Source organism: Pseudophryne corroboree, chromosome 3 (assembly GCF_028390025.1).
Source record: "Pseudophryne corroboree isolate aPseCor3 chromosome 3, aPseCor3.hap2, whole genome shotgun sequence".
In the NCBI taxonomy this organism is placed as follows: Eukaryota; Metazoa; Chordata; class Amphibia; order Anura; family Myobatrachidae; genus Pseudophryne; species Pseudophryne corroboree.
The window spans coordinates 73,018,125-73,306,482 of NC_086446.1; the positions used below are offsets into that span (position 1 = coordinate 73,018,125).

Here is a 288,358-nt window from a genome sequence, read left to right on the forward strand (position 1 = left end):
GTTCAACCACCACATCTGCCACCACCAGCCACACAGATGCCTCCTGCCCTTGCTCCACCACAACCCTGGTATGGACAATCACACCAGTACCAATGGTATACAGGGATGTACCAGATGCTTCCACCACCAACACCAACACCGGCCTCAACAGCTACACCAGCACGGCCACCAAGGCCAATGCAATGCACTCAACAGCCACCAAGAACACTGTCGCCACCTCAGGAGGAAGAGGATAAGAACAACTCGCACACACGATAGCGCAGTCGTATTTTTTCATTATTTAAAATGTTATTTTTTGTGCTTCTCCTTTTCTCCCTCCCATTAGTTTGTTTTTTTCTTTGTATTGTCTTAATTTAATATGTATTCCCCCCCCCCCCCCCCCACCAGCAGGTTCTACCAAGAAGCTATGTGTAGGCATACATATGCGGGCATGTATGAATGTGGTAAAGGATGAAAGCTCCTTGTGGTTACATTTATGATGGGCCAAAAAGCAAATCTGATAGCACTTTCTTTTTTTTTTTAATTAATAAGTACACCTTAAGTTAAAAAGTTGTGTAAGTTGGGCATTCATTAGTATTTTTTACATTCTTCATAGGGATGGTCAACAAAGAGGCATGGACAGCATTGTTTGTGGTGAGCTAATAAAGGTGAGCAATGGCATGTTTTATTGTACACACACTTACACAAACCTTGACCAGCCAGCACTTGTGGAACCACACAGTCCAGCAAAACCCATTGCTGGACTGTTTGGTTCCACAAGTGCAGGCGGGCAAAGTGCAGACCACTGACACCACGACTCTTCCACCTTGCCCCGCCTGCACTTGTGGAACCACTCAGTCCAGCAATGGGTTTTGTTGGACTGTGTGATTCCACAAATGTTCTTGGGAAATGCAATATGGAACATGAACATGACATCATTACAGTTCCCTTTACTTAAGTCTGTTTCTCTATTTTTTTTCAGAATTACACCCAAGAACAAGTAGCAGGAAGAAGAAACACCAATTTTCCTTTTTTTTTTTTTTTTAATGTTTATTTTTATAAACAATAAAATTACGGCTGTTTTTATTCAATAACATTTTAAATAGAATTTTGTGTTTTTCTTTTAGAAATCATAAATGTAATCTAAAAGTGGACATTTAAGGGGTGTGGTGGTATTGAAGGTCTTGAGGTAGGCCGTCATGGTGGGGGGGGGGGGGGGGAGCGTCTTAGCGCCACTGTCTACTTTAATGGGGTTCAAGTTCATGGAAGTACATTCCAGGGACAACCTGCGGAAGAGAAAAAGTATTATTTACAAGGTACTTCAAAGAGTGACATCCCTCCTGAAAAAGAACAGCAGGTGCAAACAACAATGCAACAACACACAGGTAACACTGACATCTGGGAGGTTGGGGTCCAGCATCTCACCTGAAGGGTCTCTTTAAAATATTGCAGTGGGGGAGGTCCACATAACAAGTAGGCCATCATGGTAGAGGGGGGACTTTAGCATCACTTTACACCAGAGAGGGTACTTTGGCCTTGGGAAGCAGCTACTCGGTGAAACCTGTGGAAGAGATTTTTTACAGCCATGGTTACTCAGGACACTTATGCCCATTAAATAAGTACTGCTGTTTACAATACACTGGCGCTGTCAGGATTTGGAGTTCTAACTCCCCACTTAATATACCAGTTGGGTATTTACCCTTAGGGAATAATATTGAGCAGATTTCAGTAGCCGATCGGTGGCCTAAGCTTTCATTTGCAGCAGAATCCACTGACTAGTATGCTCCAGGGCAATATTAGTCCCTAAAGAGTACACCAGTCAGTACTGTTAGTTTGGGAAATAGCAGGCTAGAGTATATCATATTTGTATGATTGGCACAATTAAGGGATAGCCTGTATTGTTTATTGTTTTTGGTTTGTGATCCAATATGAATTTGGAACAATATTATCCGTACAGGAATCATACATATGGAAAACGAGTATGATAATGAACAAATGTCTTTCCCCTTTTTTCCTTTTTTTCATTTGAACAATAATAGCAGTAAAAAACATTTTTTTCTGATTAATGGAAAATATATGAATTACTGACTTCATAATACGGTGGATTTAATCCCGCAATTGGGAGTACCAGCCAGATCAGTGCCGTAACTAGGCATTTTAGCGCTGTGTGCAAGAACCGACATTGGCGCCCCCCCCCCCCCGTAAAAGATAGGCGCAGTGCGCAGCCGCAGGCGCGTGAAAAATATATAGGGGCGTGGCTTCACGGGAAGGGGCGTGGCAACAAAATAATAGCAATTCATACTACGGTGCACAGTAGTCTCCATTATTCAAATTATGCTGCCACGGTAGCGCCACTACACCAGGTAGAGCCCCTTTTATACATTACAGCAGACAGCGTCCCCCTTTTTACACATTGCGGCAGCCAGTCCCACTTTTTACACATTACGGCAGCCAGGACCACTTTTTACACATTGCGGCAGACAGGACCACTTTTTATACATTGCGGCAGCCGGGACCCCTTTTTACACATTGCGGCAGCCAGGACCACTTTTTACACATTGCGGCAGACGGGACACCTTTTTACACATTGCGGCAGATGGGACCACTTTTTACGCATTGCGGCAGCCGGGACCCCTTTTTACACATTGCGGCAGCCAGTTCCCCTTTTTACACATTGCGGCAGCCAGGACCCCTTTTTACACATTGCGGCAGACGGGCCCCCTTTTTACACATTGCGGCAGCCAGTCCCCATTTTTACACATTGCGGCAGACAGGACCACTTTTTACACATTGCGGCAGACGGGACCCCTTTTTACACATTGCGGCAGCCGGGCCCCCTTTATACACATTGCGGCAGCCAGGACCCCTTTTTACACATTGCGGCAGACGGGACCCCTTTTTACACATTGCGGCAGCCAGTCCCCCTTTTTACACATTGCGGCAGACAGGACCACTTTTTACACATTGCGGCAGACAGGACCACTTTTTACACATTGCGGCAGACAGGACCACTTTTTACACATTGCGGCAGACGGGACCCCTTTTTACACATTGCGGCAGCCGGGCCCCCTTTATACACATTGCGGCAGCCAGGACCCCTTTTTACACATTGCGGCAGATGGGACCCCTTTTTACACATTGCGGCAGATGGGACCCCTTTTTACACATTGCGGCAGATGGGACCCCTTTTTACACATTGCAGCAGAAGGTGTCCGAGGGAGAGAGAGAGAGAGAGAGAGGGAGGGATATACTTACCTTCTCCCCGCTGACAGGCTCCTCGTGCAGATTCCTCTCGGTGCAGGCAGGTGAGAAGGAGGAGGAGGGAGGGGGAGCAGAGAGCCACAGCAGCGCTATTTGATTGGTAGTAAGCGCTGCTGCAGCATCCCCCTCTCTTTATGTATTGGCTGCCTGGCGCTGCTGTGGATGCTGGGATGCATCCCAGCATCCACAGCAGCGCCAGGCAGCCAATACAGAAGGAGAGGGGGATGCTGCAGCGGCGCTTACTACCAATTAAATAGCGCTGCTGCGGCTCTCTGCTCCCCCTCCCTCCTCCTCCGCTGCCCGGCGCTCCTGTCTTCTCTCTTCACAGTGCGGCGCACGGCGCAGTTCAGAGGCGGCATATAATGAGTCAATTTGACTCATTACATGCCGCTGGCCGTGCGCCCCCAGGGCAACTGCGCTGTGTGCCAAGCCCCCTTGGCACACACGTAATTACGGCCCTGAGCCAGATACCAATGATAACTCAGTAATATTTAGGAATACCATTGTAGAGTTTTTCTTCCTTCGCTCTCGCATTCATTCTCTATTACAGTTTCAATTGGTATTTTCCAAAATCCCTGCAAGTTCCAGGACTCTCCTTGGTGATTCAGCACAAAAATAGATTTAAGGTCACTCCGTTCATTTTCTCTCAGGTTTTTGAAATGAGTGAGATCACATGTATAAAAGAATATATGTTTAATACATAAATCACTTTAGACAATACACAATTATAATCAAGGTACCATGTAAAACTATTTATATCTATGTTTGTGTGTATATATATATATATATATATATATATATATATATATATATATATATATATATATTATAAAATATCTTTTTCAATACTTATTAATCTTTAAAAAGTGTGAAAATATACACCAAAAGGTATTCAATTGCTTATTTGTATGGAGGTGGATTAATGACTGTGGCAGGGAGGCACTTCTGTGACATCACGCCCAGAGGAGGCTCCGGGGCTCAGAGAGTATGCGGCCCAGGGAGGGCTATGAAAGCCTTCCGCTGCACCGCTTTCATACACATCTATGTCGGTGGCCGCAGCAGCTTTTGTTCCATCTGCGCTGCGGCTAGGGAGTGGGGACTGTTGATGCCGGAGGGGGCAGGTGGACTGGCAGCATAGGGGGACATTCCGACCTGATCGCTAGCAGGCTACTCTTAGTACTACTGTAATCAGGTAGTCGCTGCCTACAGGGGAGGAATCGCTGTGCAGGACTGCAAACGCTTGTGCAGAGAGCTGCACAAACAAAAATTTTTGCAGTCTCTGCACAGCTCAGGACTTAATCACCTGCCGCTATCATCCAGGATGGAGTTGACGTCAGGATCCCTCCCTGGAAACAGCTGGGCACGCCTGCGTTTGGACACTCCCTGAAAATGGTCAGTTGACGCCTCTGGCTGGCCTCTTCCTGTCAATCTTCTTGCGTTTGCCGATGCGAACGCTTTCTTCATTGTTCTTGTCACTGCCCGGTGACAGCCATCGCCAGGCAGTGACGCGCCTGCGCATTGCTGCCTGCTTGCTTGCGCAGTTCTGACTCATTCGCATGGCTGCGAAAAAGTGCAGCGTGTGAACGGGTTGGAATGACCCCCATAGGACGCTGCAGTAAAAGGATTTTTTTCCCCCTATCTACAGCACAGAGACTTGCTGCAGATGCAGTGGCATACCCTTCAGCTGCACCTTTTTGGCAGGTACAGTCCCTTTTTTTATGGTCTGTACCAATTTTTGGCTCTCCAAACTTCCATTGGAAGTATAAGAAAGGGGGCATGGTCACGGCACTTTACCCGTTGCCACACCCCCTATGCAAATTTGGACCGATTTAGTCAGTGGCGGATTTAGGCACGTGCCCCCCCCCCCTGTCATTTTTAACTGTCTGCGCTGCTGCATGCACCCGGCACTCCGCACCCGACATGTCCCCCTCCCCTTTCAGTTGCTGCTGCTGCTCTGCTCCACATGTGTGTTCCTCCTCCTGAGGGTCAGCACCCAGGAACAGTGCACAGCAGCGCAAGGGTCCGGGAGAGCAGCCGCCAACACCGCCCACCGAGCAAGAAGATGACGCCTGCCTGACTGGCCTTACTTTCTGCTGGTGAGTGGTCTTTTGTTGGGTGTGAGAGTGGGGGTGACCTGGGGACGGGAAAGAATAGTGCTGCTGCCTGCTGTGAGTGGTCTTTTGCTGGGGGGGAGTGGGGGTGACCTGGGGAGGGAGAGAATGGTGCTGCTGCCTGCTGTGAGCGGTCTTATGCGGGGGGGGGGGGGGGGGGAGTGGGTGTGACCTGGGGAGGGAGAGAATGGTACTGCTGCCTGCTGTGAGCAGTCTTTTGCTGGGGGGGATAGTGGGGGTGACCTGGGGAGGGAGAATGGTGTGGCTGCCTGCTGTGAGCAGTCCTTTGCTGGGGGGGGGGGGGAGTGGGGTGACCTGGGGAGGGAGAATGGTGCTGCTGTGAGCACTTTGAGCACTTTGATCACTTGACCACATCCCCTCACACAATTGGTCACACCCACTAAAACCTGGTCACGCCCACTCCACTTCTGACTCCACCCCTCCTTGATAGAACAACCACTTATGGTGCCCCCCCCCCCCCCCTGTAATTTTTTCTGGATCCGCCCCTGGCCTTAGTAACAACTAGAGATGTGCACTTGAAATTTTTCGGGTTTTGTGTTTTGGTTTTGGGTTCGGTTCCGCGGCCGTGTTTTGGATTTGACCGCGTTTTGGCAAAACCTCACCGAATTTTTTTTGTCGGATTCGGGTGTGTTTTGGATTCGGGTGTTTTTTTCAAAAAACACTAAAAAAACTGCTTAAATCATAGAATGTGGGGGTCATTTTGATCCCAAAGTATTATTAACCTCAAAAACCATAATTTCCACTCATTTTCAGTCTATTCTGAATACCTCACACCTCACAATATTATTTTTAGTCCTAAAATTTGCATCGAGGTCGCTGGATGACTAAGCTAAGCGACCCTAGTGGCCGACACAAACACCTGGCCCATCTAGGAGTGGCACTGCAGTGTCACGCAGGATGGCCCTTCCAAAAAACACTCCCCAAACAGCACATGACGCAAAGAAAAAAAGAGGCGCAATGAGGTAGCTGTGTGAGTAAGCTAAGCGACCCTAGTGGCCGACACAAACACCTGGCCCATCTAGGAGTGGCACTGCAGTGTCACGCAGGATGGCCCTTCCAAAAAACACTCCCCAAACAGCACATGACGCAAAGAAAAAAAGAGGCGCAATGAGGTAGCTGTGTGAGTAAGCTAAGCGACCCTAGTGGCCGACACAAACACCTGGCCCATCTAGGAGTGGCACTGCAGTGTCACGCAGGATGGCCCTTCCAAAAAACACTCCCCAAACAGCACATGATGCAAAGAAAAAAAGAGGCGCAATGAGGTAGCTGTGTGAGTAAGCTAAGCGACCCTAGTGGCCGACACAAACACCTGGCCCATCTAGGAGTGGCACTGCAGTGTCACGCAGGATGGCCCTTCCAAAAAACACTCCCCAAACAGCACATGACGCAAAGAAAAAAAGAGGCGCAATGAAGTAGCTGTGTGAGTAAGCTAAGCGACCCTAGTGGCCGACACAAACACCTGGCCCATCTAGGAGTGGCACTGCAGTGTCACGCAGGATGGCCCTTCCAAAAAACACTCCCCAAACAGCACATGACGCAAAGAAAAAAAGAGGCGCAATGAGGTAGCTGTGTGAGTAAGATAAGCCACCCTAGTGGCCGACACAAACACCTGGCCCATCTAGGAGTGGCACTGCAGTGTCACGCAGGATTGCCCTTCCAAAATACACTCCCCAAACAGCACATGACGCAAAGAAAAATGAAAGAAAAAAGAGGTGCAAGATGGAATTTGTCCTTGGGCCCTCCCACCCACCCTTATGTTGTATAAACAGGACATGCACACTTTAACCAACCCATCATTTCAGTGACAGGGTCTGCCACACGACTGTGACTGAAATGACGGGTTGGTTTGGACCCCCACCAAAAAAGAAGCAATTAATCTCTCCTTGCACAAACTGGCTCTACAGAGGCAAGATGTCCACCTCATCATCATCCTCCGATATATCACCGTGTACATCCCCCTCCTCACAGATTATCAATTCGTCCCCACTGGAATCCACCATCTCAGCTCCCTGTGTACTTTGTGGAGGCAATTGCTGCTGGTCAATGTCTCCACGGAGGAATTGATTATAATTCATTTTAATGAACATCATCTTCTCCACATTTTCTGGAAGTAACCTCATACGCCGATTGCTGACAAGGTGAGCGGCGGCACTAAACACTCTTTCGGAGTACACACTTGTGGGAGGGCAACTTAGGTAGAATAAAGCCAGTTTGTGCAAGGGCCTCCAAATTGCCTTTTTTTCCTGCCAGTATAAGTACGGACTGTCTGACGTGCCTACTTGGATGCGGTCACTCATATAATCCTCCACCATTCTTTCAATGGGGAGAGAATCATATGCAGTGACAGTAGACGACATGTCCGTAATCGTTGTCAGGTCCTTCAGTCCGGACCAGATGTCAGCATCAGCAGTCGCTCCAGACTGCCCTGCATCACCGCCAGCGGGTGGGCTCGGAATTCTGAGCCTTTTCCTCGCACCCCCAGTTGCGGGAGAATGTGAAGGAGGAGATGTTGACAGGTCGCGTTCCGCTTGACTTGACAATTTTCTCACCAGCAGGTCTTTGAACCCCAGCAGACTTGTGTCTGCCGGAAAGAGAGATCCAAGGTAGGTTTTAAATCTAGGATCGAGCACGGTGGCCAAAATGTAGTGATCTGATTTCAACAGATTGACCACCCGTGAATCCTTGTTAAGCGAATTAAGGGCTCCATCCACAAGTCCCACATGCCTAGCGGAATCGCTCCGTGTTAGCTCCTCCTTCAATGTCTCCAGCTTCTTCTGCAAAAGCCTGATGAGGGAAATGACCTGACTCAGGCTGGCAGTGTCTGAACTGACTTCACGTGTGGCAAGTTCAAAGGGCAGCAGAACCTTGCACAACGTTGAAATCATTCTCCACTGCGCTTGAGACAGGTGCATTCCACCTCCTATATCGTGCTGAATTGTATAGGCTTGAATGGCCTTTTGCTGCTCCTCCAACCTCTGAAGCATATATAGGGTTGAATTCCACCTCGTTACCACTTCTTGCTTCAGATGATGGCAGGGCAGGTTCAGGCGTTTTTGGTGTTGCTCCAGTCTTCTGTACATGGTGCCTGTACGCCGAAAGTGTCCCGCAATTCTTCTGGCCACCGACAGCATCTCTTGCACGCCCCTGTCGTTTTTTAAAAAATTCTGCACCACCAAATTCATCCCATGTGCAAAACATGGGACGTGCTGGAATTTGCCCATATTTAATGCACACACAATATTGCTGGCGTTGTCCGATGCCACAAATCCACAGGAGAGTCCAATTGGGGTAAGCCATTCCGCGATGATCTTCCTCAGTTGCCGTAAGAGGTTTTCAGCTGTGTGCGTATTCTGGAAACCGGTGATACAAAGCGTAGCCTGCCTAGGAAAGAGTTGGCGTTTGCGAGATGCTGCTACTGGTGCCGCCGCTGCTGTTCTTGCGGCGGGAGTCCATACATCTAACCAGTGGGCTGTCACAGTCATATAGTCCTGACCCTGCCCTGCTCCACTTGTCCACATGTCCGTGGTTAAGTGGACATTGGGTACAACTGCATTTTTTAGGACACTGGTGAGTCTTTTTCTGACGTCCGTGTACATTCTCGGTATCGCCTGCCTAGAGAAGTGGAACCTAGATGGTATTTGGTAACGGGGACACACTACCTCAAGAAATTGTCTAGTTCCCTGTGAACTAACGGCGGATACCGGACGCACGTCTAACACCAACATAGTTGTCAAGGCCTCAGTTATCCGCTTTGCAACAGGATGACTGCTGTGATATTTTATCTTCCTCGCAAAGGACTGTTGGACAGTCAATTGCTTGGTGGAAGTAGTAAAAGTGGGCTTACGACTTCCCCTCTGGGATGATCATCGACTCCCAGCAGCAACAACAGCAGCGCCAGCAGCAGTAGGCGTTACACGCAAGGATGCATCGGAGGAATCCCAGGCAGGAGAGGACTCGTCAGAATTGCCAGTGACATGGCCTGCAGGACTATTGGCATTCCTGGGGAAGGAGGAAATTGACACTGAGGGAGTTGGTGGGGTGGTTTGCGTGAGCTTGGTTACAAGAGGAAGGGATTTACTGGTCAGTGGACTGCTTCCGCTGTCGCCCAAAGTTTTTGAACGGTCACTGACTTATTATGAATGCGCTGCAGGTGACGTATAAGGGAGGATGTTCCGAGGTGGTTAACGTCCTTACCCCTACTTATTACAGCTTGACAAAGGCAACACACGGCTTGACAAATGTTGTCCGCATTTCTGTTGAAATACTTCCACACCGAAGAGCTGATTTTTTTGGTATTTTCACCAGGCATGTCAACGGCCATATTCCTCCCACGGACAACAGGTGTCTCCCCGGGTGCCTGACTTAAACAAACCACCTCACCATCAGAATCCTCCTTGTCAATTTCCTCCCCAGCGCCAGCAACACCCATATCCTCCTCATCCTGGTGTACTTCAACACTGACATCTTCAATCTGACTATCAGGAACTAGACTGCAGGTGCTCCTTCCAGCACTTGCAGGGGGCGTGCAAATGGTGGAAGGCGCATGCTCTTCACGTCCAGTGTTGGGAAGGTCAGGCATCGCAACCGACACAATTGGACTCTCCTTGTGGATTTGTGATTTCGAAGAACGCACAGTTCTTTGCGGTGCTTTTGCCAGCTTGAGTCTTTTCATTTTTCTAGCGAGAGGCTGAGTGCTTCCATCCTCATGTGAAGCTGAACCACTAGCCATGAACATAGGCCAGGGCCTCAGCCGTTCCTTGCCACTCCGTGTGGTAAATGGCATATTGGCAAGTTTACGCTTCTCCTCCGACAATTTTATTTTAGATTTTTGAGTCCTTTTTTTACTGATATTTGGTGTTTTGGATTTTACATGCTCTGTACTATGACATTGGGCATCGGCCTTGGCAGACGACGTTGCTGGCATTTCATCGTCTCAGCCATGACTAATGGCAGTAGCTTCAGCACGAGGTGGAAGTCGATCTTGATCTTTCCCTAATTTTGGAACCTCAACATTTTTGTTCTCCATATTTTAATAGGCACAACTAAAAGGCACCTCAGGTAAACAATGGAGATGGATGGATACTAGTATACTTATGGATGGACGAGCGACTGCCGACACAGAGGTAGCTACAGCTGTGGACTACCGTACTGTGTCTGCTGCTAATATAGACTGGATGATAATGAGATAAAATTAAAATATATATATATATATATATATCACACTAGTACTGCAGCCGGACAGGTACATATTATGTAATGACGGACCTGCTGGGCACTGTCTGCAGAATGCGTTTATAAAAACACCACACGACGATTGTTTAACTTTTTCAGGCAGACAATCACAATATACTGGTGGTCAGCAGACAATCACAATACTGGTGGTCAGTGGTCACTGGTCAGTCACACTGGCAGTGGCACTCTGGCAGCAAAAGTGTGCACTGTACTTAAAATATGTACTCCTGCTATAACTGCTCCCCAGTCTCCCCCACAATTAAGCTGTGTGAGCACTGCAGTGAGCACTCAGCAGTCAGATAATGATATACAGTATATGATGCAGCACACTGGGCTGAGCACAGATATGGTATGTGTGACTGTGTCACACTGTGTATCGTTTTTTTTCAGGCAGAGAACGGATTCATTAAACTGGTGGCACTGGTCACTGCCACTGGTCACACTATCAGCAGCAAGTAGTACTCCTCCTATATTATGCTCCCCAAAATTTGTGTCTCTCTCTCTCTAGTACTATTAGTCACTCTAAACGGAGAGGACACCAGCCACGTCCTCTCCCTATCAATCTCAATGCACATGTGAAAAATGGCGGCGACGCGCGGCTCCTTATATAGAATCCGAGTCTCGCGATAGAATCCGAGCCTCGCGAGAATCCGACAGCGAGATGATGACGTTCGGGCGCGCTCGGGTTAACCGAGCAAGGCGGGAGGATCCGAGCCTGCTCGGCCCCGTGTAAAAAAAGCTGAAGTTCGGCGGGTTCGGATTCAGAGAAACCGAACCCGCTCATCTCTGGTAACAACTTGTATAAACATCAAAAAAGAAAACCCTGCATAAAACCATCCATTATTAATTCACAATAAGAGTCCCCACTCTAATTTGTTGTGATCAGTAATGATATTAATCAACTGTCATTTAAGCCTGCTACTGCTGTACTCTTAAGCAGTATATCACTAAAGAACAAGAGCCAAGTGAGTTAAACATACAGACACCAGTGTAATGGGGACCTGTGGTATTCACATGAAGGGCGGTATTTGTCAAGCATCGCATTTTGCATGTGATGTATCCCACAACTCATCGCATGCATATCAGCAGGGCACTAGAGAGCCTAGCTGGGCCTATGTACTTTTCAGGGGGAATGGGCTAATCACTAGAGGCCTGGCCATGCACCCTTTGAAAAAAATACAGAAAAAAATACTACTACGAGTACTATACTATGAGTATCATAATTTATTTTTTATGTCACCCCTAGGCCAAAAGTTTCTTATTGAAATTTTTTAAGGAAATATAAAATTAACTAAATTGTGTTTATATGTTATCCATATGCTCTGTTATGTGGTGAGGGACAAGATTTGCCTCTGTTTTGCCACATATTATGATTGACAGCCACCAGCACTGGTTTTGCCTATTACATTGACCATAAATATTTTGAATTGGTCCTGGACCACCAATCAAAGGCACCCCTGCAATTGTCCTGAGGCACCACAGGGTGTCACAGCACACAGTGTGGGAACCACTGTAGTAGGCAATAAATGTATAGCACCATGATATTACCTTCTGAGCAATGTATGACAATGAGGTTCTTTATGTACTTGGGGTATTGGTAGAGCCAGTCCAAACAAGATTTTCCTGCAAATTTCTTAATGTCACTTCTACAATTGAAAATGACTTGTAAGGCAATTCTCCTGCAGAACTAGTTCCTCCATACTGAGTACTCCCTACACCCACAAGATACAAACATGTGACTGGCTTATCATCACAGCCTCGGGTGTCTATCGCCCACTCACTGCAACCGGAGTAACTAGAATTGTAATAATCTCAACTATTTAACTGATGTGAGCGGCTATGCCAATAATGTTTTGTAATCTATAATATACTGTATCACAATACATTATTTATCCTGTGTATTCACACTGCTCCTAACCTGGTACATGTTACAGTGAGAGCAATTACACAGAAATTATAATCTTATTTACTAATCATTACACTTCACCTAACCTGGTGCATGCTGCACTTGCAGCACTCCCTGTAGGGCTATAACCAGCTGGCATGTCCGGTGCCACCACACAGTGCAAAGGAGGCCCTTGGGGTGGAACAGACCACCGCCACATGTTCTACTTTCTGAGTGCCTGCTGCTGTGTATATTAGCAGCATTGCTCCAAACTTCTTTACTGAAGTCCTGCTTCAGCATCCTGACTCACTGACCCTTGCCATAGCGTCCCCCAGCTCCAATCTGTAGGAAGAGAGGTCATGACATCTCTCCACTTCACATGACACTCCCACAGTGATGCTCTTAGAGTGAGGAGCAGAGAAAAGGCAGCAGAGTTGATACTCCAGACACACTAACTGGGTGTGTGCTGCATGGAGAGAGAGGGGTGTAGAACACTACTACTACTTTGTGGCATAATGTGTAAGAGGCACTACTACTTTGTGGTGTAACATGTAAAGATCACTACTACTATGTGGTGTAATGTGAAGTAATGTGTAAGGGGCAGTGACATGCAGTGAGGAGAGAAAGGTGAGACAGAGCCTTTTCTGTCATACTCAAGCATTTTGACTATAAACAATATTTGAAAAATACAAAGAATTTATTATAAATTGTCATGGGCTGGTCTGATTGTGTTCCCGGTAATGACCTGGGTGAGCCAGTGGAGGGCGCAGGGAGGCAGAAGTTAGGTGGCTTGAGATATGGACAAGGCATGTGTTGGAGCACTCCGGAAGTTTACACAGTGAGCACAGAGAATTGGCGAGACCTGAAGCAGAGGCGCAGAGTCTAACTCGCCAGGGGTTTTCGCCAGTGACCCCAACCAGGGGATATGGTCTTCGCTGCGCCTGACGGGCAGGTTGCGGCCCTCCGCTCAGGTTCCTCTGTGGAGGCTGTGAGACACTCGGGTATACAGGGATGCTTAATACCGGATTATACTGAAGTGCTTAACCATTGATGGTGAGTCCGATGGTGACATGAAAAGGTAAGTATATTGGAGATGGTGAACTCTGGAGTGCTTGGGTAGCTGTGGATATCCGGAGCCTGTGAGGGGAATCCTGGGCTGAGCACCGCAGACTGGTAACACACTGAGATGGAGATAGTGGAAGTCTCTGGCAGCAAGTAAATAACCAGGAAAGGCAGGTACAGCAGGACACAGGTAAATGGATCTCTGGAGCAAGCTTGAAGCCTTGAGAGCGATGCTGGAGAACTTGCAGGAGAACTGACAAGTTGTTCAAGGCAATGAGGACTCTGGGATGCCTGCTTATATTCCCCAAGGAGGATGCTGACTGGTTGCTGCTGGCAGCAGCATGCACAGAACCAGGAAGTAATTACCTGGATATCTGGATCATGTGACTCTGGATCATGTGACTCTGCCAGAGTCAGTGGAAATCATGCTAGTAACCACTGAAAGCACCAGTGGCTGATCTGCGGCACAGAATACACCAGCGTACCGGTAAGTGGCGTGTGCGAGCAGTGCGTGAACTGTGGTTCCTGACAGTACCCCACCCTTTTAGGGTGGGCACCGAACACCCACGAGGCTTTGAAGGATTGTCCCTGTGGAAGGCTGAGATCAGACGAGGAGCATGAACATCAGAGGCATTAACCCAGCTTCTCTCTTCTGGGCCATAGCCCTTCCAATCGATAAGATATTGGATATGCCCATATCTCTGGCGAGAATCCACAATTTTATTGACCTCAAACTCAACTCCTCGACGGGTGTAGACTCTCGGGGACTCAGGGGAAGATTTTGTTAAGAATGAGAGGCGTCAGCAAGGAGATGTGGAAAGAATTAGGTATTCTCAGGTAGGCTGGTAGTTTTAACTTGTATGCCACAGGATTGATCATTTGTTCCACGGAGTATGGGCCTATGAATTGAGGGGCAAACTTCATGGAAGGAACCGATAAACGTAGATTCCGTGTGGAGAGCCAAAGTTTGTCTCCAGGTTTCAGCAGAGAAACAGATCACCGTTTGCGATCAGCAAAGATTTTATATCGCTTGGAAGCTATCTTGAGCGAGACATGGACATTTTTTCAAACTAGAGAGAAGTTATTGAGTGTAGAAGATGCAGCTGGCACTTCTAAAGCTGGTAGCGCCTCGAAGTTAGGTGGACGCAGATGTTGACTGTACACAATATAGAATGGTGAATAACCTGTAGCCGTATGGTACCTGAAATTATGGGCAAACTCTGCCCAAGGAAGTAGACTAACCCAGTTATCCTGTGAAGAGGAAATGTACAGCCCGAGGAATACTTCAAGGTCCTGGTTGACCCTCTCCGTTTGCCCATTGGACTGGGGGTGGTACGCTGTGGAAAATTTAACTTCACTACGAATTGTACACCACGGTCAGAGACAATTTCTGTAGGAAGTCCATGAATCTTGAAAATATGCTGTATGAATATTTGGGTGAGCTCGGGAGCCGAAGGTAGACCGGTGAGTGGTATAAAGTGTGCCATCTTTTAGAATCGATCCACCACTACTCAGATGGTATTACACTCTTGGGACTTTGGGAGCTCTGAGATGAAGTCCATGGATAAGTGTGTCTACGGACACGTAGGAATGGGCAATGGGAGGAGAGCACCTGCAGGAGCTTGGCGATATACTTTATGTTGGGCACATGTGGAACAAGAGGCCACAAAATCTTGGACGTCTTTCCTAATTTTGGGTCACCAGTAAGCGCGATGAACAAGTTCAAGTGTCTTGAGAACCCCAGGATGACCAGAAAACGGTGAGGCGCGAGCCCAAGATAGTAACTTCGGCCGAAGTTCAGGCGACACATATATTTTCCCTGGAGGTGGCACAGGAGACACGTGAGTGGTGGCAAAGGCAGTGGGACTGATGATGGGACGCTGGTCATGAGGCTGAACATCTTCCTCCATGGGCCGTGATAATGCATCTGCCTTTACATTCTGGGAGCCTGGACGATGCAAGATCTTGAAATCAAAACACGAGAAGAATAGTGACCAGCGGGCTTGGCGAGGATTCAGGCACTGGGCCGCTTGGAGGTAGAGCAAGTTCTTGTGGTCTGTAAAAATGGTTACGGTAAATTTGGCACCCTCTAACAAGTACCTCCACTCTTCTAATGCCACCTTGATCGCTAACAACTCTTGATCGCCAATGTAGGAAGGAATTTTCGTGAGAAAAAAAACGCATGGATGTTGCCTCCCGTCTTCCGCGGTCTGGGATAGCACTGCGCCAATACCCACATTAGAGGCATCAACCTCAAGGGAAAAGGGCTTATCAGGGTCTGGTTGGTGGAGAATAGGAGCCGAGATGAAGGCTTGTTTTAGCAGATGGAATGAGGACAAGGCATCTTCAGACCAGGCGGCGGGATTTGCTCCTTTTTTGGTCAGGGCTGTAATTGGAGAGATGAGCGTGAAGAATCCCCTGATAAATTTTCTGTAATAATTGGCAAAGCCAATGAAGCGCTGGACAGCCTTTAGTGTAGTAGGTTGGGACCAACCGTTGATGGCCTCAAGTTTTTCGGGGTCCATCTGTAATTTTGAGCTGGAGATAATGTACCCCAAAAAAGGTATAGAGGGTACTTCAAAGGTACACTTGGAGAGTTTACTGTACAATTTATTTGCACGTAAATGGGACAGGACTTATTTCACCTGACTGCAATGGGTTTGGAGATCTTGGGAAAATATCAGGATGTCGTCGAGATATACTACGAGGAACTTGTATAATACATCTCTGAATATATCATTCACAAACTCTTGAAAAACTGCAGGGGCGTTACTTAATCCGAAGGGCATTACAAGGTACTCATAATGCCCATCTCTGGTGTTGAAAGCTGTTTTCCATTCATCGCCCTCACGGATTCTGATTAAATTATATGCTCCTCTGAGGTCCAGTTTGGTGAAGACCTTTGCTCCTTTGACACGATCGAACAGCTCAGTTATGAGAGGAAGAGGATAACTGTTTTTGACTGTTATGTTGTTTAAGCCTCTGTAATCAATGCAGGGACGCAGGCCTCCATCTTTCTTTTTTACAAAGAAGAAACCCGCTCCGGCGGGGGAGGAGGAAGGGCAGAAGAAACCTTTTTGCAGATTTTCCTGAATGTAATCAGACATTGCTTTAGTCTCGGGTACAAAGAGTGGGTATGTGCGCCCCTTAGGAGGGGACTTTCCAAGGAAGAAGGTCAATGGGGCAATCCCATTTACGAAGAGGAGGTAACACATCAGCAGCCTGTTCACTGAATACATCACAAAATTCTTCATATGCTGTGGGTAGGCCGGGCAAGGGCTTAATCTCAGTGGACCGGATAGGAGTTACTTCACTTATGCAATGCTTCTGGCAATAATCACTCCATTCCTCAATCTGAAGTGAGGCCCAATTGATGCGAGGATTGTGGAGTCGTAACCACAGCAACCCTAGCACAATGTCGTAAGAAGATTTGGGAATGATGAGAAACTCAATGCGTTCCTGATGAAGAACCCCCACTTGGATGGTAACAGAAGCTGTCTGATGTGTGATATCACTGCCAACATTTTTATTACCATCGACTGCAGTCAGATAGAGGTGTGGAGACAATGACGAGACTGAAATATTACATTTTTTGACAAGGTCTGAGGTAATGAAGTTGCCTGCTGCCCAAGAGTCCGCCAGGGCAGAGACGTGATAGGAGCCTGCTGGAGTCACAAGGGTATCTGGAAGTACTAAGTAAGGAGAAGGAGGAGACTTTATTAAACGGCCTAACCTGACTCCCCCATTGCAAGTTAGGGTTTGCTGTTTTCCCGGACGCTCAGGACAGAACCCGATAAAGTGACCGGAAGCAGCACAATACAAACACAATTTCTCTTTTTGCCTCCTGGATCGTTCTTCCGGTGATAGCCTAGATCTACCTGCTTGCTTAGGTTCTTCTGTGTTAGCAGTCACTGGACAATGCAGAGGTGGGGAAGAAACTCTGGAGAAAACTTTTCCCTGCAGCTCTAGACCTCTCTCTCTGAGACGTAGGTCTATTTTAACACACAGGGAGATTATATCTTCTAACTGAACTGGAAGATCACGGGTAGCCAACTCGTCCTTAATGCACTCCGAAATTCCTAGCCAGAAAGCAGCAGTTAGTGCTTCATTGTTCCACTTTAATTCGGAAGCCAAGGCCTGGAATTGGACTACAAATTGTCCCATGGGACGGGAGCCTTGTTTAATACGGAGTATCTCTGTAGAGGTGGACGCTGCTCGACCTGGCTCGTCGAATATGCATCGGATTACGGAAACAAATTTGACATAATCAGTGAGTAAAGGGTCAGACCTTTCCCACAGCGGTGATACCAAACTTAAAGCTGAACCAGTTAGCAGGGAGACAATGTAAGCTATCTTGGTCCTAGCAGAAGGGAAATTCTGTGGTTGTAGTTTAAATTGGATGTCACATTGATTGAGAAATCCTCTACAGAGCTTGGGGTTGCCAGCATATTTATTAGGAGCAGGAAGCTGTAAGTGAGAGACAGACACAGAAGAATGAGCAGCTGATGGAGTGGACACTACAGGGGCAGGTGACCTGAGGCACTGCTGGAGGACATCGAAGTGAGTGGATACTTCCTGTAGGTAGGTAGTGACCTGCTGCTGTGTGGCTTCCTGTGTCTCTATTCGTGAGATAACATCCTGAAGAGCCACTGGGCCCACACTGTGGTCATGTGCCGAGTCCATCGGCCTTGAACAATCTCTCATGGGCTGGTCTGATTGTGTTCCCGGTAATGACCTGGGTGAGCCAGTGGAGGGCACAGGGAGGCAGAAGTTAGGTGGCTTGAGATATGGACAAGTCATATGCTGGAGCACTCCGGAAGTTTACACATTGAGCACAGAAAATTGTCGAGACCTGAAGCAGAGGTGCAGAGTCTAACTCGCCAGGGGTTTTCGCCAGTGCCCCCCGCCAGGGGATATGGTCTTCGCTGCACCTGACGGGCAGGTCGCGGCCCTCTGCTAAGGTTCCTCTGTGGAGGCTGTGAGACACTCGGGTATACAGGGATGCTTAATACCGGATTATACTGAAGTGCTTAACCATCGATGGTGAGTCCGATGGTGACATGAAATGGTAAGTATATCGGAGATGGTGAACTCTGGAGTGCTTGGGTAGCTGTGGATATCTGGAGCCTGTGAGGGGAATCCTGGGCTGAGCACCACAGACTGGTAACACACTGAGATGGAGATAGTGGAAGTCTCTGGCAGCAATTAAGTAACCAGGAAAGGCAGGTACAGCAGGATACAGGTAAACGGATCTCTGGAGCAAGCTAGGAGCCTTGAGAGCGACGCTGGAGAACTTGCAGGAGAACTGACAAGTTGTTCAAGGCAATGAGGACTCTGGGAAGCCTGCTTATATTCCCCAAGAAGGATGCTGATTGGTTGCTACCGGCAGCAGCAGCAGCAGCATGCACAGAACCAGGAAGTAATTACCTGGATACCTGGATCATGTGACTCTGGATCATGTGACTCTGCCAGTGTCAGTGGAAATCATGCTAGTAACCACTGAAAGCACCAGTGGCTGATCTACAGCACAGAATACACCAGCGTACAGGTAAGTGGCGTGTGCGAGCAGTGCGTGAACTGGGGTTCCTGACATAAATATCTTCTTTGTATTAACCTAATAATTTTTATAGTCAAAACTCTGGAGTAAAAAGTCTATGACAGGTGAGACAGTGCCTCCTTGCCTACCTTTTCCCCACATCTCTGATCAAAACTCATCAAATTTTCAGTAGTATATATTGCTGCACCTTTGTATAATGCCCATGTGAACCCTTGGGCTCATATATTGTGTGTAAATATGGCTCTGGTACTAGCCAGTGTTTCCTCAGTCATTTACCTCAATACTCAAAGGTAAGGGACACTACTAAGTGGCATTACATGTAAGGGGCACTACTACTGTGTTTCAAAACATGTAAGGGGCATTAGTTCTGTGTGGTATTATGTGTAAGAAGCCCTAAACTGTGTGGCATAACGTGTAAAGAGCACTACTAATGTGTGGTGTAACATGTAAGATGTACTATTACTGTGTGGCATAACATGTAAGGGGCATTCCTACTGTGTGGCATAACATATAAAGAGTACTACTACTGTGTGATGTAACATGTAATAGGCACTACTACTGTGTGGTTTAACATGTATGGGGCACTACTACTTTGTTTCATAACGTGTAAGGTGCACTACTACTGTGTGACATAATGTGTTAGAGGCACTACTACTGTGTGGTATAAGAGACATTGGGCCTAATTCAGACCTGATCGTAGATGTGCTAAATTTAGCACATCTACGATCAGTAACACAGACATGCGGGGGGATGCCCAGCACAGTGCTTGTCCACTCTGCATGTCAGGCTGACTCCCGTACAAAAGCATCGCACAGTGGTGATGCTTTTGTACTTTAAGAGTAGCTCGCTGCCAGCGCATCTCCTACACACTGGCAGGAGCTACGCATTGCTGTAGGAGGTGCAGTGGCTGCGTGTGACTTCACGCTGCTACTGCGACACCCCCCCCCCCCAATGGTCCGGGCACGCCTGCATTACCCAGACCGTGCGCCCTAAATGGTGGCAAAATGCCGCCGGCCCACCCATTCCCGCCCAGCGACCACCTCTGCCTGTCAATAAGGCAGAGGCAATCGCAAGGCCGAGAAAGCTGTCGGCTGTCTGGCATGCGCCGGCACATGCACAGTTCAGACCTGATCAGCTGCTGTGCGGAAGCGCACAGCACCAGGTCTGAATTAGGCCCATTGTACCACACAGTATCCCTAGTTCATATTGTGTCTGATTGTAGTAATCCAAGTCAGCAATATGCCATATTGTGCTGCCTCCAATATACATGGCAAACAGTTGCCCCAGTTCACATTATGCCACACAGTGCTTAGCGGGTAATTCCAGAAAACTGATTGGCAACTTCATGCCCTAGGTGCACTTGAGTCAGGCCCAAGGGGGCAAGTTGTTGCAATGGCATGGAGACTCTGGCAATGGCACTGCAACTTGCCCCATGATCTGGCCTTGTACTCACAAATTTTTGTATATGGCCATAAGGAGATGTGAACAAAAATATGCAAGTTCAGAGGTACTGTAAGTGTGGCATACATTTACATTTACACATGCCCAAGCAAACTTGCAGCTAATTGGACCACACCTTAAATGTATAAGACAATCACTATATCTATACACTGTTCCTAAATAGTCTTGTTTCTTAATTGCTTCCATACACATATTCCTACTGTCACAACATCAATCTGAAAATTGCCCCCAGTGATTTATCGTTACCTAAGTACATGTGGTTAATCAAACATGGGGATAAATTTACTAAGATGGGAGTTCTATTTAAGATGGGATGTTGCCCATATCAACCAATCACACCAATTACATACTCTTACATACAGTAAGATACAATTCTGATATTGCTGTCTGCGTGTAAATGTCACATCCCCATTGAAATCAACCACTTCCTGTATCAACTGATTTCAACAGTTTGATGTCAATGGCCTCCTGTATCAACCTACAATGGGGTGTGAGCTCTTGACATTAGCATCCTCAGCAGTAATCAATTGCACAACTTTACCCTACACATTTCACTTTAATCAAAACTTAATCAGGGGCATATCTTCTAATAATGGGTATCTTAATCTTGTAATATACACCCCTGATGAATAGTCCATGAAGTGGGTTCCATTTACAGTATACATTTTAGATAAGCATATTTAATTTTACATCTTTACTGAAATTGTCTGTTTGGGCATTATCGTTCACGCAATGCTAGCCACGCATCGGTAATGACGTCATTATGTCAACCCCCTTTTCATCCCCTTACGGGAGGGTTATTAAAATTCCAATTATGTAGTTTTCCTATTCCCCACATGAAGAATACCTATGTTATATTTCAGCTTCCTAACATATTGGGAAGTAAGAGAATTAGTCAGTCAGTGAGTGTGTGAGGGCTTTCGTATATATATATATATATATATATATATGTCAATGTGGAAACTGTGCTCACTCACTTATGCTTGATTATAAACAATCAATTAACACATGTATTACCACAATGTGTAATCAGTATTGCACCTGATACTAGAGATGAGCGGGTTCGGTTTCTCTGAATCCGAACCCGCCAGAACTTCATGTTTTTTTTCACGGGTCCGAGCGACTCGGATCTTCCCGCCTTGCTCGGTTAACCCGAGCGCGCCCGAACGTCATCATGACGCTGTCGGATTCTCGCGAGGCTCGGATTCTATCGCGAGACTCGGATTCTATATAAGGAGCCGCGCGTCGCCGCCATTTTCACACGTGCATTGAGATTGATAGGGAGAGGACGTGGCTGGCGTCCTCTCCATTTAGATTATAAGAGACTGAGAGAGATTTACTGGAGCTGACTAGGAGGAGTACTGTTACTGTAGAAGTGTAGAGACTGAGTGGAGAGAGTTTACTAGTGAGGACAGTGCAGTTTACTTTATAATCCGTTCTCTGCCTGAAAAAAGCGATACACAGCACACAGTGACTCAGTCACATACCATATCTGTGTGCACTGCTCAGGCTCAGGCCAGTGTGCTGCATCATCTATTATCTATATATAATATTATATATATCTGTCTGACTGCTCAGCTCACACAGCTTATAATTGTGGGGGAGACTGGGGAGCACTACTGCAGTGCCAGTTATAGGTTATAGCAGGAGCCAGGAGTACATAATATATTATATAGTGAGTGACCACCAGACACACAGTGCAGTTTATTTAATATATCCGTTCTCTGCCTGAAAAAAGCGATACACACAGTGACTCAGTCAGTCACATACCATATCTGTGTGCACTGCTCAGGCTCAGGCCAGTGTGCTGCATCATCTATTATCTATATATAATATTATATATATCTGTCTGACTGCTCAGCTCACACAGCTTATAATTGTGGGGGAGACTGGGGAGCACTACTGCAGTGCCAGTTATAGGTTATAGCAGGAGCCAGGAGTACATAATATATTATATAGTGAGTGACCACCAGACACACAGTGCAGTTTATTTAATATATCCGTTCTCTGCCTGAAAAAAGCGATACACACAGTGACTCAGTCAGTCACATACCATATCTGTGTGCACTGCTCAGGCTCAGGCCAGTGTGCTGCATCATCTATTATCTATATATAATATTATATATATCTGTCTGACTGCTCAGCTCACACAGCTTATAATTGTGGGGGAGACTGGGGAGCACTACTGCAGTGCCAGTTATAGGTTATAGCAGGAGCCAGGAGTACATAATATATTATATAGTGAGTGACCACCAGACACACAGTGCAGTTTATTTAATATATCCGTTCTCTGCCTGAAAAAAGCGATACACACAGTGACTCAGTCAGTCACATACCATATCTGTGTGCACTGCTCAGGCTCAGGCCAGTGTGCTGCATCATCTATATATATTATATATCTGTCTGACTGCTCAGCTCACACAGCTTATAATTGTGGGGGAGACTGGGGAGCACTACTGCAGTGCCAGTTATAGGTTATAGCAGGAGCCAGGAGTACATATTATATTAAAATTAAACAGTGCACACTTTTGCTGCAGGAGTGCCACTGCCAGTGTGACTGACCAGTGACCTGACCACACTGACCACCAGTATAGTTAGTAGTATACTTATATTGTGATTGCCTGAAAAAGTTAAACACTCGTCGTGTGACTTCACTTGTGTGTTTTTTTTTTATTCTATAAAAATAAAACTCATTCTGCTGACAGACAGTGTCCAGCAGGTCCGTCATTATATAATATATAATATATACCTGTCCGGCTGCAGTAGTGATATATATATATTTTTTATATCATTTATCATCCAGTCGCAGCAGACACAGTACGGTAGTTCACGGCTGTGGCTACCTCTGTGTCTCTGCACTCGGCAGGCAGTCCGTCCATAATTGTAATACCACCTAACCGTGGATTTTTTTCATTCTTCTTTATACATACATAGTTACATAGACATCTTCTCTTTATCAACCAGTCTATATTAGCTGCAGACACAGTACAGTACGGTAGTTCACGGCTGTGGCTACCTCTGTGTCTGCACTCGGCAGGCAGTCCGTCCATAATTGTATACCACCTAACCGTGGTTTTTTTTCATTCTTCTTTATACATACATAGTTACATAGACATCTTCTCTTTATCAACCAGTCTATATTAGCTGCAGACACAGTACAGTACGGTAGTTCACGGCTGTGGCTACCTCTGTGTCTGCAGTCGGCAGGCAGTCCATAATTGTATACTAGTATCCATCTCCATTGTTTACCTGAGGTGCCTTTTAGTTGTGCCTATTAAAATATGGAGAACAAAAATGTTGAGGTTCCAAAATTAGGGAAAGATCAAGATCCACTTCCACCTCGTGCTGAAGCTGCTGCCACTAGTCATGGCCGAGACGATGAAATGCCAGCAACGTCGTCTGCCAAGGCCGATGCCCAATGTCATAGTACAGAGCATGTCAAATCCAAAACACCAAATATCAGAAAAAAAAGGACTCCAAAACCTAAAATAAAATTGTCGGAGGAGAAGCGTAAACTTGCCAATATGCCATTTACCACACGGAGTGGCAAGGAACGGCTGAGGCCCTGGCCTATGTTCATGGCTAGTGGTTCAGCTTCACATGAGGATGGAAGCACTCAGCCTCTCGCTAGAAAAATGAAAAGACTCAAGCTGGCAAAAGCAGCACAGCAAAGAACTGTGCATTCTTCGAAATCCCAAATCCACAAGGAGAGTCCAATTGTGTCGGTTGCGATGCCTGACCTTCCCAACACTGGACGTGAAGAGCATGCGCCTTCCACCATTTGCACGCCCCCTGCAAGTGCTGGAAGGAGCACCCGCAGTCCAGTTCCTGATAGTCAGATTGAAGATGTCAGTGTTGAAGTACACCAGGATGAGGAGGATATGGGTGTTGCTGGCGCTGGGGAGGAAATTGACCAGGAGGATTCTGATGGTGAGGTGGTTTGTTTAAGTCAGGCACCCGGGGAGACACCTGTTGTCCGTGGGAGGAATATGGCCGTTGACATGCCAGGTGAAAATACCAAAAAAATCAGCTCTTCGGTGTGGAGGTATTTCACCAGAAATGCGGACAACAGGTGTCAAGCCGTGTGTTCCCTTTGTCAAGCTGTAATAAGTAGGGGTAAGGACGTTAACCACCTCGGAACATCCTCCCTTATACGTCACCTGCAGCGCATTCATAATAAGTCAGTGACAAGTTCAAAAACTTTGGGTGACAGCGGAAGCAGTCCACTGACCAGTAAATCCCTTCCTCTTGTAACCAAGCTCACGCAAACCACCCCACCAACTCCCTCAGTGTCAATTTCCTCCTTCCCCAGGAATGCCAATAGTCCTGCAGGCCATGTCACTGGCAATTCTGACGAGTCCTCTCCTGCCTGGGATTCCTCCGATGCATCCTTGCGTGTAACGCCTACTGCTGCTGGCGCTGCTGTTGTTGCCGCTGGGAGTCGATGGTCATCCCAGAGGGGAAGTCGTAAGCCCACTTGTACTACTTCCAGTAAGCAATTGACTGTTCAACAGTCCTTTGCGAGGAAGATGAAATATCACAGCAGTCATCCTACTGCAAAGCGGATAACTGAGGCCTTGACAACTATGCTGGTGTTAGACGTGCGTCCGGTATCCGCCGTTAGTTCACAGGGAACTAGACAATTTATTGAGGCAGTGTGCCCCCGTTACCAAATACCATCTAGGTTCCACTTCTCTAGGCAGGCGATACCGAGAATGTACACGGACGTCAGAAAAAGACTCACCAGTGTCCTAAAAAATGCAGTTGTACCCAATGTCCACTTAACCACGGACATGTGGACAAGTGGAGCAGGGCAGGGTCAGGACTATATGACTGTGACAGCCCACTGGGTAGATGTATGGACTCCCGCCGCAAGAACAGCAGCGGCGGCACCAGTAGCAGCATCTCGCAAACGCCAACTCTTTCCTAGGCAGGCTACGCTTTGTATCACCGCTTTCCAGAATACGCACACAGCTGAAAACCTCTTACGGCAACTGAGGAAGATCATCGCGGAATGGCTTACCCCAATTGGACTCTCCTGTGGATTTGTGGCATCGGACAACGCCAGCAATATTGTGTGTGCATTAAATCTGGGCAAATTATAGCACGTCCCATGTTTTGCACATACCTTGAATTTGGTGGTGCAGAATTTTTTAAAAAACGACAGGGGCGTGCAAGAGATGCTGTCGGTGGCCAGAAGAATTGCGGGACACTTTCGGCGTACAGGCACCACGTACAGAAGACTGGAGCACCACCAAAAACTACTGAACCTGCCCTGCCATCATCTGAAGCAAGAAGTGGTAACGAGGTGGAATTCAACCCTCTATATGCTTCAGAGGTTGGAGGAGCAGCAAAAGGCCATTCAAGCCTATACAATTGAGCACGATATAGGAGGTGGAATGCACCTGTCTCAAGTGCAGTGGAGAATGATTTCAACGTTGTGCAAGGTTCTGATGCCCTTTGAACTTGCCACACGTGAAGTCAGTTCAGACACTGCCAGCCTGAGTCAGGTCATTCCCCTCATCAGGCTTTTGCAGAAGAAGCTGGAGGCATTGAAGAAGGAGCTAAAAGGGAGCGATTCCGCTAGGCATGTGGGACTTGTGGATGCAGCCCTTAATTCGCTTAACAAGGATTCACGGGTGGTCAATCTGTTGAAATCAGAGCACTACATTTTGGCCACCGTGCTCGATCCTAGATTTAAAGCCTACCTTGGATCTCTCTTTCCGGCAGACACAAGTCTGCTGGGGTTGAAAGACCTGCTGGTGACAAAATTGTCAAGTCAAGCGGAACGCGACCTGTCAACATCTCCTCCTTCACATTCTCCCGCAACTGGGGGTGCGAGGAAAAGGCTCAGAATTCCGAGCCCACCCGCTGGCGGTGATGCAGGGCAGTCTGGAGCGACTGCTGATGCTGACATCTGGTCCGGACTGAAGGACCTGACAACGATTACGGACATGTCGTCTACTGTCACTGCATATGATTCTCTCAACATTGATAGAATGGTGGAGGATTATATGAGTGACCGCATCCAAGTAGGCACGTCACACAGTCCGTACTTATACTGGCAGGAAAAAGAGGCAATTTGGAGGCCCTTGCACAAACTGGCTTTATTCTACCTAAGTTGCCCTCCCACAAGTGTGTACTCCGAAAGAGTGTTTAGTGCCGCCGCTCACCTTGTCAGCAATCGGCGTACGAGGTTACATCCAGAAAATGTGGAGAAGATGATGTTCATTAAAATGAATTATAATCAATTCCTCCGCGGAGACATTGACCAGCAGCAATTGCCTCCACAAAGTACACAGGGAGCTGAGATGGTGGATTCCAGTGGGGACGAATTGATAATCTGTGAGGAGGGGGATGTACACGGTGATATATCGGAGGGTGAAGATGAGGTGGACATCTTGCCTCTGTAGAGCCAGTTTGTGCAAGGAGAGATTAATTGCTTCTTTTTTGGGGGGGGTCCAAACCAACCCGTCATATCAGTCACAGTCGTGTGGCAGACCCTGTCACTGAAATGATGGGTTGGTTAAAGTGTGCATGTCCTGTTTTGTTTATACAACATAAGGGTGGGTGGGAGGGCCCAAGGACAATTCCATCTTGCACCTCTTTTTTCTTTTCTTTTTCTTTGCATCATGTGCTGATTGGGGAGGGTTTTTTGGAAGGGACATCCTGCGTGACACTGCAGTGCCACTTCTAGATGGGCCCGGTGTTTGTGTCGGCCACTAGGGTCGCTAATCTTACTCACACAGTCAGCTACCTCATTGCGCCTCTTTTTTTCTTTGCGTCATGTGCTGTTTGGGGAGGGTTTTTTGGAAGGGACATCCTGCGTGACACTGCAGTGCCACTCCTAGATGGGCCCGGTGTTTGTGTCGGCCACTAGGGTCGCTAATCTTACTCACACAGCTACCTCATTGCGCCTCTTTTTTTCTTTGCGTCATGTGCTGTTTGGGGAGGGTTTTTTGGAAGGGACATCCTGCGTGACACTGCAGTGCCACTCCTAGATGGGCCCGGTGTTTGTGTCGGCCACTAGGGTCGCTAATCTTACTCACACAGCTACCTCATTGCGCCTCTTTTTTTCTTTGCGTCATGTGCTGTTTGGGGAGGGTTTTTTGGAAGGGCCATCCTGCGTGACACTGCAGTGCCACTCCTAGATGGGCCCGGTGTTTGTGTCGGCCACTAGGGTCGCTAATCTTACTCACACAGCTACCTCATTGCGCCTCTTTTTTTCTTTGCGTCATGTGCTGTTTGGGGAGGGTTTTTTGGAAGGGACATCCTGCGTGACACTGCAGTGCCACTCCTAGATGGGCCAGGTGTTTGTGTCGGCCACTAGGGTCGCTTATCTTACTCACACAGCGACCTCGGTGCAAATTTTAGGACTAAAAATAATATTGTGAGGTGTGAGGTATTCAGAATAGACTGAAAATGAGTGTAAATTATGGTTTTTGAGGTTAATAATACTTTGGGATCAAAATGACCCCCAAATTCTATGATTTAAGCTGTTTTTTAGTGTTTTTTGAAAAAAACACCCGAATCCAAAACACACCCGAATCCGACAAAAAAAATTCGGTGAGGTTTTGCCAAAACGCGTTCGAACCCAAAACACGGCCGCGGAACCGAACCCAAAACCAAAACACAAAACCCGAAAAATTTCAGGCGCTCATCTCTACCTGATACACAGAAGATATAGTCACTAAGATCCACTTAATATTCTTGGACCGCTGCTCCCCTCGTTACGTATCCCCGGAACTCCTCGGGTGAATGAATCTATAAAAAAAGCATGAAGAGGGGTCGCCTCATAGTGTAAAATGTTTAATTGTAAAACATAACAGTCGTACATATGAAGCACTCTTTAGTTGTCAATACTCGTACCGCACAACAACCAGTGTGGGCTGGTTACCACATGGTTTGAATAAAATCCTCTGGCAAGTGCACGAACCACGTCTCATCAGACTTCGGACTCCTGCCACCCCTGACTGGCCGCTGACAGTGGTCACTGAGGGTTGGATCACTGGGCTGCTCGACTCGGGGCGGTGAACACCGGTTGCTCCGCCAAGTGACGTCATCATCCACCGGTGTTCACCTTCCCGAGTCGAGCAGCCCAGTTATAATGCACTCAAATTATAATGCATAATATCATTACATAGTTACATGTCGATTGAGTTCAACCTGTAAATAACATTTTACATAATGTAAATACTGTATCCTTGGATATTTCTTTCAATAAGGAATTTATCTAATCCATTTCTAAACTTATTTACTGAGTCCACCATTACTATCTTTTCTGGCAATGAATTCCAAATCCTTACTGCTCTTACTGTGAAGAACCCTTTCCTCCATTGTGTATGACATTTTTTCTCTTCTAACCTCAAATGATGTCCACGTGTCATGTGTTGCATTTTTTTGATAAACAGAGTGTCTGATAAATCCTTGTATTGTCCCTTTATGTAATTATAAATGTTAATAATGTCCCCTCTCAGCCGCCTCTTTTCCAGTGTAAATATATCTAACCTTGGAAGTCTTTCCTCATAATTCAGTGCCTCTAACCCCTTGACCAGTTTGGTGGCTCGCCTCTGAACCAAGATATATTTTTTGTAGTGAGGTGCCCAGAACTCCACAAAATATTCCAGGTGTGGCTGCACCAATGATTTATACAGTGGCAGGATTACACTCACATCCCTTGTGTCCATTAATCGTTTAATGCATGCTAACACCTTATTTGCGTTTGTTGCTGCATTTAACATTGCATACTGCTACTAAGTCTATTATAAATGAGCACTCCCAAATCTTTTTTAACTACCGTTATCCCTACATTTTCCCAATTTAATTTATAGGCTGCCTGATTGTTCTTAGTTCCAAAGTGCATAACTTTACATTTATCTATATTGAACCTCATTTTCCATTTGTCTTCCCAGACCTCCAGTCTAGTTAAGTCATTACATAGAGACTCAACATCCTTGTCTGAATTAATTACTCCACACAGTTTAGTATCGTCTGCAAAAATTGACACTGTGCTTTCCAGACCCACTCCTAGGTCATTAATGAATATGTTAAGGCGCCCATAACTTTATTGTGATTACATAAACCTTTTCTTAAGCTAGCTTATCACTAAAATAACATGACACAACACACTGAAATAAAGACACGGACACGGTAGCTGGAGTTAAAGGTCAGATGATGTTTATTGATCGCTGACCAACTCTTTAAACTATAATTGTGATCGAATTAGAATTAATTTAGATTATAGATTTCAATTTAGCTTGGAGGATGGCAAACAGAAAGTCGCCACCAGACACCAGCAGCAGTCACCTAGATGAAAAACCACCAAACCAAGGAGGGGAGTACCCAGACCCCGCCTCCTTCCTGCATAACCCGCATTGTGCTGGCCTCACCCCTCTTTTCTCTGGCAAACGTTCGGTTCCCGCAGGGGAACGTCTGAATGTCCAACCGCAAGAGAAGGACACACCTGCCGTCCTTCTAAAGAGGGAGCCCCACAATGACCACTTATGCCTGTGTGACAGCTGGTTGGTAGCGACTTCCCGCCACAAAGGTTTACAACCGCCACCGCCATCCGCAACCAGCAACCAAAAACCAACTAAGAACAAACTAAATAGCCCTACCGAAAAGGACACAAGTAAAGGATGCCTGATCGCTACTCCATCTATGGCCCTGACAAAGAGAGACATTGCCGAATTCACCTTCTTGCGAGCCTTCTCCAGCGCCGAGAAACGCACCGCACCACGCCAATGAAAACGCGGCACTATCTCCGACCAAACAATGCGCAATCCTGGCCAGTGACAACGAATCGCCACCAAATCCGCCTTAACGGACAAAATCAAATCTATGCCCTTAACTCGACCTAGATCATTACCACCTAAATGAAGGACAATACAACTAGGGCGACCCCAGCGGCGCTCACGGGAAAAAAGGAGCTGCAACAAGTCACCCCGCAACATACCTCTGACACCTAACCATCGAAATTCCCTAGACCCAAAAACATCAGCTGCCATAAGTGCCCAGGGATGCCTCGCCGCCCAAAAAATATAGGAATGGCCAACCAGCCATACATGCTCCCCAAAATTGACGATAGCTGAAAAAGAAAACATCCTAACATCAGAATTGTGAACATAATACATACAGAATGCATAACGTAACAAAAAACCCAAGTGAAGGAGAAAAATCAAAAAACCTCCCGTGGACCTTGATAGAACAGCCAATTGAAATTAGGCCCCCTCGGAGGAAAAATTTTAAAAATTCACTTCACACCCTCGATTCCTGAACGGTAAGCGTTCAAAAACTGACGAGTAAACACGTTTTTGGGTTAGCGCAACAGGCGCACCTACAACTTATCCAAACGGACATAAGACCTATAGGAGGCAGACTTCCAATGGCCCAGCTCCCGAATAGCCGCAGGGGATGAACCCGTAGCCGCTGCACGGGTAGCCGCCCCAATCCGCAAGGAATGGGTACCGAAGACCGCCCCCCGCAAGCCCAATGCCGCCAAACATTTTTTTAAACACAGCAGCAAATTGAAACCTCGTCAGCGGGCCAACCTGCGTGTGCACCAGCAAACTGGTCGCCCCCCGGAGGCCTCAACTGCATATACTCCTGCGTCAACCGCAGCGGGCAAACGCCCGTTTCCTCCTGGGCCTCCAAGGACACCCAGTGACCCCGACCTGTTTGATCTGTCTTGGACCGCACAATCCTACAGAGCAACAGCTATCCTGCATGCGCACATTTTCGTAAAGCAGACCCGACTCCCGAGATGCCTTGCTGCATGCCACTAACTCGCTCACTCGGAAAGCCCCAAAAAAGGCCAGGGCATACGCACAACTAAACAAAGCCACCTCGAATTCCGAGGTAGCAATTCGAGGCAGCACCCGCAGCAACTCTGTTAGAAGCTGCAACGTCACGGGTCTACGGGAGTCCGCGGGCGCCGGACGCAACCTAGCCCAACCTTTCAGTGCTCTGGAAAGGACAAAAAGACCCAGTGGGGTCCGTCATCCCGTGGAGCCGCAAGTGAAAAGCTATGCCCGCAAGGGCAGATGCCATGGCCGCTTTTGACCTACCGGTTTGGTAATGTTCCCAAACAAAGGTCATCAAAGCGTCAGCCGAGGACTCACCTGCTACCCTGTACCTACTTTGAAAGACCGACCAATCACGCCAGGCTGCATCATACGCCCTGAGAGTGGAGGGAGCCAAAGCACACCTGGCCAGAGCAGCTAACCTGATTCGACAATCTGCCAGACAGAAGGCGGGCACTGTAAACCCTCCGCCGCCGCTCCCGGAACCAACGCCCGGAACTTGTCAAATTGGAACCGAGACAATGCATCTGCAATTCCGTTGTCTATTTCGGGAACGTGACGGGCCCTGAAATTAATATTGCGCCGCAAGCAAACTAACACTAGATGCCGTAGCAGCCTCAGAGCCTGCGGAGAGGAGGAACGCTGATTATTAATCGCATGTACCACCCCCAAGTTGTCGCAACGAAACAAGATGTCCCTATTCGCGAACTGGCAGGCCCATAATTCAAGGGCCACTATGATCGGGAACAATTCCAGCAAAAGGAGGTTCTTGGTAAAATCCCGCGTCACCCAAGAGGCTGGCCAAGCAGCAGCGCACCATGCCCCAGCAAAAAACGCCCCAAAACCTTGACTGCCCGAGGCATCCGTGAACAATTGGAGCCGTTTACTGGAACAACAAGGCGAAGGCCACAAAACCTCGCTGTTAAAGGACCCCAGTAAAGAGACCCAAATCCGCAAATCATCCCTGATCTCGCGGGAAAGGTACACGGTGTGATGCTGCCGCACCGTCCCCGCCGTGGCCCGCTCAAGTTTGCGACAGAAAATCCTCCCCATGGGGATAATCCGGCACGCAAAGTTGAAAGAACCCAGCAAAGACTGCACCTGCTTAAGCCGAACCCTGCGTTTGCCTAAACAGTCAGTAATTAAACCCAAAAGCTTAAGCACTTTATCCTCGGGTAGGCGACAGCAAACCCCCACCGTGTCTATTTCAATTCCTAAATAGCTAAGACAAGTGCAGGGGCCCTCACACTTGTCCGGCGCGACGGGCACTCCTAGACTTTCGAACAAGGATCTAGCCACCAACAGAATATCCCCACAGATCGAACTGCCCCCCGGACCCACAAAGAGAAAGTTGTCCAGGTAGTGAGCCACCCCGCGTTGACCGGAGGCGGACTGGACGCACCAGTGCAAAAATGTGCTAAAACTCTCAAAGTAGGCACAGGAGACCGAACAACCCATGGGGAGACACCGATCCACGTAAAACTCGCCCCCTATTTTGAAACCCAGAAACCGCAGGGAATCCGGATGCAGTGGAAAAAGCCAGAAAGCCGACTCCACGTCCAATTTTGCCAACAAGCCCCCCGGACCACAATCCCGCACCAAGCGCAGAGCGTCATCAAAAGACTGATAACGTACCCTGCACATAGCCTGTGGAATAGCGTCGTTAACCGAATGCCCGGAGGGTGCGACAAGTGCTGTATCAGGCGGAACTTGCCCGTGGCCTTCTTGGGCACCACCCCAACTGGGGAAATGCACAAGGAGGGCAGCGGGGGAAAGGTGTGGGGCCCCGACATGCGTCCCAAGCCGATCTCCCCGTCCACCTTCCGCCTGACCTCTTGCGGGAATTCGCAATCCGATCTCAAATTCTGGCGCGCCACCACGTGCACCGAATCCGAAATGGGCAAACGAAAACCGTGCAGAAAAAACCCCCCAAGAGGAATGACGCTGCCGACCTGTCGGGGTATAAGCTCAGCCAGCGCCGCAACTCGGGAACTCGAATTGGGGAAAAGGCCTTACTTGCCAATTTCCCCGGTCTCGGCAGGAGCGGAGGGCTTACCGCTCGCCGCCGAGGTGCAATCTTTGGCCAGGTGACTGGCCCCGCACAACCTGCACGAGTGGCGAAAACGACAATTCACCCCCTTGACGCATTTTCCCTCGTTGAAGGCAAAACACTTCCCTTTCCCTATCAAGCGGGAACCCGGAGCCCCGGCCGCCCCGGGCTTCTTGACCGTGACGTCCGGGGCGGGCTTAACCTGCTGCGTGACCTCCAACCACACCTCGACATCCTTAAAACCCACGGGCAGGGTGGGGTTGCCATCCTGATTGCGACGGAATTTCTCATCGTAATCCCGTCAAGCGTAACCCTTGGATTTCAAGTACATGTCATGTACTAAAAACAAATATTTCACTAAATTGTGATACTCCGCGGGTCGCGATTCCGTGTAGCAAGCAGTAAAAACCAAAAACCCTCGCAACCACTGGTGAAAATTGCGGAAAGTATTTTCCCCAATGCCGCCCAGTTTATTAGCTGCGTCGAAACCCTGCCGCATCTCATCCGTAAGGGTGAAGATGTCAACGTACTTCCCCTTCCGGATTTTTTATCGCATTCGCTTACGAACCCCCCGCGTCACCGCCGTGTTGGCGCACTGCACCATCTCCGCATAACGGGGGGGTCAATGGGAACTGCCGACGCTGGCGCTGCCCTTTTCTTTGATTCCTTTGCCATGCGCCGCACGATGAGTCTAGCTAATTTACGCGGGCGCCGCGGAGAGCCTGAAGAAACACTGCTAGATGATGAGGAAGAACTACTAGATGAACTGTGTAAAGGAAGGGCATGCTCACCAGTGTTAGAAGAACCCGGAACAGTGTCGTCCGTTGCAACCGACTCAGTTGGTGGTCGAACTTCCCCCGTTGCTGCTGCGGCCGCAGCCCTCTGCGACCTTCGTCCCCCACGCGACGTAACCCCGGAACTGGCCAGCACCTGTGAGGGAGAAACAGAAGGGACAACAGGCGCGGGGGAAACCAGCGCATCAATGGTAATGGGGTGAGCATGCAGGGGAGGAGGCCAAGCCCAGCCGCCCCGCGGCGGAGGGCCGGCGGGGAGCGGCGGGGGAGGACCCCCAACTGAGGGGTATCCGACGGCGTGGGGGAAGGCAGCCCCGACCCCCGCAGCGCCACCCATGGAGTAAGCAGGCCGCCAAGAAGGATGCGGCATGTAACCGCCCGCCCCTGAAAATCCGGACGAAACCGTGGGGAACTGTGGAGGGGCAGGAAGGGGCGGCAAAATTTGCGCCAATTGATTTGCTCCAGCTAGGGGTGGCCCGTGATGCTAGCCCGAAAAGGCAGGGAGGGGAACCGTAACCCGGGGGCCGCCGACCGACCATGTGGGCCGGACGCCGGGGCCCGAGCCGTCAAAGTAAGGGTAAAATTGTGGTGTGGACGCCACCGTTAGGCCCATGGAGGGTGCTCCGGCAGCTGCAGGGCTGCAGGGAAGGCCGGCGCAATAGGCCAAGGAAGGCCACCGGGGAAAAACTGGTCCCCAGCGAAACCTTGAGGCGCGTACATCGAGTGGGCAGGGCCGGGTAGGTGGTAAGCCGCCGCAATGGATGACTGAGTCGCCACCAACTGCAGCGCCCCTGGCGGGCCGGGAGGAGGCGCCTGGAGCCCGACGCCCGGGGACGATGACACGGGCCGCCGCGCAACGGGCGACCGGGGGCCCAGCCAAAAGGCCCCCCGATGCGGGACTCCCATCCAGGAACCCCAGCCATGCAACCGCAGGAGGGGCGGGCGCTGTGGCAGCACCAGCCATGCCCCCCACTCCTGAAACACCCGGTACCGCCCCCGGCACCCCATTCCCTATTCCGTAACTGGGTACTACAGGCCCCTCCGCAGATAGGGGTACCTGTACCACACAAACCATTCTGGGGACAGAGGGCACCTCACCCTGCTGCCCCAGACTCATATTCCCCACTGTTGGCCCAGCCCCCCCCCTCGCCCTCCGCAGCCCCGCCGCGGCCGCCCGGCACCACGTGGGCGCCCGAGCCGCCGCTCAGAGCCGCTGTCGGGGAAGACGGAGGAGACCCGGCGCTGCCCAGCGCGCCGGGCGAAGGAGCTGTAGATGCAGCTGCAGCAGCCGGGGACGCCGGTGACCGCGGACCGGCCGAGCCGCGCGCCCCGGCGACACGTGCAGAGCGTCCGCCTGCCTCGCGCTGACAGGGTAGCGGGTAGTCATGGCCCGACCCTGCCGCGTGCCAGCCGCCGCCGAAAGGAGTCTCCTAGGGGCCGCACTGCGGGAACGGGAGCGGGGGGTGCCCACGGCCTCCACGAGGCAGGTGGGGGGAGCGGAGCGGCGCTGGCGCGGCATACCAGGGGGGAGAGGGGGAACCAATAAATACAATATAATAAAATGTCACAGGAAGAATCACTGAAAAAGAAAAGGGGGGAAGGGGGGGAGGGGTGCAGAACAGAACAGCTAATATACAAAGGAAAAACAGCAATGAAATTACAGTGCCAATGTACTTAACCTTCCTGGGCCATACAATGAATGGCAAGAGGAAGTCTGAGGCAAATGCTCTGCCCTATATACTATCCTAAGACCAACCTATTAAGCTTGATGGACAACCTTCTAATCCAATAGGGAAAACCACAGGAAAAAACTGATCTGCCTAGCAACTGCTTAGTCATTAAACAACCAATCACAAAAAGTTGAGCTCTTATATTGCCTCAGGCTTATGCAGCCTTCAGCTTATTTAAACAGCAGTGGCCCGAGTACAGATCCCTGAGGTATTCCACAAAGCACTAAGGCTCATTCAGAGAACATCCCATTAACCACCACTCGCTGGTCCCTGTTACACAGCCAATTACTCACCCATGTACAAAAAGTGTTTCCTATCCCAAGCTCACTTAATTTGAAAATAAGTCTCTTAAGTGGGACTTTGTCAAAGGCCTAAGCAAAGTCTAAAAAGACTACATCCACTGCTTTACCCTGATCAATATTATTACTCACTTCCTCATAGAGCTAATTAGGTTAGTTTGACATGACCTCTCTCTCACAAAACCATGCTGATTCCTGTTAATAACCTTGGAGGAATCCAAGTACTCCAGAATGATATCCCTTTTTATATCTTCCAGTATTTTCCCCACTAAAGATGTCAAACTTACCAGTCTGTAGTTACCCAGATTAGTTTTAATTTCCTTTTCAAATATTGGGACCACCTCTGCTATACGTCAGTCCTTCGGTATCATCAAGTATAAGGGCCTCGATAGCGCTGAGTTAAGTTCCATAAGAACCCTGGGGTGAAGTCCATCCGGCCGAGGAGACTTATTTATCTTAATTTGACTTAGTCTCTCACTGAATACATCCTTGTTTGACCAAGTACTTAGCAATGGATCGTTATCAGAGCATATGTTGTACACTACTCCCGCCAATATGTCCTCTCTCGTGAATACTGATGAAAAGAATGTATTCAATGAATCTGCTTTTTCCCTATCACCAATAATCAAGACATCCAACTCACCCTTTAATGGTCCTTTATTCTCCTTTTTTAACCTTTTACCATTTATATACTTAAAGAACTTCTTGGGGATTGTTTTACTCTCCTGGGCAATTTGTTTTTCGTTTTATATTTTAGCTGCTCTGATTTCTTTTTTTAATTTTTTTGTTACAATCCTTGTAGTACTGGAATGATTCCGCCTTCCCATCAGACTTAAATGCTTTGAAAGCATGCCTCTTTTATCCATTAGTTCCTTGACCTTCTTGTTAAGCCACATCGGTTTGAATTTACTACTCCTGTTTTTGCTGACCTTGGGAATCAACATATGAGTGTACTTATTGAGCAAAGTTTTTAAAACATCCTACATTTCAGCCGTATTCTTACCATGAAATACAATTTCCCAATTGATGTCCTTCATTGCTTGTTTCAGCATGTTGAAATTAGCTTTTCTAAAATTAAAAGTTTTATTTAAACCCTTATAATGTTGTTTTTGAAAGCTGATATCAAATGTTATCATATTATGATCGCTATTTCCCAAGGTCTCCCCTACTGTAGTATTTGATATCATCTCCCCATTATTAGTTAGTACGAGGTCCAGTATAGTCCTATGTCTAGTTGGTTCCTTGATTACCTGGGACAAGTAATGATCTTTTAGCATGTTTAAAAACCTGTTACCCCTGGCTGTACTTATTGTTTCGGTGCTCCAATTTATGTCCAGGTAATTAAAGTCTCCAATGATAATAACCTCCCCCATTCCTGCAGCTTTTTCAATTTGCTGTAAGAGTTGTAATTCGTCAGGCACACTAATATCTGATGATTTGTAGCATGTCCCTATTAAAAGCTTTTTTTGTATCATTAGCCGCACTCAAAATCTCAACCCATAATGACTCCATATTGTCTCCAGTCCACTCATAAATAACCTCCTTTAAATAAGCTTTTAAGAATGGCTTAACACAAAGACAAACACTCCTCCCTTTTTATTAGTCCTATCTCTCCTGAAGAGAGTGAGAGTGTGAATAGTGCAAGTGTGTTGCCCAGTCATGAGAATCATCCCCCTATGTCTCTGTAATGCCCATGATATCATAATGATCATTAAGTGCAATTGTTTCTAATTCCCCCATTTTACTTGTTAGGCTTCTTGCATTTGCAATCATACATTACAGTTTATTTATTCCCTGATTTGTAAGTTTTGTTGTAGATAACGTTTACTTAGGAACTTGAGTTTTCCTTGATTTACCATCGCTGACTATTATTCCCCTTTCCCCCTCTCCACTCCCATTATACTTTATAGATCCCTTCTTTCTTCTCTCTCTAGTTGTCCAACTAATGCTTTCTAATCCCTCCCCCCGGGCACCTAGTTTAAAATCTCAAAAATAACAATATGATGCGAATTAATTGTTGTGAGCCACTGTATTTATTGTATACTGGCCTATCTAAAGGTGTGCTGTTAATGGGCGATATTGTCTCTTATAAAGTTCATGCAGGTTATAATACAGACTGCGGCGCCCCGCACATCTGCTGTTGAAAAGTCTTTAGGAAAAAACTAATAATAATAATAACAAATGCTTGTGTTGGTAAAAAATCTTTAAAACCTTCAAAATGCCCTGATCTTATGGTGGTGGCATAGTGGGGTAAAAAAGGGGTCTCCGGACTGGTTTCCCCTCTTTGCCCCTGCTGCCTGGGATGCGTGCTTGTTCAGACGCGCCCCGGGTGCAGGTCAGTCAGAGAGGTGGACCTGTCTAGCGGTGGGGAAAGGTTTCAGATGCCGCTCTGCAGAGCGGCTAGCTGCGCCTCTCCCAACGCTTACAGATAACTCACCTGTTGCCTGCTCCATCCTCATGCCGCACTCCGTCACCGGCTTCCTTCACTGTCTGGAATCCTAGCAGCGCTGCTGTCTTCTAGGTTGCATACAAAGAAAAAGGTTGCAGGTGCACAATTCAAACATTACCAAATTATTAATAATAATAATTGCAATAAAATTTTGCATTTTAAGCGAGGTTCTTCGCATAGTTATGGCCATAAGTAACGGCTTGCCCACCGCGTCCAGGTGACCTCATTAGTCGGGCAAGTCCCTAACATTTTGGGGGGTACAAATCTAGGGTGCGGGACCCCCCAAAAATGAAGCAGCTGAGTTACCCCAGGGCAACACAAAAGTGAAAAAATATATAGTGAAAAAGTGAAAATAGGTTAGTGAGAGAGGCTGCTGAAAACAGCAGGGGTAAATTAGTGAGAAGTAATGAAGGGGGAGATAAAGTAGTGAGAGGTAAAGTAGTGAAAAGTGAAGGTAGGAAATGAATTACATTGAAACAAAACACACGATAGGGATGAAAGTAAATATGAAAATAAGTGTTAATATGTGTTGCTCCTGAGGCAAAACAGCCACAACAGTCCAGGGGGACCCACACCCCGGAAATGCACCCCCATCTGATAATCCAATATACATTTGTGCAGGACTCACCTTGCTCTGCATGCAGTCTAAGAAATGTCAGGAACCTAATTAAAACCAATATATAGGACAGGTGGGCGTGGGTGCTACCACCAGGCAGAAGGGGTCTCTGGCCTTCTATTGTGTATGTGAATACACAGCATTAGGTATACAGGGGAGGGGTCCTGGGGTGCACACCGGTAATGAGAGGTGCGACCCTGCGGAGACCTTTCAGTAGAACTGCATACAAAGAAAAAGGTTGCAGGTGCACAATTCAAACATTACCAAATTATTAATAATAATAATTGCAATAAAATTTTGCATTTTAAGCGAGGTTCTTCGCATAGTTATGGCCATAAGTAACGGCTTGCCCATTTTTTCACTTTTTCTCTAACCTATTTTCACTCTTTCACTTTTTCACTATATATTTTTTCACTTTTGTGTTGCCCTGGGGTAACTCAGCTGCTTCATTTTTGGGGGGTCCCGCATCCTAGATTTGTACCCCCCAAAATGTTAGGGACTTGCCCGACTAATGAGGTCACCGGGACGCGGTGGGCAAGCCGTTACTTATGGCCATAACTATGCGAAGAACCTCGCTTAAAATGCAAAATTTTATTGCAATTATTATTATTAATAATTTGGTAATGTTTGAATTGTGCACCTGCAACCTTTTTCTTTGTATGCAGTTCTACTGAAAGGTCTCCGCAGGGTCGCACCTCTCATTACCGGTGTGCACCCCAGGACCCCTCCCCTGTCTTCTAGGTTGGTCTGGTCACATGACCGGGTCTTTTTGATGTGGGAAAGAGTCTTCCTGATTAAGTTTTTGAATCTGTAGTGGTTCTTTCTTTGTAGTTCCCCTAACGCATTTCAACCTTTCGGTCTTCCTCTGGGAGTGCTTGAAGTGTCTAGATTGACATGATTTATATGTTTCTGAGGGTCCATACCAGTTCTGATTGGATGAAAGATTGTATCACTGATTGGGCCTCTGACCTGTCTATCAAAGTCAGTGTGTTATTTCTCTAAAGTGGTAGGGTCCTATTTCCAAAATTGAAGTATGATGTGACATAGCTGATCTAGTATAATGTTTAGGAGAGATATACAAATAATACAAATATCTTATTTATGTATTTGTTAAATCAATGTTTGGAATGCCTCTGCATCATTATATATTAGAAATAGGTACCCTATATTAATATTTGTAGTTCTCCTGCTGATGGTGTCTAAAATGATGAAAAGAGGGGTGTACAGTATTCGGATGATGTTGTGCTACTGTTGTAGTATCGGACCTTATTGTCTTTAAGATTATTTGCAGATGACCGACCTGATCTCATTGTCAATATTGAGACCCCCTAGGGGCTAGGGTCCCCATATTGAACATCATGCTCAATTCTTCCTTGTTGATTTTGTGAATGAAGTCCCCTCCTCTCCAGTTTCTTTTCACCTCTTTTAGCCCCGTGAATTTGAGTAATGTGGGATCTGAATGATGGTAGTCCCTAAAGTGTAAAGATAATGGGTGTTCTTCCGTCCCCTTCCTGATGTTCCGTACATGCTCGGCTATTCTTGCTTTTAATGGTCTTATCATCCTTCCTATATAGTGTTTTACGCACGGGCACTGTAATATGTATATGATGCCCTGGGTGTGGCATGTTAGCCTGTCCCTAATCCTAAATTCATAGTCATTGCTCACAGATCTCATGCTGCATATGGGTGCCGTGCTTTTTGCGCCCATGGTTTTACATCCTATACAAGTCCCACAGTGGAAAAAACCTCCTTTCTTGTACGTCCCATCTATTGTGGTTTGTGTTTTCATGGTGGTATGCAGCTGTGTACTAATTTTTTTTTATATCGGGGCTTTTCTGTATACCACCTTTGGTGGAAATATTTCGGCTAAGGTGTCGTCTTGTAGTAATATGGGCCAGTGTTTCTCAAGAATCTTTTTCACCTTGTTTTCTTATTGTGAGAACTATGTAATGAATAGAGGTATTTCAGTGCTTGTTGCCTGTTCTGGTTTCTTGTTGTATTCTAGAGGTGGTGCTCTATCGTTTTCTCTCACTGTGGTGAAAGCCTTTTGAATTAACTCTGGGTGGTGGGGGTAATTCTAAGTTGATCGTAGCAGGAAATTTTTTAGCAATTGGGCAAAACCATGTGCACTGCAGGGGGGTCAGATATAACATTTGCAGAGAGAGTTAGATTTGGGTGGGGTGTGTTCAATCTGCAATCTAATTTGCAATGTAAAAATAAAGCAGCCAGTATTTACCCTGCACAGAAACAAAATAACCCACCCAAATCTAATTCTCTCTGCACATGTTACATCTGCCACACCTGCAGTGCACATGGTTTTGCCCAATTGCTAACTTTCTTGTTGCTGCGATCAACTCAGAATTAGGCCCCGTATTTCTTTTCTCTGAATCTATTGCTAAGGGTGGTGTGTGTCATAGTCACTGATTCTGGTGCAGTTCCTCCTTAATCTCTTGAACTGGCCCATTGGTATACCTTTGAGCCAGGTGGGATGGTGCCCACTGGATGCCAAGATAAAGCTGTTGACATCCACATTTTTATTGAATGTGTTGGTGTGTATGGCACCTTCATGTATAAATATATTGAGGTCTAAGAATTCTACTGTCTTGTTGCTAAAGTTGGTGGTGAATTTCAAATGCCGATCATTCTGGTTGAGGTTGGAAATTAAGTTCCTGAGTGATTCCTCACTTCCTTGCCAAATGAAGAATATATCATCTATGTACCTGGTCAATAGGACGAGACTTGCGCCAAGCTCCGGGTCTGACCAGATGGTATCGTCTTCCCATTTGCTCATAAAGAGATTTGCGTAACTTGGTGCAAATCTCATCCCCATTGCGGTCCTCCGTGGTTTGGAGATAGAATTGTTTGTCAAACCATGCATAGTTGTGTGTCAATATGTATTTGATGCCCTCCAAGAGGAAATCTCTTTGTTCTATAGTCATATCTGGATCGGTTTCTAAAAAATGTTTTGTACTGCAGATTCCTTGTGAATGATCTATTATGGAATATAGAGAGGTGATATCGCTGGTGAATAGCCAACAGTCGTCACTCCATGTAATGGATTGTATTTTCTGTAGAATGTCTGTAGTGTCTTTGAGATGCGATTTCTGTGATTTAACATATGGCTGTAAGAAAATGTCATTGTACTGGGATAAGTTTAAACTTATGGAACCTATGACTGATATAATGGGCCTTCCTGGGGGCTTCGTCGGATGTTTGTGTATTTTGGGTAAGTAGTAGAATACGGGTATTATGGGGTGTAGTGTATTGAGATATGAGTGTTCTTGGATTGATAGGATACCTGTGTCCAGACCTGTTTTCAGAAGGGTCTGTAGCTGTTGTTGAAAGGACTTGGTGGGGTCTCCTTTCATTTTCTGATATGCTGTAGTATCATTCAGGATTCTGTTGGCCTCTGCCATGTAGTCGTGCTTGTTGAGTAACACTATCCCCCCTCCCTTATCAGCTGGCTTGATGATCAGGTCAGTGTTCTTGCATAGCACATTAAGTGCTTTTCTTTCATTGTTAGTGAGATTGGGTGATTTGGATTTGGTGATGGTATTGTCCAATTTCATAATGTCTTTTTCTACCATATTGGTAAAGGTGGATATGTTATTACCCATCATATAACTGGGGTAAAACTGTGATCGAGGTTTCAAGTCGTGTGTAAAAATGGATCCTTGTTACTGGGTTTGTGTTGTGGTATTAGTGTTTTATGGAAGTATTTCTTGAGGGTTAGTTTTCTGGTGAATTTTTGAATGTCCATATATGTCTTGAATTTATTTATAGGTGCGGTTGGGGCGAATTTCAATCCTTTGTCTAGGGCACTGATCTGGTGGGTATCTAGTGTAAGGTTGCTCAGGTTAAATATGCCCTGTCCTTTCTTGTCCATATTGTTCATGGTCCATGTTTTACTTTTTAGTCATCCCCTGAATCCTCGTCTGGTTCGGATAGTTTCCTCTTTGTAGATTGGTGAGGTGTTTTGACAGACTCTTCCTGAGGGTGGTGGCCTGTCACTAGCCCTAAAAAATGTTGTTCTCCACATAGTGAATGTTTATCTGTTGTGGTTGGTTCTCTAGTGGATGCAGTTGTGGCAATGTTTGCACTAAGGTCTGTAGTTGGTGAAGTTGCTGTATTCAATGCTCTTAATTCTGTATCCAGCTACCCTTGTTCTAAGGATTGTCTTGCTACCTCTAGTGACGGAACTTATTCTATATCATAGATGGAGAAGGAAGTGTTGTAATCTGTACTGGTTGTAGAGTCGAGTGATGTGTTTTTAATGTCCAGCTCTGAAACAGTAGGAGCTATTTTTGGGGGTTGTGTGTGAAGTTTTTTCATATATTGTTGATAGGTTAGTTTTAACCTCTTGTAGATGGGTGTCCTTGGGTGTCTCTTGTTTTTAGTGGTCAGGGAGGTCTGTTCTATCTTTAGTCTGGTTGACAAACTGATGTTGTTTTTGTGTTATCGTGTGAGTTTTTTGTCCTGCCCTATGGTGCACCCCGAATTTCTCTCTCAGTATTTTGTTCCTTTTGACTAGTATGATCTTGTCTTCTCCTTGCTTAACTCTTTTGAGTGTAAGTTCGGTAAGGGCATGAAATTCCTGATCGTGTTCAAAGGGTTCAAGATCTGTGTTTATCTGTTCGATGTTTTGCTCTAATTTGGCTAGTTCTCCTGTATGTGTCTTTATTAGGAGCTGTGTCAGTTGGTGTGAGCATTCATCATAATGAGATTCCATTTCTCAGTAAACGTGGTGTCTGAATTGTATGATGCTGGTGTTTTCTTGACTTTTAGTCCCTTGGGTATGACTTTGTTTGCTTGGTACCAATTAAGTCACCCATATGTTTTATTATTACGCCACAACTTAATTAATTCAACCAATAAATAAAGACATGGACAACTGTACAGATTGGAAAATGAGGTCACAGCCAAATTTATTTAAATTCGAATCTGGAATTAGAAATCTTAATCACTGGTGGTGAAAAAAGCAGTGCCAACTCGGCCAAGGCTTAAAAACTTTTAATCATTAAACAAATGGGGCAGAGTTTCTGCCCCTTGTGCAATCCGTCTTGGGTAGAACCATCTCCCCTTAACTAGCACAGTGCTGGTCCCTCCTTAAGATGGTGACCTGGTCCTCCCCTGAGGTAGTGACCGACTCACCTTTTCTCAAAGGGGAAATGCTAGCCAAGCTCTGCTGCACTAAATTGAGCTGCCGATGAGCACTGCTTTCCGCCAAATTCGAAGGCTTCAAGACTTCGATACCGCCACCACAAAAACCTCACACTTCCTTCAAACCATCCACCAAAGCTGTGACAAATAGCTCCATACCAATCTTAGACAAATGCACCCCGTCCAATCTATAAGATTCCACTTTCTCGTAACGTAACTCTGGGTGCTTTACCACCTAACCTCCTAAACTAAGGACATACTTGGAAATCACAGCATTAACCTTTCTCCTCACTCTATCCAAAGCTGCTCCACCTTGAGTGCCCCTCCAAAATCTACGTGGTATAATTTCTGACCATAACAACTTAACCAGCGGCCAACGCTCCGTAACCAAATTAAAATATCTTTTTATTTCATTAATTAATTAATTAAATACCTTTACAGGTACCCAAGTTAATACCACCTAAATGCACAACTGAACAATCTGGGGCACCCCATTTCCCTTCACAATCCGAAAGTAAACTCAATAAACCACTCCATCTCATACCCCTTATACCTATCTACCTAATATCGAAAGGGAATGACTTAGCCACCTGATGCCTACCGGCCCAATAGACATAAAAATTACCTACAATCCACACCCGGCTTGATAATGTAAAAAAACCTGTAATAAAAGGTAAAACGAAATGATTTATTTAATAATATAAATTGCATTCAAATTTCGCAGGGAATGGAAAAACTTAGCTATATGCGTGACCCAGATGGAGGTGAACAACACCAAACCTCAATCATTTTGTGAGGAAAAAAGGTGAAAAGAACTCCAAACCCCCTATAACGGCGGGTAGCTTAAGGCCTTGAGATTCCCAAATAACAAACTCGCAGGAAACTTCTCTTTACCGCAACTTATCACCGCGAATGTAAACCTTATAAGCATCTGACTTCCAACGCCCTAAATGCTTTATTTCCTCGCCCGAAGAACCTGCCGCTGCTGCACAAGTCGCTGCACCTATTCTAAATAAATGCGTCCCATACTGCTCTAATGGAAGGTCCAATGCTATCATTTTTAAAAAATGCTGGTAAACTGAAATCTAGATAAAGGAATAAGATCCCTATGAACCAACCATTGCATCCCCCCACTTGGACGATTTTGGCAATAAATCTCTGCCAATCTTACTGGGCAAATACTCGGCTCCGAATGCGCAGGAACAGAGATCCATTTACCTTTTCCTAGCTGATCCATTTTAGAACGCTGAATTTTAACAAGTAGCATATCACTCTTAATAACAACATTCCCTGCCATAATCAGATGCGTACAAGAAAGGGAGACCATTCCTATTTGGTCTCCCTTTCTTGTACGTATCTGTTTCTGTCTTGGGCCCAACAGGGCAGCCCTGTAACCACCCCCAGGCTAGCTACAGTCTATACCGCGCAGTATTCTACCTCAACCCCCTTTTGAAAATTCCCTGCCATAATACCCGTTTCCGCTGACCTTTACTCTTTGCCACTAATTCCCCTATCCTTAAAGCACCAAAAAATGCTAATGCGAATGCTAAACTCAATAGATTGATTTCATAATCTCCTAAAGCAATACCTGAAACCGCAGTTATCAAATCTTTCAACAGACCTATATCGATTGGTCTACGATCATCGCTAAATCTTAACTGCTCCTTAGCCCATCCTCTCAACTAGAGATGAGCGGGTTCGGTTCCTCGGAATCCGAACCCGCCCGAACTTCATGTTTTTTTTCACGGGTCCGAGCGACTCGGATCTTCCCGCCTTGCTCGGTTAACCCGAGCGCGCCCGAACGTCATCATGACGCTGTCGGATTCTCGCGAGGCTCGGATTCTATCGCGAGACTCGGATTCTATATAAGGAGCCGCGCGTCGCCGCCATTTTCACTCGTGCATTGAGATTGATAGGGAGAGGACGTGTCTGGCGTCCTCTCCATTAGAATAGAGATAGATTAGATAGAGAGAGAGAGATTGTGCAGAGTCGCAGACAGAGTTAGTTTACCACAGTCAGTGACCAGTGCAGTTGCTAGTTAACTTTTATTTAATATAATATATCCGTTCACTTCTCTCTGCTATATCCGTTCTCTGCCTGAAAAAAAAAACGATACACAGCACAGTCAGTCACACAGTGTGACTCAGTCTGTGTGCACTCAGCTCAGCCCAGTGTGCTGCACAGTCATCAATGTATAAATTAAAAGCTTATAATTAATTGTGGGGGAGACTGGGGAGCACTGCAGGTTGTTAGCAGGAGCCAGGAGTACAATTATATTAATTAACAGTGCACACTTTTGCTGCAGGAGTGGTGACCAGTGCCTGACCACCAGTATAGTATTGTTGTATACTACTAATATCTCTTTAAATATCAACCAGTCTATATTAGCAGCAGACACAGTACAGTGCGGTAGTTCACGGCTGTGGCTACCTCTGTGTCGGCACACGGCAGGCAGTCCGTCCGACCAGAATTGTATTATTTATTATTATATACCTACCACCTAACCGTGGTTTTTTTTTTCATTCTTTATACCGTCATAGTGTCATCCTAATTGTTACGAGTATACTACTATCTCTTTATCAACCAGTGTACAGTGCGGTAGTTCACGGCTGTGGCTACCTCTGTGTCGGCACACGGCAGGCAGTCCGTCCGACCAGAATTGTATTATTTATTATTATATACCTACCACCTAACCGTGGTTTTTTTTTTCATTCTTTATACCGTCATAGTGTCATCCTAATTGTTACGAGTATACTACTATCTCTTTATCAACCAGTGTACAGTGCGGTAGTTCACGGCTGTGGCTACCTCTGTGTCGGCACACGGCAGGCAGTCCGTCCGACCAGAATTGTATTATTTATTATTATATACCTACCACCTAACCGTGGTTTTTTTTTCATTCTTTATACCGTCATAGTGTCATCCTAATTGTTACGAGTATACTACTATCTCTTTATCAACCAGTGTACAGTGCGGTAGTTCACGGCTGTGGCTACCTCTGTGTCGGCACACGGCAGGCAGTCCGTCCGACCAGAATTGTATTATTTATTATTATATACCTACCACCTAACCGTGGTTTTTTTTTCATTCTTTATACCGTCATAGTGTCATCCTAATTGTTACGAGTATACTACTATCTCTTTATCAACCAGTGTACAGTGCGGTAGTTCACGGCTGTGGCTACCTCTGTGTCGGCACACGGCAGGCAGTCCGTCCGACCAGAATTGTATTATTTATTATTATATACCTACCACCTAACCGTGGTTTTTTTTTCATTCTTTATACCGTCATAGTGTCATCCTAATTGTTACGAGTATACTACTATCTCTTTATCAACCAGTGTACAGTGCGGTAGTTCACGGCTGTGGCTACCTCTGTGTCGGCACACGGCAGGCAGTCCGTCCGACCAGAATTGTATTATTTATTATTATATACCTACCACCTAACCGTGGTTTTTTTTTTCATTCTTTATACCGTCATAGTGTCATCCTAATTGTTACGAGTATACTACTATCTCTTTATCAACCAGTGTACAGTGCGGTAGTTCACGGCTGTGGCTACCTCTGTGTCGGCACACGGCAGGCAGTCCGTCCGACCAGAATTGTATTATTTATTATTATATACCTACCACCTAACCGTGGTTTTTTTTTCATTCTTTATACCGTCATAGTGTCATCCTAATTGTTACGAGTATACTACTATCTCTTTATCAACCAGTGTACAGTGCGGTAGTTCACGGCTGTGGCTACCTCTGTGTCGGCAGTCGGCAGGCAGTCCGTCCATCCATAATTGTATTATTATTATAATATATACCACCTAACCGTGGTTTTTTTATACCACCTAACCGTGGCAGTCCGTCCATAATTGTATACTAGTATCCAATCCATCCATCTCCATTGTTTACCTGAGGTGCCTTTTAGTTCTGCCTATAAAATATGGAGAACAAAAAAGTTGAGGTTCCAAAATTAGGGAAAGATCAAGATCCACTTCCACCTCGTGCTGAAGCTGCTGCCACTAGTCATGGCCGAGACGATGAAATGCCAGCAACGTCGTCTGCCAAGGCCGATGCCCAATGTCATAGTACAGAGCATGTCAAATCCAAAACACCAAATATCAGAAAAAAAAGGACTCCAAAACCTAAAATAAAATTGTCGGAGGAGAAGCGTAAACTTGCCAATATGCCATTTACCACACGGAGTGGCAAGGAACGGCTGAGGCCCTGGCCTATGTTCATGGCTAGTGGTTCAGCTTCACATGAGGATGGAAGCACTCAGCCTCTCGCTAGAAAACTGAAAAGACTCAAGCTGGCAAAAGCACCGCAAAGAACTGTGCGTTCTTTGAAATCCCAAATCCACAAGGAGAGTCCAATTGTGTCGTTTGCGATGCCTGACCTTCCCAACACTGGACGTGAAGAGCATGCGCCTTCCACTATTTGCATGCCCCCTGCAAGTGCTGGAAGGAGCACCCGCAGTCCAGTTCCTGATAGTCAGATTGAAGATGTCAGTGTTGAAGTACACCAGGATGAGGAGGATATGGGTGTTGCTGGCGCTGGGGAGGAAATTGACCAGGAGGATTCTGATGGTGAGGTGGTTTGTTTAAGTCAGGCACCCGGGGAGACACCTGTTGTCCGTGGGAGGAATATGGCCGTTGACATGCCAGGTGAAAATACCAAAAAAATCAGCTCTTCGGTGTGGAGGTATTTCACCAGAAATGCGGACAACAGGTGTCAAGCCGTGTGTTCCCTTTGTCAAGCTGTAATAAGTAGGGGTAAGGACGTTAACCACCTCGGAACATCCTCCCTTATACGTCACCTGCAGCGCATTCATAATAAGTCAGTGACAAGTTCAAAAACTTTGGGTGACAGCGGAAGCAGTCCACTGACCAGTAAATCCCTTCCTCTTGTAACCAAGCTCACGCAAACCACCCCACCAACTCCCTCAGTGTCAATTTCCTCCTTCCCCAGGAATGCCAATAGTCCTGCAGGCCATGTCACTGGCAAGTCTGACGAGTCCTCTCCTGCCTGGGATTCCTCCGATGCATCCTTGCGTGTAACGCCTACTGCTGCTGGCGCTGCTGTTGTTGCCGCTGGGAGTCGATGGTCATCCCAGAGGGGAAGTCGTAAGCCCACTTGTACTACTTCCAGTAAGCAATTGACTGTTCAACAGTCCTTTGCGAGGAAGATGAAATATCACAGCAGTCATCCTACTGCAAAGCGGATAACTGAGGCCTTGGCATCCTGGGTGGTGAGAAACGTGGTTCCGGTATCCATCATTACTGCAGAGCCAACTAGAGACTTGTTGGAGGTACTGTGTCCCCGGTACCAAATACCATCTAGGTTCCATTTCTCTAGGCAGGCGATACCGAAAATGTACACAGACCTCAGAAAAAGAGTCACCAGTGTCCTAAAAAATGCAGCTGTACCCAATGTCCACTTAACCACGGACATGTGGACAAGTGGAGCAGGGCAGGGTCAGGACTATATGACTGTGACAGCCCACTGGGTAGATGTATGGACTCCCGCCGCAAGAACAGCAGCGGCGGCACCAGTAGCAGCATCTCGCAAACGCCAACTCTTTCCTAGGCAGGCTACGCTTTGTATCACCGCTTTCCAGAATACGCACACAGCTGAAAACCTCTTACGGCAACTGAGGAAGATCATCGCGGAATGGCTTACCCCAATTGGACTCTCCTGTGGATTTGTGGCATCGGACAACGCCAGCAATATTGTGTGTGCATTAAATCTGGGCCAATTCCAGCACGTCCCATGTTTTGCACATACCTTGAATTTGGTGGTGCAGAATTTTTTAAAAAACGACAGGGCCGTGCAAGAGATGCTGTCGGTGGCCAGAAGAATTGCGGGACACTTTCGGCGTACAGGCACCACGTACAGAAAACTGGAGCACCACCAAAAACTACTGAACCTGCCCTGCCATCATCTGAAGCAAGAAGTGGTAACGAGGTGGAATTCAACCCTCTATATGCTTCAGAGGTTGGAGGAGCAGCAAAAGGCCATTCAAGCCTATACAATTGAGCACGATATAGTAGGTGGAATGCACCTGTCTCAAGTGCAGTGGAGAATGATTTCAACGTTGTGCAAGGTTCTGATGCCCTTTGAACTTGCCACACGTGAAGTCAGTTCAGACACTGCCAGCCTGAGTCAGGTCATTCCCCTCATCAGGCTTTTGCAGAAGAAGCTGGAGGCATTGAAGGAGGAGCTAACACGGAGCGATTCCGCTAGGCATGTGGGACTTGTGGATGCAGCCCTTAATTCGCTTAACAAGGATTCACGGGTGGTCAATCTGTTGAAATCAGAGCACTACATTTTGGCCACCGTGCTCGATCCTAGATTTAAAGCCTACCTTGGATCTCTCTTTCCGGCAGACACAGGTCTGCTGGGGTTGAAAGACCTGCTGGTGACAAAATTGTCAAGTCAAGCGGAACGCGACCTGTCAACATCTCCTCCTTCACATTCTCCCGCAACTGGGGGTGCGAGGAAAAGGCTCAGAATTCCGAGCCCACCCGCTGGCGGTGATGCAGGGCAGTCTGGAGCGACTGCTGATGCTGACATCTGGTCCGGACTGAAGGACCTGACAACGATTACGGACATGTCGTCTACTGTCACTGCATATGATTCTCTCAACATTGATAGAATGGTGGAGGATTATATGAGTGACCGCATCCAAGTAGGCACGTCACACAGTCCGTACTTATACTGGCAGGAAAAAGAGGCAATTTGGAGGCCCTTGCACAAACTGGCTTTATTCTACCTAAGTTGCCCTCCCACAAGTGTGTACTCCGAAAGAGTGTTTAGTGCCGCCGCTCACCTTGTCAGCAATCGGCGTACGAGGTTACATCCAGAAAATGTGGAGAAGATGATGTTCATTAAAATGAATTATAATCAATTCCTCCGCGGAGACATTGACCAGCAGCAATTGCCTCCACAAAGTACACAGGGAGCTGAGATGGTGGATTCCAGTGGGGACGAATTGATAATCTGTGAGGAGGGGGATGTACACGGTGATATATCGGAGGGTGAAGATGAGGTGGACATCTTGCCTCTGTAGAGCCAGTTTGTGCAAGGAGAGATTAATTGCTTCTTTTTTGGGGGGGGTCCAAACCAACCCGTCATATCAGTCACAGTCGTGTGGCAGACCCTGTCACTGAAATGATGGGTTGGTTAAAGTGTGCATGTCCTGTTTTGTTTATACAACATAAGGGTGGGTGGGAGGGCCCAAGGATAATTCCATCTTGCACCTCTTTTTTCTTTTCTTTTTCTTTGCATCATGTGCTGATTGGGGTGGGTTTTTTGGAAGGGACACCCTGCGTGACACTGCAGTGCCACTCCTAGATGGGCCCGGTGTTTGTGTCGGCCACTAGGGTCGCTAATCTTACTCACACAGCTACCTCATTGCGCCTCTTTTTTTCTTTGCGTCATGTGCTGTTTGGGGAGGGTTTTTTGGAAGGGACATCCTGCGTGACACTGCAGTGCCACTCCTAGATGTGCCCGGTGTTTGTGTCGGCCACTAGGGTCGCTAATCTTACTCACACAGTCAGCTACCTCATTGCGCCTCTTTTTTTCTTTGCGTCATGTGCTGTTTGGGGAGGGTTTTTTGGAAGGGCCATCCTGCGTGACACTGCAGTGCCACTCCTAGATGGGCCCGGTGTTTGTGTCGGCCACTAGGGTCGCTAATCTTACTCACACAGCTACCTCATTGCGCCTCTTTTTTTCTTTGCGTCATGTGCTGTTTGGGGAGGGTTTTTTGGAAGGGACATCCTGCGTGACACTGCAGTGCCACTCCTAGATGGGCCCGGTGTTTGTGTCGGCCACTAGGGTCGCTTATCTTACTCACACAGCGACCTCGGTGCAAATTTTAGGACTAAAAATAATATTGTGAGGTGTGAGGTATTCAGAATAGACTGAAAATGAGTGTAAATTATGGTTTTTGAGGTTAATAATACTTTGGGATCAAAATGACCCCCAAATTCTATGATTTAAGCTGTTTTTTAGTGTTTTTTGAAAAAAACACCCGAATCCAAAACACACCCGAATCCGACAAAAAAAATTCGGTGAGGTTTTGCCAAAACGCGTTCGAACCCAAAACACGGCCGCGGAACCGAACCCAAAACCAAAACACAAAACCCGAAAAATTTCAGGCGCTCATCTCTACTCTCAACGCCCTTGCAAAAATAAAGGATTTAGTGGGATTTAGTGGGATCTATTAAACCTTCTAAGCGCGAAAAATAAGATATTCCTGCTAAAGCGATTGACATCGCCGCCTTGGAACTCTAACATCGCATCCTGCCAATTCTTACCCCTACCACTGGAGGCCATGTACTCCTGCCAATCACCCCAAGCTGCAGAATAAGCTCTCAACGTTCCAGGGGCCAGTGCATTCAACGCCAATGCCTTCATGCCGGTTTAATGATCTGCCATACAAAATCAGGACATGACAAACCATTCGCCTTAGCTGATGGAGCTAATCTCCTAAATCTATCCCATTGAAAACGAGACAAAGCATCCGCTATCTCATTCACAACCCCGGGCATATGCTTAGCATTCAATTCAATGTTTCTCTGCAGACACCTTAAAGTTAAATGCCTCAGCAACCTCTGCGCATGCGAGCATGAAGTCTTCTGGTTATTTATCGCCTTAACTACCCCTAAGTTGTGGCACCAAAAAACAATTCTTTGATTACTAAGCTTAATTCCCCATATCTCAATCACTACAATTATCGGAAAAAGATCAAGCAAAAGCATACTGCTAGTAAGACCTTTTACACGCCACTCCTCTGGCCAACTCTCAGCACACCACTCACCCTCAAAGTATGCACCAAAACCTAACGAACCTGAAGCATCAGTGAAGAGTTGAAGCTCACTATTAATGAGTTCTTCATGCAACCAAATGCGAACCCCGTTAAAATCTTGCAAGAAAAGAAGCCAAATCCTACAATCCTCTTTCAAATCTGCTGAGATACGGATCATATGATGCGACCTCTTAACACCTGCGGTAGCTCTTTCTAACCTACGACTAAAAACCCTTCCCATCGGCATGACCCTACAAGAAAAATTTAACAAACCTAAAAGCGACTGCACTTGCTTCAAAGACATCTTTTTTGACGAAATAAAATTCTCTAACAAATTCCTTAAACGATTCACTTTTTCCGGAGGCAATCTACAAAGCCCTGCTTCAGTATCAATTTCTATACCTAGGTAGGATAAAAGCGTCACTGGTCCTTCAGTTTTATCCTTCGCTATAGGTACCCCTATGACTGTAAATAATGATTAAACTGAAAAGAGCAATTCCTGACAGTCTGAGCTATCTGCAGGACCAACCAATAAAAAATCGTCCAAATAATGGGCGACTCCCGACTGCCCAGTTCCTGCTATTATGCACCACTGCAAAAATGAACGAAAACATTCAAAGTAAGAACATCAGACTGAACAGCCCATAGGCAAACACCTATCCACAAAAAATTGACCATCCAGTTTAAAACCCATATACTTAAATGAATCAGGATGCAGCGGTAACAATCTGAAAGCAGATTCTATGTCTACTTTCGCCAATAGAGCTCCAAAACCATAACTTTTTACCAAAGCAATAGCATCCTCAAACGATTGATATTTAACGCTACAAAACAAAGGATCTAATGCTTCGTTTATTGAGCCCCCTTCCGGGTAAGAAAGGTGCTGAATAATCCAAAATTTTCCAGGCTCCTTTTTCGGAACTATGCCCAATGGAGAAAGGCAAAAATCATCCAAAGATGGACTCTTGAAAGGGCCACACATACGACCTAAACCAACCTCAGCCGCAATCTTAGCCCTTACCACCTCAGGCATCTCTCTAGCTGACTTAAGATTCCTCCTGGCTGAAACTAAAGATGGCCTAATTACTGGCAAATTGAAACCAAACTTAAAACCTTTTGACAAGAAAACCACCTCCTCCCTGAGAGGATAGCGGCCCAACCAACGCTCTAAGACTTCTAACTTTACTGGTGACTCTGTCTTACCTAGGAACTGCTCTATGTTCCCCTCTACCTGCTGACTGACCTGTGGGCCTATTGTAATCTTTCGCTGCGTGTACCCCTCCGCACAGCAAACATGCGTGTCTGTAACGACACGTTGTTCCTCTACTACATTGTGCGTTATTAAACGCATAACATTTGCCTCTTCCCGCTGTGCTAACACCGGATCTGGCCTGAAAGGGCTGCTTGCGTACCGCCAGATCCATGGCTGTCCTACTGCCTTAGGTCACCTCCAACCAGACTTCAACGTCTTTGAAACCTAAACTTTAATTTTTTTGACCATCCTGCTTTTTTCTAAATAATTTGTCGTACTGACGCCAGACGTTATGCCTAGCCGTCAAGTACATATTGTGCACTAGATGAAAGTATTTTAAAACGTTCAAAAATTCAGATGGCCGAGACTCTATATAACAAGCCGCAAATACATGCATTCCTGAAAGCCAATTAGAATAACTCCTCATTGCTTCCTCGGCTGCTGGCCCACCAGCCTTTGCCGTATTCAATGCTTTCTTGGCGTCATGCGTGATTGCAAACATGTCTTCAAAACGGCCCTTCTTAATTCTCTCCTTCACCTTAGACCTAACTCCCCTCAATATCGCCGTATTAGCGCAATGGACACTATCTCCTGACACATCGGGATCCGAGCTGGATGCTACACTACGCGCTCCCTTAGAACCTTTACGCTTCCCTCTGAGATGCTGAACAAATGTTCGCATGAATTTCCGTGGATTCTCTAGCGAACTAGATGAATCCGATGAATCTTCCGAATGGGATAAATTCGCGCTAAGCTGCACTTCTACACTTTTCTCACCGGCTCCTGACGTGGAAGGACCTGCATCCAGATCTCCTGTACTCACTTGTCCCTCGTTGCGTGGCGCGCCCACCGCATCTTGACTCGTTGCTTGTGGATCCACTGTTGCCGACGCCTCCACTGACACTGCCTGAGGAGGTACAACCTGCGGGCTTAATAAAACTGCATTAATCCCTGCCTGAACAGATGAATCTGAAACCATAGGTGCATCCAATGGCGTCTGCATCTCAGGAAGCAAGAGAGGCAGGATCACAGGTGACTGCATCGGGGACGGAGGCCTAACCGGGGGAGGGGCCTGAGGCAAAGGTGGTAACCCCGAATGCTGCGAGTTTGCAAATTGGCCCGGTATTGTTTGAACTAATTGCCCGAATTGATTATATAACTGCGGAGCCTATGCAAACTGGGCAAAATTTGGAATGATATGCGGCTGATATAATTGGCCTACGCTCTGATGCAATTGACGGTTAAAAAACTGCTGTTGCCCTGTGAAAGGCAAATGCATTAACTGCTGATCACCTTGATTAAAATACAGTGACCAAGCTACCTGCGGGTGCTGCACACCGCCTACGGCTTGATAATGTACAGGGGCCGGCATTCTATATAATGCCCCTGTGGTGTCTATGCCTGTCCTCATCCCCCTACGCTGGTTAGCAATGCTAGGAGCATTCACTGAATGCCTCCCAACATTACCAACACCCCCAGTTGTGGGGGAGCCTAATAAATTCGCTCCCCCTCGCACAAATGCTGGTGATTGAACTGTGTTACTGGAGTCGGGGGCGGGGCTTATCACCGCTGCCGCCGAGACCCCCGATTCACTAACCGCTACTGAGAATGGACGGCGGGGGTGCCTGCGGGGCTGGCGGCTGCACTTGCCAGCCATGCCCGCCGCGCCGAAGGAGAGGGAGACACTGATGCGCCAGCCGCAGCCGCGGCTGACGGAGCTCCGGCGGCGGTGACCATGCGACGAGTCCCGCGCACAGTGAAGCGCCGGGCTCCCCTCACCGCCGGAGAAGCAGCGGCGGCGGCAAGCGGTCTGGCTGCCTCAGCCAAACGTCGAGGGGTGGAGCACTACGACGGGGACGGGGCATCCTGAGGTAACGGATATAACACACTGACACTATCTGACAGGAAACTAAAATATAAACTTTTTATAAAGCTGCAATATTATTCAGTTTAGCAAATTATAAATTAATTTAATCCTATTTAAGAATGTCACTGGAAAATTTAATATCTAGCTAAATATCTGACACATTGAAAAACCTATTTGAATGATACCAATACAATACCACATCCAGGGATCCCAAAATGGCAAGAGGAATTTGAATTCCTCAGCCCTGTCCTATATAATCTCAAACAACCCGCCTACCAAAACAAATTCCATTGGCTAAATGATTGTTTGACAGCCTTGACCTCCTATGCACCCCTAACAACCTAAAAAAACAGTTCCAGCCAGTTTAGCTTCATAACAAACAGGGTGCTTATATTCTCTCTATCCTATGCAGTCTCTCGTTCATTTTATTAAAAAAATACCAGTATCTAAGTATATGGGACAAGTTGAAAGTTAGGTCCTGCGATTCACAGACACACTAATATAAATTAAAAAGTCTATGTGCACTTGCACTTCATGATGAAATGAGCGCTATGTTGGGTACCTTAGTGAAAAGTCTCTTGTTTTCGTTGGTGGGTCTGGAGGTAGGTGTTTTGCAAGCAGAACTTTGAGCCCATGGCTGGCCTCTGATGCTGTTCATTCCCAATGTGGACTAATCCACATGGCTGACTTCTGTTAGTGTGTTAGTGCTCTGGTTTCCATTTTATCCTTATTTGCAGCACCTTCTCCTTGTTGTCGGGCCGGCATTCTGAGCTTGGGCTCAGCAGTAACTTCTGGGTTTCGACTTTGGAGTTCACTGATGGGCTGCAGGGTGCAATGAGCTATGCTGTGTGTCAGGCACCACTGGCACAGTGCTAGTTACGGCCCTGCATCAGAATCACGTTAAAGTTTCCAGATTGTAGACTGTTATTTGATCAAATTAAAAATGTATTAGGAGATAATTTGCGAAGAGCGGGATTTTAACTGCTTAGGGGCCTCCACAGAGTTTAATCTGGCTCTGGTCCCTGCGATTCCTGTCCTTGAACTTCTCATGGTATTTTTAACAACAAAAACCATAAGAGTGTAGCCACACATGCGCAGCCACTCGCTACAACCCCTCCAACCAAGACCCCCTGCAACCTTCTCCATCATGAAGCCTACACTTGCCTGTAGCCAGAAAAGGTGATTAGTGAGCTCTGGTCACTTGATATCCTCTACTGCTGCTATGACCCCTGTGATCAGTAAAGTGAGAAGAGATGCAGACACTTTGCAGCGTCTTAGTTCACTTTACTGCTCTGGTGATGAAGTCACAGCAACAGCAAAGGATAGGTGACAATAGCTCACCGATCACTGTTTCCTTGGTGCAGGTACAGTATGTATTACTTTTTTTTCTAACTTTTTTTAACACAGTGATCCATACCCTCCAACTGTACCTTTTTGGCAGGTACAGTACCTTTTTTATGGTCTGTACCTGCCAAAAATAACTTTGTACCAATTTTTAACTCTCCAAATTTACATTGAAAGTATAGGAAAGGGGATGTGACCACGCCCCATTTACCCGTGACCATGCCCATTTTCCTAATTTGTGCCTGTTTTTAATGTGTAAAATATTGGAGGGTATGAGTGATCAGCCTATATGTCCATCAGAGACACATGGCTGATCACAGGGGCCAGGGAAGGCTATGCATGAGTTGGGGAACCAGGGGGAAGCCCAGATAATGCTACCTCAAGATAGCATTATTATCACAGAACTCCCTCAATTATTTTTATTTATTTTTTTCATTTTATTTTTAGAGCAGATCACATTTCCCATTACAAATATGGGAAATGCAATTTGATAACTAAAAAAATGCAATATTAAGAGCTTGCAGGACAATTTTTCTAATTCTCCTCAAAGTGCCCCTTGGTACATTTAGGTGATACTAAAATAATTGTGAAAATGGTGTGAAAAAATCCTTTTCTGTATATATTTTAATAAAAGTAATATTTATATATATGCTCATATTTTACAACAAGAAAATCATGGAAAAATCAGATATGTGACTATCCCCATGCAGAACTGTGGGGATGGCTGCTGATAGTGCTTTTAAAAATGTGTAAAATATTGCAGCTATCTCTGGCATTTCTTAAATAGCAGCAATACTTAATTTTGCCTTAAGACCATAACGGCCATTTCCACATGTTTGTTGGACATAAATCAGTTGATAAATAGGCCCCTATGTAATATTATACATGTAAATACATAACACAGTTTCATTTCTGCTGCCTGGGGCAAGTTTTGGGGGTTGGGCTTGGCAGCAGTTACTGATGAGAGTGCCTTTATATAGCATGAGCCCCACAGCTTATTATCTACTGTGTAACGCTATCCACACTGTGCACAATACAGCAGAATGAGACGGTATCAAGGTATGTATAAATACATATTATACACAGAGTGATATTCCTGTACTCTGTTTTTATCTATATATCTATATACACACTGACCAGCATCCAGATATGTATATCCATATTACACACAGTGATAGTCGTGTATCCTGTGTATAGCTGTCTACTGTATATACTGTATCTACTGTATAGAAAGTGAAACACTTACCAGCAGCCAGGTATGTATATACATATTACACACAGTGATAGTCCTGTACTCTGTGTCTATCTATCTATCTATCTATCTATCTATCTATCTATCTATCTACACACTGACCAGCAGCCAGGTATGTATATATATATATATTACACACAGTGATAGTCCTGTACTCTGTGTATATCTATCTTTATATATCTATATATCTATATATATATATATATATATATATATATATATATATACACACACTTTCCAGCAGCCAGGTATGTATATACATATTACATACAGTGATAGTCCTGTACTTTGTGAATATCTATTTATATATCTCCAGACTCGGACTGGCCCAGAGGGGTACAGGGGAAACCACCGGTGGGCCCCACCCTTTCAATTATGCATTATGAATATGTTACATTATACTGCACAGTACTATGGTGTGTTTTCTACAGGGTATTGCTGTTATTATTCTGGTACATTATCATGCATGCACTAGCAGTATTTACTATTTATATTATTTATCAAGAGGCCCAGACCATGCACTAATGGTTAGCCAAGCCTCTAAGAATGGGCCCCTACCACTGCATTTCCCCAGCGGGCCCTTCATGCACCAGTCTGACACTGTATATCTCTATATACACACTGACCTGCAGCCAGGTATATATATATATATATATATATATATATATCATACTTGCCTACCTGACCCTCTCCATGAGGGAGACAATGCTCTGTTCCTGGACTTTCCTGGTAATGTATGATTGCCATCACCTGTGGTGAAACGCCTTTCTTATCAATTAACTAGCTCACCACAGGTGATGGCAATCATACATTACCAGGAAAGTCCAGGAACAGAGCATTTTCTCCCTCATGGAGAGGGTCAGGTAGGCAAGTATGATATATATATATATATATATATATATATATATACATATTATACACAATGATAGTCCTGTACTCTGTATATCTATCTATATACACATTGACCAGAAGCCAAGTATGTGTGTACATATTACACACAGTAATTGTCCTGGCCCAGACGGACTTGATCCGAGGGTTCTTATGGAGCTTAGGTCACAACTAGCAAGACCCCTATACTTGATTTTCAATAGTTCAATTAGATCTGGCATGGTTCCCGAAGGATTGGTGTATAGCAGAGGTAGTGCCATTATTTAAAAGGACCATGGGGTATACATGGGCTCCGCAGGAGACATGGGCACTTTAAGACTTTAAATGGGTGTGAACTGTCTCCTCCCTCTGTGCCCCTCCTCCAGACCTCAGTTATAGGAACTGTGCCCAGAGGAGACGGACATTTCGAGGAAAAGGATTTTGTTAAACTAAGGGTGAGATACATATCAGCTCACACCACGCACACCATACAACATGGCCCGTTACTACAACCAGTCAACAGCGTGAATCAAACCTATCAGCAACAGGCTGACCTTAACCAAAACACAACCTTTGTGTAACATAAGCAATAACCGTTAACAAGTACTGCAGAAAGAGACCGCACTGGGACGGGCACCCAGCATCCTCTACGGACTTAGAGAAAAGGATTTACCGGTAGGTATTAAAATCCTATTTTCTCCTACGTCCTAGAGGATGCTGGGGACTCCGAAAGGACCCTGGGGTTATACCAAAGCTCCAGGCCGGGCAGGAGAGTGCGGATGACTCTGCAGCACCGATTGAGCAAACATGAGGTCCTCCTCAGCCAGGGTTTCAAACTTGTAGAATTTTGCAAATGTGTTTGACCCCGTCCAAGTAGCTGCTCGACAAAACTGTAATGTCGAGACACCCCGGGCAGCCGCCCAAGATGAGCCCACCTTCCTAGTGGAATGGGCCTTCACCAAATTCGTTAACGGCAATCCAGCCATAGAATGTGCATGCCGAATTGTATTACAGATACAACGTGCAATAGTCTGCTTAGAAGCAGGAGCCCCAACCTTGTTGGAAGCATATATAACAAACAGCGCCTCTGTTTTCCTAACACAAGCCATTCTGGCCACATACATTTTCAAAGCTCTGACCACATTGAGAGACTCAGAATCCGCCAAGGCTTCCCTAGCCACATGTACCACAATAGGTTGGTTCATGTGAAACGCAGAAACCACCTTTGGCAGAAATTGTTGACGAGTTCTCAATTCAGCTCTATCAACATGGAAGACCAAGTAAGGGCTTTTGTGAGACAAAGCCGCCAACTCTGACGCCCTCCTTGCGGACGCCAAGGCCAATAGCATGACCACCTTCCAAGTGAGAAACTTCAACCGTCTGTAATGGTTCAAACCAATGTGACGCTAGGAACTGTAACACCACATTAAGGTCCCATGGTGCCATCGGGGGCACAAATGGAGGCTTTAAGTGCAGCACCCCTTCACGAAAGTCTGTACTTTTGGAAGCGAGGCCAATTCCCTTTAAAAGAAAATAGATAAAGCCGAAATCTGCACTTTAATGGAGCCCAACTTTAGGCCCACAACCACGCCTGATTGCAAAAAATGGAGAAAACGACCCAGCTGAAATTCTTCCGTAGGCGCCTTCTTGGATTTGCACCAAGACACATATTTTCTCCAAATACGGTGGTAATCAGTGTCGGAACTCCGGGAGCCAGTGGTAAGGCAGCAGGGGGGCGCAGATGTACAACAGGGCACCAGAAATACACAGTAATGCTCCCAATAGTGCAAGCAAGCTGCAAGCTGTCAGTGATGTGTGTAAAATGTAAATGTAATGCGTGATGCATCCTGCCCTCCAACTCTAGGGCATCTGTCCTGTTGTTATTTTGGGGCAGATGTATTAAGCTCAGTGAAGTGATAAAGTGGAAGGTGATAAAGGACCAGCCAGTCAGCTCCTAACTGTCATGTTACAGGCTGGGTTTGAAAAATGACAGTTAGGAGCTGACTGGCTGGTGCGTTATCACCTTCCACTTTATCACTTCACCGAGCTTAATACATCTGCCCCTTTGTATTGAAAGTTTTGTACTTTAGCTTTTTTCTTTTTTTTTTTTAATATACAGTAGACTTGATCTGCCATAAAATATAGGATAAGTGTCTGGACTAATATCTTCCTCTATCAGACAGGCTGCACATGCTGATTCTGCAGAACCCAGACTTTAGAGTTGTCTAGAGACAGATAGGGGCTTCTCTTTCCTCCTAAAGAACTGTGCATAATCAGAGCATAATTCTTCCTCTTCAACATTTTGTCAAAACTAGTTAATAAATTACATATTAAGAAAAATGGTACACGCAGTATTACTTGGAGGCTGGTATCACTGATGAGGAAAGCTCCACAAATTAACATGTAGGGTTCCGGCCATTATCACAACTGTTTTGTCCATGTTGTGGGATTTATGTTATTTGGAACTTCAAAATGTGCTCTCTCAGCACGCAGACTAGAATGTGAAAACGTATACTGGCCCTCATTACGAGTTGTTCGCGCTGAAGGGAATTTAACCCTTTTTGTGCCTCCTCGATGTAACCATCTCTGGTACCAGTGAAAGCAGTTCTTAACCCCATACAGACAGCACACGAGTCAGTGGTTAAGAATTACTCTGCTTTATTATAAGGTTAACAAAGGTATATAAAGACAACGTACATGGGTGTAACTGACATGTTGTTACACTCTTATTGGCTCGTTAGTAGTTACCAGGCAGAAAAGAAAAAGATTGTGCATCAGGCGGATGTCCATATATGGGTTTTCTGCAAAACGTCTTAAAACCTCTAAGAAAAGTTGTTAATCACACAGAAGTAGAGATAACAGATTTAGTCTGGAATGTAGCTGTCCCTGACAAGGAGACACATTGTATGAACAGATAAAGGTACCCGGCACAGAATGGTACGTATTTATTCAAGCCCATAACAGTTCATATAACATTTTTAACCCTTCAATCCCCTCTTAGAATCATATATTTATATAACATGATTCTTTTCATAGAGCTTTTTATTTCTATATTCGGTTAGGTATTGCTTATAGGCTGCAGGGGAGTTAGGAGAGATTGTAAGGACGGCTTCATACATAAGCGAGTTTTCAATACCTTTTGTGGCGAGTTTTCTGCAGCAGGGTATAATGCAAAAGAAAACAACACAAAAGATTGCTATCACAATCAATATGTAGATTCCTAGTTGAACAAGACCCTGTTTCCAATTTTCAAACCAACCAAAGTATTGGCTCCATGGATTATCAATACCTGAATTCCTTTTTAGCTCTATGGATAAATCATCTAGTTTTTTTATGGCTAAGGTAACTTTACCATTAGGGCCTGTATTGTCAGGTATATAGGTACAACACCCTTCTACCTTACTAATGTAAACACAAGTACCACCTTTTTTGCTAGTATCATATCAAGGGCCATTTGGTTTTGGAATGTCATCTGGGAAGTGGCTTCTAGTTGCTCAGAAAGACCCTTAAGAGCATCTTTTGTGTCATTTACAAATCTCTGCTGATTATAGTAGATACAATTAATCCATGCAACATTTTTATTAGCAGTTATTATAGGGATTAAGGATTCAAATCTTGCAGCTACTTCATCTCTAGCTTTGAATTTGTCTGGCACCCCTCTTGGGACCCCTATTGCATCAATATATACATGTGGATCAAAAACTACCTCCTGGGAGTTCCCTCTTCCTTTTATTGGGGGAAACAACAGGAGGGGATATTTGTTCATCATCTGGAAGAATGTGGAGGGGCATAATTATTTTGGCAAGGACGCATTCCCCTTTCCATGCAGTGTCTAATTTAGTTCTTAGCTTCATATCTCCACAGATGTAATAAATGTCACCTAAAGACTTAGTTTGATTAACTAAGACGGTAGTTCTTTTTTCTGTACAGTACCCTGGAGGAAAGATTTTTAAATCCTTCCCTGAGGTAGTGTTTGATATATAGCAGGTGTAATTACCTGGGTATATGGTTATTGTGCTACCTGGGTTGGGGTTCTTTGATAGTATGGGGTATTCCTTTTTCCATGTTTCACAATCACTGTCATTGGTTTTTGTATCATTGTAGAGACTAAAAAGAAAACAGCTTTCTTGAGATAGTGGGATATTTAAAGGGACCGTGCCTAAATGAGGTCTAGATTTACCACATACATAACAATTGCTCACATTATGCTTCTTTATATTATATCTCATCCATTCCAACCCAAAAATTAATATCAGAAAATCCAGTCTCAATGGCCATAGTGTCTTTAAATGTGGGGTTATCTATGGCTATTATATCCTTGAATGTAGTTATGTGAGGCATGATGGGGTTGGGCCGTGGTTTGTTAGATTTTGAGCAGGGCGTACATGTCTTTTAGGTGAAATGTTTGTATTCCCTGTTATTATCTTTTGACTATAATGTCCACTTCCCCATCATTAAGGACTTGTTATTTTTATCCTTCTTGCTTAAAGCCTCGCTGGGTTTGTGACCCCAATCAATACCAGTGTTCCATCCCACGGCTCCCCAATGATCACAGTTCTTTCCCCAATTCTTGCTGGTAACACAAACATAAACAATTTCTGTTCCTATACCTTATCTATTTGCTCTAATTTTCCACATATAGTTTGAAAGAAAATCTTTATATTCTACAGTATATGTGGCCACATGAGTGCTGGATGAATTATACCATAGGGAGGTTTGTCCATTCGTTTGTGTAATATCTACTTCAGTTCTGGATATGGGTGTCTGATAGGCAAGTATAAGTAGGGTAATCAGAGTCCATATTTGAGTAGAATTCTGGGTTTGTTTTGTCAGCAAAAGGGTCCTCTTCTCCATGTTGGAGGTCAGGGCTGTCTGCCCCCGTTAGTACCTCTCTGGAATCTCCCTCACGGTCTGGTCTGGGTACCTTCTTTACTCGGGATGCATGAATCCAGGTGGGCCCCTCTTCGGTAAGGACAGCCGTCCTGGTCACTGCCACGACTTCCGTCTCTGGACCATAGGTGAAATCTCCTGGACCTTTATTCCTCGGGAGCACTTTCACAACGACTTTGTCTCCGACTTGAAAAGGATGTGTTGATTCCTATGGGTTAGAAGGATTTTTACAAACAACCTTGTGTTCAATTTCATCTAATTTCGTTATAAGGGACCTAACATATTCTTCCTTTATAAGTTCTAAATCACCTTCCTGTACTATTAATGGTTTCTTAGCCCAAGGTGTAGGGAAGGGCCTACCCATAAGTATTTCAAAGGGTGAATAACCTAGGGTCTTTTGTGGGGTCATTCTGATTTCTGCTAAGATAATGGGAAGGACCTGTTTCCATTTGTGGAAGGTACCTCCTGTGGCCTTCCTTAGTTTGTCCTACCCCATGGTAGTGAGCAATGAACAAAGGGGCACTTGTTTGGGGTATACAAGGTTTCCCCTCTTTGCAGATTAATCCTAATTTGGGATTTTTCTGCAATACAGGATATATCCAGTCATCCAAATCCTTGTTGGAGGCTGTGGCCTGTAGTTCCGTGATAAGATATTGATCATTAATGGCAGGGGGGGTCATGACAGTCATATGGGACTGGGCAATGGGTTGTAGAGCTGCTTCTTTGGCAGTTCTGTCAGCAAGGGCATTTCCTTCTGATATGTCGTCCCTGCCACCAGTATGGGCCCTACAGTGCGAAATTGCAATGTCAGAGGGCAGTGTGGTGGCATGGAGGAGGTTTGTTTTGGTACATTTGGCAGGCTTCGGTAAGGGCTATGAGCTCTGCAGCCTGTGCCGATTGGTAAGGTATGGGCTTTGCTTCAAGAATGTCATTGGGCAGGCGCACAACGGCATAACCTGCTTGGTATGTGGAGTCATTTGGTCTGCTACAGGAGCCATCAACAAAGACATTGTCTGAACCGGGTATTGGCACAGGGGACATGTCTAATCTCGGGGAGGTCTCTGATTCTATTGATGCTGAGCAGTCATGGTCGTCAGGTATGTCATCTTGGGGACCCTTTAGCGCTAGGAGTGCATTAAGAATGGGTGCTGGGCCTGATGACGTGTTTGCATATTTGATGATGACGGATGGGTTGCTTTGCAATAGGACTGCATACCCACTAAGGCGTTGGGCTGACATATGCTGTGTATGCAAGCCGTTAAGTATTGCTACTGCATCATGTGTTGTGTGTAGAATTGTTGTGTGACCTAAGGTGAGTGTAGTTGCCATCTCAGCCACCATTGCACAAGCTGCCAGTGCTCTGAGGCAGGCAGGCATACCTTGGACCGACACAGGAATACCACAGGGCGCAGTTTGCCTCCATGTGAGTTAGTACCCCCGCCATGGTTTTACAGTTGTCCCTTGCATATAAATGAAACGGCAGTACAGTTTGGGAGGCTCAGTGCCGAACTTTTTACCAACATACATTTTAGACTTTCATATGCAGTTAACATTTCTTGTGACCATTGAATCTGTTTAGGTTTGTTATTGAGAGTAGCTTGTCTCAAGATATTGTCATATTAGGAACAATCAGATATCCACTGTCTGCAATAATTAATCATGCCCAGAAAGGATAACATTTCCTTCTGAGTAGTTGGGGTGACCAGGCCCAATACAGACTGAATGCGTTGTGGACTGATTTTCCTTTCTCCCTCTGTGAGTACAAAACCCAGATAATCAACATGCTTTTTACACCATTGCATTTTTGCTTTTGACACTTTGTGTCCACATTCACAGAGCCAGTTTAACAGTTTGACTACAGAGAAGCAGATCATCTGCATACTGTAGCAGGACAGGACCATAGGGGGGGTGCCAGGGAGCCAATGTGGCTTGGAGTACAATGCTATACACAACAGGTGAATAAACATACCTGTGGTAATCTGCACCATGTTAACTGCTTGCCCTCAAAAGAAAAAGCAAAAAGTAACTGTGTCTGAGGGGTCCACTGGTATGCTGAAAAATGCATTTTTTTTTTAAAATTAATCACTGAAAAAAAATGCAGCATCTACAGGGATGGCTGAGAGGGGTGAGTTTACATCAGGTACAATTGGTGCAATGGGAACAATTAGCTGATTAATTGCTCTAAGATCTTGCACAAACCTTATAGTCCCATCTACTTTTGCTACAGGGTTAACTGGTGTGCAGTGGGGATACTACATGTCTAAGAATGCCTTGCTCTAAAAATTGCTGTACCATAGGTCTAAGACCTTCTATTTTTTCTTTTAGACAATGAATATTGTTTCTGGTAAAGGGGTGTACATCAGGTTTCAGTGTGGCCTTGTAGGGGGTACAAGATATTAGGCCAGTGTCATAGGGCCCCTCTGACCATACCTGGGGGTTTACAGTCTCTAACTCAGGTGGTGTGTCAATAGGGATAGGTACAGTGGAATAAGCTTTTGTGGGTATCCCATTGATTCCTATTGAAGGAGCGGACTTTTTTAAGGATTCATGGTACTGGTCCCTACACAGGACACTGGTGGTGGCTTCACTGTCCTTGCAGTGACCAGTGAGCTGCATGAAAGTCGGGACACTCTCCTCCGGGCCCCGTCAGCGGGGCTGTCCCTGTCAGTCAATTTGGAACCTTGGGGCGTCTCTGGGAGTATTGTTAGTGTGGGCAGGTTCAGGCAGCAGTGGTTGTTTAAGTATGCTAAGGGTTAAGGACAGTCCCTAGCCCAATGTCCATCCTTGCCGCAATTAAAGCAGGATGTATGTCATCTGCTCGGAAGTGCAGGGGGCCCCCTATTCTGTGGGGTGTCCCGCTGGCGGTGAGGGTTCCTGTACTGACAGATTTCCTCATTTCAAAACAACCTGCTGCTTTCTTTCTCATATAAATGTTTTTCAAAATCTTTAAAATTATCAGAAATCCAACTGGAAACACTCTGTTTTACAGTTAATGACACTGTTGGCAACAAGTTGTTTATAAATGTAGAAATGAGTAAGTTATGGTATTAACTAGGGTGAGACCTGCCTCCTCTGACCAACACTTTTAAATCACTTCCAGAATTCTGTTACTGATTCACTAGGTTTCTGTTTGCAAGCTACTGCTGCTGCTGGGACAGAGCAGCACATTCTTTGCAGGTCTCCCCCGGGAGGGGAGGGGAGGGGGGTATTCAGTCTCTTTACTCTGATCTAATCTCATATTATCAACAAGTAACTAACGTGTCTAAACTGAATTAATAACAATCTTTATCATAAAAAAAAAAAAAAACATAGATTGTTCCAAACACAGTGTCATATAATGCGTGTACACCATACTTGCCCACCCACGCAATATATTTCTAAAAGAATTCACAAATAACAGGGAAGGGGAACAAGTCTATGTATGCATTCGGCTGATCTGATCATAAATCATTGGTAACATGTGGGATTACACATTCCTACATAAACTACCAGAGACAGAACAGAGAAGATTATTATTATTATTATTTATATGGCGCCACAAGGGTTCTGCAGCGCCCAATTACAGAGTACATAAGCAAATAATCAAACAAGAAAACAGCAACTTACAGTTGGCTACAATATAGGACAAGTACAGGGTAAATAAACATAGCTACATCAGCAGATGACACTGGAATAAGTATCAGGTGGCAGAAAGCTGCTGGATTTGGTGCAGCTGAAGATTATTAAAGTAAGAAAAGGGTAAGCACATGAGGGAGGAGGGTGAGTACAAAAGATAAGGAATAACAGCACAACTTGTGATACCAAATGTACGTACACTTACAACCCGTACAATTAATATCTCTGCAATCGTGGACAATGTTATTTGTTATAAATCAACTTTCAAATGTACTTAAAATCACTGTAAACAACAATGCCCTCTGAGACTCAGCGCCCGTGCACTTACCACCCGTTCACTGAGTGTCCTTAATAGAAAAAATTACAATATAAGTACTTATAAGACAAACATACAAACATTTAGGTGATCAAATCGAGGAGGCGTTGTTATTTGGACTTCTCGTCCATCTTATGGTATCCCAGATACCTGTGCCTTTTAAAGATTTTGTGGACCCCTGGTCCTGGTATCCCTGATACCTGTGCCTTTTAAAGATTTCGTGGACCCCTGGTCCTGGTATCCCTGATACCTGTATGTGGCGCCCGGCGCCTTTAAGAAAACAAGTTTCTTTTCTGCCAAGTCCCAGACTTGGATTGTATTTTTGGTCACGTGTTCCCGGAACACGGAATGAGTTCATATCTAGTAGTAATCGCAATCCCTGAACGGAAAAGACAGACAATAAAATTCTCTATCTTACCGGGCAGGGGACGATCACCTAGATTCCGGACCTAGCCCCCAGCTGAAGGGAATTTAACCCTTTTTGTGCCTCCTCGATGTAACCATCTCTGGTACCAGTGAAAGCAGTTCTTAACCCCATACAGACAGCACACGAGTCAGTGGTTAAGAATTACTCTGCTTTATTATAAGGTTAACAAAGGTATATAAAGACAACGTACATGGGTGTAACTGACATGTTGTTACACTCTTATTGGCTCGTTAGTAGTTACCAGGCAGAAAAGAAAAAGATTGTGCATCAGGCGGATGTCCATATATGGGTTTTCTGCAAAACGTCTTAAAACCTCTAAGAAAAGTTGTTAATCACACAGAAGTAGAGATAACAGATTTAGTCTGGAATGTAGCTGTCCCTGACAAGGAGACACATTGTATGAACAGATAAAGGTACCCGGCACAGAATGGTACGTATTTATTCAAGCCCATAACAGTTCATATAACATTTTTAACCCTTCACGCTCACTAGCAGATTTTAGCAGCATTGCACACGCTAGGCTAGGCCGCCGCCCTCATGGAGTGCATCTTCGCTTAGCAGAATTGCGGACTAAAGATTAGCAGAATTGCGAATAAATAATTCTTAGCAATTTCAGAGTAGCTCCAGACCTACTCATTCCTTGCGATCGGCTCAGCCCGTTTCGTTCCTGGTTTGACGTCACAAACACGCCCTGCGTTCGGCCAGCCACTCCCCCGTTTCTCCAGACACTCCTGCGTTTTATCCTGGCACACCTGCGTTTTTCCGCACACTCCCAGAAAACGGTCAGTTTCCGCCCAGAAACACCCACTTCCTGTCAATCACACTCCGATCACTTCAATGATGGAAATTCTTTGTTTGGACGTGAATAAATCTACTAGGTTTTGTGCTAAAATACTTAGCGCATGCGCGCTGCGTACCATGCACATTTTTGCCTTAATCGCTCCGTTGCGAAAATCGTCAACGAGCGAACAACTCGGAATGACCCCCACTGTATCACATCATAGAAGACCTTTTAGTAGGCCACAGGTCTGGCGATGAAAGCGCTGCAACTCCATGGAGGCTGGGGCTAGGTGAACCTTAGTAACTGTTGTTACTGAGGTTGCATTCTCTATCTTGTACTGTAGGTTTTATTACACTTTAAACAGTGATCAGTATGAAATCAATTATCCAATTATTTGAAATGAAGAATCAACCAAACAGTTCTAACCCTTTGAATGCTCCAAAGTTCTGTTTTGATACATGTTGGTTTTAGTTCTGTGAGTATTCTAATGAGAGACTACTGGTTGCTAATGCTTGGATTAAAAATGTTCACTAGCCCCCTTCACTTAAAAGTTGCTTACACCAAGACAAAGAGAGTGATTACAATATGTACTCACATTCTAGTAATATCTGCCAATAATAGCTGGAAGAATAATCAGGCCCTGTCTACTTCATTAGTCATTTTTAAACTGTTCCAAGATGCAGTACAGACTTATGAGCCAAATGTATCTGATATACAGTGGGATATGTATCAAATCTTGGCGAGATATAAAGTGGAGAGAGATAAAGGAAAATATTTACTAAGCCTTGGAAAGAGATAAAGTGGACAAGGATAAATTACCAGCCAATCAGCTCCTAACTGCCATGTTACAGGATGTGTTTGAAAAATAACATTTACGAGCTAGTTGGCTTGTACTTTATCTCTGACCACTTTATGGGCCTAATTCAGACCTGATCGTACCCGCAACTTTGTTAGCAGTTGGGCAAAACCATGTGCACTGCAGGGGGGCAGATATAACACTTGCAGAGAGAGTTAGATTTGGGTGGGTAATTTTGTTTCTGTGCAGGGTAAATACTGGCTGCTTTATTTTTACACTGCAATTTAGATTTCAGTTTGAACACAAATCTAACTCTCTCTGCACATGTTATATCTGCCCCACCTGCAGTGCACATGGTTTTGACCAACTGCTAACAAATTTGCTGCTGAATTACCCCCTATATCTCTCCACAGCTTAGTACATAGACCCCAGTGGGGGAGGGGGGGGGGGTCAGTGTTTGTCTATTATAAATGATTGTGGCAGCTAATATTTGCTAGGGGAAGGAGGGGGATGGGTGCCTATGTATGTATATGGAGCATACTGGCCTACTCTCCCGGAATGGCCGGGAGGCTCCCGAAAATCAGGTGACCCTTCCGGCCCCACGGAAGAGCAGACAAGTCTCCCGGTTTTTAACTTACCCCCTGCCTGGCCGCCCACTTTGAGATTAAAGTGGGCGGTCCGGACAGTAGATGACGCGATTCTTGTTGAATCGCGTCATCATAGTCACGCCCCCTGCTATAAAATGCCGGTTATAGCGGCATTACCGAGCGGGAGGCGTGGCTCAATTATGTAACCCCACCCTCATTCCGCCTTTGTCCCTCCTCCGCCACGCCCCATTACGCCTCCTCCGCCCCCTCCACTCTTCATTTTCCTGCCCAGCCCCTCCATTGAGCCGTCCTGGCAGCTCTCTCCCGGAGAGAGCTGCCAAAAAGTAGGTAAGTATGGTATGGAGGGGTGAGGTTTACAGTTGATGACTGCAACAGCCAATGTTTGCTGGGAAGGCTATGATTGCAGCAGCCTATATATATATATATATATAAACATACACTATATATATATATATATATATATATATATATACTGTATACATATGCACACACACACACACATAAAAATCACGCATTTACCCCTGCGAGGCAGTGTTGTTATTAGAAGAAGCGGAACCGCACTCGCCTCAGATTCCACTCCATACTGTATTTGCTCTCTGTCTCTGGTAATTGGGGAGAGGAGGAGTAGAAGGGGCACAAGGAGATGAGGGAACAAGGTGTCATTACAGATTCTAATAATTACATTGTGATATACCGTGATATATATATATATATATATATATATATATATATATATACATATATATATAGATACCGTTCTAATGGAGAGGGGTATGCATCCGTCCACTCCTCCTATGAATAGAACAGGCGGCACTCCAAGGTCTTAGTAATCAGGTTAAAGTGTATTCAAAAAAATTAATAACGTGAATGGCACATTACGCCCATGTGCCATTCACGTAATGTGCCATTCACTTTATTGATTTTTTTGAATACACTTTAACCTGATTACTAAGACCTTGGAGTGCCGCCTGTTCTATTCATAGGAGGAGTGGACGGATGCATACCCCTCTCCATTAGAACGGTATCTATATATATATATATATATATATATATATATCACGGTATATCCATTAGAACGGTATCTATATCCATTGGACTTTAGGATGGCACCAAGGCAGTTGCCGACATAAGTGAGTGCCGACCTTACCAGTTTTGTATATATAATATATATATATATATATATATATTTATTACACATTAGTCACCAACAAACCCCATCCTGCCTCATCCCTTGCTCCATCTGCCCCCCCCTCCCCCCTTGCTAAGTCCTGCTGCCCAATTGGATCCCTCCCAGCAACACCCAGCGGCGTGCGTCAGCCCGCACATGCCCAGGTAGGATTCCGGGTCATTAACCTAGAAGTCCGATCACCGCAAAGAACAGCTCTTACCGCAAGAACTGTCTTTTGGAATTTTCTTCAAGCATACACCGTTATGCTTTCGAAGAATGGCGGGATATAAATATAGTTGGCAGGATAACTATTGGTGCTCCCCACCCCTATAATGCATTGTATGCATTTAAAAAATACCGAATTATCTAACATCCTGGGTGCCGCCTATAACCTTTTCTCTCTCTCTCTCTCTGTTATATATATTTGTCTAAACAAAGAGGTGGGGGGACACCAATATTTATCTTGCCTCCGGGCGTCTGGGATAAACTTACGCCACTGGTGGTAATGCTTTGCCGTTACCTCCTTTCTAGCCTTCAGTAAAGTCGGAATGACTTCTCCAGGAATACCCTTTCGAGCTAGAATTTGGCGTTCAACCGCCATGCCGTCATAAGCAGCCGCGGTAAGTCTCTGAACACGCACGGCCCTTGCCGCAACAGATCCTCTCTCAGAGGAAGAGGCCAAGGATCTTCCACGGGCAATTCCTGAAGATCCGGATACCAGGCCCTCCTCGGCCAGTCTGGAACAACGAGTATCATCCGAACTCCTGTTCTTATGATTTTTAACACCTTTGGAATGAAGGGAAGCGGAGGGAACACATAGACCGACTGAAACACCCACGGCATCACTAGCGCGTCTACTGCAAGTGCCTGAGAGGCCTTCGACCTGGAACAATATGACTGAAGCTTCTTGTTGAGGCGAGACGCCATCATGTCTACTTGAGGAAGTCCGCAACGACTTGTCACTTCTGCAAAGACCTCTTGATGAAGACCCCACTCTCCTGGATGGAGATCATGTCTGCTGAGGAAGTCTGCCTCCCAGTTGTCCACGCCTGGTATGAAGACCGCTGACAGATCGTTTACATGTCGTTCTGCCCAGCGAAGAATCTTTGTGGCCTCCGCCATCACTGCTCTGCTCCTTGTTCCGCCCTGGCGGTTTACGTGCGCCACCCCTGTTACATTGTCCGACTGAATCAGGACGGGTAGGACGCGAAGGAGATGTTCTGCTTGCAGAAGGACGTTGTAAATGGCTCTTAGTTCTAGGATGTTTATGTGCAGACAAGCTTCCTGGCTTGACCATTTTCCCTGGAAATTCTCCCCTTTAGTGACTGTTCCCCAACCCTGGAGACTCGCATCCGTGGTTACCAGGACCCAATCCTAGATCCCGAACCGGCGACCCTCCAGTAGGTGAGAACTTTGGAGCCACCACAGTAGAGAAATCCTGGCCTTGGGGAACAGGCATATTCTCCGGTGCATGTGTAGATGGGACCCGGCCCATTTGTCCAACAGGTCCCACTGAAATGTTCTGGCATGAAATCTGCCAAACAGATGGGCCTCGTAGGCCGCTACCATCTTCCCCAGCACTCGCGTGCACTGATGAATCGACACTCTTGCTAGTTTCAACAGGTCCTTGACCATGGACTGGATTTCCAGAGCTTTTTCCCCCGGGAGAAAAACTCTCTGTAGAACCGTGTCCAGAACCATGCCCAAGAACGAGAGCTGTGTTGTCGGAATCAGCTGCGACTTTGGCAAAGTTAGGAGCCATCCATTGGTAAAAATCCTCGGGGTCGTGGAAAGACCAAACGGCAACTTTTGAAATTGGTAGTGACAATCCTGAACAGCGAACCTCAGGTACTTCTGATGAGGAGGATATATGGGGACATGTAGGTAAGCATCCTCTATGTCAACTGAAACCATAAAATCCCCTCCCTCGAGACGAGATCACTGCACGCAGAGATTCCATCTTGAATTTGAAACTTTTCAAATACAGCTTGAGGGACTTTAAATTCAGAATCGGTCTGACCGAGCCATCCGGCTTCGGGACCACAAACAGGCTTGAATAAAACCCTTCCCTGTGTTGTGACGGGGGCACCTTGACAATGACCTGCTGCTGACACAGCTTCTGTATTGCCGCACTTACTACCTTCCTTTCCGGAAGGGAAGCTGATAAAGCCGATGTGAAAAATCGGCTTGGAGGTACATCTTGAAACTCCAGTTTGTACCCTTGGGTCACAATTTCTAGCACCTAAGGGTCCAGGCTCGAGTGAACCCAGACCTGACTGAAAAGCTGAAGACGCGACTCCACCAGTGCGGACTCCCGCAGGGGAGCCCCAGCGGCATGCGGTGGACTTGGCAGAAGCCGGGGAGGACTTCTGCTCCTGAGACCCTGCAATGGCCGGTGATCTCTTTCCCTTTCCCTTACCTTTGGCAAGGAAGGATGACCCACATCCTTTCCGGACTTTCTGCGACCGAAAGGACTGCATTTGGTATTGAGGCGTCTTTTGCTGCGGAGGAACAAAAGGCATAAACGAGGACTTACCCGCGGTAGCTGTAGAAACCAGGTCTGCGAGGCCTTCACCAAATAAAACCTCCCCTTATAGGGCAGAGCCTCAATAGCCTTTTAGAATAAGCATCACCATTCCATTGATGAGTCCACAATGCCCTCCCAGCCGAGACTGCCATGGCATTGGCCCTCGATCCTAAGAGGCCAATATCCCTTGCAGTATCCTTGAGATAGATCGCAGCGTCCTTGATATGACCCAGTGTCAACAGTACGCTATCCCTATTCAGAGTGTCTATTTCAGATAACAAGGTGTCAGCTCACTTTTCAATAGCATTACTAGCTGGCCTGAGCAGCGTACCTGTCGTGACATAAATCGACTTCAAGGTAGTTTCCTGCCTACGATCAGCCGGATCCTTAAGGGCCGTCATCTCAGGTGACGGCAACGCCACCTTCTTGGACAAACGCGCAAGAGCTTTGTACACTGTGGGGGTCGATTCCCACCTAAACCTATCCTGGGAAGGAAACAGGTATGCCATAGCAATTCTCCTGGCAATCTGCCACCGTTTATCCGGGGTTTCCCAGGCCTTTTCAAAAAGAGCATTCATTTCATGCGAGGAAGGAAACGTTACCTCCGACTTCTTCACCTTAAACATGCAGACCCTTGTGTCAGGGACAGCGGGGTCCTCTGTGATATGTAACACGTCTTTTATTGCCACAATCATGTATTGAATACTCTTAGCCACCTTAGGGTGTAGCTTCGCATTATCATAGTCGACACTGGAGTCAGAGTCCGTGTCGGTATCTGTGTCAACTATCTGGGTAAATTAACGTTTTTAGGACCCCGAGGGTGCCCGAGTGAGTGGGACTACCTCTCCCATGGACTGTCTCCATGCCTGGATCTGAGCCTCGGATTTATCTAACCTCTTATGTAACAAAGCCACACTCTTATTCAAAACGCTCCACATCTCCACCCAATCAGCAAGCAGTTGGCGGTGCCGCCGGTGTCACTCCTTCATTCTGTTCAGACCCCACACGCGCCTCCTCCTGGGAAGAGCATTCAGCCTCAGACATGCCGACACCCACGTACCGACACCACTCAACACACTGGGCTACAGGGGACGGACACACAGCAAGGCCTTTCAGAGGGACAGAGAAAGAGTTTGCCAGCTCACACCCAGCGCCCCACCGGTCAGAAACCTGTAAGCGCTGTTATATATTATAACAATATTAACCAACACCAAATTTGTGCCCCCCCCCCTCGTTTTTCAAGCACCCAGTTACTTGTGTGCAGCGAAGGGCCAGGAGCAGTGTCTCTGCAGCAAGCTGTGGAGAGAAAATGGGGCTGATTAGAGCTGGAGGACGAAGCCCCGCCCCCTACATGGTGCGCTTCCATCCCACTCTTTTATGCTGGCGGGGGTCCCTGGAATGGTGCCACCGCACCTTACATACATGCCAGCCCTTTATATGAGGTAATATTTGCTATCCAGGGCGCCCCCCCCCATGCGCCCTGCACCCTTGCAGTGCCTTGTGCGTGTGGGAGCAATGGCGCGCAGCGGGCCAGCTGCGCGTTTCCTCCGGAAGACTGAAGTCTTCTGCCGCCTTCACGACGTCTTCGTTGCTTCTAATACTCACCCGTCTTCCGACTTCTGGCTCTGTAAGGGAGGCGGCGGCACGGCTCCGGGAGTGAGCTGCAAGGCGACCCAAGTGATCAGACCCTCTGGAGCTAATGGAGTCCAGTAGCATAAGAAGCAGAGCCTTGTAACTCACAGAAGTAGGTCTGCTTCTCTCCCCTCACTCCCACGATGCAGGGAGCCTGTTGCCAGCAGTGCTCCCTGAACATAAAAAAAACTAACAAAAGTCTATTTCCAGAGAAACTAAGGAGAGCCCCCTGTGTGTGACCAGTCTCCTCTGGGGACATAATCTAACTGAGGTCTGGAGGAGGGGCATAGAGGGAGGAGCCAGTTCACACCCATTTAAAGTCTTAAAGTGCCCATGTCTCCTGCGGAGTCCATCTATACCCCATGGTCCTTTCGGAGTCCCCAGCATCCTCTAGGACGTAGGACAAACTGTTTGTACATGGATAAGTAACTGGCTAGACAGGGTACAGCGAGTAGTGGTCAATGGGAAGTCCTCAAGCTGGACACCAGTAGTCAGAGGAATACCACAGGCAGACCTGGCCCTAGCCAATTTGATGCCCTAGGCAAAATTTTGTCTGGTGCCCCCTAGCACTGCCTCTAGTTCTGCATCTGACCCAGCGACACTTAGGCAGTGGGGCCCACCGGGGGCTTACCCTCTGGTCCAGTTCAACCCTGCATAATGGCATACAGTAATGCCCATAATACACATAATTCCACACAGTAATGCACCTTACACATATGCCCCACATTAGTAATGCCCACAATACAAATAATTCCACACAGTGATGCACCTTACACATATGCCCCACATTAGTAATGCTAGTAGCTTTTTTTTATAAAACTTACCTTTGCTTGCTGGCGTGCTTGCAGTCAGTGTGTGCGCCCATGCAGCTCCCTGGATCCGTGACTGCGTTTTGTGAGATGGGGTGGCAGGATGGGTGCTTGCTTGCGCTGGCACCCGTACAAGGGATGTGACCTCACAGGGTATGCCATCCTGGTAGGGGAATTTTACGGTATGGACTGACTAGGAAATAAAGTTTGAGGAGAACACTGCCCATGTTATGTCCCTGCAGACACCGGGGGGTTTGCACAGGGATAAGGGATACACACAGGATAGCAGGGTCCCCATCCCCCATGTGCACAAAGCAGTATAGGTGATTTCAGATTTATGTGAAGCAGTCTTCCAAATACACATGTGGTATCATAAGGAGCCATCCAGTAATAACCTTATATAATCAGTGAAAATGTCACAGGTCCAGGAATTGCAGTTACTTGGCTTCTGCTGTCTGTCTGAGGTCTCACAAGTCAGGGGCACTCAAGCATGACGGAGGGAGTTTAAAGAACTTTAAGGGAGAGTGTGCATTTTATTTGACAAATGTAAACAGCAGTGTATACAAGTACTGATTGAATACATTTGGAAAGTAACAGTTAGTTTGCAGACTGTCCCTCCCAGCATGAGATACTGCGGGGACATGCTTGGATGCCCCTAGACATGCTTGGATGCCCTAGGCAAATGCCTAGCCTGCCTATAGCTAAGGCCGGCTCTGACCACTGGAGTCCTTACTCGGGCCTCTACTGTTCAACATATTTATCAATGACCTAGAAATAGGCCGGGAAAGCACAGTGTCAATCTTTGCAGATGATACTAAACTGTGTAGGGTAAGTAATTCAGAAATAGATGTGGAGTCTCTGCAGAATGACTTATCTAAACTTGAAATCTTGGCATCTAAATGAAGAATGAGGTTCAACATAGAAAAATGCAAGGTTCTGAATTTCAGGACTAAAAACAAACTTGCATCCTACATATTAAACGGGGAAAGTCTAGGGGTAACAGTTTTGGAAAAATATTTGGGGGTACTCACTGATAATAAGCTTAATAACCGTATACAATGTCAAAGCGCATTAAAGAAGGCAAGTAAGGTGCTAGCGTGCATAAAACGGGGAATTGAGACAAGGGACGAGGATGTAATCTGCCGCTGTTTAGGCATTGGTACGTCCGCACCTGGAATATTGTGTTCAGTTTTGGGCACCATTGCGTAAAAAAGATATCGGTGAACTCGAAAGGTTTCTAAGGCGAACTACTAAATTGATTAAAGGGCTAGAGGGACTGGACTACGAGGAAAGGCTTACTAGGTTGAATATGTATACACTGGAAAAGAGGCGTCTAAGAGGAGACATTATTAATTTCTTCAAATATGTAAAGGGGCATTACAGAGCATTATCAGAGGAATTATTTATTAAAAGTACTCTGTTTGGGACACGTGGGCACTCGCTGAGGCTGGAGGATGGAAAATTCCATACGCAATGGAGGAAAGGGTTTTTCACTGTTAGGGCAATAAGGATTTGGAATTCCTTGCCAGGGAAGGTGGCAATAGTGGACTCTGTAAATGCATTAAATAGGGGATTGGATGAATTTCTGATTGAAAATGATATCCAAGATTACAGCATTTAAAATATTGACATTGTTAATCCGGGTGTAAAATGATTTGTAGTTGTTAACTAGTCATAAAACATTCTTCAGCAGGTACAGTAAAAATCAACTCAACTTAATACAATATACAGGTTGAACGCCATGGGCATTTTGCCTCTTTTCAACCTCAATTACTATGCTACTATGTCCTGTACTCTGTGTATATTTGTCTATATACCTTTATCAATCACGTTCGGTGAGGTCAGTGGCTGGGAAGGCACTGACAGCTAACCAGCCGACCACCCCCCCCCCCCTTCCCCTAAATAGAGCAAAAAAAAAAAGTGCAGTCCCCCATGAATCACTAAAACCAGCACCAGGCTGAACCAGTAAGGGGGGGGGGGGGGGGGGGGTTAATACCATAGCAGGAGAGACACTTCATGTGGGCTCCCCCTATCATAACATTAAACAGCCCCCCTAGCCAGTCAGCCCAGGGCTGGAATTCCTCGGAAAGTGGGTACCTCAAAAAATAAAATGGGTCTCCCCTCCCGAGCAACAACCAGTACTGGGATGATAGCCCAGTGTTATGCCCCGCACCCCTGGTGGCGGTGGGTGCGGGGTTCATTGTATGCTAATATTGTTCTTTACAGGTGGCCTACAGGTCCTGGCAGGCCTGCCCCAGCATGCCGGTACTTGGAGAACCACACATGCCAGCATGCCTGGACATAAAGGGCCCGCTGGCACCTGTAGTCCACCTGTAAAGAAAATATTAAAAGAAAAACACCACTTTTTAAAAAAAGCTTTATTGTTCAGGGTCTTTACCTGGAGGGGGCGGCCTTTAAGCTCTTTTTTCATGGCTGCCGCCTGCCCAGGGCTTCCGGCATCTTCAACTGCTGGGCGGCCTGCCATGAAAAAGAGCTTAAAGGCCGCCAGCTCCAGGTGAAGACCCTGAACAATAAAGCTTCCACGTCATCTTCCGTCTTCAGGAGCTCTTCACTGCTCCTCCTTCACCATCAGACTGACGCTGCTGCCTCGCGCTAATTTATATAAGTCAACCAGAGGGGGCGTGGTGATGATGCGGCGAGCCATGATTGCCGCTATAGCTATTACCTCGGCCGCTATCCCACTCCATCTGATGCCCACACCGCCGCCACGTCCAGCCACCACTGACAACCGCATCTTTGCCGCGTCCCGCCGCGCCCACACAGTGATGACAGCGAATCCAGTGACGGATCTGTTGGCCAATCACTCTGGCCTCACTGACAGGGGGTGTGCTTTTATGGTTTGAAAGCACGTCCCACTTCTAATGGTGCCGCTTTTCACTTTATTTTCAATGGGCTTTTACAGCACGTGGCATGGCCCCGCCCACGTCCCCCGCTCCTGCCCCTGTCCCATTGACAATGGGAGGCACCACAATTGGTGTCTCCCAAGCACACTTACACTGTAATAATGATTACAGTAATATAATGGAGATACTTATGACACAGAATATGTGTAATAAATATCTTCATTGTATTATTTTAATCATTAATGACAGGGGAGGCACTGCCTCCCCTGCCTCCCCTGACTGCACGTCCCTGAACTATATATACACACTGACCAGCAGCCAGGTATGTATATACACATTACACGCAGTGATAGTCCTGTCCTCTGTATATATCTATCTACAGTATATATCTATATAGGCACTGACCAGCAGCCAGGTGTGTATATACACAGTACACACAGTGATAGTTCTGTACTATGGCCCTCATTCCGAGTTGTTCGCTCGCTAGCTGCTTTTAGCAGCATTGCACACGCTAAGCCGCCGCCTACTGGGAGTGAATCTTAGCTTATCAAAATTGCGAGCGAAAGATTAGCAAAATTGCGAATAGACACTTCTTAGCAGTTTCTGAGTAGCTCCAGACTTACTCGGCATCTGCGATCAGTTCACTCAGTGTCGTTCCTGGTTTGACGTCACAAACACACCCAGCGTTCGCCCAGACACTCCTCCGTTTCTCCAGCCACTCCCGCGTTTTTCCCAGAAACGGTAGTGTTTTTTCACACACACCCATAAAACGGCCAGTTTCCGCCCAGAAACACCCACTTCCTGTCAATCACATTACGATCACCAGAACGTAGAAAAAACCACGTAATGCCGTGAGTAAAATACCTAACTGCATAGCAAATTTACTTGGCGCAGTCGCACTGTGGACATTGCGCATGCGCATTAGCGACTAATCGCTCCGTTGCGAGAAAAAAATAACGAGCGAACAACTCGGAATGACCACCTATGTGTGTATGTATCCATATACAGTATTTATACATACATTGACCTGCAACTACTGATTTGCTCTGGTAATTAAGGGCCTCATTCAAACCTGATCGCTAGGGTGTGTTTTTTGCATCCCTGCAATCAGGTAGTCGCCGCCTACAGGGGGAAGGGACAAACAAAAGTTTGTGCAGTCTCTGCACAGCCCAAGACATACTCATCCACTGCAATGATCGGGGCCGGAGCTGAAGTCAGAAACCCTCCTTCCAAACGCCTGGTCCCTCTTGCGTTTTTCTGGACACTACTCTAAAACGGTCAGTTGCCACCCACAAATGGCCTCTTTCTGTCAGTCACCTTGCAACTGCCTGTGCGATCGCTTTCTTCGCACCATCCCATCGCTGCCTGGTTCTCCCCATCACTGCAGACCGACGCGCCTCTACTTTGCGGTACATACTCATGCGCAGTTCAGAACCAAACGCCCTCTGTGCGAAAAAGCACAGCAGCGATCATGTCTAACTTAGACCCTAAGTACCACCACTGCAACTAACAGTATAGTGTGTTTGATTTCTCATTACAGGGGACAGTAGGCCCCCGGTAATTCTTAGGCCCCATACATACAAACATACACATATTATAAGATTCAAGAGCCCATTGGGTGAATGACAATGTAGCCATTATTCTGCTTCTAGCCCTTCACAGAACAGAGGTTATTCACAAGCTTACTTTACCAGCATCTTTACACCTGTAATGCCAGTCTGGTAATATGCTGTAAGTAGCGCGTCAACCTTGTCAGCAAGCCGGCACCTGCATTATGGGATCAACATCATCACTGACTGTTGTTCCCCCCATACCAAACTCACAATCCCATGTCAAATGCAAATTATGAGAAATGTTGGGCTAAAGGGGTAATGTATCAAACCATTCAGAGAGATAAAGTAGAGAAGATGACCATAGCATCAAAACATCGGTCTTTTTTCAGACTGTCCTAGATAAGTGATAGCTAGAAGCTGATTAGTTGCTCTGGGTAACTTCTCCATTTTCTCTTGCTCTACGGCTTGATGCACCTCCGCCTACAACTCCACATCTATCCTACTCAGTTGCCACATCTCTATTACGCAATGTGATTTTCTGCCCAACATGACAAGATCACCTGATATGGGGCCTTATTCAGCACAGATGGCTAAGGCTATTCAATATAATTTTCCTGACTTTTGGGTCAGTATGCACGAACAGGGTCTGTTCTGCGTGTGCACAGCCAAGGAAATGTGAATGACAGGCAGAGGCATTCACGGGGCGGTCGGTGGTGGCGATGTGGTTTTGCATGGGCATGGCGATTAAAATGTGGACAGGTCTGGCTCATTTCCAGCTTTACAGCCAGGCTCTGCATGCAGGGTCAAGTCTAGTTGGTGTAATCACAATCTAATTGCGATCACAGTGCTGGGCAGCCCCCAGCATGCGATCATATGCATTTTTCTAAAATAGCAAAACTGCAACTGCAGCTGAATAAGGTCCATTGTCATAACAGTCCTATAGAATTTCAAGTATTCAGTATAACTGGCGTTATGTCAGTATGTATGTCCCACTCATGAATGCCATCTGATGGAATGGGTAGGTATGGATAATCATGTAAGATGTGACAGGTGTGTTTCCTTCTTGTGTGGCAGAGATGAGAAAGTCTCCCAACCCCAAGCCAAATAATCACCATTATTAAATACCCTCTAATTACTTAGTGCAATACTTAAAAACATGTTACCTTGATCACATATGGCTCAGCTCCACTAGTTTTACAATTAATAACTCTAAGCAGATGAGAGTAACCTGATCATTAAATTAGCAATACAGATTTGACAATAATAAGTCGATCACTAAAGAAATACATGTTCACCATTATTAGATGGGAAGACTTCCTCCCATCCAGGTATGAGAGTTCTCCTACACAGACATTAGTACTGCAACAGTGACTACTATATAATAATATTTATCAGTGTTGTTTCATGAATAGAAATTACTGAAAGAAATATCCAAGGATACAGCATTTAAATTATATTAAATGTCATAATACATGTTGAACTCGATGGACATTTGTCTTTTTTCAACCTCATCAAGTATGTAACACGGCAACAATTACAATATTTCCTACAATCAGCTTTTGCAAAAGTTATGTAATGCTAACTACAGATATACCGTACTAATCTCTATGGTTCTTTTGTGTAACCAGATATGGAAGTGACCTTGAATGCAATGAGAATGAAGAAACCAGAAGCAGTGGAAATGGCCATAGAAATGCAGTCACTGGGACGTCCGTTCTCCCTTGGGATGCTCTATGATTGTCGTACTGATAATTGTGTTCCAGGTAAATGTGTGTATGTGTGTGTGTGTGTGTGTGTGTGTGTGTCTATATATATATATATATATATATATATATATAATTTATCTATCCATGTGAAACGGCACTCGGAGATCATAAAAAGTGAACAGATTTTATTTCATGTCATTAACGTTTCGGGGCAGCAAGCCCCGTCCTCAGAATGAACACAACAGAATATTTTTTTTCTTCTGTTGTGTTCATTCTGAGGACGGGGCTTGCTGCCCCGAAACGTTAATAACATGAAATAAAATCTCTTCACTTTTCATGATCTCCGAGTGCCTGTTATGCACACCAGTGCCAGCAGGAATGTACTGGTGTCTGAACGGAGAGGGATGCAAAACAAATGAACTCACAGACAGACTGGGGAATATGACATTACATACACAGAAGGTGATAGGGTAACAAAATAAACACAAAGTGTACAGAGAAGCCCAAAGGCTAAGAAACTGGGTGTCTCCCTAGTATTAGGAATGCTCAGATGGAAAGAAGCGAGATGTTGTGATTTAATACGTAGAGAACCCGAAATGCTGTTGCTAAGGGCAACAGCAAAACCCTAAAGGGTTACCAACGGGTGTGGCAGTAAACTCCTTGGTCAGAGATGGAATAATAGACACAAGGAGAGTCTCCACAATCCTAGTCCTCACTTGCAGTGCACTGGTTCAGCTTACTGCCACTAAACTGACACCTGAACACCTTGCACAGTGAGAAAATTTTGGCAGGCAAGTCTGAGAATACAGCCGCAAACTTGCTAGGTTCACAGAGTAGCAAAAGAACCCCAGCAGGTTAAACGACTGACTCCAGTCTTACTGCTAGGTCTGGATTGGCAGAGTGTAGTACCAAATCCCAAGGCCTATTTGCAGTAAGCAACAAACAAATACAAAGTTACACAGTACTAGCTAATTTTCAGGAACTGACTAACCAACAAAGATTCAGCAGCATCTGCCTAACCTGAGAATAGGGTTTATATAGCAGGTGCTGTCCACGCCCCACTCAGACCTCACAGACTGTGAGCACAAAAACCAGCACCGGATCCCCTGCCGTGCACAGAGCCTGTAACCACTGCACAGCAAAAGACCCGAACCGGAGTATCAGCTACGCTCAGGTTACTCCGCTAGCACTTGTCTCCCGGTTGCCATGATGACGTGGCAGCACAGGGCAGGAGATCCTAACAGTACCCCCCACTCTGACGAGGGGTCAAAGAACCCCTACCACCGGGTTTATCGGGGAACTGCGAGAAGAAAGAGCGTATCAGTCTGGGGGCATGAAGATCACAACTGCGCACCCACGACCGCTCCTCTAGGCCATACCCCTTCCAGTGCACCAAAAATGACAGCCGACCCCGAACCATCTTGGAGTCAAGAATACTTTCAACAAAAAACTCCTTCTGGCCACGTATCAGAAGAGGGGAAGGTCTTCCACTGGAAGAAGGATTACCAATCACCCGTTTTAAAAGGGAACAATGAAATGTTTTATTGATACCCAAAGAACGGGGTAGATCTAACTGAAATGCCACCGGATTGATAACCCTAGTGATCTTATAAGGACAGATGAACCGGGGGCCTAACTTATGAGATGGCTGTCTCAACTTCAAATTCTTGGTAGACAACCAGACGAAGTCTCCTAATTTGAAGCTGCAGGGTCTTTTCCGCTTATCAAAAACCCCTTTGGTCACCAATGACACAGACACAAGGGCTTTCTTCACTTTCCTCCAAATACCTCTAAGGACCGAAACCACAGAGGAACCACCAGGCGTGGAGTCCAGGGGGTCAAAAGAATTGGCCTTAGGATGATGCCCATACACACACAAAGGAAGGTAGAGATCCCTGTAACAGAGTGAGCCGCGTTGTTATAGGCAAACTCCGCCATGGACAGATATGCAACCCAGTCAGTCTGACACTTGGAGACATAACACCTGAGAAACTGCTCCAAGGACTGGTTCACCCTTTCAGTCTGCCCATTAGACTGCGGATGGTAGCCTGACGACAAGCTGACAGAAATCTGGAGATCGGAACAAAATGCCCTCCAGAATTTGGCCACAAACTGGGATCCGCGGTCAGAGACCACATCAAGTGGCAACCCGTGGAGGCGCACAACATGCAGCATAAATAATTCAGACAGGCGTCTGGCCGATGGCAGCCCAACCAGTGGAACGAAGTGCGCCATCTTCGAAAACCTGTCAACGACAACCCAGATGGCTGTCATCCCCGAGGATTTGGGCAAGTCCACCACAAAATCCATTGAAATGTGGGTCCATGGCTTAGATGGAATAGAGAGTGGATGTAATGGGCCAACAGGAACCCCTCTAGGAGTCTTATTTCGGGCACAGATGTCACATGCCCGACCCACTGATCCACATCCCTAGCCACCGAGGGCCACCACACCGCCCTAGATAGCAACTCCCGAGTTCTGGCAATACCAGGGTGACCTGCCGACTTCTTGGCATGGAATTTCAGGAACACTCGCTGTCTTAACCTAGGAGGCACAAACAAAAGACCTACCGGAAGGTCTGGAGGAGCCTGCTCCTGTGCTCTAAGGACTAATGACAAGAGGTCCTGGGTAATGCCCACTTTAATACATGATGGGGACACAATGGGCAATGGCTCCTCGGTGGTCTCCTGGATTGGAGCAAAACTCAGCGAGAGCGCATCAGCCTTGATGTTTTTTGACCCAGGACGATATGTTATTAAAAAATTAAAGCGAGCAAAAAACAAAGCCCATCGTGCCTGTCTGGCATTGAGGCGCTTCGCTGACTCTAAATATGCCAAATTCTTATGGTCGGTGAGAATTGAGACCACAAACTTAGCCCCCTCAAGCCAGTGTCTCCACTCCTCGAGTGCATCCTTAATAGCCAACAATTCCCGGTTACCCACGTCATAATTCATCTCGGCAGGTGAAAATTTACGGGAAAAGTAAGCACAGGGATGAAGGCGATTATCAGACACCCCCATCTGAGAGAGCACTGCCCCAATACCCATCTCAGAGGCATCCACCTCCACCACAAAAGGACGCTCTGGATCTGAGTGTCACAGCACCTTGGCCGAGACAAATGCCCTTTTGAGACGGGCAAAAGCCGCTTTGGCCTCACAAGACCAGTGAGCAACATCCGCCCCTTTCTTAGTGAGTGCCACCAAGGGCGCCACTATAGACGAAAATCCAGCGATAAATCGTCTATAAAAATTTGCAAAGCCCAGAAAACGCTGAAGCGCCTTCAAACTAGTGGGCTGCACCCAATCCAGGACTGCCTGTACCTTGGAACCCTCCATTTGGAAACCTTCTGGGGAGATAATATATCCTAGAAATGTGATTTGCTGAACTTCAAATTCGCACTTCTCCAGCTTCGCCCCAAGCCGGTGGTCTCTGAGTTTCTGGAGGATTAAACGTACATGCTTCCGATGTTCCTCCAGGGAATGGGAGAAGATTAGGATGTCATCTAAGTATACAACTAAGAATCTATCCAAATATTCCCTGAGCACATCGTTCATGAAGTCCTGGAAGACTGCCGGGGCATTACAGAGCCCAAAAGGCATCACCAAATATTCATAATGCCCTGAGTGGGTATTAAAGGCAGTCTTCCATTCATCCCCCTCTCTTATTCGGATTAGATTGTACGCACCGCGTAGGTCAATCTTAGAAAAAACGGTGGCAGTACGAAGCTGGTCAAACAAGACCGAAATGAGAGGCAGTGGGTATGAGTTATTAATCGTGATACGGTTCAATTCCCTGAAGTCGATGCAGGGTCGCAACGAACCGTCCTTTTTACCCACGAAGAAGAACCCCGACCCAACTGGAGACTGTGAAGGTCTGATAAATCCCTTAGCCAAGTTCTCCTGAATGTACTCTGCAATAGCCTGAGTATCAGGACGTGACAGGGAGTACAGCCTGCTCTTGGGAAGCTTAGCATTCAGCAACAAATCAATGGCACAGTCACAGGGGCGATGGGGAGGTAGTACCTCTGCAACTTTTTTGGAGAACACGTCCGCAAAATCTGCATAACATCCTGGCAATCCTGGCAAACTTAGCTGCAAAAGCCTGACTGGAAGGCTCAAGCAACTCCTGAAACAATCAGTACCCCAACTAAGAATCTCCCCAGAGACCCAGTCAAATTGAGGATTGTGGACCCTTATCCAGGGTAACCCCAACACCAATGGGGCAAAAGTACAGACAGTCACATAAAAGGACAATTTTTCAGAGTGTGTGGCTCCATTAAACAAAGAAATCTGGCTAGTGCAAGAGGTAATTTTACCCTGGGATAATGGTTCCCCGTTTAACCCACAAATCTCAATTTCCGATGCCAAGGGTACTAAGGGAACAGAGTGTTTCAGGGCGAATTGGTGGTCCATAAAAACCCCATCGGCCCCACTGTCCACAAAGGCCTCATTCTTGACAGTTTGACCGAGGATCTTCAAGGTCACCGGAATGATAAAAGTCTTCTTGGGAAATTCTGACTTCTGGCCTGACAGGATATTTCCCATCACCCTCAGGCCCTGAAGTTTTCCGGCTTTTCTGGGCATGATACTACCACATGACCTTTATTCCCACAGTACAAACACAACCCCTGCTGTCTCCTCCGCGTCTTCTCACGCGAGGAGAGGCGGGTAGCACCAATCTGCATAGGCTCCTCGGAAAATTCCTCAGAGTCTGAGGTTCCCTTGGGAAAGAAGGAAACCTCGGTCTCCTTTTCAAGCCTACGCTCTCTCAGCCGTCTATCCACCTGGATGGATAACTGCATGAGCTGATCCAAGCTATCAGGCAAGGGATATTGTACCAGTTGGTCTTTTATCTGGTTAGAAAGACCTCTTCGGTACTGGTGTCTCAGGGCTGGGTCATTCCACTGGGTATCATGGGCCAACCTCCGAAACTCCAGCGCGGGAGCCCGACCCAGTCACTGGCGCGGACACATGACGTCAGCTCACACATGCACGCCGCACGTCTCACACAGGTAGTCATGGCAACATCTAAACAAAACAGAAAATACAACAGTAATACACAGCATAAAAGTGCACTGTATTTACTCAGGGGAAACCTCAGTCAAAACATTAGCAAAGGATCACCAGAGCACATGCAGGACGCATATTTATAAAAATATTACTTTAAACATATATACTGTAAACACATCAGTACCATGCAATAATACACATACAGAAAAATACCTAATACATAAATAATGATTAATGGATACTTAACACCATAATGCACACCAGCAACCACACAGATAGAACAGAATGCATCAGCATAGAGTTTATACCCATTTTTAAACAAAGCTAGAGAATGGTATCATGTCATTTAGCCCTTTAGGGGCAATAACGTTTAATCTATGTATACACTCAGCATCTCTCCTCAGCAATAATGAATTACGATTACTACCTCTCCGTAATTTAGGAATGTGGTCGATCATTCTATATCTCAAAGTATGAAGGGGATGTTTGGCCACCAAAAAGTGGCGAGCAACCGGCTGATCACTCGTCCCGTTAGCCAGAGCCAATCGAATAGACGAGCGATGTGCGCTCATTCTTTCTTTAAATTTTCTCTTGGTTTTCCCAACATACGACAACCCACATTGGCAAATAAGCTGGTAAATTACACGTGTGCTATCACATGTCAAATTATGTAAGATTTTATATTTAATGCCTGAATGTGGGTGGTAAAACGTATCACCTGTCAGAAGAAAGTTGCATGTGGTGCAAGAGCATCTAAAACAACCATTTCTCTTTTTCGCCAAAAAATTCTTACGCACATCAACCTGGTAATCAGAAATATTAGTCTTGACCAATACATCTCTCAGATTATTGGGCATGAGTAACATGACATAAGGGATGTTTGAGAAAGCCCCAAGTCTTTATCTGAAGAGATGATTGGCCATAGCTTTTTAGAGAGCCGATTAATATCAGGTGATCTGACATTAAATTGATTAACTCAATATAATCTCTCTCTCTCTTTGGTCTAGACTCTTTATTGTTCATCAAGTCCTGTCGACTCAAAGATATCGCTTTTTTTTTTGCGCTCAACAAATTATTCAAATGATAACCTCGATGTAAAAATTTGTTAATGAGCCAGTCGATTTGTGAAGATGCCGTTACACTGTCGCTGTTAATCCTCCTAATCCTCACCATTTGTGAGAATGGAAGACCCATTTTAAGACTAAGGGGATGACAGCTTTGGAAATGCAGCAATCTATTTCTATCCGTGTCTTTTGAAAATAAGGTGGTATTAATCTCACCATTATTAATAATAATTTTCACATCTAAAAACTTAATCTCCTGCTGGCTCATTTCAAACGATAATTTGACGGGAGAATTAGATGCATTATGTTCAACTAGCAATGTCTTCAATTCTAATTCAGAACCAAGCCAGACAAAAAATAAATTGTCTATAAATCTAGTGCAGGGTTACTGAAAAACAACAATCTCTCAATACCAAACATATATGAATTTGCGTAACTGGGGGCCACAGAAGATCCCATGGCACACCCAGTTACTTGTAGGTATATATTGCTATTGAATAAGAAAAAAATCTTGGTCAATACCAATTCTAGCATTTGTAACAGAATATTCACATGAGAGATCTCATAATCACCATATGTTGTCAACAGCTCATGTACGGCTCCAATACCTCACAATGAGGGATAACAGTGTACAAACTTAATACATCAGATGTCACCAACCATGCTCCATCAGGGATAATACTCAAAGAATTAAATTTATTCAACAACATTGTGGTATCGAGAAGAAAATTGGGATGTTTCTGAACTAGTGGTTGCAATATAGAATCTAAGTAAATAGATGTAGGCTGTAGCAAAGAGCCCTTAGCCGACACAATGGGGCTTCCAGGTAGCGGTGACAGGCCTTTATGGATCTTGGGCAGTGTGTATAACAGCCGCATAACCGGGAATTTAGGGAGTAAAATGGCAAAAAACGATTCATCAATCCGTTTTGAATCTCTTGCAAGAATGAATACTTCCCGCAGTTCACAGGAGAATTGTGCAGTAGAATCTCCACTCAACTTTCGGTAAACCGCCTCATCACTCAATTGACAATTGATTTCAAGGGTATAATCTTGTAGGTCTTGAGGAACTATACCACCCCCTTTATCTGCCAGGAAGATTACCAGTCGGTGACTCCGTGATAAAGATTTGATAGCCTCCTGCTCATCGGGTGGCAAATTGGGATGCATAGACTTCCTATTATTAGATCCTGCTGCTACTCCTTGGTCCAACAACCGAACAAAAGTCTTAATAAACGCATTATTCGATGGAGGGTCAAAGTTTGATCTTTTCTGTATACGTTTCAATTGCATTGGTACCTTAGGTTTATTTGATTGCTCCAAGGTAGACTCCTTTTTATGAAATAACTCCTTCACCTTTAATTGTCAATGTAGACAAAAAATTTCTGATTGCCATCTGAAGTCGTCAAATTTGGCTGTCGGAATAAACGATAACCCTTTTGTTAATAAACTGGTTTCACTTGCACTCAATTCATACGAGTATAAATGTAAAATTATTTCCTCCTGATTGTATTGGTGGCTTTGTGCTCAGGTTTTTTACGCCTATTCTGGCACCCTTGTCTATTGAATCTTCTTGATCTGTTCTGACCATTTTTCTGGTTGCTACCACTAAAGGGATGACCTCCCTATTCCTATTCCTCCTATTGATTTTTTATTTATCTGTCTTACAGGCTGAGCTATTACCCTCTTGGGAGGATTCAGTATCCAAATCATTTCTAGGGCAACGATTTCTCTGAAAAAAAGGCTTGCGTTCAGAGCTTCTAGCACCTCTAGAATTGTCTCTGCCCGTTAACCATCTATAGATTTGATGGTGCTCATAATCGAGGTTCACTTTCTGTAATTTCTCTCATTTAAATTTGAATACATCTCTTTTGTAAATGGTAAGTTGATTACCTAGCTTATTAAGCCAGTCAGTCTCTGTGTCCGTCTGGAGACAGGATAACTGCTTTGACTTAAATTTAGAGATGAGCGGGTTCGGGTCCTCGGGATCCGAACCCCCCGAACTTCACCTATTTTACAAGGAAGCCTCGGATCCTCCCGCCTTGCTCTGTTAACCAAAACGCGCCCGAACGTCATCATCCTGCTGTCGGATTCTCATGAGATTCGTATTCTATATAAGGAGCCGCGCGTCACCGCCATTTTCACTCGTGCTATGGAGATTGAACGGAGAGGACATGGCTGCGTTCTCTCCCTGAAAAGCTCCGTAATCTGTGCTCAGTTTGCTGAAAATATCTGTGCTCAGTGTGCTGCAAATAATCTGTGCTCAGTGTGCTGAAAATATCTACATTCTCTGTCTGAAAACGCTCCATATCTGTGCTCAGTGTGCTGCAAATATCTGATCAGTGTGCTGCATTGTGGGGACTGGGGACCATCAGTATATAATATATACTTTTCTATAGCTTCTATACTGCTTATCAGGAAACACATGGGTCACAGTTACACCGCTCTGTACTGATATATACAATAATATATATACTTTTCTATAGCTTCTATACTGCTTGTCAGGACACATGGGTCACAGTTACACTGCTCTGTACTGATATATACAATAATATATATACTTTTCTATAGCTTCTATACTGCTTATCAGGACACATGTGTCACAGTTACACCGCTCTGTACTGATATACAATAATATATATACTTTTCTATAGCTTCTATACTGCTTGTCAGGACACATGGGTCACAGTTACACTGCTCTGTACTGATATATACAATAATATATATACTTTTCTATAGCTTCTATACTGCTTGTCAGGACACATGGGTCACAGTTACACCGCTCTGTACTGAAATATACAATAATATATATACTTTTCTATAGCTTCTATACTGCTTGTCAGGACACATGGGTCACAGTTACACTGCTCTGTACTGATATATACAATAATATATATACTTTTCTATAGCTTCTATACTGCTTGTCAGGACACATGGGTCACAGTTACACCGCTCTGTACTGAAATATACAATAATATATATACTTTTCTATAGCTTCTATACTGCTTGTCAGGACACATGGGTCACAGTTACACTGCTCTGTACTGATATATACAATAATATATATACTTTTCTATAGCTTCTATACTGCTTGTCAGGACACATGGGTCACAGTTACACCGCTCTGTACTGAAATATACAATAATATATATACTTTTCTATAGCTTCTATACTGCTTGTCAGGACACATGGAACACAGTTACACCGCTCTGTACTGATATATACAATAATATATATACTTTTCTATAGCTTCTATACTGCTTGTCAGGACACATGGTCACAGTTACACCGCTCTGTACTGATATATACAATAATATATATACTTTTCTATAGCTTCTAGTATTACAGTGCAGCATTTTGGTGACCAACAGTATACATATATAGTACAGTACAGTAGGCCATTGCTATTGATATATTACTGGCATATAATTCCACACATTAAAAAATGGAGAACAAAAATGTGGAGGGTAAAATAGGGAAAGATCAAGATCCACTTCCACCTCGTGCTGAAGCTGCGGTCACTAGTCATGGCCAAGACGATGAAATGCCATCAACGTCGTCTTCCAAGGCCAATGCCCAATGTCATAGTAGAGAGCATGTAAAATCCAAAGAACAAAAGTTTAGTAAAATGACCCAAAAATCAAAATTAAAAGTGTCTGATGAGAAGCGTAAACTTGCCAATATGCCATTTACTACACGGAGTGGCAAGGAACGGCTGAGGCCCTGGCCTATATTCATGGCTTTTGGTTCAGCTTCACATGAGGATGGAAGTACTTATCCTCCCGCTAGAAAAATGAAAAGACTTAACCTGGCAAAAGCACAGCAAAGAACTGTACGTTCTTCTAAATCATAAATCCCCAAGGAGAGTCCAATTGTGTCGGTTGCGATGCCTGACCTTCCCAACACTGGACGGGAAGAGGTGGCGCCTTCCACCATTTGCACGCCCCCTGCAAGTGCTGGAAGGAGCATCCGCAGTCCAGTTCCTTATAGTCAAATTGAAGATGTCACTGTTGAAGTACACCAGGATGAGGATATGGGTGTTGCTGGCGCTGAGGAGGAAATTGACAAGGAGAATTCTAATGGTGAAGTGGTTTGTTTAAGTCAGGCACCTGGGGAGACACCTATTGTCCATGGGACGAATATGGCCATTGACATCCCTGGTCAAATGACAAAAAAAATCGCCTCTTCAGTGTGGAATTATTTTAACAGAAATGCGGACAACAGGTGTCAAGCCGTGTGTTGCCTTTGTCAAGCTGCAATAAGTAGGGGTAAGGACGTTAACCACCTAGGAACATCCTCCCTTATACGTCACCTGGAGCGTATTCATCAGAAGTCATTGACAAGTTCAAAAACTTTGGGTGACAGCGGAAGCAGTCACTGACCACTAACTCCCTTCCTCTTGTAACCAAGCTCCTGCAAACCACACCGCCAACTCCCTCAGTGTCAATTTCCTCCTTAGACAGGAAAGCCAATAGTCCTGCAGGCCATGTCACTGGCAAGTCAGACGAGTCCTCTCCTGCCTGGGATTCCTCCGATGTATTCTTGAGTGTAACGCCTACTGCTGCTGGTGCTGCTGTTGTTGCTGCTGAGAGTCGATCGTCATCCCAGAGGGGAAATGGGAAGACCACTTGTACGACTTCCAGTAAGCAATTGACTGTCCAACAGTCCTTTTCGAGGAAGATGAAATATCACAGCAGTCATCCTGCTGCAAAGCGGATATCTCAGGTCTTGGCAGCTGCGGTGGTGTTAAACGTGTGTCCGGTATACACCGTTAATTCACAGGGAATTAGAGAATTGCTTGAGGTACTGTGTCCCTGGTACCAAATACCATCTAGGTTCCATTTCTTTAGGCAGGCGATACCGAGAATGTACACAGACATCAGAAAAAGAGTCACCAGTGTCCTAAAAATGCAGTTGTTCCCAATGTCCACTTAACCACGGACATGTGGACAAGTGGAGCAGGGCAGACTCAGGACTATGGGGGTAATTCCAAGTTGATCGCAGCAGAAAACATTTTAGCAGTTGGACAAAACCATGTGCACTGCAGGTGTGGCAGATATAACATTTGCAGAGAGAGTTAAATGTGGATGAGTTATTTTGTTTCTGTGCAGGTTAAATACTTTAAATGCTTTATTTTTACACTGCAATTTAGATTTCAGTTTGAACACGCCCCACCCAAATCTAACTCTCTCTGCACATGTTAGATCTGCCCTCCCTGCAGTGCACATGGGCCCTCATTCCGAGTTGTTGACTCTGTAAATTTCTTCGCATCGCAGCGATTTTCCGTTTATTGCGCATGCGCAATGTTCGCACTGCGACTGCGCCAAGTAAATTTGCTATGCAGTTAGGATTTTTACTCACGGCTTTTTCATCGTTCTGGTGATCGTAATGTGATTGACAGGAAGTGGGTGTTACTGGGCGGAAACTGGCCGTTTTATGGGTGTGTTCGAAAAAACGCTACCGTTTCCGGGAAAAACGCAGGAGTGGCTGGAGAAACGGGGGAGTGTCTGGGCGAACGCTGGATGTGTTTGTGACGTCAAACCAGAACGACAAGCACTGTACTGATCGCAGATGCTGAGTAAGTCTGGAGCTACTCTGAAACTGCTACGAGGTGTGTAATCGCAATTTTGAGAATCTTTCGTTCGCAATTTTAAGAAGCTAAGATTCACTCCCAGTAGGCGGCGGCTTAGCGTGAGTAAATCTGCTAAAAGCAGCTTGCGAGCGAACAACTCGGAATGAGGGCCATGGTTTTGCCCAACAGCTAACAAGTTTTCTGCTGCGATCAACTTGGAATTAGGCCCTATATGAATGTGACAGCCCTCTGGGTAGATGTATTGCCTCCCGCAGCAAGAACAGCAGCGGCGGCACCAGTAGCAGCATCTCGCAAACGCCAACTCGTTCCTAAGCAGGCTACGCTTTGTATCACCACTTTCCATAAGAGGCACACAGCTGAAAACCTCTTACGGAAACTGAGGAACATCATCGCAGAATGGCTTACCCCAATTGGACTCTCCTGGGGATTTGTGACATCGGACAACGCCACCAATATTGTGCGTGCATTACATGTGGGCAAATTCCAGCACGTCCCATGTTTTGCACATACATTGAATTTGGTGGTGCAGAATTTTTTTAAAAACGACAGGGGTGTACAAGAGATGCTGTCGGTGGCCCGAAGAATTGCGGGCCAATTTCGGCATTTAGCCACCGCGTGCCGAAGACTGGAGCTCCAGCAAACACTCCTGAACCTGCCCCGCTATCATCTGAAGCAAGAGGTGGTAACAACGTGGAATTCAACCCTCTATATGCTTCAGAGGATGGAGGAGCAACAAAAGGCCATTCAAACCTATACATCTACCTACGATATAGGCAAAGGAGGGGGAATGCACCTGTCTCAAGCGCAGTGGAGAATGATTTCAACGTTGGGCAAGGTTCTGCAACCCTTTGAACTTGCCACACGTGAAGTCAGTTCAGACACTGCCAGCCTGAGTCAGGTTATTCCCCTCATCAGGCTTTTGCAGAAGAAGCTGGAGAGATTGAAGGAGGAGCTAAAACGGAGCGATTCCGCTAGGCATGTGTGACTTGTGGATGGAGCCCTTAATTCTCTTAACCAGGATTCACGGGTGGTCAATCTGTTGAAATCAGAGCACTACATTTTGGCCACCGTGCTCGATCCTAGGTTTAAAGCCTATGTTGTATCTCTCTTTCCAGCAGACACAAGTCTGCACATGTTCAAAAACCTGCTGGTGAGACACTTGTCAAGTCAAGCGGAACGTAACCCGTCAACAGCTACTCCTTCACATTCTCCTGCAACTAGCGCTGCGAGTAAAAGGCTAAGAATTCCGAGCCCACCCGCTGGCGGCGATGCAGGGCAGTCTGGAGCGAGTGCTGACATCTGGTCCGGACTGAAGGACCTGCCAGCGATTACTGACATGTGATCTACTGTCACTGCATATGATTCTCTCACCATTGAAAGAATGGTGGAGGATTATATGAGTGACCGCATCCAAGTAGGCATGTCAGACAGTCCGTACGTATACTGGCAGGAAAAAGAGGCAATTTGGAGGCCCTTGCACAAACTGTCTTTATTTTACCTAAATTGCCCTCCCTCCAGTGTGTACTCCGAGAGAGTGTTTAGTGCAGCCGGTCACCTTGTCAGCAATTGGCGAATGAGGTTACTTCCAGAAAAAGTGGAGAAGATGATGTTCATCAAAATTAATTATAATAAATTCCTCCGTGGAGACATTCACCAGCAATTGCCTCCAGAAAGTACACAGGGACCTGAGATGGTGGATTCCAGTGGGGATGAATTAATAATCTGTGAGGAGGGGGATGTACACAGTGAAAGGGGTGAGGAATCGGAGGATGAGGAGGAGGTGGACATCTTGCCTCTGTAGAGCCAGTTTGTGCAAGAAGAGTTTGATTGCTTCTTTTTTGGTGGGGGCTCAAACCAACCAGTCATTTCAGCCACAGTCGTATGGCAGACCCTGTCACTGAAATGATGGGTTTGTTAACGTGTGCATGTCCTGTTTATACAACATAAGGGTGGGTGGGAGGGCCCAAGGACAATTCCATCTTGCACCTCTTTTTTCTTTCATTTTTCTTTGCATCATGTGCTGTTTGGGGAGTATTTTTTTAAGTGCCATCCTGTCTGACACTGCAGTGCCACTCCTAGATGGGCCAGGTGTTTGTGTCGGCCACTTGGGTCGCTTAGCTTAGTCATCCAGCAACCTCTGTGCAAATTTTAGGACTAAAAATAATATTGTGAGGTGTTCAGATAGACTGGAAATGAGTGGAAATTATGGTTATTGAGATTAATACTATGGGATCAAAATTACACCAAAATTCTATGATTAAGCTGTTTTTGAGGGTTTTTTGAAAAAACACCCAAATCCAAAACACACCCGAATCTGACAAAAAAATTTCAGGGAGGTTAGCCAAAACGCGCCCGAATCAAAAACACGGCCGAGGAACCGAATCCAAAACCAAAACACAAAACCCGAAAAATGTCCGTGCACATCTCTAATTTAGAGTAAGTAAAAATATCATGCAGTGATTAAAGCAGAGGGTTAAAATGTTCATTAGATATATCCACTGACTCAGCCATCTCAGGCACCAAAGAAGTCAAGGATCAATCTGTGCAGATTACAGTAATGTGCAAAAAAGTAGAAAGTGCCAGTGCAATTAAAATTCTGTTATATAGCAGCAGTCAATGAAAGGTGCAGCAAGTGCATGCTCATAAACAGCGTTTGTCAAAACAAAAGTTCCTTGGTCTTGTTCAGCAAGTGAACCAATATAAAACCACAAATAACCCGGCACTCCACCTATAAGCAGTAACTGGTCTCGGTGCCCTCACAGTAGATGAATAGATTACAGTAATGGTGCAGCACTCAGAGACACTTTTTTCAGCATGACATAAGGGATGTTTGAGAAAGCCCCAAATCTTTATCTGAAGAGATGATTGGCCATAGCTTTTTAGAGAGACGATTAAAATCAGTTGATCTGATATTAAATTGATTAACCCAATGTAATCTTTCTCTATTTGGTCTATACTCTTTATTGTTCAACAAGTCCTGTTCACCAGCGCTCCCGGATCCAGGTCCCAGTCACTCTTAGCAAGATGACCTCCAGAGAATAGACTGATGCCTGGTCAGGGATCCTCTCTTTTATACAATGGGTCCAAAATACAATACAAAAGGAAATGTAAGCTCTTCTTCCATAGGTCATGGGGCAGGTCAGTACATGAGGGGTCATAGGTTGGTTTGAATGAGTGGGCGATGCTTGGTCCAGGTGTGCTTGCAGGTCTCCACCACCGGATTCCTGATGAATATCATGAGTACAGTATTTACAGTATTTATGAATATTACAATTCTGCGCATATCTATGCATAGAAAAGTGATTAACTGCATATAACAACCGGGACATAGATCATAAAATACTGCACATCTGGATACCAAACACTAAGTCCTAACCTGGTTCTGTCCCCTCACATCCTGTAAAGCTGGATATCTCCGTTGTTCTACCCTCTGAGTAAATGTAACTTGCTGGCAATGTGTGTTGAGACTATGTGTAAATTGTGCACTATATGCATTGATTATTAACTATGTCTTTGTAGCTTTTCTGTGCATATGCGTATGCTACCATATGTACTCATACCATGCACCAATGCGCAAGGCTCGTGAACCAGTGTACGTAGCGTGTGAGTATGCGTACGCAAGGTAAAAATGCGCACGCACAGAGGCCACTCTGTGTGGTGTTTTCACGTGAAGTGTGTGTGTAATATTTTGGACTTCGACAGTCCACCCTTTGACAGTAAGCAATAACTGTCATAAATTACTAACAACAGAAAATATTTCAAAACACATAATGGGTGACCTAGACACACGTATGTACTTATTTCACAAATCAGACATTGACTATGGTTCGGGGAAGACAGGGAGGAGGATGAGACATCCTCTATGTGCACTCGGCCGTCAAGGGACCACTGGTTGGGTGTGGGACGACATTCAACGTATAGAGTATGTTGGGGCAGTGCTATAGCCTAAGATGTCTGATTTGAACGAACATTACATACATACATGTACCTATGTCTTTGCGCACTGATGTCCATCTTTGGTGGAAGTTTTGCTGGGTGGAGGGAGAGAACACAAAAAGATGGTGAAAGAAACAGGCCATGAAATTCATTTGCATTCCTATCACAACACTGTCTCTATCGTCGGATTGTATACCAGATCTGCCGCATTTACAGCGCACCCGCTCCTTGGACTCATCAAATTTGTATTATGCCTTTTTCGCTGTGTCAGAATTAGAACACATCTAAATATCAGGCCGATAATTATGACAACACCCAGGATACAGAGGAGAGACTTTCCCACATTTGCAATTATACATTGTGCCCACTCTCCTAACCCAGAGAACCATTTGAGTGGGTTCAACCATAAAGCCTATCCAGTCAATTCATTACCCACAACCGCTAAAGTGAGATTGTGTCCCTTTCTAAACTCCCACTTCAACTGCAAGATCTCGTCCATCTTTTGATCAATGATCTCCGCTGTGTCCTCGGTTCTGTTCGTAATGTACGTGCCGCACTTCACGCCATATTGTGTTGCCAAAATACCCACCTGTCACGGCTGTGAAGTAATTTAAGACCAGTTCTTTCTTGTAGGCCTGTAGTTCCCTACCTGTATACCTGAAGGTGTCATCATACATCTCAGTGATATTATCTATCAAGTTCGCTAGCGCATGGATATACCTATAATTTATAATTCCTCTGCCAGTATGGGTGATATCTAATGCAAGAAGAATCTGAATCCCGGTGTATTCATTAATCAAATTTGAGGCTGCAAGCTCTTTCCTGTCTATGAGGTGTCTCTTGAAAATGTGTTCATAGTGGGTGTGAGTATAAGGAGGCGGGGCACTGCGGTGAATATCTTTCATTTTGTCATGTGCGATGGTCATGACTTCTGGTAGTACTCGGCCTATGTAACACAACCCGTCAGAGCTCGCAGTAAGCCACTTTGTACGCCTTCCTTCCACATATGAAATAAGCGTCATCTGGGAGAACATAAGGGACAAAATGCATCAATATCATATCACAGATAATCCTTATGAAGAAATCTGTGCCCAGTCTTTACATCTGCTTGATACAAGTATCTGGCTAGATGATGTGCGCACAATATCCCTGTGACACTGTTCCAGCCCACATGGTTTTGATCCCATGTGTATACTTGTATCGGAAGTACCTCCCACTTGTGGCTATCCCACGTACAAGTTCAGTGTTGATGGGTTCCTTATCAACTCTGTGTGAGATGGTCATTGTCTGATTGTTCCAAGTCACTTCCCGATTTCCTGGTTTCCAGAAATTGGTTACGTTGAAACACAGTAGTGATCTATCTACGTAGTACTGGTAGAGCTTTAGGCGAGGGGGTCTGGATATATTACATTTTCTGTCCACTGGTCTTCCCCCATGCAATTCGAGTACCTCATTTACTGTTAAAGGGTATGGCACTAATCCCGATTTACTTTGTCCTTGAGGTACTTGTGAGCACACCCAGCATTCTGTTTGGTTTAAGACCGTACCCACTTATGAGTGATAGTCACTCAAAGTATGTCAATCAATATTGATATTATTGTTTGACTGACATCTCTAGATGCACCAATCTTCAACTATGTTATCGCAGTACTTACATATGCAGTTTTCATCAGACAATAACCCTTCACATTGCCTCTAAGCTCCGTGACTACCAGATCTCTTACTTATACCAGCTGTGACCAAAGTGATGGACTGATCCTGGGGTCCTACAAATTCATCCTCTCCATCAGAACCCATTCCAGATCCTTGCTCGACTTCATGGGGGTCCTCACAAAAACAAATTGTCCTGATCAAAAATAGAATCACAAGAAAAATCCGTAAAATACAGTTTCTTGATGTGGATCCATTCCAGAGGGAAAAAAATAGGAGGGGAGAGAAAAAAATATGAAGAGGAAGGGGGGGGGGGGGTGTTTGGAGAAAAAAAAAATGAAGACAACCATCCTTAATTTTTCTTTTCACCACGCTCAGGTGCAGTTTCGACAGTCCTGCCTTTCAGCTTTCCCGGGAACAGATTCTCTAGTGATATGTGTCAGGTCCGGGTGTTTTTGTGAATCCGTTAACCTGGAACCAACCACAGGGGTAGGTGCTGGGGTATGAAGAAAACAGGGAGGACGAAGGAAGTTCCGTTTCATATATTTATTAAAGTAACAATTCAGTAAGGAGTTAAATGACTAGTTGTTAATCATCATTATACTGAAGTATTGCAGGAATGACAGAAATAATATGCAAGAGAAAACTCAGAAATAAATAAAAGAAATGTTCATGGAAACATATGCAAAAACAAGCTGAAGAATAAATGTTGAATTGTCCAAATATAAACAGGCTTTGATGCTGAACTGCAGATTGTGTTTAACTGGTTAATGCAGACATGGAGAATTAACTGTAAGAATTTGCAATGGAGTTTTAAGAGTTAACTGAGAGACTGTGAAAAATTATCCTTGTAATGACAACATAGAAAAAGTACTGAATTGGGTTACTTGCGGGTTCCGGAGATCACTGTGAAACTGTAGTAGATGGCGAGGTGATGAATGGGTTAAATGCAGAGTTGAACAAACGAACAGCTGAGGGAATTGGAATCCTCCAGACTTTGTATGATAGGCAGACAGACAAGGTAACCTCATGCAGGACACTGGGAATCCAAGTGTTTCCAATAGGTGTGCAATTGACTGATAGCACAATGGAGAGCCGGTAGATCTCTGGCAGTGAAGGCTGCAAAACGGACCTCTGGGAACGGAGGCGATATCTGGACCACGGGAATCACACAGGAATGCACGGAGAGAGTTCAGAGCTAGAGCACAGCTTTGATACAACAAAGCACTGGCCCAGAGTGACATAATCCCAGCCTACTTAAAGGCAGCACAAGCACGGGATTGGCTTACACCTGCCCACAGGTGTTTTCACAAGTGCTCAGTATTAGCTATTTGGTCTCCAACATGGCCACCTCCTATACAGCAGACACACCGCAGTACCTTAGGCCATTTGGTCCCCGCACTCACAGTTCCCAGACTCTGCATTACCTGTGCCATTGATCACGCCGTGTCCCCACACGGGCGCACAGCACCGCGAGCAACCGCACTGGCAACGGATGAACCCCAGAACCCGCAAAGGTGAGAGACCGGTTCGTGACAGTACCCCCTCTTCTACGGGTGGTCTCCGAACACCTTTGAACCTTGTCAGGATTTTTGAAGAAGTATTTCTGTACCAGTCTTGGAGCATGAACATCTTCAGAGAAAACCCAGGATCTCTCCTCCGGGCCGTAACCCTTCCAGTCGACCAGAAACTGTAAACGTCCATATCGGGAACGTGAGTCCACAATCTCTTTAACTTCAAATTCCTCATTCTGCAAAGAGTGAACTTTAGGAGATTTGGACTGGGTAGTACGGAACTTATTGAGAATCAAAGGCTTCAGTAAAGATGTATGAAAGGCGTTAGGAATTCTCAAAGACGGTGGCAGCTTGACTTTGTATGACACAGGGTTGAGTACCTTTACAATGGGAAATGGACCAATAAACCTGGGAGCAAATTTCTTAGAAGGAACTTTGAACTTGAGATTGCGCGTAGAAATCCAAACTTGGTCTCCCACTTTGTAATTCGGTACAGCTTTACGTTTTTTATCTGCAAAAGATTTATAACGAGCGGAAGTTTTGACCAAGGACTTACGTACACAACTCCAGATGCTAGATAGACGTTGAAGCTCTTGATCTGCCGCTGGGACCTCTAGGGCTGGCAATGGATGAAACTCTGGCACACGAGGATGAAAGCCGAAGTTAATATAAAAGGGCGTAGATTCTGAAGATGAATGGAAGAGATTATTATGAGCAAATTCTGCCAATGGAAGGTAGTCAACCCAGTCATCCTGTGAAGACGATATATATAGCCGGAGAAATGTTTCAAGGTCTTGGTTGACTCTCTCAGTTTGTCCATCTGTCTGAGGATGATATGCAGAAGAAAAGTTCAACTTGACATTTAAAGATGAACAAAGCGACCTCCAAAACTTGGCCACAAACTGTGTTCCCCGATCAGAAACAATTTCTCGAGGAAGGCCATGCAACTTGAAGATTTCAGAGATGAACAATCTGGCTAGTAAAGGGGCTGATGGTAACCCAGTTAATGGAATGAAATGTGCCATTTTCGAAAATCGATCCACTATCACCCAAATGGTATTTCGCCCTTTTGATGGAGGTAGATCGGTCACGAAATCCATTGAGATATGAGTCCATGGTTGTTTGGGTATGGATAGTGGATGTAACAAACCTGGTGGAGAACTTCTTGGACTCTTATGTTGGGCACATTTAGGACATGCTGCTATAAACTCTTGGACATCGGCTTTGAGACGTGGCCACCAATAAGACTGTTGAATAAACTTGAGAGTCTTTAGAACCCCAGGATGACCCATGAAGGAAGAGGAGTGAGCCCAGGTAAGCAGCCGTTTTCGAAGACTTGTGGCGACAAAGGTCTTGCCAGGCGGAGGAACTGGAGAGGTTCGAGTCATTAAAAAGGACCTAGGATTCACAATGGCTTGATTCGTGGTAGCATCATTTAATTCAAAAGAAGCAAAGGACCGGGAAAGGGCATCTGCCTTTTTGTTCTGAGACCCTGGACGATAGGTGAGTTTGAAATCAAATCGTGAGAAGAAAAGCGCCCATCGGGCTTGTCGTGGATTCAAACACTGAGCTGACTGCAGATACAGAAGATTCTTATGATCAGTATAAACTGTAATGCGATGTTGAGCTCCTTCTAGAAGGTATCTCCACTCCTCAAATGCCAACTTGATGGCAAGTAACTCTTGCTCACCGATTGCATAATTACGTTCTGCCGGGAGGAACTTACGGGAGAAATATCCGCAGGGATGGACCTTTTTATCTTCAAAGACTTGTGACAACACAGCTCCTACTGCTTCTGTAGATGCATCCACCTCTAGTAGAAAGGGACGATTCAGATCAGGCTGTCGAAGAATGGGGGCTGACACAAAGGCTTGCTTTAAATCAGAGAAGGCTTTGATTGCTTCTGAAGACCAGTTCGTAGGATTTGCTCCCTTACGAGTTAGGGCTGTGATGGGAGCAGCTAACGTAGAATAATTCTTAATGAATCTCCTATAGAAATTAGCAAAGCCGAGAAATCGCTGAATCCCCTTGAGAGTTGTAGGAGTGGACCAATCTCGGATAGCTTGTACCTTACCGGGATCCATACATAGCTCTGATCCAGAAATGATGTAACCAAGGAACGGTATGGAAGATACTTCAAAAGTGCACTTCTCTAACTTACAATAAAGTTGATTTTTCCTCAGACGTGTCAGTACCTCTTTAACTTGGTGACGGTGAGACTTTATATCCCTAGAGAATATTAGGATATCATCCAGGTACACTACTAGACACTTGTAGAGAAGATCACGAAAAAGTTCATTCACATAGCTTTGAAAAACTGCAGGTGCATTACAAAGACCGAAAGGCATTACAAGGTATTCGTAATGCCCATCCCGGGTATTAAAAGCAGTCTTCCACTCGTCCCCTTCTCGGATGCGGATTAAATTGTAGGCCCCTCGGAGATCCAGTTTTGTAAACACAGTAGCTCCTTTTACCCGGTCAAATAATTCTGGAATTAAGGGTAATGGATACTTGTTTTTCACAGTGATCTCATTGAGTCCACGGTAATCTATGCATGGTCGTAACCCACCGTCCTTCTTCTTAACGAAAAAGAATCCGGCTCCTGCAGGTGAAGAAGATGGTCTGATAAATCCTTTGGTTAGATTTTCCTGTATATAATCAGACATAGCTTGCGTCTCTGGGATGGATAGCGGATAAATTCGTCCCCTAGGAGGTGTTTTACCCGGAACCAGGACAATTGGGCAGTCCCATTCGCGATGAGGAGGTAGAGAGTCTGCTGCTTGTTTACTGAAAACATCCGCAAAGGATTGATACACCGGAGGAAGGTCGGGAAGGCTGATTAACCGGAGAGGTACAATTGAGGCTAAACAGTTCTTGGTACAAGATTTACCCCATGAAAGGACTTCCATGGTTTGCCAATTAAGTTGAGGGTTATGTTTCTGCAGCCAAGGTAAACCAAGTATCACATCTTGAGAGGCTTTGGGAATCACGTAGAAGGAGAGGTATTCGGAATGGAGCACACCAACTTTCATCTTGAGACATACGGTTCGATGAGTAATTATACCATCTGGAATTCGACTTCCATCCACTGCTGTAACGGCAACTGCTGCTTCCAGAGGCATGGTTTGAACTTTAGACCGCATGACAAAGGCTGAGGAGATGAAGTTCTCGGCTGCCCCAGAATCTAGGAGAGCTGAAACTTTCACTGTAGAACTTGGCACTTCTAATTGAATAGACAAGGTCGGCTCTTTCCCAGAACGTGATTCTAGAGTAACTCCTAGCTTAACCTCTCTTGAATAAGCTAGGAGCGAGAGTTTCCCGGTCGGAGTTTGCAGAATTTAACTAAGTGTTCAGAGGACCCACAGTACATGCAGAGGTTACCCTGTCGACGACGAAGTCGTTCCTCTTCTGTGAGGCGAGAGCGCCCAATCTGCATAGGTTCGTCTGTCGTTACCGGAGACTGTGATGAAGAATCTTGTCGAGGCCTAGGATGATAACGTGGACTGGATCGCTCTGCCCTGGATTTCTCTAAACATCGCTCCCTGTAGCGTAGGTCAAGTTTGTTACATAGAGAAATCAATTCATCCAGTTTAGTTGGCACATCCCGGATAGTTAAATCGTCCTTGATTCTCTCAGAAAGTCCATTCCAAAACGCGGCGATCAGGGCCTCCTCATTCCAGTTTAACTCTGAAGACAACGTGCGAAACTGAACAATATATTGATTGACAGGACGTAAACCTTGACGTAGACGGAGAATCTCCAAAGATGCTGAGGTGGTCCTGCCGGGTTCATCAAAGATTCTCCGGAAAGAAGATACAAACTCTTTGTAATTAGAGAGGATAGGATCACCTCTCTCCCATAATGGTGATGCCCACTCCAGAGCCTGACCGGAGAGGAGGGCAATAATATATGCGACCTTAGAACGAGCTGATGGGAAACTGGCGGACATCAGTTCGAACTGGATCTCGCATTGATTCAGGAATCCCCTGCAAAGTTTTGGAGTTCCGTCAAACTTACTCGGAGAGGGTAACTGCAAGCGGGACGTAGGCAGCATCACAGGAGAAGCTGTAGTGGTAACTGGGACAACCGGAGTTGGAATCTGGACTTGAGACGTTTTAATTGCTGTATGAAGAGTCTCTAAACGGTCTGCCATAGTTTGCATAAACTGCACTATTTGTGTCTGTATAGACTCCTTGTTTTCCAGACGGGAAAGGATATTTGACGTAGCACCGCCTCCTGCGAATTGGTCACTTGACGGATCCATGTTGCCAGTGCTTACTGTCAGGTCCGGGTGTTTTTGTGAATCCGTTAACCTGGAACCAACCACAGGGGTAGGTGCTGGGGTATGAAGAAAACAGGGAGGACGAAGGAAGTTCCGTTTCATATATTTATTAAAGTAACAATTCAGTAAGGAGTTAAATGACTAGTTGTTAATCATCATTATACTGAAGTATTGCAGGAATGACAGAAATAATATGCAAGAGAAAACTCAGAAATAAATAAAAGAAATGTTCATGGAAACATATGCAAAAACAAGCTGAAGAATAAATGTTGAATTGTCCAAATATAAACAGGCTTTGATGCTGAACTGCAGATTGTGTTTAACTGGTTAATGCAGACATGGAGAATTAACTGTAAGAATTTGCAATGGAGTTTTAAGAGTTAACTGAGAGACTGTGAAAAATTATCCTTGTAATGACAACATAGAAAAAGTACTGAATTGGGTTACTTGCGGGTTCCGGAGATCACTGTGAAACTGTAGTAGATGGCGAGGTGATGAATGGGTTAAATGCAGAGTTGAACAAACGAACAGCTGAGGGAATTGGAATCCTCCAGACTTTGTATGATAGGCAGACAGACAAGGTAACCTCATGCAGGACACTGGGAATCCAAGTGTTTCCAATAGGTGTGCAATTGACTGATAGCACAATGGAGAGCCGGTAGATCTCTGGCAGTGAAGGCTGCAAAACGGACCTCTGGGAACGGAGGCGATATCTGGACCACGGGAATCACACAGGAATGCACGGAGAGAGTTCAGAGCTAGAGCACAGCTTTGATACAACAAAGCACTGGCCCAGAGTGACATAATCCCAGCCTGCTTAAAGGCAGCACAAGCACGGGATTGGCTTACACCTGCCCACAGGTGTTTTCACAAGTGCTCAGTATTAGCTATTTGGTCTCCAACATGGCCACCTCCTATACAGCAGACACACCGCAGTGCCTTAGGCCATTTGGTCCCCGCACTCACAGTTCCCAGACTCTGCATTACCTGTGCCATTGATCACGCCGTGTCCCCACACGGGCGCACAGCACCGCGAGCAACCGCACTGGCAACGGATGAACCCCAGAACCCGCAAAGGTGAGAGACCGGTTCGTGACAATATGAGGTTTTCTTCACTTTTCTCCTTCTCACAAGTTTTCTCCGGGTCAGCGACCTTCTTGCAGTGGGACGAGTGGACCCAAGTCTCTCTCTCGGCAACCTTCAGTGCTGTTGTGCTGGTCAACAAAACTTGATACAGTCCTTCCCACCTGTCTATTAGGCAACCTGAGCGTAGAAAAAAATTGAATCATCACATAATCCCCAGGTTCAATGTCATGACAATTACTGTTTGGTAGGTCAGGAATCGCCAGTTTCAGATTCCTTTGTTGGTTTCTCAGTTGCTGGCTCATCCAAATGAAATATTGCACAGTCATTTCATTATTTAATTTCAGGTCATCCTGGGGATCTATCATTACATGGGGCTGTCGTCCAAAAAGAATTTCAAAGGGTGATAGGTTAAGTGGTGACCTGGGAGTGGTTCTGATGCTGTACAACACTAGTGGCAGTGCTTCTGGCCACAACAGTCCTGTTTCAGACATCACTTTGCTCAGTTTGTTCTTAATAGTGTTATTCATTCTCTCCACCTTCGCACTGGCCTGAGGCGGGTAGGGAGTATGTAGCTTACTATTAATACCTGTAAGTTTGCATATGACCTGAAAGACCTCACCAGTAAAATGGGTACTCCTATCACTCTCAATAATCTTAGGGATACCATATCTACACACAAATTCTTGCACAATTTTCTTAGCGCTAAATACAGCAGTGTTTGTGGCGGCAGGGAATGCCTCTACCCATGCACAGAAAAAAATACGTATGTAGTCCTGCGCTGCAGGTTAAGCCACCGTTTTAAATCGGTTGAAATTTACCCTCCAAAATTCCCAACCACATGGATACAAATACGAAATGATAAAAAACAGGCGCTATCTAAAGTATTAAAACTTTAAAAGGTGAGGCAGATTCACTCCAATCCCTGAGGCTTTCTCCAGATTAGTACACAGGTGTTGCTATGTGGTTGAAAAAACACTTACATCAAAATTCAACCTCGCGTTCCCATAAAGGTATCTTTGAACCGGTATGAATGAGATCAATCCTATCACAGATAATGATCACAGGGAATGACACTTACATTTAAATTCAGTCTCGAATGCACTGAAAGGTATCTTTCAAAAACCCCATACGTTATGGACTGGAAGCAGCAAAACCAACGTGCATAAAAACATACACTGGTTTTATTCACAAACTGGAACAGACATGAATACTGCAGCAAAAACGTCCTGCAGATGGTGGGTTTTCGTCACAGCATGGATAACTTCAACGCGTTTCAAGGATTCTCTCCCCTTTGTCAAGAAGTGCTGTGTGAGTCCTGGCATTCCTGAATTTATCCTGAGATGTTTTCAGTCACATGCTATCCTTGACCAATCCTGAGTAATGTCCAATCTTGTCAAGATATTTAGCAGCTGGTTCGTATATACACACATGATAACGCTGCAGAATTCAGACTGAAGCATATCACATAGAAATAGATGTCACATAATTACATATAAAAATATACACATAAATAAAACAAATACATCACATCAACATGATATCTTACTTAAAATACTTTTTGGTCACGTGATCGGTGATCGGCCGATAGTGAAGCGCTCGTAAGTACTTCATTTAATAGTGAGACAAATTCTACATAATAAATAAAAATCATGTGCCGAGAAACAAACATTGTATGGATTAAGTCTGCTGATGTTATCAACAAAACAAATAATAAACCCGGTAAAAATTACACAACGGCCCCCATAATGCTGGCCGCACAGACTGTAATAAAACAGGTAATCAGATCAAGTGTGTACCTAAACATAAACACACCTGTTTTCCACGGCATAGCAGGCCAGGGTATCTAAATGCGCTATATCGGTAATCCCGATCACGTGACCGAGGTTTTAACCAATCGCGGTACTCTGCAAATCTGATGAATGGAAAAGACCAACAGTTACATAGTTGCTAACTGAGACCTCACCATCAAGAGGAAAAGTTACAGAAATTGCCATTAAAATGAAGCAGCTATATTCTAAGTGTTAGCATACAAATAGTGATAGTAACACGGAGAAAAATAATATAAATGGTTTGTGTGGTATTTTCAAATACACAAGTCAATACAAACAAACAATCCCAATAGGGAGGTCTCATTTACATAATCTCTCAAACACTTTTATGTACAAAAGCATGCTGATGCGTTAATATCTTTATTGTTCACACGCTGCTCCAATAGTGAAAGGCCGAACATAGGCCCTCATTCCGAGTTGTTCGCTCGGTGTTTTTCATCGCATTGCAGTGAAATTCCGCTTAGAGCGCATGCGCAATGTTCGCACTGCGGCTGCGCCAAGTAACTTTACTATGAAGTTATTATTTTTACTCACGGTGTTTTCTTCGCTCCGGCGATCGTAATGTGATTGACAGGAAATGGGTGTTACTGGGCGGAAACACGGCGTTTTAGGGGCGTGTGACTCAAAACGCTACCGTTTCCGGAAAAAACGCAGGAGTGGCCGGGGAAACGGTGGGAGTGCCTGGGCGAACGCTGGGTGTGTTTATGACGTCAGCCAGGAACGAAAAGCACTGAACTGATCGCACAGGCAGAGTAAGTCTGAAGCTACTCTAAAACTGCTACGAGGTTAGTGATCGCAATATTGCGCATACAGCGGTCGCACATTTAAGATGCTAAGATACACTCCCAGTAGGCGGCGGCTTAGCGTGTGTAACTCTGCTATAATCGCCTTGCGAGCGATCAACTCGGAATGAGGGCCATAAGTAAAGGGTGTCCTTCAATTCGTATCCACTGTCTCTCCATTCACATAGAGTGATTCTTTTGTCCATAGCAGCTCAATAGTTAAAATTAATGGTGTCAGAAAAAAGAGAGAAAGAAAGAGCAAAGAAGATCTGTTAGTGATATGTATCTCATCAACAATACGAGGACAGATTATATGAACCATTTAAATTCAAACTCTAGGTTTAACCCGTTAGAAGCTAGGGTTCTAAGCTGATATATACCCTTCATTTCCTCCTTAGCTAAAGCCTTCTCCACATTATGTGTTCTCCATTTTCCTTTTACTACCTTTATTCCCATGAAGCTTTATAGGCCCTTCAAATTACACACATGTTTCTCTAACGTCCTAAGTGGATGCTGGGGACTCCGTAAGGACCATGGGGAATAGCGGCTCCGCAGGAGACTGGGCACAAAAGTAAAAGCTTTAGGACTACCTGGTGTGCACTGGCTCCTCCCCCTATGACCCTCCACCAAGCCTCAGTTAGATTTTTGTGCCCGAACGAGAAGGGTGCATACTAGGTGGCTCTCCTGAGCTGCTTAGAGTAAAAGTTTAAATTAGGTTTTTTATTTTCAGTGAGACCTGCTGGCAACAGGCTCACTGCACCGAGGGACTAAGGGGAGAAGAAGCGAACTCACCTGCGTGCAGAGTGGATTGGGCTTCTTAGGCTACTGGACATTAGCTCCAGAGGGACGATCACAGGCCCAGCCATGGATGGGTCCCAGAGCCGCGCCGCCGGCCCCCTTACAGAGCCAGAAGACTGAAGACGTCCTGTCTTCAATAAGGTAGCGCACAGCACCGCAGCTGTGCGCCATTGCTCTCAACACACTTCACACTCCGGTCACTGAGGGTGCAGGGCGCTGGGGGGGGGGCGCCCTGAGACGCAATAAAAATACCTTAGATGGCTAAAAATACATCACATATAGCTCCTGGGCTATATGGATGTATTTAACCCCTGCCAGTTTTTCCTTAAAAAAGCGGGAAAAAGGCAGCCGAAAAGGGGGCGGAGCCTATCTCCTCAGCACACAAGCGCCATTTTCCCTCACAGCTCTGTTGGAGGGAAGCTCCCTGGCTCTCCCCTGCAGTCCTGCACTACAGAAACAGGGTAAAACAAGAGAGGGGGGGCACTAAATTTGGCAGATTAATAATACAGCAGCTATATAAGGGAAAAACACTTATATAAGGTTATCCCTGTATATATATATAGCGCTCTGGTGTGTGCTGGCAAACTCTCCCTCTGTCTCCCCAAAGGGCTAGTGGGGTCCTGTCCTCTATCAGAGCATTCCCTGTGTGTGTGCTGTGTGTCGGTACGTTGTGTCGACATGTATGAGGAGGAAAATGGTATGGAGGCGGAGCAATTGCCTGTAATAGTGATGTCACCCCCTAGGGAGTCGACACCTGACTGGATGGTCGTATGGAAGGAATTACGTGATAGCGTCAGCACTTTACAAAAGACTGTTGACGACATGAGACAGCCGGAAAAACAGTTAATAGCTGTCCAGGCGTCTCAAACACCGTCAGGGGCTCTAAAGCGCCCGTTACCTCAGATGGTCGACACAGACCCAGACACGGACACTGAATCCAGTGTCGACGGTGAGGAAACAAATGTATTTTCCAGTAGGGCCACACGTTATATGATCACGGCAATGAAGGAGGTTTTGAACATTTCTGATACTACAAGTACCACAAAAAAGGGTATTATGTGGGGTGTGAAAAAACTACCCGTAGTTTTTCCTGAATCAGTTGAATTAAATGAGGTGTGTGATGAAGCATGGGTTTCCCCCGATAAAAAACTGCTAATTTCTAAAAAATTATTGGCATTATACCCTTTCCCGCCAGAGGTTAGGGCGCGTTGGAAAACACCCCCTAGGGTAGATAAGGCGCTCACACGCTTGTCTAAACAGGTGGCACTACCGTCTCCGGATACGGCCGCCCTCAAGGAGCCAGCTGATAGGAAGCTGGAAAATATCCTAAAAAGTATATACACACATACTGGTGTTATACTGAGACCAGCAATCGCCTCAGCCTGGATGTGCAGTGCTGGGGTGGCTTGGTCGGATTCCCTGACTGAAAATATTGATACCCTGGACAGGGACAATATATTATTGACTATAGAGCATTTAAAGGATGCATTTCTATATATGCGAGATGCACAGAGGGATATATGCACTCTGGCATCAAGAGTAAGTGCGCTGTCCATTTCTGCCAGAAGAGGGTTATGGACGCGACAGTGGTCAGGTGATGCGGATTCCAAACGGCATATGGAAGTATTGCCGTATAAAGGGGAGGAGTTATTTGGGGTCGGTCTATCGGACCTGGTGGCCACGGCAACGGCTGGGAAATCCACCTTTTTACCCCAGGTCACCTCTCAGCAGAAAAAGACACTGTCTTTTCAGGCTCAATCCTTTCGTCCCCATAAGGGCAAGCGGGCAAAAGGCCACTCATACCTGCCCCGGGGCAGAGGAAGGGGAAAAAGACTGCAGCAGGCAGCCTCTTCCCAGGAACAGAAGCCCTCCCCCGCTTCTGCCAAGTCCTCAGCATGACGCTGGGGCCTTACAAGCGGACTCAGGTACGGTGGGGGGTCGTCTCAAAAATTTCAGCGCGCAGTGGGCTCACTCGCAAGTGGACCCCTGGATCCTGCAGGTAGTATCTCAGGGGTACAAATTGGAATTCGAGACATCTCCCCCTCGCCGGTTCCTGGAGTCTGCTTTACCAACGTCTCCCTCCGACAGGGAGACGGTATTGGAAGCCATTCACAAGCTGTATTCCCAGCAGGTGATAATCAAGGTACCCCTCCTACAACAGGGAAAGGGGTATTATTCCACGCGGTTTGTGGTACCGAAGCCGGACGGCTCGGTGAGACCTATTTTAAATCTGAAATCCTTGAACACTTACATACAAAGGTTCAAATTCAAGATGGAGTCACTCAGAGCAGTGATAGCGAACCTGGAAGAAGGGGACTATATGGTGTCTCTGGACATCAAGGATGCTTACCTCCATGTCCAAATTTGCCCTTCTCACCAAGGGTACCTCAGGTTTGTGGTACAGAACTGTCACTATCAGTTTCAGACGCTGCCGTTTGGTTTGTCCACGGCACCCCGGGTCTTTACCAAGGTAATGGCCGAAATGATGATTCTTCTTCGAAGAAAAGGCGTCTTAATTATCCCTTACTTGGACGATCTCCTGATAAGGGCAAGGTTCAGACAACAGTTGGAGGTCGGAGTAGCACTATCTCAAGTAGTGCTACGACAGCACGGGTGGATTCTAAATATTCCAAAATCGCAGCTGATTCCGACGACACGTCTGCTGTTCCTAGGGATGATTCTGGACACAGTCCAGAAAAAGGTGTTTCTCCCGGAGGAGAAAGCCAGGGAGTTATCCGAGCTAGTCAGGAACCTCCTAAAACCAGGCCAAGTGTCAGTGCATCAATGCACAAGGGTCCTGGGAAAAATGGTGGCTTCTTACGAAGCGATTCCATTCGGCAGATTCCACGCAAGAACTTTTCAGTGGGATCTGCTGGACAAATTGTCCGGATCGCATCTTCAGATGCATCAGCGGATAACCCTGTCTCCAAGGACAAGGGTGTCTCTCCTGTGGTGGTTGCAGAGTGCTCATCTTCTAGAGGGCCGCAGATTCGGCATTCAGGACTGGGTCCTGGTGACCACGGATGCTAGCCTGAGAGGCTGGGGAGCAGTCACACAGGGAAGAAATTTCCAGGGCTTGTGGTCAAGCCCGGAGACATCACTTCACATAAATATCCTGGAGCTAAGAGCCATCTACAATGCTCTGAGCCTAGCAAGACCTCTGCTTCAAGGTCAGCCGGTGCTGATCCAGTCGGACAACATCACGGCAGTCGCCCACGTAAACAGACAGGGCGGCACAAGAAGCAGGAGGGCAATGTCAGAAGTTGCAAGGATTCTTCGCTGGGCAGAAAATCATGTGATAGCACTGTCAGCAGTGTTCATTCCGGGTGTGGACAACTGGGAAGCAGACTTCCTCAGCAGACACGACCTCCACCAGGGGGAGTGGGGACTTCACCCAGAAGTCTTCCACATGATTGTGAACCATTGGGAAAAACCAAAGGTGGACATGATGGCGTCCCGCCTCAACAAAAAACTAGACAGATATTGCGTCAGGTCAAGGGACCCTCAGGCAATAGCTGTGGACGCTCTGGTAACACCATGGGTGTACCAGTCAGTGTATGTGTTCCCTCCTCTGCCTCTCATACCCAAGGTACTGAGGATCATAAGAAGGAGAGGAGTAAGGACTATACTCGTGGCTCCGGATTGGCCAAGAAGGACTTGGTACCCGGAACTTCAAGAGATGCTCACAGAGGACCCGTGGCCTCTACCTCTAAGAAAAGACCTGCTCCAGCAGGGACCCTGTCTCTTCCAAGACTTACCGCGGCTGCGTTTGACGGCATGGCGGTTGAACGCCAGATCCTGAAGGAAAAAGGCATTCCGGATGAAGTCATCCCTACCCTGATCAAAGCCAGGAAGGATGTAACCGTACAACATTATCACCGTATTTGGCGTAAATATGTTGCGTGGTGCGAGGCCAGGAAGGCCCCTACAGAGGAATTTCAACTGGGTCGATTCCTACATTTCCTGCAAACAGGACTGTCTATGGGCCTCAAATTGGGATCCATTAAGGTTCAGATTTCGGCCCTGTCGATTTTCTTCCAGAAAGAACTGGCTTCAGTGCCTGAAGTTCAGACGTTTGTCAAGGGGGTACTGCATATACAACCTCCTTTTGTGCCTCCAGTGGCACCTTGGGATCTAAATGTAGTTTTGGGATTCCTAAAATCACATTGGTTTGAACCACTTACCACTGTGGACTTAAAATATCTCACATGGAAGGTGGTAATGCTGTTAGCCCTGGCTTCAGCCAGGCGTGTCTCAGAATTGGCGGCTTTATCCTATAAAAGCCCTTACCTAATTTTTCATATGGACAGGGCAGAATTGAGGACTCGTCCTCAATTTCTCCCTAAGGTGGTTTCAGCATTTCACTTGAACCAGCCTATTGTGGTGCCTGCGGCTACTAGGGACTTGGAGGACTCCAAGTTGCTGGACGTAGTCAGGGCCCTGAAAATATATGTTTCCAGGACGGCTGGAGTCAGAAAATCTGACTCGCTATTTATCCTGTATGCACCCAACAAGCTGGGTGCTCCTGCTTCTAAGCAGACTATTGCTCGTTGGATTTGTAGTACAATTCAGCTTGCACATTCTGTGGCAGGCCTGCCACAGCCAAAATCTGTAAAAGCCCATTCCACAAGGAAAGTGGGCTCATCTTGGGCGGCTGCCCGAGGGGTCTCGGCTTTACAACTTTGCCGAGCAGCTACTTGTGTTAGGCGCCGGGGTCCGCTCGGCCGTGCGGCCCGGCGCCTAGCAACCAGGGACGCCGTGCGCGTTCAGCCGTCGGCTCCCTGGCAACGCTAAGACGCCGGGCGCACGGTGCCGCTCTGACCTTAGCAACGGGGACGCCACGTTCAGCCGCGTTCCCCGTTGCTGGGTCTATTCTCATTACCCTGACTATGTGCTGGCCGTGCAGCATGCTAGCTGCACGGCATTTCTATTTGATTGCCCTGTCTGGATTTTGATTGGAGGGTTCCTGAATAAAGGCACCCTCAGGACTTCTTACAGACGCCGGTGATAGCTTCCTGTTTGCCTGTGTCTGCTGCAGAGAGTTCCCAGTCCCGGTCTATTCGGTTGTTCCTGTCCTCAGAGAACCTGTACTCGGAAGTTACCATCTGTTCCTGGAGTCTGACCGAGCACCTTTAACATCTGGTGGTGTTCGTGAGTCGCGGCGCAGCCGTGTGTTGCGGCTTGTCCGCTACTGTTTATTATTTTGTTTAAATTGTGTTCTGGAGCTTTGCGGAGGATTCCGCTTCCACAAGATCCACTCTGGTGTCCAGCGGTGCCGGATAGGAGTGTCGGATCAGTGGATCTTTTGGTTGTCCTTTTCCCTGGCGGCTAGTCCGCACATACCTTTTGATTTAGTTAGTTAGCTTGTAACCCCTGGCCTGGTTGCTTAGTCAGAGGGCCCCTTGTTATCACCCTGTCTCGGACTTCCCCTTGTCTCCCATTAAGACCTGCGGGGGCATCGGGGTTGGGCAGACATAATCCGCCCTTCGAACGCGGCTGCCATGGGCTCAAGCAACCATAGTCTCGCAGGGGATTTCTGATAACACGGGCGAGACAACGGAGTTAGGGCGCCAGGGGTTACTAGGCTCTCCAGCTCCCACAACCAGCATATTTTTCCTGTACTCAGATCCCTGCCATAAGATCTCCTCCGGTCTGGAGTACAGGAATCATAACAACTTGGTCAGGGGCAAACACGTTTGCTAAATTCTACAAATTTGATACCCTGGCTGAGGAGGACCTTGAGTTCTCTCATTCGGTGCTGCAGAGTCATCCGCACTCTCCCGCCCGTTTGGGAGCTTTGGTATAATCCCCATGGTCCTTACGGAGTCCACAGCATCCACTTAGGACGTTAGAGAAAATAAGAATTTACTTACCGATAATTCTATTTCTCGTAGTCCGTAGTGGATGCTGGGCGCCCATCCCAAGTGCGGATTGTCTGCAATACTTGTACATAGTTATTGTTACAAAAATCGGGTTATTATTATTGTTGTGAGCCATCTTTTCAGAGGCTCCTCTGTTATCATGCTGTTAACTGGGTTCAGATCACAGGTTGTACTGTGTGATTGGTGTGGCTGGTATGAGTCTTACCCGGGATTCAATATCCTTCCTTATTGTGTACGCTCGTCCGGGCACAGAATCCTAACTGAGGCTTGGAGGAGGGTCATAGGGGGAGGAGCCAGTGCACACCAGGTAGTCCTAAAGCTTTTACTTTTGTGCCCAGTCTCCTGCGGAGCCGCTATTCCCCATGGTCCTTACGGAGTCCCCAGCATCCACTACGGACTACGAGAAATAGAATTATCGGTAAGTAAATTCTTATTTTTTCCTTGAAGTGTGCAGAGACACTATGCGAGTCTAACCCCTTTCTTATATTCCTGGTATGTTCAGACAGTCTTTCTTTTAGCATTCTGCCTGTTCTCCCAACATACTGGAATCCACAATGACATTCCAGCAAATAACATCAAAAGGGTTTTATCGCTGTGGCTTTTGCCTTATGTGTAAGAGTTGTACCATAGATAGAAAGATCACGGAGTACAGATCTAATCAGACGCAAAATATCTACCCTATAAAAAATTTTATTATTTGTTGTAGTAGAAATGTTATTTATTTGCTGGAATGTCATTGTGGATTCCAGTATGTTGGGAGAACAGGCAGAATGCTAAAAGAAAGACTGTTTGAACATACCAGGAATATAAGAAAGGGGTTAGACTCGCATAGTGTCTCTGCACACTTCAAGGAAAAACATGTGTGTAATTTGAAGGGCCTAAAAAGCTTCATGGGAATAAAGGTAGTAAAAGGAAATTGGAGAACACATAATGTGGAGAAGGCTTTAGCTAAGGAGGAAATGAAGGGTATATATCAGCTTAGAACCCTAGCTTCTAACGGGTTAAACCTAGAGTTTGAATTTAAATGGTTCATATAATCTGTCCTCGTATTGTTGATGAGATACATATCACTAACAGATCTTTTTTGCTCTTTCTTTCTCTCTTTTTTTCTGACACCATTAATTTTAACTATTGAGCTGCTATGGACAAAAGAATCACTCTATGTGAATGGAGAGACAGTGGATACGAATTGAAGGACACCCTTTACTTATGTTCAGCCTTTCACTATTGGAGCAGCGTGTGAACAATAAAGATATTAACGCATCAGCATGCTTTCGTACATAAAAGTGTTTGAGAGATTATGTAAATGAGACCTCCCTATTGGGATTGTTTGTTTGTATTGACTTGTGTATTTGAAAATACCACACAAACCATTTATATTATTTTTCTCTGTGTTACTATCACTATTTGTATGCTAACACTTAGAATATAGCTGCTTCATTTTAATGGCAATTTCTGTAACTTTTCCTCTTGATGGTGAGGTCTCAGTTAGCAACTATGTAACTGTTGGTCTTTTCCATTCATCAGATTTGCAGAGTACCGCGATTGGTTAAAACCTCGGTCACGTGATCGGGATTACCGATATAGCGCATTTAGATACCCTGGCCTGCTATGCCGTGGAAAACATGTGTGTTTATGTTTAGGTACACACTTGATCTGATTACCTGTTTTATTACAGTCTGTGCGGCCAGCATTATGGGGGCCGTTTTGTAATTTTTACCGGGTTTATTATTTCTTTTGTTGATAACATCAGCAGACTTAACCCATACAGGGTTTGTTTCTCGGCACATGAGTTTTATTTTTTATTTTTTATTTTTTTTAAAGATATATTTATTAGGGTTTTATGATAGACAAGTGAAATCGTAACTTTACATGTCAGAAAATTTAACAAGCTTATATCGCATTAAGTTGTACAAAACAATCACAAGGCCAATAAAACTATTGGTAAACCTTGAACAATCTGACTCTGTATTAATTACTAATTAAAGGTAAAATAGAGATAGAGGATAGATAGGTAAGGGGAACACACAGAAGGGAAGTGGGGGGAGGGGAAGAGTTATAGGCCCTACACACTGGCCGATATACTGAAAGATATGAACGATCTCGTTCATAAATGAACGAGAACTCGTTCATATCTTTCAGTGTGGAGGCTCCAGTGATGAACGATGCGCGTCCCCGCGCTCGTTCATCGCTGGTCTCCCGTCGGCTGTACATGCAGGCCAATATGGACGATCTCGTCCATATTAGCCTGCACTTCAATGCAGCCGGGTGACGGGGGGAGTGAAGAAACTTCACTCCCCCCGTCACTGCCCCCCCGCCGCCGGGTCGCTCGTCGGCCGTATCCGCCGTTGGGCAGCTCGGCGGCGGGTCGGCCAGTGAGTAGGGCCCCTTAGGTGTTAGCAGCTCTAAAAATAATGGAATAATGGATGTCAGCCTTTAAGACAACTCAAAATATTAGCGTAAGACATTAATACAAAATAGGCATTGAAAATACTGATTTAAATCAGAAGTTCTATATACACAAATTGGATGTCACCACTTTACAGTCTATCATTTTTAATACATGTGCTTTTGTAGAAGGGTCTAGGAATTCGATAAAGCAGTTCCATTTTAAGCAAAATTTGCAGAGTCCAAATGAAGAATGTAATGACAACGATGTTTTCCAATCGTAATACATTAGTTGTAAGAGCTTTTGTTTAACCTCTATAATGGAAGGAGCAGAGCGTTGGACCCACCTGATTAATATACATTTCCTACCAAGAGTAAGTATAACACTAAGCAAGGGACAAATCCTCTGTTTTAGGTTCCAGTTTTTAAAATTTAAACATAGGCATGCCAGCGGATCTGGATGAGCATTTATAGAAAACAATTGGTTAATAAATACTAAGAGTTTATTCCAGAAGAATTTAACTTTTCTGCACTCCCACATACAATGTAGAAAAGATGCTGAGGAAACTCCACATTTAATACAATTCCCTGTTTCACTAGGTAACATGTGTTTACGTTGTAGCGGAGTAATATATGCCCTGTGAATCATTCTCAGATGTACCTCCTGAAGATACGATGATCCCAGATATTTAAGGGATCTTAAGCATGGATCAGTAATTTCAGCAACATCCGTCAGGGCTGGAATATCACTTTTCCATCTCAAGAGCAAATTATCCCATTGATCAGTGGGAGAGCAGGACAGTAAAATAGCATATAGGGATTGCACTTTATAAGGACGTAAACAAACAGATTTAAGTAGGGAGTCAATATTATTGGGAAGTGTTTTGGGAAGAGTTTCTAGGCCCTTAGGCATTATTGAGTGAGAAGGAGAGCTGATGGAATATACAAAGTGACGCACCTTGAAATACATGAACATGTGATGTTTAGGGAGGTCATATTTATGGCATAATTCTGGAAATGAATAAATAGAGCCTCCAGGATCAAAAATTTTATTAAATGAATCTAGACCTTTGGATTTCCATTGTGAAAAGGCGGCATTTTGTAACGAGGGTAATAAAGCTGGGTTGCCCCAAAAGGGGATAAACTGGGAGAAATGAGGATTTCTATGACACTTCTTATTTATAGTAGTCCAGGCTAAAAAGGTGTCCTTAAATAAAATGTGTTCTTTAATCTTAGATGGTATTTGGGAGGGACGCAAATGAACTAAAGCAGCCGGAGAATATGGGGAAAAGATAGCGTGTTCTAGCTCGAGGTCAGAATAGAGTGACGTGCTGTGGAACCAATCAATTATATAGCGAAGCTGTACTGCTAGGGTGTAAGCCTTTAAATCTGGAAAACCAAAACCTCCATCTTTTTTAGCTGACTTCAATTTTGATTTGGCAATCCTTGGACGTTTACCACGCCATATAAATTTTGAAAACAGAGCTTCAAGTTTAAGTATATCAAAACGAGTGAGAGAAATCGGAAGCATCTGTATGAAATAAAATATTTTGGGAAACAGAACACTTTTGATCACTTCTATTCTACCAAGTAGAGATAACGGAAGGTCCTTCCATGCTTCTAGCTTCAAAGCTATTTTACTTATCGCCTGAGAAAAATTTACTTTGTACAAGTTGGTTAGATCAGGGCAGATATTAATGCCCAGATACTTAAAATGGGATTTAGATATTTTAAAAGGAGGAATGTCAGGGTTTAAAAATGTAGACGGTGAGGTTTTACCTAGCAATAAGATTTCCGATTTTGTAATGTTTATCTTATAACCTGCGATTTTCCCAAAAGAAAAAATTAAATGAAGTAAAGCTGGTAATGACTGTTCTGGGTCAGCTAAAAATAAAAGAGTGTCATCAGCAAATAAAGCTATTTTTAATGTTTCTGACCCTAATGTGATTCCCTGAATACGATCAGATTCACGAATGGCAACAGCTAGTGGTTCAATCGATAAATCAAAAAGGAGAGGGGAAAGGGGACACCCTTGTCTCGTTCCTCGTTGTAATAAAAAGGGAGGGGACATTACTCCGTTGCAAGATATAGAAGACGAAGGTGAGGAGTATATGGTTTTTATAATAGAAATAAAAGACTCTGGGAAACCAAAGTTTTCCAGCGTATGGTACAGATGGGGCCACAGTAAAAGGTCGAAGGCCTTTTCTGCATCTAAAGTGAGAATCAAACTATGGGACGAGTCTGGGGATGATTGAGTATTTTCATGTTGTATGACTGCAAGAACTCTCCGTAAATTTACCACTGAGTGCCTTCCTGCAATAAAACCAGTTTGATCTTTGTGGATCAGGACAGGGAGGATGTTTTTAAGTCTTTGCGCTAAAATAGATGTAAACATATTAAAATCCACATTGAGCAAAGATATCGGTCTATATGATCCCGGCAGGGAAAGATCTCTGCCCTCTTTTGGCAAGACTTTGATCACAGCATCAGTAAAATATAGAGGGAGGGTCCCAGCAGTCATAATATGATTAAAAACAGATTGTAAAATAGGGGACAATTGCGAGGCCAATTGCTTATAAAATTCATTGGAATACTCATCTGGGCCAGGGGCTTTACATGGTTTAAGTTTTTTAATAGTGTCATAAATTTCATTAATCGAAATAGGAGAAGTTAAAGAGGAGGCAAGGGCCGGGGGAACTTGGGGTAGTGGTAAGCTATCCCAGAACTGTTGTGAATAGGGTTCATGAGAATTTGCCAGGGTAGGAGAGGGATCGTCTACAGGTGAATTAGGGGGAGAATACAATTCAGCATAGAAATCCCTCATAACCTTAGAAATTTGAGCATTTGACGATGTGTAAGAGCCATCAGCTAACTGTAGAGGATGAATGGACATAGGTTTTCGAGATCCCTTTAACAGAGTAGTAAGAAGTTTTCCCGATTTGTTCCCATAGCGGTGAAACTTATAACTAACATTAAAATAATATTTCTCACCAGAAGAACTTAGCAGTTCATTAAAATTAGTTTTAGCTATTAAATAGGAGTTTTTGGTTTGTGTTGTAGGATTAGTTTTATATGACTGATATGCCAGAGATAAGTTTTGTTGACTTTCTAAATATAGGGTATTACGTTGTCGTTTAACATGAGATTCATAAAAAAATTATCTTGCCTCTTAAAACAGATTTCGCAGTAAGCCAGAACAGAGAAGGGTTTTCTGATTCATGTACTGCATTAGTCATTTTATATGTTTTCCAAATTAACAAAATCTTATTTTTAAAACCCTCTGAATTCCCCAAATGTGAGGGAAATTTCCAGTAAGGTCGGCCAGATTTTTCTTTTGTGTAAACCAATTCTATCCATACTAAACCATGGTCTGAAATAGAAACCGTCTCTATAGTAGCTTGACGTGTATGTGGAAAAAGCACAGAAGCAATTAATATATAATCTATCCGAGACCAGGTATTATGAGCCATTGAAACACAAGTAAATTCTTTCTCAATTGGGTTTAAAGCTCTCCATGTGTCAACAAGATTAAGTCGTTTAGCTATCCAAGGAACACCCATTTTAGGTAAGGGTCTAGAAGACCTATTAAATTGAGATTTATCTAAATATAAAGACGAAACCAAATTCAAATCTCCGCATATAATTAGGGAGGACAGATCACATTTGTATAGTACTGTCAGGAGGGAAATAAAAAAGGATTTCTTATATGTATTAGGTGCGTAAACGTTACAAATAAAGTATTTATTTTCTCCTAATTGACATTCTATGAGGACATATCTGCCATCAGGGTCTGCCGTAGTAGATAACACTTCAATCGGTAAAGATTTTTTTGACAGAATGGCTACGCCACACGACTTTGAATTAAGAGAAGCCGCGCCTAGAACTACCCAATTAAGCATCTGCAATTTTTTTGTCTCATGTAAAACCAGGTGCGTCTCCTGCAAACAAGCTATGTCAATAGATTGTTTATTAAGGTACATCAGTATTTTACGCCGTTTTGCCGGAGTATTAATACCTCCTACATTCAAAGTGCCTACCTTAATAGTAGACATACTTTGTTGTATATATATACATCACAAAGGCTGATATGACAAAAAAAAAACAAAACAGAAAAATCTGCTAACATCTCTGAAAACAACGGGCCAGGAAGGAGGAGGGAAGGGAAACACAGCAGGAGAGTAAACAAAGACATAGGGGGAACCAGAAAACACACAGGCAAGAAAGATCATTATCAATTTAAGCAGCATTTCAATATGAACTGATGCAAGCATCAGGATAATCATAAGAGAAATTTGACTTCAGGTAAACATCTATGTTATTTAACAATTAACGTTATTTATATAAACCAACGGCGAGGCTACTCATCCGTTGCCAGCACTTTTAAATGTAAAAATAGAATAAAGCATCACAGGCCTATTCAAGAAACACATTTAGAAAACGAAAAGATACGTAGTACAGCAAGGGGATCAATCTTCTACAGTGTCAGCAGCGACATCCATATTAGAGGCAGAGACTTCTTTGAAATATGCTTCAGCATCCTGGGGATTGGAGAAGTCCAGGGAAGAGGATCCTTGGAACACTCTCAAACGGGCGGGATATAACAACGCAAATTTGCATTTCTTCTATATTAATAGGGCACAAATGGGTGAAAAAGATTTGCGAAGATGGGAAAGTTCCACGGAATAATCTTGGAAGATACGAAGCGTGGCTCCCTCCCATTTAAGGCAATCTGTTTTACGATAAGCTCTCCATATAGCGGATTTATGCAAAAAGTTCAAAGTCTTAAAGATGACTACACGCGGCTTATTATTATGAACCCGCGACAGGTCTCCCATTCGATGAACTCTCTCTATAACTAAGTCTACGCACTCGGCCTCAATATGAAGGAGTTTTGGAAGAGTAATGCGCACAAAATTTTCCAGCCCCGGGCCCATTAATGTTTCCGGCAAGCCCACTATACGGAGGTTGCATCTCCGTGTACGGTTTTCAATATTGTCAATTTTTTCTAGAAGACGCTTATTATCCCTTTCCAGATATGTGACAGCCTTCTGTAAACCTGAAACATCATCCATTGTGGTACCTAAACGAGTCTCGGTGTCTGTGACACGGTGTGTAAGCTGCTGAATCTGTACTGTGATGTCGCTGACTGCTTTCTGCAGCAATGGCGCCATTGTATCATGTATTGCAGCTACAATGTCTGCATAAGTTGGAGAAGAGGCCCCTGTACTAACATCAGAACGCACCTTGGAATCTCCCGTAGCAGTGAAGATTGCCTTCTTTCAGCTGGTTTCTCAGGGCTGGAATCCGTGCAGGAGGAAGTGTTTTGTTCAACACAACGCTTCTCCTGTCTGGGAGGGAGCGCCGGCGGCGGTAACTTGGATGGCGCCAGCGGGCCCAAAAACTTCTCCATAACGGCAGGGGTTAGCACCGGAATGTGCCCTGGACGTCTTGCAGTCAGCGGGGATAATATGCTAGGTCTGTGAGCAGGCAAAACGAGCGGTGGTGCTGGCGATACGGAGGAGCACATGGGAGCCTCTGCTCACTCCTTCATGCCGGAACCGGAAGTCTTTGAGTTTTATTTATTATGTGGAATTTGTCTCACTATTAAATGAAGTCCTTACGAGCGCTTCACTATCGGACGATCACTGATCACGTGACCAAAAAGTCTTTTAAGTAAGATATCATGTTGAGATGTGATGTATTTGTTTTATTTATGTGTATATTTTTATATGTAATTATGTGACATCTATTTCTATGTGATATGCTTCAGTCTGAATTCTGCAGCGTTATCATTTGTGTATATACGAACCAGCTGCTATATATCTTGACAAGATTGGACATTACTCAGGATTGGTCAAGGATAGCATGTGACTGAAAACATCTCAGGATAAATTCAGGAATGCCAGGTCTCAGACAGCACTTCTTGACAAAGGCGAGAGAATCCTTGAAACGCGTTGAAGTTATCCATGCTGTGACGAAAACCCACCATCTGCAGGACGTTTTTGCTGCAGTATTCATGTCTGTTCCAGTTTGTGAATAAAACCAGTGTATGTTTTTATGCACGTTGGTTTTGCTGCTTCCAGTCCATAACGTATGGGGTTTTTGAAAGATACCTTTCAGTGCATTCGAGACTGAATTTAAATGTAAGTGTCATTCCCTGTGATCATTATCTGTGATAGGATTGATCTCATTCATACCGGTTCAAAGATACCTTTATGGGAACGCGAGGTTGAATTTTGTAATTGTCTTTTCAACAGCGTAGCAACACCTGTGTACTAATATGGAGAAAGCCTCAGGGATTGGAGTGAATCTGCCTCACCTTTTAAAGTTTTAATACTTTAGATAGCACCTGTTTTTTATCATTTCGTATTTGTATCAATGCCTCTACCCAGTTTTAGAAGACATCAGTGCATACGAGTACATACTTCAAATTTCTACAGGGTGGTAGCTGTATGAAGTTGATTTGTATTACCTGGAAAGGTCCATCTGTAGGAGGGATATGGGATGGCTCCATTGGTGTTGTCTTACCAATATTCTTTCTCAAACAAGTAAGACATTTCATTGTTTTCTTGCTCGCCTGAGAAGAGAACCCTGGTGCACTCCAGTAGGCTCTTACTAATTTGCACATACCTTCCTTGTCCAGATGAGTCAGACCATGTGCCACCTCAGCTAGACTTGGGAGATATGCCCTGGGGGCCACCGGCTTACCTTGTCCATCTCTACAAAGTCCTGAGGACTCCTGACCATATCCCTTCGCCTTCCAGAACACCTTCTCCTGTAGGGAACACACATCTTGCATTTCAATTAATTGTTGCGTGCTTACCATATTGAATGTCATCAGTTGAGTGGTGTTAATTTGTGTGGTAGTGCTTGCTGCTGATTTAGCAGCTTCGTCCGCTCGGTTGTTACCAAGTGAAATTGGGTCTTGGTTGTAGGTATGTGCTTTACACTTGATAACAGCCACTCTTTCAGTTCCTGTATGGCTGTCAAAAGCCTTTTGATGTGTGACGCATGCGCCACAGGTGTGCTAGCTGCCATCATGAAATATCTGAGGCACCACAGGGCCCTGAAATCATGCACTACTCCGAAAGCATATCTAGAGTCCATGTATATATTAGCTGACTTACCCTTTGCCAAATCACATGCTCTGGTCAGTGCTACCAGCTCAGCAACTTGTGTTGAGTGAGGTGGACCAATGGGTTCAGCTTCTATGATACATTCATCATCTACAACTGCGTATCTGGTGCACAGGCCTCCTGAGTCCATCTGTCTGTGACAACTACCATCAGTGTAGAAGGTAAAGTCTATGTCTTCCAGTGGGTTGTCACTAATGTCAGGTCTCGCAGTGAACGTTTGGTTTAAGTATTCCATACAATCATGCGTATCAGTGTCTGTACCAAATCCTCCTTCACCATCGTTCTCATCCTCCATCCTTTGTGCATGACAAGGCACACTCGGCAAATAAGTTGCAGGATTTAGTGTGCTACACCTTTTGTGGTGATGTTTACAGGGGCCATCAGTGATAGTTCCCATTTTGTAAACCGAGCAGATGAGACATGTCTGGTTTGGGCGGAGTTTAGCAAGGCTGATACTGCGTGAGGTGTATGGATTGTCAGGTCATGCCCTAGCACTACGTCTTCACTTTTACTTACCAACAAAGCTATGGCTGCAACACTTCATAGGCAAGTGGGGAGAGACCGTTCTACAGTGTCCAGTTGTGCACTGTAGTAGGCTACCGGTCTGCTGACATCACCATGTTTCTGGGTTAGGACTCCTGCCGCGCACCAAGCACTTTCGGTACCGTATAACTCGAAAGGTTTCTCGTAATCTGGCATTCCCAATGCTGTTGCTTGAGACAAGCACTCTTTTAGTCTCTCAAACGTCAGTTTAGATTCCTCAGTATGAGAGACCCATTCTGGTTTGCTTGAAGAAACCATTTATTGCAGTGGTAGTGCCAGAATAGAGAACCCTGTAATCAAATTCCATCAATACCCACACATTTGTAGAAGAGTGCAAATTTGTTGCTGGTTTTGTGGCAGAGTCATGTCACGGATGGCCTGTATCCTGTCTGTGGTCAGGTGTCTGAGTCCTTGTGTCAAGCAGTGTCCCAAGTATTTAACCCTAGTCCGGCACAACTGAAATTTATCCTTAGAAACCTTGTGTCCGGTCTGGGAGAGATGAAACAGAAGCTGTTTAGTGTCTGCCAGGGATGACTCAAATGAATCACAGCATAACAAGTAATCAACATATTGTATCAGCACTGACCCATTCTCAGGTTGAAAGGATTGCAAACAGTCATGTAGGGCCTGAGAGAAAATACATAGGCTGTCAATGAAACATTGGGGGAGATGGGTCCAGGTCTACTGTACACCCCTGTAGGTGAAAGCGAAAAGGTACTGACTGTCGGGGTGAAGAGGAACAGAAAAGAAAGCATAACAGAGGTCAATCACAGTGAAGTACTTGGAGATAGAGGGAATCTGCATGAGGAAGAAAGCTGGATTGGGCACTACGGGGAATTGACTGTTGACTATTTTGTTTAAACCCCTTAAATCCTGCACTAATCTGTAATCCCTCTCCCCACTCTTTTTCACGGGGAAGATGGGACTATTGGCTGTGCTGGACATCCTGACTAGGATGCCCTGCTGTAGCAGCCATTCTATGACAGGGTATACTCCTAATTCCACCTCTGGTTTCAGAAGATAATGGGCGATTTTTGGAGCTATCCTGCCATCTTTTATTTGCGCTACTACTGGGGCTACATTTGCCATCAATCCAGTGTCCAGAGAACCCAGTATTTGTGAGATAATTTCCTCCACCTGTGATGAACATGTGTCTAGAATGGTAGAGTGTAACATTAGCCTTTGAGGGGTGTCTAACATATCTTGTGCATGGTTCTCAGGGATATCTAAAACACACCCTCATGAGTACAATATATGATGCACCGCATTTTACATAACAAATCTCTGCCAAGTAGATTAGTCGGAGCCGATGCAGCCAACAGGAAATAATGTTTGGTATGCAAGGGCCCTATCATAATCTCTGCAGGTCTAGTCAAAGGATAGTGCTGCACTTTTCACGTTACTCCCATTGCTGAATTCGTTTTTCCTGTGGTCATTACACCTGTTGAAGAGTTTAGTACAGATCTCGCCGCCCCTGTATCTACAAGAAAAGGTTGTGGGGTGCCAGCTACACTGACCATGACCTCAGGTTTACCTCCAAGGCCAGCAATCAGTTTCACTGGCTGCAGACTACAGGTATGACCTGACCTCTATTTTGGATTTGGTCCCTCCAGCAGAGCATTGGCAGTTACTATGTGTGAAGGGGATATCTGTGAGGTTTCGGAGGCCTGCCAGTCCTTCCTTGGTGGGTACCTCCGTGTTTCCCCTCTGTGCGGTTCGTAAATCCTTCTATGTGTTCCCTGGTCCCGACTATGTGTTTGATAACGTGGCTCATGTTCTTGTCTAGGGGGTCTATACTTACTATGTGTCCCTGTGTTCCCACAATCCCTGGAAAAATGTCCCTCCATATGGCAAATGTAACATTTTATTGACCTTCTGCAGTTCTCTTCAAAGGTCTGGGGTTTAGGTTGGTTGGTCATCCCTTCAAGAGTCTGTATACTTACAACCATCAACCTTTCCCCTTGCGATTCTGTTTTTTGATGATGTTTTGGTCATGTTTCATAGCAGATTCTCTCAGGGCATCTTTTGTAGTCCCCCTCCAATTAGGCAAAGAAGTCTGTACTCTGACTTTCAATGCCTCTTTCAGCCCATCCATTAAAACAGAGACAGCCACCTCCCTGTGGTTCGCATCATTCTTTATATCCTCTATCCCAGTGTATCTGGCCATATCTTGTAACGCTCTATGGAAATATTCAGATGCCAGTTCACTCTCTTTTTGTTTGATTGTGAAAATCTTGTTCCACTTTACAACTGTGGGGAAATACAACCTAGTTGTATATTAATCTGGCTTACATTCTCCTGATTGTATTCTTCAGTTAGAGGACTGTCTGTCTCTATCTTACAATCAGTTATGAATTTTTGGGTGTCAATATTAGGGGGTAGGCACACTCTTAACACTGTCCGCCAATCTTTGTTTGTGGGTTCATGGGCATTCCCCAGATCTTTAATAAACTTCTGGCACCCGACTAAATCTTTCCTGGGATCGGGGAATTCTGACATGATTGACCGCAGTTAAGACCTGGACCACGGGTAATACATGGCAATATTCCTGATGGGGGTCACTCCCTGGTTGTCCGTTCTCCCATTGGGAACTGCTATTACCCGGACAGGGTTTAACCCAACCACTTTACTCTTGTTTGTCTCAGTGCGGGGAGCTACTGTCTCTGCACAATGAACAGTCCCGTACTTACCGGTGGCTATGATCTCACCCATCCCTCCAGTGGAAGCCATAGCCACTGCTCTTACCGGTTGGGCTGTGCCCACCTGAGTTTCCTGCATGGTGGTTGTCTGAGAGAGGGCTGAGTTCATACTGGGCTCGTCATCCTCCTCTGAACCATAATCCTTGAGAGAATTTAGACAGGGTACAATGTACATGGGTTAGGGTTAGTACAGTTACTAAGTCCATTCCTATCATTTCCTGGTATGCTATTGGTTGTAGCAGCCTTCTCTCCATTGACATATGGCGGTGGTGGTGCACTCGCATTCACATTCCTGTCTGGTTTGGACTTTGCTATACGAGCAAGTTCCCTTTGCATTTCTCCATCTTGTTGCGATATGTTTAAACAATCGTTATGTCTGATCCTTTGTTTCTTGGATTTGATCAGACATATCCTATTTCTAACATTCTGCAGCACCTCTGGTTCAAAACTACCAACCCTAGGAAATGATGCCTTATCATCCACGGTCATTTGTACCCATTCATCACAAAAAGCCTCCGTGTATGGACCATATTTCCTACACATTATATATCCAGCAGTCCCTCTTGGCCCTGCTTCTCCAGCCTGAACCCTGGCTGCCGAACGTTTCTCACTTGTGCATTTGGCTCCCATTGCGGATTTTTTAAGCATAGTCACCAAATGGACAAAGTAAGCAAACGGTGAAAGTCCTCCAAGTTCTTTCACCAACTCCTTCTCCGCAGGAAAGTACCACAGTCCACTTCTGTAGTGACTGCCGCATACCCAGTGAGAACCCTACCAGACCCCTCAGCACTGGAAGTATGACGTATTAACAGCAATAAATCAATATGCCACCTTTTTCAGTGCAGGTTACAGGTCTGCAACTTTTTTAGTTTTTATCCACTGGAATTTTGTTGGGTGAGAAACAACTTATCGATCACCCTATCCAGTGAATGTTCACCAAGAAACTCCCTGTGGGCTCAGTGAAGTTTCTCCCTTACACAAATCACGTTTGCGTATGCTAACACAGTGCGTATGAGGATGCAATTTGTGCAAAATCATGCAAATGGTATCACGTTGTGCCACATATCACACACACACGTGCGGTCCAATCGCACAACTCCCAAATACTTGTTATTTGTGTGCCTTACGATCATGTAGACAATTTTACTTTTATTAGAAGGGGTTGTCTCTGTCACCTGGGGTGTCCTGGCTAACCCCACACCCGGCCTTAAACGTGCGGCTGCAAACCACCCCGCCACCGAAGCTTCTCCTAGCTTGAGTGTCTCGCCCTACGGGATCCCTTCCGGGTTTCAATATAATCACACCTACTTTCAACTCTGATACACAATATTTTTCTGTACAGAAAGTGAATCACTTTCACCTTTGATTAATAGCTTGCTCCGGAGGTAGTACACTTATAACAAGATTTTGAGCAATCTGTCTACAATCGGATAGTTACTTGTTAATGTATAACTACAAATCTTTTATCCCACCATTTAAATTTATTTCTATTGTGTGGTAAAAGTTACGCTTGCTACTTTACGCAACCTTGCATAAGCATGCAACCGTGCGCGTAATCGTGCACATGTGCGCATTCCCGTACGCAGGCTTCGTGTACACTTCTACCGCACCACGTGTACACCGTGCGTTCGCAACTAAATATTCCACACTTATCTCTATCAGTGTAAGCAATGCAGCAAATTTATGTTTCTACTGCTTTTGCTTCATACACGATACACCTTTGTTCCCTCACACACGCTGGAGGCCACCCACGTGGATAACTTCCGTTGTGTGCTGCCCAAACTTTTAGGCCTGAACAGAGTCCTGTACGTGTTTTACAAGCACCCACTTAAACAAATATACCAAATGTGTAACAAATAACTTATCCGATTCTATGCAGATCTAAAAATTACTATTACAACCTATGGCAACAATATGTGAGAGTATACGCAAAGTATCTGTACGCTTGTGCGCGTTTTCGCGCCAAAAATAACATACACAAAAAAATTGCTTTTCCTTGCTGTCCCACGGTTCGCACCAGCACCTCTGAAACTATACAGGACAGACGTGGTTTAACATTAGGTAGTTTTAACACAAAACAAAATTACTTTAGACATCCTCCACCCTTTGTTGTTAGACCAAAGTCTGTTAGGCCCTGCAAGTCCGTGAGTGTGAGATGAAATGGACGAGCTCCCAACTGTAAAGTTTGATTTACTTACAAGGAAAAGCAATACCTAATCACACTGTGGTTCGGACCACTGTGGCCGCTAAATGTAAACAATAACTCCTAAAATGTGCATGCGCGTTGCATATACGCACCAACACGCTGTCTGCACAATTTAGCGACGCGAGTGGCTGAATACACCTTATTCCCTAAACAAGAATGGAATGCGACACCAGTAGTTTAAATGTTATGTTGTCGTCCAATACATCAACAATATTTACTCAAAAAGATACAAGTAGAAAATACAACATTACACAGAAGAGCTACAACCAATAGTACATACGTTTGTTCGCCAGCGCTCCAGGATCCAGGTCTCAGTCAGTCTTAGCAAAATGACCTTCAGAGAAAAGCCTGAGCCTGGTCAGGGAGCCTTTCTTTTATACAATGGGTCCAAAATACAATACAAAAGGAAATGTAATCTCTTCTTCCATAGGTCAAGGGGCAGGTCATTTACAGTACATGAGGGGTCATAGGTTGGTTTGAATGAATGGGCGATGCTTTGTCCAGGTGTGCTTGCAGGTCTCCACCACCGGGTTCCCGCCAAATATCATAAGTATTTACAGTATTTATGAATATTACAATTCTGCGCATATCTATGTGCAGAAACATGCGATTAACTGCACATAACCGGGACATAGATCACAAAATACTGCACATCTGGATACCAAACACTAAGTCCTAACCTTGCTCTGTCCCCTCACATCCTGTTAAGCTGGATAACTCTATTGTTCTATCCTTTGAGTAAATGTAAGTTGCTGGCAATGTGTGTGGAGACTATGTGTAAATTGTGCACTATATGAATTGATTATTAACTATGTCTTTGTAGCTTTTCTGTGCATATGTGTATGCTACCGTATATACTCATACCACGCGCCAATGCGCAATGCTTGTGAACCAGTGTACGTAGCGTGCAGGTATGCGTACGCACGGCAAAAATGCCCACGCACAGATGCCACTCTGTGTGGTGTTTGCACGTGAAGTGTGTGTGTAATATTTTTGACTTCGACACTACTTGTGTGAGACGTGCGGCGTGCATATGAACGCTCAAGTCATGTGTCCGTGCCAGTGACTGGGTCGGGCTCCCGCACTGGAGGACGCGGCCAGTCTGTGTGTGTCCACTTGTGTTCTGGGGGGTATAAGGTAAGCTTGTCTTGTACTTCATGTTTTCTTGACAAAAATCCTGTGGGGATTGAAACGTTGAACATCCGAACTCTGTGTCCGTGAGCTTTCTTTTGAAAAAAAGTGTCTCTGAGTGCCGCACCATTGCTGTTGTGTATATATATATATATATATATATATATATATGGATTATACATTTCTGGGATTTCTTTCATTACCCATAATAAATCCAGAAACTCCAAGGAGTAGTTTTTCTAAAGTGCCCATTGCAGCCAATCACGTTGTAGCTATAATTTTCTACACTGTACTATGTACATGATAAGTAAAATAAGTAGAAACCTTTTGCATACATGTACTTTTACCCCTAAGTATCTGTTACAAAATGGTTAGCAAAGCACCCCAAAAAGGAAGACAGTCTGGTTGATAAAACAGGTATCTACTAGTGTGAAAACAAAAAAGATGGCCTTTAGGAAATATAAGGAGACTCAAAATAGTAATGACAAAGAGGTGTATCTTGCCAGATGGAAGGAGGCTAAGAAGGTGATCAGGTGTGCAAAGGCACAAGCTGAGTAGAAAATTGCCCAGTCAGTAGATAAATAGGCCAAAACTTTTTTAAGTATGTAAGTGAATAGAGAAAATCAAATGGAGGAATAATGAGACTAAATACAGAGTGAGAATTTGCTGAAGGGAAACAAGGTAATAGCAAACATAAATAATTATTTTTGCTCTATATTCATTACAGAAGAAGTGATGGGGCCACAGTTAGTTGCAAGGACAGTCATAAAAATAAAGTAGATGAAAGAACATTTACAGAGAAGGTCCTAAAAGAACCTTTTAAAACTGAAAGTAGATAAATCAATGGGGCCAGATGGAATATATATCCAATGATACTAAAAGAGCTTAAATATATGCTGGTAGCACAATTAACAGAACTATTCAACAAGTCACTAGCTACAGGTACAATTACAGAGGATTAGAAATGAGTGAATGTAGTACCACTGCACAAAAGTGGAAGCATGGAAAAAGCAAGTAACTACAGACCAATAATCCTTACATCAGTAGTAGGTAAAGGAATGGAAACACTAGTAAAAAAAAGAATAGTGGAATATCTTAAATCAAACAAGTTACAGGATCCCAAACAGCATGGATTTACTGGTGGAAGATCATGCCAAACAAATCTAATTGAATTTTGTTACTCCATGACTAAAACAATATATTAAGGGGAGGCTGTAGATGTAGCATATCTAGACTGTAGTAAGGCAGACTGCTAAATAAACACGAAAGCGTGAAGTTGGATTATAAAACAGTTAAATGGATAAGACCATGGATACCTGGATAAGAAGCAGAATAGAAAATAGACAGGTACTACACTGGAAACTGCAGAGGATGAAAGGGGTATAGGAGTCACTATTTCAGATGACTTAAAGGCAGGTAACCAATAGCAATGAGAAAGGCAACTCAGTTACATGGTTACATAAGGAGAGGAATCAGTAGCAGGAAAAAAGGAGGTAACAATGCCACTGATACGTCCTCACCTGAAATACTGTGTCCAGTTCTGCAGACCATATCTCCAGAGGGATATAAATACATTAGAGAGCGTACAAAGAAGGGCGACTAAAATGGTGCGTGGCCAAAACTTTCAAAAAACTTTCACGGAATGACAAAAAGATATTAACATGTATAGTTTGTAGCAGAGAAGGGAAAGGGGAGACATGATAAAAACTTTCAAATATACCAAAGGTTTTAACAAAGTCCAGGAGGGAAACATTCTCCAAATGAAGAGAAGCGATAGGACACGAGAACATGCACTGAGACTGGCTGGGGGGAGGTTCAGTGGAAATTTAAGGAACCATTACTTCACAGAAAGGGTAGTGGACAAGTAGAATAGCCTCCCATCAGAGGTGGTAGAGGCTAATACAGTAGAGCAATTTAAACATGCTTGGGATAGGCATATGAATATCATTACTAAGAACTAAGGCTCAACAAGGGTTCAGGTTCCTTAAAGGATACAAAAAAGGGGCAGACTAGATGGGCCAAGTGGCTCTTATCTGCCATCAATTTCTATGTTTCTATGTTTTCAAAAAATCTTTAGTTACAATCTTTTCAACACAGCTAGAAGTTAGAAAAATGTAAGCAGATACTGTATATGGCCTAAGAGTGTTATTGATGCTTCAGCACAGCTTTCCAGATCACAATGGCTTCTCCAACATCCCCAAGTATCAGATGTGGCGCTATTAGGTCTAGTAAAATTTACAAATAGTGTAGTATTTAATCAATTCCATTAAGGCAGCAAATTTTAGTCTGGTATTTCACATTTATATATACATTTTTTCTTTTTTTTTATTGCTGTATTGTGTGTATTGTATTGTATTGTTTGTTTGAGTAGTGCTATGGCTGGTGGGTTGTGTCCTAATGAAGGTTGCATCCTTTAACCAAAGCATTGACTCATGACACTGTGTTGGTGATATATGAGTAATTAACTCTGCAAAACATTAATGAGAAGTCCCTAGTGAGCACCTTTCTTCTGTACTGTGGATATATATATATATATATATATATATATATATACACACATACAGTATAGTGACACTATGGGGCAATTAGCTCGGTAGAGGGGTTTATTGGTGCAGTGTCCAGGTGTTTAATCAGGATCCAAAGACAGCATTTATTGTAAATACAGTAAATGAATAAGAAGTTTTACTGGCAGCAGAAACTTATAAGTCGTGGCTTGGCTGGCTACTACAGCTTCTCAACAGTCTCACAGTCTTTAAAGTTTTATGGTTTTCCCTACCTCCCGTATATAAGTACCAAGGCTTCCTAGCCCCGACAAACTGGATCCTGACTGCAGTCCTGACCTGGACTGACTGCAACAGCCCCACCTGGGTTCTCTCCACATGGCAGCCTCTAGGAATGTTCACACACCTGTTTTATTCTCTGTGTAGTTGGATCCCTCCAGCCACACACACTATCACCTGTTTCCCAGCACAATCCCTACCATATAAGCAAACAAGACAAAGCACAAAAGCATAATTAATACTGGTGGTTGGTCCATAAAAATGAAATAAACCGCAATCACCTCATCCTTCACAGAAGAAGTGTAGGGTCAGCACTCACATTCAGTATAGAAGGCTTTAATAAGGTACAAAGTATAATACTGGTAATGGTGCCGGTAGCAGATGCCCAACAGCCGTTTCCAATGATCACCATCAGATTTCTGCTTATTTTCCTCTGTTGTATTGCACTGGTATAGATGTAATTTGCTCTTATTAATATTATAATAATTTACTTATTCAGTGCTACATAGTGCAGGGCACCGCCATACATGGGATAACCATAAAATAAAGAATACACCATGAGTGCAAAACACCATTGCATAAAAATTGTGTGAATAGACAATACAGGAAAACAGAGAAGAACGAGGGCAATGGATAGGGAAACTCACTGTAGCTTCTAGGAGAAGCAAGCATTTAATATATTGGAAAATAAAACAAATATATAAAATTAAAGTTTACAATTGAGTCAGGAAGGAATCTGCTGCAGAATAGATGACTGTTTATATTTTGTTATTATTCAGGTATCACTTTATGGGACCTCGATGTATTGGCAGATCACGTGGCATCAACACCTCGAGAGAATACATTATTTGACATTACAACTTCAGACACTCTTTCAGCTAAATCATCAGCTCTGAATGTTTCAGCATCTTTAAAGCTCAGTTTACTTGCTGGTATGGTAGATGTTACGGGATCTGGGAAATTCATTCATAACACTAAGGCCTCTAAGAATCAAGTCAGTGTCACTCTAAATTACTCAAGAACAACAAAGTTTGAGCAGCTGAGCATGGAGCATTTAGGTGCCAAAAACATAGAACATCATGAAGTGTTTGACAAAGGGACGGCCACCCATGTGGTCACTGGTATATTGTATGGTGCTAAAGCCTTCTTTACATTTGAACGTGATGTGTCTACAACAGAGAAGTTTCAGGAAATACAGGGAAACCTTGAGGTCGCTATAAAGAATATTCCACAATGTACAATCGATGGACAGGGAAATGTGGAAATTACAGAGGAAAAGAGGAAAGAAGTAAAAACATTTAGCTGCAAGTTTAATGGAGACTTCGCCCTGGAGAGTAATCCGGTCACATTCGAAGATGCCGTAAAAATTTATGCCAACCTCCCAAAGCTATTAGGAGAGAAAGGGGAGAAGGCTGTACCTGTGACAGTCTGGCTGTATCCTCTGTCAAAAATTAACAGTAAAGTTGATCAAATAATTAGATCCATTAGTACAGATCTTGTTTTCAGTACAGAACAGCAGATACAGAAAATGATAGATGTTACCATACACTGTAACGATCTGATGAAACATCCGGTTGCAGAGACCTTTCCTGACATCAAGAGTAACATCATTCAGTTCATAGAGCAGTGTGATCTATTTAAACTCAAATTTAAGAAGAAACTTGCAGAGATCTTACCTGCTATCCGTGGTGGGGGATCAGAGGAATCTGATCTTGCTAAGATTTTACTCAAAATAAAACAATCTCCATTTAGAAACAGCTATATTACAGAGTTTCTGAGCAGAAAAGAACAGGAGATGGATACTGTGAGCTCCTATCTGGCAATGCTGCCCAACATCAGTGTTTTACCAACTGAGACTGAGAGACACAAACTAACATCTGACCCTATGATTGATTATGTTGTGTCTTTCAATTTTACATCCTTTAATGAGGAGGAGACATATCTTTCTGATATGTCTTATTGGCTTCAAGATCTTGAAAGCAAAATCTATAATAACAACAACAACATCTCACCATGGTACAAGGACAATTATGTAGATAAGAAGGCCAGGAGATGTGTAAGAGCATTTAAGGAATTTGCTGCAGCCAATGCATCCAGTGAGAAGACTAAATTCATTATCTCATCTGTCCCAGACCAGAGTAATCCTGGGGTCTCCATTTATTTGTATGAAGGTGGGGATTTGGTGAGTGTAAAGTTTGAGCCTCCAGCTAAACCTAATCCCCCCTTTATCAGTGGTAGGACACATGATAGTATGGAACTCACTATCAGTCCAGCAGACTTTGGGAAAGAGTTCATAGAAAGATACAAAATAGAGTATAGATCTGCTGAGGAGGAAAACTGGTCACATTTTATAACAAAGAATAAAGATGAGAAGATCACAGTTACAGGACTAAAGCCTAATACTAAGTATCAGCTCAAATACTCTGCAGTGTTTAAACCAGGACTCAGCACTGCCAGTGATGCTATAGAAAATGAGAAAACCTTTCCCACTGGTAAACCTGAAGTCTCACTCATCACTGCTGATTCATCCAGTATTAAATTACAGCTCAAGGAACCAACTATAGTTGGAGATGGAGTCACAGTAACTGAATTTAAAGTTGAATACAAAGTAGAATCTGAAAATCAAGGTGAAAGGTGGCAGGAACGTAGATCAGGTAGCAAAGTAGAAACGTATACTGTTGATGGGCTAAAGTCACTGACATCCTACATAATACGTGTATCGGCCATATGTGGTAACTCTGGGGTCAGTGCTCCTAGTGGTGAGATTTTAGTTAGGACAACAGAAGAATAATCTTCTAATATTCAACATTGACTAATTAAAGAAAATAGCCTCCAAATAAAGGACAACATACCTATATGATTGAAGATACAGTTAATAGATATTTGGGAATCTTAATCTATAATGTGATTGTGGTGATAAACTGAATAATATATGCACACAAATAGGAAAGCAAAGGTATTCTGTTTAGGGGAACTCTTATGGTATAACTGTAAATCACAGGTTTTGTTTTACTCCTTGCCATAAGTACAGTGGACCAAATAACTTTTCATTGGATCAATAGAGAACTATGAGCTATCTTCTTTCTTAGGAAATAATAGCCTGCATTTTCCAGATGAATTGGGTGGAAACACCATGGGAGAAGGAAAAGTGTACTCACCTCTTCATCGAGGTTTGGGCACATTACAGAGATACATACATCACCTTTTTCTACTAAGACCAAAATGTGTAATTATCTGCAGCATACCACATGGCGATAACTCAGAATGTTAATGGATAATTCACCTATTCAGCTGTTTGTTCCATGATGTTGTTTAATCATAATTGACTTATTAAGTTTATTAATCATCCCTCCCCATGGTCAGACTGTCATCTGTTCTACACATGGCATGTTTTCTTTCTGTATATTACCTGACTATACTGTTTATGTACTGTTTCATTTGGAATAACTGTTGGCCTTTGTTACTGAGTCATTGTATTTACATGTGCTATGAAGTTATGTGTATTTTCCTGATCAAATTTCCAAATCAATTCAATAAAGATATATTTAAAGAATAGAACCATTGTTACTGGTACTTTATCTCCAGCGACTTTATCTCCATCCAAGGCTTAGTAAATAGACCCCTTATTTCTATAATAAATCCACACTCAGGCAACTGGATGTAGTCAACATTTCAGGGATCGGCGTCCCTTTTATCAAGACATACTGTAGTATAACAAAACATACAACACACAAATACCTGTTCAAGTCACCATTGTGCCCGTACTTCCTCTCACCACTGCTCCCAGTGGAGAAAAACGATGACATCACTGGCTTGACTCTGCGCCGACAACCAGATGTCTCCAAGGGGCTTTGCCACCCAGTGTGGGAACCTACTAAAACAATAAAGGACATGACAAACTATCGGTAATGCAGCTATAATCTTGCAAGTATGGTAACTGTCACAAAAAAGAGGCAGAAACTCTGTGACAAGTGGGTTGCTTATGTCCCCTTACTCCAGCAATGCAGTGCCAGTGCTAAACTATGTTAGTGTCCACATCTCTTGACAACTGTCAGCTATGGCAGCATGAATGCAGTAAATATTGTATACAGTAGAGATGTGCACCGGAAATTTTACGGGTTTTGTGCTTTGGTTTTGGATCCAGTTGCGCGGGCGTGTTTTGGATTCGGACGCATTTTGCCAAAATCTCCCTGAAAATGTTTTGTCGAATTCGGGTGTGTTTTGGATTCGAGTGTTTTTTATAAAAAAACAACAACCTAAAAACAGCTTAAATCATAGAATTAGGGGGAAATATGATTCCATAGTATAATTAACCTCAATATCCATAATATACTCTCATTTCCAGTCTCTTCTGAACACCTAACACCTCACAATATTATTTTTAGTCCTAAAATTTGCACCGTGGTCGCTGGATGACTAAGCTAAGCGGCCCAAGTGGGCGGCACAAACACCGGGCCCATCTAGGAGTGGCACTGCAGTGTCAGATAGGATGGCACTTAAACAAATTGGCCCCAAACATCACATGATGCAGAGATAAATAAAAAAAGAGCCTTCCACCCACCCTTATGTTGTATAAACAGGACATGCACACTTTAACAAACCCATCATTTCAGCCACAGGGTCTGACACACGACTGTGGCTGAAATGACTGGTTGGTTTGGGCCCCCACCAAAAAAGAAGCAATCAATCTCTCCTTGCACAACTGGCTCTACAGAGGCAAGATGTCCACCTCCTCCTCATCGTACGATTACTCACTGTGTACATCCCCCTCCTCACAGAGTATTAATTTGTCCCCACTGGAATCCACCATCTCAGATCCCTGTGTACTTTCTGGAGGTAATTGCTGGTGAATGTCTTCAAGGAGGAATTGATTATAATTCATTTTGATGAACATCATCCTCTCCACATTTTCTGGAAGTAACCTCGTACGCCGATTGCTGACAAGGTGATCGGCTGCACTAAACACTCTTTCAGAGTACACACTGGAGGGGGGGGGGGAGGGGGGCAACTTAGGTAAAATAAAGCAAGTTTGTGCAAGGGCCTCCAAATTGCCTCTTTTTCCTGCCAGTATACGTACGGACTGTCTGACGTGCCTAGTTGGATGCTGTCACTCATATAATCCTCCACCATTCTTTTAATGGTGATAGAATCATATGCAGTGACAGTAGACAACATGTCAGTAATCATTGGCAGGTCCTTCAGTCCGGACCAGATGTCAGCACTCGCTCCAGACTGCCATGCATCACCGCCAGTGGGTGGGCTCGGAATTCTTAGACTTTTCCTCGCAGCCCCAGTTGCGGGAGAATGTGAAGGAGGAGCTGTTGACGGGTCACGTTCCGTTTGAGTTGACAAGTGTCTCACCAGCAGGTCTTTGAACATGTGCAGACTTGTGTCTGCCAGAAAGAGAGACACAACGTAGGCTTTAAACCTAGGATCGAGCACGGTGGCCAAAATGTAGTGCTCTGATTTCAACAGATTGACCACCCATGAATCCTGGTTAAGCGAATTAAGGGCTCCATCCACAAGTCTCACATGCCTAGCGGAATCGCTACATTTTAATTCCTCATTCAATCTCTCCAGCTACTTCTGCAAAAGCCTGATGAGGGGAATGACCTGACTCAGGTGTGGCAAGTTCAAAGGGTTGCAGAACCTTGCACAACGTTGAAATCATTCTCCACTGTGCTTGAGTCAGGTGCATTCCCCCTCCTTTGCCTATATCGTAGGCAGATGTATAGGCTTGAATGGCCTTTTGCTGCTCCTCCATCCTCTGAAGCATATAGAGGGTTGAATTCCACGTCGTTACCACCTCTTGCTTCAGATGATAGCGGGGCAGGTTCAGGAGTGTTAGCTGGTGCTCCAGACTTTGGCACGCGGTGGCTGAATGCCGAAAGTGGCACGCAATTCTTCGGGCCACCGACAGCATCTCTTGCACGCCCCTGCCGTTTTTTAAATAATTCTGTACCACCAAATTTAATGTATGTGCAAAACATGGTACGTTCTGGAATTTGCCCACATGTAATGCACGCACAATATTGGTGGTTTTGTCCGATGTCACAAATCCCCAGGAGAGTCCAATTGGATGATGTTCCTCAGTTTCTGTAAGAGGTTTTCAGCTGTGTGCCTCTTATGGAAAGTGGTGATACAAAGTGTAGCCTGCCTAGGAACTAGTTGGCGTTTGCGAAATATTGCTACTGGTGCCGCTGCTGCTGTTCTTGCTGTGGGAGGCAATACGTCTACCCAGAGGGCTGTCACAGTCATATAGGGCCTAATTCCAAGTTGATCGCAGCAGAAAACTTGTTAGCTGTTGGGCAAAACCATGTGCACTGCAGGGAGGGCAGATATAACATGTGCAGAGAGAGTTGTTGAGAGCTGCTGTTCTTGCTGCGGGAGGCAATACATCTACCCAGTGGGCTGTCACAGTCATAGAGTCCTGAGTCTGCCCTGCTCCACTTGTCCACATGTCCATGGTTAAGTGGACATTGGGTAAAACTGCATTTTTTAGGACACTGGTGACTCTTTTTCTGATGTCATTCTCGGTATCGCCTGCCTAGAGAAGTGGAACCTAGATGGTATTTGGTCCCGGGGACACACTACCTCAAGCAATTCTCTAATTCCCTGTGTATTAACGGTGGATACCGGACACACGTTTAACACCAACACAGCTGCCAAGGCCTGAGTTATCCGCTTTGCAGCAGGATGACTGCTGTGATATTTCATCTTCCTCGCAAAGTAGTGCTGGATAGTCAATTGCTTACTGGAAGTAGTACAAGTGGTCTTCCGACTTCAACTCTGGGATGACAATCGACTCCCAACAGCAACAACAGCAGCGCCAGCAGCAGTAGGCATTACACTCAAGGATCCATCGGAGGAATCCCAGTTAGGAGTCCCAGTTAGGAGAGGACTCATCAGTCTTGCCAGTGACATGGACATTGACACAGAGGGAGTTGGTGGTGTGGTTTGACAAAGGCAACACACGCCTTTGCACCTGTTGTCCACATTTCTGTTAAAATAATTCCACACCGAAGAGGTGATTTTCTTTGTGATTTGACCAGGCATGTCAATGGCCATATTCATCCCACAGAAAACAGGTGTCTCCCCGGGTGCCTGACTTAAACAAACCACCTCACCATCAGAATCCTCCTTGTCAATTTCCTCCTCAGCGCCAGCAACACACATATCCTCATCCTGGTGAACTTCAACAGTGACATCTTCAACTTGACTATCAGAAACTGGACTGTGGGTGCTCCTTCCAGCACCTGCAGGGGGCGTGCAAATAGTGGAAGGCGCCACCTCTTCCCGTCCAGTGTTGGGAAGGTCAGGCATCGCAACCGACACAATTGGATTCTCCTTGGGGATTTGTGATTTCGAAGAACGCACAATACTTTGCTGTGCATTTTGCCAGCTTAAGTCTTTTCATTTTTCTAGCGGGAGTATGAGTGATTCCATCCTCATGTGAAGCTGAACCACTAGCCATGAACATAGATCAGGGCCTCAGCCGTTCCTTGCCACTCCGTGTCGTAAATGGCATATTGGCAAGTTTACGCTTCTCCTCAGACGCTTTTAATTTCGATTTTTGGGTAATTTTACTGAACTTTAGTTTTTTGGATTTTACATGCTTTCTACTATGACATTGGGCATCGGCCTTACCAGACAATGTTGATGGCATTTCATCGTCTCGCCCATGACTAGTGGCAGCAGCTTCAGCACGAGGTGGAAGTGGATCTTGATCTTTACCTATTTTACCCCTCCACATTTTTATTCTCCATTTTTTAATGTGTGGAATTATATGCCAGTAATATATCAATAGCAATGGCCTACTGTACCGTACTATATGTATATTGCTGGTCCCCAAAATGCTGCACTGTCCTACTATATACTGCTCACAATAATGCAGCACAGAGAAAGTATACTTGACACAGAGCTGCAAGATACAGCAATGGCCTACTGTACTGTACTATATGTATACTGCTGGTCACCAAAATGCTGCAATATCCTACTATATACTGCTCACCATAATGTTGCACAGAGATAGTGTACTTGACACAGAGCTGAAAGATACAGCAATGGCCTACTGTACTGTACTATATGTATACTGCTGGTCACCAAAATGCTGCACTGTCCTGCTATATACTGCTCACAATAATGCGGCACAGAGATAGTATACTTGACACAGAGCAGCAAGATACAGCAATGGCCTACTGTACTGTACTATATGTATACTGCTGGTGTCACCAAAATGCTGCACTGTCCTACTATAAACTGCTCACAATAATGCAGCACAGAGATAGAATACTTGACACAGAGCTGCAAGATACAGCAATGGCCTACTGTACTGTAATATATGTATACTGCTGGTCACCAAATTGCGGCAATATCCTACTATATACTTCTCACAATAATGCAGCACAGAGACAGTACACTTGACATAGAGCTGCAAGATACAGCAATGGACTACTTTACTGTACTATATGTATACTGCTGGTCACCAAAATGCTGCAATATCCTACTATATACTGCTCACAATAATGCAGCACAGAGATAGTATACTTGACACAGAGCTGCAAGATAAGCGAATTAAGGGCTCCATCCACAAGTCCCACATGCCTAGCGGAATCGCTCTGTTTTAGCTCCTCCTTCAATCTCTCCAGCTTCTTCTGCAAAAGCCTGATGAGGGGAATGACCTGACTCAGGCTGGCAGTGTCTGAACTGACTTCACGTGTGGCAAGTTCAAAGGGTTGCAGAACCTTGCACAACGTTGAAATCATTCTCCACTGCGCTTGAGACAGGTGCATTCCACCTCCTTTGCCTATATCGTGGCCAGATGTATAGGCTTGAATGGCATTTTGCTGCTCCTCCATCCTCTGAAGCATATAGAGGGTTGAATTCCACCTCGTTACCACCTCTTGCTTCAGATGATGGCAGGGCAGGTTCAGGTATTTTTGGTGGTGCTCCAGTCTTCTGTACGCGGTGCCTGAACGCCGAAAGTGGCCCGCAATTCTTCTGGTCACCGACAGCATCTCTTGCACGCCCCTGTCGTTTTTTAAATAATTCTGCACAACCAAATTTAAGTTATGTTCAAAACATGGGACGTGCTGGAATTTGCCCAGATGTAATGAACGCACAATATTGGTGGCGTTGTCCGATGTCACAAATCCCCAGGAGAGTCCAATTGGGGTAAGCCATTCTGCGATGATCTTCCTCAGTTGACGTAAGAGGTTTTCAGCTGTGTGCGTATTCTGGAAAGCGGTGATACAAAGCGTAGCCTGCCTAGGAACGAGTTGGCGTTTGCGAGATGCTGCTACTGGTGCCGCCGCTGCTGTTCTTGCAGCGGGAGGCAATACATCTACCCAGTGGGCTGTCACAGTCATATAGTCCTGAGTCTGCCCTGCTCCACTTGTCCACATGTCCGTGGTTAAGTGGACATTGGGTACAACTGCATTTTTTAGGACACTGGTGAGTCTTTTTCTGAGGTCTGTGTACATTTTCGGTATCGCCTGCCTAGAGAAATGGAACCTAGATGGTATTTGGTACCGGGGACACAGTACCTCAATCAAGTCTATAGTTGGCTCTGAATTAACGATGGATACCGGAACCACGTTTCTCATCGCCCAGGCTGCCAAGGCCTGAGTTATCCGCTTTGCAGCAGGATGACTGCTGTGATATTTCGTCTTCCTCGCAAAGGACTGTTGTACAGTCAATTGCTTACTGGAAGTAGTACAAGTAGTCTTCCGACTTCCCCTCTGGGATGACAATCGACTCCCAGCAGCAACAACAGCAGCGCCAGCATCAGTAGGCGTTACACTCAAGGATTCATCGGAGGAATCCCAGGCAGGAGAGGACTCGTCAGAATTGCCAGTGACATGGCCTGCAGGACTATTGGCTTTCCTGGGTAAGGAGGAAATTGACACTGATGGAGTTGGTGGTGTGGTTTGCAGGAGCTTGTTTACAAGAGGAAGGGATTTACTGGTCAGTGGACTGCTTCCGCTGTCGCCCAAAGTTTTTGAACTTGTCACTGACTTATGATGAATGCGCTGCAGGTGACGTATAAGGGAGGATGTTCCGAGGTGGTTATCGTCCTTACCCCTACATGTTACAGCTTGACAAAGGCAACACACGGCTTGACACCTGTTGTCCGCATTTGTGTTTAAATAGTTCCACAGCGAAGAGCTGATTTTTTTTGTATTTTGACCAGGCATGTCAATGGCCATATTCGTCCCACGGACAACATGTGTCTCCCCGGGTGCCTGACTTAAACAAACCACCTCACCATCAGAATCCTCCTTGTCAATTTCCTCCCCTGCGCCAGCAACACCCATATCCTCATCCTGGTGTGCTTCAACACTGACATCTTCAATTTGATTATCAGGAACTGGACTGCGGGTGCTCCTTCTAGCACTTGCAGGGGATGTGCAAATGGTGGAAGGCGCAAGCTCTTCCCGTCCAGTGTTGGGAAGGTCAGACATCGCAACCGACACAATTGGACTCTCCTTGGGGATTTGTGATTTCGAAGAACGCACAGTTCTTTGCTGTGTTTTTGCCAGCTTAAGTCTTTTCTTTTTTCTAGCGAGAGGATGAGTGCTTCCATCCTCATGTGAAGCTGAACCACTAGCCATGAACATAGGCCAGGGCCTCAGCCGTTCCTTGCCACTCCGTGTCGTAAATGGCATATTGGCAAGTTTACGCTTCTCCTCAGACGCTTTTAATTTACATTTTTGGGTCATTTTACTGAACTTTTGTGTTTTGGATTTTATATGCACTGTACTATGACATTGGGCATCGGCCTTGGCAGACGACGTTGATGGCATTTCATCGTCTCGGCCATGACTAGTGGCAGCAGCTTCAGCACGAGGTGGAAGTGGATCTTAAGCTTTCCCTATTTTTTTAACCTCCACATTTTTGTTCTCCATATTTTAATGCGCACAACTAAAAGGCACCACAGGTATACAATGTAGATGGATGGATAGTATACTTAATGGATGACGAGTGACGACACAGAGGTAGGTACAGCAGTGACCTACCGTACTGCTATATATAGTATAATGGACCTGTGGACACTGTCAGCAGACTGCTAAACTACCAGTATAAAAAAAAAGCCACCACAGGTATACAATGTAGATGGATGGATAATAGTATACTTAATGGATGACGAGTGACGACACAGAGGTAGGTACAGCAGTGGCCTACCGTACTGCTATATACAGTATAATGGACCTGGTGGACACTGTCAGCAAACTGCTAAATTACCAGTATAAAAAAAAAAGCCACCACAGGTATACAATGTAGATTGATGGATAATAGTATACTTAATGGATGACGAGTGACGACACAGAGGTAGGTACAGCAGTGGCCTACCGTACTGCTATATACAGTATAATGGACCTGGTGGATACTGTCAGCAGACTGCTAAACTACTAGTATAAAAAAAAGCCACCACAGGTATACAATGTAGATGGATGGATAGTATACTTAATGGATGACGAGTGACGACACAGAGGTAGGTACAGCAGTGGCCTACCGTACTGCTATATACAGTATAATGGACCTGGTGGACACTGTCAGCAAACTGCTAAACTACTAGTATAAAAAAAAAGCCACAGAAGTGTTTTTCAGGCAGACAAACGTATACTGGTGGTCATTGTCAGCAAAACTCTGCACTGTACTCCTCCTAACAGCTGCTCCCCAATCCTCCCCACAAATATAGTAAAATAATAAACAAGCAATCAGATCAACTGTCTCGTATTAGTACGGAGAGGACGCCAGCCACGTCCTCTCCCTATCAATCTCAATGCACGTGTGAAAATGGCGGCGACGCGCGGCTGCTTATATAAATTCCGAATCTCGCGAGAATCCGACAGCTGGATGATGACGTTCGGGCTCACTCAGGTTAACCGAGCCATACGGGAGAATCCGAGTATGGCTCGGACCCGTGTAAAAAGAGTGAAGTTCGGGGGGGTTCGGTTTCACCCGCTCATCACTAAGAGATAGTATACTTGACACAGAGCTGCAAAATACAGCAATGGTATACTGTACTGTACTATATGTATACTGCTGGTCACCAAAATTCTGCACTGTCCTACTATATACAACTCACAATAATGCAGCACAGAGGTAGTATACTTGACATAGACCTGCAAGATACAGCAATGGCCTACTGTACTGTACTATATGTATACTGCTGGTCACCAAAATGCTGCACTGTCCTACTATATACTGTTCACAATAATGCAGCACATAAATAGTATACTTGACACAGAGCTGCAAGATACAGCAATGGCCTACTGTACTGTACTATATGTATACTGCTGGTCACCAAAATGCTGCAATATCCTACTATATACTGTTCACAATAATGCAGCACAGAAATAGTATACTTGACACAGAGCTGCAAGATACAGCAATGGCCTACTGTACTGTACTATATGTATACTGCTGGTCACAAAATGCTGCACTGTCCTACTATATACTGGTCACAATAATGCAGCACAGAGATAGTATACTTGACACAGAGCAGCAAGATACAGCAATGGCCTACCTCCTTTACTATATGTATACTGCTGGTCACCGAAATTCTGCACTGACCTACTATATACTGCTCACAATAATGCAGCACAGAGATAGTATACTTGACACAGAGCTGCAAGATACAGCAATGGCCTACTGTACTATATGTATACTGCTGGTCACCAAAATCCTGCACTGTCCTACTATATACAGCTCACAATAATGCAGCACAGAGATAGTATACTTGAAACAGAGCAGCAAGATACAGCAATGGCCTACTGTACTGTACTATATGAATACTTCTGGTCACCAAAGTGCTGCACTGTCCTACTTTATACTGCTCACAATAATGCAGCACAGAGATAGTATACTTAACACAGAGCTGCAAGATACAGCAATGGCCTACTGTACTGTAATTTATGTATACTGCTGGTCACCAAAATGCTGCACTGTCCTACTATATACTGCTCACAATAATGCAGCACAGAAATAGTATACTTGTCACAGAGCTGCAAGATACAGCAATGGCCTACTGTGCTGTAATATATGTATACTGCTGGTCACCAAAAATGCTGCACTGTCCTTCTATATCAGGGGTTCTCAAACTCGGTCCTCAGGACCCCACACAGTGCATGTTTTGCAGGTAACCCAGCAGGTGCGCAGGTGTATTAATTACTCACTGACACATTTTAAAAGGTCCACAGGTGGAGCTAATTATTTCACTTTTGATTCTGTGAGGAGACTTGCAATACATGCACCGTGTGGGGTCCTGAGGACCGAGTTTGAGAACCTGTGCTCTATATACTGCTCACAATAATGCTGCACAGAGATAGTGTACTTGACACAGAGCTGCAAGATACAGCAATGGCTTACTGTACTGTACTATATGTATACTGCAGGTCACCAAAATGCTGCACTGTCCTACTATATACTGCTCACAATAATGCAGCACAGAGATAGTATACTAAACACAGAGCAGCAAGATACAGCAATGGCCTACTGTCCTTTACTATATGTATACTGCTGGTCACCGAAATTCTGCACTGACCTACTATATACTGCTCACAATAATGCAGCACAGAGATAGTATACTTGACACAGAGCTGCAAGATACAGCAATGGCTTACTGTACTGTACTATATGTATACTGCTGGTCACCAAAATGCTGCAATATCCTACTAAATACTGCTTAAAATAATGCAGCACAGAGATAGTATACTTGACACAGAGCTGCAAGATACAGCAATTGCCTAATGTACTGTACTATATGTATACTGCTGGTCACCAAAATGCTGCACTGTCCCACTATATACTGCTCACAATAATGCTGCACAGAGATAGTGTACTTGACAATGAAGCAGCAAGATACAGCAATGGCCTACTGTCCTTTACTATATGTATACTGCTGTTCACCGAAATTCTGCACTGACCTACTATATACTGCTCACAATAATGCAGCACAGAGATAGTATACTCTACACAGAGCTGCAAAATACAGCAATGGCCTACTGTACTGTACTATATGTATACTGCTGGTCACCAAAATGCTGCACTGTCCTACTATATACTGCTCACAATAATGCAGCACAGAGATAGTATACTTGACACAGACCTGCAAGATACAGCAATGGCCTACTGTACTGTACTATATGTATACTGCTGGTCACCAAAATCCTGCACTGTCCTACTATAGACTGCTCACAGTAATGCAGCACAGAGATAGTATACTTGACACAGAGCAGCAGGATACAGCAATGGCCTTCTGTACTGTACTATATGTATACTGCTGGTCACCAAATTGCTGCAATATCCTACTATATACTGCTCACAATAATGCAGCACAGAAATAGTATACTTGACACAGAGCTGCAAGATACAGCAATGGCCTACTGTACTGTATTATATGTATACTGCTGGTCACCAAAATGCTGCACTGTCCCTCTATATACTGCTCACAATAATGCTGCACAGAGATAGTGTACTTGACACAGAGCTGCAAAATACAGCAATGGCTTACTGTACTGTACTATATGTATACTGCTGGTCACCAAAATGCTACACTGTCCTACTATATACTGCTCACAATAATGCAGCACAGAGATAGTATACTTGACACAGAGCTGCAAGATACAGCAATGGCCTTCTGTACTGTACTATATGTATACTGCTGGTCACCAAAATGCTGCAATATCCTACTAAATACTGCTCACAATAATGCAGCACAGATATAGTATACTTGACACAGAGCTGCAAGATACAGCAATGGCCTACTGTGCTATAGGTATACTGCTGGTCACCAAAATCCTGCACTGTCCTACTATATACTGCTCACAATAATGCAGCACAGAGATAGTATACTAAACACAGAGCAGCAAGATACAGCAATGGCCTACTGTACTGTAATATATGTATACTGCTGGTTACCAAAATGCTACACTGTCCTACTATATACTGCTCACAATAATGCAGCAAAGAGGTAGTATACTTGTCACAGAGCTGCAAGATACAGCAATGGCCTACTGTACTGTACTATATGTATACTGCTGGTCACAAAATGCTGCACTGTCCTACTATATACTGCTCACAATAATGCTGCACAGAGATTGCATACTTGACACAGAGCTGTAAAATACAGCAATGGCCTACTGTACTGTACTATATGTATACTGCTGGTAACCAAAATGCTGCACTGTCCTACTATATACTGCTCACAATAATGTAGCACAGATATAATATACTTGACACAGAGCAGCAAGATACAGCAATGGCCTACTGTACTATATGTATATTGGTGGTCACCAAAATCCTGAAATGTACTACTATATACTGCTCACAATAATGCAGCACAGAGATAGTATACTCTACACAGAGCAGCAAAATACAGCAATGGCCTACTGTACTGTACTATATGTATACTGCTGGTCACCAAAATGCTGCACTGTCCTACTATATACCGCTCACAATAATGCAGCACAGAGATAGTATACTTGACACAGACCTGCAAGATACAGCAATGGCCTACTGTACTGTACTATATGTATACTGCTGGTCACCAAAATCCTGCACTGTCCTACTATAGACTGCTCACAATAATGCAGCACAGAGATAGTATACTTGACACAGAGCAGCAGGATACAGCAATGGCCTTCTGTACTGTAGTATATGTATACTGCTGGTCACCAAATTGCTGCAATATCCTACTATATACCGCTCACAATAATGCAGCACAGAGACAGTATACTTGATATAGAGCTGCAAGATACAGCAATGGCCTACTGTACTATATGTATACTGCTGGTCACCAAAATGCTGCAATATCCTACTATATACTGCTCACAATAATGCAGCACAGAAATAGTATACTTGACACAGAGCTGCAAGATACAGCAATGGCCTACTGTACTGTATTATATGTATACTGCTGGTCACCAAAATGCTGCACTGTCCCTCTATATACTGCTCACAATAATGCTGCACAGAGATAGTGTACTTGACACAGAGCTGCAAGATACAGCAATGGCCTACTGTACTATATGTATACTGCTGGTCACCAAAATCCTGCACTGTCCTACTATATACTGCTCACAATAATGCAGCACAAAGATAGTATACTTGTCACAGAGCTGCAAGATACAGCAATGGCCTACTGTACTGTACTATATGTATACTGCTGGTCACAAAATGCTGCACTGTCCTACTATATACTGCTCACAATAATGCTGCACAGAGATTGCATACTTGACACAGAGCTGCAAAATACAGCAATGGCCTACTGTACTGTACTATATGTATACTGCAGGTCACCAAAATGCTGCACTGTCCTACTATATACTGCTCACAATAATGCAGCACAGAGATAGTATTTGACACAGAGCTGCAAGATACAGCAATGGCCTACTGTACTGTACTATATGTATACTGCTGGTCACCAAAATGCTGCACTGTCCTACTATACACTGCTCACAATAATGCAGCACAGAGACAGTATACTTGACATAGAGCTGTAAGATACAGCAATGGCCTACTGTACTGTACTATATGTGTACTGCTGGTCACCAAAATGCTGCAATATCTTACTAAATACTGCTCACAATAATGCAGCACAGAGATAGTTGTTAGGCGCCGAGGGTCCGCCCGTCAGTGCGGCCCGGCGCCTAGCAACTAGGGACGCCGTTGCGGACAGCCGCCGGCTCCCTAGCAACGCTAAGACGCCGGGCGCACGGAGCCGCTCAGACCCTAGCAACGGGGACGCCACGGTCGGACCGCGTTCCCCGTTGCTGGGTCTAGATTAATCACCTCATTGGTATCCTGGCCGTGCAGCATGCAGCTGCACGGCATGATTGTTTATTACCCTGTCTGGCTCCTGATTGGAGAGCTCCCAGTTAAAAGCACTTTCTGGACTTCTCACAGACGCCGGTAATAGCTTCCTGTTTGCTGTGTCTGTTGCAGAGAGTTTTCCAGTCCTGTCTATCCGGTCGTTCCTGTCCTCAGTGGTCCCATACTCGGAAGTTGTCATCTTTTCCTGGAGTCCTGACCGAGCACCTTTAACATCCTGTGGTGTTCGTGAGTCGCGGCGTAGCCGTGTGTTGCGGCTTGACCGCTTACTATTTATAATTTGGTTATATTGTGTTTCAGAGTTTTGCGGAGGATTCCGCTCCCACAAATCCACTCTGGTATCCAGCGGTGCTGGATAGGAGTAACGGATTAGTGGATTTTTGGTTGTCCTTTTCCCTGGCGGTTTGTCCGCACATACTTCTGGTTTAAGTTAGTTAGCTTGTAACCCCTGGCCTGGTTGCTTAGTCAGAGGGCCCCTTGTTATCACCCTGTCTCAGATTTCCCTTTGTCTCCCATTAAGACCTGAGGGGGCATCGGAGTTGGGCAGACATAATCCGCCCTTCAAACGCGGCTGCCATGGGCTCAAGCAACCATAGTCTCGCAGGGGATTTCTGATAACACGGGCGAGACAACGGAGTTAGGGCGCCAGGGGTTACTAGGCTTTCCTGCTCCCGTAACCAGCATTCCATTCCAGTACTCTGACCTCCGTCATAAGATCTCCTCTGGTCAGACGTACTGGTATCATAACATTATTACCGGCCAGACTAAAATTTAAAATTAAACAGGGTTTGATTTTTTCCCTTATTTCAGTTTGGAAGATTTGTCGGCCTCATGAATCCCACTGGTGTAGGGCCAAATCCTGGCCAGCTTCTAGTTAGTCAGATTCAAGAACTTACTCAGATGGTTCAGGATCTATCCCTTCGGGTGAGGTCACAGGAAGATCTGTTACGGACTTCCCCGAGGGTCGTTCCTGAACCAAAAATGCATTTGCCTGACCGTTTTTCTGGGGATAGAAAGCAGTTTTTTAATTTTAAAGAGTCTTGTAAACTTTATTTTCGTTTAAGACCAGTCTCCTCAGGTACAGAATCTCAGCGGGTCGGAATTATTATTTCTTTACTTCAGGGGGATCCCCAGACCTGGGCTTTTGGTTTAAGAACAGACGATCCGGCATTGTTGTCTGTAGACGCCTTTCTGGGGTCTTTAGGACTTTTGTATGATGACCCTGATAGAGAGGCATCCACCGAGAGTCATTTGCGTGCTCTCAGACAGGGTAAGAATCCCGCAGAGATTTATTGTACGGAGTTTCGCCGTTGGTCGAACGACTGTGGATGGAATGACCCAGCCCTGCGCAGTCAGTTTCGCCTCGGCTTATCTGAGTCTATAAAAGACAGTCTCCTTCAGTATCCCGCTCCTGAGACTCTTGATAAACTCATGGAACTTTCTATTAAGATTGATCGTCGTCTCAGAGAGCGGAGGGCTGAAAAAGGAGCACCTGTCGGGTCTACTCCTGGTGTTTTTTCCATTCCTGTGGACATAGAGGAGCCCATGCAGATAGGTCTCTCCAAGCTGTCTCCTGAAGAAAGAACCAGAAGGCAAAATTCTGGTCTTTGTTTGTACTGTGGGAGTAAGGGACATTTTGCCCGTAATTGTCCGAACAAGTCGGGAAACGCCTCGACCAAGTGAATTGTGAGGGGGTTCACTTTGGTCTGCAGCTTATCTCCTCAAATAATTCACTGTTAGTCCCAGCTAAAGTTTCCTTTGGCAGCCTCTGTTCCTCTGTGTCTGCTTTTGTTGACAGTGGAGCTGCAGGGAACTTTATGGACTTAACGTGGGCCAAGGCCTTAGGTATTCCTCAGTTAGCCTTGGGTAGATGTATCACCATGCATGGTTTAGATGGGAGTCCCTTGTCCAATGGGGTTATTTCTCTCTGTACACCTCCTGTACTATTTTCGGTAGGAGCTCTTCATTCCGAAAAAAAATTGAATTTTTCCTTACCCATTGCCCAGCAGTTCCAGTGGTTCTGGGTCACCCTTGGCTGGCCTTTCATAATCCCATCATTGATTGGCAGTCGGGGGAGATCTCACAATGGGGTACCATCTGTAATAAGGAATGTATTACGCTTCCCATCAGAATAGCTGCTGTCATTCCAGCACCCATTCCTGTGGAATACCAGGATTTTGTTGATGTATTTTCCAAGGGCAATGCGGACATTCTGCCTCCCCATCGGCCTTATGATTGTGCTATTGAGCTAATTCCTGGTGCCACTTTGCCTAAGGGAAGGTTATATGCTTTGTCCGGACCAGAAACTGTGGCCATGAATGAATATGTTAAAGAAAGCCTAGGGAAAGGATTTATCAGGCCATCTAAATCCCCTTTAAGTGCAGGCTTCTTCTTTGTGGAGAAGAAGGATGGATCACTCAGACCTTGCATTGACTTTAGAGCTTTGAATAAAATCTCAGTAAAAAATACTTACCCTTTGCCGCTGATTTCTGTCCTCTTTGATCAGCTACGTTCGGCTGTGATTTTTTCTAAGATTGACCTGAGAGGAGCATATAACCTCATCCGAATCAAGTCAGGGGATGAGTGGAAAACGGCATTCAGTACTCAGTCGGGTCACTATGAGTATCTGGTTATGCCATTCGGCCTGTCTAACGCTCCGGCAGTTTTCCAGGATCTCATTAACGATGTGCTCCGTGATTTTCTTGGAAGATTCGTAGTAGTCTATTTAGACGATATCTTGATATATTCTGACTCTATTGAACAGCATGTTACCCAGGTGCATCAGGTTCTAAAAAAATTACGTGAAAATCACCTATATGCCAAGCTGGAGAAGTGTGAATTTCATGTCACGGAGGTATCCTTTTTAGGGTACATTATTTCCCCTCGGGGATTCTGTATGGAACCGAAGAAGCTCCAAGCCATCCTTAGTTGGGCGCAACCCACCAACTTAAAAGCAATTCAGCGCTTTTTAGGGTTTGCGAATTATTATAGAAGATTTATTCACTCTTTCTCCGACCTAGTTGCTCCCATTGTGGCACTGACTAAGAAGGGAGCGGATCCAACCAACTGGTCACGTGAAGCTGAGTTATCTTTTCGGGCCTTGAAACAAGCCTTTGTCTCAGCCCCAGTCCTCAGACATCCCAACCCAGAATTGCCTTTCATTGTTGAGGTTGATGCCTCGGAGGTTGGAGTTGGGGCTATCCTATCTCAGAAGGATCCGGATTCTCTAGAATTACATCCTTGTGCCTTTATGTCCAGGAAATTCTCATCTGCTGAATCCAACTACGATGTTGGTAACCGGGAATTACTGGCTATTAAATGGGCTTTCGAGGAGTGGAGGCATTGGCTTGAGGGAGCAACACATACCATTTCAGTTTTGACTGATCACAAAAATCTTCAGTACACTGAATCAGCTAAACGGCTGAATGCCCGGCAAGCTCGTTGGGCTTTATTTTTTACTCGTTTCAAGTTTATTATCACCTTCAGGCCAGGTTCCAAGAATACCAAGGTGGATGCCCTGTCACGCAGTTTTCTTCCAGTTCATGATAACAGTCCTGTTACTCCCATACTTCCGCCTTCAGTCATTCGGGCAGGCCTCACACAAGATTTATTTACCCAGTTAAAGCAGCTTCAACATCAAGCTCCTGGAAATACTCCTGCTGATCGTCTTTATGTCCCTGAGTTTTTGAGAGCAACTGTTTTGACGGAGTTTCATGATAGCAAAGTTGCCGGGCATCCGGGGATCGCTAAGACTTTGGAATTAGTCTCACGCTCAGTATGGTGGCCTGGTCTTTCCAAAGACATTAAGGAGTTTGTTTTTTCGTGTCAGGTCTGTGCACAGCATAAAGTTCCCCGTTCCTTGCCTATCGGTCAACTTATGCCCTTGAATGTTCCTCTCAGGCCATGGTCTCATATTTCCATGGATTTTGTGGTGGACCTCCCTCTGTCAGCCGGATGCCGAGTCATATGGGTGGTAGTTGACCGTTTTAGCAAGATGGCCCATTTCATTGCTCTTCCCCGATTGCCATCTGCCCAGGGATTGGCAGTTTTGTTCCTCCGCCATGTTTTCAGACTCCATGGGTTACCCACTGATATTGTTTCTGATCGGGGTCCACAATTCATTGCACAATTTTGGAAGTCTTTTTGTGCCTCTTTAAAGATGAAAGTGTCTTTAACGTCTGGCTACCATCCCCAATCCAACGGGCAGACTGAGCGAGTTAATCAATCATTAAAACAATATTTGCGTTTGTACTCGGCCAAACTCCAAAATGACTGGTCCGAGTTTCTTCCGTTGGCGGAGTTTGCTTACAACAATGCCTGTCATTCCTCCACCAATGTGTCTCCATTTTTTACAGTTTTTGGTTTTCACCCCAGAGCTAATTCCTTTTTTCAACATTCCTCTGTCTCCTCACTGACCTTGACCACTCATCTTAGACTCATTTGGAGAAAAGCGCACCTTGCTCTCAGAAAAGCGGCATTTCGGGAGAAAAATTTTTCTGACAGGCTCCGGCGGCCGTGCACTTTTAAAGTTGGAGATAGGGTATGGTTGTCGACTCGCAACATTAAACTTCGACAAACCTCAGCCAGATTGGGCCCTAAATTTATTGGACCATTTCATATTATAAAAAAAATCAATCCAGTTGCTTTCCGGTTACGTTTACCAAGAACTCTCCGGATCGGAAATACCTTCCATTGCTCCTTGTTGAAACCATACGTTTCTTCCAGTAGATTTCCTCGGAAGATCTCTCAGGGGAAATCACCAATAGATGTACAGGGTCAGCAGGAGTTCTTGGTGGAGAAGGTTCTCGATTCCAAGTTGTCCCAGGGTCGGCTTTATTTTTTGGTACATTGGAGAGGTTATGGTCCAGAAGAAAGGTCTTGGGTCCTGGATGAGGATCTCCATGCCCCGAGGCTCAAAAAGGCATTTTTTCGAGAATTTCCTCAGAAACCTGGCCTTAGGGGTTCCTTGACCCCTCCTCAAGGGGGGGGTACTGTTAGGCGCCGAGGGTCCGCCCGTCAGTGCGGCCCGGCGCCTAGCAACTAGGGACGCCGTTGCGGACAGCCGCCGGCTCCCTAGCAACGCTAAGACGCCGGGCGCACGGAGCCGCTCAGACCCTAGCAACGGGGACGCCACGGTCGGACCGCGTTCCCCGTTGCTGGGTCTAGATTAATCACCTCATTGGTATCCTGGCCGTGCAGCATGCAGCTGCACGGCATGATTGTTTATTACCCTGTCTGGCTCCTGATTGGAGAGCTCCCAGTTAAAAGCACTTTCTGGACTTCTCACAGACGCCGGTAATAGCTTCCTGTTTGCTGTGTCTGTTGCAGAGAGTTTTCCAGTCCTGTCTATCCGGTCGTTCCGGTCCTCAGTGGTCCCATACTCGGAAGTTGTCATCTTTTCCTGGAGTCCTGACCGAGCACCTTTAACATCCTGTGGTGTTCGTGAGTCGCGGCGTAGCCGTGTGTTGCGGCTTGACCGCTTACTATTTATAATTTGGTTATATTGTGTTTCGGAGTTTTGCGGAGGATTCCGCTCCCACAAATCCACTCTGGTATCCAGCGGTGCTGGATAGGAGTAACGGATTAGTGGATTTTTGGTTGTCCTTTTCCCTGGCGGTTTGTCCGCACATACTTCTGGTTTAAGTTAGTTAGCTTGTAACCCCTGGCCTGGTTGCTTAGTCAGAGGGCCCCTTGTTATCACCCTGTCTCAGATTTCCCTTTAAGACCTGAGGGGGCATCGGAGTTGGGCAGACATAATCCGCCCTTCAAACGCGGCTGCCATGGGCTCAAGCAACCATAGTCTCGCAGGGGATTTCTGATAACACGGGCGAGACAACGGAGTTAGGGCGCCAGGGGTTACTAGGCTTTCCTGCTCCCGTAACCAGCATTCCATTCCAGTACTCTGACCTCCGTCATAAGATCTCCTCTGGTCAGACGTACTGGTATCATAACAATAGTATACTTGACACAGAGCAGCAAGATACAGCAATGGCCTACTGTCCTTTACTATATGTATACTGCTGGTCACCGAAATTCTGCAGTGACCTACTATATACTGCTCACAATAATGCAGCACAGAGATAGTGTACTTGACACAGATCTGCAAGATACAGCAATGGCCTACTGTACTATATGTATACTGCTGGTCACCAGAATGCTGCACTGTCCTACTATATACTGCTCACAATAATGCAGCACAGAGATAGTATACTTGACACAGAGCAGCAGGATACAGCAATGGCCTTCTGTACTGTACTATATGTATACTGCTGGTCACCAAATTGCTGCAATATCCTACTATATACTGCTCACAATAATGCAGAACAGAGACAGTATACTTGACATAGAGCAGCAAGATACAGCAATGGCCTACTGTACTGTTCTATATGTATACTGCTGGTCACCAAAATGCTGCAATATCCTACTATGTACTGCTCACAATAATGCAGCACAGAAATAGTATACTTGACACAGAGCTGCAAGATACATCAATGACCTACTGTACTGTACTATATGTATACTGCTGGTCAACAAAATGCTGCACTGTCCTACTATAAACTGCTCACAATAATGCAGCACAGAGATAGTATACTTGACACATAGATGCAAGATACAGCAATGGCCTACTGTACTATATGTATACTGCTGGTAACCAAAATCCTGCAATGTCCTACTATATACTGCTCACAATAATGCAGCACAAAGAGAGTATACTTAACACAGAGCAGCAAAATACAGCAAAGGCCTACTGTACTGTACTATATGAATACTTCTTGTCACCAAATGATGCACTGTCCTAATTTATACTGCTCACAATAATGCAGCACAGAGATAGTATACTTGACACAGAGCTGCAAGATGCAGCAAAGGCCTACTGTACTGTACTATATGAATATTTCAGGTCACCAAAATGCTGCACTGTAATACTTTATACTGCTCACAATAATGCAGCACAGAGATAGTATACTTGACACAGAGTTGCAAGATACAGCAATGGCCTACTGTACTGTACTATATGTATACTGCAGGTCACCAAAATGCTGCACTGTCCTACTATATACTGCTCACAATAATGCAGCACAGAGATAGTATACTTGACATAGAGCTGCAAGATACAGCAATGGCCTACTGTACTATACTATATGTATACTGCAGGTCACCAAAATGCTGCACTGTCCTACTATATACTGCTCACAATAAAGCAGCACAGAGATAGTATACTTGACACAGAGCAGCAGGATACAACAATGGCCATCTGTACTGTACTATATGTATACTGCTGGTCACCAAATTGCTGCAATATCCTACTGTATACTACTCACAATAATACTGCACAGAGATAGTGTACTTGACACAGAGCTGCAAGATACAGCAATGGCTTACTGTACTGTACTGTACTATATGTATACTGCAGGTCACCAAAATGCTGCACTGTCCTTCTATATGCTGCTCACAATAATGCAGCACAGAGATTGCATACTTGACACAGAGCAGCAGGATACAGCAAGGGCCTACTGTCCTTTACCATATGTATACTGCTGGTCACCGAAATTCTGCACTGACCTAATATATACTGCTCACAATAATGCAGCACAGAGATAGTGTACTTGACACAGAGCTGCAAAATACAGCAATGGCCTACTGTACTATATGTATACTGCTGGTCACCAAAATGCTGCACTGTCCTACTATATACTGCTCACAATAATGCAGCACAGAGATAGTATACTTGACACAGAGCAGCAGGATACAACAATGGCCTTCTATACTGTACTATATGTATACTGCTGGTCACCAAATTGCTGCAATATCCTACTATAAACTGCTCACAATAATGCAGCACAGAGACAGTATACTTGACATAGAGCTGCAAGATACAGCAATGGCCTACTGTACTGTACTATATGTATACTGCTGGTCACCAAAATGCTGCATTGTCCCACTATATACTGCTCACAATAATGCTGCACAGAGATAGTGTACTTGACACAGAGCTGCAAGATACAGCAATGGCTTACTGTACTATATGTATACTGCAGGTCACCAAAATGCTGCACTATACTACTATATACTGCTCAAAATAAGGCAGCACAGAGATTGCATACTTGACACAGAGCAGCAAGATACAGCAATGGCCTACTGTCCTTTACTATATGTATACTGCTGGTCACCGAAATTCTGCACTTACCTACTATATACTGCTCACAATAATGCAGCACAGAGATTGTATACTTGACACAGAGCTGCAAGATACAGCAATGGCCTACTGTACTGTACTATATGTATATTGCTGGTCACCAAAATGCTGCAATATCCTACTAAATACTGCTCACAATAATGCAGCACAGAGATAGTATACTTGACACAGAGCTGCAAGATACAACAATTGCTTACTGTACTGTACTATATGTATACTGCTGGTCACCAAAATCCTGTTATGTCCTACTATATACTGCTCACAATAATACAGCACAGAGACAGTATACTTGACACAGAGCTGTAAGATACAGCAATGGCCTACTGTACTGTAATATATGTATACTGCTGGTCACCAAAATGCTGCACTGTCCTACTTTATACTGCTTACAATAATGCAGCACAGAGATAGTATACTAAACACAGAGCTGTAAGATACAGCAATGGCCTACTGTACTGTAATATATGTTTACTGCTGGTCACCAAAATGCTGCACTGTCCTACTATATACTGCTCACAATAATGCAGCACAGAGATAGTATACTTGACACAGAGCAGCAGGATACAGCAATGGCCTACTGTCCTTTACTATATGTATACTGCTGGTCACCACAATGCTGCACTGTCCTACTATATATTGCTCACAATAATGCAGCACAGAGATAGTATACTTGACACAGAGCAGCAGGATACAACAATGGCCTTCTGTACTGTACTATATGTATACTGTTGGTCACCAAATTGCTGCAATATCCTACTATATACTGCTCACAATAATGCAGCACAGAGACAGTATACTTGACATAGAGCTGCAAGATACAGCAATGGCCTACTGTACTGTAATATATGTATACTGCTGGTCACCAAAATTCTGCAATGTCCTACTATATACTGCTCACAATAATGCAGCACAGAGATAGTATACTTGACACAGAGCAGCAGGAAACAACAATGGCCTTCTGTACTGTACTATATGTATACTGCTGGTCACCAAATTGCTGCAATATCCTACTATATACTGCTCACAATAATGCTGCACAGAGATAGTGTACTTGACACAGAGCTGCAAGATACAGCAATGGCTTACTGTACTGTACTATATGTATACTGCAGGTCACCAAAATGCTGCACTGTCCTACTATATACTGCTCACAATAATGCAGCACAGAGATTGCATACTTGACACAGAGCTGCAAAATACTGCAATGGCCTACTGTACTGTACTATATGTATACTGCTGGTCACCAAAATGCTGCACTGTCCTACTATATACTGCTCACAATAATGCAGCACAGAGATAGTATACTTGACACAGAGCTGCAAGATACAGCAATGGCCTACTGTACTATATGTATATTGCTGGTCACCAAAATCCTGCAATGTCCTACTATATACTGCTCACAATAATGCAGCACCGAGATAGTATACTTGACACAGAGCTGTAAGATACAGCAATGGCCTACTGTACTGTGTTATATGTATACAGCTGGTCACCAAAATGCTGCACTGTCCTTCTATAAACGTCTCACAATAATGCAGCACAGAGATAGTATACTTGACACAGAGCAGCAAGATACAGCAATGGCCTACTGTACTATATGTATACTGCTGGTCACCAAAATCCTGCACTGTCCTACTATATACTGCTCACAATAATGCAGCACAGAGATAGTATACTTGACACAGAGCTGCAAGATACAGCAATGGCCTACTGTACTGTACTATATGTATACTGCTGGTCACCAAAATGCTGCAATATCCTACTAAATACTGATCACAATAATGCAGCACAGAGATAGTTTACTTGACAAAGAGCAGGAAGATACAGCAATGGCCTACTGTCCTATACTATATGTATACTGCTGGTCGCCGAAATTCTGCACTGACCTAATATATACTGCTCACAATAATGCAGCACAGAGATAGTATACTTGACACAGAGCTGCAAGATACAGCAATGGCCTACTGTACTATATGTATACTGCTTGTCACCAAAATCCTGCACTGTCCTACTATATACTTCTCACAATAATGCAGCACAAAGATAGTATACTTGACACAGAGAAGCAAGATACAGCAAAGGCCTACTGTACTGTACTATATGTATACTGTTGGTCACCAAAATGCTGCACTGTCCCACTATATACTGCTCACAATAATGCTGCACAGAGATAGTGTACTTGACACAGAGCTGCAAGATTTAGCAATGACCTACTGTACTGTACTATATGTATACTGCTGGTCACCAAAAAGGTGCACTGTCCTACTATATACTGCTCACAATAATGCAGCACAGAGATAGTATACTAAACACAGTGCAGCAAGATACAGCAATGGCCTACTGTACTGTAATATATGTATACTGCTGGTCACCAAAATGCTGCACTGTCCTACTATATACTGCTCACAATAATGCAGCACAGAGGTAGTATACTTGTCACAGAGCTGCAAGTTACAGCAATGGCCTACTGTACTGTACTATATGTATACGGCTGGTCACAAAATGCTGCACTGTCCTACTATATACTACTCACAATAATGCAGCACAGAGATCGTATACTTGACATAGAGCTGCAAGATACAGCAATGGCCTACTGTATTGTACTATATGTATACTGCTGGTCACCAAAATGCTGCAATATCCTACTATATACTGATCACAATAATGCTGCACAGAGATTGCATATTTGACAGAGAGCTGCAAAATACAGCAATGGCCTACTGTACTGTACTATATGTATACTGCTGGTCACCAAAATCCTGCACTGTCCTACTATATACTGCTCACAATAATGCAGCACAGAGATAGTATACTTGACACAGAGCTGCAAAATACAGCAATGGCCTACTATCCTATACTATATGTATACTGCTGGTCACTGAAATTCTGCACTGACCTACTATATACTGCTCACAATAATGCAGCACAGAGATAGTATACCTGACACAGAGCTGTAAGATACAGCAATGGCCTACTGTACTGTACTATATGTATACTGCTGGTCACCAAAATGCTGCAATATGCTACTAAATACTGCTCACAATAATGCAGCACAGAGATAGTATACTTGACACAGAGCTGCAAGATACAGCAATTGCCTACTGTACTGTACTATATGTATACTGCTGGTCACCAAAATGCTGCACTGTCCCACTATATACTGCTCATAATAATGCTGCACAGAGATATTGTACTTGACACAGAGCTGCAAGATACAGCAATGGCCTACTGTACTGTACTATATGTATACTGCTGGTCACCAAAATGCTACACTGTCCTACTATATACTGCTCACAATAATGCAGCACAGAGATAGTATACTTGACACAGAGCAGCAAGATACAACAATGGCCTAATGTCCTTTACTATATGTATACTGCTGGTCACCGAAATTCTGCACTGACCTACTATATACTGCTCACAATAATGCAGCACAGAGATAGTATACTTGACACAGAGCTGTAAGATACAGCAATGGCCTACTGTACTGTACTATATGTATACTGTTGGTCACCAAAATGCTGCAATATGCTACTAAATACTGCTCACAATAATGCAGCACAGAGATAGTATACTTGACACAGAGCTGCAAGATACAGCAATGGCCTACTGTACTGTACTATATGAATACTTCTGGTCACCAAAATTCTGCACTGTCCTACTTTATTCTGCTCACAATAATGCAGCACAGAGATAGTATACTAAACACAGAGCAGAAAGATACAGCAATGCCCTACTGTATTGTAATATATGTATACTGCTGGTCACCAAAATGCTGCACTGTCCTACTATATACTGCTCACAATAATGCAGCACAGAGGTAGTATACTTGTCACAGAGCTGCAAGAAACAGCAATGGCCTACTGTACTGTACTATATGTATACTGCTGGGCACACAATGCGGCACTGTCCTACTATATACTGCTCACAATAATGCTGCACAGAGATTGCATACTTGACACAGAGCTGCAAAATACAGCAATGGCCTACTGTACTGTACTATATGTATACTGCTGGTCACCAAAATGCTGCACTGTCCTACTATATACTGCTCACAATAATGCAGCACAGAGATAGTATACTTGACACAGAGCTGCAAGATACAGCAATGGCCTACTGTACTATATGTATATTGCTGGTCACCAAAATCCTGCAATGTCCTACTATACACTGCTCACAATAATGCAGCACCGAGATAGTATACTTGACACAGAGCTGTAAGATACAGCAATGGCCTACTGTACTGTGTTATATGTATACAGCTGGTCACCAAAATGCTGCACTGTCCTTCTATAAACGTCTCACAATAATGCAGCACAGAGATAGTATACTTGACACAGAGCAGCAAGATACAGCAATGGCCTACTGTACTATATGTATACTGCTGGTCACCAAAATCCTGCACTGTCCTACTATATACTGCTCACAATATTGCAGCACAGAGATAGTATACTTGACACAGAGCTGCAAGATACAGCAATGGCCTACTGTACTGTACTATATGTATACTGCTGGTCACCAAAATGCTGCAATATCCTACTAAATGCTGATCACAATAATGCAGCACAGAGATAGTATACTTGACACAGAGCAGGAAGATACAGCAATGGCCTACTATCCTATACTATATGTATACTGCTGGTCGCCGAAATTCTGCACTGACCTAATATATACTGCTCACAATAATGCAGCACAGAGATAGTATACTTGACACAGAGCTGCAAGATACAGCAATGGCCTACTGTACTATATGTATACTGCTTGTCACCAAAATCCTGCACTGTCCTACTATATACTTCTCACAATAATGCAGCACAAAGATAGTATACTTGACACAGAGAAGCAAGATACAGCAAAGGCCTACTGTACTGTACTATATGTATACTGTTGGTCACCAAAATGCTGCACTGTCCCACTATATACTGCTCACAATAATGCTGCACAGAGATAGTGTACTTGACACAGAGCTGCAAGATTTAGCAATGACCTACTGTACTGTACTATATGTATACTGCTGGTCACCAAAAAGGTGCACTGTCCTACTATATACTGCTCACAATAATGCAGCACAGAGATAGTATACTAAACACAGTGCAGCAAGATACAGCAATGGCCTACTGTACTGTAATATATGTATACTGCTGGTCACCAAAATGCTGCACTGTCCTACTATATACTGCTCACAATAATGCAGCACAGAGGTAGTATACTTGTCACAGAGCTGCAAGTTACAGCAATGGCCTACTGTACTGTACTATATGTATACGGCTGGTCACAAAATGCTGCACTGTCCTACTATATACTACTCACAATAATGCAGCACAGAGATCGTATACTTGACATAGAGCTGCAAGATACAGCAATGGCCTACTGTATTGTACTATATGTATACTGCTGGTCACCAAAATGCTGCAATATCCTACTATATACTGATCACAATAATGCTGCACAGAGATTGCATATTTGACAGAGAGCTGCAAAATACAGCAATGGCCTACTGTACTGTACTATATGTATACTGCTGGTCACCAAAATCCTGCACTGTCCTACTATATACTGCTCACAATAATGCAGCACAGAGATAGTATACTTGACACAGAGCTGCAAAATACAGCAATGGCCTACTATCCTATACTATATGTATACTGCTGGTCACTGAAATTCTGCACTGACCTACTATATACTGCTCACAATAATGCAGCACAGAGATAGTATACCTGACACAGAGCTGTAAGATACAGCAATGGCCTACTGTACTGTACTATATGTATACTGCTGGTCACCAAAATGCTGCAATATGCTACTAAATACTGCTCACAATAATGCAGCACAGAGATAGTATACTTGACACAGAGCTGCAAGATACAGCAATTGCCTACTGTACTGTACTATATGTATACTGCTGGTCACCAAAATGCTGCACTGTCCCACTATATACTGCTCATAATAATGCTGCACAGAGATATTGTACTTGACACAGAGCTGCAAGATACAGCAATGGCCTACTGTACTGTACTATATGTATACTGCTGGTCACCAAAATGCTACACTGTCCTACTATATACTGCTCACAATAATGCAGCACAGAGATAGTATACTTGACACAGAGCAGCAAGATACAACAATGGCCTAATGTCCTTTACTATATGTATACTGCTGGTCACCGAAATTCTGCACTGACCTACTATATACTGCTCACAATAATGCAGCACAGAGATAGTATACTTGACACAGAGCTGTAAGATACAGCAATGGCCTACTGTACTGTACTATATGTATACTGTTGGTCACCAAAATGCTGCAATATGCTACTAAATACTGCTCACAATAATGCAGCACAGAGATAGTATACTTGACACAGAGCTGCAAGATACAGCAATGGCCTACTGTACTGTACTATATGAATACTTCTGGTCACCAAAATTCTGCACTGTCCTACTTTATTCTGCTCACAATAATGCAGCACAGAGATAGTATACTAAACACAGAGCAGAAAGATACAGCAATGCCCTACTGTATTGTAATATATGTATACTGCTGGTCACCAAAATGCTGCACTGTCCTACTATATACTGCTCACAATAATGCAGCACAGAGGTAGTATACTTGTCACAGAGCTGCAAGAAACAGCAATGGCCTACTGTACTGTACTATATGTATACTGCTGGGCACACAATGCTGCACTGTCCTACTATATACTGCTCACAATAATGCTGCACAGAGATTGCATACTTGACACAGAGCTGCAAAATACAGCAATGGCCTACTGTACTGTACTATATGTATACTGCTGGTCACCAAAATGCTGCACTGTCCTACTATATACTGCTCACAATAATGCAGCACAGAGATAGTATACTTGACACAGAGCTGCAAGATACAGCAATGGCCTACTGTACTATATGTATATTGCTGGTCACCAAAATCCTGCAATGTCCTACTATACACTGCTCACAATAATGCAGCACCGAGATAGTATACTTGACACAGAGCTGCAAGATACAGCAATGACCTACTGTACTGTACTATATGTATACTGCTGGTCACCAAAATGTTGCACTGTCCTACTATATACTGCTCACAATAATGCAGCACAGAGATAGTATACTAAACACAGTGCAGCAAGATACAGCAATGGCCTACTGTACTGTAATATATGTATACTGCTGGTCACCAAAATGCTGCACTGTCCTACTATATACTGCTCACAATAATGCAGCACAGAGGTAGTATACTTGTCACAGAGCTGCAAGTTACAGCAATGGCCTACTCTACTGTACTATATGTATACGGCTGGTCACAAAATGCTCCACTGTCCTACTATATACTGCTCACAATAATGCAGCACAGAGATCGTATACTTGACATAGAGCTGCAAGATACAGCAATGGCCTACTGTATTGTACTATATGTATACTGCTGGTCACCAAAATGCTGCAATATCCTACTATATACTGATCACAATAATGCTGCACAGAGATTGCATATTTGTCAGAGAGCTGCAAAATACAGCAATGGCCTACTGTACTGTACTATATGTATACTGCTGGTCACCAAAATCCTGCACTGTCCTACTATATACTGCTCACAATAATGCAGCACAGAGATAGTATACTTGACACAGAGCTGCAAAATACAGCAATGGTCTACTGTACTGTACTATATGTATACTGCTGGTCACCAAAATGCTGCACTGTCCTACTATATACTGCTCACAATAATGCAGCACAGAGATAGTATACTTGACACAGAGCTGCAAGATACAGCAATGGCCTACTGTACTATATGTATATTGCTGGTCACCAAAATCCTGCAATGTCCTACTATATACTGCTCACAATAATGCAGCACCGAGATAGTATACTTGACACAGAGCTGTAAGATACAGCAATGGCCTACTGTACTGTGTTATATGTATACAGCTGGTCACCAAAATGCTGCACTGTCCTTCTATAAACGTCTCACAATAATGCAGCACAGAGATAGTATACTTGACACAGAGCAGCAAGATACAGCAATGGCCTACTGTACTATATGTATACTGCTGGTCACCAAAATCCTGCACTGTCCTACTATATACTGCTCACAATAATGCAGCACAGAGATAGTATACTTGACACAGAGCTGCAAGATACAGCAATGGCCTACTGTACTGTACTATATGTATACTGCTGGTCACCAAAATGCTGCAATATCCTACTAAATACTGATCACAATAATGCAGCACAGAGATAGTTTACTTGACAAAGAGCAGGAAGATACAGCAATGGCCTACTGTCCTATACTATATGTATACTGCTGGTCGCCGAAATTCTGCACTGACCTAATATATACTGCTCACAATAATGCAGCACAGAGATAGTATACTTGACACAGAGCTGCAAGATACAGCAATGGCCTACTGTACTATATGTATACTGCTTGTCACCAAAATCCTGCACTGTCCTACTATATACTTCTCACAATAATGCAGCACAAAGATAGTATACTTGACACAGAGAAGCAAGATACAGCAAAGGCCTACTGTACTGTACTATATGTATACTGTTGGTCACCAAAATGCTGCACTGTCCCACTATATACTGCTCACAATAATGCTGCACAGAGATAGTGTACTTGACACAGAGCTGCAAGATTTAGCAATGACCTACTGTACTGTACTATATGTATACTGCTGGTCACCAAAAAGGTGCACTGTCCTACTATATACTGCTCACAATAATGCAGCACAGAGATAGTATACTAAACACAGTGCAGCAAGATACAGCAATGGCCTACTGTACTGTAATATATGTATACTGCTGGTCACCAAAATGCTGCACTGTCCTACTATATACTGCTCACAATAATGCAGCACAGAGGTAGTATACTTGTCACAGAGCTGCAAGTTACAGCAATGGCCTACTGTACTGTACTATATGTATACGGCTGGTCACAAAATGCTGCACTGTCCTACTATATACTACTCACAATAATGCAGCACAGAGATCGTATACTTGACATAGAGCTGCAAGATACAGCAATGGCCTACTGTATTGTACTATATGTATACTGCTGGTCACCAAAATGCTGCAATATCCTACTATATACTGATCACAATAATGCTGCACAGAGATTGCATATTTGACAGAGAGCTGCAAAATACAGCAATGGCCTACTGTACTGTACTATATGTATACTGCTGGTCACCAAAATCCTGCACTGTCCTACTATATACTGCTCACAATAATGCAGCACAGAGATAGTATACTTGACACAGAGCTGCAAAATACAGCAATGGCCTACTATCCTATACTATATGTATACTGCTGGTCACTGAAATTCTGCACTGACCTACTATATACTGCTCACAATAATGCAGCACAGAGATAGTATACCTGACACAGAGCTGTAAGATACAGCAATGGCCTACTGTACTGTACTATATGTATACTGCTGGTCACCAAAATGCTGCAATATGCTACTAAATACTGCTCACAATAATGCAGCACAGAGATAGTATACTTGACACAGAGCTGCAAGATACAGCAATTGCCTACTGTACTGTACTATATGTATACTGCTGGTCACCAAAATGCTGCACTGTCCCACTATATACTGCTCATAATAATGCTGCACAGAGATATTGTACTTGACACAGAGCTGCAAGATACAGCAATGGCCTACTGTACTGTACTATATGTATACTGCTGGTCACCAAAATGCTACACTGTCCTACTATATACTGCTCACAATAATGCAGCACAGAGATAGTATACTTGACACAGAGCAGCAAGATACAACAATGGCCTAATGTCCTTTACTATATGTATACTGCTGGTCACCGAAATTCTGCACTGACCTACTATATACTGCTCACAATAATGCAGCACAGAGATAGTATACTTGACACAGAGCTGTAAGATACAGCAATGGCCTACTGTACTGTACTATATGTATACTGTTGGTCACCAAAATGCTGCAATATGCTACTAAATACTGCTCACAATAATGCAGCACAGAGATAGTATACTTGACACAGAGCTGCAAGATACAGCAATGGCCTACTGTACTGTACTATATGAATACTTCTGGTCACCAAAATTCTGCACTGTCCTACTTTATTCTGCTCACAATAATGCAGCACAGAGATAGTATACTAAACACAGAGCAGAAAGATACAGCAATGCCCTACTGTATTGTAATATATGTATACTGCTGGTCACCAAAATGCTGCACTGTCCTACTATATACTGCTCACAATAATGCAGCACAGAGGTAGTATACTTGTCACAGAGCTGCAAGAAACAGCAATGGCCTACTGTACTGTACTATATGTATACTGCTGGGCACACAATGCGGCACTGTCCTACTATATACTGCTCACAATAATGCTGCACAGAGATTGCATACTTGACACAGAGCTGCAAAATACAGCAATGGCCTACTGTACTGTACTATATGTATACTGCTGGTCACCAAAATGCTGCACTGTCCTACTATATACTGCTCACAATAATGCAGCACAGAGATAGTATACTTGACACAGAGCTGCAAGATACAGCAATGGCCTACTGTACTATATGTATATTGCTGGTCACCAAAATCCTGCAATGTCCTACTATACACTGCTCACAATAATGCAGCACCGAGATAGTATACTTGACACAGAGCTGTAAGATACAGCAATGGCCTACTGTACTGTGTTATATGTATACAGCTGGTCACCAAAATGCTGCACTGTCCTTCTATAAACGTCTCACAATAATGCAGCACAGAGATAGTATACTTGACACAGAGCAGCAAGATACAGCAATGGCCTACTGTACTATATGTATACTGCTGGTCACCAAAATCCTGCACTGTCCTACTATATACTGCTCACAATATTGCAGCACAGAGATAGTATACTTGACACAGAGCTGCAAGATACAGCAATGGCCTACTGTACTGTACTATATGTATACTGCTGGTCACCAAAATGCTGCAATATCCTACTAAATGCTGATCACAATAATGCAGCACAGAGATAGTATACTTGACACAGAGCAGGAAGATACAGCAATGGCCTACTATCCTATACTATATGTATACTGCTGGTCGCCGAAATTCTGCACTGACCTAATATATACTGCTCACAATAATGCAGCACAGAGATAGTATACTTGACACAGAGCTGCAAGATACAGCAATGGCCTACTGTACTATATGTATACTGCTTGTCACCAAAATCCTGCACTGTCCTACTATATACTTCTCACAATAATGCAGCACAAAGATAGTATACTTGACACAGAGAAGCAAGATACAGCAAAGGCCTACTGTACTGTACTATATGTATACTGTTGGTCACCAAAATGCTGCACTGTCCCACTATATACTGCTCACAATAATGCTGCACAGAGATAGTGTACTTGACACAGAGCTGCAAGATTTAGCAATGACCTACTGTACTGTACTATATGTATACTGCTGGTCACCAAAAAGGTGCACTGTCCTACTATATACTGCTCACAATAATGCAGCACAGAGATAGTATACTAAACACAGTGCAGCAAGATACAGCAATGGCCTACTGTACTGTAATATATGTATACTGCTGGTCACCAAAATGCTGCACTGTCCTACTATATACTGCTCACAATAATGCAGCACAGAGGTAGTATACTTGTCACAGAGCTGCAAGTTACAGCAATGGCCTACTGTACTGTACTATATGTATACGGCTGGTCACAAAATGCTGCACTGTCCTACTATATACTACTCACAATAATGCAGCACAGAGATCGTATACTTGACATAGAGCTGCAAGATACAGCAATGGCCTACTGTATTGTACTATATGTATACTGCTGGTCACCAAAATGCTGCAATATCCTACTATATACTGATCACAATAATGCTGCACAGAGATTGCATATTTGACAGAGAGCTGCAAAATACAGCAATGGCCTACTGTACTGTACTATATGTATACTGCTGGTCACCAAAATCCTGCACTGTCCTACTATATACTGCTCACAATAATGCAGCACAGAGATAGTATACTTGACACAGAGCTGCAAAATACAGCAATGGCCTACTATCCTATACTATATGTATACTGCTGGTCACTGAAATTCTGCACTGACCTACTATATACTGCTCACAATAATGCAGCACAGAGATAGTATACCTGACACAGAGCTGTAAGATACAGCAATGGCCTACTGTACTGTACTATATGTATACTGCTGGTCACCAAAATGCTGCAATATGCTACTAAATACTGCTCACAATAATGCAGCACAGAGATAGTATACTTGACACAGAGCTGCAAGATACAGCAATTGCCTACTGTACTGTACTATATGTATACTGCTGGTCACCAAAATGCTGCACTGTCCCACTATATACTGCTCATAATAATGCTGCACAGAGATATTGTACTTGACACAGAGCTGCAAGATACAGCAATGGCCTACTGTACTGTACTATATGTATACTGCTGGTCACCAAAATGCTACACTGTCCTACTATATACTGCTCACAATAATGCAGCACAGAGATAGTATACTTGACACAGAGCAGCAAGATACAACAATGGCCTAATGTCCTTTACTATATGTATACTGCTGGTCACCGAAATTCTGCACTGACCTACTATATACTGCTCACAATAATGCAGCACAGAGATAGTATACTTGACACAGAGCTGTAAGATACAGCAATGGCCTACTGTACTGTACTATATGTATACTGTTGGTCACCAAAATGCTGCAATATGCTACTAAATACTGCTCACAATAATGCAGCACAGAGATAGTATACTTGACACAGAGCTGCAAGATACAGCAATGGCCTACTGTACTGTACTATATGAATACTTCTGGTCACCAAAATTCTGCACTGTCCTACTTTATTCTGCTCACAATAATGCAGCACAGAGATAGTATACTAAACACAGAGCAGAAAGATACAGCAATGCCCTACTGTATTGTAATATATGTATACTGCTGGTCACCAAAATGCTGCACTGTCCTACTATATACTGCTCACAATAATGCAGCACAGAGGTAGTATACTTGTCACAGAGCTGCAAGAAACAGCAATGGCCTACTGTACTGTACTATATGTATACTGCTGGGCACACAATGCTGCACTGTCCTACTATATACTGCTCACAATAATGCTGCACAGAGATTGCATACTTGACACAGAGCTGCAAAATACAGCAATGGCCTACTGTACTGTACTATATGTATACTGCTGGTCACCAAAATGCTGCACTGTCCTACTATATACTGCTCACAATAATGCAGCACAGAGATAGTATACTTGACACAGAGCTGCAAGATACAGCAATGACCTACTGTACTGTACTATATGTATACTGCTGGTCACCAAAATGTTGCACTGTCCTACTATATACTGCTCACAATAATGCAGCACAGAGATAGTATACTAAACACAGTGCAGCAAGATACAGCAATGGCCTACTGTACTGTAATATATGTATACTGCTGGTCACCAAAATGCTGCACTGTCCTACTATATACTGCTCACAATAATGCAGCACAGAGGTAGTATACTTGTCACAGAGCTGCAAGTTACAGCAATGGCCTACTCTACTGTACTATATGTATACGGCTGGTCACAAAATGCTCCACTGTCCTACTATATACTGCTCACAATAATGCAGCACAGAGATCGTATACTTGACATAGAGCTGCAAGATACAGCAATGGCCTACTGTATTGTACTATATGTATACTGCTGGTCACCAAAATGCTGCAATATCCTACTATATACTGATCACAATAATGCTGCACAGAGATTGCATATTTGTCAGAGAGCTGCAAAATACAGCAATGGCCTACTGTACTGTACTATATGTATACTGCTGGTCACCAAAATCCTGCACTGTCCTACTATATACTGCTCACAATAATGCAGCACAGAGATAGTATACTTGACACAGAGCTGCAAAATACAGCAATGGTCTACTGTACTGTACTATATGTATACTGCTGGTCACCAAAATGCTGCACTGTCCCACTATATACTGCTCACAATAGTGCTGCACAGAGTTAGTGTACTTGACACAGAGCTGCAAGATACAGCAATGGCTTACTGTACTGTACTATATGTATACTGCTGGTCACCGAAATTCTGCACTGACCTACTATATACTGCTCACAATAATTCAGCACAGAGATAGTATACTTGACACAGAGCTGCAAGATACAGCAATGGCCTACTGTACTATATGTATATTGCTGGTCACCAAAATCCTGCAATGTCCTACTATACACTGCTCACAATAATGCAGCACCGAGATAGTATACTTGACACAGAGCTGTAAGATACAGCAATGGCCTACTGTACTGTGTTATATGTATACAGCTGGTCACCAAAATGCTGCACTGTCCTTCTATAAACGTCTCACAATAATGCAGCACAGAGATAGTATACTTGACACAGAGCAGCAAGATACAGCAATGGCCTACTGTACTATATGTATACTGCTGGTCACCAAAATCCTGCACTGTCCTACTATATACTGCTCACAATATTGCAGCACAGAGATAGTATACTTGACACAGAGCTGCAAGATACAGCAATGGCCTACTGTACTGTACTATATGTATACTGCTGGTCACCAAAATGCTGCAATATCCTACTAAATGCTGATCACAATAATGCAGCACAGAGATAGTATACTTGACACAGAGCAGGAAGATACAGCAATGGCCTACTGTCCTATACTATATGTATACTGCTGGTCGCCGAAATTCTGCACTGACCTAATATATACTGCTCACAATAATGCAGCACAGAGATAGTATACTTGACACAGAGCTGCAAGATACAGCAATGGCCTACTGTACTATATGTATACTGCTGGTCACCAAAATCCTGCACTGTCCTACTATATACTGCTCACAATAATGCAGCACAAAGATAGTATACTTGACACAGAGCAGCAAGATACAGCAAAGGCCTACTGTACTGTACTATATGTATACTGTTGGTCACCAAAATGCTGCACTGTCCCACTATATACTGCTCACAATAATGCTGCACAGAGATAGTGTACTTGACACAGAGCTGCAAGATACAGCAATGACCTACTGTACTGTACTATATGTATACTGCTGGTCACCAAAATGTTGCACTGTCCTACTATATACTGCTCACAATAATGCAGCACAGAGATAGTATACTAAACACAGTGCAGCAAGATACAGCAATGGCCTACTGTACTGTAATATATGTATACTGCTGGTCACCAAAATGCTGCACTGTCCTACTATATACTGCTCACAATAATGCAGCACAGAGGTAGTATACTTGTCACAGAGCTGCAAGTTACAGCAATGGCCTACTCTACTGTACTATATGTATACGGCTGGTCACAAAATGCTCCACTGTCCTACTATATACTGCTCACAATAATGCAGCACAGAGATCGTATACTTGACATAGAGCTGCAAGATACAGCAATGGCCTACTGTATTGTACTATATGTATACTGCTGGTCACCAAAATGCTGCAATATCCTACTATATACTGATCACAATAATGCTGCACAGAGATTGCATATTTGTCAGAGAGCTGCAAAATACAGCAATGGCCTACTGTACTGTACTATATGTATACTGCTGGTCACCAAAATCCTGCACTGTCCTACTATATACTGCTCACAATAATGCAGCACAGAGATAGTATACTTGACACAGAGCTGCAAAATACAGCAATGGTCTACTGTACTGTACTATATGTATACTGCTGGTCACCAAAATGCTGCACTGTCCCACTATATACTGCTCACAATAGTGCTGCACAGAGTTAGTGTACTTGACACAGAGCTGCAAGATACAGCAATGGCTTACTGTACTGTACTATATGTATACTGCTGGTCACCGAAATTCTGCACTGACCTACTATATACTGCTCACAATAATTCAGCACAGAGATAGTATACTTGACACAGAGCTGCAAGATACAGCAATGGCCTACTGTACTATATGTATATTGCTGGTCACCAAAATCCTGCAATGTCCTACTATATACTGCTCACAATAATGCAGCACAGAGATAGTATACTTGACACAGAGCTGTAAGATACATCAATGGCCTACTGTACTGTATTATATGTATACTGCTGGTAACCAAAATGCTGCAATATCCTACTAAATACTGCTCACAATAATGCAGCACATAGATAGTATACTTGACACAGAGCTGCAAGATACAGCAATTGCCTACTGGACAGTACTATATGTATACTGCTGGTCACCAAAATGCTGCACTGTCCCACTATATACTGCTCACACTAATGCTGCACAGAGATAGTGTACTTGACACAGAGCTGCAAGATACAGCAATGGCCTACTGTACTGTACTATATGTATACTGCAGGTCACCAAAATGCTGCACTGTCCTACTATATACTGCTCACAATAATGCAGCACAGAATTAGTATACTTGACACAGAGCTGCAAGATACAGCAATGGCCTACTGTACTATATGTATACTGCTGGTCACCAAAATCCTGCACTGTCCTACTATATACTGCTCACAATAATGCAGCACAAAGATAGTATACTTGACACAGAGCAGCAAGATACAGCAATGGCCTACTGTACTGTACTATATGAATACTTCTGGTCACCAAAATGCTGCACTGTCCTACTTTATACTGCTCACAATAATGCAGCACAGAGATAGTATACTAAACACAGAGCAGCAAGATACAGAAATGGCCTACTGTACTGTAATATATGTATACTGCTGGTCACCAAAATGCTGCACTGTCCCACTATACACTGCTCACAATAATGCTGCACAGAGATTGCATACTTGTCACAGAGCTGCAAGATACAGGTATGGCCTACTGTACTGTACTATATGTATACTGCTGGTCACAAAATGCTGCACTGTCCTACTATATACTGCTCACAATAATGCAGCACAGAGATAGTATACTTGACACAGAGCTGCAAGATACAGCAATGGCCTACTGTACTATATGTATATTGCTGGTCACCAAAATCCTGCAATGTCCTACTATATACTGCTCACAATAATGCAGCACAGAGATAGTATACTTGACACAGAGCTGTAAGATACATCAATGGCCTACTGTACTGTATTATATGTATACTGCTGGTAACCAAAATGCTGCAATATCCTACTAAATACTGCTCACAATAATGCAGCACAGAGATAGTATACTTGACACAGAGCTGCAAGATACAGCAATTGCCTACTGTACAGTACTATATGTATACTGCTGGTCACCAAAATGCTGCACTGTCCCACTATATACTGCTCACACTAATGCTACACAGAGATAGTGTACTTGACACAGAGCTGCAAGATACAGCAATGGCCTACTGTACTGTACTATATGTATACTGCAGGTCACCAAAATGCTGCACTGTCCTACTATATACTGCTCACAATAATGCAGCACAGAATTAGTATACTTGACACAGGGCTGCAAGATACAGCAATGGCCTACTGTACTATATGTATACTGCTGGTCACCAAAATCCTGCACTGTCCTACTATATACTGCTCACAATAATGCAGCACAAAGATAGTATACTTGACACAGAGCAGCAAGATACAGCAATGGCCTACTGTACTGTACTATATGAATACTTCTGGTCACCAAAATGCTGCACTGTCCTACTTTATACTGCTCACAATAATGCAGCACAGAGATAGTATACTTGACACAGAGCAGCAAGATACAACAATGGCCTACTGTCCTTTACTATATGTATACTGCTGGTCACCGAAATTCTGCACTGACCTACTATATACTGCTCATAATAATGCAGCACAGAGATAGTATACTTGTCACAGAGCTGCAAGATTCAGCAATGGCCTACTGTACTGTACTATATGTATACTGCTGGTCACCAAAATGCTGCACTGTCCTACTATATACTGCTCACAATAATGCTGCACAGAGATAGTGTACTTGACACAGAGCTGCAAGATACGACAATGGCCTACTGTACTGTACTATATGTATACTGCTGGTCACCAAAATTCTGCACTGTCCTACTATATACTGCTCACAATAATGCAGCACAGAGATAGTATACTTGACACAGAGCTGCAAGATACAGCAATGGCCTACTGTACTATATGTATATTGCTGGTCACAAAAATCCTGCAATGTTTACTATATACTGCTCACAATAATGCAGTAGAGAGATAGTATACTTGACACAGAGCTGTAAGATACAGCAATGGCCTACTGTACTGTATTATATGTATACAGCTGGTCACCAAAAATGCTGCACTGTCCTTCTATAAACGTCTAACAATAATGCAGCACAGAGATAGTACACTTACACAGAGCTGCAAGATACAGCAATGGCCTACTGTACTGTATTATATGTATACTGCTGGTCACAAAAATGCTGCACTGTCCTACTATATACTGCTCACAATAATGCAGCACAGAGATAGTATACTTGACACAGAGCAGCAAGATACAACAATGGCCTACTGTCCTTTACTATATGTATACTGCTGGTCACCGAAATTCTGCACTGACCAACTATATACTGCTCACAATAATGCAGCACAGAGATAGTATACTTGTCATAGAGCTGCAAGATTCAGCAATGGCCTACTGTACTGTACTATATGTATACTGCTGGTCACCAAAATGCTGCACTGTCCTACTATATACTGCTCACAATAATGCAGCACAGAGATAGTATACTTGACACAGAGCTGCAAGATACAGCAATGGCCTACTGTACTGTACTATATGTATACTGCTGGTCACCAAAATGCTGCAATATCTTACTAAATACTGCTCACAATAATGCAGCACAGAGATAGTATACTTGACAGAGCTGCAAGATACAGCAATTGCCTACTGTACTGTACTATATGTATACTGCTGGTCACCAAAATGCTGCACTGTCCCACTATATACTGCTCACAATAATGCTGCACAGAGATAGTGTACTTGACACAGAGCTGCAAGATACGGCAATGGCCTACTGTACTGTACTATATGTATACTGCTGGTCACCAAAATTCTGCACTGTCCTACTATATACTGCTCACAATAATGCAGCACAGAGATAGTATACTTGACACAGAGCTGCAAGATACAGCAATGGCCTACTGTACTATATGTATACTGCTGGTCACCAAAATCCTGCACTGTCCCACTATATACTGCTCACAATAATGCTGCACAGTGATAGTGTACTTGACACAGAGCTGCAAGATACAGCAATGGCCTACTGTACTGTACTATATGTATACTGCTGGTCACCAAAATTCTGCACTGTCCTACTATATACTGCTCACAATAATGCAGCACAGAGATAGTATACTTGACACAGAGCAGCAAGATACAACAATGGCCTACTGTCCTTTACTATATGTATACTGCTGGTCACCGAAATTCTGCACTGACCTACTATATACTGCTCACAATAATGCAGCACAGAGGTAGTATACTTGTCACAGAGCTGCAAGATTCAGCAATGGCCTACTGTACTGTACTATATGTATACTGCTGGTCACCAAAATGCTGCACTCTCCTACTATATACTGCTCACAATAATGCAGCACAGAGATAGTATACTTTACACAGAGCTGCAAGATACAGCAATGGCCTACTGTACTGTACTATATGTATATTGCTTGTCACCAAAATGCTGCAATATCTTACTAAATACTACTCACAATAATGCAGCACAGAGATAGTATACTTGACACAGAGCTGCAAGATACAGCAATTGCCTACTGTACTGTACTATATGTATACTGCTGGTCACCAAAATGCTGCACTGTCCCACTATATACTGCTCACAATAATGCTGCACAGAGATAGTGTACTTGACACAGAGCTGCAAGAGACGGCAATGGCCTACTGTACTGTACTATATGTATACTGCTGGTCACCAAAATTCTGCACTGTCCTAATATATACTGCTCACAATAATGCAGCACAGAGATAGTATACTTGACAGAGAGCTGTAAGATACAGCAATGGCCTACTGTACTGTATTATATGTATACTGCTGGTCACAAAAATGCTGCACTGTCCTACTATATACTGCTCACAATAATGCAGCACAGAGATAGTATACTTGACACAGAGCAGCAAGTTACAAAAATGGCCTACTGTACTGTACTATATGTATACTGCTGGTCACCAAAATTCTGCACTGTCCTACTATATACTGCTCACAATAATGCAGCACAGAGATAGTATACTTGACACAGAGCTGCAAAATACAGCAATGGCCTACTGTACTATATGTATACTGCTGGTCACCAAAATCCTGCACTGTCCTACAATATACTGCTCAAAATAATGCAGCACAAAGTTAGTATACTTGACACAGAGCAGCAAGATATAGCAATGGCCTACTGTACTGTAATATATGTATACTGCTGGTCACTAAAATTCTGCACTGTCCTACTATATACTGCTCACAATAATGCAGCACAGAGATAGTATACTTGACACAGAGCTGCAAGATACAGCAATGGCCTACTGTACTATATGTATATTGCTGGTCACCAAAATCCTGCAATGTTTACTATATACTGCTCACAATAATGCAGTAGAGAGATAGTATACTTGACACAGAGCTGTAAGATACAGCAATGGCCTACTGTACTGTATTATATGTATACAGCTGGTCACCAAAAATGCTGCACTGTCCTTCTATAAATGTCTCACAATAATGCAGCACAGAGATAGTACACTTACACAGAGCTGCAAGATACAGCAATGGCCTACTGTACTGTATTATATGTATACTGCTGGTCACAAAAATGCTGCACTGTCTTACTATATAATGCTCACAATAAAGCAGCACAGAGATAGTATACTTGACACAAAGCAGCAAGATACAGCAATTGCCTACTGTACTATGGCCCTCATTCCGAGTTGTTCGCTCGGAGTTTTTCATCGCATCGCAGTGAGAATTCTCTTAGTGCGCATGCGCAATGTTCGCACTGCGACTGCGCCAAGTAACTTTACTATGAAGAAAGTAAGTTTACTCACGGCTTTTTCATCGCTCCGACGTTCGCATTGTGATTGACAGGAAATGGGTGTTACTGGGCGGATGCACGGCGTTTGAGGGGCGTGTGGCTGGAAACGCTACCGTTTCCGGAAAAAACGCAGGAGTGGCCGGAGAAACGGTGGGAGTGCCTGGGCGAACGCTGGGTGTGTTTATGACGTCAGCCAGGAAAGAAAAGCACTGAACTGATCGCACAGGCAGAGTAAGTCTGAAGCTACTCAGAAACTGCTATCTCGTTTGTAATCGCAATATTGCGCCTACGTCGGTCGCAATTTTAATAAGCTAAGATTCACTCCCAGTAGGCGGCGGCTTAGCGTGTGTAACTCTGCTACATTCGCCTTGCGAGCGAACAACTCGGAATGAGGGCCTATATGTATACTGCTGGTCACCAAAATCCTGCACTTACCTACTATATACTGCTCACAATATTGCAGCACAGAGATAGTATACTTGACACAGAGCTGTAAGATACAGCAATGGCCTACTGTACTGTACTATATGTATACTGCGGGTCACCAAAATGCTGCAATATCCTACTAAATACTGATCACAATAATGCAGCACAGAGATAGTATACTTGACACAGAGCTGCAAGATACAGCAATTGCCTATTGTACTGTACTATATGTAAACTGCTAGTCACCAAAATGCTGCACTGTCCCACTATATACTGCTCACAATAATGCTGCACAGATATAGTGTACTTGACACAGAGCTGCAAGATACAGCAATGGCTTACTGTACTGTACTATATGTATACTGCAGGTCACCAAAATGATTTACTGTCCTACTATATACTGCTCACAATAATGCAGCACAGAGATTGCATACTTGACACAGAGCAGCAAGATACAACAATGGCCTACTGTCCTATACTATATGTATACTGCTGGTCACCGAAATTCTGCACTGACCTACTATATACTGCTCACAATAATGCAGCACAGAGATAGTATACTTGACACAGAGCAGCAGGATACAACAATGGCCTTCTGTACTGTACTGTACTATATGTATACTGCTGGTCACCAAATTGCTGCAATATCCTACTATATACTGCTCACAATAATGCTGCACAGAGATAGTGTCCTTGACACAGAGCTGCAAGATACAGCAATGGCTTACTGTACTGTACTATATGTATACTGCAGGTCACCAAAATGCTGCACTGTCCTACTATATACTGCTCACAATAATGCAGCACAGAGATTGCATACTTGACACAGAGCAGCAAGATTCAGCAATGGCCTACTGTCCTATACTATATGTATACTGCTGGTCACCGAAATTCTGCACTGACCTACTATATACTGCTCACAATAATGCAGCACAGAGATAGTATACTTGACACAGAGCTGTAAGATACAGCAATGGCCTACTGTACTGTACTATATGTATACTGCTGGTCACCAAAATGCTGCAATATGCTACAAAATACTGCTCACAATAATGCAGCACAGAGATAGTATACTTGACACAGAGCTGCAAGATACAGCAATTGCCTACTGTACTGTACTGTACTATATGTATACTGCTGGTCACCAAAATGCTGCACTGTCCCACTATATACTGCTCATAATAATGCAGCACAGAGATATTGTAGTTGACACAGAGCTGCAAGATACAGCAATGGCCTACTGTACTGTACTATATGTATACTGCTGGTCACCAAAATGCTGCACTGTCCTACTATATACTGCTCACAATAATGCAGCGCAAAGATAGTATACTTGACACAGAGCTGCAAGATACAGCAATGGCCTACTGTACTATATGTATATTGCTGGTCACCAAAATCCTGCAATGTCCTACTATATATTGCTCACAATAATGCAGCACCGAGATAGTATACTTGACACAGAGCTGTAAGATACAGCAATGGCCTACTGTACTGTGTTATATGTATACAACTGGTCACCAAAATGCTGCACTGTCCTTCTATATACTACTCACAATAATGCAGCACAGAGATTGCATACTTGACACAGAGCTGCAAAATACAGCAATGGCCTACTGTACTGTACTATATGTATACTGCTGGTCACCAAAATGCTGCACTGTCCCACTATATACTGCTCATAATAATGCTGCACAGAGATATTGTACTTGACACAGAGCTGCAAGATACAGCAATGGCCTACTGTACTGTACTATATGTATACTGCTGGTCACCAAAATGCTGCACTGTCCTACTATATACTGCTCACAATAATGCAGCACAGAGATAGTATACTTGACACAGAGCAGCAAGATACAACAATGGTCTAATGTCCTTTACTATATGTATACTGCTGGTCACCGAAATTCTGCACTGACCTAATATATGCTGCTCACAATAATGCAGCACAGAGATAGTATACTTGACACAGAGCTGCAAGATACAGCAATGGCCTACTGTACTGTACTATATGTATACAGCTGGTCACTAAAATGCTGCAATATCCTACTATACACTGCTCACAATAATGCAGCACAGAGATAGTATACTTGACACAGAGCAGCAGGATACAACAATGGCCTTCTGTACCGTACTATATGTATACTGCTGGTCACCAAATTGCTGCAATATCCTACTATATACTGCTCACAATATTGCTGCACAGAGATAGTATCCTTGACACAGAGCTGCAAGATACAGCAATGGCTTACTGTACTGTACTATATGTATACTGCAGGTCACCAAAATGCTGCACTGTCCTACTATATACTGCTCACAATAATGCAGCACAGAGATTGCATACTTGACACAGAGCTGCAAAATACAGCAATGGCCTACTGTACTGTACTATATGTATACTGCTGGTCACCAAAATGCTGCACTGTCCTACTATATACTGCTCACAATAATGCAGCGCAGAGATAGTATACTTGACACAGAGCTGCAAGATACAGCAATGGCCTACTGTACTATATGTATATTGCTGGTCACCAAAATCCTGCAATGTCCTACTATATATTGCTCACAATAATGCAGCACCGAGATAGTATACTTGACACAGAGCTGTAAGATACAGCAATGGCCTACTGTACTGTGTTATATGTATACAGCTGGTCACCAAAATGCTGCACTGTCCTTCTATATACTGCTCACAATAATGCAGCACAGAGATTGCATACTTGACACAGAGCTGCAAAATACAGCAATGGCCTACTGTACTGTACTATATGTATACAGCTGGTCACGAAAATGCTGCAATATCCTACTATATACTGCTCACAATAATGCAGCACAGAGATAGTATACTTGACACAGAGCAGCAGGATACAACAATGGCCTTCTGTACCGTACTATATGTATACTGCTGGTCACCAAATTGCTGCAATATCCTACTATATACTGCTCACAATATTGCTGCACAGAGATAGTATCCTTGACACAGAGCTGCAAGATACAGCAATGGCTTACTGTACTGTACTATATGTATACTGCAGGTCACCAAAATGCTGCACTGTCCTACTATATACTGCTCACAATAATGCAGCACAGAGATTGCATACTTGACACAGAGCAGCAAGATACAGCAATGGCCTACTGTCCTATACTATATGTATACTGCTGGTCACCGAAATTCTGCAATATGCTACTAAATACTGCTCACAATAATGCAGCACAGAGATAGTATACTTGACACAGAGCTGCAAGATACAGCAATTGCCTACTGTACTGTACTATATGTATACTGCTGGTCACCAAAATGCTGCACTGTCCCACTATATACTGCTCATAATAATGCTGCACAGATATATTGTACTTGACACAGAGCTGCAAGATACAGCAATGGCCTACTGTACTGTACTATATGTATACTGCTGGTCACCAAAATGCTGAACTGTCCTACTATATACTGCTCACAATAATGCAGCACAGAGATAGTATTCTTGGCACAGAGCAGCAAGATACAACAATGGCCTAATGTCCTTAACTATATATATACTGCTGGTCACCGAAATTCTGCACTGACCTACTATATACTGCTCACAATAATGCAGCACAGAGATTGCATACTTGACACAGAGCTGCAAAATACAGCAATGGCCTACTGTACTGTACTATATGTATACTGCTGGTCACCAAAATGCTGCACTGTCCTACTATATACTGCTCACAATAATGCAGCACAGAGATAGTATACTTGACACAGAGCTGCAAGATACAGCAATGGCCTACTGTACTATATGTATATTGCTGGTCACCAAAATCCTGCAATGTCCTACTATATATTGCTCACAATAATGCAGCACCGAGATAGTATACTTGATACAGAGCTGTAAGATACAGCAATGGCCTACTGTACTGTGTTATATGTATACAGCTGGTCACCAAAATGCTGCACTGTCCTTCTATAAACGTCTCACAATAATGCAGCACAGAGATAGTATACTTGACACAGAGCAGCAAGATACAGCAATGGCCTACTGTACTATATGTATACGGCTGGTCACCAAAATGCTGCACTGTCCTACTATATACTGCTCACAATAATGCAGCACCGAGATAGTATACTTGACACAGAGCAGCAAGATACAACAATGGCCTAATGTCCTTTACTATATGTATACTGCTGGTCACCGAAATTCTGCACTGACCTACTATATAATGCTCACAATAATGCAGCACAGAGATTGCATACTCGACACAGAGCTGTAAAATACAGCAATGGCCTACTGTACTGTACTATATGTATACTGCTGGTCACCAAAATGCTGCACTGTCCTACTTTATTCTGCTCACAATAATGAAGCACAGAGATAGTATACTAAACACAGAGCAGAAAGATACAGCAATGGCCTACTTTACTGTAATATATGTATACTGCTGGTCACCAAAATGCTGCACTGTCCTACTATGTACTGCTCACAATAATGCAGCAAAGAGGTAGTATACTAAACACAGAGCTGCAAGATACAGCAATGGCCTACTGTACTGTACTATATGTATACTGCTGGTCACAAAATGCTGCACTGTCCTACTATATACTGCTCACAATAATGCTGCACAGAGATTGCATACTTGACACAGACCTGCAAAATACAGCAATGGCCTACTGTACTGTACTATATGTATACTGCTGGTCACCAAAATGCTGCACTGTCCTACTATATACTGCTCACAATAATGCAGCACAGAGATAGTATACTTGACACAGAGCTGCAAGATACAGCAATGGCCTACTGTACTATATGTATATTGCTGGTCACCAAAATCCTGCAATGTCCTACTATATACTGCTCACAATAATGCAGCACCGAGATAGTATACTTGACACAGAGCTGTAAGATACAGCAATGGCCTACTGTACTGTGTTATATGTATACAGCTGGTCACCAAAATGCTGCACTGTCCTTCTATAAACGTCTCACAATAATGCAGCACAGAGATAGTATACTTGACACAGAGCAGCAAGATACAGCTTTGGCCTACTGTACTATATGTATACTGCTGGTCACCAAAATCCTGCACTGTCCTACTATATACTGCTCACAATAATGCAGCACAGAGATAGTATACTTGACACAGAGCTGTAAGATACAGCAATGGCCTACTGTACTGTACTATATGTATACTGCTGGTCACCAAAATGCTGCAATATGCTACTAAATACTGCTCACAATAATGCAGCACAGAGATAGTATACTTGACACAGAGCTGCAAGATACAGCAATTGCCTACTGTACTGTACTATATGTATACTGCTGGTCACCAAAATGCTGCACTGTCCCACTATATACTGCTCATAATAATGCAGCACAGAGATAGTATACTAAACACAGAGCAGAAAGATACAGCAATGGCCTACTGTACTGTAATATATGTATACTGCTGGTCACTAAAATGCTGCAATATCCTACTATATACTGCTCACAATAATGCAGCACAGAGATAGTATACTTGACACAGAGCTGCAAGATACAGCAATTGCCTATTGTACTGTACTATATGTAAACTGCTAGTCACCAAAATGCTGCACTGTCCCACTATATACTGCTCACAATAATGCTGCACAGAGATTGCATACTTGACACATAGCTGCAAAATACAGCAATGGCCTACTGTACTGTACTATATGTATACAGCTGGTCACTAAAATGCTGCAATATCCTACTATATACTGCTCACAATAATGCAGCACAGAGATAGTATACTTGACACAGAGCAGCAGGATACAACAATGGCCTTCTGTACTGTACTATATGTATACTGCTGGTCACCAAAATGCTGCACTGTCCCACTATATACTGCTCACAATAGTGCTGCACAGAGTTAGTGTACTTGACACAGAGCTGCAAGATACAGCAATGGCTTACTGTACTGTACTATATGTATACTGCTGGTCACCGAAATTCTGCACTGACCTACTATATACTGCTCACAATAATTCAGCACAGAGATAGTATACTTGACACAGAGCTGCAAGATACAGCAATGGCCTACTGTACTATATGTATATTGCTGGTCACCAAAATCCTGCAATGTCCTACTATATACTGCTCACAATAATGCAGCACAGAGATAGTATACTTGACACAGAGCTGTAAGATACATCAATGGCCTACTGTACTGTATTATATGTATACTGCTGGTAACCAAAATGCTGCAATATCCTACTAAATACTGCTCACAATAATGCAGCACATAGATAGTATACTTGACACAGAGCTGCAAGATACAGCAATTGCCTACTGGACAGTACTATATGTATACTGCTGGTCACCAAAATGCTGCACTGTCCCACTATATACTGCTCACACTAATGCTGCACAGAGATAGTGTACTTGACACAGAGCTGCAAGATACAGCAATGGCCTACTGTACTGTACTATATGTATACTGCAGGTCACCAAAATGCTGCACTGTCCTACTATATACTGCTCACAATAATGCAGCACAGAATTAGTATACTTGACACAGAGCTGCAAGATACAGCAATGGCCTACTGTACTATATGTATACTGCTGGTCACCAAAATCCTGCACTGTCCTACTATATACTGCTCACAATAATGCAGCACAAAGATAGTATACTTGACACAGAGCAGCAAGATACAGCAATGGCCTACTGTACTGTACTATATGAATACTTCTGGTCACCAAAATGCTGCACTGTCCTACTTTATACTGCTCACAATAATGCAGCACAGAGATAGTATACTAAACACAGAGCAGCAAGATACAGAAATGGCCTACTGTACTGTAATATATGTATACTGCTGGTCACCAAAATGCTGCACTGTCCCACTATACACTGCTCACAATAATGCTGCACAGAGATTGCATACTTGTCACAGAGCTGCAAGATACAGGTATGGCCTACTGTACTGTACTATATGTATACTGCTGGTCACAAAATGCTGCACTGTCCTACTATATACTGCTCACAATAATGCAGCACAGAGATAGTATACTTGACACAGAGCTGCAAGATACAGCAATGGCCTACTGTACTATATGTATATTGCTGGTCACCAAAATCCTGCAATGTCCTACTATATACTGCTCACAATAATGCAGCACAGAGATAGTATACTTGACACAGAGCTGTAAGATACATCAATGGCCTACTGTACTGTATTATATGTATACTGCTGGTAACCAAAATGCTGCAATATCCTACTAAATACTGCTCACAATAATGCAGCACAGAGATAGTATACTTGACACAGAGCTGCAAGATACAGCAATTGCCTACTGTACAGTACTATATGTATACTGCTGGTCACCAAAATGCTGCACTGTCCCACTATATACTGCTCACACTAATGCTACACAGAGATAGTGTACTTGACACAGAGCTGCAAGATACAGCAATGGCCTACTGTACTGTACTATATGTATACTGCAGGTCACCAAAATGCTGCACTGTCCTACTATATACTGCTCACAATAATGCAGCACAGAATTAGTATACTTGACACAGGGCTGCAAGATACAGCAATGGCCTACTGTACTATATGTATACTGCTGGTCACCAAAATCCTGCACTGTCCTACTATATACTGCTCACAATAATGCAGCACAAAGATAGTATACTTGACACAGAGCAGCAAGATACAGCAATGGCCTACTGTACTGTACTATATGAATACTTCTGGTCACCAAAATGCTGCACTGTCCTACTTTATACTGCTCACAATAATGCAGCACAGAGATAGTATACTTGACACAGAGCAGCAAGATACAACAATGGCCTACTGTCCTTTACTATATGTATACTGCTGGTCACCGAAATTCTGCACTGACCTACTATATACTGCTCATAATAATGCAGCACAGAGATAGTATACTTGTCACAGAGCTGCAAGATTCAGCAATGGCCTACTGTACTGTACTATATGTATACTGCTGGTCACCAAAATGCTGCACTGTCCTACTATATACTGCTCACAATAATGCTGCACAGAGATAGTGTACTTGACACAGAGCTGCAAGATACGACAATGGCCTACTGTACTGTACTATATGTATACTGCTGGTCACCAAAATTCTGCACTGTCCTACTATATACTGCTCACAATAATGCAGCACAGAGATAGTATACTTGACACAGAGCTGCAAGATACAGCAATGGCCTACTGTACTATATGTATATTGCTGGTCACAAAAATCCTGCAATGTTTACTATATACTGCTCACAATAATGCAGTAGAGAGATAGTATACTTGACACAGAGCTGTAAGATACAGCAATGGCCTACTGTACTGTATTATATGTATACAGCTGGTCACCAAAAATGCTGCACTGTCCTTCTATAAACGTCTAACAATAATGCAGCACAGAGATAGTACACTTACACAGAGCTGCAAGATACAGCAATGGCCTACTGTACTGTATTATATGTATACTGCTGGTCACAAAAATGCTGCACTGTCCTACTATATACTGCTCACAATAATGCAGCACAGAGATAGTATACTTGACACAGAGCAGCAAGATACAACAATGGCCTACTGTCCTTTACTATATGTATACTGCTGGTCACCGAAATTCTGCACTGACCAACTATATACTGCTCACAATAATGCAGCACAGAGATAGTATACTTGTCATAGAGCTGCAAGATTCAGCAATGGCCTACTGTACTGTACTATATGTATACTGCTGGTCACCAAAATGCTGCACTGTCCTACTATATACTGCTCACAATAATGCAGCACAGAGATAGTATACTTGACACAGAGCTGCAAGATACAGCAATGGCCTACTGTACTGTACTATATGTATACTGCTGGTCACCAAAATGCTGCAATATCTTACTAAATACTGCTCACAATAATGCAGCACAGAGATAGTATACTTGACAGAGCTGCAAGATACAGCAATTGCCTACTGTACTGTACTATATGTATACTGCTGGTCACCAAAATGCTGCACTGTCCCACTATATACTGCTCACAATAATGCTGCACAGAGATAGTGTACTTGACACAGAGCTGCAAGATACGGCAATGGCCTACTGTACTGTACTATATGTATACTGCTGGTCACCAAAATTCTGCACTGTCCTACTATATACTGCTCACAATAATGCAGCACAGAGATAGTATACTTGACACAGAGCTGCAAGATACAGCAATGGCCTACTGTACTATATGTATACTGCTGGTCACCAAAATCCTGCACTGTCCCACTATATACTGCTCACAATAATGCTGCACAGTGATAGTGTACTTGACACAGAGCTGCAAGATACAGCAATGGCCTACTGTACTGTACTATATGTATACTGCTGGTCACCAAAATTCTGCACTGTCCTACTATATACTGCTCACAATAATGCAGCACAGAGATAGTATACTTGACACAGAGCAGCAAGATACAACAATGGCCTACTGTCCTTTACTATATGTATACTGCTGGTCACCGAAATTCTGCACTGACCTACTATATACTGCTCACAATAATGCAGCACAGAGGTAGTATACTTGTCACAGAGCTGCAAGATTCAGCAATGGCCTACTGTACTGTACTATATGTATACTGCTGGTCACCAAAATGCTGCACTCTCCTACTATATACTGCTCACAATAATGCAGCACAGAGATAGTATACTTTACACAGAGCTGCAAGATACAGCAATGGCCTACTGTACTGTACTATATGTATATTGCTTGTCACCAAAATGCTGCAATATCTTACTAAATACTACTCACAATAATGCAGCACAGAGATAGTATACTTGACACAGAGCTGCAAGATACAGCAATTGCCTACTGTACTGTACTATATGTATACTGCTGGTCACCAAAATGCTGCACTGTCCCACTATATACTGCTCACAATAATGCTGCACAGAGATAGTGTACTTGACACAGAGCTGCAAGAGACGGCAATGGCCTACTGTACTGTACTATATGTATACTGCTGGTCACCAAAATTCTGCACTGTCCTAATATATACTGCTCACAATAATGCAGCACAGAGATAGTATACTTGACAGAGAGCTGTAAGATACAGCAATGGCCTACTGTACTGTATTATATGTATACTGCTGGTCACAAAAATGCTGCACTGTCCTACTATATACTGCTCACAATAATGCAGCACAGAGATAGTATACTTGACACAGAGCAGCAAGTTACAAAAATGGCCTACTGTACTGTACTATATGTATACTGCTGGTCACCAAAATTCTGCACTGTCCTACTATATACTGCTCACAATAATGCAGCACAGAGATAGTATACTTGACACAGAGCTGCAAAATACAGCAATGGCCTACTGTACTATATGTATACTGCTGGTCACCAAAATCCTGCACTGTCCTACAATATACTGCTCAAAATAATGCAGCACAAAGTTAGTATACTTGACACAGAGCAGCAAGATATAGCAATGGCCTACTGTACTGTAATATATGTATACTGCTGGTCACTAAAATTCTGCACTGTCCTACTATATACTGCTCACAATAATGCAGCACAGAGATAGTATACTTGACACAGAGCTGCAAGATACAGCAATGGCCTACTGTACTATATGTATATTGCTGGTCACCAAAATCCTGCAATGTTTACTATATACTGCTCACAATAATGCAGTAGAGAGATAGTATACTTGACACAGAGCTGTAAGATACAGCAATGGCCTACTGTACTGTATTATATGTATACAGCTGGTCACCAAAAATGCTGCACTGTCCTTCTATAAATGTCTCACAATAATGCAGCACAGAGATAGTACACTTACACAGAGCTGCAAGATACAGCAATGGCCTACTGTACTGTATTATATGTATACTGCTGGTCACAAAAATGCTGCACTGTCTTACTATATAATGCTCACAATAAAGCAGCACAGAGATAGTATACTTGACACAAAGCAGCAAGATACAGCAATTGCCTACTGTACTATGGCCCTCATTCCGAGTTGTTCGCTCGGAGTTTTTCATCGCATCGCAGTGAGAATTCTCTTAGTGCGCATGCGCAATGTTCGCACTGCGACTGCGCCAAGTAACTTTACTATGAAGAAAGTAAGTTTACTCACGGCTTTTTCATCGCTCCGACGTTCGCATTGTGATTGACAGGAAATGGGTGTTACTGGGCGGATGCACGGCGTTTGAGGGGCGTGTGGCTGGAAACGCTACCGTTTCCGGAAAAAACGCAGGAGTGGCCGGAGAAACGGTGGGAGTGCCTGGGCGAACGCTGGGTGTGTTTATGACGTCAGCCAGGAAAGAAAAGCACTGAACTGATCGCACAGGCAGAGTAAGTCTGAAGCTACTCAGAAACTGCTATCTCGTTTGTAATCGCAATATTGCGCCTACGTCGGTCGCAATTTTAATAAGCTAAGATTCACTCCCAGTAGGCGGCGGCTTAGCGTGTGTAACTCTGCTACATTCGCCTTGCGAGCGAACAACTCGGAATGAGGGCCTATATGTATACTGCTGGTCACCAAAATCCTGCACTTACCTACTATATACTGCTCACAATATTGCAGCACAGAGATAGTATACTTGACACAGAGCTGTAAGATACAGCAATGGCCTACTGTACTGTACTATATGTATACTGCGGGTCACCAAAATGCTGCAATATCCTACTAAATACTGATCACAATAATGCAGCACAGAGATAGTATACTTGACACAGAGCTGCAAGATACAGCAATTGCCTATTGTACTGTACTATATGTAAACTGCTAGTCACCAAAATGCTGCACTGTCCCACTATATACTGCTCACAATAATGCTGCACAGATATAGTGTACTTGACACAGAGCTGCAAGATACAGCAATGGCTTACTGTACTGTACTATATGTATACTGCAGGTCACCAAAATGATTTACTGTCCTACTATATACTGCTCACAATAATGCAGCACAGAGATTGCATACTTGACACAGAGCAGCAAGATACAACAATGGCCTACTGTCCTATACTATATGTATACTGCTGGTCACCGAAATTCTGCACTGACCTACTATATACTGCTCACAATAATGCAGCACAGAGATAGTATACTTGACACAGAGCAGCAGGATACAACAATGGCCTTCTGTACTGTACTGTACTATATGTATACTGCTGGTCACCAAATTGCTGCAATATCCTACTATATACTGCTCACAATAATGCTGCACAGAGATAGTGTCCTTGACACAGAGCTGCAAGATACAGCAATGGCTTACTGTACTGTACTATATGTATACTGCAGGTCACCAAAATGCTGCACTGTCCTACTATATACTGCTCACAATAATGCAGCACAGAGATTGCATACTTGACACAGAGCAGCAAGATTCAGCAATGGCCTACTGTCCTATACTATATGTATACTGCTGGTCACCGAAATTCTGCACTGACCTACTATATACTGCTCACAATAATGCAGCACAGAGATAGTATACTTGACACAGAGCTGTAAGATACAGCAATGGCCTACTGTACTGTACTATATGTATACTGCTGGTCACCAAAATGCTGCAATATGCTACAAAATACTGCTCACAATAATGCAGCACAGAGATAGTATACTTGACACAGAGCTGCAAGATACAGCAATTGCCTACTGTACTGTACTGTACTATATGTATACTGCTGGTCACCAAAATGCTGCACTGTCCCACTATATACTGCTCATAATAATGCAGCACAGAGATATTGTAGTTGACACAGAGCTGCAAGATACAGCAATGGCCTACTGTACTGTACTATATGTATACTGCTGGTCACCAAAATGCTGCACTGTCCTACTATATACTGCTCACAATAATGCAGCGCAAAGATAGTATACTTGACACAGAGCTGCAAGATACAGCAATGGCCTACTGTACTATATGTATATTGCTGGTCACCAAAATCCTGCAATGTCCTACTATATATTGCTCACAATAATGCAGCACCGAGATAGTATACTTGACACAGAGCTGTAAGATACAGCAATGGCCTACTGTACTGTGTTATATGTATACAACTGGTCACCAAAATGCTGCACTGTCCTTCTATATACTACTCACAATAATGCAGCACAGAGATTGCATACTTGACACAGAGCTGCAAAATACAGCAATGGCCTACTGTACTGTACTATATGTATACTGCTGGTCACCAAAATGCTGCACTGTCCCACTATATACTGCTCATAATAATGCTGCACAGAGATATTGTACTTGACACAGAGCTGCAAGATACAGCAATGGCCTACTGTACTGTACTATATGTATACTGCTGGTCACCAAAATGCTGCACTGTCCTACTATATACTGCTCACAATAATGCAGCACAGAGATAGTATACTTGACACAGAGCAGCAAGATACAACAATGGTCTAATGTCCTTTACTATATGTATACTGCTGGTCACCGAAATTCTGCACTGACCTAATATATGCTGCTCACAATAATGCAGCACAGAGATAGTATACTTGACACAGAGCTGCAAGATACAGCAATGGCCTACTGTACTGTACTATATGTATACAGCTGGTCACTAAAATGCTGCAATATCCTACTATACACTGCTCACAATAATGCAGCACAGAGATAGTATACTTGACACAGAGCAGCAGGATACAACAATGGCCTTCTGTACCGTACTATATGTATACTGCTGGTCACCAAATTGCTGCAATATCCTACTATATACTGCTCACAATATTGCTGCACAGAGATAGTATCCTTGACACAGAGCTGCAAGATACAGCAATGGCTTACTGTACTGTACTATATGTATACTGCAGGTCACCAAAATGCTGCACTGTCCTACTATATACTGCTCACAATAATGCAGCACAGAGATTGCATACTTGACACAGAGCTGCAAAATACAGCAATGGCCTACTGTACTGTACTATATGTATACTGCTGGTCACCAAAATGCTGCACTGTCCTACTATATACTGCTCACAATAATGCAGCGCAGAGATAGTATACTTGACACAGAGCTGCAAGATACAGCAATGGCCTACTGTACTATATGTATATTGCTGGTCACCAAAATCCTGCAATGTCCTACTATATATTGCTCACAATAATGCAGCACCGAGATAGTATACTTGACACAGAGCTGTAAGATACAGCAATGGCCTACTGTACTGTGTTATATGTATACAGCTGGTCACCAAAATGCTGCACTGTCCTTCTATATACTGCTCACAATAATGCAGCACAGAGATTGCATACTTGACACAGAGCTGCAAAATACAGCAATGGCCTACTGTACTGTACTATATGTATACAGCTGGTCACGAAAATGCTGCAATATCCTACTATATACTGCTCACAATAATGCAGCACAGAGATAGTATACTTGACACAGAGCAGCAGGATACAACAATGGCCTTCTGTACCGTACTATATGTATACTGCTGGTCACCAAATTGCTGCAATATCCTACTATATACTGCTCACAATATTGCTGCACAGAGATAGTATCCTTGACACAGAGCTGCAAGATACAGCAATGGCTTACTGTACTGTACTATATGTATACTGCAGGTCACCAAAATGCTGCACTGTCCTACTATATACTGCTCACAATAATGCAGCACAGAGATTGCATACTTGACACAGAGCAGCAAGATACAGCAATGGCCTACTGTCCTATACTATATGTATACTGCTGGTCACCGAAATTCTGCAATATGCTACTAAATACTGCTCACAATAATGCAGCACAGAGATAGTATACTTGACACAGAGCTGCAAGATACAGCAATTGCCTACTGTACTGTACTATATGTATACTGCTGGTCACCAAAATGCTGCACTGTCCCACTATATACTGCTCATAATAATGCTGCACAGATATATTGTACTTGACACAGAGCTGCAAGATACAGCAATGGCCTACTGTACTGTACTATATGTATACTGCTGGTCACCAAAATGCTGAACTGTCCTACTATATACTGCTCACAATAATGCAGCACAGAGATAGTATTCTTGGCACAGAGCAGCAAGATACAACAATGGCCTAATGTCCTTAACTATATATATACTGCTGGTCACCGAAATTCTGCACTGACCTACTATATACTGCTCACAATAATGCAGCACAGAGATTGCATACTTGACACAGAGCTGCAAAATACAGCAATGGCCTACTGTACTGTACTATATGTATACTGCTGGTCACCAAAATGCTGCACTGTCCTACTATATACTGCTCACAATAATGCAGCACAGAGATAGTATACTTGACACAGAGCTGCAAGATACAGCAATGGCCTACTGTACTATATGTATATTGCTGGTCACCAAAATCCTGCAATGTCCTACTATATATTGCTCACAATAATGCAGCACCGAGATAGTATACTTGATACAGAGCTGTAAGATACAGCAATGGCCTACTGTACTGTGTTATATGTATACAGCTGGTCACCAAAATGCTGCACTGTCCTTCTATAAACGTCTCACAATAATGCAGCACAGAGATAGTATACTTGACACAGAGCAGCAAGATACAGCAATGGCCTACTGTACTATATGTATACGGCTGGTCACCAAAATGCTGCACTGTCCTACTATATACTGCTCACAATAATGCAGCACCGAGATAGTATACTTGACACAGAGCAGCAAGATACAACAATGGCCTAATGTCCTTTACTATATGTATACTGCTGGTCACCGAAATTCTGCACTGACCTACTATATAATGCTCACAATAATGCAGCACAGAGATTGCATACTCGACACAGAGCTGTAAAATACAGCAATGGCCTACTGTACTGTACTATATGTATACTGCTGGTCACCAAAATGCTGCACTGTCCTACTTTATTCTGCTCACAATAATGAAGCACAGAGATAGTATACTAAACACAGAGCAGAAAGATACAGCAATGGCCTACTTTACTGTAATATATGTATACTGCTGGTCACCAAAATGCTGCACTGTCCTACTATGTACTGCTCACAATAATGCAGCAAAGAGGTAGTATACTAAACACAGAGCTGCAAGATACAGCAATGGCCTACTGTACTGTACTATATGTATACTGCTGGTCACAAAATGCTGCACTGTCCTACTATATACTGCTCACAATAATGCTGCACAGAGATTGCATACTTGACACAGACCTGCAAAATACAGCAATGGCCTACTGTACTGTACTATATGTATACTGCTGGTCACCAAAATGCTGCACTGTCCTACTATATACTGCTCACAATAATGCAGCACAGAGATAGTATACTTGACACAGAGCTGCAAGATACAGCAATGGCCTACTGTACTATATGTATATTGCTGGTCACCAAAATCCTGCAATGTCCTACTATATACTGCTCACAATAATGCAGCACCGAGATAGTATACTTGACACAGAGCTGTAAGATACAGCAATGGCCTACTGTACTGTGTTATATGTATACAGCTGGTCACCAAAATGCTGCACTGTCCTTCTATAAACGTCTCACAATAATGCAGCACAGAGATAGTATACTTGACACAGAGCAGCAAGATACAGCTTTGGCCTACTGTACTATATGTATACTGCTGGTCACCAAAATCCTGCACTGTCCTACTATATACTGCTCACAATAATGCAGCACAGAGATAGTATACTTGACACAGAGCTGTAAGATACAGCAATGGCCTACTGTACTGTACTATATGTATACTGCTGGTCACCAAAATGCTGCAATATGCTACTAAATACTGCTCACAATAATGCAGCACAGAGATAGTATACTTGACACAGAGCTGCAAGATACAGCAATTGCCTACTGTACTGTACTATATGTATACTGCTGGTCACCAAAATGCTGCACTGTCCCACTATATACTGCTCATAATAATGCAGCACAGAGATAGTATACTAAACACAGAGCAGAAAGATACAGCAATGGCCTACTGTACTGTAATATATGTATACTGCTGGTCACTAAAATGCTGCAATATCCTACTATATACTGCTCACAATAATGCAGCACAGAGATAGTATACTTGACACAGAGCTGCAAGATACAGCAATTGCCTATTGTACTGTACTATATGTAAACTGCTAGTCACCAAAATGCTGCACTGTCCCACTATATACTGCTCACAATAATGCTGCACAGAGATTGCATACTTGACACATAGCTGCAAAATACAGCAATGGCCTACTGTACTGTACTATATGTATACAGCTGGTCACTAAAATGCTGCAATATCCTACTATATACTGCTCACAATAATGCAGCACAGAGATAGTATACTTGACACAGAGCAGCAGGATACAACAATGGCCTTCTGTACTGTACTATATGTATACTGCTGGTCACCAAATTGCTGCAATATCCTACTATATACTGCTCACAATAATGCTGCACAGAGATAGTGTCCTTGACACAGAGCTGCAAGATACAGCAATGGCTTACTGTACTGTACTATATGTATACTGCAGGTCACCAAAATGCTGCACTGTCCTACTATATACTGCTCACAATAATGCAGCACAGAGATTGCATACTTGACACAGAGCAGCAATATACAGCAATGGCCTACTGTCCTATACTATATGTATACTGCTGGTCACCGAAATTCTGCAATATGCTACTAAATACTGCTCACAATAATGCAGCACAGAGATAGTATACTTGACACAGAGCTGCAAGATACAGCAATTGCCTACTGTACTGTACTATATGTATACTGCTGGTCACCAAAATGCTGCAATATATTACTAAATACTGCTCACAATAATGCAGCACAGAGATAGTATACTTGACACAGAGCTGCAAGATACACTAATTGCCTACTGTACTGTACTATATGTATACTGCTGGTCACCAAAATGCTGAACTGTCCTACTATATACTGCTCACAATAATGCAGCACAGAGATAGTATTCTTGGCACAGAGCAGCAAGATACAACAATGGCCTAATGTCCTTTACTATATATATACTGCTGGTCACCGAAATTCTGCACTGACCTACTATATACTGCTCACAATAATGCAGCACAGAGATTGCATACTTGACACAGAGCTGCAAAATACAGCAATGGCCTACTGTACTGTACTATATGTATACTGCTGGTCACCAAAATGCTGCACTGTCCTACTATATACTGCTCACAATAATGCAGCACAGAGATAGTATACTTGACACAGAGCTGCAAGATACAGCAATTGCCTACTGTACTATATGTATATTGCTGGTCACCAAAATCCTGCAATGTCCTACTATATATTGCTCACAATAATGCAGCACCGAGATAGTATACTTGATACAGAGCTGTAAGATACAGCAATGGCCTACTGTACTGTGTTATATGTATACAGCTGGTCACCAAAATGCTGCACTGTCCTTCTATAAACGTCTCACAATAATGCAGCACAGAGATAGTATACTTGACACAGAGCAGCAAGATACAGCAATGGCCTACTGTACTATATGTATACGGCTGGTCACCAAAATGCTGCACTGTCCTACTATATACTGCTCACAATAATGCAGCACCGAGATAGTATACTTGACACAGAGCAGCAAGATACAACAATGGCCTAATGTCCTTTACTATATGTATACTGCTGGTCACCGAAATTCTGCACTGACCTACTATATAATGCTCACAATAATGCAGCACAGAGATTGCATACTCGACACAGAGCTGTAAAATACAGCAATGGCCTACTGTACTGTACTATATGTATACTGCTGGTCACCAAAATGCTGCACTGTCCTACTTTATTCTGCTCACAATAATGAAGCACAGAGATAGTATACTAAACACAGAGCAGAAAGATACAGCAATGGCCTACTTTACTGTAATATATGTATACTGCTGGTCACCAAAATGCTGCACTGTCCTACTATGTACTGCTCACAATAATGCAGCAAAGAGGTAGTATACTAAACACAGAGCTGCAAGATACAGCAATGGCCTACTGTACTGTACTATATGTATACTGCTGGTCACAAAATGCTGCACTGTCCTACTATATACTGCTCACAATAATGCAGCACAGAGATAGTATACTTGACACAGAGCAGCAGGATACAACAATGGCCTTCTGTACTGTACTGTACTATATGTATACTGCTGGTCACCAAATTGCTGCAATATCCTACTATATACTGCTCACAATAATGCTGCACAGAGATAGTGTCCTTGACACAGAGCTGCAAGATACAGCAATGGCTTACTGTACTGTACTATATGTATACTGCAGGTCACCAAAATGCTGCACTGTCCTACTATATACTGCTCACAATAATGCAGCACAGAGATTGCATACTTGACACAGAGCAGCAAGATTCAGCAATGGCCTACTGTCCTATACTATATGTATACTGCTGGTCACCGAAATTCTGCACTGACCTACTATATACTGCTCACAATAATGCAGCACAGAGATAGTATACTTGACACAGAGCTGTAAGATACAGCAATGGCCTACTGTACTGTACTATATGTATACTGCTGGTCACCAAAATGCTGCAATATGCTACAAAATACTGCTCACAATAATGCAGCACAGAGATAGTATACTTGACACAGAGCTGCAAGATACAGCAATTGCCTACTGTACTGTACTGTACTATATGTATACTGCTGGTCACCAAAATGCTGCACTGTCCCACTATATACTGCTCATAATAATGCAGCACAGAGATATTGTAGTTGACACAGAGCTGCAAGATACAGCAATGGCCTACTGTACTGTACTATATGTATACTGCTGGTCACCAAAATGCTGCACTGTCCTACTATATACTGCTCACAATAATGCAGCGCAAAGATAGTATACTTGACACAGAGCTGCAAGATACAGCAATGGCCTACTGTACTATATGTATATTGCTGGTCACCAAAATCCTGCAATGTCCTACTATATATTGCTCACAATAATGCAGCACCGAGATAGTATACTTGACACAGAGCTGTAAGATACAGCAATGGCCTACTGTACTGTGTTATATGTATACAACTGGTCACCAAAATGCTGCACTGTCCTTCTATATACTACTCACAATAATGCAGCACAGAGATTGCATACTTGACACAGAGCTGCAAAATACAGCAATGGCCTACTGTACTGTACTATATGTATACTGCTGGTCACCAAAATGCTGCACTGTCCCACTATATACTGCTCATAATAATGCTGCACAGAGATATTGTACTTGACACAGAGCTGCAAGATACAGCAATGGCCTACTGTACTGTACTATATGTATACTGCTGGTCACCAAAATGCTGCACTGTCCTACTATATACTGCTCACAATAATGCAGCACAGAGATAGTATACTTGACACAGAGCAGCAAGATACAACAATGGTCTAATGTCCTTTACTATATGTATACTGCTGGTCACCGAAATTCTGCACTGACCTAATATATGCTGCTCACAATAATGCAGCACAGAGATAGTATACTTGACACAGAGCTGCAAGATACAGCAATGGCCTACTGTACTGTACTATATGTATACAGCTGGTCACTAAAATGCTGCAATATCCTACTATATACTGCTCACAATAATGCAGCACAGAGATAGTATACTTGACACAGAGCAGCAGGATACAACAATGGCCTTCTGTACCGTACTATATGTATACTGCTGGTCACCAAATTGCTGCAATATCCTACTATATACTGCTCACAATATTGCTGCACAGAGATAGTATCCTTGACACAGAGCTGCAAGATACAGCAATGGCTTACTGTACTGTACTATATGTATACTGCAGGTCACCAAAATGCTGCACTGTCCTACTATATACTGCTCACAATAATGCAGCACAGAGATTGCATACTTGACACAGAGCTGCAAAATACAGCAATGGCCTACTGTACTGTACTATATGTATACTGCTGGTCACCAAAATGCTGCACTGTCCTACTATATACTGCTCACAATAATGCAGCGCAGAGATAGTATACTTGACACAGAGCTGCAAGATACAGCAATGGCCTACTGTACTATATGTATATTGCTGGTCACCAAAATCCTGCAATGTCCTACTATATATTGCTCACAATAATGCAGCACCGAGATAGTATACTTGACACAGAGCTGTAAGATACAGCAATGGCCTACTGTACTGTGTTATATGTATACAGCTGGTCACCAAAATGCTGCACTGTCCTTCTATATACTGCTCACAATAATGCAGCACAGAGATTGCATACTTGACACAGAGCTGCAAAATACAGCAATGGCCTACTGTACTGTACTATATGTATACAGCTGGTCACGAAAATGCTGCAATATCCTACTATATACTGCTCACAATAATGCAGCACAGAGATAGTATACTTGACACAGAGCAGCAGGATACAACAATGGCCTTCTGTACCGTACTATATGTATACTGCTGGTCACCAAATTGCTGCAATATCCTACTATATACTGCTCACAATATTGCTGCACAGAGATAGTATCCTTGACACAGAGCTGCAAGATACAGCAATGGCTTACTGTACTGTACTATATGTATACTGCAGGTCACCAAAATGCTGCACTGTCCTACTATATACTGCTCACAGTAATGCAGCACAGAGATTGCATACTTGACACAGAGCAGCAAGATACAGCAATGGCCTACTGTCCTATACTATATGTATACTGCTGGTCACCGAAATTCTGCAATATGCTACTAAATACTGCTCACAATAATGCAGCACAGAGATAGTATACTTGACACAGAGCTGCAAGATACAGCAATTGCCTACTGTACTGTACTATATGTATACTGCTGGTCACCAAAATGCTGCACTGTCCCACTATATACTGCTCATAATAATGCTGCACAGATATATTGTACTTGACACAGAGCTGCAAGATACAGCAATGGCCTACTGTACTGTACTATATGTATACTGCTGGTCACCAAAATGCTGAACTGTCCTACTATATACTGCTCACAATAATGCAGCACAGAGATAGTATTCTTGGCACAGAGCAGCAAGATACAACAATGGCCTAATGTCCTTAACTATATATATACTGCTGGTCACCGAAATTCTGCACTGACCTACTATATACTGCTCACAATAATGCAGCACAGAGATTGCATACTTGACACAGAGCTGCAAAATACAGCAATGGCCTACTGTACTGTACTATATGTATACTGCTGGTCACCAAAATGCTGCACTGTCCTACTATATACTGCTCACAATAATGCAGCACAGAGATAGTATACTTGACACAGAGCTGCAAGATACAGCAATGGCCTACTGTACTATATGTATATTGCTGGTCACCAAAATCCTGCAATGTCCTACTATATATTGCTCACAATAATGCAGCACCGAGATAGTATACTTGATACAGAGCTGTAAGATACAGCAATGGCCTACTGTACTGTGTTATATGTATACAGCTGGTCACCAAAATGCTGCACTGTCCTTCTATAAACGTCTCACAATAATGCAGCACAGAGATAGTATACTTGACACAGAGCAGCAAGATACAGCAATGGCCTACTGTACTATATGTATACGGCTGGTCACCAAAATGCTGCACTGTCCTACTATATACTGCTCACAATAATGCAGCACCGAGATAGTATACTTGACACAGAGCAGCAAGATACAACAATGGCCTAATGTCCTTTACTATATGTATACTGCTGGTCACCGAAATTCTGCACTGACCTACTATATAATGCTCACAATAATGCAGCACAGAGATTGCATACTCGACACAGAGCTGTAAAATACAGCAATGGCCTACTGTACTGTACTATATGTATACTGCTGGTCACCAAAATGCTGCACTGTCCTACTTTATTCTGCTCACAATAATGAAGCACAGAGATAGTATACTAAACACAGAGCAGAAAGATACAGCAATGGCCTACTTTACTGTAATATATGTATACTGCTGGTCACCAAAATGCTGCACTGTCCTACTATGTACTGCTCACAATAATGCAGCAAAGAGGTAGTATACTAAACACAGAGCTGCAAGATACAGCAATGGCCTACTGTACTGTACTATATGTATACTGCTGGTCACAAAATGCTGCACTGTCCTACTATATACTGCTCACAATAATGCTGCACAGAGATTGCATACTTGACACAGACCTGCAAAATACAGCAATGGCCTACTGTACTGTACTATATGTATACTGCTGGTCACCAAAATGCTGCACTGTCCTACTATATACTGCTCACAATAATGCAGCACAGAGATAGTATACTTGACACAGAGCTGCAAGATACAGCAATGGCCTACTGTACTATATGTATATTGCTGGTCACCAAAATCCTGCAATGTCCTACTATATACTGCTCACAATAATGCAGCACCGAGATAGTATACTTGACACAGAGCTGTAAGATACAGCAATGGCCTACTGTACTGTGTTATATGTATACAGCTGGTCACCAAAATGCTGCACTGTCCTTCTATAAACGTCTCACAATAATGCAGCACAGAGATAGTATACTTGACACAGAGCAGCAAGATACAGCTTTGGCCTACTGTACTATATGTATACTGCTGGTCACCAAAATCCTGCACTGTCCTACTATATACTGCTCACAATAATGCAGCACAGAGATAGTATACTTGACACAGAGCTGTAAGATACAGCAATGGCCTACTGTACTGTACTATATGTATACTGCTGGTCACCAAAATGCTGCAATATGCTACTAAATACTGCTCACAATAATGCAGCACAGAGATAGTATACTTGACACAGAGCTGCAAGATACAGCAATTGCCTACTGTACTGTACTATATGTATACTGCTGGTCACCAAAATGCTGCACTGTCCCACTATATACTGCTCATAATAATGCAGCACAGAGATAGTATACTAAACACAGAGCAGAAAGATACAGCAATGGCCTACTGTACTGTAAATATGTATACTGCTGGTCACTAAAATGCTGCAATATCCTACTATATACTGCTCACAATAATGCAGCACAGAGATAGTATACTTGACACAGAGCTGCAAGATACAGCAATTGCCTATTGTACTGTACTATATGTAAACTGCTAGTCACCAAAATGCTGCACTGTCCCACTATATACTGCTCACAATAATGCTGCACAGAGATTGCATACTTGACACATAGCTGCAAAATACAGCAATGGCCTACTGTACTGTACTATATGTATACAGCTGGTCACTAAAATGCTGCAATATCCTACTATATACTGCTCACAATAATGCAGCACAGAGATAGTATACTTGACACAGAGCAGCAGGATACAACAATGGCCTTCTGTACTGTACTATATGTATACTGCTGGTCACCAAATTGCTGCAATATCCTACTATATACTGCTCACAATAATGCTGCACAGAGATAGTGTCCTTGACACAGAGCTGCAAGATACAGCAATGGCTTACTGTACTGTACTATATGTATACTGCAGGTCACCAAAATGCTGCACTGTCCTACTATATACTGCTCACAATAATGCAGCACAGAGATTGCATACTTGACACAGAGCAGCAATATACAGCAATGGCCTACTGTCCTATACTATATGTATACTGCTGGTCACCGAAATTCTGCAATATGCTACTAAATACTGCTCACAATAATGCAGCACAGAGATAGTATACTTGACACAGAGCTGCAAGATACAGCAATTGCCTACTGTACTGTACTATATGTATACTGCTGGTCACCAAAATGCTGCAATATATTACTAAATACTGCTCACAATAATGCAGCACAGAGATAGTATACTTGACACAGAGCTGCAAGATACACTAATTGCCTACTGTACTGTACTATATGTATACTGCTGGTCACCAAAATGCTGAACTGTCCTACTATATACTGCTCACAATAATGCTGCACAGAGATAGTATTCTTGGCACAGAGCAGCAAGATACAACAATGGCCTAATGTCCTTTACTATATATATACTGCTGGTCACCGAAATTCTGCACTGACCTACTATATACTGCTCACAATAATGCAGCACAGAGATTGCATACTTGACACAGAGCTGCAAAATACAGCAATGGCCTACTGTACTGTACTATATGTATACTGCTGGTCACCAAAATGCTGCACTGTCCTACTATATACTGCTCACAATAATGCAGCACAGAGATAGTATACTTGACACAGAGCTGCAAGATACAGCAATGGCCTACTGTACTATATGTATATTGCTGGTCACCAAAATCCTGCAATGTCCTACTATATATTGCTCACAATAATGCAGCACCGAGATAGTATACTTGATACAGAGCTGTAAGATACAGCAATGGCCTACTGTACTGTGTTATATGTATACAGCTGGTCACCAAAATGCTGCACTGTCCTTCTATAAACGTCTCACAATAATGCAGCACAGAGATAGTATACTTGACACAGAGCAGCAAGATACAGCAATGGCCTACTGTACTATATGTATACGGCTGGTCACCAAAATGCTGCACTGTCCTTCTATAAACGTCTCACAATAAAGCAGCACAGAGATAGTATACTTGACACAGAGCAGCAAGATACAACAATGGCCTAATGTCCTTTACTATATGTATACTGCTGGTCACCGAAATTCTGCACTGACCTACTATATAATGCTCACAATAATGCAGCACAGAGATTGCATACTTGACACAGAGCTGCAAAATACAGCAATGGCCTACTGTACTGTACTATATGTATACTGCTGGTCACCAAAATGCTGCACTGTCCTACTTTATTCTGCTCACAAGAATGAAGCACAGAGATAGTATACTAAACACAGAGCAGAAAGATACAGCAATGGCCTACTTTACTGTAATATATGTATACTGCTGGTCACCAAAATGCTGCACTGTCCTACTATGTACTGCTCACAATAATGCAGCAAAGAGGTAGTATACTAAACACAGAGCTGCAAGATACAGCAATGGCCTACTGTACTGTACTATATGTATACTGCTGGTCACAAAATGCTGCACTGTCCTACTATATACTGCTCACAATAATGCTGCACAGAGATTGCATACTTGACACAGACCTGCAAAATACAGCAATGGCCTACTGTACTGTACTATATGTATACTGCTGGTCACCAAAATGCTGCACTGTCCTACTATATACTGCTCACAATAATGCAGCACAGAGATAGTATACTTGACACAGAGCTGCAAGATACAGCAATGGCCTACTGTACTATATGTATATTGCTGGTCACCAAAATCCTGCACTGTCCTACTATATACTGCTCACAATAATGCAGCACAGAGATAGTATACTTGACACAGAGCTGTAAGATACAGCAATGGCCTACTGTACTGTGTTATATGTATACAGCTGGTCACCAAAATGCTGCACTGTCCTTCTATAAACGTCTCACAATAATGCAGCACAGAGATAGTATACTTGACACAGAGCAGCAAGATACAGCTTTGGCCTACTGTACTATATGTATACTGCTGGTCACCAAAATCCTGCACTGTCCTACTATATACTGCTCACAATAATGCAGCACAGAGATAGTATACTTGACACAGAGCTGTAAGATACAGCAATGGCCTACTGTACTGTACTATATGTATACTGTTGGACACCAAAATGCTGCAATATGCTACTAAATACTGCTCACAATAATGCAGCACAGAGATAGTATACTTGACACAGAGCTGCAAGATACAGCAATGGCCTACTGTACTGTACTATATGAATACTTCTGGTCACCAAAATTCTGCACTGTCCTACTATATACTGCTCACAATAATGCAGCACAGAGGTAGTATACTTGTCACAGAGCTGCAAGATACAGCAATGGCCTACTGTACTGTACTATATGTAAACTGCTAGTCACCAAAATGCTGCACTGTCCCACTATATACTGCTCACAATAATGCTGCACAGAGATTGCATACTTGACACAGAGCTGCAAAATACAGCAATGGCCTACTGTACTGTACTATATGTATACAGCTGGTCACTAAAATGCTGCAATATCCTACTATATACTGCTCACAATAATGCAGCACAGAGATAGTATACTTGACACAGAGCAGCAGGATACAACAATGGCCTACTGTACTGTACTATATGTATACTGCTGGTCACCAAATTGCTGCAATATCCTACTATATACTGCTCACAATAATGCTGCACAGAGATAGTGTCCTTGACACAGAGCTGCAAGATACAGCAATGGCTTACTGTACTGTACTATATGTATACTGCAGGTCACCAAAATGCTGCACTGTCCTACTATATACTGCTCACAATAATGCAGCACAGAGATTGCATACTTGACACAGAGCAGCAAGATACAGCAATGGCCTACTGTCCTATACTATATGTATACTGCTGGTCACCGAAATTCTGCCATATGCTACTAAATACTGCTCACAATAATGCAGCACAGAGATAGTATACTTGACACAGAGCTGCAAGATACAGCAATTGCCTACTGTACTGTACTGTACTATATGTATACTGCTGGTCACCAAAATGCTGCACTGTCCCACTATATACTGCTCATAATAATGCTGCACAGATATATTGTACTTGACACAGAGCTGCAAGATACAGCAATGGCCTACTGTACTGTACTATATGTATACTGCTGGTCACCAAAATGCTGAACTGTCCTACTATATACTGCTCACAATAATGCAGCACAGAGATAGTATACTTGACACAGAGCAGCAAGATACAACAATGGCCTAATGTCCTTTACTATATGTATACTGCTGGTCACCGAAATCCTGCACTGACCTACTATATACTGCTCACAATAATGCAGCACAGAGATTGTATACTTGACACAGAGCTGCAAAATACAGCAATGGCCTACTGTACTGTACTATATGTATACTGCTGGTCACCAAAATGCTGCACTGTCCTACTATATACTGCTCACAATAATGCAGCACAGAGATAGTATACTTGACACAGAGCTGCAAGATACAGCAATGGCCTACTGTACTATATGTATATTGCTGGTCACCAAAATCCTGCAATGTCCTACTATATATTGCTCACAATAATGCAGCACCGAGATAGTATACTTGACACAGAGCTGTAAGATACAGCAATGGCCTACTGTACTGTGTTATATGTATACAGCTGGTCACCAAAATGCTGCACTGTCCTTCTATAAACGTCTCACAATAATGCAGCACAGAGATAGTATACTAGACACAGAGCAGCAAGATACAGCAATGGCCTACTGTACTATATGTATACGGCTGGTCACCAAAATGCTGTACTGTCCTACTAAATACTGCTCACAATAATGCAGCACAGAGATAGTATACTTGACACAGAGCAGCAAGATACAACAATGGCCTAATGTCCTTTACTATATGTATACTGCTGGTCACCGAAATTCTGCACTGACCTACTATATAATGCTCACAATAATGCAGCACAGAGATTGCATACTTGACACAGAGCTGCAATATACAGCAATGGCCTACTGTACTGTACTATATGTATACTGCTGGTCACCAAAATGCTGCACTGTCCTACTTTATTCTGCTCACAATAATGAAGCACAGAGATAGTATACTAAACACAGAGCAGAAAGATACAGCAATGGCCTACTGTACTGTAATATATGTATACTGCTGGTCACCAAAATGCTGCACTTTCCTACTATGTACTGCTCACAATAATGCAGCAAAGAGGTAGTATACTTGTCACAGAGCTGCAAGATACAGCAATGGCCTACTGTACTGTACTATATGTATACTGCTGGTCACCAAAATGCTGCACTGTCCTACTATATACTGCTCACAATAATGCAACTCAGAGATAGTATACTTGACACAGAGCTGCAAGATACTTCAATGGCCTACTGTAATATATGTATATTGCTGGTCACCAAAATCCTGCAATGTCCTACTATATACTGCTCACAATAATGCAGCACCGAGATAGTATACTTGACACAGAGCTGTAAGATACAGCAATGGCCTACTGTACTGTGTTATATGTATACAGCTGGTCACCAAAATGCTGCACTGTCCTTCTATAACCGTCTCACAATAATGCAGCACAGAGATAGTATACTTGACACAGAGCAGCAAGATACAGCAATGGCCTACTGTACTATATGTATACTGCTGGTCACCAAAATCCTGCACTGTCCTACTATATACTGCTCACAATAATGCAGCACAGAGATAGTATACTTGACACAGAGCTGTAAGATACAGCAATGGCCTACTGTACTGTACTATATGTATACTGCTGGTCACCAAAATGCTGCAATATGCTACTAAATACTGCTCACAATAATGCAGCACAGAGATAGTATACTTGACACAGAGCTGCAAGATACAGCAATTGCCTACTGTACTGTACTATATGTATACTGCTGGTCACCAAAATGCTGCACTATCCCACCATATACTGCTCATAATAATGCTGGCCAGAGATATTGTACTTGACACAGAGCTGCAAGATACAGCAATGGCCTACTGTACTGTACTATATGTATACTGCTGGTCACCAAAATGCTGCACTGTCCTACTATATACTGCTCACAATAATGCAGCACAGAGATAGTATACTTGACACAGAGCAGCAAGATACAACAATGGCCTAATGTAGTTTACTATATGTATACTGCTGGTCACCGAAATTCTGCACTGACCTACTATATACTGCTCACAATAATGCAGCACAGAGATAGTATACTTGACACAGAGCTGTAAGATACAGCAATGGCCTACTGTACTGTACTATATGTATACTGTTGGTCACCAAAATGCTGCAATATGCTACTAAATACTGCTCACAATAATGCAGCACAGAGATAGTATACTTGACACAGAGCTGCAAGATACAGCAATGGCCTACTGTACTGTACTATATGAATACTTCTGGTCACCAAAATTCTGCACTGTCCTACTATATACTGCTCACAATAATGCAGCACAGAGGTAGTATACTTGTCACAGAGCTGCAAAATACAGCAATGGCCTACTGTACTGTAATATATGTATACTGCTGGTCACCAAAATGCTGCACTGTCCTACTATATACTGCTCACAATAATGCTGCACAGAGATTGCATACTTGACACAGAGCTGCAAAATACAGCAATGGCCTACTGTACTGTACTATATGTATACTGCTAGTCACCAAAATGCTGCACTGTCCTACTATATACTGCTCACAATAATGCAGCACAGAGATAGTATACTTGACACAGAGCTGCAAGATACAGCAATGGCCTACTGTACTATATGTATATTGCTGGTCACCAAAATCCTGCAATGTCCTACTATATACTGCTCACAATAATGCAGCACCGAGATAGTATACTTGACACAGAGCAGGAAGATACAGCAATGGCCTACTGTCCTATACTATATGTATACTGCTGGTCACCGAAATTATGCACTGACCTAATATATGCTGCTCACAATAATGCAGCACAGAGATAGTATACTTGACACAAACCTGCAAGATACAGCAATTGCCTACTGTACTGTACTATATGTATACTGCTGGTCACCAAAATGCTGCACTGTCCCACTATATACTGCTCATAATAATGCAGCACAGAGATAGTATACTAAACACAGAGCAGAAAGATACAGCAATGGCCTACTGTACTGTAATATATGTATACTGCTGGTCACCAAAATGCTGCACTGTCCTACTATATACTGCTCACAATAATGCAGCACAGAGGTAGTATACTTGTCACAGAGCTGCAAGATACAGCAAAGGCCTACTGTACAGTACTATATGTATACTGCTGGTCACAAAATGCTGCACTGTCCTACTATATACTGCTCACAATAATGCTGCACAGAGATTGCATACTTGACACAGAGCTGCAAAATACAGCAATGGCCTACTGTACTGTACTATATGTATACTGCTGGTCACCAAAATGCTGCACTGTCCTACTATATACTGCTCACAATAATGCAGCACAGAGATAGTATACTTGACACAGAGCTGCAAGATACAGCAATGGCCTACTGTACTATATGTATATTACTGGTCACCAAAATCCTGCAATGTCCTACTATATACTGCTCACAATAATGCAGCACCGAGATAGTATACTTGACACAGAGCTGTAAGATACAGCAATGGCCTACTGTACTGTGTTATATGTATACAGCTGGTCACCAAAATGCTGCACTGTCCTTCTATAAACGTCTCACAATAATGCAGCACAGAGATAGTATACTTGACACAGAGCAGCAAGATACAGCATTGGCCTACTGTACTATATGTATACTGCTGGTCACCAAAATCCTGCACTGTCCTACTATATACTGCTCACAATAATGCAGCACAGAGATAGTATACTTGACACAGAGCTGTAAGATACAGCAATGGCCTACTGTACTGTACTATATGTATACTGCTGGTCACCAAAATGCTGCAATATGCTACTAAATACTGCTCACAATAATGCAGCACAGAGATAGTATACTTGACACAGAGCTGCAAGATACAGCAATTGCCTACTGTACTGTACTATATGTATACTGCTGGTCACCAAAATGCTGCACTATCCCACTATATACTGCTCATAATAATGCTGCACAGAGATATTGTACTTGACACAGAGCTGCAAGATACAGCAATGGCCTACTGTACTGTACTATATGTATACTGCTGGTCACCAAAATGCTGCACTGTCCTACTATATACTGCTCACAATAATGCAGCACAGAGATAGTATACTTGACACAGAGCAGCAAGATACAACAATGGCCTAATGTAGTTTACTATATGTATACTGCTGGTCACCGAAATTCTGCACTGACCTACTATATACTGCTCACAATAATGCAGCACATAGATAGTATACTTGACACAGAGCTGTAAGATACAGCAATGGCCTACTGTACTGTACTATATGTATACTGTTGGTCACCAAAATGCTGCAATATGCTACTAAATACTGCTCACAATAATGCAGCACAGAGATAGTATACTTGACACAGAGCTGCAAGATACAGCAATGGCCAACTGTACTGTACTATATGAATACTTCTGGTCACCAAAATTCTGCACTGTCCTACTAAATACTGCTCACAATAATGCAGCACAGAGGTAGTATACTTGTCACAGAGCTGCAAGATACAGCAATGGCCTACTGTACTGTAATATATGTATACTGCTGGTCACCAAAATGCTGCACTGTCCTACTATATACTGCTCATAATAATGCTGCACAGAGATTGCATACTTGACACAGAGCTGCAAAATACAGCAATGGCCTACTGTACTGTACTATATGTATACTGCTAGTCACCAAAATGCTGCACTGTCCTACTATATACTGCTCACAATAATGCAGCACAGAGATAGTATACTTGACACAGAGCTGCAAGATACAGCAATGGCCTACTGTACTATATGTATATTGCTGGTCACCAAAATCCTGCAATGTCCTACTATATACTGCTCACAATAATGCAGCACCGAGATAGTATACTTGACACAGAGCAGGAAGATACAGCAATGGCCTACTGTCCTATACTATATGTATACTGCTGGTCACCGAAATTATGCACTGACCTAATATATGCTGCTCACAATAATGCAGCACAGAGATAGTATACTTGACACAAACCTGCAAGATACAGCAATTGCCTACTGTACTGTACTATATGTATACTGCTGGTCACCAAAATGCTGCACTGTCCCACTATATACTGCTCATAATAATGCAGCACAGAGATAGTATACTAAACACAGAGCTGAAAGATACAGCAATGGCCTACTGTACTGTAATATATGTATACTGCTGGTCACCAAAATGCTGCACTGTCCTACTATATACTGCTCACAATAATGCAGCACAGAGGTAGTATACTTGTCACAGAGCTGCAAGATACAGCAAAGGCCTACTGTACAGTACTATATGTATACTGCTGGTCACAAAATGCTGCACTGTCCTACTATATACTGCTCACAATAATGCTGCACAGAGATTGCATACTTGACACAGAGCTGCAAAATACAGCAATGGCCTACTGTACTGTACTATATGTATACTGCTGGTCACCAAAATGCTGCACTGTCCTACTATATACTGCTCACAATAATGCAGCACAGAGATAGTATACTTGACACAGAGCTGCAAGATACAGCAATGGCCTACTGTACTATATGTATATTGCTGGTCACCAAAATCCTGCAATGTCCTACTATATACTGCTCACAATAATGCAGCACAGAGATAGTATACTTGACACAGAGCTGTAAGATACAGCAATGGCCTACTGTACTGTGTTATATGTATACAGCTGGTCACTAAAATGCGGCAATATCCTACTAAATACTGATCACAATAATGCAGCACAGAGATAGTATACTTGACACAGAGCAGGAAGATACAGCAATGGCCTACTGTCCTATACTATATGTATACTGCTGGTCAACGAAATTCTGCACTGACCTAATATATGCTGCTCACAATAATGCAGCACAGAGATAGTATACTTGACACAGAGCTGCAAGATACAGCAATTGCCTACTGTACTGTACTATATGTATACTGCTGGTCACCAAAATGCTGCACTGTCCCACTATATACTGCTCATAATAATGCTGCACAGAGATAGTATACTTGACATAGAGCAGCAAGATACAACAATGGCCTAATGTCCTTTACTATATGTATACTGCTGGTCACCGAAATTCTGCACTGACCTACTATATACTGCTCACAATAATGCAGCACAGAGATAGTATACTTGACACAGAGCTGCAAGATACAGCAATGGCCTACTGTACTATATGTATATTGCTGGTCACCAAAATCCTGCAATGTCCTACTATATACTGCTCACAATAATGCAGCACCGAGATAGTATACTTGACACAGAGCAGGAAGATACAGCAATGGCCTACTGTCCTATACTATATGTATACTGCTGGTCACCGAAATTATGCACTGACCTAATATATGCTGCTCACAATAATGCAGCACAGAGATAGTATACTTGACACAAACCTGCAAGATACAGCAATTGCCTACTGTACTGTACTATATGTATACTGCTGGTCACCAAAATGCTGCACTGTCCCACTATATACTGCTCATAATAATGCAGCACAGAGATAGTATACTAAACACAGAGCAGAAAGATACAGCAATGGCCTACTGTACTGTAATATATGTATACTGCTGGTCACCAAAATGCTGCACTGTCCTACTATATACTGCTCACAATAATGCAGCACAGAGGTAGTATACTTGTCACAGAGCTGCAAGATACAGCAAAGGCCTACTGTACAGTACTATATGTATACTGCTGGTCACAAAATGCTGCACTGTCCTACTATATACTGCTCACAATAATGCTGCACAGAGATTGCATACTTGACACAGAGCTGCAAAATACAGCAATGGCCTACTGTACTGTACTATATGTATACTGCTGGTCACCAAAATGCTGCACTGTCCTACTATATACTGCTCACAATAATGCAGCACAGAGATAGTATACTTGACACAGAGCTGCAAGATAGAGCAATGGCCTACTGTACTATATGTATATTACTGGTCACCAAAATCCTGCAATGTCCTACTATATACTGCTCACAATAATGCAGCACCGAGATAGTATACTTGACACAGAGCTGTAAGATACAGCAATGGCCTACTGTACTGTGTTATATGTATACAGCTGGTCACCAAAATGCTGCACTGTCCTTCTATAAACGTCTCACAATAATGCAGCACAGAGATAGTATACTTGACACAGAGCAGCAAGATACAGCATTGGCCTACTGTACTATATGTATACTGCTGGTCACCAAAATCCTGCACTGTCCTACTATATACTGCTCACAATAATGCAGCACAGAGATAGTATACTTGACACAGAGCTGTAAGATACAGCAATGGCCTACTGTACTGTACTATATGTATACTGCTGGTCACCAAAATGCTGCAATATGCTACTAAATACTGCTCACAATAATGCAGCACAGAGATAGTATACTTGACACAGAGCTGCAAGATACAGCAATTGCCTACTGTACTGTACTATATGTATACTGCTGGTCACCAAAATGCTGCACTATCCCACTATATACTGCTCATAATAATGCTGCACAGAGATATTGTACTTGACACAGAGCTGCAAGATACAGCAATGGCCTACTGTACTGTACTATATGTATACTGCTGGTCACCAAAATGCTGCACTGTCCTACTATATACTGCTCACAATAATGCAGCACAGAGATAGTATACTTGACACAGAGCAGCAAGATACAACAATGGCCTAATGTAGTTTACTATATGTATACTGCTGGTCACCGAAATTCTGCACTGACCTACTATATACTGCTCACAATAATGCAGCACATAGATAGTATACTTGACACAGAGCTGTAAGATACAGCAATGGCCTACTGTACTGTACTATATGTATACTGTTGGTCACCAAAATGCTGCAATATGCTACTAAATACTGCTCACAATAATGCAGCACAGAGATAGTATACTTGACACAGAGCTGCAAGATACAGCAATGGCCAACTGTACTGTACTATATGAATACTTCTGGTCACCAAAATTCTGCACTGTCCTACTAAATACTGCTCACAATAATGCAGCACAGAGGTAGTATACTTGTCACAGAGCTGCAAGATACAGCAATGGCCTACTGTACTGTAATATATGTATACTGCTGGTCACCAAAATGCTGCACTGTCCTACTATATACTGCTCATAATAATGCTGCACAGAGATTGCATACTTGACACAGAGCTGCAAAATACAGCAATGGCCTACTGTACTGTACTATATGTATACTGCTAGTCACCAAAATGCTGCACTGTCCTACTATATACTGCTCACAATAATGCAGCACAGAGATAGTATACTTGACACAGAGCTGCAAGATACAGCAATGGCCTACTGTACTATATGTATATTGCTGGTCACCAAAATCCTGCAATGTCCTACTATATACTGCTCACAATAATGCAGCACCGAGATAGTATACTTGACACAGAGCAGGAAGATACAGCAATGGCCTACTGTCCTATACTATATGTATACTGCTGGTCACCGAAATTATGCACTGACCTAATATATGCTGCTCACAATAATGCAGCACAGAGATAGTATACTTGACACAAACCTGCAAGATACAGCAATTGCCTACTGTACTGTACTATATGTATACTGCTGGTCACCAAAATGCTGCACTGTCCCACTATATACTGCTCATAATAATGCAGCACAGAGATAGTATACTAAACACAGAGCTGAAAGATACAGCAATGGCCTACTGTACTGTAATATATGTATACTGCTGGTCACCAAAATGCTGCACTGTCCTACTATATACTGCTCACAATAATGCAGCACAGAGGTAGTATACTTGTCACAGAGCTGCAAGATACAGCAAAGGCCTACTGTACAGTACTATATGTATACTGCTGGTCACAAAATGCTGCACTGTCCTACTATATACTGCTCACAATAATGCTGCACAGAGATTGCATACTTGACACAGAGCTGCAAAATACAGCAATGGCCTACTGTACTGTACTATATGTATACTGCTGGTCACCAAAATGCTGCACTGTCCTACTATATACTGCTCACAATAATGCAGCACAGAGATAGTATACTTGACACAGAGCTGCAAGATACAGCAATGGCCTACTGTACTATATGTATATTGCTGGTCACCAAAATCCTGCAATGTCCTACTATATACTGCTCACAATAATGCAGCACAGAGATAGTATACTTGACACAGAGCTGTAAGATACAGCAATGGCCTACTGTACTGTGTTATATGTATACAGCTGGTCACTAAAATGCGGCAATATCCTACTAAATACTGATCACAATAATGCAGCACAGAGATAGTATACTTGACACAGAGCAGGAAGATACAGCAATGGCCTACTGTCCTATACTATATGTATACTGCTGGTCAACGAAATTCTGCACTGACCTAATATATGCTGCTCACAATAATGCAGCACAGAGATAGTATACTTGACACAGAGCTGCAAGATACAGCAATTGCCTACTGTACTGTACTATATGTATACTGCTGGTCACCAAAATGCTGCACTGTCCCACTATATACTGCTCATAATAATGCTGCACAGAGATAGTATACTTGACATAGAGCAGCAAGATACAACAATGGCCTAATGTCCTTTACTATATGTATACTGCTGGTCACCGAAATTCTGCACTGACCTACTATATACTGCTCACAATAATGCAGCACAGAGATAGTATACTTGACACAGAGCTGCAAGATACAGCAATGGCCTACTGTACTGTACTATATAAATACTTCTGGTCACCAAAATTCTGCACTGTCCTACTTTATTCTGCTCACAATAATGCAGCACAGAGATAGTATACTTGACACAGAGCTGCAAGATACAGCAATGGCCTACTGTACTATATGTATACTGCTGATCACCAAAATCCTGCACGGTCCTACTATATACTGCTCACAATAATGCAGCACAAAAATAGTATACTTGACACAGAGCAGCAAGATACAGCAAAGGCCTACTGTACTGTACTATATGTATACTGCTGGTCACCAAAATGCTGCACTGTCCCACTATATACTGCTCACAATAATGCTGCACAGAGATAGTGTACTTGACACAGAGCTGCAAGATACGGCAATGGCCTACTGTACTGTACTATATGTATACTGCTGGTCACCAAAATTCTGCACTGACCTACTATATACTGCTCACAATAATGCAGCACAGAGATAGTATACTAAACACAGAGCAGCAAGATACAGCAATGGCCTACTGTACTATACTATATAAATATTTATGGTCACCAAAATGCTGCACTGTCCTGCTTTATACTGCTCACAATAATGCAGCACAGAGATAGTATACTTGACACAGAGCAGCAAGATACAGCAATGGCCTACTGTACTGTACTATATGTATACAGCTGGTCACCAAAATGCTGCAATATCCTACAAAATACTGATCACAATTATGTAGCACACAGATACTATACTTGACACAGAGCAGGAAGATACAGCAATGGCCTACTGTCCTATACTATATGTATACTGCTGGTCACCGAAATTCTGCACTGACCTAATATATACTGCTCACAATAATGCAGCACAGAGATAGTATACTTGACACAGAGCTGCAAGATACAGCAATGGCCTACTGTACTATATGTATATTGCTGGTCACCAAAATCCTGCACTGTCCTACTATATACTGCTCACAATAATGCAGCACAAAAATAGTATACTAGACACAGAGCAGCAAGATACAGCAAAGGCCTACTGTACTGTACTATATGTATACTGCAGGTCACCAAAATGCTGCACTGTCCTACTTTATTCTGCTCACAATAATGAAGCACAGAGATAGTATACTAAACACAGAGCAGAAAGATACAGCAATGGCCTACTGTACTGTAATATATGTATACTGCTGGTCACCAAAATGCTGCACTGTCCTACTATATACTGCTCACAATAATGCAGCACAGAGGTAGTATACTTGTCACAGAGCTGCAAGATACAGCAAAGGCCTACTGTACAGTACTATATGTATACTGCTGGTCACAAAATGCTGCACTGTCCTACTATATACTGCTCACAATAATGCTGCACAGAGATTGCATACTTGACACAGAGCTGCAAAATACAGCAATGGCCTACTGTACTGTACTATATGTATACTGCTGGTCACCAAAATGCTGCACTGTCCTACTATATACTGCTCACAATAATGCAGCACAGAGATAGTATACTTGACACAGAGCTGCAAGATACAGCAATGGCCTACTGTACTATATGTATATTACTGGTCACCAAAATCCTGCAATGTCCTACTATATACTGCTCACAATAATGCAGCACCGAGATAGTATACTTGACACAGAGCTGTAAGATACAGCAATGGCCTACTGTACTGTGTTATATGTATACAGCTGGTCACCAAAATGCTGCACTGTCCTTCTATAAACATCTCACAATAATGCAGCACAGAGATAGTATACTTGACACAGAGCAGCAAGATACAGCATTGGCCTACTGTACTATATGTATACTGCTGGTCACCAAAATCCTGCACTGTCCTACTATATACTGCTCACAATAATGCAGCACAGGGATAGTATACTTGACACAGAGCTGTAAGATACAGCAATGGCCTACTGTACTGTACTATATGTATACTGCTGGTCACCAAAATGCTGCAATATGCTACTAAATACTGCTCACAATAATGCAGCACAGAGATAGTATACTTGACACAGAGCTGCAAGATACAGCAATTGCCTACTGTACTGTACTATATGTATACTGCTGGTCACCAAAATGCTGCACTATCCCACTATATACTGCTCATAATAATGCTGCACAGAGATATTGTACTTGACACAGAGCTGCAAGATACAGCAATGGCTTACTGTACTGTACTATATGTATACTGCTGGTCACCAAAATGCTGCACTGTCCTACTATATACTGCTCACAATAATGCAGCACAGAGATAGTATACTTGACACAGAGCAGCAAGATACAACAATGGCCTAATGTAGTTTACTATATGTATACTGCTGGTCACCGAAATTCTGCACTGACCTACTATATACTGCTCACAATAATGCAGCACATAGATAGTATACTTGACACAGAGCTGTAAGATACAGCAATGGCCTACTGTACTGTACTATATGTATACTGTTGGTCACCAAAATGCTGCAATATGCTACTAAATACTGCTCACAATAATGCAGCACAGAGATAGTATACTTGACACAGAGCTGCAAGATACAGCAATGGCCAACTGTACTGTACTATATGAATACTTCTGGTCACCAAAATTCTGCACTGTCCTACTAAATACTGCTCACAATAATGCAGCACAGAGGTAGTATACTTGTCACAGAGCTGCAAGATACAGCAATGGCCTACTGTACTGTAATATATGTATACTGCTGGTCACCAAAATGCTGCACTGTCCTACTATATACTGCTCATAATAATGCTGCACAGAGATTGCATACTTGACACAGAGCTGCAAAATACAGCAATGGCCTACTGTACTGTACTATATGTATACTGCTAGTCACCAAAATGCTGCACTGTCCTACTATATACTGCTCACAATAATGCAGCACAGAGATAGTATACTTGACACAGAGCTGCAAGATACAGCAATGGCCTACTGTACTATATGTATATTGCTGGTCACCAAAATCCTGCAATGTCCTTCTATATACTGCTCACAATAATGCAGCACCGAGATAGTATACTTGACACAGAGCAGGAAGATACAGCAATGGCCTACTGTCCTATACTATATGTATACTGCTGGTCACCGAAATTATGCACTGACCTAATATATGCTGCTCACAATAATGCAGCACAGAGATAGTATACTTGACACAAACCTGCAAGATACAGCAATTGCCTACTGTACTGTACTATATGTATACTGCTGGTCACCAAAATGCTGCACTGTCCCACTATATACTGCTCATAATAATGCAGCACAGAGATAGTATACTAAACACAGAGCTGAAAGATACAGCAATGGCCTACTGTACTGTAATATATGTATACTGCTGGTCACCAAAATGCTGCACTGTCCTACTATATACTGCTCACAATAATGCAGCACAGAGGTAGTATACTTGTCACAGAGCTGCAAGATACAGCAAAGGCCTACTGTACAGTACTATATGTATACTGCTGGTCACAAAATGCTGCACTGTCCTACTATATACTGCTCACAATAATGCTGCACAGAGATTGCATACTTGACACAGAGCTGCAAAATACAGCAATGGCCTACTGTACTGTACTATATGTATACTGCTGGTCACCAAAATGCTGCACTGTCCTACTATATACTGCTCACAATAATGCAGCACAGAGATAGTATACTTGACACAGAGCTGCAAGATACAGCAATGGCCTACTGTACTATATGTATATTGCTGGTCACCAAAATCCTGCAATGTCCTACTATATACTGCTCACAATAATGCAGCACAGAGATAGTATACTTGACACAGAGCTGTAAGATACAGCAATGGCCTACTGTACTGTGTTATATGTATACAGCTGGTCACTAAAATGCGGCAATATCCTACTAAATACTGATCACAATAATGCAGCACAGAGATAGTATACTTGACACAGAGCAGGAAGATACAGCAATGGCCTACTGTCCTATACTATATGTATACTGCTGGTCAACGAAATTCTGCACTGACCTAATATATGCTGCTCACAATAATGCAGCACAGAGATAGTATACTTGACACAGAGCTGCAAGATACAGCAATTGCCTACTGTACTGTACTATATGTATACTGCTGGTCACCAAAATGCTGCACTGTCCCACTATATACTGCTCATAATAATGCTGCACAGAGATAGTATACTTGACACAGAGCAGCAAGATACAACAATGGCCTAATGTCCTTTACTATATGTATACTGCTGGTCACCGAAATTCTGCACTGACCTACTATATACTGCTCACAATAATGCAGCACAGAGATAGTATACTTGACACAGAGCTGCAAGATACAGCAATGGCCTACTGTACTGTACTATATAAATACTTCTGGTCACCAAAATTCTGCACTGTCCTACTTTATTCTGCTCACAATAATGCAGCACAGAGATAGTATACTTGACACAGAGCTGCAAGATACAGCAATGGCCTACTGTACTATATGTATACTGCTGATCACCAAAATCCTGCACGGTCCTACTATATACTGCTCACAATAATGCAGCACAAAAATAGTATACTTGACACAGAGCAGCAAGATACAGCAAAGGCCTACTGTACTGTACTATATGTATACTGCTGGTCACCAAAATGCTGCACTGTCCCACTATATACTGCTCACAATAATGCTGCACAGAGATAGTGTACTTGACACAGAGCTGCAAGATACGGCAATGGCCTACTGTACTGTACTATATGTATACTGCTGGTCACCAAAATTCTGCACTGACCTACTATATACTGCTCACAATAATGCAGCACAGAGATAGTATACTAAACACAGAGCAGCAAGATACAGCAATGGCCTACTGTACTATACTATATAAATATTTATGGTCACCAAAATGCTGCACTGTCCTACTTTATACTGCTCACAATAATGCAGCACAGAGATAGTATACTTGACACAGAGCAGCAAGATACAGCAATGGCCTACTGTACTGTACTATATGTATACAGCTGGTCACCAAAATGCTGCAATATCCTACAAAATACTGATCACAATTATGTAGCACACAGATACTATACTTGACACAGAGCAGGAAGATACAGCAATGGCCTACTGTCCTATACTATATGTATACTGCTGGTCACCGAAATTCTGCACTGACCTAATATATACTGCTCACAATAATGCAGCACAGAGATAGTATACTTGACACAGAGCTGCAAGATACAGCAATGGCCTACTGTACTATATGTATATTGCTGGTCACCAAAATCCTGCACTGTCCTACTATATACTGCTCACAATAATGCAGCACAAAAATAGTATACTAGACACAGAGCAGCAAGATACAGCAAAGGCCTACTGTACTGTACTATATGTATACTGCAGGTCACCAAAATGCTGCACTGTCCTACTTTATTCTGCTCACAATAATGAAGCACAGAGATAGTATACTAAACACAGAGCAGAAAGATACAGCAATGGCCTACTTTACTGTAATATATGTATACTGCTGGTCACCAAAATGCTGCACTGTCCTACTATGTACTGCTCACAATAATGCAGCAAAGAGGTAGTATACTAAACACAGAGCTGCAAGATACAGCAATGGACTACTGTACTGTACTATATGTATACTGCTGGTCACAAAATGCTGCACTGTCCTACTATATACTGCTCACAATAATGCTGCACAGAGATTGCATACTTGACACAGACCTGCAAAATACAGCAATGGCCTACTGTACTGTACTATATGTATACTGCTGGTCACCAAAATGCTGCACTGTCCTACTATATACTGCTCACAATAATGCAGCACAGAGATAGTATACTTGACACAGAGCTGCAAGATACAGCAATGGCCTACTGTACTATATGTATATTGCTGGTCACCAAAATCCTGCAATGTCCTACAATATACTGCTCACAATAATGCAGCACCGAGATAGTATACTTGACACAGAGCTGTAAGATACAGCAATGGCCTACTGTACTGTGTTATATGTATACAGCTGGTCACCAAAATGCTGCACTGTCCTTCTATAAACGTCTCACAATAATGCAGCACAGAGATAGTATACTTGACACAGAGCAGCAAGATACAGCTTTGGCCTACTGTACTATATGTATACTGCTGGTCACCAAAATCCTGCACTGTCCTACTATATACTGCTCACAATAATGCAGCACAGAGATAGTATACTTGACACAGAGCTGTAAGATACAGCAATGGCCTACTGTACTGTACTATATGTATACTGCTGGTCACCAAAATGCTGCAATATGCTACTAAATACTGCTCACAATAATGCAGCACAGAGATAGTATACTTGACACAGAGCTGCAAGATACAGCAATTGCCTACTGTACTGTACTATATGTATACTGCTGGTCACCAAAATGCTGCACTATCCCACTATATACTGCTCATAATAATGCTGCACAGAGATATTGTACTTGACACAGAGCTGCAAGATACAGCAAAGGCCTACTGTACTGTACTATATGTATACTGCTGGTCACCAAAATGCTGCACTGTCCTACTATATACTGCTCACAATAATGCAGCACAGAGATAGTATACTTGACACAGAGCAGCAAGATACAACAATGGCCTAATGTAGTTTACTATATGTATACTGCTGGTCACCGAAATTCTGCACTGACCTTCTATATACTGCTCACAATAATGCAGCACAGAGATAGTATACTTGACACAGAGCTGTAAGATACAGCAATGGCCTACTGTACTGTACTATATGTATACTGTTGGTCACCAAAATGCTGCAATATGCTACTAAATACTGCTCACAATAATGCAGCACAGAGATAGTATACTTGACACAGAGCTGCAAGATACAGCAATGGCCTACTGTACTGTACTATATGAATACTTCTGGTCACCAAAATTCTGCACTGTCCTACTATATACTGCTCACAATAATGCAGCACAGAGGTAGTATACTTGTCACAGAGCTGCAAGATACAGCAATGGCCTACTGTACTGTACTATATGTAAACTGCTAGTCACCAAAATGCTGCACTGTCCCACTATATACTGCTCACAATAATGCTGCACAGAGATTGCATACTTGACACAGAGCTGCAAAATACAGCAATGGCCTACTGTACTGTACTATATGTATACAGCTGGTCACTAAAATGCTGCAATATCCTACTATATACTGCTCACAATAATGCAGCACAGAGATAGTATACTTGACACAGAGCAGCAGGATACAACAATGGCCTACTGTACTGTACTATATGTATACTGCAGGTCACCAAAATGCTGCACTGTCCTACTATATACTGCTCACAATAATGCAGCACAGAGATTGCATACTTGACACAGAGCAGCAAGATACAGCAATGGCCTACTGTCCTATACTATATGTATACTGCTGGTCACCGAAATTCTGCCATATGCTACTAAATACTGCTCACAATAATGCAGCACAGAGATAGTATACTTGACACAGAGCTGCAAGATACAGCAATTGCCTACTGTACTGTACTATATGTATACTGCTGGTCACCAAAATGCTGCACTGTCCCACTATATAGTGCTCATAATAATGCTGCACAGATATATTGTACTTGACACAGAGCTGCAAGATACAGCAATGGCCTACTGTACTGTACTATATGTATACTGCTGGTCACCAAAATGCTGAACTGTCCTACTATATACTGCTCACAATAATGCAGCACAGAGATAGTATACTTGACACAGAGCAGCAAGATACAACAATGGCCTAATGTCCTTTACTATATGTATACTGCTGGTCACCGAAATCCTGCACTGACCTACTATATACTGCTCACAATAATGCAGCACAGAGATTGCATACTTGACACAGAGCTGCAAAATACAGCAATGGCCTACTGTACTGTACTATATGTATACTGCTGGTCACCAAAATGCTGCACTGTCCTACTATATACTGCTCACAATAATGCAGCACATAGATAGTATACTTGACACAGAGCTGCAAGATACAGCAATGGCCTACTGTACTATATGTATATTCCTGGTCACCAAAATCCTGCAATGTCCTACTATATATTGCTCACAATAATGCAGCACCGAGATAGTATACTTGACACAGAGCTGTAAGATACAGCAATGGCCTACTGTACTGTGTTATATGTATACAGCTGGTCACCAAAATGCTGCACTGTCCTTCTATAAACGTCTCACAATAATGCAGCAATGAGATAGTATACTTGACACAGAGCAGCAAGATACAGCAATGGCCTACTGTACTATATGTATACGGCTGGTCACCAAAATGCTGCACTGTCCTACCATATACTGCTCACAATAATGCAGCACAGAGATAGTATACTTGACACAGAGCAGCAAGATACAACAATGGCCTAATGTCCTTAATTATATGTATACTGCTGGTCACCGAAATTCTGCACTGACCTACTATATAATGCTCACAATAATGCAGCACAGAGATTGCATACTTGACACAGAGCTGCAAAATACAGCAATGGCCTACTGTACTATACTATATGTATACTGCTGGTCACCAAAATGCTGCACTGTCCTACTTTATTCTGCTCACAATAATGAAGCACAGAGATAGTATACTAAACACAGAGCAGAAAGATACAGCAATGGCCTACTGTACTGTAATATATGTATACTGCTGGTCACCAAAATGCTGCACTGTCCTACTATGTACTGCTCACAATAATGCAGCAAAGAGGTAGTATACTTGTCACAGAGCTGCAAGATACAGCAATGGCCTACTGTACTGTACTATATGTATACTGCTGGTCACCAAAATGCTGCACTGTCCTACTATATACTGCTCACAATAATGCAGCACAGAGATAGTATACTTGACACAGAGCTGCAAGATACAGCAATGGCCTACTGTACTATATGTATATTGCTGGTCACCAAAATCCTGCAATGTCCTACTATATACTGCTCAGAATAATGCAGCACCGAGATAGTATACTTGACACAGAGCTGTAAGATACAGCAATGGCCTACTGTACTGTGTTATATGTATACAGCTGGTCACCAAAATGCTGCACTGTCCTTCTATAAACGTCTCACAATAATGCAGCACAGAGATAGTATACTTGACACAGAGCAGCAAGATACAGCAATGGCCTACTGTACTATATGTATACTGCTGGTCACCAAAATCCTGCATTGTCCTACTATATACTGCTCACAATAATGCAGCACAGAGATAGTATACTTGACACAGAGCTGTAAGATACAGAAATGGCCTACTGTACTGTACTATATGTATACTGCTGGTCACCAAAATGCTGCAATATGCTACTAAATACTGCTCACAATAATGTAGCACAGAGATAGTATACTTGACACAGAGCTGCAAGATACAGCAATTGCCTACTGTACTGTACTATATGTATACTGCTGGTCACCAAAATGCTGCACTATCCCACTATATACTGCTCATAATAATGCTGCACAGAGATATTGTACTTGACACAGAGCTGCAAGATACAGCAATGGCCTACTGTACTGTACTATATGTATACTGCTGGTCACCAAAATGCTGCACTGTCCTACTATATACTGCTCACAATAATGCAGCACAGAGATAGTATACTTGACACAGAGCAGCAAGATACAACAATGGCCTAATGTAGTTTACTATATGTATACTGCTGGTCACCGAAATTCTGCACTGACCTACTATATACTGCTCACAATAATGCAGCACAGAGATAGTATACTTGACACAGAGCTGTAAGATACAGCAATGGCCTACTGTACTGTACTATATGTATACTGTTGGTCACCAAAATGCTGCAATATGCTACTAAATACTGCTCACAATAATGCAGCACAGAGATAGTATACTTGACACAGAGCTGCAAGATACAGCAATGGCCTACTGTACTGTACTATATGAATACTTCTGGTCACCAAAATTCTGCACTGTCCTACTATATACTGCTCACAATAATGCAGCACAGAGGTAGTATACTTGTCACAGAGCTGCAAGATACAGCAATGGCCTACTGTACTGTAATATATGTATACTGCTGGTCACCAAAATGCTGCACTGTCCTACTATATACTGCTCACAATAATGCTGCACAGAGATTGCATACTTGACACAGAGCTGCAAAATACAGCAATGGCCTACTGTACTGTACTATATGTATACTGCTGGTCACCAAAATGCTGCACTGTCCTACTATATACTGCTCACAATAATTCAGCACAGAGATAGTATACTTGACACAGAGCTGCAAGATACAGCAATGGCCTACTGTACTATATGTATATTGCTGGTCACAAAAATCCTGCAATGTCCTACTATATACTGCTCACAATAATGCAGCACCGAGATAGTATACTTGACACAGAGCAGGAAGATACAGCAATGGCCTACTGTCCTATACTATATGTATACTGCTTGTCACCGAAATTATGCACTGACCTAATATATGCTGCTCACAATAATGCAGCACAGAGATAGTATACTTGACACAAACCTGCAAGATACAGCAATTGCCTACTGTACTGTACTATATGTATACTGCTGGTCACCAAAATGCTGCACTGTCCCACTATATACTGCTCATAATAATGCAGCACCGAGATAGTATACTTGACACAGAGCAGGAAGATACAGCAATGGCCTACTGTCCTATACTATATGTATACTGCTTGTCACCGAAATTATGCACTGTCCTACTATATACTGCTCACAATAATGCTGCACAGAGATTGCATACTTGACACAGAGCTGCAAAATACAGCAATGGCCTACTGTACTGTACTATATGTATACTGCTGGTCACCAAAATGCTGCACTGTCCTACTATATACTGCTCACAATAATGCAGCACAGAGATAGTATACTTGACACAGAGCTGCAAGATACAGCAATGGCCTACTGTACTATATGTATATTGCTGGTCACCAAAATCCTGCAATGTCCTACTATATACTGCTCACAATAATGCAGCACAGAGATAGTATACTTGACACAGAGCTGTAAGATACAGCAATGGCCTACTGTGCTGTGTTATATGTATACAGCTGGTCACTAAAATGCGGCAATATCCTACTAAATACTGATCACAATAATGCAGCACAGAGATAGTATACTTGACACAGAGCAGGAAGATACAGCAATGGCCTACTGTCCTATACTATATGTATACTGCTGGTCAACGAAATTCTGCACTGACCTAATATATGCTGCTCACAATAATGCAGCACAGAGAGAGTATACTTGACACAGAGCTGCAAGATACAGCAATTGCCTACTGTACTGTACTATATGTATACTGCTGGTCACCAAAATGCTGCACTGTCCCACTATATACTGCTCATAATAATGCTGCACAGAGATAGTATACTTGACACAGAGCAGCAAGATACAACAATGGCCTAATGTCCTTTACTATATGTATACTGCTGGTCACCGAAATTCTGCACTAACCTACTATATACTGCTCACAATAATGCAGCACAGAGATAGTATACTTGACACAGAGCTGTAAGATGCAGCAATGGCCTACTGTACTGTACTATATGTATACTGTTGGTCACCAAAATGCTGCAATATGCTACTAAATACTGCTCACAATAATGCAGCACAGAGATAGTATACTTGACACAGAGCTGCAAGATACAGCAATGGCCTACTGTACTGTACTATATAAATACTTCTGGTCACCAAAATCCTGCACTGTCCTACTTTATTCTGCTCACAATAATGCAGCACAGAGATAGTATACTTGACACAGAGCTGCAAGATACAGCAATGGCCTACTGTACTATATGTATACTGCTGGTCACCAAAATCCTGCACGGTCCTACTATATACTGCTCACAATAATGCAGCACAAAAATAGTATACTTGACACAGAGCAGCAAGATACAGCAAAGGCCTACTGTACTGTACTATATGTATACTGCTGGTCACCAAAATGCTGCACTGTCCCACTATATACTGCTCACAATAATGCTGCACAGAGATAGTGTACTGGACACAGAGCTGCAAGATACGGCAATGGCCTACTGTACTGTACTATATGTATACTGCTGGTCACCAAAATTCTGCACGGTCCTACTATATACTGCTCACAATAATTCAGCACAGAGATAGTATACTTGACACAGAGCAGCAAGATACAACAATGGCCTACTGTCCTTTACTATATGTATACTGCTGGTCACCGAAATTCTGCACTGACCTACTATATACTGCTCACAATAATGCAGCACAGAGATAGTATACTAAACACAGAGCAGCAAGATACAGCAATGGCCTACTGTACTATACTATATGAATATTTATGGTCACCAAAATGCTGCACTGTCCTACTTTATACTGCTCACAATAATGCAGCACAGAGATAGTATACTTGACACAGAGCAGCAAGATACAGCAATGGCCTACTGTACTGTACTATATGTATACAGCTGGTCACCAAAATGCTGCAATATCCTACAAAATACTGATCACAATAATGTAGCACAGAGATACTATACTTGACACAGAGCAGCAAGATACAGCAAAGGCCTACTGTACTGTACTATATGTATACTGCAGGTCACCAAAATGCTGCACTGTCCTACTATATACTGCTCACAATAATGCAGCACAGAGATTGCATACTTGACACAGAGCAGCAAGATACAGCAATGGCCTACTGTCCTATACTATATGTATACTGCTGGTCACCGAAATTCTGCACTGACCTACTATATACTGCTCACAATAATGCAGCACAGAGATAGTATACTTGACACAGAGCTGTAAGATACAGCAATTTCCTACTGTACCGTACTATATGTATACTGCTGGTCACCAAAATGCTGCAATATGCTACTAAATACTGCTCACAATAATGCAGCACAAAGATAGTATACTTGACACAGAGCTGCAAGATACAGCAATTGCCTACTGTACTGTACTATATGTATACTGCTGGTCACCAAAATGCTGCACTGTCCCACTATATACTGCTCATAATAATGCTGCACAGAGATATTGTACTTGACACAGAGCTGCAAGATACAGCAATGGCCTACTGTACTGTACTATATGTATACTGCTGGTCACCAAAATGCTGCACTGTCCTACTATATACTGCTCACAATAATGCAGCACAGAGATAGTATACTTGACACAGAGCAGCAAGATACAACAATGGCCTAATGTCCTTTAATATATGTATACTGCTGGTCACCAAAATTCTGCACTGACCTACTATATACTGCTCACAATAATGCAGCACAGAGGTAGTATACTTGTCACAGAGCTGTAAGATACAGCAATGGCCTACTGTAATGTACTATATGAATACTTCTGGTCACCAAAATTCTGCACTGTCCTACTTTATTCTGCTCACAATAATGCAGCACAGAGATAGTATACTAAACACAGAGCAGAAAGATACAGCAATGGCCTACTGTACTGTAATATATGTATACTGCTGGTCACCAAAATTTTGCACTGTCCTACTATATACTGCTCACAATAATGCAGCACAGAGGAAGTATACTTGTCACAGAGCTGCAAGATACAGCAATGGCCTACTGTACTGTACTATATGTATACTGCTGGTCACAAAATGCTGCACTGTCCTACTATATACTGCTCACAATAATGCTGCACAGAGATTGCATACTTGACACAGAGCTGCAAAATACAGCAATGGCCTACTGTACTGTACTATATGTATACTGCTGGTCACCAATATACTGCACTGTCCTACTATATACTGCTCACAATAATGCAGCACAGAGATAGCATACTTGACACAGAGCTGTAAGATACAGCAATGGCCTACTGTACTGTGTTATGTGTATACAGCTGGTCACCAAAATGCTGCAGTGTCCTTCTATAAACGTCTCACAATAATGCAGCACAGAGATAGTATACTTGACACAGAGCAGCAAGATACATCAATGGCCTACTGTACTATATGTATACTGCTGGTCACCAAAATCCTGCACTGTCCTACTATATACTGCTCACAATAATGCAGCACAGAGATAGTATACTTGACACAGAGCTGCAAGATACAGCAATGGCCTACTGTACTGTACTATATGTATACTGCTGGTCACCAAAATGCTGCAATATCCTACTAAATACTGATCACAATAATGCAGCACAGAGATAGTATACTTGACACTGAGCAGGAAGATACAGCAATGGCCTACTGTCCTATACTATATGTATACTGCTGGTCACCAAAATTCTGCACTGACCTAATATATACTGCTCACAATAATGCAGCACAGAGATAGTATACTTGACACAGAGCTGCAAGATACAGCAATGGCCTACTGTACTATATGTATACTGCTGGTCACCAAAATCCTGCACTGTCCTACTATATACTGCTCACAATAATGCAGCACAAAGATAGTATACTTGACACAGAGCAGCAAGATACAGCAAAGGTCTACTGTACTGTACTATATGTATACTGCTGGTCACCAAAATGCTGCACTGTCCCACTATATACTGCTCACAATAATGCTGTACAGAGATAGTGTACTTGACACAGAGCTGCAAGATACGGCAATGGCCTACTGTACTGTACTATATGTATACTGCTGGTCACCAAAATGCTGCAATATCCTACTAAATACTGATCACAATAATGCAGCATAGAGATAGTATACTTGACACAGAGCCGGAAGATACAGCAATGGCCTACTGTCCTATACTATATGTATACTGCTGATCACCAGAATTCTGCACTGACCTAATATATACTGCTCACAATAATGCAGCACAGAGATAGTATACTTGACACAGAGCTGCAAGATACAGCAATGGCCTACTGTACTATATGTATACTGCTAGTCACCAAAATCCTGCACTGTCCTACTATATACTGCTCACAATAATGCAGCACAAAGATAGTATACTTGACACAGAGCAGCAAGATACAGCAAAGGCCTACTGTACTGTACTATATGAATATTTATGGTCACCAAAATGCTGCACTATCCTACTATATACTGCTCACAATAATGCAGCACAAAGATAGTATACTTGACACAGAGCAGCAAGATACAGCAATGACCTACTGTACTGTACTATATGTATACTGCTGGTCACCAAAATGGTGCACTGTCCTACTATATACTGCTCACAATAATGCAGCACAGAGATAGTATACTAAACACAGAGCAGCAAGATACAGCAATGGCCTACTGTACTGTAATATATGTATACTGCTGGTCACCAAAATGCTGCACTGTCCTACTATATACTGCTCACAATAATGCAGCACAGAGGTAGTATACTTGTCACAGAGCTGCAAGATACAGCAATGGCCTACTGTACTGTACTATTTGTATACGGCTGGTCACAAAATGCTGCATTGTCCTACTATATACTGCTCACAATAATGCAGCACAGAGATCGTATACTTGACATAGAGCTGCAAGATACAGCAATGGCCTACTGTATTGTACTATATGTATACTGCTGGTCACCAAAATGCTGCAATATCCTACTATATACTGATCACAATAATGCTGCACAGAGATTGCATATTTGACACAGAGCTGCAAAATACAGCAATGGCCTACTGTACTGTACTATATGTATACTGCTGGTCACCAAAATGCTGCAATATCCTACTATATACTGCTCACAATAATGCAGCACAGAGATAGTATACTTGACACAGAGCAGCAAGATACAGCAATGGCCTACTGTACTATGCTATATGTATACTGCTGGTCACCAAAATGCTGCACTGTCCCACTAAATACTGCTCACAATAGTGCTGCACAGAGTTAGTGTACTTCCCACAGAGCTGCAAGATACAGCAATGGCATACTGTACTGTACTATATGTATACTGCAGGTCACCAAAATGCTGCACTGTCCTACTATATACTGCTCACTTTAATGCAGCACAGAGATAGTATACTTGACACAGAGCAGCAAGATACAGCAATGGCCTACTGTCCTTTACTATATGTATACTGCTGGTCACCGAAATTCTGCACTGACCTACTATATACTGCTCACAATAATGCAGCACAGAGATAGTATACTTGACACAGAGCTGCAAGATACAGCAATAGCCTACTGTACTGTACTATATGTATACTGCTGGTCACCAAAATGCTGCACTGTCCCACTATATACTGCTCACAATAATGCTGCACAGAGATAGTGTACTTGACACAGAGCTGCAAGATACGGCAATGGCCTACTGTACTGTACTATATGTATACTGCTGGTCACCAAAATTCTGCACTGTCCTACTATATACTGCTCACAATAATTCAGCACAGAGATAGTATACTAGACACAGAGCAGCAAGATACAACAATGGCCTACTGTCCTTTACTATATGTATACTGCTGGTCACCGAAATTCTGCACTGACCTACTATATACTGCTCACAATAATGCAGCACAGAGATAGTATACTAAACACAGAGCAGCAAGATACAGCAATGGCCTACTGTACTGTACTATATGAATATCTATGGTCACCAAAATGCTGCACTGTCCTACTTTATACTGCTCACAATAATGCAGCACAGAGATAGTATACTTGACACAGAGCAGCAAGATACAGCAATGGCCTACTGTACTGTACTATATGTATACTGCTGGTCACCAAAATGCTGCCATATCCTACTAAATACTGATCACAATAATGCAGCATAGAGATAGTATACTTGACACAGAGCAGGAAGATACAGCAATGGCCTACTGTACTATACTATATGTATACTGCTGGTCACCAGAATTCTGCACTGTCCTACTATATACTGCTCACAATAATGCAGCACAAAGATAGTATACTTGACACAGAGCAGCAAGATACAGCAAAGGTCTACTGTACTGTACTATATGTATACTGCTGGTCACCAAAATGCTGCACTGTCCCACTATATACTGCTCACAATAATGCTGTACAGAGATAGTGTACTTGACACAGAGCTGCAAGATACGGCAATGGCCTACTGTACTGTACTATATGTATACTGCTGGTCACCAAAATGCTGCAATATCCTACTAAATACTGATCACAATAATGCAGCATAGAGATAGTATACTTGACACAGAGCCGGAAGATACAGCAATGGCCTACTGTCCTATACTATATGTATACTGCTGATCACCAGAATTCTGCACTGACCTAATATATACTGCTCACAATAATGCAGCACAGAGATAGTATACTTGACACAGAGCTGCAAGATACAGCAATGGCCTACTGTACTATATGTATACTGCTAGTCACCAAAATCCTGCACTGTCCTACTATATACTGCTCACAATAATGCAGCACAAAGATAGTATACTTGACACAGAGCAGCAAGATACAGCAAAGGCCTACTGTACTGTACTATATGAATATTTATGGTCACCAAAATGCTGCACTATCCTACTATATACTGCTCACAATAATGCAGCACAAAGATAGTATACTTGACACAGAGCAGCAAGATACAGCAATGACCTACTGTACTGTACTATATGTATACTGCTGGTCACCAAAATGGTGCACTGTCCTACTATATACTGCTCACAATAATGCAGCACAGAGATAGTATACTAAACACAGAGCAGCAAGATACAGCAATGGCCTACTGTACTGTAATATATGTATACTGCTGGTCACCAAAATGCTGCACTGTCCTACTATATACTGCTCACAATAATGCAGCACAGAGGTAGTATACTTGTCACAGAGCTGCAAGATACAGCAATGGCCTACTGTACTGTACTATTTGTATACGGCTGGTCACAAAATGCTGCATTGTCCTACTATATACTGCTCACAATAATGCAGCACAGAGATCATATACTTGACATAGAGCTGCAAGATACAGCAATGGCCTACTGTATTGTACTATATGTATACTGCTGGTCACCAAAATGCTGCAATATCCTACTATATACTGATCACAATAATGCTGCACAGAGATTGCATATTTGACACAGAGCTGCAAAATACAGCAATGGCCTACTGTACTGTACTATATGTATACTGCTGGTCACCAAAATGCTGCAATATCCTACTATTTACTGCTCACAATAATGCAGCACAGAGATAGTATACTTGACACAGAGCAGCAAGATACAGCAATGGCCTACTGTACTATGCTATATGTATACTGCTGGTCACCAAAATGCTGCACTGTCCCACTAAATACTGCTCACAATAGTGCTGCACAGAGTTAGTGTACTTCCCACAGAGCTGCAAGATACAGCAATGGCATACTGTACTGTACTATATGTATACTGCAGGTCACCAAAATGCTGCACTGTCCTACTATATACTGCTCACTTTAATGCAGCACAGAGATAGTATACTTGACACAGAGCAGCAAGATACAGCAATGGCCTACTGTCCTTTACTATATGTATACTGCTGGTCACCGAAATTCTGCACTGACCTACTATATACTGCTCACAATAATGCAGCACAGAGATAGTATACTTGACACAGAGCTGCAAGATACAGCAATAGCCTACTGTACTGTACTATATGTATACTGCTGGTCACCAAAATGCTGCACTGTCCCACTATATACTGCTCACAATAATGCAGCACAGAGATAGTGTACTTGACACAGAGCTGCAAGATACGGCAATGGCCTACTGTACTGTACTATATGTATACTGCTGGTCACCAAAATTCTGCACTGTCCTACTATATACTGCTCACAATAATACAGCACAGAGATAGTATACTAGACACAGAGCAGCAAGATACAACAATGGCCTACTGTCCTTTACTATATGTATACTGCTGGTCACCGAAATTCTGCACTGACCTACTATATACTGCTCACAATAATGCAGCACAGAGATAGTATACTAAACACAGAGCAGCAAGATACAGCAATGGCCTACTGTACTGTACTATATGAATATCTATGGTCACCAAAATGCTGCACTGTCCTACTTTATACTGCTCACAATAATGCAGCACAGAGATAGTATACTTGACACAGAGCAGCAAGATACAGCAATGGCCTACTGTACTGTACTATATGTATACTGCTGGTCACCAAAATGCTGCAATATCCTACTAAATACTGATCACAATAATGCAGCATAGAGATAGTATACTTGACACAGAGCAGGAAGATACAGCAATGGCCTACTGTACTATACTATATGTATACTGCTGGTCACCAGAATTCTGCACTGACCAAATATATACTGCTCACAATAATGCAGCACAGAGATAGTATACTTGACACAGAGCTGCAAGATACAGCAATGGCCTACTGTACTATATGTATACTGCTAGTCACCAAAATCCTGCACTGTCCTACTAAATACTGCTCACAATAATGCAGCACAAAGATAGTATACTTGACACAGAGCAGCAAGATACAGCAAAGGCCTACTGTACTGTACTATATGTATACTGCTGGTCACCAAAATGCTGCACTGTCCCACTATATACTGCTCACAATAATGCTGCACAGAGATAGTGTACTTGACACAGAGCTGCAAGATACGGCAATGGCCTACTGTACTGTACTATATGTATACTGCTGGTCACCAAAATTCTGCACTGTCCTACTATATACTGCTCACAATAATTCAGCACATAGATAGTATACTTGACACAGAGCAGCAAGATACAACAATGGCCTACTGTAGTGTACTATATGAATATTTATGGTCACCAAAATGCTGCACTGTCCTACTATATACTGCTCACAATAATGCAGCACAGAGATAGTATACTTGACACAGAGCAGCAAGATACAGCAATGACCTACTGTACTGTACTATATGTATACTGCTGGTCACCAAAATGGTGCACTGTCCTACTATATACTGCTCACAATAATGCAGCACAGAGATAGTATACTAAACACAGAGCAGCAAGATACAGCAATGGCCTACTGTACTGTAATATATGTATACTGCTGGTCACCAAAATGCTGCACTGTCCTCCTATATACTGCTCACAATAATGCAGCACAGAGGTAGTATACTTGTCACAGAGCTGCAAGATACAGCAATGGCCTACTGTACTGTATTATTTGTATACGGCTGGTCACAAAATGCTGCACTGTCCTACTATATACTGCTCACAATAATGCAGCACAGAGATCGTATACTTGACATAGAGCTGCAAGATACAGCAATGGCCTACTGTATTGTATATGTATACTGCTGGTCACCAAAATGCTGCAATATCCTACTATATACTGATCACAATAATGCTGCACAGAGATTGCATATTTGACAGAGAGCTGCAAAATACAGCAATGGCCTACTGTACTGTACTATATGTATACTGCTGGTCACCGAAATTCTGCACTGACCTACTATATACTGCTCACAATAATGCAGCACAGAGATAGTATACTTGACACAGAGCTGCAAGATACAGCAATGGCCTACTGTACTATATGTATATTGCTGGTCACCAAAATCCTGCACAGTCCTAATGTTATGATTCCAGTACTTCCGACCAGGGGAGATCTTTTGACAAAGGCCGGAGTACTGGAAGGGAATGCTGGTAACGGAAGCAGGAAAGCCTAGTAACCCCTGGCGCCCTAACTCCGTTGTCTCGCCCGTGTTATCAGAAATCCCCTGCGTGACTATGGTTGCTTGAGCCCATGGCAGCCGCGTTTGAAGGGCGGATTATGTCTGCCCAACTCCGATGCCCCCTCAGGTCTTAATGGGAGACAAAGGGTGATAACAAGGGGCCCTCTGACTAAACAACCAGGCCAGGGGCTACAAGCTAACTAAACTTAAACCAGAAGTATGTGCGGACAAACCGCCATGGAAAAGGACAACCAAAAACCCACTAGTCCGTTACTCCTACCCAGCACCGCTGGATACCAGAGTGGATTTGTGGGAGCGGAATCCTCCGCAAAAGCTCCGAAACACAATATAACAAATAATAAAATAGTAAGCGGTCAAGCCGCAACACACGGCTACGCCGCGACTCACGAACACCACAGGATGTTTAAGGGTGCTCGGTCAGGACTCCAGGAACAGATGACAACTTCCGAGTACTGGACCACTGAGGACAGGAACGACCGGATAGAGCAGGACTGGAACACTCTCAGCAACTGATACAGCAAACAGGAAGCTATAACCGGCGTCTGTGAGAAGCCCAGGAAGTGTTCTTAACAGAGAGTCCTCCAATCAGCTGTTTGGAGGCTGATTGGATTAAATGCCATGCAGCTGCAAAGCTGCATGGCCAGGGAAACAGATCAGTGATAATTACAATTGAACCTAGCAACGGGGAACGCAGTCCGCAAGTGGCGTCCCCGTTGCTAAGGTCCGTGCGGCTCCGTGCGCCCGGCGTCTAGCGTTGCCAGGGAGCCGGCGGCTGTCCGCATACGGCGTCCCTGGTTGCTAGGCGCCGGGCCGCACTGACGAGCGGACCCTCGGCGCCTAACACCTACTATATACTGCTCACAATAATGCAGCACAGAGATAGTATACTTGACACAGAGCTGTAAGATACAGCAATGGCCTACTGTACTGTATTATATGTATACAGCTGGTCACCAAAATGCTGCACTGTCCTTCTCTAAACTGCTCACAATAATGCAGCACAGAGATAGTATACTTGACACAGAGCTGCAAGATACAGCAATTGCCTATTGTACTGTACTATATGTAAACTGCTGGTCACCAAAATGCTGCACTGTCCCACTATATACTGCTCACAATAATGCTGCACAGAGATAGTATACTTGACACGGAGCTGCAAAATACAGCAATGGCCTACTGTACTGTACTATATGTATACTGCTGGTAACCAAAATGCTGCAATATCCTACTAAATACTGCTCACAATAATGCAGCACAGAGATAGTATACTTGACACAGAGCTGCAAGATACAGCAATTGCCTACTGTACAGTACTATATGTATGCTGCTGGTCACCAAAATGCTGCACTGTCCCACTATATACAGCTCACACTAATGCTGCACAGAGATAGTGTACTTGACACAGAGCTGCAAGATACAGCAATGGCCTACTGTACTGTACTATATGTATACTGCTGGTCACAAAATGCTGCACTGTCCTACTATATACTGCTCACCATAATGCTGCACAGAGATTGCATACTTGACACAGGTCTGCAAAATACAGCAATGGCCTACTGTACTGTACTATATGTATACTGCTGGTCACCAAAATTCTGCACTGTCCTACTATATACTGCTCACAATAATGCAGCACAGAGATAGTATACTTGACACAGAGCTGCAAGATACAGCAATGGCCTACTTTACTATATGTATATTGCTGGTCACCAAAATCCTGCAATGTTAACTATATACTGCTCGCAATAATGCAGTAGAGAGATAGTATACTTGACACAGAGCTGTAATATACAGCAATGGCCTACTGTACTGTATTATATGTATACAGCTGGTCACCAAAAATGCTGCACTGTCCTTCTATAAACGTCTCACAATAATGCAGCACAGAGATAGTACACTTACACAGAGCTGCAAGATACAGCAATGGCCTACTGTACTGTATTATATGTATACTGCTGGTAACAAAAATGCTGCACTGTCCTACTATATACTGCTCACAATAATGCAGCACAGAGATAGTATACTTGACACAGAGCTGCAAGATACAGCAGTTGCCTATTGTACTGTACTATATGTAAACTGCTGGTCACCAAAATGCTGCACTGTCCCACTATATACTGCTCACAATAATGCTGCACAGAGATAGTATACTTGACACAGAGCAGCAAGATACAACAATGGCCTACTGTCCTTTACTATATGTATACTGCTGGTCACCGAAATTCTGCACTGTCCTACTATATACTGCTCACAATAATGCAGCACAGAGATAGTATACTTGACACAGAGCTGCAAGATACAGCAATGGCCTACTGTACTGTACTATATGTATACTGCTGGTCACAAAAATGCTGCAATATCTTACTAAATACTGCTCACAATAATGCAGCACAGAGATAGTATACTTGACACAGAGCTGCAAGATACAGCAATTGCCTACTGTACTGAACTATATGTATACTGCTGGTCACCAAAATTCTGCACTGTCCTACTATATACTGTTCACAATAATGCAGCACAGAGATAGTATACTTGACACAGAGCTGCAAGATACAGCAATGGCCTACTGTACTATATGTATACTGCTGGTCACCAAAATCCTGCACTGTCCTACTATGTACTGCTCACAATAATGCAGCACAAAGATAGTATACTTGACACAGAGCAGCAAGATATAGCAATGGCCTACTGTACTTTAATATATGTATACTGCTGGTCACTAAAATTCTGCACTGTCCTACTATATACTGCTCACAATAATGCAGCACAGAGATAGTATACTTGACACAGAGCTGCAAGATACAGCAATGGCCTACTGTACTATATGTATATTGCTGGTCACCAAAATCCTGCAATGTTTACTATATACTGCTCACAATAATGCAGTAGAGAGATAGTATACTTGACACAGAGCTGTAAGATACAGCAATGGCCTACTGTACTGTATTATATGTATACAGCTGGTCACCAAACATGCTGCACTGTCCTTCTATAAACGTCTCACAATAATGCAGCACAGAGATAGTACACTTACACAGAGCTGCAAGATACAGCAATGGCCTACTGTACTGTATTATATGTATACTGCTGGTCACAAAAATGCTACACTGTCCTACTATATAATGCTCACAATAATGCAGCACAGAGATAGTATACTTGACACAGAGCAGCAAGATACAGCAATTGCCTATTGTACTATATGTATACTGCTGGTCACCAAAATCCTGCACTTTCCTACTATATACTGCTCACAATAATGCAGCACAGAGATAGTGTACTTGACACAGAGCTGTAAGATACAGCAATGGCCTACTGTACTGTACTATATGTATACTGCGGGTCACCAAAATGCTGCAATATCCTACTAAATACTGATCACAATAATGCAGCACAGAGATAGTATACTTGACACAGAGCTGTAAGATACAGCAATTGTCTATTGTACTGTACTATATGTAAACTGCTGGTCACCAAAATGCTGCACTGTCCCACTATATATTGCTCACAATAATGCTGCACAGAGATAGTGTACTTGACACAGAGCTGCAAGATACAGCAATGGCCTACTGTACTGTACTATATGTATACTGCTGGTCACCAAAATTCTGCACTGTCCTACTATATCCTGCTCACAATAATGCAGCACAGAGATAGTATACTTGACACAGAGCAGCAAGATACCACAATGGCCTACTGTCCTTTACTATATGTATACTGCTGGCCACCGAAATTCTGCACTGACCTACTATATACTGCTCACAATAATGCTGCACAGAGATTGCATACTTGACACAGAGCTGCAAAATACAGCAATGGCCTACTGTACTGTACTATATGTATACTGCTGGTCACCAAAATGCTGCACTGTCCTACTCTATACTGTTCACAATAATGCAGCACAGAGATAGTATAATTGACACAGAGCTGTAAGATACAGCAATGGCCTACTGTACTGTAATATATGTATACTGCTGGTCACCAAAATTCTGCACTGTCCTACTTTATACTGCTCACAATAATGCAGCACAGAGATAGTATACTAAACACAGAGCTGCAAGATACAGCAATGGCCTACTGTACTGTACTATATGTATACTGCTGGTCACCAAAATGCTGCACTGTCCTACTATATACTGCTCACAATAATGCTGCACAGAGATAGTATACTTGACACAGAGCAGCAAGATACAACAATGGCCTACTGTCCTTTACTATATGTATACTGCTGGTCACCGAAATTCTGCACTGACCTACTATATACTGCTCACAATAATGCAGCACAGAGATAGTGTACTTGACACAGAGCTGCAAGATTCAACAATGGCCTACTGTACTGTACTATATGTATACTGCTGGTCACAAAAATGCTGCACTGTCCTACTATATACTGCTCACAATAATGCAGCACAGAGATAGTATACTTGACACAGAGCTGCAAGATACAGCAATTGCCTACTGTACTGAACTATATGTATACTGCTGGTCACCAAAATGCTGCACTGTCCCACTATATACTGCTCACAATAATGCTGCACAGAGATAGTGTACTTGACACAGAGCTGCAAGATACGGCAATGGCCTACTGTACTGTACTATATGTATACTGCTGGTCACCAAAATTCTGCACTGTCCTACTATATACTGTTCACAATAATGCAGCACAGAGATAGTATACTTGACACAGAGCTGCAAGATACAGCAATGGCCTACTGTACTATATGTATACTGCTGGTCACCAAAATCCTGCACTGTCCTACTATGTACTGCTCACAATAATGCAGCACAAAGATAGTATACTTGACACAGAGCAGCAAGATATAGCAATGGCCTACTGTACTGTAATATATGTATACTGCTGGTCACCAAAATTCTGCACTGTCCTACTATATACTGCTCACAATAATGCAGCACAGAGATAGTATACTTGACACAGAGCTGCAAGATACAGCAATGGCCTACTGTACTATATGTATATTGCTGGTCACCAAAATCCTGCAATGTTTACTATATACTGCTCACAATAATGCAGTAGAGAGATAGTATACTTGACACAGAGCTGTAAGATACAGCAATGGCCTACTGTACTGTATTATATGTATACAGCTGGTCACCAAAAATGCTGCACTGTCCTTCTATAAACGTCTCACAATAATGCAGCACAGAGATAGTACACTTACACAGAGCAGCAAGATACAGCAATGGCCTACTGTACTGTATTATATGTATACTGCTGGTCACAAAAATGCTACACTGTCCTACTATATAATGCTCACAATAATGCAGCACAGAGATAGTATACTTGACACAGAGCAGCAAGATACAGCAATTGCCTATTGTACTATGGCCCTCATTCCGAGTTGTTCGCTCGTTCTTTTTCATCGCATCGCAGTGAAAATCCGCTTAGTACGCATGCGCAAAGTTCGCACTGCGACTGCGCCAAGTAACTTTACTATGAAGAAAGTATTTTTACTCACGGCTTTTTCTTCGCTCCGGCGATCGTAATGTGATTGACAGGAAATGGGTGTTACTGGGCGGAAACACGGCGTTTTAGGGGCGTGTGGCTGAAAACGCTACCGTTTCCGGAAAAAACGCAGGAGTGGCTGGAGAAACGGTGGGAGTGCCTGGGCGAACGCTGGGTGTGTTTATGACGTCAGCCAGGAACGAAAAGCACTGAACTGATCGCACAGGCAGAGTAAGTCTGAAGCTACTCTAAAACTGCGAAGTAGTTTGTAATAGCAATATTGCGAATACATCGGTCGCAATTTTAAGAAGCTAAGATTCACTCCCAGTAGGCGGCGGCTTAGCGTGAGCAACTCTGCTAAATTCGCCTTGCGACCGACCAACTCGGAATGAGGGCCTATATGTATACTGCTGGTCACCAAAATCCTGCACTTTCCTACAATATACTGCTCACAATAATGCAGCACAGAGATAGTGTACTTGACACAGAGCTGTAAGATACAGCAATGGCCTACTGTACTGTACTATATGTATACTGCGGGTCACCAAAATGCTGCAATATCCTACTAAATACTGATCACAATAATGCAGCACAGAGATAGTATACTTGACACAGAGCTGCAAGATACAGCAATTGCCTATTGTACTGTACTATATGTAAACTGCTGGTCACCAAAATGCTGCACTGTCCCACTATATATTGCTCACAATAATGCTGCACAGAGATAGTGTACTTGACACAGAGCTGCAAGATACAGCAATGGCCTACTGTACTGTACTATATGTATACTGCTGGTCACCAAAATTCTGCACTGTCCTACTATATCCTGCTCACAATAATGCAGCACAGAGATAGTATACTTGACACAGAGCAGCAAGATACAACAATGGCCTACTGTCCTTTACTATATGTATACTGCTGGCCACCAAAATTCTGCACTGACCTACTATATACTGCTCACAATAATGCTGCACAGAGATTGCATACTTGACACAGAGCTGCAAAATACAGCAATGGCCTACTGTACTGTACTATATGTATACTGCTGGTCACCAAAATGCTGCACTGTCCTACTCTATACTGTTCACAATAATGCAGCACAGAGATAGTATAATTGACACAGAGCTGTAAGATACAGCAATGGCCTACTGTACTGTAATATATGTATACTGCTGGTCACCAAAATTCTGCACTGTCCTACTTTATACTGCTCACAATAATGCAGCACAGAGATAGTATACTAAACACAGAGCTGCAAGATACAGCAATGGCCTACTGTACTGTACAATATGTATACTGCTGGTCACCAAAATGCTGCACTGTTCTACTATATACTGCTCACAATAATGCAGCACAGAGATATTATACTTGACACAGAGCAGCAGGATACAGCAATGGGCTACTGTCCTTTACCATATGTATACTGCTGGTCACCGAAATTCTGCACTGACCTTATATATACTGCTCACAATAATGCAGCACAGAGATAGTGTACTTGACACAGAGCTGCAAGATACAGCAATGGCCTACTGTACTATATGTATACTGCTGGTCACCAAAATCCAGCACTGTCCTACTATATACTGCTCACAATAATGCAGCACAAAGATAGTATACTTGACACAGAGCAGCAAGATATATCAATGGCCTACTGTACTGTAATATATGTATACTGCTGGTCACCAAAATGCTGCACTGTCCTACTATATACTGCTCACCATAATGCTGCACAGAGATTGCATACTTGACACAGATCTGCAAAATACAGCAATGGCCTACTGTACTGTACTATATGTATACTGCTGGTCACCAAAATTCTGCACTGTCCTACTATATACTGCTCACAATAATGCAGCACAGAGATAGTATACTTGACACAGAGCTGCAAGATACAGCAATGGCCTACTGTACTATATGTATATTGCTGGTCACCAAAATCCTGCAATGTTTACTATATACTGCTCGCAATAATGCAGTAGAGAGATAGTATACTTGACACAGAGCTGTAAGATACAGCAATGGCCTACTGTACTGTATTATATGTATACAGCTGGTCACCAAAAATGCTGCACTGTCCTTCTATAAACGTCTCACAATAATGCAGCACAGATATAGTATACTTGACACAGAGCAGCAAGATACAGCAAAGGCCTACTGTATTAAATGTATACTGCTGGTCACCAAAATCCTGCACTTTCCTACTATATACTGCTCACAATAATGCAGCACAGAGATAGTATACTTGACACAGAGCTGTAAGATACAGCAATGGCCTACTGTACTGTACTATATGTATACTGCGGGTCACCAAAATGCTGCAATATCCTACTAAATACTGATCACAATAATGCAGCACAGAGATAGTATACTTGACACAGAGCTGCAAGATACAGCAATTGCCTATTGTACTGTACTATATGTAAACTGCTGGTCACCAAAATGCTGCACTGTCCCACTATATACTGCTCACAATAATGCTGCACAGAGATAGTGTACTTGACACAGAGCTGCAAGATACAGCAATGGCCTACTGTACTATACTATATGTATACTGCTGGTCACCAAAACCCTGCACTGTCCTACTATATACTGCTCACAATAATGCAGCACAAAGATAGTATACTTGACACAGAGCAGCAAGATATATCAATGGCCTACTGTACTGTAATATATGTATACTGCTGGTCACCAAAATGCTGCACTGTCCTACTATATACTGCTCACCATAATGCTGCACAGAGATTGCATACTTGACACAGATCTGCAAAATACAGCAATGGCCTACTGTACTGTACTATATGTATACTGCTGGTCACCAAAATTCTGCAATATCCTACTAAATACTGATCACAATAATGCAGCACAGAGATAGTATACTTGACACAGAGCTGCAAGATACAGCAATTGCCTATTGTACTGTACTATATGTATACTGCTGGTCACCAAAATGCTGCACTGTCCTACTATATACTGCTCACAATAATGCAGCACAGAGATAGTATACTTGACACAGAGCAGCAAGATACAACAATGGCCTAATGTCCTTTAATATATGTATACTGCTGGTCACCGAAATTCTGCACTGACCTACTATATACTGCTCACAATAATGCAGCACAGAGGTAGTATACTTGTCACAGAGCTGCAAGATACAGCAATGGCCTACTGTACTGTACTATATGAATACTTCTGGTCACCAAAATTCTGCACTGTCCTACTTTATTCTGCTCACAATAATGCAGCACAGAGATAGTATACTAAACACAGAGCAGAAAGATACAGCAATGGCCTACTGTACTGTAATATATGTATAGTGCTGGTCACCAAAATTTTGCACTGTCCTACTATATACTGCTCACAATAATGCAGCACAGAGGTAGTATACTTGTCACAGAGCTGCAAGATACAGCAATGGCCTACTGTACTATACTATATGTATACTGCTGGTCACAAAATGCTGCACTGTCCTACTATATACTGCTCACAATAATGCAGCACAAAAATAGTATACTTGACACAGAGCTGCAAAATACAGCAATGGCCTACTGTACTGTGTTATATGTATACAGCTGGTCACCAAAATGCTGCACTGACCTAATATATACTGCTCACAATAATGCAGCACAGAGATAGTATACTTGACACAGAGCTGCAAGATACAGCAATGGCCTACTGTACTATATGTATATTGCTGGTCACCAAAATCCTGCACTGTCCTACTATATACTGCTCACAATAATGCAGCACAAAAATAGTATACTTGACACAGAGCAGCAAGATACAGCAAAGGCCTACTGTACTGTACTATATGTATACTACAGGTCACCAAAATGCTGCACTGTCCTACTATATACTGCTCACAATAATGCAGCACAGAGATTGCATACTTGACACAGAGCAGCAAGATACAGCAATGGCCTACTGTCCTATACTATATGTATACTGCTGGTCACCGAAATCCTGCACTGACCTACTATATACTGCTCACAATAATGCAGCACAGAGATAGTATACTTGACACAGAGCTGCAAGATACAGCAATGGCCTACTGTACTATATGTATATTGCTGGTCACCAAAATCCTGCACTGTCCTACTATATACTGCTCACAATAATGCAGCACAAAAATAGTATACTTGACACAGAGCAGCAAGATACAGCAAAGGCCTACTGTACTGTACTATATGTATACTACAGGTCACCAAAATGCTGCACTGTCCTACTATATACTGCTCACAATAATGCAGCACAGAGATTGCATACTTGACACAGAGCAGCAAGATACAGCAATGGCCTACTGTCCTATACTATATGTATACTGCTGGTCACCGAAATCCTGCACTGACCTACTATATACTGCTCACAATAATGCAGCACAGAGATAGTATACTTGACACAGAGCTGTAAGATACAGCAATGTCCTACTGTACCGTACTATATGTATACTGCTGGTCACCAAAATGCTGCAATATGCTACTAAATACTGCTCACAATAATGCAGCACAAAGATAGTATACTTGACACAGAGCTGCAAGATACAGCAATTGCCTACTGTACTGTACTATATGTATACTGCTGGTCACCAAAATGCTGCACTGTCCCACTATATACTGCTCATAATAATGCTGCACAGAGATATTGTACTTGACACAGAGCTGCAAGATACAGCAATGGCCTACTGTACTGTACTATATGTATACTGCTGGTCACAAAATGCTGCACTGTCCTACTATATACTGCTCACAATAATGCTGCACAGAGATTGCATACTTGACACAGAGCTGCAAAATACAGCAATGGCCTACTGTACTGTACTATATGTATACTGCTGGTCACCAATATACTGCAATGTCCTACTATATGCTGCTCACAATAATGCAGCACCGAGATAGTATACTTGACATAGAGCTGTAAGATACAGCAATGGCCTACTGTACTGTGTTATGTGTATACAGCTGGTCACCAAAATGCTGCAGTGTCCTTCTATAAACGTCTCACAATAATGCAGCACAGAGATAGTATACTTGACACAGAGCAGCAAGATACAGCAATGGCCTACTGTACTATATGTATACTGCTGGTCACCAAAATCCTGCACTGTCCTACTATATACTGCTCACAATAATGCAGCACAGAGATAGTATACTTGACACAGAGCTGCAAGATACAGCAATGGCCTACTGTACTGTACTATATGTATACTGCTGGTCACCAAAATGCTGCAATATCCTACTAAATACTGATCACAATAATGCAGCACAGAGATAGTATACTTGACACAGAGCAGGAAGATACAGCAATGGCCTACTGTCCTATACTATATGTATACTGCTGGTCACCGAAATTCTGCACTGACCTAATATATACTGCTCACAATAATGCAGCACAGAGATAGTATACTTGACACAGAGCTGCAAGATACAGCAATGGCCTACTGTACTATATGTATACTGCTGATCACCAAAATCCTGCACTGTCCTACTATATACTGCTCACAATAATGCAGCACAAAGATAGTATACTTGACACAGAGCAGCAAGATACAGCAAAGGTCTACTGTACTGTACTATATGTATACTGCTGGTCACCAAAATGCTGCACTGTCCCACTATATACTGCTCACAATAATGCTGCACAGAGATAGTGTACTTGACACAGAGCTGCAAGATACGGCAATGGCCTACTGTACTGTACTATATGTATACTGCTGGTCACCAAAATGCTGCAATATCCTACTAAATACTGATCACAATAATGCAGCATAGAGATAGTATACTTGACACAGAGCAGGAAGATACAGCAATGGCCTACTGTCCTATACTATATGTATACTGCTGATCACCAGAATTCTGCACTGACCTAATATATACTGCTCACAATAATGCAGCACAGAGATAGTATACTTGACACAGAGCTGCAAGATACAGCTATGGCCTACTGTACTATATGTATACTGCTAGTCACCAAAATCCTGCACTGTCCTACTATATACTGCTCACAATAATGCAGCACAAAGATAGTATACTTGACACAGAGCAGCAAGATACAGCAAAGGCCTACTGTACTGTACTATATGAATATTTATGGTCACCAAAATGCTGCACTGTCCTACTATATACTGCTCACAATAATGCAGCACAGAGATAGTATACTTGACACAGAGCAGCAAGATACAGCAATGACCTACTGTACTGTACTATATGTATACTGCTGGTCACCAAAATGGTGCACTGTCCTACTATATACTGCTCACAATAATGCAGCACAGAGATAGTATACTAAACACAGAGCAGCAAGATACAGCAATGGCCTACTGTACTGTAATATATGTATACTGCTGGTCACCAAAATTCTGCACTGTCCTACTATATACTGCTCACAATAATGCAGCACAGAGATAGTATACTTGTCACAGTGCTGCAAGATACAGCAATGGCCTACTGTACTGTACTATTTGTATACGGCTGGTCACAAAATGCTGCACTGTCCTACTATATACTGCTCACAATAATGCAGCACAGAGATCGTATACTTGACATAGAGCTGCAAGATACAGCAATGGCCTACTGTATTGTACTATATGTATACTGCTGGTCACCAAAATGCTGCAATATCCTACTATATACTGATCACAATAATGCTGCACAGAGATTGCATATTTGACAGAGAGCTGCAAAATACAGCAATGGCCTACTGTACTGTACTATATGTATACTGCTGGTCACCAAAATGCTGCAATATCCTACTATATACTGCTCACAATAATGCAGCACAGAAATAGTATACTTGACACAGAGCAGCAAGATACAGCAATGGCCTACTGTACTGTGCTATATGTATACTGCTGGTCACCAAAATGCTGCACTGTCCCACTAAATACTGCTCACAATAGTGCTGCACAGAGTTAGTGTACTTCCCACAGAGCTGCAAGATACAGCAATGGCATACTGTACTGTACTATATGTATACTGCAGGTCACCAAAATGCTGCACTGTCCTACTATATACTGCTCACTTTAATGCAGCACAGAGATAGTATACTTGACACAGAGCAGCAAGATACAGCAATGGCCTACTGTCCTTTACTATATGTATACTGCTGGTCACCGAAATTCTGCACTGACCTACTATATACTGCTCACAATAATGCAGCACAGAGATAGTATACTTGACACAGAGCTGCAAGATACAGCAATGGCCTACTGTACTGTACTATATGTATACTGCTGGTCACCAAAATGCTGCACTGTCCCACTATATACTGCTCACAATAATGCTGCACAGAGATAGTGTACTTGACACAGAGCTGCAAGATACGGCAATGGCCTACTGTACTATATGTATACTGCTGGTCACCAAAATTCTGCACTGTCCTACTATATACTGCTCACAATAATTCAGCACAGAGATAGTATACTAGACACAGAGCAGCAAGATACAAAACCAAGGTTTCAATAGGAAGCGCTGTCCAGTCACAGATAAATTTAAATAAATCACTTTATTTCTACAGACAACCTATATGGCCATATCATAACATAAAAATATGAATTATAAATTGATAAAACTTCAATACAATAATAACAATGTCATAAAAAATATATCAAATCAATTATAAGCAATTAATAATGCTCCAAGGATAACGGGCATGCAGTCTGATTCACTTAAGTGGTTAGTCGTTCACTCCTGATTTTCAATCATATAACCAGATGGCGATTATTATTAGTATTGGGTAAAAAAGATGCACATATCCATTTATATCAATATTCAATGTCCTCCTACCTCCCGTATTTGGCAATTAACGGGGGCTCTTTCAGAAATCGGGGACTAATGTTCCTTATGGTTAGTTGGTACACTCTTTGCTGAGTGGTTGAGAAATATTCCTCCCTCCCGTATTTTTCTTCTTACCGGGGATATCCTTGGTGCATGGAATATACTAAAGAGAAAAACCTCCATGCACCAAGGATATCCCCGGTAAGAAGAAAAATACGGGAGGGAGGAATATTTCTCAACCACTCAGCAAAGAGTGTACCAACTAACCATAAGGAACATTAGTCCCCGATTTCTGAAAGAGCCCCCGTTAATTGCCAAATACGGGAGGTAGGAGGACATTGAATATTGATATAAATGGATATGTGCATCTTTTTTACCCAATACTAATAATAATCGCCATCTGGTTATATGATTGAAAATCAGGAGTGAACGACTAACCACTTAAGTGAATCAGACTGCATGCCCGTTATCCTTGGAGCATTATTAATTGCTTATAATTGATTTGATATATTTTTTATGACATTGTTATTATTGTATTGAAGTTTTATCAATTTATAATTCATATTTTTATGTTATGATATGGCCATATAGGTTGTCTGTAGAAATAAAGTGATTTATTTAAATTTATCTGTGACTGGACAGCGCTTCCTATTGAAACCTTGGTTTTAATCTTTTAGTTTGTGTGCATTAAAAGGGTATTTGCAATAACCCTAATTAGGAAGCTGCAGCCCAGTCTCAGGTGTAAGTCTGCCAGTGGTCTGAAGGAACAGGCGCCGAGTATATACTTTTTGGTTTTTTTTTGTCAGCAAGATACAACAATGGCCTACTGTCCTTTACTATATGTATACTGCTGGTCACCGAAATTCTGCACTGACCTACTATATACTGCTCACAATAATGCAGCACAGAGATAGTATACTAAACACAGAGCAGCAAGATACAGCAATGGCCTACTGTACTGTACTATATGTATACTGCTGGTCACCAAAATGCTGCAATATCCTACTAAATACTGATCACAATAATGCAGCATAGAGATAGTATACTTGACACAGAGCAGGAAGATACAGCAATGGCCTACTGTACTATACTATATGTATACTGCTGGTCACCAGAATTCTGCACTGACCTAATATATACTGCTCACAATAATGCAGCACAGAGATAGTATACTTGACACAGAGCTGCAAGATACAGCAATGGCCTACTGTACTATATGTATACTGCTAGTCACCAAAATCCTGCACTGTCCTACTATATACTGCTCACAATAATGCAGCACAAAGATAGTATACTTGACACAGAGCAGCAAGATACAGCAAAGGCCTACTGTACTGTACTATATGTATACTGCTGGTCACCAAAATGCTGCAGTGTCCCACTATATACTGCTCACAATAATGCTGCACAGAGATAGTGTACTTGACACAGAGCTGCAAGATACGGCAATGGCCTACTGTACTGTACTATATGTATACTGCTGGTCACCAAAATTCTGCACTGTCCTACTATATACTGCTCACAATAATTCAGCACAGAGATAGTATACTTGACACAGAGCAGCAAGATACAACAATGGCCTACTGTACTGTACTATATGAATATTTATGGTCACCAAAAAGCTGCACTGTCCTACTATATACTGCTCACAATAATGCAGCACATAGATAGTATACTTGACACAGAGCAGCAAGATACAGCAATGACCTACTGTACTGTACTATATGTATACTGCTGGTCACCAAAATGGTGCACTGTCCTACTATATACTGCTCACAATAATGCAGCACAGAGATAGTATAATAAACACAGAGCAGCAAGATACAGCAATGGCCTACTGTACTGTAATATATGTATACTGCTGGTCACCAAAATGCAGCACTGTCCTCCTATATACTGCTCACAATAATGCAGCACAGAGGTAGTATACTTGTCACAGAGCTGCAAGATACAGCAATGGCCTACTGTATTGTATATGTATACTGCTGGTCACCAAAATGCTGCAATATCCTACTATATACTGATCACAATAATGCTGCACAGAGATTGCATATTTGACAGAGCTGCAAAATACAGCAATGGCCTACTGTACTGTACTATATGTATACTGCTGGTCACCAAAATGCTGCAATATCCTACTATATACTGCTCACAATAATGCAGCACAGAAATAGTATACTTGACACAGAGCTGCAAGATACAGCAATGGCCTACTGTACTGTGCTATATGTATACTGCAGGTCACCAAAATGCTGCACTGTCCTACTATATACTGCTCACTTTAATGCAGCACAGAGATAGTATACTTGACACAGAGCAGCAAGATACAGCAATGGCCTACTGTCCTTTACTATATGTATACTGCTGGTCACCGAAATTCTGCACTGACCTACTATATACTGCTCACAATAATGCAGCACAGAGATAGTATACTTGACACAGAGCTGCAAGATACAGCAATGGCCTACTGTACTATATGTATATTGCTGGTCACCAAAATCCTGCACAGTCCTAATGTTATGATTCCAGTACTTCCGACCAGGGGAGATCTTTTGACAAAGGCCGGAGTACTGGAAGGGAATGCTGGTAACGGGAGCAGGAAAGCCTAGTAACCCCTGGCGCCCTAGCTCCGTTGTCTCGCCCGTGTTATCAGAAATCCCCTGCGTGACTATGGTTGCTTGAGCCCATGGCAGCCGCGTTTGAAGGGCGGATTATGTCTGCCCAACTCCGATGCCCCCTCAGGTCTTAATGGGAGACAAAGGGTGATAACAAGGGGCCCTCTGACTAAACAACCAGGCCAGGGGCTACAAGCTAACTAAACTTAAACCAGAAGTATGTGCGGACAAACCGCCATGGAAAAGGACAACCAAAAACCCACTAGTCCGTTACTCCTACCCAGCACCGCTGGATACCAGAGTGGATTTGTGGGAGCGGAATCCTCCGCAAAAGCTCCGAATCACAATATAACAAATAATAAAATAGTAAGCGGTCAAGCCGCAACACACGGCTACGCCGCGACTCACGAACACCACAGGATGTTTAAGGGTGCTCGGTCAGGACTCCAGGAACAGATGACAACTTCCGAGTACTGGACCACTGAGGACAGGAACGACCGGATAGAGCAGGACTGGAACACTCTCAGCAACTGATACAGCAAACAGGAAGCTATAACCGGCGTCTGTGAGAAACCCAGGAAGTGTTCTTAACAGAGAGTCCTCCAATCAGCTGTTTGGAGGCTGATTGGATTAAATGCCATGCAGCTGCCAAGCTGCATGGCCAGGGAAACAGATCAGTGATAATTACAATTGAACCTAGCAACGGGGAACGCAGTCCGCAAGTGGCGTCCCCGTTGCTAAGGTCCGTGCGGCTCCGTGCGCCCGGCGTCTAGCGTTGCCAGGGAGCCGGCGGCTGTCCGCATACGGCGTCCCTGGTTGCTAGGCGCCGGGCCGCACTGACGAGCGGACCCTCGGCGCCTAACACCTACTATATACTGCTCACAATAATGCAGCACAGAGATAGTATACTTGACACAGAGCTGTAAGATACAGCAATGGCCTACTGTACTGTATTATATGTATACAGCTGGTCACCAAAATGCTGCACTGTCCTTCTCTAAACTGCTCACAATAATGCAGCACAGAGATAGTATACTTGACACAGAGCTGCAAGATACAGCAATTGCCTATTGTACTGTACTATATGTAAACTGCTGGTCACCAAAATGCTGCACTGTCCCACTATATACTGCTCACAATAATGCTGCACAGAGATAGTATACTTGACACGGAGCTGCAAAATACAGCAATGGCCTACTGTACTGTACTATATGTATACTGCTGGTAACCAAAATGCTGCAATATCCTACTAAATACTGCTCACAATAATGCTGCACAGAGATTGCATACTTGACACAGATCTGCAAAATACAGCAATGGCCTACTGTACTGTACTATATGTATACTGCTGGTCACCAAAATTCTGCACTGTCCTACTATATACTGCTCACAATAATGCAGCACAGAGATAGTATACTTGACACAGAGCTGCAAGATACAGCAATGGCCTACTGTACTATATGTATATTGCTGGTCACCAAAATCCTGCAATGTTTACTATATACTGCTCGCAATAATGCAGTAGAGAGATAGTATACTTGACACAGAGCTGTAAGATACAGCAATGGCCTACTGTACTGTATTATATGTATACAGCTGGTCACCAAAAATGCTGCACTGTCCTTCTATAAACGTCTCACAATAATGCAGCACAGAGATAGTACACTTACACAGAGCTGCAAGATACAGCAATGGCCTACTGTACTGTATTATATGTATACTGCTGGTAACAAAAATGCTGCACTGTCCTACTATATAATGCTACAATAATGCAGCACAGAGATAGTATACTTGACACAGAGCAGCAAGATACAGCAAAGGCCTACTGTACTATATGTATACTGCTGGTCACCAAAATCCTGCACTTTCCTACTATATACTGCTCACAATAATGCAGCACAGAGATAGTATACTTGACACAGAGCTGTAAGATACAGCAATGGCCTACTGTACTGTACTATATGTAAACTGCTGGTCACCAAAATGCTGCACTGTCCCACTAAATACTGATCACAATAATGCTGCACAGAGATAGTGTACTTGACACAGAGCTGCAAGATACAGCAATGGCCTACTGTACTGTACTATATGTATACTGCTGGTCACCAAAATTCTGCACTGTCCTTCTATATACTGCTCACAATAATGCAGCACAGAGATAGTATACTTGACACAGAGCAGCAAGATACAACAATGGCCTACTGTCCTTTACTATATGTATACTGCTGGTCACCGAAATTCTGCACTGACCTACTATATACTGCTCACAATAATGCAGCACAGAGATAGTATACTTGACACAGAGCTGCAAGATACAGCAGTGGCCTACTGTACTATATGTATACTGCTGGTCACCAAAATCCTGCACTTTCCTACTATATACTGCTCACAATAATGCAGCACAGAGATAGTATACTTGACACAGAGCTGCAAGATACAGCAATGGCCTACTGTACTGTACTATATGTATACTGCTGGTCACCAAAATGCTGCAATATCTTACTAAATACTGCTCACAATAATGCAGCACAGAGATAGTATACTTGACACAGAGCTGCAAGATACAGCAATTGCCTACTGTACTGTACTATATGTATACTGCTGGTCACCAAAATGCTGCACTGTCCCACTATATACTGCTCACAATAATGATGCACAGAGATAGTGTACTTGACACAGAGCTGCAAGATACGGCAATGGCCTACTGTACTGTACTATATGTATACTGCTGGTCACCAAAATTCTGCACTGTCCTACTATATACTGCTCACAATAATGCAGCACAGAGATAGTATACTTGACACAGAGCTGCAAGATACAGCAATGGCCTACTGTATTATATGTATACTGCTGGTCACCAAAATCCTGCACTGTCCTACTATGAACTGCTCACAATAATGCAGCACAAAGATAGTATACTTGACACAGAGCAGCAAGATATAGCAATGGCCTACTGTACTGTAATATATGTATACTGCTGGTCACCAAAATTCTGCACTGTCCTACTATATACTGCTCACAATAATGCAGCACAGAGATAGTATACTTGACACAGAGCTGCAAGATACAGCAATGGCCTACTGTACTATATGTATATTGCTGGTCACCAAAATCCTGCAATGTTTACTATATACTGCTCACAATAATGCAGTAGAGAGATAGTATACTTGACACAGAGCTGTAAGATACAGCAATGGCCTACTGTACTTTATTATATGTATACAGCTGGTCACCAAAAATGCTGCACTGTCCTTCTATAAACGTCTCACAATAATGCAGCACAGAGATAGTACACTTACACAGAGCTGCAAGATACAGCAATGGCCTACTGTACTGTATTATATGTATACTGCTGGTCACCAAAATCCTGCACTTTCCTACTATATACTGCTCACAATAATGCAGCACAGAGATAGTATACTTGACACAGAGCTGTAAGATACAGCAATGGCCTACTGTACTGTACTATATGCATACTGCGGGTCACCAAAATGCTGCAATATCCTACTAAATACTGATCACAATAATGCAGCACAGAGATAGTATACTTGACACAGAGCTGCAAGATACAGCAATTGCCTATTGTACTGTACTATATGTAAACTGCTGGTCACCAAAATGCTGCACTGTCCCACTATATACTGCTCACAATAATGCTGCACAGAGATAGTATACTTGACACAGAGCAGCAAGATACAACAATGGCCTACTGTCCTTTACTATATTTATACTGCTGGTCACCGAAATTCTGCACTGACCTACTATATACTGCTCACAATAATGCAGCACAGAGATAGTATACTTGTCACAGAGCTGCAAGATTCAGCAATGGCCTACTGTACTGTACTATATGTATACTGCTGGTCACAAAAATGCTGCACTGTCCTACTATATACTGCTCACAATAATGCAGCACAGAGATAGTTTACTTGACACAGAGCTGCAAGATACAGCAATGGCCTACTGTACTGTACTATATGTATACTGCTGGTCACAAAAATGCTGCAATATCTTACTAAATACTGCTCACAATAATGCAGCACAGAGATAGTATACTTGACACAGAGCTGCAAGATACAGCAATTGCCTACTGTACTGTACTATATGTATACTGCTGGTCACCAAAATGCTGCACTGTCCCACTATATACTGCTCACAATAATGCTGCACAGAGATAGTGTACTTGACACAGAGCTGCAAGATACGGCAATGGCCTACTGTACTGTACTATATGTATACTGCTGGTGACCAAAATTCTGCACAGTCCTACTATATACTGCTCACAATAATGCAGCACAGAGATAGTATACTTGACACAGAGCTGCAAGATACAGCAATGGCCTACTGTACTATATGTATACTGCTTTTCACCAAAATCCTGCACTGTCCTACTATGTACTGCTCACAATAATGCAGCACAAAGATAGTATACTTGACACAGAGCTGCAAGATACAGCAATAGCCTACTGTACTATATGTATATTGCTGGTCACCAAAATCCTGCAATGTTTACTATATACTGCTCACAATAATGCAGTAGAGAGATAGTTTACTTGACACAGAGCTGTAAGATACAGCAATGGCCTACTGTACTGTATTATATGTATACTGCTGGTCACAAAAATGCTACACTGTCCTACTATATAATGCTCACAATAATGCAGCACAGAGATAGTATACTTGACACAGAGCAGCAAGATACAGCAATTGCCTATTGTACTATATGTATACTGCTGGTCACCAAAATCCTGCACTTTCCTACTATATACTGCTCACAATAATGCAGCACAGAGATAGTGTACTTGACACAGAGCTGTAAGATACAGCAATGGCCTACTGTACTGTACTATATGTATACTGCGGGTCACCAAAATGCTGCAATATCCTACTAAATACTGATCACAATAATGCAGCACAGAGATAGTATACTTGACACAGAGCTGCAAGATACAGCAGTTGCCTATTGTACTGTACTATATGTAAACTGCTGGTCACCAAAATGCTGCACTGTCCCACTATATACTGCTCACAATAATGCTGCACAGAGATAGTATACTTGACACAGAGCAGCAAGATACAACAATGGCCTACTGTCCTTTACTATATGTATACTGCTGGTCACCGAAATTCTGCACTGACCTACTATATACTGCTCACAATAATGCAGCACAGAGATAGTATACTTGTCACAGAGCTGCAAGATTCAGCAATGGCCTACTGTACTGTACTATATGTATACTGCTGGTCACAAAAATGCTGCACTGTCCTACTATATACTGCTCACAATAATGCAGCACAGAGATAGTATACTTGACACAGAGCTGCAAGATACAGCAATGGCCTACTGTACTGTACTATATGTATACTGCTGGTCACAAAAATGCTGCAATATCTTACTAAATACTGCTCACAATAATGCAGCACAGAGATAGTATACTTGACACAGAGCTGCAAGATACAGCAATTGCCTACTGTACTGAACTATATGTATACTGCTGGTCACCAAAATGCTGCACTGTCCCACTATATACTGCTCACAATAATGCTGCACAGAGATAGTGTACTTGACACAGAGCTGCAAGATACGGCAATGGCCTACTGTACTGTACTATATGTATACTGCTGGTCACCAAAATTCTGCACTGTCCTACTATATACTGCTCACAATAATGCAGCACAGAGATAGTATACTTGACACAGAGCTGCAAGATACAGCAATGGCCTACTGTACTATATGTATACTGCTGGTCACCAAAATCCTGCACTGTCCTACTATGTACTGCTCACAATAATGCAGCACAAAGATAGTATACTTGACACAGAGCAGCAAGATATAGCAATGGCCTACTGTACTGTAATATATGTATACTGCTGGTCACCAAAATTCTGCACTGTCCTACTATATACTGCTCACAATAATGCAGCACAGAGATAGTATACTTGACACAGAGCTGCAAGATACAGCAATGGCCTACTGTACTATATGTATGTTGCTGGTCACCAAAATCCTGCAATGTTTACTATATACTGCTCACAATAATGCAGTAGAGAGATAGTATACTTGACACAGAGCTGTAAGATACAGCATTGGCCTACTGTACTGTATTATATGTATACAGCCGGTCACCAAAAATGCTGCACTGTCCTTCTATAAACGTCTCACAATAATGCAGCACAGAGATACAGTAGTACACTTACACAGAGCTGCAAGATACAGCAATGGCCTACTGTACTGTATTATATGTATACTGCTGGTCACAAAAATGCTACACTGTCCTACTATATAATGCTCACAATAATGCAGCACAGAGATAGTATACTTGACACAGAGCAGCAAGATACAGCAATTGCCTATTGTACTATATGTATACTGCTGGTCACCAAAATCCTGCACTTTCCTACTATATACTGCTCACAATAATGCAGCACAGAGATAGTGTACTTGACACAGAGCTGTAAGATACAGCAATGGCCTACTGTACTGTACTATATGTATACTGCGGGTCACCAAAATGCTGCAATATCCTACTAAATACTGATCACAATAATGCAGCACAGAGATAGTATACTTGACACAGAGCTGCAAGATACAGCAATTGCCTATTGTACTGTACTATATGTAAACTGCTGGTCACCAAAATGCTGCACTGTCCCACTATATATTGCTCACAATAATGCTGCACAGAGATAGTGTACTTGACACAGAGCTGCAAGATACAGCAATGGCCTACTGTACTGTACTATATGTATACTGCTGGTCACCAAAATTCTGCACTGTCCTACTATATCCTGCTCACAATAATGCAGCACAGAGATAGTATACTTGACACAGAGCAGCAAGATACAACAATGGCCTACTATCCTTTACTATATGTATACTGCTGGTCACCGAAATTCTGCACTGACCTACTATATACTGCTCACAATAATGCTGCACAGAGATTGCATACTTGACACAGAGCTGCAAAATACAGCAATGGCCTACTGTACTGTACTATATGTATACTGCTGGTCACCAAAATGCTGCACTGTCCTACTCTATACTGTTCACAAAAATGCAGCACAGAGATAGTATAATTGACACAGAGCTGTAAGATACAGCAATGGCCTACTGTACTGTAATATATGTATACTGCTGGTCACCAAAATTCTGCACTGTCCTACTTTATACTGCTCACAATAATGCAGCACAGAGATAGTATACTAAACACAGAGCTGCAAGATACAGCAATGGCCTACTGTACTGTACTATATGTATACTGCTGGTCACCAAAATGCTGCACTGTCCTACTATATACTGCTCACAATAATGCAGCACAGAGATATTATACTTGACACAGAGCAGCAGGATACAGCAATGGGCTACTGTCCTTTACCATATGTATACTGCTGGTCACCGAAATTCTGCACTGACCTTATATATACTGCTCACAATAATGCAGCACAGAGATAGTGTACTTGACACAGAGCTGCATGATACAGCAATGGCCTACTGTACTATATGTATACTGCTGGTCACCAAAATCCTGCACTGTCCTACTATATACTGCTCACAATAATGCAGCACAAAGATAGTATACTTGACACAGAGCAGCAAGATATATCAATGGCCTACTGTACTGTAATATATGTATACTGCTGGTCACCAAAATGCTGCACTGTCCTACTATATACTGCTCACCATAATGCTGCACAGAGATTGCATACTTGACACAGATCTGCAAAATACAGCAATGGCCTACTGTACTGTACTATATGTATACTACTGGTCACCAAAATTCTGCACTGTCCTACTATATACTGCTCACAATAATGCAGCACAGAGATAGTATACTTGACACAGAGCTGCAAGATACAGCAATGGCCTACTGTACTATATGTATATTGCTGGTCACCAAAATCCTGCAATGTTTACTATATACTGCTCGCAATAATGCAGTAGAGAGATAGTATACTTGACACAGAGCTGTAAGATACAGCAATGGCCTACTGTACTGTATTATATGTATACAGCTGGTCACCAAAAATGCTGCACTGTCCTTCTATAAACGTCTCACAATAATGCAGCACAGAGATAGTATACTTGACACAGAGCAGCAAGATACAGCAAAGGCCTACTGTACTAAATGTATACTGCTGGTCACCAAAATCCTGCACTTTCCTACTATATACTGCTCACAATAATGCAGCACAGAGATAGTATACTTGACACAGAGCTGTAAGATACAGCAATGGCCTACTGTACTGTACTATATGTATACTGCGGGTCACCAAAATGCTGCAATATCCTACTAAATACTGATCACAATAATGCAGCACAGAGATAGTATACTTGACACAGAGCTGCAAGATACAGCAATTGCCTATTGTACTGTACTATATGTAAACTGCTGGTCACCAAAATTCTGCACTGTCCCACTATATACTGCTCACAATAATGCTGCACAGAGATAGTGTACTTGACACAGAGCTGCAAGATACAGCAATGGCCTACTGTACTATACTATATGTATACTGCTGGTCACCAAAAATGCTGCACTGTCCTTCTATAAACGTCTCACAATAATGCAGCACAGAGATAGTACACTTACACAGAGCTGCAAGATACAGCAATGGCCTACTGTACTGTATTATATGTATACTGCTGGTAACAAAAATGCTGCACTGTCCTACTACATAATGCTCACAATAATGCAGCACAGAGATAGTATACTTGACACAGAGCAGCAAGATACAGCAAAGGCCTACTGTACTAAATGTATAGTGCTGGTCACCAAAATCCTGCACTTTCCTACTACATACTGCTCACAATAATGCAGCACAGAGATAGTATACTTGACACAGAGCTGTAAGATACAGCAATGGCCTACTGTACTATACTATGGCCCTCATTCCGAGTTGTTCGCTCGGTATTTTTCATCGCATCGCAATGAAAATCCGCTTAGTACGCATGCGCAATGTTCGCACTGCGACTGCGCCAAGTAACTTTGCTATGAAGAAAGTAATTTTACTCACGGCTTTTTCATCGCTCCGGCGATCGTAATGTGATTGACAGGAAATGGGTGTTACTGGGCGGAAGCACGGCGTTTTAGGGGCGTGTGGCTGAAAACACTACCGTTTCCGGAAAAAATGCAGGAGTGGCCGGAGAAACGGTGGGAGTGCCTGGGCGAACGCTGGGTGTGTTTGTGACGTCAACCAGGAACGACAAGCACTGAACTGATCGCACAGGCAGAGTAAGTCTGAAGCTACTCAAAAACTGCTACGAGGTTTGTGATCGCAATATTGCGATTACTTCGGTCGCACTTTTAAGAAACTAAGATACACTCCCAGTAGGCGGCGGCTTAGCGTGTGTAACTCTGCTACATTCGCATTGCGACCGATCAACTCGGAATGAGGGCCAATATGTATACTGCGGGTCACCAAAATGCTGCAATATCCTACTAAATACTGATCACAATAATGCAGCACAGAGATAGTATACTTGACACAGAGCTGCAAGATACAGCAATTGCCTATTGTACTGTACTATATGTAAACTGCTGGTCACCAAAATGCTGCACTGTCCCACTATATACTGCTCACAATAATGCTGCACAGAGATAGTGTACTTGACACAGAGCTGCAAGATACAGCAATGGCCTACTGTACTGTACTATATGTATACTGCTGGTCACCAAAATTCTGCACTGTCCTACTATATACTGCTCACAATAATGCAGCACAGAGATAGTATACTTGACACAGAGCAGCAAGATACAACAATGGCCTACTGTCCTTTACTATATGTATACTGCTGGTCACCGAAATTCTGCACTGACCTACTATATACTGCTCACAATAATGCAGCACAGAGATAGTATACTTGTCACAGAGCTGCAAGATACAGCAATGGCCTACTGTACTGTACTATATGTATACTGCTGGTCACAAAAATGCTGCACTGTCCTACTATATACTGCTCACAATAATGCAGCACAGAGATAGTATACTTGACACAGAGCTGCAATATACAGCAATGGCCTACTGTACTGTACTATATGTATACTGCTGGTCACCAAAATGCTGCAATATCTTACTAAATACTGCTCACAATAATGCAGCACAGAGATAGTATACTTGACACAGAGCTGCAAGATACAGCAATTGCCTACTGTACTGTACTATATGTATACTGCTGGTCACCAAAATTCTGCACTGACCTAATATATACTGCTCACAAAAATGCAGCACAGAGGAAGTATACTTGACACAGAGCTGCAAGATACAGCAATGGCCTACTGTACTATATGTATACTGCTGGTCACCAAAATCCTGCACTGTCCTACTATATACTGCTCACAATAATGCAGCACAAAGATAGTATACTTGACACAGAGCAGCAAGATACAGCAAAGGCCTACTGTTCTGTACTATATGTATACTGCTGGTCACCAAAATTCTGCACTGTCCCACTATATACTGCTCACAATAATGCTGCACAGAGATAGTGTACTTGACACAGAGCTGCAAGATACGGCAATGGCCTACTGTACTGTACTATATGTATACTGCTGGTCACCAAAATTCTGCACTGTCCTACTATATACTGCTCACAATAATTCAGCACAGAGATAGTATACTTGACACAGAGCAGCAAGATACAACAATGGCCTACTGTCCTTTACTATATGTATACTGCTGGTCACCGAAATTCTGCACTGACCTACTATATACTGCTCACAATAATGCAGCACAGAGATAGTATACTAAACAAAGAGCAGCAAGATACAGCAATGGCCTACTGTACTGTACTGTACTATATGAATATTTATGGTCACCAAAATGCTGCACTGTCCTACTTTATACTGCTCACAATAATGCAGCACAGAGATAGTATACTTGACACAGAGCAGCAAGATACAGCAATGACCTATTGTACTGTACTATATGTATACTGCTGGTCACCAAAGTGGTGCACTGTCCTACTATATACTGCTCACAATAATGCAGCACAGAGATAGTATACCAAACACAGAGCAGCAAGATACAGCAATGGCCTACTGTACTGTAATATATGTATACTGCTGGTCACCAAAATGCTGCACTGTCCTACTATATACTGCTCACAATAATGCAGCACAGAGGTAGTATACTTGTCACAGAGCTGCAAGATACAGCAATTGCCTACTGTACTATTTGTATACGGCTGGTCACAAAATGCTGCACTGTCCTACTATATACTGCTCACAATAATGCAGCACAGAGATCGTATACTTGACATAGAGCTGCAAGATACAGCAATGGCCTACTGTATTGTACTATATGTATACTGCTGGTCACCAAAATGCTGCAATATCCTACTATATACTGATCACAATAATGCTGCACAGAGATTGCATATTTGACAGAGAGCTGCAAAATACAGCAATGGCCTACTGTACTGTACTATATGTATACTGCTGGTCACCAAAATCCTGCACTGTCCTACTATATACTGCTCACAATAATGCAGCACAGAGATAGTATACTTGACACAGAGCTGCAAAATACAGCAATGGTCTACTGTACTGTACTATATGTATACTGCTGGTCACCAAAATGCTGCACTGTCCTACTATATACTGCTCACAATAATGCAGCACAGAGATCGTATACTTGACATAGAGCTGCAAGATACAGCAATGGCCTTCTGTATTGTACTATATGTATACTGCTGGTCACCAAAATGCTGCAATATCCTACTATATACTGCTCACAATAATGCAGCACAGAAATAGTATAATTGACACAGAGCTGCAAGATACAGCAATGGCCTACTGTACTGTACTATATGTATACTGCTGGTCACCAAAATGCTGCACTGTCCCACTATATACTGCTCACAATAGTGCTGCACAGAGTTAGTGTACTTGACACAGAGCTGCAAGATACAGCAATGGCTTACTGTACTGTACTATATGTATACTGCAGGTCACCAAAATGCTGCACTGTCCTACTATATACTGCTCACAATAATGCAGCACAGAGATAGTATACTTGACACAGAGCTGCAAGATACAGCAATGGCCTACTGTACTATATGTATATTGCTGGTCACCAAAATCCTGCAATGTCCTACTATAAACAAAAGGGAGAAAGAAGAAGGCTCTTGTGTGGGCGCACTCATTAATGGTAGTTAAATAACTAGAATGAATAACACTAGGTTGATTAGTCAGCAGATAAAACAAAATTTATTTGGAAATATTAAGAATATAATTGCCCCTGGTTGAGGAGATGTGAATGATCCCAGATAAAAATGTTCTGGTCCTGCCTCAGGAAATGAGATGGAGAGGGGTAGAGACACTGCAAGTCATAAACCCTTTCTCACCCGGCCAGTACAGATGATCTGTATTAATGAGATCAATTAAGTCAATTGATTTTAGATTCTGTCATAATCCTAATGAAGGAATAACAGCTATTATGGCAATAAGTAATAATAGAAACAAATCAAAGGATATACCAGGGTAAAGAAAGAAAAGGATAGGAACAAATGGTGATGCTGCTGTTGGAGTCACATACCACACATCATATGCAATGATTGATGTTCTACAACACTGAGTATTCCCTGTGAGTCTCCACCTCAGGTACTAACTCAGCCCACACTGTTTCGCTTCCAAGATCGGACGAGATCGGGCATTAGCAGTGTGGTTTGATAGTAGAAGGATTTGGTCAGACGTCCAATGAGAGTGCACCTATATAGGGGGGGATAATTAGCTGGGTCTTATAGATACAGTGTGGATCTGCTTTTTGTGTTAGGCAGGAGACATCAAGTCCCACACCGGTGGTATTGTGTCCCTGGATCACAAATGAGAGTCCACGAAAAAGGAAGATATATAGATTTATGAAAAAAACGAAGATATATAGATTTATGAAAAAGACCCTAAAAAGGATAATGGAGATCAATTAGGCTGTAGTTATTAGGAACGGGTGATAAAAATTACCCGTCCGTATAGATACAAATGGATAAAGAAACACGGATCAAGAAATTTTTTTATATATATGTGTACATTGGTACTGGTGTAAGGAACAGAAAATATGTCAAAGATAATTGTAGATACAAATAAATAGTACTGGTATATGCAATGAAATAATCACTAGTGACATGGGTGTCATTAGAAACACTTTGTGTGAATTGGAGCTGTTATAATCATTAGGATATAGGGAAATAGACATGAAATTCTCATGTAACCCATGCAGCAATATGACAACAGGATCTGCAGGAGGAAAGTCAAAGAAGAATGCAATATTTCTTTCCTATAAAATGCAGTTTTTAATCCTGATGCAATAAACTAAGATGCATAAGCCTGGAAAAAGGCATAAGCCTGGAAAAAGGATATAGATACAATTTCTATGACAGCTGGGCAAAAATTAGCCCAAAATGGCAGGATGGAATGATCTGACCTGAGGCTAGGAGTGAATCACTTGCAGTTGGACAAAACAGGACCCATTGGAATGGAAAACATGTTTCACCCCTGTGGGGCTTGCTCACTTCCTGGGTCTGTGTGTGAAAAGCTAGGAGATTTATACCTCCTGATTAGGACTGTATCCAATGAAAAACGCGGCTGGGTAATTGGTGTGAGTGGATGCTGTGAACAGCTGATATCTGCAGCCAGGGGAAGTGCTGGGACGGAAAGGAAACACTGAGGTACGCGGCGCCATTTTGGAAGAGGGCAGTTAGCCCTTAGTTGTATGGCCATAGTTCTATGATGAAAATATAAATAAAATAAAAATAAAAGAAAGAAGAACAGACCTGGTGTGCAGTGTGCGATAGGTCTGCGACTGGACTGTATATGAAAATGGACCTGAAAAAAGGAGTCCATTGCTTGCGGCCACGCGATCGCAGCAGTCTGCAGTGACTGACATGGCCTGACCCTCTGCCCTGTCAGCATTCACCGGGCAGCGTACATATAGGCGATTAGTGCGCCTTCAGATATAATGGCTGTCAGCTGTGTTTTTAGGTCCAAAAGGACGGAACAAAAACCGCCATTTTGGAATGGGGCAGATATGCCTTCGCCGAGCGACCAATGGGATACCGTTAGTGGGCTGGTTCAATGCGACCGCCGGGCAAAGTGTATAAGTGATTAGTGCACCTGCTGAGATGATAGCTGTAGGCGGACTGGGGGGGGGGAAAACATTATCGACCATTTTAGAGTGGGGCAATTATGCCCTTGTATGCTATTGGGATATTATTGATAAGCAAATTGGATATGGCATAAGATGTGGTATATATGGGTATGTAGGGGATGTGGGATGTGAAGGGATGTGACTATGGAAGTGGATGGACGGTTGTGATTGGCGATGGTAGTGACATGGGATTGTTTAGGCTGCGATTTGGGACGTGAAGTAAAGGAACGGATAGACTGGTGATGTGTGCCATGGTGTGTGCATGATTTGGTTGGGGCAAGTGAGTTGACAGGTGGGATGGGCTGTGGAGCGAAGGAAAATGGATAGGTATGTGGGGAGGGAAAAGGGGGGGGGGGAAAGGGGGGGGGGGTGTGTTTGGGTTGGTGGGTGGGGGTAGGGGGGGGTTTGTTATTTTGGGGGGGGTGGAGAAAGGGGGGGGGTTATGGTATAGGGGTTAGGGGGTGGGAGGGGGATGTGTTAAGGGGGGTAGGAGGGTTTGTTTATTTTTTTTTTTTTGGGGGGGGGTTGTTTTAAGTAAGTTTTTGTGGGGGGGGGGGAAAGGAGGGGGGGGGGAAAGTTGGGGAGTGGGGGAGTGAAAGTTGGAGGGAGGCGCTGGGTATTAATGGTGGGCTGGGTGGGTGGGTTGGAGTGTGGGGGAAAGGGGAATTTATTAGGGGGGATTTAGGGTGTTAAAGGGGGGAAAAAAAAGGGGGGAGGAGAGGGAAGTGAGGTTAGGGGGATAGTGCGGGGGGCTAGTGGGATGAGGTGGTTAGAAATTGTGACAAATGAACATAAAAACGGGTTAAAAATATTAAAATACCAAATTGTGGTGACTGATTACTAGATGTGTTGATGGGGTGTAAGTTTTACAAGAAAGCCCCATAATTGATATTCTCATTGAGTCCCGATGGTTTTAGGCTGCCCAGACGGAAAATCCATTCGCTTTCTCTTTTTAATAGTTCTTGAGTAATATCACCTCCACGGATGCCCAACTTAATAAGATCAAGACAAAAAACTTTCAGATCCTTGGTTGATCCTTTATGAGTGGAGTAGAAGTGTCTGGCGACTGAAGTAAGTTGTTTCATTCTGGTGATATCGTGTTGAGCATTCCTGATATTTCCCATGTGTTCTAAAATCCTCTCCTTCAATTTTCTGGTGGTCATGCCTATGTATTTGAGGTCACAGCTGCAGGTTAGACAATAAATTACTGTCTGTGAGTTGCAGTTAAAGAAATGTTGTATCTTGACCGATTGTCCATATCTATCAGTAACTGCATTGTTACGTACAATATATGGACATAATTTGCAGTGACCACAGGGGAAGGTACCAGTTGTCTGCGGTTTTTTGGAGGTGGAAGTCATGAAGTGACTGCGGACCACATGATCCTTGATATTTTTTGACCTGCGCCAGCTCATTTGAACTGGAGTATTGGCGTATGGTGCCAGGTCCGGATCTAATTGTAATACCGGTAGATGCTTGGATATGGCGTTTTGAAGCATTCGCCATTCTGGGCAAAAGGTGCCAATAAACCTGATGTTTTCTTCTTGTACGGGTTTTTCCTTGATTTTTCTGAAAATGAGATCTTCTCTTTTGATCGTCTTAGTGGCTGAATAGGCACGTTTGAGCGAACGTTTGCTGTAGCCTCTGGTCAGAAGACGATTGGTTAGTTCCCAGCTTTTCTTGTGAAATACCGAGTCTTCCGAGCAGTTCCTTCTTAGACGCAGGTACTCCCCCTTGGGAATGTTTTCAATTGTTGGGGGAAAATGTGAACTAGTTTGGTGGAGAAGGCTGTTGGTTGCCGTTTCTTTGCGGTATAGTTCAGTTGCCAAAAAACCTGTGTTGGATTTGTAGATATTGAGATCCAGAAAGGGGACCGTTTCTGAGCTGATGGTGTATGTGAGTACTATATTGAGATCATTAGTGTTGAGCAATTTGATGAATTCTGTTAGTAGTTCTTTGTTACCATCCCAAATGATGAAAATGTCGTCAATGTAGCGAAGCCACATGACGATGTGTGAGATGTATTTTTCATTGGCAGAGTTGAAGACGGTACAATGTTCCCACCATCCAAGGAAAAGGTTGGCATAAGTGGGCGCACAAGCTGCGCCCATTGCTGTCCCTCTTATTTGTAGGTAAAATTGATCTTTGAAGACAAAGTAATTTTTGGCAAGAACAAAGTGAAGTAACTGTTGGAGAAAGTTGGAGAAATCACTTTCTCCTCCTTGATCAAGAAAAAATTTAACTGCTGTGAGGCCATGGTGATGGCTAATGCTCGTGTATAGGGCCTCCACATCACACGTCACCAGCAAGAAATTATTTTCAAAATGTATATCATGAATTTTTCTTAGAAGGTCTGCTGTGTCTTGTAAGTATGATGGTAATGAGAGTACAAATTCTCGGAGATGTAGGTCAAGGAATCGACTGGGTTTTTCCAAAAGTCCTCCGTTACCTGACATAATTGGTCTGCCAGGGGGATGTTCTACGTCCTTATGTATTTTGGGTAATAGGTAGAATGTGGGTGTTTTTGGATTTTGAACCGTTAGGTATTTGAATTCTTGTTGTGTGATAGTACCTCTTGTTGCTGTGTCCTGAATCAGGTGGTTATAAGACTGAAGGAAATCCGAAGTGGGATTGCCCAAAAGCTTCTTATAACAAGTGGTATTGTCTAATTGGCATCGAGCTTCCGTGATATACATTTGCTGTGGCCAAATGACAATATTGCCCCCCTTGTCTGATGGTTTGATGATAACGTCCCTCCAGCTTTGAAGTTCTTGTAATGCCCTTCTCTCATGGAATTTGAGATTGGAGGAGAAACGATGTATGTTCTTCTTAGTCTGGGTATATATGTTATCAAATTCTTTGGAGACTAAGTTAAGAAAGACTCGAATTTCGGGGCTGTTCTGATCCGGAGGGAAAAAGGAGGACTTGGGTCTACATGTAGGTCTAGAGGTAGAGGCTTCATTATCTGCTGATTCCATGTGGAGATCTTCTAGAATGGTAAGGGCGTTGAGGTCCTCCATGGATAAATCGGGATCAGGTGTATTGGCAAAATTTCTATTTTTTGAGAAAAATTTCTTCAGGAGGAGTTTTCTACCATAAAGTCGAAGGTCTTTTTCCCACATAAATCGGTCAAAAGATCGGGAAGGTGAGAAAGAGAGTCCCTTGGTAAGTATGGTCATATGATCTGAAGATAAGATTTTGTCAGATAAATTGATGACTTGTAATTGGCCTGTGGAGGCCAGATCTACCGTGTTGTCTTTCTCTGTCTCACAGGATATCTCGGGTTCCGGGGTATATCCCAATCTGAGTTTCTTGGGTTGTCTCTTCTGTCCCCCTCGCCTTGTCTTCCTCGTGATTTGAGGCGGCCTCTCCCTCTCTGGCCTCGTTCTAAAAAACGTGGGGAGAATTCTTCAGTGTCTTCTCGATCAAAGTTTTCACTAGCCGAGTCGCCGCTATTTGAGGATTCGAATTCTGATAGTGTGGGGTCCTCCCGTGTTTTTTTACTGTTGTTCCTGTTGTTAGGGGGTGGCGGGTTCCACCTGAAAACGTCTCCTTTGGAAAAGTCTCTCTTATCATAAACTTTCCTCGTTTACGGTCTACAATGTTGCGTTCATAGTTGTCGATCTCTTTTTTGAATTTTTCAAAGGCAGTCTGAAAATTCGAATCCTTTTCCCAAGTCTCCAGGGTCTTTCCCAAATCTGCGATTTCTTTTTCCACCTGATCAATTACTAGAGTGTCGTGTTTTATTAGTATATGTAATAATTCGTTAGAACATTTCAGAAGGGCTGTTTCCCATTCTGTTTTTAAATTGTCCGTCGCGAGCGGAAAAGAGGGGAAGATCTTGGGTCTTAGGACTCTTGGTGCAATTTTATGTTTTACATAATTTTCTAGAGTGGTTACATCCCACGATAAGCGAACTCTTCTCTGTAAGTTCTTCTGTAATTTGGAAAAGCTTGTTTTCCAATCACTGCTTAAAGAGGTTGGTTCCGATGTCTCAGAAAATGGATCACCAAAATTGTCCAGGTTTTGGCGTCTTGTTAATTCATTTTTTAGGGAAAATGTGGTCATGATTGAGTATGATATTGTCGTAAGTAGATGTCCACAGTGCAAGAGTGAATGAGAATTATTTTTTGTTTTTTATTTTTGGGGATCACGGGGCAAAAAAGGTTAATAAGTGTGAGAATAGAAAATGATAATGGACCGTGCCTATGGGTCAGAGGCTGATGTATTCACCAGCATAGAATAATAACTGTTACACAAAGGGGGCGACCCGGCACCGGTCTAAAAATAGTTTTTGATTACAGAAAAACCAAATTTGGACAATTTTCAAGTAAAATCTTTAATATAATGTCCAGTTTGGGGGTGCGCCCAGAGCCAGTGACATATGCATAAACAAAAGGGAGAAAGAAGAAGGCTCTTGTGTGGGCGCACTCATTAATGGTAGTTAAATAACTAGAATGAATAACACTAGGTTGATTAGTCAGCAGATAAAACAAAATTTATTTGGAAATATTAAGAATATAATTGCCCCTGGTTGAGGAGATGTGAATGATCCCTGATAAAAATGTTCTGGTCCTGCCTCAGGAAATGAGATGGAGAGGGGTAGAGACACTGCAAGTCATAAACCCTTTCTCACCCGGCCAGTACAGATGATCTGTATTAATGAGATCAATTAAGTCAATTGATTTTAGATTCTGTCATAATCCTAATGAAGGAATAACAGCTATTATGGCAATAAGTAATAATAGAAACAAATCAAAGGATATACCAGGGTAAAGAAAGAAAAGGATAGGAACAAATGGTGATGCTGCTGTTGGAGTCACATACCACACATCATATGCAATGATTGATGTTCTACAACACTGAGTATTCCCTGTGAGTCTCCACCTCAGGTACTAACTCAGCCCACACTGTTTCGCTTCCAAGATCGGACGAGATCGGGCATTAGCAGTGTGGTTTGATAGTAGAAGGATTTGGTCAGACGTCCAATGAGAGTGCACCTATATAGGGGGGGATAATTAGCTGGGTCTTATAGATACAGTGTGGATCTGCTTTTTGTGTTAGGCAGGAGACATCAAGTCCCACACCGGTGGTATTGTGTCCCTGGATCACAAATGAGAGTCCACGAAAAAGGAAGATATATAGATTTATGAAAAAAACGAAGATATATAGATTTATGAAAAAAACGAAGATATATAGATTTATGAAAAAGACCCTAAAAAGGATAATGGAGATCAATTAGGCTGTAGTTATTAGGAACGGGTGATAAAAATTACCCGTCCGTATAGATACAAATGGATAAAGAAACACGGATCAAGAATTTTTTTTATATATATGTGTACATTGGTACTGGTGTAAGGAACAGAAAATATGTCAAAGATAATTGTAGATACAAATAAATAGTACTGGTATATGCAATGAAATAATCACTAGTGACATGGGTGTCATTAGAAACACTTTGTGTGAATTGGAGCTGTTATAATCATTAGGATATAGGGAAATAGACATGAAATTCTCATGTAACCCATGCAGCAATATGACAACAGGATCTGCAGGAGGAAAGTCAAAGAAGAATGCAGTATTTCTTTCCTATAAAATGCAGTTTTTAATCCTGATGCAATAAACTAAGATGCATAAGCCTGGAAAAAGGCATAAATGAAGCTGCACGGATATAGATACAATTTCTATGACAGCTGGGCAAAAATTAGCCCAAAATGGCAGGATGGAATGATCTGACCTGAGGCTAGGAGTGAATCACTTGCAGTTGGACAAAACAGGACCCATTGGAATGGAAAACATGTTTCACCCCTGTGGGGCTGGCTCACTTCCTGGGTCTGTGTGTGAAAAGCTAGGAGATTTATACCTCCTGATTAGGACTGTATCCAATGAAAAACGCGGCTGGGTAATTGGTGTGAGTGGATGCTGTGAACAGCTGATATCTGCAGCCAGGGGAAGTGCTGGGACGGAAAGGAAACACTGAGGTACGCGGCGCCATTTTGGAAGAGGGCAGTTAGCCCTTAGTTGTATGGCCATAGTTCTATGATGAAAATATAAATAAAATAAAAATAAAAGAAAGAAGAACAGACCTGGTGTGCAGTGTGCGATAGGTCTGCGACTGGACTGTATATGAAAATGGACCTGAAAAAAGGAGTCCATTGCTTGCGGCCACGCGATCGCAGCAGTCTGCAGTGACTGACATGGCCTGACCCTCTGCCCTGTCAGCATTCACCGGGCAGCGTACATATAGGCGATTAGTGCGCCTTCAGATATAATGGCTGTCAGCGGTGTTTTTAGGTCCAAAAGGACGGAACAAAAACCGCCATTTTGGAATGGGGCAGATATGCCTTCGCCGAGCGACCAATGGGATACCGTTAGTGGGCTGGTTCAATGCGACCGCCGGGCAAAGTGTATAAGTGATTAGTGCACCTGCTGAGATGATAGCTGTAGGCGGACTGGGGGGGAAAAAAACATTATCGACCATTTTAGAGTGGGGCAATTATGCCCTTGTATGCTATTGGGATATTATTGATAAGCAAATTGGATATGGCATAAGATGTGGTATATATGGGTATGTAGGGGATGTGGGATGTGAAGGGATGTGACTATGGAAGTGGATGGACGGTTGTGATTGGCGATGGTAGTGACATGGGATTGTTTAGGCTGCGATTTGGGACGTGAAGTAAAGGAACGGATAGACTGGTGATGTGTGCCATGGTGTGTGCATGATTTGGTTGGGGCAAGTGAGTTGACAGGTGGGATGGGCTGTGGAGCGAAGGAAAATGGATAGGTATGTGGGGAGGGAAAAGGGGGGGGGAAAGGAGGGGGTGTGTGTGTTTGGGTTGGTGGGTGGGGGTAGGGGGGGGTTGTTATTTGGGGGGGGTGGAGAAAGGGGGGGGGGTTATGGTATAGGGGTTAGGGGGTGGGAGGGGGATGTGTTAAGGGGGGTAGGAGGGTTTGTTTATTTTTTTTTGGGGGGGGGTTGTTTTAAGTAAGTTTTTGTGGGGGGGGGGAAAGAGGGGGGGGGAAAGTTGGGGAGTGGGGGAGTGAAAGTGGGAGGGAGGCGCTGGGTATTAATGGTGGGCTGGGTGGGTGGGTTGGAGTGTGGGGGAAAGGGGAATTTATTAGGGGGGATTTAGGGTGTTAAAGGGGGGAAAAAAAAGGGGGGAGGAGAGGGAAGTGAGGTTAGGGGGATAGTGCGGGGGGCTAGTGGGATGAGGTGGTTAGAAATTGTGACAAATGAACATAAAAACGGGTTAAAAATATTAAAATACCAAATTGTGGTGACTGATTACTAGATGTGTTGATGGGGTGTAAGTTTTACAAGAAAGCCCCATAATTGATATTCTCATTGAGTCCCGATGGTTTTAGGCTGCCCAGACGGAAAATCCATTCGCTTTCTCTTTTTAATAGTTCTTGAGTAATATCACCTCCACGGATGCCCAACTTAATAAGATCAAGACAAAAAACTTTCAGATCCTTGGTTGATCCTTTATGAGTGGAGTAGAAGTGTCTGGCGACTGAAGTAAGTTGTTTCATTCTGGTGATATCGTGTTGAGCATTCCTGATATTTCCCATGTGTTCTAAAATCCTCTCCTTCAATTTTCTGGTGGTCATGCCTATGTATTTGAGGTCACAGCTGCAGGTTAGACAATAAATTACTGTCTGTGAGTTGCAGTTAAAGAAATGTTGTATCTTGACCGATTGTCCATATCTATCAGTAACTGCATTGTTACGTACAATATATGGACATAATTTGCAGTGACCACAGGGGAAGGTACCAGTTGTCTGCGGTTTTTTGGAGGTGGAAGTCATGAAGTGACTGCGGACCACATGATCCTTGATATTTTTTGACCTGCGCCAGCTCATTTGAACTGGAGTATTGGCGTATGGTGCCAGGTCCGGATCTAATTGTAATACCGGTAGATGCTTGGATATGGCGTTTTGAAGCATTCGCCATTCTGGGCAAAAGGTGCCAATAAACCTGATGTTTTCTTCTTGTACGGGTTTTTCCTTGATTTTTCTGAAAATGAGATCTTCTCTTTTGATCGTCTTAGTGGCTGAATAGGCACGTTTGAGCGAACGTTTGCTGTAGCCTCTGGTCAGAAGACGATTGGTTAGTTCCCAGCTTTTCTTGTGAAATACCGAGTCTTCCGAGCAGTTCCTTCTTAGACGCAGGTACTCCCCCTTGGGAATGTTTTCAATTGTTGGGGGAAAATGTGAACTAGTTTGGTGGAGAAGGCTGTTGGTTGCCGTTTCTTTGCGGTATAGTTCAGTTGCCAAAAAACCTGTGTTGGATTTGTAGATATTGAGATCCAGAAAGGGGACCGTTTCTGAGCTGATGGTGTATGTGAGTACTATATTGAGATCATTAGTGTTGAGCAATTTGATGAATTCTGTTAGTAGTTCTTTGTTACCATCCCAAATGATGAAAATGTCGTCAATGTAGCGAAGCCACATGACGATGTGTGAGATGTATTTTTCATTGGCAGAGTTGAAGACGGTACAATGTTCCCACCATCCAAGGAAAAGGTTGGCATAAGTGGGCGCACAAGCTGCGCCCATTGCTGTCCCTCTTATTTGTAGGTAAAATTGATCTTTGAAGACAAAGTAATTTTTGGCAAGAACAAAGTGAAGTAACTGTTGGAGAAAGTTGGAGAAATCACTTTCTCCTCCTTGATCAAGAAAAAATTTAACTGCTGTGAGGCCATGGTGATGGCTAATGCTCGTGTATAGGGCCTCCACATCACACGTCACCAGCAAGAAATTATTTTCAAAATGTATATCATGAATTTTTCTTAGAAGGTCTGCTGTGTCTTGTAAGTATGATGGTAATGAGAGTACAAATTCTCGGAGATGTAGGTCAAGGAATCGACTGGGTTTTTCCAAAAGTCCTCCGTTACCTGACATAATTGGTCTGCCAGGGGGATGTTCTACGTCCTTATGTATTTTGGGTAATAGGTAGAATGTGGGTGTTTTTGGATTTTGAACCGTTAGGTATTTGAATTCTTGTTGTGTGATAGTACCTCTTGTTGCTGTGTCCTGAATCAGGTGGTTATAAGACTGAAGGAAATCCGAAGTGGGATTGCCCAAAAGCTTCTTATAACAAGTGGTATTGTCTAATTGGCACGAGCTTCCGTGATATACATTTGCTGTGGCCAAATGACAATATTGCCCCCCTTGTCTGATGGTTTGATGATAACGTCCCTCCAGCTTTGAAGTTCTTGTAATGCCCTTCTCTCATGGAATTTGAGATTGGAGGAGAAACGATGTATGTTCTTCTTAGTCTGGGTATATATGTTATCAAATTCTTTGGAGACTAAGTTAAGAAAGACTCGAATTTCGGGGCTGTTCTGATCCGGAGGGAAAAAGGAGGACTTGGGTCTACATGTAGGTCTAGAGGTAGAGGCTTCATTATCTGCTGATTCCATGTGGAGATCTTCTAGAATGGTAAGGGCATTGAGGTCCTCCATGGATAAATCGGGATCAGGTGTATTGGCAAAATTTCTATTTTTTGAGAAAAATTTCTTCAGGAGGAGTTTTCTACCATAAAGTCGAAGGTCTTTTTCCCACATAAATCGGTCAAAAGATCGGGAAGGTGAGAAAGAGAGTCCCTTGGTAAGTATGGTCATATGATCTGAAGATAAGATTTTGTCAGATAAATTGATGACTTGTAATTGGCCTGTGGAGGCCAGATCTACCGTGTTGTCTTTCTCTGTCTCACAGGATATCTCGGGTTCCGGGGTATATCCCAATCTGAGTTTCTTGGGTTGTCTCTTCTGTCCCCCTCGCCTTGTCTTCCTCGTGATTTGAGGCGGCCTCTCCCTCTCTGGCCTCGTTCTAAAAAACGTGGGGAGAATTCTTCAGTGTCTTCTCGATCAAAGTTTTCACTAGCCGAGTCGCCGCTATTTGAGGATTCGAATTCTGATAGTGTGGGGTCCTCCCGTGTTTTTTTACTGTTGTTCCTGTTGTTAGGGGGTGGCGGGTTCCACCTGAAAACGTCTCCTTTGGAAAAGTCTCTCTTATCATAAACTTTCCTCGTTTACGGTCTACAATGTTGCGTTCATAGTTGTCGATCTCTTTTTTGAATTTTTCAAAGGCAGTCTGAAAATTCGAATCCTTTTCCCAAGTCTCCAGGGTCTTTCCCAAATCTGCGATTTCTTTTTCCACCTGATCAATTACTAGAGTGTCGTGTTTTATTAGTATATGTAATAATTCGTTAGAACATTTCAGAAGGGCTGTTTCCCATTCTGTTTTTAAATTGTCCGTCGCGAGCGGAAAAGAGGGGAAGATCTTGGGTCTTAGGCCTCTTGGTGCAATTTTATGTTTTACATAATTTTCTAGAGTGGTTACATCCCACGATAAGCGAACTCTTCTCTGTAAGTTCTTCTGTAATTTGGAAAAGCTTGTTTTCCAATCACTGCTTAAAGAGGTTGGTTCCGATGTCTCAGAAAATGGATCACCAAAATTGTCCAGGTTTTGGCGTCTTGTTAATTCATTTTTTAGGGAAAATGTGGTCATGATTGAGTATGATATTGTCGTAAGTAGATGTCCACAGTGCAAGAGTGAATGAGAATTATTTTTTGTTTTTTATTTTTGGGGATCACGGGGCAAAAAAGGTTAATAAGTGTGAGAATAGAAAATGATAATGGACCGTGCCTATGGGTCAGAGGCTGATGTATTCACCAGCATAGAATAATAACTGTTACACAAAGGGGGCGACCCGGCACCGGTCTAAAAATAGTTTTTGATTACAGAAAAACCAAATTTGGACAATTTTCAAGTAAAATCTTTAATATAATGTCCAGTTTGGGGGTGCGCCCAGAGCCAGTGACATATGCATAAACAAAAGGGAGAAAGAAGAAGGCTCTTGTGTGGGCGCACTCATTAATGGTAGTTAAATAACTAGAATGAATAACACTAGGTTGATTAGTCAGCAGATAAAACAAAATTTATTTGGAAATATTAAGAATATAATTGCCCCTGGTTGAGGAGATGTGAATGATCCCAGATAAAAATGTTCTGGTCCTGCCTCAGGAAATGAGATGGAGAGGGGTAGAGACACTGCAAGTCATAAACCCTTTCTCACCCGGCCAGTACAGATGATCTGTATTAATGAGATCAATTAAGTCAATTGATTTTAGATTCTGTCATAATCCTAATGAAGGAATAACAGCTATTATGGCAATAAGTAATAATAGAAACAAATCAAAGGATATACCAGGGTAAAGAAAGAAAAGGATAGGAACAAATGGTGATGCTGCTGTTGGAGTCACATACCACACATCATATGCAATGATTGATGTTCTACAACACTGAGTATTCCCTGTGAGTCTCCACCTCAGGTACTAACTCAGCCCACACTGTTTCGCTTCCAAGATCGGACGAGATCGGGCATTAGCAGTGTGGTTTGATAGTAGAAGGATTTGGTCAGACGTCCAATGAGAGTGCACCTATATAGGGGGGGATAATTAGCTGGGTCTTATAGATACAGTGTGGATCTGCTTTTTGTGTTAGGCAGGAGACATCAAGTCCCACACCGGTGGTATTGTGTCCCTGGATCACAAATGAGAGTCCACGAAAAAGGAAGATATATAGATTTATGAAAAAAACGAAGATATATAGATTTATGAAAAAGACCCTAAAAAGGATAATGGAGATCAATTAGGCTGTAGTTATTAGGAACGGGTGATAAAAATTACCCGTCCGTATAGATACAAATGGATAAAGAAACACGGATCAAGACATTTTTTTATATATATGTGTACATTGGTACTGGTGTAAGGAACCACAGGGGTGAAACATGTTTTCCATTCCAATGGGTCCTGTTTTGTCCAACTGCAAGTGATTCACTCCTAGCCTCAGGTCAGATCATTCCATCCTGCCATTTTGGGCTAATTTTTGCCCAGCTGTCATAGAAATTGTATCTATATCCGTGCAGCTTCATTTATGCCTTTTTCCAGGCTTATGCATCTTAGTTTATTGCATCAGGATTAAAAACTGCATTTTATAGGAAAGAAATACTGCATTCTTCTTTGACTTTCCTCCTGCAGATCCTGTTGTCATATTGCTGCATGGGTTACATGAGAATTTCATGTCTATTTCCCTATATCCTAATGATTATAACAGCTCCAATTCACACAAAGTGTTTCTAATGACACCCATGTCACTAGTGATTATTTCATTGCATATACCAGTACTATTTATTTGTATCTACAATTATCTTTGACATATTTTCTGTTCCTTACACCAGTACCAATGTACACATATATATAAAAAAAATTCTTGATCCGTGTTTCTTTATCCATTTGTATCTATACGGACGGGTAATTTTTATCACCCGTTCCTAATAACTACAGCCTAATTGATCTCCATTATCCTTTTTAGGGTCTTTTTCATAAATCTATATATCTTCGTTTTTTTCATAAATCTATATATCTTCCTTTTTCGTGGACTCTCATTTGTGATCCAGGGACACAATACCACCGGTGTGGGACTTGATGTCTCCTGCCTAACACAAAAAGCAGATCCACACTGTATCTATAAGACCCAGCTAATTATCCCCCCCTATATAGGTGCACTCTCATTGGACGTCTGACCAAATCCTTCTACTATCAAACCACACTGCTAATGCCCGATCTCGTCCGATCTTGGAAGCGAAACAGTGTGGGCTGAGTTAGTACCTGAGGTGGAGACTCACAGGGAATACTCAGTGTTGTAGAACATCAATCATTGCATATGATGTGTGGTATGTGACTCCAACAGCAGCATCACCATTTGTTCCTATCCTTTTCTTTCTTTACCCTGGTATATCCTTTGATTTGTTTCTATTATTACTTATTGCCATAATAGCTGTTATTCCTTCATTAGGATTATGACAGAATCTAAAATCAATTGACTTAATTGATCTCATTAATACAGATCATCTGTACTGGCCGGGTGAGAAAGGGTTTATGACTTGCAGTGTCTCTACCCCTCTCCATCTCATTTCCTGAGGCAGGACCAGAACATTTTTATCTGGGATCATTCACATCTCCTCAACCAGGGGCAATTATATTCTTAATATTTCCAAATAAATTTTGTTTTATCTGCTGACTAATCAACCTAGTGTTATTCATTCTAGTTATTTAACTACCATTAATGAGTGCGCCCACACAAGAGCCTTCTTCTTTCTCCCTTTTGTTTATGCATATGTCACTGGCTCTGGGCGCACCCCCAAACTGGACATTATATTAAAGATTTTACTTGAAAATTGTCCAAATTTGGTTTTTCTGTAATCAAAAACTATTTTTAGACCGGTGCCGGGTCGCCCCCTTTGTGTAACAATGTCCTACTATATACTGCTCACAATAATGCAGCACAGAGATAGTATACTTGACACAGAGCTGTAAGATACAGCAATGGCCTACTGTACTGTATTATATGTATACAGCTGGTCACCAAAATGCTGCACTGTCCTTCCCTAAACTGCTCACAATAATGCAGCACAGAGATAGTATACTTGACACAGAGCTGCAAGATACAGCAATGGCCTACTGTACTGTATTATATGTATACTGCTGGTCACCAAAATGCTGCACTGTCCTACTATATAATGCTCACAATAATGCAGCACAGAGATAGTATACTTGACACGGAGCAGCAAGATACAGCAATGGCCTACTGTACTATATGTATACTGCTGGTCACCAAAATCCTGCACTGTCCTACTATATACTGCTCACAATAATGCAGCACAGAGATAGTATACTTGACACAGAGCTGCAAAATACAGCAATGTCCTACTGTACTGTACTATATGTATACTGCTGGTAACTAAAATGCTGCAATATCCTACTAAATACTGCTCACAATAATGCAGCACAGAGATAGTATACTTGACACAGAGCTGCAAGATACAGCAATGGCCTACTGTACTGTATTATATGTATACTGCTGGTCACCAAAATGCTGCACTGTCCCACTATATACTGCTCACACTAATGCTGCACAGAGATAGTGTACTTGACACAGAGCTGCAAGATACAGCAATGGCCAACTGTACTGTACTATATGTATACTGCAGGTCACCAAAATGCTGCACTGTCCTACTATATACTGCTCACAATAATGCAGCACAGAATTAGTATACTTGACACATAGCTGCAAGATACAGCAATGGCCTACTGTACTATATGTATACTGCTGGTCACCAAAATCCTGCACTGTCCTACTATATACTGCTCACAATAATGCAGCACAAAGATAGTATACTTGACACAGAGCAGCAAGATACAGCAATGCCCTACTGTACTGTACTATATGTGTTATGATTCCCGTACTCCAGACCAGAGGAGATCTTAATGGCAGAGGTCTGAGTACTGGAAAGATATGCTGGTACGGGAGCAGGAAAGCCTAGTAACCCCTGGCGCCCTAACTCCGTTGTCTCGCCCGTGTTATCAGAAATCCCCTGCGAGACTATGGTTGCTTGAGCCCATGGCAGCCGCGTTCGAAGGGCGGATTATGTCTGCCCAACCCCGATGCCCCCTCAGGTCTTAATGGGAGACAAAGGGAAATCCGAGACAGGGTGATAACAAGGGGCCCTCTGACTAAGCAACCAGGCCAGGGATTACAAGCTAACTAACTTAACCAAAAGTATGTGCGGACAAACCGCCAGGGAAAAGGACAACCAAAAATCCACAGATCCGTTACTCCTATCCAGCACCGCTGGATACCAGAGTGGATTTGTGGGAGCGGAATCCTCCGCAAAAGCTCCAGAACACAATAAACTAAATAATAAATAATAAGCGGTCAAGCCGCAACACACGGCTACGCCGCGACTCACGAACACCACAGGATGTTAAAGGTGCTCGGTCAGACTCCAGGAATAGATGACAAATTCCGAGTACTGGATCACTGAGGACAAGAACAACCGGATTGAGCAGGACTGGAAACTCTCTGTAACTGACACAGCAAACAGGAAGCTATCACCGGCGTCTGTGAGAAGTCCAAAGGGTGCTTATAACTGTGAGCTCCCCAATCAGGAGCCAGACTGGGTAATCACAAGTAATGCTGCACGGCCAGCACACCATTATACAAATTAGAAAAGACCCAGCAACGGGGAACGCGGCCCGAACGTGGCGTCCCCGTTGCTAGGGTCTGAGCGGCTCCGTGCGCCCGGCGTCTAGCGTTGCCAGGGAGCAGGCGGCTGTACGCGCACGGCGTCCCTGGTTGCTAGGCGCCGGGCCGCACCGACGAGCGGACCCCGGCGCCTAACAGTACCCCCCCCTTGAGGAGGGGTCAAGGAACCCCTAAAGCCAGGTTTCCGAGGAAATTCTCGAAAAAATGCCCTCTTGAGCCTCGGGGTATGGAGATCCTTATCCAGGACCCAAGACCTTTCTTCTGGACCATAACCTCTCCAATGCACCAAAAAATAAAGCCGACCCCGGGACAACTTGGAATCGAGAACCTTCTCCACCAAGAACTCCTGCTGACCCTGTACATCTATTGGTGATCTCCCCTGAGATATCTTACGAGGAAATCTACTGGACGAAACATATGGTTTCAGCAATGAGCAATGGAAAGTATTTCCGATCCGTAAAGTTTTTGGTAAACGTAACCGGAAGGCAACTGGATTGACTTTTTTGATAATGTGAAATGGTCCAATAAATTTAGGACCCAATCTGGCTGAGGTTTGTCGAAGTTTAATGTTGCGAGTCGACAACCATACCCTATCTCCTACTTTAAAAGTGCACGGCCGCCGGAGCCTGTCAGAAAATCTCTTTTCCTGAAATGACGCTTTTCTGAGAGCCAGATGCACTTTTCTCCAAATGAGCCTAAGATGAGAGGTCAAGGTCAGTGAGGAGACAGAGGAATGTTGAAAAAAGGAATTAGCTCTGGGGTGAAAACCAAAAACTGCAAAAAATGGAGACACATTGGTGGAGGAATGACAGGCATTATTGTAAGCGAACTCCGCCAATGGAAGAAACTCAGACCAGTCATTTTGGAGTTTGGCCGAGTACAAACGCAAATATTGTTTTAGTGATTGATTAACTCACTCAGTCTGCCCGTTGGATTGGGGATGGTAGCCTGACGTTAAAGATAATTTCATCTTCAATGAGACACAAAAAGATTTCCAAAACTGTACAATGAATTGTGGACCCCGATCAGAAACAATATCAGTGGGTAACCCATGGAGTCTGAAAACATGGCGGAGGAACAAGACTGCCAATCCCTGGGCAGATGGCAATCGGGGAAGAGCAATGAAATGGGCCATTTTGCTAAAACGGTCCACTACCACCCATATGACTCGGCATCCGGCTGACAGAGGGGGGTCCACCACAAAATCCATGGAGTTATGAGACCATGGCCTAAGAGGAACATTCAAGGGCATAAGCTGACCGATAGGCAAAGAACGGGGAACTTTATGCTGTGCACAGACCTGACACGTAAAAAAAAACTCCTTAATGTCTTTGGAAAGACCAGGCCACCATACTGAGCGGGAGACTAATTCCAAAGTCTTAGCGATTCCCGGATGCCCGGCAACTTTGCTATCATGAAACTCCGTCAAAACAGTTGCTCTCAAAAACTCAGGGACAAAAAGACGACCAGCAGGAGTATTTCCAGGAGCTTGATGTTGAAGCAGCTTTAACTGGGTAAATAAATCCTGTGTGAGGCCTGCCCGAATGACTGAAGACGGAAGTATGGGAGTAACAGGACTGTTGTCTTGAACTGGAAGAAAACTGCGTGACAGGGCATCTGCCTTGGTATTCTTGGAACCTGGCCTGAAGGTGATAATGAATTTGAAACGAGTAAAAAATAACGCCCAACGAGCCTGCCGGGCATTCAGTCGTTTAGCTGATTCAATGTATTGAAGATTTTTATGATCAGTCAAAACTGAAATGATATGAGTCGCTCCCTCAAGCCAATGCCTCCACTCCTCGAAAGCCCATTTAATAGCCAGCAATTCCCGGTTACCAACATCGTAGTTGGATTCAGCAGAAGAGAATTTCCTGGACATAAAGGCACAAGGATGTAATTCAAGGGAATCCGGATCCTTCTGAGATAGGATAGCCCCTACTCCAACCTCTGAGGCATCAACCTCAACAATGAAAGGCAATTCTGGGTTGGGGTGTCTGAGGACAGGGGCTGAGACAAAGGCTTGTTTCAAGGCCTGAAAAGATAACTCAGCTTCACGTGACCAATTGGTAGGATCTGCTCCCTTTTTAGTCAGTGCCACAATGGGAGCAACTAGGTCAGAGAAAGAGTGAATAAATCTTCTATAGTAGTTCGCAAACCCTAAAAAGCGCTGAATTGCTTTTAAGTTGGTGGGTTGCGCCCAACTAAGGATGGCTTGGAGCTTCTTTGGTTCCATACGGAATCCCCGAGGGGAAATAATGTATCCTAAAAAGGATACCTCCGTGACATGAAATTCACACTTCTCCAGCTTGGCATATAGGTGATTTTCACGTAATTTTTTTAGAACCTGACGCACCTGGGTAACATGTTGTTCTACAGAGTCAGAATAAATCAAAATATCGTCTAAGTAGACTACAACGAATCTTCCAAGAAATTCACGGAGCACATCGTTAATGAGATCCTGGAAAACTGCCGGAGCGTTAGACAGGCCGAATGGCATAACCAAATACTCATAGTGGCCTGACTGAGTACTGAATGCCGTTTTCCACTCATCCCCTGACTTGATTCTGATGAGGTTATATGCTCCTCTCAGGTCAATCTTAGAAAAAATCACAGTCGAACGTAGCTGATCAAAGAGGACAGAGATCAGTGGCAGAGGGTAAGTATTTTTTACTGAGATTTTATTCAAGGCTCTAAAGTCAATGCAGGGTCTGAGTGAACCATCCTTCTTCTCTACGAAGAAGAAGCCTGCACTTAAAGGGGATTTAGATGGCCTGATAAATCCTTTCCCTAGGCTTTCTTTAACATACTCATTCATGGCCACAGTTTCAGGTCCGGACAATGCATATAACCTTCCCTTAGGCAAAGTGGCACCAGGAATTAGCTCAATAGCACAATCATAAGGCCTATGGGGAGGCAGAATATCCGCATTGCCCTTGGAAAAAACATCAACAAAATCCTGGTATTCCACAGGAATGGGTGCGGGAATGACAGCAGCTATTCTGATGGGAAGCGTAATACATTCTTTATTACAGATGGTACCCCATTGTAAGATCTCCCCCGACTGCCAATCAATGATGGGATTATGAAAGGCTAGCCAAGGGTGACCCAGAACCACAGGAACTGCTGGGCAATGGGTAAGGAAAAACTCAATCTTTTCAGAATGCAGGGCTCCTACTGAAAGTAGAACAGGAGTGGTACAGAGAGAAAT

General features: G+C 43.3%; 1 protein-coding gene across 1 annotated transcript; it reads left to right on the top strand.

Annotated features, from left to right (window-relative positions):
* The first annotated feature begins 19,028 nt into the window (after nt 1-19,028).
* Nucleotides 19,029-139,358, top strand: LOC135057489 (stonustoxin subunit alpha-like). The gene is made up of 3 exons (XM_063963366.1): nt 19,029-19,099; nt 83,470-83,604; nt 136,634-139,358. The coding sequence occupies exons 2-3, from the start codon at nt 83,472-83,474 to the stop codon at nt 138,643-138,645; spliced, it is 2,145 nt and encodes a 714-aa protein (XP_063819436.1). The 5' UTR covers nt 19,029-19,099; nt 83,470-83,471; the 3' UTR covers nt 138,646-139,358.
* The last annotated feature ends 149,000 nt before the right edge of the window (nt 139,359-288,358 follow it).

Excerpts from the sequence above, each read along its gene's own strand:
- LOC135057489 (XM_063963366.1), top strand. The coding sequence starts at position 83,472 with ATGGAAGTGACCTTGAATGCAATGAGAATGAAGAAACCAGAAGCAGTG. Across the intron at positions 83,605-136,633 it reads TACTGATAATTGTGTTCCAG|GTATCACTTTATGGGACCTC; the intron begins GTAAATGTGTGT and ends GTTATTATTCAG.